The following is a 288,358-nucleotide window of genomic DNA, read 5'->3' as shown; positions in this document are numbered from 1 at the left end:
GCCCCACTCTTAATGACACACGAGATTGGTCTCTATTTTGAAAATAATACCTGCCAAGATCTGCAGGTAATTGTATTGTATTATTAATTGGTTTGTGCTAGAATATCTCAATCAGATGTAAATGAATGGAAGCTCAACCTGAGAGGTACTGACTGTTATTAAGAATTTAGCAGGCTGGCGTGGAATTGAAACACAGAATGAATGATTAGAAACCATAAAGGGCCCAAATATAAAGGAGATGCAACCTGTAGACAGGGGCTAAACCAACCCCAAACCTGTTGATGAAGCCAGGTAGGGAGGCTGAATAGCCAAGAAAGGCCTCACTGACACTGCCCAATAATGTCTTATCTATGGGGAAAGACGGGCTGTCATTTTCCTGCTGTTTTTTAGCTAATGCTAATTATTTAAATAATATATATAATGGTTTCATTCTAAAATACAAGATATACTTTTTTGAATTTGCTTCAACATTATATACTTGGGAAAACATACTGTTCAACATACACATCTGTTCCTTAAAAAATAAGTTATTTTATAAGCAGCCATGTTACAGTGATACAAACAAACAAAATATTATTGCATGATGTGCTGAACCGTAATGCCAGTACTCAATATGGGATGAAAATAGGTGGAATTCATTTAGAATTGTGGATGTCTAATATTGCAGTGAAACTCAAAAGCATAATATTATTCCAACCCCAATTCTCCATGTCATTTGGCTGTTTCTCTTTCCTCTCTCATTTTTTCTTTATTCCTTCTTTTGGAAAGATGATTTGAAGCATGAAGCAGAAATAGTATTCACACAGTAAAGGCATTTCCTCTAAATTATTTAGTAATGGTGCCTTTTTATAGACATAGGGTTTACCTATGGACCTTGCTAAAAGCTTGGTACACAGCAGCAGTTTTCAGAGGGTATCTCTGCAGTGGATCGTATTGCTCTAGTGCATGATATCTCTCGCTATCATTTAGAATGGCGATGCTGTTATGAAAAGGGGGGGCATATCTTGATGTCTGCCATCCTGGAAATGGCAGCAGCATTGTTTGTTTGTCTGCTTTGTTCCGCACACCAATAAAAATACACTCAAAATGAAACCTTGGTGTAACGATGACCTTAAACGCAATGACACTCTTTCCCATAACACTGTCCTGTCCAATAGTCCAGAACCCCCCAAGAGGCCTTACAGCAAGTCTAGGAGGAACCAAATGAGAGAGAAATCGATTACTTTCCTCTCTCCACTGTCTCTGCCCTGGCTGAATTACTGAAACAAGATGCTGCACTTAGAGGAGTCTTTGGAGAGGCAGAGAGAAAGAGATGTAGGGGAGAGAGAAACACTTTTAGGGACATGGGTGCCATTTAGACTAGGACCATCTTCTCACAGAAAGCCACTAAAAGCAGCGAATGATCCTCTTCCTGTCCCTGGCTGGGAGGCGGTTAGCCTCCTGTGGTTAAGTAAATACAGAACATACACTCAGGTTTGAGGTCAAAGCAAGATCATTTAAAAAAATCTTAATTTCTGAAGTCCAAGCATACCAGTCATACACATATGACTGTATCAATTCATCCTTAACTTGAGCTAGGCATATTGCAATTAGACCAGGCCACATGGACCCAATCTGATGTTGTTTTTCAGATTTCCTAATGTCAATTGGGTGTTGTTTAACATCCACACCAGGTTTTATTGTCTGAACTATGAAGATGAAAATGAATCCCGCTCGTTTGGTAGACAGAACGTGGTGCTTAAGGGACCCAATCCCTGTAAGTGCCATTAACTGGAAATTGCCGTTCACATATTCCAGTGGTTTGATTAATTACTCTCTCTCATGTGCTTTCATAAAGGCCCAATGAAATATGGGGAGCAAATTGCATTGTGTTCCTGTATCCTGTTATGTAAAAGCAGTTTAATTATTGACACATGTTTTGCCACCTGGCAGGGGAAGGGATGGTTGGACATGAATAGAAATCATACAATAGATGTTATGGACGGGTAGAGGTAGCACTTGAGATGCCATGTGTTTCCGTATCTGTGACTCATTTCATGTCCACGTTTTCACCTCGCCTCAGGTTCTCCTGCTGAATCAGAGCAGAAGTGATCAGCTGGATATGTCACAGTTGTAAGGGAAACATTTTGTGAAAGTGACTGCCCTTAAAAGACCTGTTTAACTGTGCGGGAGGACTGCTTTTTGAAAGGTCTCATCTAATAAATATGTAGTTAAGGAGATATTTTGTGAAGGCTGCACAGTCTCTCTGGGGGATTAAAAGATCACTTTGTGTGATATCTTAAGGTAGCTCTTTTTGATCTGTAGTACAGACTTAGACACTGCTTAGTTACTGACACACTGCTACTTTGAACTCAAGGAAGCAGTGAAGGAAGACAACAATCAAATTTGCAGTTTTACCATTAATGTCTTTATTCCCCTTTTCTCCCTTTTGTCTTTGTTCCTGGGCAGTGTTTTCCAATAGCAGTGCCCTCTACTGCCATGGAGACTAAATAACATCAGAGTCAGGGCAGTGCCTCCCTTCTGTTGTATCCAGTAGTACTTAGGCTCCACTCTACTCTGTATTCTACAGTGTATGTGGAGGTATTAGCTCATAAAACCCTCCTACTGTCATATGAACCCACTGCCGTCCCTGAGCTCTATATGAACAGCAGGGCTCTGATACTTAGTCCCAAGCTGTTCCCGTTTGCCCAAAACGATCAGGCCTGGCCTCGTGCTCTCTACCTGCTCTAGTTGACTGGGCTGTGTAAGTTAGGTAGGCAGTCCCTGTCTCCATCCCCCTCCTCCCTCCCAATATGCACTTGGACCCGGGCTCAGGCTGCACCTTTTGTGTTCCACAGGGATAGGGGGGCCAGATGGAGGAATTTGATTAACCAGCAGTGGAGGACCAAATGTTCAATTGGATACAGAACCAGTTGGAAGGCGGGAGGGAGCAAGGGATGAGGCAGGGTAGAGGGAGAAATCTAAAATGGCTGGTCATGTGCGCCGGCCAACACTTTCCAAAGGGGAGCCCAAACAGACACTGAGGTGTAGTAATGCAGAAGCCCTTTTCCAAGTACCAGCTGGGCCTTTTAGGAGCCTCTATCCCCACAGCAGACACTCGGCAGCCTCCGAGCAGCTTGACTTTACCATATGTGGAACTTTTTTATGCTCCACCTGGTTTCCCCAGGGGACCTGTGCCGCTGGGATGCCAGAGGCAGGTGAATTGCTCTTAATGCAAGGCACTGAATCACTGGGCCAACAACATGAGGGAAGTACCTAGGGAGTGGAAATGGATCTGCAGAAAGGCTGGCGCGGACTGGCGTGACCTTGGAGCTAGTGCCCGCTGCGCAGCCAAAAACGAGGCTGTGTAACATGTCATTGTGCCGCCACTCACCACACACCTCCACTTTGATAATATTCACAATTGTATTTTTTTACAAAGTGCTTTTTAAAAAATGGAAGTAAATCCATTTGTAAACCCTCCCCGCTTCCGTGTAGAGCTTTTGTACCCCTACCTATGTTTCTTCCTGTCTCTCCCATTTCTCTTTTAGCTGTTTCAGATAGCAATCTATTGATATTGATTTTACAATATTGGTTTAGTAAATGCAGTGTGACTGTATTCTTCTATGTCACAATCTAATGTTTGCATGCTTCCCATGCAAATACTAATTTACTCAGCAATATCAGCTGTATCTTATTTTCCTACATAGTTTAGACCATCAGGATAGGTAGGTCAGATGAGGGAGATTTTTGCCTGGACAGTGGGGGTGTGGTCACTCTCCTGCCTGCACCTGTCTCACTGAGTCTGTGGCACAAAGCCAGAGGTCAGGGGTCACCACAGGGGGCTGTCAAGGTCAAAGGTTTATCACTCTCCGAGGGGTCCTGGAGCCATCACTCAGACCCTACAGTACACACAATCTGCCCAGTTGAGTTTTTTTCTTCCCGCATTTTTTCTAATCCGTCCAAATGGCTCGTGCAAAACTCCTGACAGCAGCAAGAGAAACAAACTGTGGGGTGTGGAGCTCTAAGCCATCAGCTGGAGATTTCACTTTGAAAAGATTCCCTTTTACTCACTGCCCTTTCCACCAATCAGAGGGCCCGCCAGAGTCCAGTCACCCAGAGCAGCTGCCCTCTGACCCTGCCAGCGGTTGTTGGTTTATTTTGTTTGGGCATTTTAAAGAGGATGGGGCTGCTTTTGACAGGTCAGGCAGCATGACTTGGATGAGGTCTTTAGCAAAGACAGCCAGAGAGGGAGAATTTCACAGCTCGAGAAAAGACTCAAGCTACCCCTAGTTGGTGATGCAGTTCCAGTATTATGCTCATATTGCTGTAGCTGTTGTCATATTCATTGAGACATGTGGAAAATGGCCCATTTTGGGGGGAAAAGAGGGGCCATTCATGCAAAGTCAATTCCATCAAGCAGACAGAAATTCCTTGATACCCCTGTTTATGCAGCTGTGCCCTCTGATCAAATTAAACCAACCCTCTTGCAACACCCACACCTCCTTCTGCCCCTTTTGCCAGTGCCAGGAGCCTCAGATGGGTCTCCCATTCACTAGGGAGAATGGGAGAGGTGAAGAGACATGAGGGGGCACGTAACCCAGAGTTACACCTACCCGCAGCAGTAATTGGGGCAAAGCCACGGTGCTTCCATGGGTCAGAGCTGGGGCCTGTCATGTGAGGGGCACATAGAGGCAGGCAAAGGAGTCACATCCCTGGAGAAGTACTGCTAGTAACCGTCATGCTGTAGCACCAACTCTGACAGACCGCAGGGAATGGACCCGCCACATCGAGCCTGTCAGCTGTTCCAGCAGCGCAAAGTGATCGTGGAGCCCTCCACAGGGACTGTATTACTGAAAGCTTTTCTTCTCTGACTCTGTTTTATTTTTTGGGTGGGGAGGGCAGGTTTGCAAGTCTTTGTGCGAGATGGGGTGTTGAGGGGTATAATTGAGAGCACAGAGGGAGCTTCGTCTCTCCATCTTATGATTTGGAGGTGAAGACAAGCGCCCTCGGGGGCCCCCTGTCAGAGCTTTTGGGCGCACTCAGTGCAGACTTCAATAAAAACACACAAAAAGAATTCCCCCACAAGGGCGCCTGGCTGAATTGCTGACGCCAATGTAAAAGATTCCGTTTTCTGTGAATCATTTAGTACGCGACCCTGAGCTCTACACAACGTGACAATAACAGGAAACCCCCTCTGTCCTCTTTATCATCAAAAAATGAAAACTGCAACAAACCCAACGAATGCCGAATGATTTTCTTCACACGTACAATTTCACACATCGATCTCCCTCTGCCACTCCTCCATTTTCCTCTTCCCCTCCCACCTCTTACTCCTTTTTTCTTTTTTCCCTCTCACTGTATTCCTGTCATGACAAATGTCAAACACACTCCGTTAGGAGGGTGTTTTTTTCTTTTTGGTAACCAAGAGCTTGCCAAGTCGAATGTGCGCTGGGACAAGACTGCTGCGGAAGCATCACATTGGAGCATCAGCATCAGATATTTCTGTGAAAGTAACAGAAATGTTTGAAGGTGTTGTCACAAGCTCACAGGTTCCTGCTGTTTGTGTGCACCTGAGGGAAATGGCGCCTTCTCACCCCTTTTGTCTCCACCCTCCCTATTGTTTTTTTTTAAACTTATTTCTCTGTTTAGTTGTTATCACTTTAATTGTAGTTAAGAATCTCAGCATGGCTGTTTTCTGTGGGTTTTGACAGAGGGTGTCGGTGTTGTAGTCAGAGTTAAAATTAGAGGAGTTGCTTTGCTGCGTGACTTGGAGACATGTCATCTTCTAGAAGCGGTGGGGAGTCTGTCAGTCATAGCCATGGTGTGTTTTAATCATCTCTGTCCCACTTGGAGGAGCGCTGACGGTTAGAGTGAGGGTTCCCTCCCCTGGACAATACCAGTATGCTAGAATCTCATACACTCTGATGTCAGACGTAGCAACCAGTTAAGAAATATGAGACGTTTCTTCCTCAAGTTAATCCTACAAATTCAATGGGGGAATCAAGCGATGTCTGGTGACGTTGAAGACATATCACAAATGTGTTTGAAGGTTTTTGTGATCTTTCAAGCGATGTGACAGCTGGAAGGAGATTGGCAACAAAATAGCAGGAGTTTGTCACTATAATAAGAGAATGAGGCTGATAGAATAATCAAAACCCACGACATCTTAGAAGCTTAATGAGCGAGGGCTCCCCCCAAGCGAGCAATAATAATAGCGTTTTGTAATTCTATAGCCCTTTTGATAATACTCCAAGGAATTTTAAATAGACATTTCTTTGTAAAGCAAAGTAGGTTAGGCTGCAAATTATATTTCCCATAATGTAGCAATGATGACAGGCAGTGTGTCTTTACAGTACGTCGCTGAGCGACAATGTACACCCAAGCTGGGATGAAACTGTGCGCAGATTCCCTTTTAACCCTGTGCATGACTTCCCACTGCGCTACACCCATCCAGCACACTCTTCTTTAACCCCAGCCCCCGTCTGAGCATGCTCCCTGCAGACCTCTCCAGAGATACGGCCTATCATTTCTGAGAGCATCCTCTGACAGTCTTAATGGACAAGTAGTCTCTGTGCAAGGCCAGAAGAGCTCTCGCTGAAAAGACCACTCTGGGCATGTCTGGGATAAGTACTGTTTTCTACGCTCTCGTCTAAGGCCCATGTGTTTATGGGCAGAAATTAAACAGAGCCGTCAGACGGCAGTAAACACGGATGAGAGGAGAGGAGATTCTTCTGATGCTGCACTCACCTTTAGATAAATAACAAAAGCTAAAGAATTTATAAAATTGGAAGAAATGTGTGACGGTGTCTTTAATCATAGAAAAACACATTTAGATAAATTACAAATATATGCAAACATTGTGAAATATAACTTTTGATTATAATATCCTTTCTAATTGCAGCTGGAGTGAGATTTACATTTAATGTTCACCAGAGTGACGTACGCCACTAAATTGAGCTTTAAACAGAAGTACTTAGAAAAATATTCCTACAAGCCCCCAAGCAATTAGTCCAGCTGCATGCCTTTGTCCACCTACCCATTGTGTTCTTTGTAAAAAAACATTCTCTTATACCTCCACTTACTCCATCCTTTGAGACGCCATTGGAAATCCAGGGCTTTAAGTTGAACCCACAGTTGGTTTAAGTGTAATGAAATGTGTGTCATGTCTCTGGTTCTCTCCCTCTGGCTCCCCCTCACCCCTGGCCCCCTGAAAGCACTGCCTTTGACAGGAAGGCCTCTGTGGCTTCTTCTGCAGTGATCTTTAGCCCCTTCAGGTCCAGTTGACTATTTCAGGACGTCCCTGTGAACCGTTCACACATGCTTCAGAGCATCGACTGAGTAGAAAAATAGACAGATAGATGGGGTGGAAGCCACGGACAGCTAAACCAGCCCTCTGGGAAATCCTACCCTGGTTCCTGGCCATATAAAAAAAAATAAAAAATAGATAGCCTCTACATTGATTGTATTTATTAGTTTTCTAATATGCTTATTGAAAAAACACCAAGCTGGCAGTGCTTATAATACATGCTGTGGACCTAGCTATGTGCTTTTTTACTCTGCGGTTTACACAGTTTTTGTGAGTTCTGTCTTATATTGTACACATAATAGAAACTATGGCAACCAACATCAGGTGCTGTTTCTGCAAAAAGGACCCAAGCTGAGCCATTCCAAACGGTGCACATTTAAATTTGAACATGTATTGACTCAGTTCCTAGTATCTGTTTATTTATCATATATTCAATCTTTATGCAGATGAGGGCGAACAGATCATAATGCTTTTTTGTGAATGTGTGACTGTGTGTATGTCTGTTTGTTCCCGTGTGTATATCTGTGCGTGGACGTGTGTCTGTGCATGGATATTGCAGCTTGGAGAGAGTGTGCATGTCCACTATATTAGACAGAGCGTGCGAGGGGTGCCTCAGCATGTGTGTACTGCTGTCTGTTCAGAGCTCTCTGCGCCAGCAGGGAGCGCCATTCCAATTTACCCATCAGCCACAGAGGTAGGGGGTAAAAGCGCGGGGCATCGCTGTCGGAGATTTCACATTCGAGGGACAAGATTACCAGTCAGGGGACCCCTGTGTGGAGGTGATGAGGGAGGGAGACTGCAGGGGCACAGTGTGGGGTAGTTGGGGCTGTTGGGGGACGGGGGAGTGGTGAGATGGAGGGAGGGCAGCACGACTCAACACCACCCTGGAATCCGTGGACTCTCTGTTTTCTGGGGAGCGTAGCTGCCAAGCTGCACATCTGTTTGACACCAGGCGCTGTGGTATGGCAGTCAGGGGCTGTCTGTCCTTATTCACATCTCTTCGCTTAGTTTGTTCTAAGGATCTGGACAACTGCTGAAGCTTCGTCTCTTTAGAGAGTCTTGCAAAACTTTGTGATTTAGAAAAAGAAAAAATAAAGGATGCAAGGATTCTTTCATAACAGCAAACTACTCATTGTTATGTTTGTTTTTTCGTTCTACCTACAGTACAACCACATGTACAGTAAAAGAGTTGTGTATCTTAAAACACAAGAAAATCATGGCATATAATCATCCTGAAGAGTTACCTCAGACCCGTCTGCTGTCGACCGTGCTCACTCAGTCTGTGTTTGAGTGCCGGCCAAGTCAGCCATGGCTGCTCCAGAGGCCCTGAAGCCTGTTGGGAGACGGGACATTCCAAACAGCATAACTCATTCTTTACACCCTCCCTGCTGCCATTAGTTAATTATATGCAGGTGTTTTCCTTTCTCAGGTTTTAGATCTAATAAAAATGTAACCATAAGTACATAGAGCCAGATAGATGGTGAAAAGGAAGGGGGAAAGCAGTGTGGAGGAAGTAGCTGAATGTGCTGTGTGAAGCAAATTATTGCCCCCATGTAGATTCATCAGTTCTCCCTGCTGGATTAAGGAAGGGCCTTTCTAATGAAGTTCGCCCCGTCAAAATGAAGGGACTAATTCTGATTTAGCTGAGGTAATGAACTTCCCCTCTCCTAGTGAGAGCAGCACCATGGGGTGAGGAGAGAGGGGTGGTTGTGAAGGGGGCAGGGGCAAAAGAGAGTGGTGGCCAGAGAGAGAGAGGGAGTTAGGCAAGACGGAGACGAGACAGGAGAGAGACATGGAGCGAGGACAGAAAGATAGAAGGAAGAGAGGAAGCTTGGTAGAGAATGAGAAAAAAATTATGCAAAACGCCTGTCTCGTATTTGCTGAGATGTATTAAATTTCCAGCGCGGGTGCCTGTGTTATATAAAATTATGCTAATGTCTCGTGGCCCGCTGCGAATGGCGGCTTGCTGGTCCTGAGCATGCGTGGCTGGCCGCTACACGGAGCGCACTCAGTGGGACTCAGCTTTTCTATTAAGGAAAACCTCTAGACACCTGATGATGAATTCTCTCTCACCAAATGTTCCCCCTTTTTTGTGTCGAAAATATGAGCGCTTTTTTAAATGACTTTCGAGAGCCTGCCGTGGCACTCGGCGGCCTGCGTTGAACGGGGGGGAAGGGGGTATGAGGGGGGGGTCCCTCTGCAGCAGGCTAAGGGAGTCAATTAAGGCAAGCACTGATAATTATAAGCCGGCAGAACGCAGGGGCTGGCTAATTGTACAGTGTTCCATGCCGTGAGCCCAGCCAAGGGGCCTCTCCGCAACGCTCTCTTTCCCTGCTCCTTTGTGTGGACCACAGACCCCATAGAGCCACATACCTCAGCCTGACAATACCACAGTGAGGCTGGTGAAAAAAGCCAGGCATGTGCCCGTAATTAACTTTTTACATTCAGGCCACTCAATCTTTTGAGAGCTGAAAGAGATTCTGGTTAGATTCACACCTCATTTTTTCTCTCTTGCTTGCCAGAAAGTTTTTCTTTTTCCTTTTTACTGTTTCTTTGCTTGTTTGTAATTTTCTTTTCTTTTTCTCACGTGCACAGCAACTTTCATTGAGCACAAGAGTTTCGGAAAGTCATGGTGTAGCCACTTGACCTTTATTTCCTTCTAACAAGAAAAAGCCTAGCAGTTTAGAATAGGCATGTATAGAGTAAATTAGAGCATTTCAGTGCAGAAAGGTGTTTGTGTGGCTGCAGGGGGTCCAGCACTCCCATGCAATCCATCTCAGCAGCCTGCACTGTTTGTCCCCAACGGACCTCCATACCTGCCTGCAGCTGCAGCGCCTACACATCATTCGTTAACAAGTATTCAGCTCTTGCCTTTGTTGTGTTGGATTTCTCCCTTCTTTTTTTTTTTTCTTTTCTTCTGCCTCTGTGACCTACACACTGTTCATTTGACCGAGTTTTAGCCATGGTGGGTTTCAGCTGTAAGAATAGCTGGTAATGTGGTCCAGGCGAAACACAAAATGGCATCGTTCAAAGCATACAGTAGCTGCTGAAACACCAGCTTCATCATCAACTAGTTTCCCTTTGGCAGGCTGCAGGCTGATAAATTACATTCAGTGCAGTTTCAAATCTTAAAGTATATATATGCACAACATTTGCAATAATGATTGGCGAAGACCCTCCAAAATGTCATACAGCACATATGTCATGACATATCTTGTGTAGGACTAACTTGTGTGTTTTTCTTACTCTTTTACTACGGGATTTGAGTGACATTGCCCATTTACTTACTCTAGAATTTAAAAAAAGAATAGAATGAGAAATGTCAACATATAATCTGCTATTGAATGAGATGTAACTTGAAACACAAAATCTAATTTCCTCTGATATAATGCCATGCTGCCACAACACAACTGAGTAATAAAAGCTTCTAAACGCTTAATGTAAGCCATGCATAAAGGAACACAAAGCACAGCATGTTCTTCATAAATACCAGGCTCAGTGTAGGAAGCGGCATATGCATTCATGTTGTCTGAACTTATCCTTTATACATCTGGGTTTTCTGGTATAAAATTATTGAACATAATAAGAATAATACAAATAATAATAATGGCTTTTCCATAAGAACCCATTCCTGCCTACTAATTGAGCATAAAGTTGTGCCTTTTTTCTCATATGTTTCCAATATTAATGCTTCACCAATGACTTTTGGCTTTATTTTCTTTATTTGCTGCTTCAGAGTAAAAACTGAGTATTTCTAAACAGATGCACAGGGGCTCTTGGCAAATAACTCAAGTGGAAATGTCTGTTCAGTGTGTTTATGTTAGGGAGAAGGAGAAGTGTCCTTATGTTTTTGTCCCCCATGTTTTGTGAACTCCAAAAGGTGTTCTAGTCTGCTAAACCTTTTGTAACATCCATTCAAGCGTTACGCATGTTTATCTCAACACAAAAACCTGTCAGTTTGGTGTTTCTACCTCTGGCCCAGTAGCCAGGGGAGCTGTGAGGCGGTTAATGTAGGCGCAGAGTGGCTGATCCTAGCAGGAGCCTAGCCCTGCTCTGATTAGCACCTCCAACGAGCTGCCATGCATCAGAGCTGACATTCTCCCAGATCCATGTTCCCCCACAATCCTTTGCTCTTGCTGTGTGCGGGTGTCACCACCACTGACATGTCACAGCCAACACCTCACTCCTCCTTCTCTCTCTGGAGGTTGGAAAACAGCATCAGGCATGCACCGAACTTGGGACCCAGACATGAGGGCTTTGGTACCTCGCTTAGCTCATCTTTTACTTTTCACTTGCAGACACAGAATGTGTCTTTTGCATTCCCACTTCCCCACAGGCAAACTGGAGTAAAGCTTTCCCTTTCATGCTGCGGTAGTTTTCCAATCTCTTTAATTTTATTAGCTAGCACTCAACCACATTTCCATCACTGTTCGTGTAATACATTAACACTTTGATAGAATGGGGTGAATTTTCAAGGTGCCATGATTAAATCTTGTACTTTAATTTTGACATTTTGCACTTGATTCACTCTGTCCGTCTCAAACTGTGGAGGCAGGAAATAGATATTAGTAATGTTCCCCCCAGGCGCCAGTTCTCCAATCAGCTTTGGTCCAGGGGGAGTCCATCCCTTTGCGCTCCCACCTACCACCTTCCCACCCCCATCTGCAGCATTCTCCAGGCCTTAATGGGCCTTGTAGTACTTCTGAAATGAGTTTGTTCCTTATGAGCAGTGCTTCTACCTCAAGAGAGCACACCACACGGAGGTGGAGTCAATTTGTATTCACCCATAATTCCCTGGGCCTTAATCACTCTGATTTTCCCCCCATTATCTGTTAATGGATAGTTCCCGCGGAGAGAAGAGAGAAGTAAACCCACCTACTGTTTACAGGCCTGAAGCTGTCTACTCTGCTACCATCCACAATCCCATAGTGGGTTGTATATACAGCAGTGAGTCCGTTGAAAACCATATTAACATACAACTCCAACATCAGGCTGAATATTGTGAAACAGATGGTAGAACGGAAAGCAAACTCTTGCTAAAGGTGAAGTTCCTCATAAACAAGATAGCTCCGAGCTGGTATGTCTGCCTTTATGGCAACTTTTGGCAGTTTAGAAACTTTGTATTGCCAGTTTGACTGGACCAACTTTGATTACTATGGTAGTTCTGTCTCCGGCTTTTCCAAAACAACCCATTCCTGCCTACTACATTTTCTCAATTTGTTCTCCCACTTGTTTACTCATTACTTTCAGCAAAGAAGTGCCTTGACTGATGTCCTTAATATCATTTGTTAGAGTGTGCTGCTTTGGCGACACAAGCAGCATGGGTCCCTCTAAGAGTGAGCTTCAAAGAACCATTCACTATCCCCCAGAGAGGAGTGTAAATCTAAGTATCAGATTTTTCTCTTCCGAAGCCAAATGGTCAAAGTGATTCTGAATTCCCCTCTAATTCAAACTGCTCCTCAACAGAGTTGTTTAAATAGAGTAAGGGCCAGTGGTGGCGTTGGAACGGAATAAGCTGAGGGAGAGTTTTTAATTAAGCAATGTCCTGCGTTATACTTAACTACACACTATTATCAGAAAGTCTTTAGTTACTTTAATTTCACTCTTTTACTCACTGTCAGCTGATGGCTGTGCATTTGGCACTAAGCAAACAAAGATGTCTCTATCAAATGTACACACACCTTTACCGCTGCCTTAAACGTACAGAATGCTGCAGCTGTGCCGTTGTTACATAAAGTGTTCAGTAAACTATGTAAGCCAGACCCGCATGCCCCAATGTCCCAAACAACCTTCAACAGGACATGAACTTCAGCCTGGATAAAAAGTAAACAGCGCAGAGAAATAAAGACCATTCTTTTTTAGAGTAGTTTTTCCACTCTGCCTTTCCCTCTCCTGTCCTCCACATGGGAGAGATATTAGGCGTTTGTGTTTTAAGGAGCTGTGAAATACATAAACCATGAGCCACAGGAACGCGAGGCCCTGTGGATATGCAGATGGGCTTACTTTGCTGGTGTCAGGGATGCTTAGAGGGAGCAGGCACAGGAGCCGTTCTCATCGAAAGGATTTTCTTAGGAGTGCAGAGGGACAGGGTGGTGGCAGCGGAGAACACTCGGGAGACTAGGAAACAGAGTCAGAGAAGGGAGAGAGACAGAGATGAGAATAGAGAGAGAGAGCTGACAGTCCCCTGTGGCCCTGTAACTATATCCAGAGTCTGCTCAGTGCATAGAGAGGGGTGGGAGCCCACGCAGGGCCATACTGATTGGGCAGCCCTGGAGAAAGGCTGGGGGAGCGACAGGAAGTGACCTCAGCCCAATGAGGCAGCTATAGGGGCGATCGAGCTGACTTCCTCCCTTGGCTCTCACTAAGAAACAGGCTGCCAGCTTGATTCAACCGCTATTACACTGCTGAATACAAACCCAGCCCTACACAGGCTGCATTACAGGGGCTAACAGAGCACAATTTACTCATAACAGACTCACAGTCAAACCTCTATTGATCCCTCATTCTATTTTCTTTTTCCATCTGTTTATCTACTGTATATATTACATAGCACTCTTTCAGTTTAGGGTTCTTTATAAACATGAAGAACTATGTACTGACAAAAATGTAAACCACTGTAAATATAGTAATGTTGTATTCAATATACTGTATTCCAAATCAACAACTTTTTTTAATTGTCAACAATTCCCATTAAAACACCAAAACCAACACTGAATTAATCCTCCTAACAAGTATTGTGCATGTAGCCAAAGATATACTGTAGCTCATTGCTCTGTGCCATAGACCTCTATTGTTTCCAAAAACTATTACAACACATGAATGAGCCCCACCTGTGCACCGGGTAACATGTTGTTACATTACGATGAACATGGGCAATGTTGTTTATTTTGAGTCAATCCCAAATACACCATCCTGCTTGCACACTAAATGTGTATTAATCCACGAAAAATAGTTCCCAGCAAATGCACGATTCACTCCTGTTGTAGTAATGTTTGGTAAAATCTACAACGTCCAACTGTTTTAGGGAATTACTGCTCCTTTTTAAAAAAAAAAATGAAACTACATATTTGCGACTTGTTTTTAAAGGTGTACTTATTTAATGGGAATGAATGGGTTTGATGCCAAGAGCCACATTCGGGGTAGGGAAGTTGAGACATAATAACACATTGTTTGTATTTGTTGGCATAAGAAAAATATAGAAGAACACCAGCCTTATTCTTCAAATTTTGAAGCATATTGTATAAATATCTCTATGCCACTTTCCCATGATGCACCTGCTCACAGACATAAACACACACATGCATGCACACAGGGTCAGTCAGGCAGGTGCAGAGTTATCTGCATAATGAAGCAGGCCAGGTCTCCAAAGGGACAGCGTTATGCACTAGGGTCAAATAAGGGGCTGCGCATATGGCAGAAGAACAGATCTGTGAACCCTGCAGCAAGCTTGACCTTAGTGTACATCCTCACACAGATAAGCAAACTGAATGGTGATCAAAGAGGGCAGTGATCCTATTGCACGGCTGCGTAGATGCACTCGTGCCACCCTCCTCCCCCTCTCTTGCTGATGCCTGCTGCTACACTCGGACACACATGTAGGCTACAGAATAGCTCATCTGTAAAATGTATGATTGCAGAACATATCATCAACTCAGTCCCTTCCAAACTACTATGAGCTGCTTTGATCGGCCTTTACCTTGTGACTAGACAGTCATGAGGGCACGTAGTCTGTTAGCTTGTGCTGATGCACAACTTACTGTATGTTTTGTTGTTATGCTGTAGACACCACCTAATGCAATATGCAATGCCATATGTTTATGTTATTGAGAAACGATTGTAAAGGGACATGTGGTATTGTGTTACAGGAGAAAGTTCAATCTGTATACACTGTTTCTTTTGGCATTGCAGGATATGTTTCCATTCCCCTCTGTTCCTACAAATACCAGGGGTTGTTGGGTTGCAGTTGTCACTATTAGTCAGAATCAATAGGTGCAGAGATACTACAGTACATTTTTATATACCGACTTATCAGGTGAGCTTAGTAAATTGAGTAAAATGAGAGAATGACAGAAAATGAGAAAAATAGAAAATTGATGGTGAACGAACAAAAGATACAAAGCAGTTCCTCTACATACAAACGTAACCCTAAACAAAAGGTTCGTTTCAGGTGAGCTTTTAGTGGTCAATAGATAAATTAAAAAAAATAAAAAAGGAAAAATAAAGGAAATTTGCTGGTGAACAAAATTTACAAAGCAGGAAGTGGCTTGCTCATTGCAGGTTTGTATTGTAACTATACTATACTTCTATTGTATAGCAGCAGTTTTTCAGCAGACATGTTTTGCCAAATTTGCCTAAAGCACCTTCGATTAACCCTCTACTTGGATCCTCCAGGGCTCGAGCCGGGCACAGCTGATTAGGTGGACTGTTTATTCATGCTTCTGGTACCCAGGTCATATGCGGTGAGCACTGGGCTGTAGAGACCTGGGGATAAACCCTAGATGAGTCCTGGGTGTATCCACCCCACCTCCTTGCAGTAGCTGGCCTAATGTCAGGGTTGGCAGGAGTTTGATCGAGCACTAGTCCGGCCCCATGGCAGAGCGTATAGGCCTTTTTTATTGACGCGCTGGAGATGGGCAGTTCTCTGAAAGCCTGAGTCAGCACATTGTTGTGCTCCAAATGAGTGTGTAGGTTCACAGTCTGAACGACATTCATTTAAGCTATCAGTGGCCTCGGCTGAGGTAGTGTAATGTTTAGATAGACGTGCAGGGAATTCTAATGCCAAGCAGATAAACTGGGAATCTGTCGTGCTCTTGAAATAACTCGTCGTATCACTGTATTAAAAATGTCAACATGTGAACATGTTGTAAAGGAGAGCTGTTTTGGCAGCCTTGACAGTCAGTGTACACTGAAGAAGTGATGAGATGATTTGGTGACATAAAATGAAGGTTTCAGAAACTATTTTTTTAATATTATTTTGTCCTTGTAGTAATAGTAATAACACTGCACATCTGAATGAGACTAGTGAACTATTCTTTATTCTATTATTTATTTTTGATTCACCTTTCAAAGCACAAATGATTGTTTCCTTCGTTTAGACGTCCTTCAAAATCTGTTGTAATTTGCAGACGCTAAAAATAAATGATTTTGCATGTAAGTTATTCTAAATGAGGACGCTCACCGTGTTTTAAGTGCAAGGCCTCCTCTGAGTGATTAGAACCCTGGCTGGTCATCTAATTTATGCCTGTTGGGTGCACATCACACTTTATATTATTTCCTGTCTCATGAAAATCACAAGCAGGGGTCTTTGCAACAAATGTGTTGATTTAAATTGTGAAAGAGGAAAAGAAAAAACAAGGCAGAATGAGACCTCTGCCATTCATGCTCTGCTTATTTTCTTTCTTATGATTTTCTGTGTGTTTTGTTGTTTCTTCTCTGCAGAGGAAGGATTGAACCATGAATGCAAGCTCTGTAGTCAGTCATTCGACTCACCAGCGAAACTTCAATGCCACCTGATTGAGCACAGCTTTGAGGGCATGGGAGGAACCTTCAAGTGTCCAGTCTGCTTTACAGGTATGCATTGTGCGTATGTTTGTGTCCATAAGAGTGTGTATCATGGATTTGCAACCCAGTGGACTGATAGAAAGATTTGAATGGTAGAGTTGTTTTTTTATGTACATGTTTGAGACATTTACATTCTCAAGATGCAAAGATTTGCATTTCCGTGTTGTCTTTTTTTTTATGTGTGAAATGGCAAATGGGTTCTAAATGAGTTGGGGAAAGGTCAAGCAAGCAGGTCTGCTAAAGCTGAGAACAGTTTGCTGCATGTGGCTTTTTATTTAGTCAAATTGCCTCCAAATCAAGGCCAAAGAAGTGTCATGAGGTGAGAGTTGGGGGAAGAAAGAGAGCAGGGGGGAGGACAGTATGAGCTGAGGGGAGATGGTGGATGGAGGAGTGGGGAAAGAAAAGGAGATGTGCTAATTGTGGATGGCAGTGGTGCTGATAGCTGTAATGATCTCATCTGTCTCTGTGCGTGGAGGTGGAGGGACCGGACTCCTCCTGAGAGGATAGCGCCCTCCTTCAGTGTCAACAGGGTTAACTATCTCTATAATGAAATCTGCAAAGTCGTTAACTTCAGCTCTTCACTCTTTCTCCTTTCTCAGCTCTTTACTCTTCTTCACACTTTTTGGGTCCTCAGCTCATTTCCCTCTTTTGCGCTTCCTGCAACAACAACTCCCCCCCTTCCAGTTGCTCAAAAGGAACTAATTTGTCTCCCCTTCTTCACTAGTTATACCAATTAGCATTTATTGGCTCACATTTTGCATTATGCTCAAATATCTTTGTTCCACATTTCTTACCTCTTCATCCACCTCACTGCTCAGCTCCTTATTAATTTTCCTCATCTCTCTTTCTCTCTACTCCCCTCCCGCTACTCCGCTCTACTTCTCTTATTGCTTTTTGGGCCTTATCTCTCTTTTAGCAGAAGCCTATTGATATATCCCCACCCCGAACCCCCCTTCCACCCCTTACAGGGGTCTGGGCATTTAATATACAGAGCATGCCTCCTTCATCTGAGCCTTCATTTTCCACCGCCAGCTTTGACAGACAGGTCCCCTCTCTCCCTCCGCGTCCATATCGATCACGGCGCATGAGAGAGGGATGCTGAGAGGGAGAGGGGAGGAGGGAGAGACAGAGTACACCCTCAGGATAGTGGTCGCAGAGCAGACAGATGGGCAAAGGCCCATGGCGGTGGGGAAGGCAGGCTGTGGAGAGCATGTATGGACTGAAAGGCCTCCCTCTGTTGGGGATGCAGGGGACAGGCAGACTGAAGTCAGAGCACTCGGAGGAAAAGGAGGAACTCAGAGTTTGGCTGACAGCTGTCCTTGAATATATTTCTTCAAGTTGAGCCTGGTATAAAGTAGGGAAAAGCCACTACTTTTACACCCTGACATACACTAACTTGCAGTTTATTGTTAGATAAATGTATGTAGTATGTATGTGTTCAATTTCACAGATTTTTGTTACTTTTAAGACATATACAGTCATGCAGCAGCAGTATTCAGATCTTTTACCTAAGTATAAAGTAGCAATAAAACAGTATTTAATTTCTTTTCATACAATGTCTGCAATTAAAGTGTGATTAACTTCTAATTGTGTTTCGGAACTCAGAGCACTTAGCTAAGGTTAGGGAATGATTCTGGTCTTGCTTAAATGTTGTAAAAGTCAACATTGCACAACACAAGACGTGTTTATTTTATTTATCCAAAACCACGATCTTTAATTAATCGTAACCTTAGTGGTTTTGTTGCACACATAACCAAACAGGACTCAGGATATCAATGCCTGGTTGCCCATAAAAAGTAACTGGCAAAACAAATTGGTAGTGTACAAAATATAATTTCTAGGAGAGAGTTGTAAAGTAAAGTTAAAGTAAAAGTAGGATTAAAAGTATATACAGTAAGTATTGTCAACACAATGAATATAAGTATTAAAATATACAAATAAAACTACACTTGACGCAGAGTTACTCCCCATACATGTATATACATACTATTATGTACTGCGATTATTATGCATTAACACACAAAAACAGCACTTCTATGTTGTTTGATGAGATGCTGTTGATTGATTTACAGATTAAAATTATCCCTATGACAGACATACTGAGTCTGAACATAAAAGCAAAACTTTGATCAAACTAGGTGGTGCTGGTAATAGTGGCTGGGTCATTGAGCTCACTCAATTTACAAAGTTACTCTTTGTTTAAAAGATCATCCCCACTCTGTGCCAATGTGTTAGTTTGATATACCCCACCCCGTGACCCAAAAACTCGGTGGGAGGCAGGGAGTGATTGTCATTCTTTGACATACCTGATTATCCTCAATCTGCACCTAAGGGAAGGGAGAGAGGGCAAACCATACCACAAAACAGACCGGAGGAAAGAACGGGGAAAAGTAAGTCATAGACAGTAGATGAGGGGAGACAAAATAGAGGAGAAAAGGAGACAAAACTTGGAGGAAGCTGAGAAGGTTGCAACTGGCAAGTTTGGATGTGAGATGAAAGGGGGGAAGAGAATGAGGAAAAGAGAACTGTGTAGGGGAGGGAGGGTAAATGGAGAGAGGTCCATAAGCCCCTGGATGATGAGAGGGAGGCTGACTCTCCCAGGACAGATTTGACAGGTTTCAGAAGTGGGGGAGCCTGCAGCTAGAAGTGTCTGCCTGCACCCTTAGGAGCAGTAGTGAGGGCTGGTGTGGAAATTGTGATTGGGAATATGTGCTTAAGACAAACAAAACAGAAGAAAGTGTGCCTGATGAAAGTGTCTGTCTGTGTGTGTGTGTGTGTGTGTGTGTGTGTGTGTGTGTGTGTGTGTGTGTGTGTGTGTGTATGTGCTTTTCTTTTACTTATGTCACAGCGTGAAGTACAACTTGAAAAACTACAGGATGCAAATCGGCAAGAGTCTCACAAATACAGTAGTTTAATTGGCTTTTTGTTTAGTCGCTGCCCACGTTCTGCTGGTGTGTGATGTTAGAATTATGACATCTTGCATCCAAAAAAAACGACATGGGCATAGCTTTAACTCAAAAACTCGTAGTTATCAGCTTATAGCTCCAAATCAACTTACACAGCCGACTTGTTTGTGCTGCTTCAGAACACTTGGATCAGCCTCTGCATTGTGAACTCTTGGATTAAGCAGAAATGAACACATGTAGGCTAGACGAATAAATAAATGAAAAGGAGAAAGGGGAAAAAAGGATAAACTTTATTCCCTCCCTGCACAAACATCTTAGTATTGGTGCAGTGCAGCCTGCAGAGAGCACCACCCTGCCAAAATAAAGATGAGCTGGGGCCTGTAGTAAAGGAGACGTCTGCCATGGGCAGCCCCTGAGATCTAATCAGAGGGCTTAATATCCCCCACAGCGAGGAGACCTTGGCCCCTCAGCCCCCTCAGCCCTGACACCCCTGACGCCCAACCCGGCTCAGCGCTCTGTTCAGCTCTGCTTTGGCTCCATGGCCAACAAACTCCACAAAGTTCTCTCTCTCTCTGTCGTTCTCTCTCTATCCCTCCTTTATTTTCTCTCATTCTCAGCAGGGAGAGACACAATGGCCAGCCACTGATCCTGTTTGGATGTGATTTTGGATTATTTCTTTCCCGTTTCTCTATGTCCTCATTTTAACCCTCTAGGAGGACATGCCTCGTTTCCTCCTTTAAATGGGCATGGCAATGGCATATTTCATATGTGACTCTTGCTGCCAAATACCAATACAATGTCCCCTCATTGGCCGTTTCAGCTTATCCCTTTATGACATGTTGCATGCTAATTTGGTGATGAAGACAAAGAAAGAGTCTTTATTTTAACTCTTACAACTAATTAAATGGCTACCACAGTTTATATTAGCAAACACTGCATTTTCCAATCATCTTTAGTAATCATAAATGTAACCCAAGCCTGTAAAAACGTAAAAACTGAACTATATGAATTAGCTAAAAAGTTGTTGAGCTTCCATTTACATCTTTGCATTAAATGTCATAAGTCCATTTAGTATTTATTGTTCTTATATACAGTAGACTTGTTAGTGCCATTAGTGCATTTTAGGCTCTGGCACTTAAATCAGCTGTCATTATCCACTTGCATCTGAATGAATGCAGAGCTATAAATTGATAAATGCATAGCTGATTAAATGTGTCTCTTACTGGAACTGGACCAGATATGCATGTAAACAGCTCGCATCAGCTAGCTTGACATCTCAGTTGTGTTTGGCCCTATTGTACAGTATTTGAAGGCCCCCCAAGTCTCAAATCCATTTTTATTTTTGCTGTATTGACGTTTTCCTCCGCTAGCCAAAGACATAATGAAGGCTTCCTGCAGCTGCTGTGACCTGCTTCTGTACAGTATATGCAGACAAAACACAACTAAAGAAAAAAGCTATTGTTTATCCACACATTTTGTCTTTCAGAGCATGTATTCCCCACAAAGAAAATTGTCATCGTTTTTGGAGCATAACAGAGGCTCAAATGTGCATGATACCCGAGGCCTTAACCGTGAGCAGCAATGTTTTGTAGCAGACTGTAAAACTAGCCACCTATCTACAATTATGTTTGTCTTCATATTGTTGTGGTCATTAGTTTCCGAAATGGACCATGGAGTTGTTGTTTGTTCATTAGAGGAGGTTTGTTCATTTCTGGTTAACATGCTGCCATGTTCCAGAGACAGCTGTCACCCAGGGCATTAGCAGTCTGAAAGCATCACCACAGTGTGTCTGCTTTGAATCTAAACTTTTATTTCCCAGGTCAGGAGTGTGACATTCAATGAAGCCGAGTGTGTCTCAAGTGTACGTAGCTCAATAATTAATAACCGCTCTCCCAGGTGAGCTCAAATTGGGACACGTTAATGTTGCAGAGCCCCGCCACAGGGCTGCAGCGACCCCAAAGCCATCTCCGACAGACACCTCACCTTTTGTGGCTGTGCGTTTTTTCTCCCTCTCCTTGTGGCCCCACGGTGCATGCATTAGAAGAAAAGTTATTTTGAGCTGTAAGAAATTCAAATGAAGCCCCCACATGCTAACTTTTCCAGAGCATCCAGACCTTTGAGATTCGACAGCCATCCTTAAAGCACAAGGGTCTGGGATAACAAACGGCATGTTTGAAGTGCTCCTTGGAGAATGCAGATGTGCACACACACACACACACACACACACACACACACACACACACACACACACACGTACACACACAAATGCAAGACACAAGACCCACACAATTGCCTCCCCCTTAGCTTTCTAGCGTGGACTATGGTTTAATTAAAGCACAAATGTATGGTATATGTTTTAAGTGCCAGCGAGTTGTGTGTTTATATGATGGTGAATGTAGTCTAAGTATGCATGAATAAGTAGCGCAACACCATGAATATTTATATTGTCAATATAATTAGCGATGTAGACTAATGGAGGCCATGTTTTGCACTTGAAGCCATGCCAATTTTTTGTGGTTGTTTATTTTCTGGCTTGTTGTCCCCACAGTAGTGCTAAATAAAGAGCATCATTATTCCCAAATCATTATGCATCCTCTAGCTCTACTGCCATGAGTAGGACCACTCTAGCTTCACTGTTAATATCTAAATTGTTCTCTGTCTTTTGTTTTCAATTATATAGCAACATACATACAATGTTTTTTTCTATTGTTGATAGTGCATTCATTTGTTTGTAATTAAGTAATTTTCCTTGCCATTTGACATAGTCTCCAATTTTTATTCAGGCAGATGCAAATATGATGTTGCCTTTGATCCCTTAATGCAGGCAAGGCTCTACTCTAGTTTACCACAGTCAACAATAGGAAGAGTGGGTCATCTTACAGGGACAATTTTTGAAATTTACAGCACTTGTAAAGTCATGCACTAACGTTCATAAATGTCTTCTCCTCTGTCCCTGTGTCTCCGTCCCTTGTACGGGTGCAGTATTTGTCCAGGCCAATAAGCTCCAGCAGCACATCTTCTCTGCACACGGCCAGGAGGATAAGATCTACGACTGCTCGCAGTGCCCACAGAAGTTCTTCTTCCAGACAGAGTTACAGGTGAGCCTCGGGGTGGCGTAGCAAAAGAGCCACCAGCAGAAGCTACGACCGCTAATCACACATGACAGCTTAACAAACACTAAACGCCGCTCACTGCACTCCGGCTATGCCCTCCATCCCGGCTGGGATGAGAGACTCAGAAGGAATTATTTCAGTCCGTTTTCAAAACTCATTTGTGATGTGCAGATATGATTTGATTTGCTTATTAGACCAGCAGAGCACTAAAATATCTGGAATTAGAGGATTAGTGGAATGTTCGTTTTTGAAGAGGTAATTACATACAGTGCAGAGGCAAAAACACAGTTGAGTCAATACGCCTGCATCTCCCCTCCTAATCACAGAGGAGGCCTCATGGCTAAATATGAGCTTTGTCCTCTGGGAGACCGTATCTGCCCTTCAACAAAGTTAGTAGTTGGACTTATGAACTCACAACGTTAGAGAGATAATCCATTTTCTAGCAATCTTTTTCTCTGGTCCTTGGAGAACCTGAAAAAATGAAACAGACCTTATTATATTATTTCACTGCGGTGGTGTTTTCAAACAGCACTGTTTTGTTTGGGGGATTCTTTACTATACACATGGCACACTTCTCATATCCAGATCTTTTTGTAATACCTTTTGAAACTGAATGATTAAAATATAAGTAGTCTATAACCATCAGGTTCAGTCCAATCAATGAAATTATTCTTAATTTGCCTTAAAGCGCAGAAAGAAACCACAAGCTTCTGACTTCATCCTCCAAGCGCATCTATCTGAAACTTGGATTAGCCGCACTATGTATTAGTGGGTTGCCAGAGGAAGTATCCAGGGCTTGGCCGCCCATTGATCGGCAACAGTTTTCATATTGAGATTCAGGTTGTTAACACAGAGGCGTGTGTCTGCCAGGAGGAAGGTGAATGTGATCATTATCTGCTGGTCATTTGAGCATCGCAACCATGAATAAAACAAGTCCTGATCCACCTAGATGCAAATCCACCACAAAGAAGGTTATTTAACAAGCCTAGTGCTCCACCAAACTGCTTACATAGAGTCTTTTCATTCATGCCGAGGCCTCCTGTTTATCGCATTTTCATCTCTCATTGGTACAAGTGTTCTCTATATAGCAAGGGTTGCTGCCGGTACCTGTAAACAATCTCAAATAACCTGGGGATATTTTCCTACTTTTTTTGTTTGACATTTTTTGGAATGAAGTGATCTCCACCTCCCGGAGGTGTTGTTTCATGCATGATTATATTGTTTTACACACTGTGTGAAAAGACAAGAGTAGAACATGAAAGACCTATGGCACTTTGTTGTGAAACGGGGTTCTGAAAGGAGAGCAGGAATGAGCTCGGGGGATAAGACGATCATTACACTCAACCTGTGCCATGCTCTAAAGGCAGTCCCTTGTGACTGCATGCACACACTCTCTCAAATACCTATGTGGCTCATATGGATGCGTTACTGTTTCTTATCACATTCATACAGAAAAATACACAACATCAGTTTATTTATACTGTGACCAACTCAAAGCTTTTTTCATAGATTCACACCTTCTTTATCTTAAGATGCAACTTCTGAACTTTGTAATGGTGGATGTTACATTTGCCTTTTTCACTGTCTATAGTTTAGTTTAGACTTTAACAAACAGGATTTGCAGGTTTCAGGTTGGAGTCTTGTTTTTAATTGTTGTTTGTTTGGGGTTTCCATTTCCCATGCATCACACTTAAAAATGTCTCACTGAGACGGGGCCGTCGTTTGTCAGTCTGTCTGAAGTGGAGCTGTCTTCCAGCAGCGAGAGAAGTGGAAGCTCTCTCTCTCTTTGCCAGGTCTTGAGTTTGGAGTTTCTCCCTGACACTCTGGCCCACTCACAGGCTGCCTGGGCTCCTCATCTCTCACAGTAGTCGGAGGGGTCAAAGGGCCAGTGCAAGCTGGGAGAAGGAGCGGCGAGAGGGAGAGCTGCCACGGCAGGTAAAGAGAAGCAGGAACGATATTTTATTAATTTGCTGCTGAGATCCTGAAACAGACCAAAGGCTGTGACAGGTATCCAGTGCACCGCTCCACATCCTCCCCCACCGCCTCCCCCTGTGAACTCTACCCTGCGAGGGGCTAGCCAATTTTCGCCAGCCTGTCGAGATGGATGATGAGAGAGCATCCGTCTAATCAGCCCTCCTAGGACCCCCCGCCCAGCTGCCCCCCTCAGACTGGCCAGATTGACTGACTCCTGGGCCTGTGTGCCCCAGAATCCAGATTCCAAAGGAGAATAATATCTTTTGCTCTCCCTCTCCCTCTTTCCTCTTTCTTTCACAGACAAAAAAAATAAGCACTGAGACGCATAGACCACCATTCCCCTCAAAACTCTCCAGAGGACTCCCCTCCACCATCACACACACTCACACAGCCTCCACCCTGCGCATCCCTCTGCCCATTAAAATATGAAGCAAAGTCTAGCTATTTCATGAGGTGCTGATGGGGAGGGCAAGCAGGCTGGCAGTGCAGCACTCTCTCTGACCCTCAACTACTGGCCACCCCTTGAGCAACTATAGGAGACATGGCCTCACTACATCCTCTCTCCCAAATAAGACCCACTGCCCTGTCATTTTAAAAGCAGCTGCAGCCTTATGAGAAAAACAATGTCCCTGGGTTCTAGCGAAGGCCACATTGCAATGTGCAACTTGATAATAAACTTCCTTTTCCCTTTGCGTTGGCTTCAGACACAGTAGCTTTTCACAATGCGAATGGAACTGAGCCACTGACAATGCTGCTAGGCTGGATTAATTAGCCAGATTCATTAACTGATGTATGTGCCGTATATTAGCCATAGCTTAAATCTGTCATTTCTCTAAGTGCAGTTCACTTGTGAAGAAACACACAAGCTCAGCTCCTCCAGCAATGCGGTGTACTGCAGGGCTGCAATCGGATTCTTCTCTCTCCCAATGGTCCCAATTCCTCCAAAGACAGAACAATGAGATTGAAGTTACACAACAGTGAAGATGACATTTTCTGCTTGAGATTCCCTTGGTCCTTTTAAGCTGGGCTGTCTTTTTTCCCCTCCATCCTCCAATTTCATTATCATTCCTCGGAAGTGACACGAGATTGTAAGTCATGTGTTAAGTTGCGCCGCAATCGACGGAGGAGTGGAAGGAGGACTGGGGTACTGTATGACTTCTCCCTCTCCTCAGACGCCCGCAGGACATGTACCTTAATTGGAGTGTCTTTTAAAAGGATTCCTTCAAAGACAATCCAAAGCTCCCTGGCCTTAATGAGTGCTGAAAGTGACAAGAGCACATCTGCATCATGTTCTACTTCCCCACACAAATGAGATTCTCCGCTCCCCGTGTGATAGCCATTATTGCTAAGCTGTGACCAATTCCACTGTTTTAATTAAGCATATTTATAGGCTTCACGGTCACTAGGTGTAAACAGCTACGCGGCGCATAATGTCCGTCTAAAACCGAAAATAGGGAGAAAAATGAGAGATGGACAGTCGCAGAGAAAGGAGGGAGTAGGGGGGGAGAGTGCATGAAACAGGTTAAATGTATCCAAAGTGTGTATCCAGTGTGCTGCATTTTTATATTATAATGCATGGAATAACTAAAGTTGATTCTATGAATGATAGCTCTTCAAAACAATATTTTAGGCCTTTCTTTTCCCCCCTTACTTTTCATTTCAAATTTTAAGAATGACACTTTTCAGCATTAAGCACAGAGACCTAATTCCCCAGAAGTTTTTCTTTCCTTTATCTTTTTTATGAATTTTAAAATATGCCCCCAAAAACGCCCCAACTGCCCCGAGTCCCAAAAGTGTCGCACAAAAGCAAAGCTTCATGTGTTTGTCCCTAAGCGGCTCTCAAACACCCCATTTTCTCTGAATATCTTGATCTGCCAAATATGACAGCTCTTCACGCTTTTGAAAGTTGTATATGTATTTTCTTTCTTTTATATGACAACTTGTTTTCTTCTTCATCACCCCAGGTGCTCAGAATTCTGTCACAATTTCAAAAAGTTGCACTACAAAATAAAAGAACAATGACTTAGAAAAAAAACACAGCAGCTTGTGAGGCGCCATCATTAATATTTAAGCTTATTTATAATTATGTACAACACTGTACACACACTGTAAATGGGGACATAAACATCCTTAGATGACTAGAGATGTATCACAATAGTGGTGTTCTAGTTTTGTAGGTGGATCAGAATAAGACAGCATGACAGACCTAATGATCCTGGGAGGATATTCTCTTTCTCAATGTGTGTGTGTGTGTGTGTGTGTGTGTGTGTGTGTGTGTGTGTGTGTGTGTGTGTGTGTGTGTGTGTGTGTGTGTGTGTGTGTGTGTGTGTGTGTGTGTGTACAGCTATGTATTTGTCTTTGTGTCTGTCTCTCCCAGGGTCTGATATGTGCATGCAAACACATTGTCTGGAGGGAGACATGACAAAAACTCCCAGAAGCCTTTGAGCTGTTCTTTTTTTCTTTTTCCTGTGTTGCGCCACTGGGGAAAGTTAAATCCAAACAAAGAGGAGACGCTTGGTGTACTGTGCTAGAAGCCATCACCGGATCTCTTCCTCAAACATCTCTCCTTTACTTTTCTTAGTTGACTTTTTCAGCAACTTTGATAAATGCCATTATAAGCGCTTCTCACAGGTTTAATCTACTGCCTGTAGTGATTTGGTTTTCAAGTGTCTATTACGCTGTTGATGTTAACAAAATGCAGCAGAGGCCAAAATAAACAGCATTAGAACAGTTATTCCCTCTTGAATTTACTATTCACACAACGCACCACCGAAGCAATTTAACTCTTCAGTTCTAGAAAAGGATGCTGAGTGACACTGGTCAATTCAAAGTTTCGCTCCTCCATTTCGTTGGGAAAACATGAGAGTGCAGAATCGACTCTCGCCTTCCCATAGAAGTGCGGAAATGCACTAGCAAATTTAGTCCTCAACATTTTCCGCATTTGTGAAGTGGCATATCTAGCAGCACAGGAGAGGGAGGGGGGCCAGACACTCTGTAGCATCCCTAGTCAAAGTCTGTCCCTGACTGAAGTGGTTAAATGTGAGAGTAATTGTGTTTTGTTTCTGGGACTGACATGTGGAACCCCATGGACCCCATCTCCCTCCCAGTGACAGGCAGAGATCCTCCCCCCTCGCTCTGTCTAATTAGAGGATGTAGCCCAGGGCTCATGTCCCAGGAAGACCCATCCCCCTCCCAAGATGGCTCCCCTAAGAAAGCCCTTAATTGGGTTCTTTAGTCATAGTCTTCATTTTGGCTGGAAAGGCATCTGCGTGTTGCTATCACCTCAGAATACAGTTTGTATCGCTCTCTTGTGTTATTTTTTTCTACCTCTCTTTTTTTTCTCCCTCTCGCTGGCCCTCTCTCTATTGCTTTCCCTCTCTCCCTCTCCCCGTCTCCCACTCTCTCCTCACTTAATGAGGCCCCATAATAACACAGCAGTTGTGCAGTTGTTTTGCTACCTCAGTCAAACAGCAGGATCACTGCATAGTGTGTTTCTAGTACCATTCACTTGTCTACTTAGACAGGGTAATGAGTATCATTTGGAGCTACAAAGCACCAGCCCACAAAAAGGGTGGTCCGTCATCTCCGATTACACCTCGAAAGCATTTGGTTGGGGTAGTTAGCCATCTAATCAAAGCATTTCAAGCATTATGGATTTATTAGATATTTTTACAAGTGTTCAGCGTGAATATCTCTATAGGTAAAATGACACATATGGAAGACATTAAAATCCATTGCTGTTGTCAAGTCCTAGCCTAGTGCTGTTACTGTACGACCATGACTCCCCGGGCACCTCACTTCAAACAAGACAGTCTGTTACCAAGGAGACCAGGCCGGTTGTGGCACAACAGTGTTTGGGGTCAACCCTCCCTACGGCCTGATAAGTGATGACTGTGGAGAATGCCAACTGCTGTATTATTTATTTATTTGATTGTGTTCTTCATTGGCTAAACTAGCTAGCAGTAAGCATGGCCTGAGGTCAAAGCAGGAAAGGATTACTCCCTCAGTGGACTGGTCAACAGTAGGGAATGCACAAAGGGAGGACTGAGTCAATACTGGACCGAGTTCAACACACCATTAAAGATCAAGGCAGAATACAGCACTCTGGTCTTTCTCCACAGCAGTTTTGAATGATAACAAAATACTTCACACGGTGGCAGAACTTTCACAAAATTACCCAAGCCACAATGGGGTCGTTACTGACCAATCTTTAGCTTAAAGTCACCCTGTAGTCTGGAGCCTCAAAGAAAGACCACAGGTTCTTTGTTTTAGTATCATTTGATGGCGTCCTCTTATGCGGTAATTAAATTCCTAAGTGATGACTACGGGTATGCACAAGTCTCAGTGGCTTAGTGCACACTCCCCGTGCTCCAGATGCAGCTATGCAGATGTATGCATGTAAGCCATGCAGGGTAGGAGAGAAACTCGGCACAGACTGATAAGACTTTTAATCAGAGCTTAGAGGGGGATGTTTACAGTTTTGACGGTTCCTTCAAATTTCTGATTATAGATAAACCAAATAAGACACTTTAGCCGCAGGGGTTATGACTGTGTTTCACTCTCCTAATTAAATAGTTTCTTTAACAAGTAATCTTTACTGTAACTAAGACTTACTTGACTCACAATAGCAAATATATGCTTTACAGTTGGACTAGCATGTTAACTGTCAAAATGTGAATTATTTTTTACATTTTGTTACAAGTTTTTTTTTTGTCAGACATGTACAACTACAATATTTGTAGATAATACCCCCCAAACTGTGTTATGATCTGTTCTATAGTTGCACTTCTTCCTGCTTGGCTTTTTATACCTTTTTATACCATTTTTTACCCTGTACTCATTAAAAAAAATTATTATAGGTTAATTACATTTTGGCTTCATTTTTTTGATTATTTTTTTAAATTATTTTACATGATACTGGCATACACAGCACTTGTCATTCAAACAATGTAATTACAGCAATTTCAACTGTATTAGTTAACAGCCTTGTAAAGATGAATGCATTTATTGTGCTTTTATTACGTTTTAGTTCTACTACTGTACTAATTTTAATTTAGGTAACATTTTTATGCAATATATAAATAATTGTCAATAACACTGTAATCCCGAATTAGTTGATTTTACTAGAAATGTGCGTGGAAACCCGTTGCCTTAAACCATTTAAGTTTTTAGACAAGGTGAAACTTAACAGGTCAAGTTGTATTAACACAGACTGGTAGTTTGATGCAGTAGACAAATCAAGTTTATAAGTAGTCATTACTAAAAATCATTAGTAAACATATGTTACTTGAAAGTTAATAAATTAAAACATTAGCTCTACTTATCAAAATTATAGTACGAATTCAAACTTATAACTTAGTTTTTTTCTTTATAACAGTATAGTGTTAAGATTTCAATACATTCATTCCAGTAAAACAGAAAGGATGACAATGCAGGCATGGATTTGTTTGTCCATACACTCTCTCACTGCCCAGACCCCATACCACCCATTTGAGGAATACATAATGTGACAAATTCTGTTCAATTCAGTGGTCAGCTCTACACTTGTGTAAAGTGCTTTGTTTGTTATAGAAGCCTTGAAAAGGCCATGGCTTAAAAAGTTGTTACTGCTCACTCAGCTCTCTAATCGCTCGATACAAGCTGGATAACGCCAGGTAGAAGAGCAGACGCAATGTACTTAACATGTGAGCTGCAGGTATTAACATTATGCTAATCAAACATTGTTGCGATTAAGCTTTACATCTTCTCTCTGTGATGTTGGACATTGTGAAGATTGTCTTTAATACAGCGAGATCAGATGAAAGAGCGAATGTGTCTGCTAGGTCGCTGGACTTCCTTTGTAGAGCTGATGTAAGAGATGCACCTCTGTTGCCTCACTGGAGACCGGGTGCTATCGATGGAGGCCAGAGCAATGGGGAACGACACAAAGAATGATTAGTTAATAAATCAACTCCCCAGCCTACTTGCTCTTTCTCGCTCTCTGCTCTTCCCCAATCGTTCCCCATTTTTTCTCACCCTCTCCCTCTCTGCGGCAGTGTTAAATTCCTAAGACATGTTGCACCTGTTTGCATGGGTACACAAGACCCCTGCCGGATGTTCCCCCTCCTCTCCCACTACCCCTGAGGGCGTTGCAGTAGGGTGATGTAATCAGATGAAAGTGGTGGTTTTAACGGTGGTACAGAGCCGTTGAGGAGGAAGAGGCTCGCTCCGAGCCAATGCAGCCAGTCTTCATCAGGGAGAAGCGGGTGCGCTTTATTGATCAGAGCAAAATTTTATTTAGTGGAGAATTGACTGCTATGGTTTACCTGAAGACTGCTGGTAACTGGGCCCTGCAGCAGGCTTGTGTGGCCAGCAGGTGGTTGAAAGGATCGAGGAGGAGATTAAGGGTTGCATAGAAGGGAAGGAAATGGATGATAAGAGGAATGGCAGAGTTTCAGGGGGAATAGGATGGCATCGAAGGAGGCCGTTAGGATGAGAGCTAAAAGGCTTAATGGAGGGCATCTAATCCTAAATTGCAGTGATTCTGGTGTGACACCATTAGTGACATCCTCCTTACCAGGGCAATGGATATTTTGGTCATTTTCTTGCACACATCTAGTTTGACATGTATGGTTGGGTACTATAAGTATTTAACTTATACAATGTTGGTGCAGAGGTACCTGACGAACTTGACAAGGATGAAAATTGGGAAGTGATTTTTCCCCCCCTCCCTCCCTCCCTTCCACCTTCCATACTCATACACAGAACAGTTTATAGCTACTCTGCAGAGTTCAGTATCCACAGAGATAAAGGTATCAGTTTCATTTTCTTTTAACATTTTTTCCCCCTCTTTTCCTCTATTTCCCTTTAGTCTGCATGGCTGCCACAGCCACTGAAGTCGTTTAACACTGTCCTTGAGAAAGCCCTCAGTGAGAAAACTCCTGACATGTTTAAGGAAAAGGTAGAATGCAGTGTGTGTCAGACAGAGCTGGGACATGCAGAGGGGGGAGCCATTCCCCAGAGAGGTTATTTTCCCCTCTAATAGCTGTTACGAGCCCTACATTATATCCAAGGAGCTACGTTCCTTTGGGGTCCACAGACACACACACACACACACACACACACACACACACACACACACACACACACACCTAGATGCACTGGCACACTCACACAAAGGCATGCACACTCAGTTGTGCAAAATTTTTCGCTCTCTGTTTCTCTCTCTTCCACACACACACACACACACACACACACAGTCCTAGCCGCTTTGCTCTCCTCGTGTCAATATCCTGCCATTTGAAGTCACGTACTGCAGGGGCTTCTGGGAGTCGCCAAGGAGCCAGGCTGACGGGTAATGGGCCGCATTCATTAATAAGGTTGCTGTGCTCCTGTCCCTCCTCAGCAACGCCAAGGATGTCTTCACCGGGGGGTAGGGGGTTGGTGGAGTGTGAGGAGGGGGAGGAGGTGAGGCGAGAGAGAGAGAGAGAGAGAGAGAGAGAGAGAGAGAGAGAGAGAGAGAGCGAGAGAGAGAGCGTCCCGTGGGGAGTCTCCTCCCAGACTCACTTAAAGGAGCTTTATTTCAGCAAGAGAGAAGAGAGGGAAAAAGAGGAGCTGTCCGGGGCCACCTCTTTAAAAAAGGGAGAGCAGGGCCCAAGCGAGCCACGCTAACCCTTACAGGGGTCACACTCCTGCTCTCCGTCAAACAGCTTATTACCCCACCTGTCGGGAAGTAATCGCCCTAGCTGAAAGGAAAGCTGTCGAGGTGTTTAAATGCTTTATATGGAGGCAGCTGAAAGGGTAAAGAGGGAAGGAATGAATGCAAGGGGGGCTAATAGTCGTCTCCGAGCGCTGCCCGAGAGACTCTGCACCAACAGGACTGAAGGTGACTGCTGTGGTAAACCTTCTCACTGAGGTTGCACTAATCATTTTAGATTGTCTCCTCCTTACCGTTTTATTTTAAAACTAGAAAATGTCATTTCACATCCTTGTTCACTCATATCTGTGCAGAACAAAATGTATGTGTGCACTCACTGAGGTGTGTGTGTATTTGTGCATGCATGCGTGCTGATGACTCTGTGACAGGTGTGTCTAGTCCATGCCAGTTTAGAGAGTCCAAGGCCGTGTTTTAAACAGAGCGCAGCAAGTGGGGCATGTAGTTTGCATTAAAGGGATTAGCAGTCACTTCAAAAGATGACCTGGATTCAGCCCACCAGGGACACCAGTTACACACCCCCTGGTCCACACTCCCTTTAAAGAACCTGGCACAGCTGCCCCACTACAACCACTCTCAACGGTCTGTGTGTGTGCCTGCATAAATTTGGGAGATACAGCAAAACAGAATGATCTCATCAGCTTGTTATTCTGTCATAGTGAATTGTGCACCGTAACATATTTATCAAATCGTTGGCGGCCTCACCTGCACATCAAGTATTTCTCAACTTCTCTTTCCTGCACTGTACATTTGAAGCAAATTCAATACATGTAGGCACTGCATAGGAGGATATTGTGTCAGGTGTGTCAGTGCCTTGTTATGGATTTGTTTCCATGGACACAGTCTTTGATCAGGAGGCAGGATTTCTGAGGAATGGCATGTTATCTGTCAGTGGTCTTGTGCCTTTGTGTTAGACCACAACTTAACTATGCTTAATCCCAAAGCCCACACAGGCTGAAATCCTGTGCAAGTTAATTGGAGCTGGATAATGAAAGCCTAATAATGACAATGTTCAAATGTCAAGATAATCAAAAGAGTTGTCAATTACGTGTTATGATTGCATTATGATTACAACAATACATTTCAAGGTTTAGAACATTAGTAGAATGGAAGATGAATAATGTACACTGTCCATTTAATGAAAAGGAAGGAAAATGAAAGACACATTTGTTGTATGTGATCATAATGTTTCCCCTGCTTCTTTTTGTGTCCTTGCAGAACCACGCGTTGACTCAGCACAGCAGCTAACGTGGCAAAGATCAGCGCCGTGGCCAAGAACAAGGATCACATGACGCAGAGAATAATGTCTGACCGCCAATTACCGTCAGTGCAGTTTCCCACTGACTGTCTTGCACTGAACTTTTGATTCAGTTTTACCACGAGGAACCATGCCACAGCAAGAAAAAAGAAAAGCAAAGCAAAGAAAATAAAAGAAAGAGGGGGAAAGAACATAAAAGAACCCTCTCCGTTCTTTACTAACCATTATTTCAAAAATAAAGAAAAAGCCAACTTGTTTGTACATAGGACTCTTCATGTGTTGCTTAACTACAGCTATATTGCAATCTTATGCAGTATTTGCCAATGTACAGTTCAAAATGTTTGTCCAAAAAAAGAGAAGAGGAAAAAAATATATTAATGACATTGTCAATCAGACCACATGGGACTCAACCCAGTTGTGTAAAGGAGAAACAGGGTGCCACTGAGAGCGTAGGAAGCTGTAGGAACCAGCAAGTGTTGTCAGGAGGACTCTTTTCATCAGCGCCACTCTTACTGCGCAGTATGTCGCTCTGTGTCCTCACATGGTCAATCATTATGGGGTAGAAAAGCTTGATTCACCAGCATAAGCTGAGATCTTGTCTGTGTGTCCGTCGTAACATGGCTGCCAGAGGACCAGCTGGGAACGGCGGTGCGACTAATCTGCACTGCCTGTGCTGTAGTTCAGATGAGAGGCAAAAAAAAGGGGAAAGAAAGAAAGAAAAACAACACAGAGAAGAGAAAAACAGGACAGGATGCTGATATATGCAAACGCAGTGACACAGATTTGGAAAAGGCTAGTTCCTCTGGTTGGCTCGTGAACAGAGGCGTGAAGCTCCCATGTGGCTCTCAGAGCATGGGGAAATCTCCAGCCCACTGACTTAACCTGTACATTTCTGTTGTCAATGTTTACTGCTCGTTGAAGCCTGGAGATTACTGGAATTTTTTTTTATCTTTATGTTTTGTTATCCATACTTATTTTTTTGCAACGGGGGGAGTAAATCCATTTGGATTTGGGGTGATGAAGACTGAACATAATTTCAGTCTGTTTTGGGGATATACCGTAGTTACAAAACTCCATCCCTGGCTCTCCTGGAGAGTGCCCAAATACTCCTCTTGTTTCTTTGCAGTGTACCATTGCTCTCTGCTCAAGCTGGAAGCCACTGTGGCATCATACAAAACTTTAAACCATTCTGTTATGTAAATGTTTTGCATTCATTGAACCTGAGATGCACTTTTGTATAAAACTTTAATGTTTTGACATTTTGATTGAGAATTGTTCGTACACAGTTTACAGGAAATCACCATCTCCTGCAGCAAAAGGACAGTTATCTCTGATGTTATTAAAATGTATTGTACAAATATGGAGTTCTGTATTTGGCAGACCTCGTTTTTTTGTGTTGCACATGTGATGGAAATATTAAAAACTGTATGAGGAAATGGCTTCTTTGTCCCTTCATTATCTATCTAAAATACTTGTGTAGCAGTGTATTAATGTGTGCATGTCTGTGAACACAATAAACCCATCAGACAAGACCTATGACAGCGTAACCACGATCATCATCAAAATCTTCCACTGCTTTGTTTTTTTCATTGTATCAAATTGCATCCTATTTTTCCTCACTCCCTCGTGGCTCTCGCTAACAAACATCTGAAGCATCTTAAGGGAGGTCTGTGTTATTAATGACTCCATTACCCATCACCCTGTGCGGTCCCATTCTACACACCCTTGCGCTTGGTCTATTTAGGGAGCATCCAGCACTCCGGGAGACCGACGAAAAGAGTCTTCTGCTTTTGCCGGGTGGGACAAAACCCATGCAACAACATCTGTCTGTCCCAGCAAATGATTCATCAATGGTGACACGCGAGCGGCATAACATTTGTTGAAGCTTTCAGTTTTGTTTTGAAAAGGCTCAGCGCTGCAGCTCATTGTAACTAGGTTACACTGTGAGTAATAAATGACTGTGAACTCATGCTTTATTTTAAAGTGGCTATATGTAACTTTCAGTGTGTTTTAATTCTAGCGAAAGAAATAAGAAAAAAAAATGAAATGGGGGACATAATTTAATGTAGGCTCCTGGCGTACAACCCATAGACTGTTTATACAGTCATTGGTACAACCACATCGCACATTGTAAAGGTTTTTTTATGAATGAAATAGACATATTACATATCTGAGGGCCAATTCGGGCTCGGTTTTGAATCAATTACAATCCCGTAATTGTCTCCATCTGTTAAAAGCCTGACCGAGTGTGAGTCGGTTTTCACCCGTCGTCTGTCACTTTCCCTTTAAGATTTTAGTCGTTCTTTGTTTAATTTCTTTTTTTTTGTGATGACACTGCCCCATTATCAGCTATAACTACAACAGATAACTTCTACAATCAAATTAAAATACAATTAGGCCTATACTGTATAAATAAATCTCATGCTACCTTTTACCTGGCTGCATAGGCTTTTCCGGTGTTACAAAGAAATCTGTGACCCATCAGAACGTGTGACTGTAGAGCCGGTCTACCTGCCGTAAATCATTTTGTGACTTTGCGAGAAAAATCTGACCTGGGCAAAGAAGTGTAAAAAGTGTATAAAAATAGTGTTCTTTTCACTGTTAGTCTCGTTTGCTGTTACAGTTCATTTGTGATCATTAGATAAAAAAATTACACAGTTTCAGAAACATTATAAAGTTACATATTGTAATGTATTTTGTTATAGACTTTATACATAAAACACTGCATATTACCATATATTGTATGCATATTCAAACAGAAATAACAATACAAATCACAATAATATTCCTCTATTGTCTATTATGTGCAGAACACATATAAAGCCATATAAATATTGCCCATCTGGATAATAATATTAAAGATAATTTGTCACAAAAAATGATCACATAGTGTACAGTTTTTTTACAATACATTGAGGTTTCTAAAGCTTGTCGTATTCAATTTTTTTTTATTTTGAGCATAACATCAAATGTGCATGTTGTCTGTCATCTATTAGCTTTTATTACATTGCTATAATGAGGATCAGATGAAGAATGGACTTCAGTGGCAGACTTCTACAATGGAGACACAACCCCTCGGCCGAAGCAGAGATGGTACGGCCCAAAATTTACTGTCATGCTGAATGCAAGCTGGGCATCCATTAAACAACTTTGCTAGCATCTCCCCGTGCCAGGCACTTTTAATAAGCTTCAAGGGCATTTGAACGGGTCCAGAACTTTGCTTTGCCAGAGATGGACTTGCCCACATCATCCATTACATTAAATTGGGTGGCGGCCTCCAGCTCATATTTATGATTTAATTAAATTCACTTGTGAGGCATATCAGAACCACTACGGCCTCTCTTTTTAACGCCAGTCTAAGCAGCAAAACACACGCACACACGCAGCTACACACATGAGTGCATACACAAGCGATATGTTTCTGACACTCGCCCAAGTGTGAGACTTTGTGGGCGCTTTGGCAGGGGCGTTCTCAGGGGTTCATTTAAAGCAATATAATTACACAGCCCCCAAGTATTCTTCCATCAGAAAGCAGCAGAATGGATTGCTTATTCAGAGATAACTTAGCTTGGCTGATCCTCTGCGGTGTCGTCGCCTGAACATAACCTCAATGCAAGTGGCACTCAGTGCTGCTAAGAGTCTGGCCAGTCCATGGTGAAACTGGGCAGTCGGACCAGATGTTTGGGAGTAGCTGTAATGCCATTGTTCCACTCCAGCATGTGTGTGAATTGGCATTTTGGTTGTTTTTTTTCATTTGACAGCATAATACCCATAGTCCCCTAGAGAAAAAGTGGCAGTCTGTGTTAAGACTTTATTAAAGAATTATGAGATCCTACTGAACCTGTGCAGTATGTTGCTATTCAAGAGACTGAGAATGTGCCACTTTATCTAGTATAAGCAACCTGCACAAATGTAGGTACAGTATGCATCCAATGTTTGTCCCTTGTGTTCCAGTGTCCTTGCTATTACTTTTCTTTGGTGCAAAATTTAGTTTGGTGAAAACTCCACATTGTTAGGCTGTGCATTCCTCCCACTGAAGGAGACCTCAGAGACCTCTTATGGCATTCAATATGTGCGCCCAAGCGTGAGATCCAGATCCATTTGGCCGGGAGATCCACTGGGAGTGTCTGGGGTAACCCAATCTCTCAAACCGGCACTCCACATCCAGAGAGCCATCTTTTCACTTCAGCACTGTGTCAGCAAAATGGACGCCTCAACCTCAGTATGTAACCCTGCCACAGTGTTTATGAATCAAACAAAAGGGCCTTTGCATTGTCTTTCGTTTATATCTTGTGTAAATGTGTATACACCCTGTTTCTGTGTCTTTCAAATGCAATTGTAGTAATGAGAATGAAAAAAAAAAAAACTGCTGTGAAAGCTATTTCTCAAATAGTCCTCCTCAGAGTAAAGTTACTTTGCAGACTTTTCTTATGTATAGACGGCAAAGACAGTTCTGAGGTAATAATTAAAAGAAAAGTGCCTGGAGCTGTGAATATCACCTTCAGAGGATATCCACCTTCATCCGACACTTCAAGCTGCAAAACTAGAAAATGTAAATAAATGTATGTAAAAATAAAACATTTATTCTGAGTTGATTTATGTAGGGAAGATTTTTTATCCCTCTATACATTTTCTAAACTGCTTATCCTGTTCAATGTCACAGGGGACTTAAGCCTATCCCACCACACATTGGACAAGAAGCATTTTGGATGAGTCGTCATTCTACCACCAAACTAACACACATATAGACAAACAAACACATTCACACTCGTCCCTCCTCTGTAGCCCCTCATAATGATCCCCCCTGTCTCCTAAACTAGGAGAGCTGAAGGTGAAAATCCCCCTCCAGTCATCTCCCTCTGCCTCACCAGGACAACACTTGAAATAGACAAGGCACTAGATTCTTCTTTGTCTGTGGATGGGATGGGGGAGGATTTCAAAAATGTATTAAACACAGAGCAATAAAATATAGACCAGGTGGGGTCAAATTCACTGCAACTCTCCAGGCTGTGCAGCCAATGTGGCCGGTGTGATGATATGAGGACAAGAAAAGTCTAACAAGAGTAGAGGGAAGGGGGGGGGGGGGAGGAGTATCAATAATGCAGCGTACACTGTATACAGCTGACAGTAAAAATGGAAAACACACTGTCTGAGAGAGAGGACAGTACACCGAATTCTGGGCTAAGTCCCTTGTATCTACGTGGCAGAACATGAATTCATTGGTTAAATGATTTGGGTTCCTTGTGGCTGCTGAAACCAGTTCAAGTGTTTCAGCGCAATTTGAGTGAAAGAAAAAAAAAGACAACACAGATTTTTCTACGATTTAGTGCTTTCAGTGTCTTTAGAAATCTCTGTACATGTACTATTAACACTGATGTGAAATAATCTTTGCTCACTGCCACGAGTTTACTTAATGAACACGGCAGATAAACACTGGTGTGTGTTGCACAAAATGTGGAGAATGATGCCAAAGTCGAAAATAAAAAGGGATTTATTTTTCATTTGATGTTTCTTAATGTTTATTGTATTTATTGTTGATGTATCTGGAATGTCAGATTAACAAATCATTTCAGTTTCATATTTATTTTGCTTGTTATTGGTGATGAAGTGAGAAAAAAAGCTCCATAATGGAGACCCTCTGGAAAACAATTGCCTCATTCTCCCAGTTATGCCGAATTAGTTGACTTTACTAGAAGTTAGCGTGGAAACCCGTTGCCTTTACACAAGGTGAAACTTAACAGGTCAAGTTGTATTAACACAGAGGTAAGTTGATGCAGGTGACAAATCAAGTTTACATTAGTAGTCATTACTAAAAATCATTAGTAAACATAAGAAAAATGTTTATGTTGTCTAAAATAAGCATGTTAAGTTAAAGCTTTAGTGCATCACTTTTTGATATTAATTAACATCCGTTACATTCAAGCCATTGCTCTCTCTGTATTTCTCAGTATGGCTATGTTCAGAAAATGGTGTCGTCCGGTGAGTTTCGCGTGCAGAAAAATCGAGTGAAGATAATTAATAATTTTTAATCCTACACACTATACACACAAACATATGTTTGTTTGATAACAAACATCAAACACTTGGCTATTTTACATTACTAACTAATTATTAGTTCTTATTAATGCATTTTATTTAGTGTTGACGAACTGACCGAAGAGCCGGTTAATTAACCCGACTCGTGTCACTGAACCGGGAGAATCGAGTGCCATACGTCAATGAACCGACTCACTCCTGTTTTTTTTTACCTCATTCATGCCGTTGTGTGTGGCTGGTATTCTTCTGTTACTCTGTGTGTAGTAATCTAGCTCATTAGCGCCTCCACTGGAGTGGTGGTAGAATCAATCAGGAAATGGCCTAGGCCGCGCACCAGGCTACCAAAGAATTTCTAATAAGAGAAGAAGTTCCACTCTCTCGATACTTCCGGCTTCTGAACTGGTTGCAGTTCCACCAGAGTTCCATATAGGGGGCGCTCACAGGCTAGTGCAGAATGAATGGGACTCTATGGAGCTATACCCCTCAAAATCCACTTTTCTCAGGATATCATTTTTTGTCTAGTAATTTGAATGTTGCATTCGAAAGGGGAGGCTAAGAAAATACACACTGCTGGGTGTTAGATTTTTTTAAAGTCGCTTTTTTGTTCTAAAAAGCCTTTTAAAATGTCAATAACGTCATACACATATACGGCCAGAGATACTGCTTTACGGGAAGCTCTGAGTCGCTTCCTTTTTTCTCTCGAGGCATCGACAACACAGCTGACAGGTTAGCCTCTCCCTGTTAATACACGTTCTAGAAAGAGGTTTGCTAATGTTTTAAAGACCACGCCGAAATATTCACTCTGACAATCTGGCTCCGCTTCGGATGCCGTCAAGAGGGAGCTCTGGTCGTAATCAGTCCTTCACTGACCAATCAGCATTCGTTAGCAGAATGCTAGCGTGTTATGGGCAACAACGACTCAACCTGTAAGAAATCAAAAGGACATAAGTACTCATTCATTCAACTTTTGACCTATAATCCATGTTGAACTTGCAAAAACTACAATCAAATCTGAGATTTCTCAACGACAATCAGGTGAAAGAGACAAATTTAGCCGTCTAGCTCCATAGACTCCCATTCATTTAGCACTGGACCGTGATCACCCCCAGTGGAACTCTGGTGGAACTGCAACCAAATTTGGTACAATGGGGCTGAATAGGGAGTGGAAAGGCTTTCCGTAGACCAGCTTTGAGGCTACTGAACGAGACCGAATGTAATCGTGCAACCGGCCGCTCGAGTCTAATGTAATCAAGCGGTGTCTTGGTTCTCGGCAAGTTTGAGTTATTAACGAAGCCTTGTTTCTGGTGCATCTTAGATGATTGTGTTCATGGCAATTCACACATTATCGATGGGGAAGTACATCACATACAAATACACGTCATGTTATCTTGGTAGTAAGTAAGTTCAATGTTAGAGAAGTGAATGTTATATGCTGTTGATGTTATATTAATGCTACATGGTAGGTAGGCTGTCACAAGGAGACCGCGCACCAGGCTACTGAACGAGACCGTAACCGTGCCTAATGCATGAGTCTATGTAATCAAACGGATGTCTAGGTTCTCGGCAAGTTTGAGTTATCAACCGATCCCAGAAGCCTTTATGTCTTGTGCATTTTAGAATTGTGTTCATGGAAATGCATAGGCTACATTAGCAAGGGGAAAGTATTATATCACATACAAATACACGTAATGTTATCTTGGTAGTTATGTTAAGTTAAATGTTAGAAGTGAATGTTGCTACATGGTAGTTAGACTGTCACGAGGAGACCGCGCACCAGGCTACCGAATGTAACCGTGGTCAGTGCGTGAGTCTATTGTCGGTCAGTATGACTGTGTAAATAGTATGTTGAGACCGAATGTAACCGCAACCGCTCAAGTCTAATGTAATCAAGCGGACGTCTTGGTTCCTGGCGGGGAAGTAAACACGCAATATGTTTTTTTAACAAAACATAAAGGTTTACATTGTGTTCTCTGCTCTCTCTCTTGTCTCTTCCCCTTCTCCTTTTTCTTAATTTTTTCCATCCTTCTCTTTTTAAAATTTCATTCATTCTTGTCCTCTCTTCCTCATCCTTCACTGCCATCCTCTCTCACCCATGTCAGTCTTCCTCATTCTTGTTCCACCACCCCTCCTCCTCCCTTTGCATCTCGTGTATTGTAAACAGCTCACAAAAGCATGACAAGGCCTCTGCTCATGTTCCCCCTGCCTCCCTCTCTGTTCTCCCAGCTATTTGTTATTGTCTCCCCGCTATCGTGTGTGTTTGTCTCTATCACGCGTTCTTTATTCTGTTTTTCCTCTGCGTCAGAAAAGCAAAAGTTAATTAAATATGGAACGAGATGGAGCAGCATCTCTTTAAACCATCATGTCATTAAAATGGCATCCCTGGGAGATCAGCTTAAAAGGAGTCGGAGAACAATGTCTTCTCCGTCAGATATTTATGGGCCTGGTTATGTAAACATGCTCCTTTTATTCGCTATGTATATTTCATGTAATTATCACTTTTTGTAGCACTTCCCCTGTGAGATTCGTAGAGGCAAGAAGTTACTAGGGGAATGTCATTAGAGGAGACTATTGTTACAGCGCTGCTGTGATACTGCACCGGGAAAAAGGCTACATTCCAGTCCTAGTGAAACCATTTATCTATATTTGACTTCATCATATAAAAATCATCAATGTTTTGTACAGTGTATCTGCAGACTAAAACTCATGGCTCATTCTCTGCAGTAGCCCATCTGTATTAAACCCAAGACAGCAGTTTCTCCTCCTGATCTAGATACCAGGAAATTCACAGATGATTTACAGGTTTTTCAAAAACGTGATGCCTCTTTCTCAACCCGCCAATGTATCCATCTGTTAGATCTGGAGTGAACTGGATTCCTCAGCAGCAGAGGCCAGTGACTGGTGCTTGAAGGCCTGGGTGCCAGCTGACGGAAGCCGCTAATTAAGAGGGCTGGGGAGCCAGTGGGGTGCCTTATGAAACAGGGGCACCTGGGTTTCACAAGAGGGGGCCGGGCATCCATCACAACTCATCTGTGTTGCACAGGGAAGACTGTAGTTCGCTCCCGCACTATGCCACGTAGCACTCTTTCACTCGAGCATAATGTCAAATACGGCTCACACGAAAGCCTTCCTCCCCCTGTGTGCCCTCTCTCAGCTTGTTTGGCATCACAGAGGGAGATGTTATTGCATGGCATGATGAAATTGTATATGTCAAGGTGCATTTCATTCACTGCAAATGCACCTAAATGTAGATGCAGAAAGAAACAGCTGTGTGTGGACACAGTCAAATGCACAAATGTAACACACACACGCTCACACATCTGGACTCCCACATGCATAACTTAATGTCCCTCTGCTTTCTATTGTTCATTGAGTCTTCTTTGCTGTAGGGTCAAAATGTCTCCAAGTAATCTAACTAGCTCTGACTTCAGGGACAATATAAGGTCTCCCATGAGTTCTATCATTACTGTTTTACCTACCACAAGCAGATACAGCTCTCAACCATCACTGAACCTGCCATATTGCTATCCAACCTGACCCCACAGATGCAGTAAACCTAAGTGAACCACAGTTTTGAAAGTCGACAGCAATAACCACTGCAGAATTGCTTTTAATCAACGTCTGAAATGAGGGTGACTTGAAGCGTCGCCCCATGCTGATTAAATGTAATTGTTTAATTGCCAAGTGCTGGGAACCCATCCTAAGAGGATTCCAATGGAATTATTTAATCTCTAGTCAGGAAGTACACTGCAGGAAAAAGCAGAGGGAAAAACGGAAGAACGAAAAAAAGGGAAAAATTAAGCAGAAATAGTCTGTTTTTCTTTTTGAGTGTGTCCTTCATGAAATATTGAACTGTGGTTTACATTTAGTTAGCTGAGAAAGTGAACAGCCTATGCGGGGGGAAGATGTACAATAAGTGATGCTACAACTTCAAAAGAGGTCACAGTTTTGACCTGTATCTGCAGACTTAAGTGGTTCGGTCTTGTCTGCCAGTTCACTTTTATATTTCAACTTAACTTTAAAATCCTAGTGTAGCATATTGGTCATCCCCTTGTTGTAAAAAGTATGTGGGAAATGGAATGTGGTATGTGTTTTTCCTTATGCCAAACATTACAGTGGCTTCATTCCACATATGTCACCTTTTATTGGCTATTGTGTAAACCAGAGGTGTTATCCAGTTTAAAAACAAGATAATTCAGCATTAGGTCATCCCAACAAAGTGCAAACTAAGAGTTTAACTATTCAGACATTCTAATGGGCAAGTTATATAACCCCCCCCCCAGATCACTGACTGAGTCTCTGCTAATGGGACTCTATAAACTTAAGGGGCACAGGTGCGCTCCATTTGGGGTCACAGCTTTTAGATTCATTGCTTGGGGTCACAGACATCCAAATTCCCCATAAACACATTCATGTATACAAACTGAATAAGATTAAAAAGACACACACACCTCTGCATGTGCACATAATTAAAATCTCTCATTTGTATTTTTCATGGTGCTACCCCTCCTAGACCAATTTAAGTTGGCATGATCCCCAACACAGCCTCAGTCAGTAGCCCAATTGGTTTTGCACACATGCCATGACATTTCAATCTATCAACAAAATCAATAGTAGTAGTCCTAATATAACTGCACACAGTGCAAGCGTTCCTCACAGTGATACGGCTCTTGCTGTCGCATTTAGATACACAGGGAGTACAGCCAGTCTTGCCAGTCTGCTGATAGATGCAGTTCTGTCGTCTCCAGGGAAATGTGCCTGCATCCCTCTGGTCAGAAGTGTGCTTCTGTCCCCCCACCATGCCACAGGCGGAGAGGGAGTGAGGGGGGGAGCACAGGCCTGTTCCCTGCAGCTGTGCCCTTATTCCCAGCACCTGACCAGAGGCCCAGATGTGCACACGGGCAACAGCAACAATTTGAGCAATGCAAGTCCCCTGTGGGACCCAGGCACCTGCAAATGTAACCCCACTATCTAACATGATGGCGTAATTACAGGTCTAATAAGTCTACATCTGGAAAGAATTCATTTAATCTATCAAATCAAACCTACCTAGACTGGGGAACAATACAAAAATGGTATTGCAGTCTCAGCATTTCATCTGCACATCAAACAAAAGCCACTCTGCACTTGGCACTGACCCAATTAGCCATCAGGTAGACAGCAACTACGTTTAAAATGCATCACAGAGCTTAATTCATTAATTTAATATTGTGCATATCGATCCTCAGCCAGTAACAGAGATGTGTGATTTTTGAACTTAAAATAAGCACAAAAGATTGTACTTTGTACATTATACAATAACATTCTTCTGAGACAAGAGACATTTAGGGCAGTACTCCAATATTTTAGTAACACAAACAGTTACCAAAAATATATAGCATAACAGCACTTAAGGACTATATAAACATTTGCAAAAGCATAGGACATACTGTAACTGATCATGTTTTGCAATAACAAGCAACACTATGTGACAGGGAAAGCACTCACTATGAATGACTGGAAAGAGAGCAACAGCTAATTGTATGGTATGTATGATTATTAGGTTACATTTCTCTATTACAATTTCAATTAGTCAGTGTTGGGGTGCAAAAATATAGCACGTATTTAATCAGACAAATCAAATACAAATAATAAAGTAAAACAGTTAATGGAAAGGTTGGCCATTCACAACGAGTGACTATGAATTTGAAGCCTAATGCTCAAGCACTGCAAACATGGGAAGCTTCAAAGGTTAATGGTGACATCTAGTGGTACATAAGTATACATGCATCTGCTGATCACAATAAAATGCTATTTTGGCATTGTTTGTAAACACTTCTCTCTCGTACAGTACGTACAGTTAACATAACTGAATGTTTACTTTTGTTTGTGTTGTTTTTTTACAGTACAGCAAAGAAGTAATTTCTTGTTTTTAACATGGGGTGATGAATATGTATATTTAGTGTGTGTAGAAATGTAATCCATTAGTAATCTATTGTATAACAACCTGCCCAAAACATAGATAATTTTACATACATTTATACTTAATAACACTTTTTATTTTTGTCACTGTGCTTCTGTAATACCAATAGCAGTAAACCTTCTAACAGCAGAGGGTGATAGTGATCTGTTTTACTTCAGCTGAAGCAGAGATGTCACAGTGAACATGGTCATGAACATGATCATGAACATTAACCTAGACAACATAATTGATGAATTGCTTCTAGCCTATATGGCACTCATTCAAGCAAAATATGAAATGTATAACTTTTTTTTTATATAGAATGGGAAACTACTATATTAATTATCATTATACTTTTGTTGGTATATTCAGATGTTTGGACAGGAGAATTACTTTCATACCTATGATGGATGTTTAATACATACTTTAGATGTGAACACAGGGAACTGGAAATTACATCATACTGTACAGTCCCAACCTTATACATCCAAACACTGAAAACCACAGTTGAAAACTATTATTTATGGTATATGTGACAAACTATGATGCAGTTTAGCTTCACCTGCTGAAAAAGGTTTGGCACATTGTCCATCCCCATTCTTTCATGGATATCCGCTTGTCACTGGCCAGAACGAAGGACAGATAATGGGGGAGTAGTATGCCTCCTTGGGCAGAGAATCTTGCTAAAGGCCCTGCGGAAGCTACTGTGGCAAAGCGGGTACAGGAATGGGTTAATAGCAGAGTTGAGCCACAGGAGCCAGAAGGTGACCTCGTACCAGTGATGCTGGATGCACCGCCCTCTGCAGGCAGCACGGATGATCATCAGTAGGGTGTACGGTGCCCAGCAGATGGCAAACACACACACTATGATGGCCAGGGACTTAGCAATTTTCTTATCCCTGGACAGACGGCTAGGCTGGACAGCCCTGCTGGTTGAGGGATCTAGTTTACCCAAAGTTGGAGAGGAGGTCTGGGATTGAATAGAGCCTCTTACAGCCAGTTTCATCCCAAACCACCAGTTGTGGGACAGGGGGATACCTTTCTCCTGGCCAGAGGCAGATTCGCTCAGTTGAGGTTGGAGCTGGGCCTCCCTGCTGTGGAGCCTCCTCCTGCGTATGTTGAGGTAAATGCTGAGGTTGAAGAAAGCCACAGAGATGAAAGGAGAAAAGAACTCCAGCATAGAGGCACTCAGAAGGAAGTACCAAGAGTAATAGAACTCCGCAAAACACTCATCCTTTGGCACGTGGCTTTTGCCCACCACCACTTCCCAGAATATGATAGCTGGGCCATACAGGACAAAGGCTAGCACCCACACAGCAATCATCTTGACTATGGCTTGATGAGTCATGCCCTGTCTGGCGCGGTAACTTACCTGCAGTAAATATAAGCACAAATCACAAAATATACTGAGAGATACTGCCAGTGTGGGGTCACTCATTTTGTTTTACAATTGCTGCATCCTACCATTATTGGAGAAATAGCGCAAAATAACCATTTATTCTCCGAAAGCACACGGTCTTTAACCATAGAAAGGTAGAAAATGTTCATTTAACAGCAGTGGTGGAAGAGGTATTTTGATGTATAAGAGCAATAACACAGTGTACTGTACAAATTGTGCATTACAGCTAAAAGCCCAACAAAATATTACGTACATGTTTTAAATGTATCTACAAATGTCATGCAGGCAGAATGGCCCCTGTAGAGTTATATCATAAGTTGGTCTAAAATTGGATTGTCATTAGTGATGCATTAATGTGTAAGCAGCAATTTAATGTTGCAGCTTGTTATGTAGTATAATGTATAATGTATAATATTTGATGAGCTGATCACATGTTTTGTATGTAAAATATGTATCTGCAAAGTAACTAGTGGTGTAACTTCAGCTGTCAGATAAATGCAGGGGAGTAAAAAGCACAACATTTGCTTATGTAGTAGAAAGTACAAGTAATCAAGAAGAGAAGTACCTTAAAAAATTGTGCTTAAGTAAAGTATTTAAGTAAATGTATTATAATACAACACTGATCACCTTGAACTGATCACAGCACAGTGGTACAATTAATGCGGAGGTTGGCCTTCAACCGGAAGCCATAGCTTTAAACCACCATGTCTACAAAAAGCATCCAGTGAAACCGTTAAAAGAATCTCACAATATAATCATCACGCTAATAACATTGTAACATATAATTTGCATCTTTCAACATCTACATAATTATAGCTTTGTGAAATCACAGACCATTTTGGTGGACAAACAGAACATGTGACCTTTTCAAGGTCCTGACATCATGCACTGCAGAAAAGTGTGTGAATGAGTGTTAAGTCAATGAAGCACCTCTCATGACCACTTGTCTCAATTAGTGTCACAACCTACAGTATGTCCCTGTCAACATTCTTGTTCAGCAGGCAGCATACTATCCACCCTCTCCAGCTGCTCTGAATATATGCCCCTATTCTAAATGACAGCAAATGCACTGCATGTTCTTCTTCAAAGAAGATGGAAATAGTTCCCGTTGTGTGTATAAATGAATTGGTATAAAGTAATTCTTGCCTCTGCTTCATGTAGCGATGGCAGACTTAACGCAGACGAGTCAGGTGTGCTCATGAATCCAATCTGAAATTTTGCATATCTTTTTAAATTGTTACATTCCTCCTGAGAGCTACTAGGGATTCATCTTAGCTCACTCACATAATCATATGTAACACATAAAATAGAATATTTTCTAATACTGTGCAGTTAGCATTTTGTTAATGTGCTGACATTTCATCTAATTGCCAGATATATGCATCTGATCTGACTCCGTCTTTTCTTTAAAAAGACAAACTTTGTCCTGTGGCTGTTGAAGATCCTTTGTCTTTCAATCTTCAGAGAGAAATGCTTTTAGGAAAATGCTGCTTGGCAGCCGGTGCCCTGTTTCTGCTGTGATTGATCTCTCCAGGTTGGAAGGACCATGGCAGAGAGGAGGATCTCTATGATCAAAGCTAGCTAATTAAAGAAGAGGCTCTCTCTGGTGTTATTTGTATTCATTGCTCTGATGTTAAGTGTTTGCTTGTGAAAGGAAAGAGAACACTGTCTTTGTCTACTATGCCAAGCCTCATCCCACCTTTGAGTTAACACACACATGTATATGATACAGTCAGTCTGCCTCTGCCCAGACAAGCCCCAACAGGTTCAATGTGTCTAACAGCTGCAGCTGAAATGTATGCTAACAACTAGATACAGTATGTGCCAAAACGGGCAGAAAATAGAAAATGGACATGCCTACTGATGCCGTACAATTTTATTTCAGAACAATAAAGCAGTGGAACATAGTTGCATGGACATACATTATGTAATAATTTGAATCTGCTGGTAATAGGTTAGTAAGTATTTAAGTTTAGTCATCAAATGTTAGACTATATTTTCTGAAGCTCAGTCTGTCCCAAAGTCAAAATGTGACTTTTTTTTTTATCTACATCATGGGGAAGAGCTATAATTAGGGATGGCACTGGGCCTGAATGGGTCAGGAATGATTAACCTCTGCAGATGGGCACATTTGGGAGAATGAGATGGCACTGCCCCTACCAATGATCTGGGAGACCCACCAGTCAGAAATGAAGCCACAGACCACAAGCCGTGAACATTTGTATGGTGAGAAAGGAAAGGGCTTTTCAACTTTTAACTTTAGATGCTTCACTCCAATTGGGAAAAAGAAAAAGAAAAGAAGTTAGTTCTGCCTAAGTGGAAACTGAGAAAGGGAAATGATCCCAGGCAAGTTTAGAATTAACTACAAAACATCCGCTGGTTTACCTTTATTTGACTGTGAAAACATTTTAGATTATTTTACAAATATGGCAGGCTAGTGTGCTATGAGTCACAATCCTAAAAACACTTTTATGGTTGTGTGCATTACAGGATGTTCCACTCACTGCTCTGGTGACTGACAGGAAGCGGTCATAGCTGATGAGGACAATATTGAAGACAGACGCGGAACAAAGCAGGTAGTCCATGACCAGCCACAGCTTGCACAGTCCTTGACCCATTGTCCACTTGCCTGTGAGGATGTAAGGCATGTAGACTGGGATGCAGAATGCCCCTACAGAAACAGTTATTTGGAAAGGGATCAGAAATCAAGGAATACACAGTACATTTTCAGTAATGCACAATCATAAATGTTTAATAAGGGGGGGGGGGCGGGGGTTAAAGTAAAGTGTTACCATAAAATACATTTTTACTTCACTGACTTTTAAAGTAAGAAAGGTGGCAAATAGTGATGAATGAGTGTGGAACAGCAGGTCATAGAAAGATTACATGTGTACAAACATTAGCACCGCCATTGCCAAAAAAAAGAAAGAAAGAAACATTATCAAGCAGTGTAGACCAACTCAGTTACTCTACTTATTAGTGCAATAGGCTACGGGGAGATTGACAGGCATACACAGAAGCATCAAATATATTTTAAGGCTTTCAAAACTTCACCTGTATATATCAGCATGGATGCATATATCACATATCACCTCATATAGAAAGTCTTTATGACAGATATAGCACATGCATCGTTTGCATTAAGCTTTACTCTATTTTCTGCTATTCCATGCTCTAGCAAATAAAAAAGACTAAAGTTGAACTTACCTACAAGAAAATCTGATATTGCCAAATTTAGGAAGTAGTAATTACATTGTCTCCTCAAACTCTTGTCCACTTTAAAGGCCACAATGACCAGTGCGTTACCCAAAACTATCACAATGACCAAAGTCACCATCATCACCATCAAAATGACAAACATGGGTCCTGAAAACACGAAGCTGCTCTGGACTCCAGTAGAGGTGTTGTCAAAATAGTACCGACTTGAGTTCGAATCAGTTTGTTCCTCCGACATTGTCCTGGTGTGATGGTGAATGCTGCTGTTAAATCCTCAGTAGACCAGCGCTGAAAATATAAAAAGACAGCAACAGGTGCCAGGCGAATGCACACTGCATCCGACATCCTCATTTGTGCGCTCAAAGATTCGCTTTCCTGTTGAGCACAGTGTACAAGAAAATCCACAGGAGAGCGCACAACGCCCTTCACAAAACGCTGCCTACACACTTGGTGGTTTACGCATTTGGTAAAGCCTTGTTATAACGAGATTACTTCTCCAAGCAAGAATAGCTTTTGTTATCACACATTGTATGTAATGCCAGAAAGGTAAGCTAATTCCAACCACTGCCACGATCCCTAATAGTGGATATGATGAAGTGGTATTAAACGCCATGGAAAAGTTTGGTTCTCTTCACTATTGCGAAATCAACAAGTTAGTTGCCATTGATCGAACTATTGTGATGTTTTTCTAGCAGCATATCCCGCACTTTTTCAATGGAATTGGTTTTGGAAGCTGATGTTTAAAACCTGATATTTTACTTATAATGAATTCTACTATAAACTGAGATTACCACTTTTAAATAATTCTGTTGACGTCAGAAAGAGACTTAATTTCTCTCTCTCTCTCTCTCTCTCTCTCTCTCTCTCTCTCTCTTTAGATGTTCTGTGAATCAGCAGAGTGATCTGATCCGTGTGTTTAATAGACCCCAGTCTATATTTTCCCTGCTGAAATCCATTCATATAAACCTCATATTCAGCAGAACAAACAATTGAATAGGCTTGCATGTGCACACCATCACTCAAGCAGCTACCCATTTTGATTGCTGCTTCAAATGAGCATGCTTTGGATGTGTGGATATGATACAGGACATGAACATGTGTGACAGGGTGTGCTGAAAGCATAGCACAGAAATTGTCAAGTCAAGTCAAACTTCATTTGTATAGCACATTTTAAACGATCACAGTTGAACAAAGCACTGGACAGGCGCAACATATCATTAAAACAAATGATTACAAAAGTAAACAAGAATAAGAAGGAAGAACAGAAGAAAACAATGGCACACATTTGACAGAAGATGAAATCAAGGTGTCTAGCTCAACTCAATCGATTGTCAACAAGAAGAGGTGAATCTTCAGCAGTGACTTAAAGGCTTCTCCTTCTTCTCTCTTCCTTACCTCATCCCACACTGTACAAGGTATTAAGAACATTACCTTCCAGCTATTAACAAACAATGAAACAACTAGAAGTACAGATTACTCTATGTATTTTGTTTTGGCTTCATTGGCACAGAGGTGCATCTTCCATTTGCTGTGGAAATTGATGAGGGATTTTGTTTCATCAAAGTTGACACTTTGGACAATCAAAATTGTCACCCAACAACCGTGTTATTTTATATATTTTATTTATATATAAAGACACCTAAAATAAATCTCATATTTCTCATATTTATTTATCTCATATCTCATAGACATTACCTTCAATCTGACTGACGTAAAAAGCTGTGCAAACCAGCCATGGCGTGATGGACGAAGCAGGTGGGAGGTCTCTCCCTCAAACTCTCATTAATATGCCTTGTGAGATTAACATAGCTTTTACCTACAGTATATATTTACCATTCTTGTCTATGGCATCTCAAAGTCCAGTATGTTTGAATTTGTATATTTCATGTATCTGTTAAGATACTTGTGGGTGTATAACCTCCCACACAGTGGAAGCAGCCTTATTTGCATTCTGATACTATCCTGTCAGTCCCCCAGCTGCGGTCCAAGAGAAATGAGAAACACTACAGAAAAGTAGAAGTGACTGAAGGAGCCCACCTTAAATTACTGTTATTTTCCCAGAAATGGAGCTACCACCATCTCTCAGAGTTAGTCACGTCACAGTTGCAACACAGGAACCAGTGTAGGCAAAGGCCCACGGCAAGCGTAGGAGTATTAATGCAATTCCATTCAGACTCCTTTCCAGTGTTGTTCACAATGCACTTAATTAAAGTGAAATCAGCGCTTTATGAATTTGACCATAACTAGTTTTGCAGATTATCTTATTTAGATGATTGACAATCTGCATTGCCAGTTTTGACAAAAGAGAAACTATTGAGTGCTTTGTCATGTGTGCAATGTGTTAGAATGATCACATACAGGAATTTGAGTTTGTGATTCACACCTCATGATGGCTAATGGAAAATCAACATACAGAAAATGTGTTTCTTTCAAAGGCAAAAATTACAATACTTTATTTGGTAATGGATGTTGAAGGGCAGTTTAGGGAATACAGTTTCATTTAAAATACTGTATATGAGCTCACTGTACTAAACTTATATACAGTGTGATTAACAGCTCTCCTTCAGCAAAGGATGACTGACAAATAACTTTTCATATTTGAATGGTCTCAAACCCTGTTGAATCGTAACTGCTCATGTCAAGACATTTTTCCCTTGAGGGTCAAATGTACATTCATTATTCTTGTAGTTACTGGCTGGCTACAACAAAGCTAGTGATAGTGAAATACCTATTACTGACAAATGTAAATTATTAAAATAGGCAACAAAAGGTACAGAGATGTCATGGAAACTAGCGCCGTGCCATCATGGAAACTAATGCACATAAAGATTTACACCAGTGCTTTACTATTGCTGTGCTCCAGAGATGGTTTTAACAGAAAATGTTGTTTTCTTTTCTGCCATCATGAGGTGCAAATAACAACAAAACATTTCCGTATGTTCATACCAGTTAAAAAGAAAGCCATTAATATTGCTCTTGATTTCCCCCCCCAAGAATAAATATCAAATGTCATAAAGATCATACAGGTGTCTTATTAGATCATTACTCCAAATGTCATGCTTGAGGTGTTCTTGATACCATACTGAGTTGTACAGTTAAATATTGGGAACTGTATCTACATCACCCAAGGTGTATTTATTTTAATATAAATATGCTTTGCCTGTATAAAATATGTTAAACTACTTCATACATACTAAACAGAATGCAAGGAAAGTGTGTCAGGGAAGCAATGAATTTGGCAGGTGCATTGTCGCTGGATTTGGAAATACAAGTGCAGCGACTCATCTGAAATTGGAGGGCACTCAGAAACAAAGCAGTGACACAGAGGGTACACAGAGGGTACACAGAGGGTACACAGAGGGTACATAGAGGCTCTAGTCTTGCTGATTATACTGTGCCCTGCTGTGGCTCTCCATTACTCTAGTACTCAAGTGGTTGTGTTTGGATGCTGGGCTGGAGTACTGATGCTATCATACTGTAACAGTGTGGCTATCTACAACAATCACAACTTAAGTTAAACGTTAACAGTGCACATCCCTATTCTCCCGTTAAACCATAGTGGAGGCTTTTTTGGAGATTATATATCATATCACCATCAATAGTACACTGTGTTGCAGTTTACAAATCAGTAGTACAAATGGTCTGCAAAGCTGAGGTAGATACTGTATTTTATCATAAATTCAATAATTGCTGTATACTATGTATTATATTGTAAACTTGGCAATAATGTATTATTGATTAGGTTTTAAGGTTTAGAAATAGATATATTTATTGTAAACTGTAATGTCAGGACTGTAAACACCTTAAACACGCAAAACTAAAAGCCTTTTTCAATGTTGGTCCTTGTCTGAGAGAGAAGGTAAAATACTCTTCAAGTTATGCAAGACAGGTTAAAAAAATCTACAAAAAAAGACTTAAGATTGATTATTTAACCGTTGCATTCTTATGGCAATCTCTAGTTAAAACTGAAATTGTTGACTGAGTACAAAAATATAAAGAATGTAGTTCCTGGCTTATAAGTGAGACCTAACTTGGTTGATGGCTGGTGGGAAAACAACATACAGAACATGTGCACAAATAAGACAAAAACTAGAAGTAGAAGTCTTTGGCAATGTTAAACAGCAGGTTAGGGGTTAGGGTACACATTAACTAGCTGATTGAACTTGATTTGGATTTGAATAATTCTTCTTTCCACTGTAAAATGTGTCAGTCAAGGCTGCCCTTTAGATTTAAATTTTGATTATTTTGTTCATACAGTTTTAGTAATGGTTCAGGAACAATGCACTTTTTATGATGTTAAAGGAATATTATAACTTTTTGAGAAATGCATCCTCCAACTGTTGATCATCAATATGCTGGGTATGGGCTAATTGCCATTTGAATATAACAGACTCATCCCCTGGTAGTCTCTGTCTCCACATCACATCAGAGCTGTCACAGTTTACATAATAAATACTAATCATTAATGAGAGAGCTGCACTCATATTTGGATGGCTTCACAGTCTGTTTGGCAGAGAAGCTTGCAAGATGAAGGGTGCTGGCATTTACCGTATGCTCCAGATCCACAGAAGCTCATTGAAATGCTGTGGGTGTGCCTCATCGTGACAGTATTGTGACTTGTTAAATTTTTTATTTCATTTTCAAAAGCTCCAAGCTGGGTAATCCATGTATCGCTGTACCCCGCCCTAATATCTGGAGTGTACAGTAATTATTACTATAAGAAAAACCTTAAATGTTGAATAACCAGTTGGTCCATCCACACAGGTTTTTTTTACTTATTTTGCCTGGTTGGAGTTCGACGGAGGACTGTGTGGGCGTGGGTTAGGGTTAGGGATTATCCTACGAAGTGCTGTACACCTTCTCTGCAATTATCTTTTCTTATTTCTTGACAAGAAGAATTCAGCTTACAATGACTCCTACGACACTTAAAAAAAACACATTAGCAACTGGTGAATCCTTAAAGTAGGTTTTAATAGTGTGTTTTGCACCACAGGAATGCATGGCACATGTTGGACACAAGGAGAGAGGAGGACTATTGATCTGTGGTTATTAGCCAAACCATCCACTGTGCTCATGCTGTACAACATGAAATATAGCAGAATCAAAAGTGATTAATGGTGGCTATTATCTTCAAAATACGTTTTGCAACTACAAACCGTCAAAAGAAGAACAACCAGACCTGAGTAGTAGGCACATAAGCTTCTCCTATTCAGACAGCTCCATGTAAAGGGAATAAAGTACATGCTGTACTTCCTTCCCCTACCTTTCCTTCGCCCGCAGTCTCTCTCCCTGACTGTCCCTAAAATGTCCCTGCTGGGGATTTTATCTCCTGGTTCCTTTTGAAGCAGTGGCCTCTCTTTGCCTCCATTATCTTGTAATTTGTGAGGGATTACGCTCTGGAGCACACACAGTCCACCCTGTTGCTTAAGAACTGTGACAGCTTACAATAATTGCCATGCTAATTAGCAAGAACTAGCCCAGTGCGCTACTTTCCCTCACCAGACCTGATTTGATGAATATGCTTTGATTCATGTCTGCAGCAGTTTCCATAACTTCCCAACCATTATAATTAAATATATAACCAATGACTATTATGTTAACAAACAAAATAGAGAGGCTACTGTTTCTGAAGAACAAAGGCAACCTGTATTCAGTCCTGCCACTGAGAAGGTTTTATTTAGGTGTTGGAACAGTTAAGGGGGCAGTAACTGCAATAAGATCAATACAAACATCCCTGGAGTGGAAGCAAATTATGATCAGCTCAACCATAATGACTTGAAAAGATCACTTTTAACCCATGATGCATTTCTCCATTGATGGAAGTGGTTACTCCTTTCTATCAACAGCATTAGAGCATATTACTAATTATAACCAACGACCAGATTTACACTTAAAACTAAAAGTAAGCAACGATTTCTTCCCCCACATGGTGCGGTCCACATGGTGCGGTCCACGTGGTGCGGGCCACATGACCCTGTCTGTGTAAACAGGTGAGAGCGCAAAGATTGAGCACATTTTCTCCCTTATAGTCTGCAACATAATTTTAGCTCAGGAGTCCTACTATTATATAAAGATAATGGTGCTTGGAACCGACAAGCCAGAACATTGCTGTTTTTGTAAATGATTTCTTTTTGCAAAACCGTCAGATCTACAATTGTTAGCAGTGAATGTGTGGCCTTGTTGACAGGACATTCATATTTGACATTAAAGTAACTAAATTATATTTGCAAACATATATTTGATACAAATGTAGGTTGCATGCAAATGTAAAACCATGTACAAAAAAAATATTTGTCTGGCAGATCTTATTTGTTTGGTTTTTTCTTCTTTGTCAGAGCAGTTTGTCTTTGGCATAACCATTATGATTTCCTAGACTTGTTACACTTAATTCCCTGTATGTTCTGACGGATGCATAAGCAATTTAGGCACCACCGAGTTGCCTCTTTGGAGCTCTGTTGGTACTTTAAAAGCTCACATAACATAGGGCTGATTAACAGACGTCTGCTGTTACTAACCAAACTCAGTCCTCTGTGGCATTGTTTGCAAGTGATTTAGTTGCTTCAGCATTTAAGTCCTATCCCATTGGATCTTTCTAATTATGTCCATCCCTTGCCTTAGCCTAGGGGTTCCTGGTCAACACAGCCCCTTAAAAAGACATCTCTCTTTTCACAGGTGTTCTTTGAAGTCCTTTATGACACGTACTCTACCTTCTTTACAGCATGACCTCCCATCATCCTCTCCGCGAGATATGCACCTGCCTCATGGGACCTAATTGCTTGAAGTAAGCAGGGCCTTCAAAGCCACACACTCAGCATTGATCTTCAATACCTCAAACATGTCTGAAGCTACTGTTTTCTTCATAGAATATAGCCCAAAATGTCTAGAATGAATGACATTTAAAAAAGAAGTAAGGTGCAATTAAGTTCAGAGGGTTAAAATGTAGCTGGGATGTGTGGGTTTCTGTGTGGTTTTTGCACAAACTTACTGTCTGACTGACAGAAGCTTAGGAAATAAACACAGCTCTAACCTGTGTGGACATCACTGGTGCAGCAAATACTTCCATCTAGTGTACAAAAGAAGAATTAGGCTTTTTAGGGGTTCATTAACACAGTAGGCCTACTGTACGACCAACACAATTCATAGAACCGCCGCTAATGACTGGGATTTCATATGATGTTTGTCAATTTTAGAGATCATTTTGCAAGTCAATACATTTTGTTTATATTTATTTTTTATATATAAAAAGCTAGTTAAACAAGAACACACACACACACACACACACATTCACATTTAGCTGCTGCCTGGTCACATGATGGCTACCAACGGCTGTCAGCTGTTTGACATGATCAAATTTCGGCTGTGAAGTGTTGGTACCCCAACTCTGGCTAAACCAGACCAAAGTCTGCGAGAGTTGGGTGAATTAAGAGTTGAAAATCCTTACCTGTAAGTCTGATGTTATTTCATTCTAGTTAACAAGCTGGTCTAAACTAGCTAGCTAGTGCTCAGGTACATTCCTGCCATATCCTTTGAGAATGTTGTGTTGTTGGTTTTAGTTCCCCTCCACATTCAAGCTAAAAGAAAGTAACGTTAAATATGCTAGCAAGCTAAGTTAAATAAACTAGCTAACTTTACTAAACTTAGCTAAATTTGTTCGTACATACTTAACGTTAATTTGCCGGTATCGTGCCAAGGTAGGCTACTATCCCCGCCAGGATCTGTATCCCCTGGCCGCGGGAGCGCGCGTGCACTCAGAGCGTAGTTTAACTGCTGCACTTCGAATTCACCTCTTAAATGGAACAAATAGCGACGTGGAAGACTCGACAGGGTTTACCATGGTAACAGTGGTGTCATTTATCTACATAAATACGTGTATTTGTCTGTTACATTAAGGCGACGTGTGAATTGTTTAATGCGTCGTTTATTATTGTGGATTAATCGACAGTGTTTTCCAAAGTTCCATATTGACATGCACCTTACTTAGCTACATAGGCTAGGGTGACCAGACGTTCCCGTTTCCGGGGACAGTCCCCGGTTTCGGTGACCTGTCCCCGGCTGGAGCTGTCCTCGGAAATGTCCCCAGTTTTCACTGTGACTGACAGACCCGAAATTGGAATGAAAGAAAGAAAACATTGACCAAACGTATAGTCGTGCAGCCTACACGCGCAGGCTCAAGACAGCCAGAGCGAGCACTGCTCAGAGCTCAGAGATGTTTTAGAATGCCCATATTTTACGATGCTAAAATTGCTGTTTATTTACATGGAGTCTGGTGGGTTTAGCGAACGTAATTTCGCGGACTTTTTATGTTTAAAAAAAAAGATCTTACTCTTTAACAGAAAGGTCCACCTCCTTAGAAATCCTTTCCATAATGTTGTCTGACACTTCTAATATTAATCTGAGCGGCAAAACAAGCACTTTTATGAACGTAAATACAAGCTGGACAATTGTCTTGTTTCGCCTAATTAATACTGGACCAATGTCAAAGGAAAATATTTTCTCAATAGCTTTAATTGTATCCGATACTCAATGAGCTGTTGCAGAAACAAGCCCAGGTGTGAAGCAATAAAGCACAAGCTGTCAGATAAATGTAGTGCAGTAAACATACATTTCCCTCTGAGGTGTAGTGGAGTACAAGTATGAAGTAGCAGCAGGGGCGATTCTAGGATTAAACCTTTAGAGGGGCTCAGCCCCAAATGAGAATGTGACACGGATATAGCGCACGCAAAAGTGTTAACCCCCTTGCTGTGACAAATGGTTTGCAAGAAAATTAACATTGAACTTACATGAAATGTTATCATATTTGCATTCTGCACAAATCTCTGCACACCCATTACTCTCTGTGAAATATCTCACAAACTCTTCACTCAACACATGCATCGGTACAACAAGCGGTTCCTGAGTAATCCGGTTTTGAAATTGCAACAAAATTTCTACATGGTCTCCAACTTTATAATTTAATCTCATGTAAACTATTTATGTCAGCACAGATATTTTTTGTAAATTGCTTAGCCAGTGTATCCCACCATAATGGTTATTATATTGCCAGATTCCAGACAATCCCACTTACTTATATATATCCCACTTACAAATATGAATATATATTTCTACTGGTATGCTTCCTAGTGACATTAATGCAAAAATATAAAGAAAAAACTATTCCACCTGTGTGTGTGCAAAATAGTTCAGGCTACAGCACAAATATTTCCATCCATAGATAAGAATAATCAAGTCTAACCTCTGAATTTCTTTTCAAAGTGCACCAGATTGATGCACTTTGTTGTTAAAATGTTAAAATAGACACAATTTTCTTACAGGGGAGCATGCCCATGGACCCCCCTAGGGGGGCTTGTTGGGGCACAAGCAGCTCTAGGTCTAGTGACGTCCCTGGGGCAGTGTCCCCGTTTTAAGTTTACAAAGATAACAACATTACCTGTTAAATCTGGTCACCTTAACATAGGCCGACTGATAGGCCTATCTATCTATGTGAGTCATGCAGGTTTATGAACAATATTTTAGTCCCTGCCCTCTAACGTGATTTCTGTTTTAATTTAATTTAGTTTAATATGGCTTTTCAATTAACCGCTTTGTTCACCTGTCTACCATGTAGGTTACAGAGGGGATACACACAATATCAGACCCTTTGCATGTTAGGGCCGGGGAGGGGATACACATTATATCAGGTGAATATACGGCCTGATATTTTGTGTATCCCCTCTGTAACTTATATGGTAGACAGGTGAACAAAGCTGTTAATTGAAAAGCCATATTAAACTAAATTAAATTAAAATAGAAATCACGTTAGAGGGCAGGGAGGGACGGGTTAACAAAGACGAGGAAAAAATATTGTTCATAAACCTGCATGACTCACATAGATAGGCCTATCAGTCGGCCTATGTAGCTAAGTAAGGTGCATGTCAATATAGAACTTTGTAAAACACTGTTGATTAATCCACAATAATAAACAACGCATTAAACAATTCACGTCGCCGAAGTGAAGCAGTTAAACAATTCAAAGTGCAGCAGTTAAACACTGCACGCGTGCTCCCGCAGCCAGGGGATACAAATCCTGGCGGGGATAAGTACCTTGGCACGACACCGGGAACCTTTGTTCACCTTCACTTGTTATAGGCTATTTGCTTCTGTCTAATAATAGGCTTTTTGCCCCCAATATCTTGGAGCAAATTATTGGGCCAAAGGAAGTCAAGTGGTGATGGAGGCAGATACACTTGAGGAAAAGCTTCTCCTCTACGCTAAAGAGGGCAGTTGTTCTCATATTCAAAGGCTCCTTGAGTCGAGAATAAACCAAAGCAGCTCTCTCAACATCAACTTCAGATGTAAGTTTTTTTTTTTTTTTTTTTTTTAAAGACGACATTACATGCCGACTAGCATGATTTCAGGTAACGTTATGCTAGGAGTGTTCATGTTTGTTTCTGTCACTGTAGCTAGGTCTAAAGCCAGCTTAGGATGGACACCCCTCCATCTCGCCTGTTACTTTGGACACATGGGTGCTGTGGAGAAGTTACTCAAGGTTAGAGTTGGTTTATACTATATTATGTCCAGTTCATATTTCCAGCAGTGAAATGTAATATATGGAACATATTTGCAGGCAGGTGCTGATGCAAATTTGCAGAATAACATGGGTGACACACCTCTACACAAAGCAGCCTATACTGGAAGAAAGGTGAAAAAAAACCTTCCTTACCTCAATACCTGTCCATTTACTATAATAACAGATGCTGCATTGTAACTTTTGATAACCCTTTTATCCGCCAAACTATCACTTTCACCGACATCACCAGATATTTTCTCACTGAAGCTTGTGATGAAAAATGATGGTAAGATTTTTCCTTTGTCTTAAGGAGATTGTTCTGTTGCTGCTGCGGTATGATGCCTGTTCCAACATAATCAATGGAACAGCTCAAATCCCTAAAGATGTCACAGAGGATGATGAAATCATTACAATGCTAGAGGGTATGAAATTATGTATATTATATATATATATATATATTATATATATATATATATATATATATATATATGCTATATATATATATATATATATATATATATATTATTTTTTTTATTGGTGATGGCTTTTCAGATCAGCTGGCCTTGTTCTCAAGTAGTGTTTAATTTGTGCAGCTGCAGAGAGAAGAGCAACAAGGCGGTGGGAGGAGAAGCTTCTGGAAGCAGCCAGAGAGGGAGACATTTCCACTCTGTCTAAACTGGTTAGCATCTGACCATTCTATCAAATCATTTTGCAGAATATATTACACTTTGACAGCATCTTTTTTACTTAAAGAATAATTCACATATTACACCAGTGCCTTTCATAGCGTTTGCTGTCTCTGAGATTGTTAAAAATAAAATGCACAATCTACGGAATTACATTCATATTTGCATAGACAGGAAGCTACAAGTTGGAATCCGAGACAGCCACAAACAAGACATGTACCAGTTTTCCTAATGGCCTGCCCTGTTTTAGCAGACCAAAGCAGACTCTACAGAAAACCAAATTTAGGGTTATCATTTCCCTTGAAGTGGACACTTATTTGGATATAGATGAGTTTCCATTGCAGTTAGATATGTAAAAGAGGTCAATGTCAGTTGCTTTCACTTAAGTTGTTTTCTATTGTTCAACTGTCTTCTGTTTTTCAGCTCAGTGGAAAAGAAGCTCCAGATATTCACTGCAGGGACTCGGTGGGGAATACGCCCTTACACTGTGCAACCTACAGGGGGCAGAAGCAGTGCATTATAACGCTGCTCAAGTCTGGAGCCAGCCCCAGTACTAAAAACAACAATGGTATATCACTTAACGTTTAATATCACCCCCTTATCACGCTGACATTTATTATACATACTGTATATGCTTTACAATGGTGATTTTAGAGTGCCAGTTTGTTTTTAAAGAATACACATTTATGTAAATACTACAATATGTTCTGCTAGTTTTGTTCCCGGCTTTTGCATGATCACTAATTGTGTTGCAGACCAGACAGCGTTAGACCTGGTTCGCAGTGATGAACTGAGACCAATTCTAGCAGCCTATCAAGACAAGGTAAGTGCAGATCAGTAGTTTTTAATCACCCTTTTAATTATATGAGTTAGGTACAGGAACATGAATTAAGGTACAGTAGCACATGTTCCCATCTCTTTGCATTTAATGTAAAAAAGATGAGTGCATGTACTGTGAGTCAGTGTCATTCAGTCAGTCTGTTGCACTGTCCAACTTGAGCTATCAACTCTACACCATATTGCTATTAAATTTGGTGTAAGTCATGGTCGACAAAGGATGATTCCTAATTATTTTGATGATCCTCTGGCCTCTCCACCATCCCCACCATTGGGCCAAAATCTAGCTAGGAACAATCTAAATCTAACCAAAATATAGGTGCACTGCACACAACTATCTTTCTGCATGTTCTGGTTTTTACAAATCTATAAATGTGTTCACTTGAGGTCTGGTGACTGTGGAGAAAAAGCCTTGCAAGTCAGCAGTCCTTGCTCCTGCTTGGATGTCTGATAAGCCTGGCACAGCTTCAATGCAGAGAATTGCATAGTCATGGTGAAAATAAGGCTAAGTACTAAGCTATTAAGTAAATGAAAAGATATATTATTTACCTCTGAACTGAAAGTTTAACTGAAATACACTGAGTTGAGTGTGTCTAGTCTCACCGGAAACTCTTCATCGTTGTCAGTCAGGCTCTGTCTGTACACAAGTCTGAGAATTATTATTTTTCCCCCACAAAGGATGTGAGCAGTGGGGTCCAGAAGATTGAAGGCCCTCTTTGGAAGGTACCCAGATGTTGAAGTGTATTCTTTTCTACTCTTAATATGTCAGGCAATGTTTTTGTTCAGACTCCTCCACATCCTCCAGACTTTACTTATTCCCTGTTGCTCAACACAATATCATTGTTATTATATACAAAAAGTCCAGCCTTTTCTTATTATTTATGTTTTGTATTTCAAGTGTTATTTGTAAATTAAAAAGACAAAATCAGTAGTTTAAAGTAGTAGGTTTAAAATAAAAAATAAAAACGTTTTAACCCTCTACATACAGTACGATATGTTTATACACAATTCTTTGCTACATAGTTTATTTGTTGTTGACTTCATGTGTCTCCAACAGAGTTCACGTTTTCTTGGATGGCGATCCCACTGGGTGATAGTTGAGGATGGAACTCTCTCCTGGTATCCCAGACAGTAAGATAACTTTATACTGTATGTATGCAGTTTTCTTGAAAAATATAGTATGTACATGTGTAGTATATGTTTTCTGTATGCATGCTGTTTGCCATGGTAGAAGTTTCTCTCTTGCTACTGCATCCTTGATTGGTGTGTGTAAAAAGCCAGATTTAATTACATGGTGCCTTGTCAGTTGTTGTGGCTGAAATGCAAATCTCTTTTCCTCCAAATAATTATTGTTGGACATAGAGGCATTAGGAGTAGTTCACCAAGCATTCAGTGAAAACTGGAACCTTAAACAGTGACTACATGTGCACTGTAGGGTAAATTGTTGTTTTATTTTATACAGTGCTTGTCCTTGTCAAAATGCCTTTGTCTATGTGCTCTCATCTATTTTCTTTTCTAGGGCTGATGCGCTAGCTGGTGTCAGAAAACAAGGCTGCAAGTCTCTGACACAAAGCTACTGCACGGTAGGTAGTAGAGGTTAGATGCTTATTGTAACCGATTAACCTTTATTACTACACAAGGATGCTCAGTCCTTGGGTGTGTCAGTTACATTGTACGTATGACATGGTGATGTTTGACATCTAGTGCAGCAAGCGTGACTGTACTGTAAGTAATTTTGTCATTGTAGGTCAAACCCTGGGATCATTGCTTCTTCATGCTCAGGTGCTTTGATGACACTTTACATTATTTTAAGGTCCCCTCAAAGACAGATTCAGTGGCAACAAGAAAAGTAAGATGAGATTCACCTTCTATGCTGTTGCTATACCCACACCCCCACCCCCATGCCTCAATCTGGCTGAGTTGTCTTAAGTGTATCTGCAAGGGTGGACAATATTGTAAATGTTTCTGATATTTGTCCACTTAGAGATGGTTGGATGCTTTTGAGGCACATTCATCCTATAGCACTCGCCACTGCACCCAGGAACAGATTATCAATGATGCAGATGGCGATGGCGGCGTGACGGTGAGGAATCTGTCACAAGCCCTTCAGGTAAGATTAAGTTCAGACCTTTTTAATAAAGTATATTGTTAGGCGACAGTAGGGAGGATGTTCTGTTCAGGGAGGAGGATTCCAATCTATCTTTCTTGTACTGTGCTCCTGCAGGCTGCTAACGCTTCCCAGCAGCAATTGGAGAGTGAAGTGTCAATATTTCTATCGATGGTGAAGAATGAGGAGAATTGTGGTAGGAGTCCTGGAATTGGTGTCGTATCAGTGTAGCGAACCCAGTGTCCAATTTTTTTTTATCCATCCATCCATCCATCCATCTTCATCCGCTTATCCGGGGTCGGGTCGCGGGGGTAGCAGCTCCAGCAGGGGACCCCAAACTTCCCTTTCCCGGGCCACATTAACCAGCTCCGACTGGGGGATCCCGAGGCGTTCCCAGGCCAGGTTAGAGATATAATCCCTCCACCTAGTCCTGGGTCTCCCCCGAGGCCTCCTCCCAGCTGGACGTGCCTGGAACACCTCCCTAGGGAGGCGCCCAGGGGGCATCCTTACCAGATGCCCGAACCACCTCAACTGGCTCCTTTCGACGCAAAGGAGCAGCGGCTCTACTCCGAGCTCCTCACGGATGACTGAGCTTCTCACCCTATCTCTAAGGGAGACGCCAGCTACCCTCCTGAGGAAACCCATTTCGGCCGCTTGTACCCTGGATCTTGTTCTTTCGGTCATGACCCAGCCTTCATGACCATAGGTGAGGGTAGGAACAAAAACTGACCGGTAGATTGAGAGCTTTGCCTTCTGGCTCAGCTCTCTTTTCGTCACAACGGTGCGATAAATTGAATGTAATACCGCACCTGCTGTGCCGATTCTCCGACCAATCTCCCGCTCCATTGTCCCCTCACTCGCGAACAAGACCTCAAGGTACTTGAACTCCTTCACTTGGGGTAAGGACTCATTCCCTACCTGGAGAAGGCACTCAATCACACAATTTTTTTTTAGCCTTTGGTAATTAGCCAAAGGTAATTAGCATGTAAAACATTACAACATTCTCTGTTTTAGACATCTCAAATGCGTTTATTTCAATGTACATTACAAATCTTTGGGGTGTGGATTGTTGGTCAGACAAAACCATCAATTTAAAGACCTGGCCATGGGTTTTGGGAAAATAGGCATTCTTTCACTATTTTCACACATTTTGGAGACTAAATTATGAGTTGATGAATCATAATAAAAAATAGTCTGCAAATGAATATAAAAAATAACCGTAGGTTGCATACATCTAAACTGAACATGTTTTCTTTTTATATTTTTGGAAAGCATTGGCTGCCCCTCTTTTACTGAAAGCCAAAGAGACCAGTGAGCTCTCCAGTGAAACCTGTGCTGCTCTCCATCTGTGCCTTGAACTGCTGTCAAAACAAGAGGAGGTAGGGAAACGTCTTCATCCTAATCAAGCCTGTATCAGCATGTAAACGGTTGGACAAACGAACAAACAACATACAATACAGTTGCCTTTAGGGTTTTGGCTATATTGTCCACCATCAAACCATTCCTCACACATAACTAAATGCAGCCAGAACCATAAAAGACGTTGCAAAGGTTTATCTAATATACTGTATTGTTATGTTTGCTATGCAGGTGAAACAGCGCTGGTCTTGTGATACCGGAAATTTGACGTTTAAATGAAATGTCTTCTAGTAATCGGCAATCTTGTACTTGGTTTAATAGTTTTGGAAGCTTCTTTTTAGATTAGCTCCAGCCCACTAAGCATGTATGAATATTTATCTTATTGATTCTCATAGCCCTAACCCACATTCTGCGCTCCTATTGGCTGGATAAATTATATTAATGATTACATAATCCTCAAGCCCCTCCCCTTTACGTTAGCTCCTTCATACCAATCAGGTTTGAAGTTTGTGTGGAGCCACCTGTCCAAGTGCTGTGCCCATGGGTTGGGGGGGTATCAATGGAACAGTGCGGTAATCACTGGCATGTCTGTAGGAAGGACACAGGCAAGATCCGCTTTTATGCTTAGGTCTGCATTCAGCTTGCAGATCAGAGTAGGTACACACACACACACACACACACACACAGACGCCCTTGGACTTAGATCCACATACTCCCGCTCAAGGGAAAGGCTGTGCATTGAGCGAGAGAAGTGAAGCGCGTGCATATTCACAGGCTCAGATGGAGAGGCATGCATTCTCCCTCACACAGTACAAATTTACGCTCACAGGCACACTTCCACATGCCAGAGCATCCGAGCAAAGGAGAAAGACGAGACAGTGACGGTACTCTCATCCAGTATCTGCACAGGTACAAACCAAACAGTTGTTCTTCTTGTATGTGTCTGTCTGTGTTTGCAATGGGCTGGTCCCTGATGACTTACTGTAGCGTAAAGTGTTTGAAGTTTGGCATAGATTGGATTGAATCTGATGTTTTTAGTGTGTTGCTGATTTAATGGTTGATCTGAAGCATTGGCATTTGCGAAAGCTATTCATCAATATGCGGAGAGTCATTCTTCGATTGAATGATCTGAATTCAGAGTGTTAAATTGAGCATGTTTGAGGTGGTACTGAGTGCTCATTGCATCTTTTTAATGTATAATGTAATGAATTCTGTCAAAGTAGGAGTATAAAGAGGGATATATTAAATTACATTGAGGACTTATTTGATATACTGTCTACTGATTGGTGGTACAGTAGTATGGTATGTACTACAACTCTTGTCTTGTAAACCCATTGGCAAAGGTGTGTGTGTGTGTGTGTGTGTGTGTTATACTACAACTTATGTCTTGTAAACCCATTGGCAAAGAGGAATTACAAGTGTGTGTTGAAGATAAATGAATTAATTGTCCTCCGTCATAGTAAAACTTGTCAGCTGGATATAATACTGCTCAACAATGCCCAAATGCAGCACGTTTACACCGTGATGTGTGCATTGCCAAACCACATCATCTTAGTATGAATTGGCCACAGATGCTGTCCTGTCACAAGGAATAACCCGGCACTCACCCAAGAAGCATTGCAAGTGTCATAACAATGGACACTTAATGAATTTGTGACAACCAGATGAGAAGAAAATATCTCAATAAGCATCTTAACATCCAGTGGTCTTATGCTAAACTGGTACTACTACATGTACTAACTGGATTATATTTTCTACACTGCTGAGATTGGCTGTATTAGGTAGTATTAAGTCTAATCCTACATTCTCATTATCCTGGCACAGATGCCTCTGTAGTAGTACATAACATACAGTAGTCACATGCTGTTGTAGTAGTGCTTTGATGTGCGGACAGATGTAAAATAAAGAAGCATGATTTACAGCAATTGAAGTTTTACCCTTCAATAGAGTATATTTGGTCTGACCCATTTCAGCAGCTGCTGCAGAAATGAAGTATGCTAGTTAGAGTGCCACATTTATACAGGGCATGCCAGGCACCGTATGGTTGGTGACTACACAGCATTTAAAGTGGAGAGGTCTGTGCTGCTAACTCTCATACACACACAACCCAGATTTATAAGCCCAACCTTTTCTTTGTGTTTCTCATGCAGCAGGCTTCCACGCCTGTCAAGAAAACAAATGGAGGCTTACAGCATGAAACCACTTAGTGGTGACACGCAGATAACCATATCTGTCAGTTTGTATTTCTGTGAAGGCAGGAGAAGGGCAGCATTGTTTTCTCTGCAGTCATTCATAACTTTTTTTTTTGGCAACAGTCTGTAAAACATCAGATTGCCCTTCAAACCCTTGGGGATTGGAGAGAGTACAAAGTACCGTTTGACCTTTTAAATCAACCATCGCCACATGGGTAACTGTCTGACCTACTGACTGTCATCTCTCAGCCAGGAAAGACTTCCTGCTTAATGTTTGTGTTGGTCCCTGCACTGACTTCTTCCTTTTTCAGGTAATACGAGATCTGGATAAGAGGAGGCAGTGTATATTCAACCTTATCTTTTTGGATTCTGACCAATTAAGCCAAGGGTCTGTATGTAATGAGAAATACTTTGTAATTGGTACTGCATCTCTCTGCTGCAACATCGCATCACACTCAAATCAACTATTTGTTCAGTAGCTTAGCTCCCAGTCATCATATAGTCATGTACAGTTTGATATACAAATACAAGTTACAGATATTACAGGGTACTGTATAGAGCTGTAATACATTTCCCTCTGAGATTTCCTCCCCCCTCAGCAGAGAAAGCAAACTTCTAGAACAAAGTGAAAGCTCTACCCTTTAGGGTGTTGGCCAAGGAGAAGCTTCCCTCCCAGGCTCCAGCAACAGCTACTGCACACAAAAGCCTCAGCAGGGCTTAAAATAGCGCTGTTTGTGCTCAGGAGAGAGGATGCTGTGAGAGCAAAAAAACTGGCTGGGATAGTTACACAACAAAGTGTTCTGTTCCTGGATGGGCTCTTAAGCCAAGTGCCTGGGACAGGGAGTGTTAACACAGGCTCCTAAACAGCGAGATCATTTACTTTACACCATACATTTAAAAAGAGGCTTGAATTAAGGGGCTTGCGATGACATCCTTTTTGGCACACGTGCTATGTGAAATGGGTCTCTTTAACCAGTGTTAGTGTGATTTTGCTGTTCATTGGAAGCATGTTAGAGGTCATATTTTGGGAAAGTGTTAGATTTGCACAAACAATTAGAACAGTAGGATAATACTGCATTCCACTGTAGGTGCCAGGCATCTGTTGGTGTGAAAGAAGCTGCTTATGAGCTTCTGTCACAGTTACAGCAAATATCTTAGTGTGACATGAAGTCCTTGTGTATGCTCATTAAATACTTTAGTGTGATTGTGGGTTTTTGGTTCCATCAGATGTGTGTGTATTTGAAGATATGGAGTGATATAGCAAGGTCATGAAAGCTTCAGTTCGGATAAACCCAATGTAGCTTGAAATGTTCTGACCAGAGGTGTTTTATTGCTCTCTATTGCAGAGTGAGGTTCTGCATATTGTTGCACATTAGTCATTCTCACCTTTTTGTACTGTATGTATAATAATGTTTTGCTGAGTCAAGTCTAGTGCACAAAAGAAATCCAGTTTACATTATGTATTTTCAGTAATTTATTTGCATAATAAATCCTTAGTTGATATCAGGGTGCTCATCAAAATTTATTACCAAAAGCCAAATCGACAGGCAAGAAAAAAAAACACTCAGCAAATTGGTGAATATATCACTGTGTTTTCACTGCCTCATCCATCATGTGTGGCTGATCACCACCACACAAGAGCCTGAAGCAGTTGATGTTCCCGGAATAATGTTGGAGCTGCTGACAGTCACTCAGGGCTGTAATCTATATACGGTATATTTATTTATAAATATCTTATGATCTTAAAGTTTTGTCAAAATGAGCACTATTTAAAAAAAAAAATAAAAAATCATAGACACAGGTGTTTTTCACATTTTGGTCATTTTTAATGGTAATCACACATCATGGCTATCTCGGAGTAGAATTTCATAGAAATGATCTTTTTGACCTTGTTGGATCATGTAGAATCTCCATTGTGATCACTGAAACATTATTGTCCTCATGGTGGTTACTGTATCTATGTGTATTACACATATGAAAGGAAAGTTGGTGAGCCACAGATACTTTGTTGCAGGCATGAATTATAACCCACCTTGAGCACATCAGCAGATGCTTTGACAGGTGCTTCTTTGTGCTTGGCTGTGTACACACAACTACTAATACTACTGGCAGTATAAGAGATGAGGAGGAACTTTTCTTCTTCAATGGAAGACTTTGCAGTCTCAGATTTACAGTGTGATTTGCTCCCGTTTCTCTCCGCTGCCTTCCTCAAGGTGAGTGTGGGAGTGTTTTTAAACTGTGGAGGCTTTGCTCGATTTTTATGAGCATCATTATTACCAGTATTTTCAGTGCACTTTCTTTGCTTTGTGAATGTTTTTTTTTGTCTGCTTATAATACTTAAAAAAATGAAAACTTTAAAAAGGACATTTATGAACTCAATGCATTTCTAAGAAAAATGTGTTGTTATAGCCATTATCTTCTATATAACTTTTGGTAGCATTTTTGTTAAGTGTCCTGTCTGCTGTTCAGCTAGTAAAGAACGGACAACAGCAGTGTTAGACAATAGGAAATACTGATCTGGTCTGTCCCCCAGTGGCCTGGCTCAGGTTGCCCTTAATAGACACTCAATCCTGGGCTACAGAGCTCTCAGAGACTGGGGTGTTTGGTTCAGACTGGAGGAAACCAGATATGTGGGCAGGGTTAGAACAATGACCTACCATCAGAACCACAAAGACACACACACCGTGGCCACTACAGAAGCAGATCAATACTTTCAAATCAATCAAACCAGTCAATCACACATTTGCCAGATTTTCCATACTGTCTATACTGTACACATTTTGGATCAAAATATGTATGTGCATATTCACCTCATTTACTTTACCATGTCTTGTGTGTGTGTGTGTGTGTGTGTGTGTGTGTGTGTGTGTGTGTGTGTGTGTGTCATTTGTTTGGTGGTCCTGTGTTTGCAGGTGTGGAGCCTGAAGTTGGAGCAGGAGGTGGAGAAGAACAAAGCTCTGACAGAGGCTCTGCACACATTGGCAACTGAGCACCACGAACTCAAGCAGTCCCTGTGTAAGAGCAGGAGGCCGTCTACTCGCAGTACCCTCACTGAAGATGACTTCTATGATGCTGTATCAGGTCAGCAGCCTCTAGGTGGACAGTTAGTGAAGTAATCAAGAAGTTAATATCTTACGGGGTTTACTCGAGATCAGTATATCAGCACAGCATATCTTGTTCTTCATACAGCGTCTTGGCCAGGTCACAGATTGCACAAATTAAGTCTCAAGCATCTGAATTTTCTTTGAGAGATTTAACTCTAACGTTGAGTTAAATGCATTGTTCGTTGAGCTGCACTCATTTCTTCCATTGCAGAGCTTCTGTAAGAAAGGTATCGTATGGAGTTTTAGACTTCTAGTAGTGCTGTCCACAGTTTGGCAGTAAAGCGCAAAGAACCTGGGCAGGGAAGAAGAAGAGTGGAAGCTTGCAAACATAGATTTAAACAATGCACAATTTTAAACATAAAAAAATGGGTGGGTGGTTAAACCCAAAAGCCTTGTTTCCACCAAGCAGTTCAGAACGTTACACATTAGAACGGTGATTTTTGCATGTCCATTGTCAAAAGTTGAGAATGGTACCAATAGAACCGCTCTTTTCAGTCCTGTTTTTTCGTTACCCCTCCATTGGAGTACTTAGCACACTGATCCGATACTAAAAGGTGGAGCTAGAATAAAAAGGTTTTTCAGTTTGTTTCTCAGTGCATGGCTGTCCACAGCTCTTACCATCCGGTAACAACACGCTTTCATTTAGTAGTAGCGTCTGCGGTGGAAATGCAAAACAGATCTAGTGTTTAGGTACATGTGGGTACAGGTTACCTATGGTTCAAAAAGTACTATACCTTTAGTGTTTGATGGAAACACGGCTAATGATATTCCTTTGGCACTTTATCTGTCTCTGATATTGCCCAGATAACACTGCCAATGTCCTCTTCTCTTATACTCAAGTGTAATGAGATAGTGATTAGGCTGACACCCACTGCTGTATGTTTACCATTTACAGTTTTTGCATCAGCAACATGTCTGTGGAAAAAATGGACGAAGTTTGCTTCTTTGTATACCCAAGCCTCGACATGGTGATTATTTACACTAGACTTCATTTTACAACATGTTGTGCACTATGGACCAATCTTTCTCAGGAATCATTGCATTATTCATAGATAGCCCTGAGTTATATACTAGCCAGAGACAAACTGCCTGTAGACTCTAAACTGTGCTCAGCATATACAGTACATGAAGATGTTCACATGCTGAGGTGAGTATGTAAAACCTTAAACACTTTGCATACAGACGTGCAACTGTTGTGTCTGAAACAGAAATTTCTGTCAATACATTGTTCAGTATGCAAGCACATGTTCTTACAATAAGCACTAATAACTCACACTAGTATATACAGTCCTCCATCATAGTGTACACACACTATTCTCCCTTCCCATTGTGTATGTGACAGTACCTGTAATGTCACTGACAGGGGAGGAGTAACATCCAGAAAACACAGAGCAAACAATGTTTGAGGAAATGAAGCCTCTGTGTGGCCTCTCATTGGAACACAATCCTCAGGTGGGGATTAGGTGGCAGCAGGGAGGGGGAAGTTAAAGAGGAACTTGAGCACAAGTGCTTATTCGCAGACAGTGTGCTGTTCAGGCTGCAGCTTTTTGAGCCGGCCACTCAAACCTGTATGTACGTTAGTGTGCGAGTGTTTGGCATGACCTGGCATCTGCCCTCTGTCATCATCCCACAGAGTCGGAGCTCTCGGTGAGCGGCTTCCTGTCTGTGGCCAGTCAATCTTGTGAAGAGGACGAGGGCCGAGACAACCCCCTTCTCAGCATCCTCCGCCATCCCAGCGCCCTCAGGGGACCTACCGGAATGTCAGGGGAGGGTAACCATGGCAACCAACCCGCCCAGTACAATGGAGTCGAGAAGCACAGGTGGGACATGCTCCAGTTATGATGTCATGCTTGTTTACTGGCTTAAATGATGCAAAGGTACGAGTGGAAATATCGTGGTATGGTAATACCAGCCATAGTGAGTGCTCTTCAGACAAACTATTCACTGTTTATTATGTGCAAGGCTTTGTTAAAGTGGTTTATCACAGCTGGTAGCAGGATTAAGTAGTATATAACTTTATATTGCTGAGCAACTAAAATATATATTGTACATGTGACTTTTTGATATGCGTGCCTGATGACAGGTTGCAGACTTCAGCCAGCAAGAGGAGAGGCCAGTAAAAGGCAGAGTTGGTGTAATGGCATACCACCTTTCCACTCTGGTCTGTTTTTATAGACGGGTATTTTTGTTTGAGCACCCAATCCACAGATAATAGCCTCTTTTTTTGTTTTTCCTAACTGATCCAACTCTCTAGGTGAATAATCAACCTAGTGCTTGGTTATGTTTTTTTTTTTTTTTTCGTTTAGATTTCACAATCTTTTTCATTTCCGTGGATGCTGATTCTGGCTTGGCCTCTCTTCCTTAATCCAACAAGTGATCCATGAATAATTCAGCATGTGCTGGCTCAGAGTAGGAGTTGGAGGAAAGGGAAATGGCTGGCTGGCTAGCTCTGTGTGCATATGTGTAGGCTTGTGTGTGTGTGTGTGTGTGTGTGTGTGTGTGTGTGTGTGTGTGTGTGTGTGTGTGTGTGTGTGTGTGTGTGTGTGTGTGTGTGTGTGTGTGTGTGTGTGTGTGTGTGTGTGTGTGTGTGTGTGTGTGTGCATGCATGTGTTTGGCAGTGTGTGTTGTGCATTAAAGATTTATGAGGTGTCTGTTTATTTGGAAATACTCTTGTCATTCAAAGATATGTCTGTCCCTGGTTGCCTGTAGATGGGCCTACATCTAGTTGTTTAACATGTGTCTTACTCTACATTTCTATAAGGACCACCCTAATATAAAGTCAAAATGTAATAATGAAATAATAATTTGAAGACTGAAAAGCTCAACCATACAGTAGACAGTGTTGGCTGCAAGACGTACATGCTTAAAGTATTGATTAGGGATGTTGACGTGAAGAACCATATTCTAAGCTAAATGGCTGAACAAATTGGAGCACCGAAATTAAAAAAAGTAAAACCTACAGGTACCGTGAATCTTCAGACATGTAAAAGCCAGTTGTAGATACCATTTCCTTTAGGAAAACCCCATTATCATGTTTCAGTTTTTTTGAAAGTCCAATGAAAGAAGTCCTCTATGTAAAAAGTGAATTTTAGGGCCGAGTCTGGTGAAACACAAACTAGGCCAGAGGTATAGTCTGCCAGGCATCACTGCACTGCTCATCCTACAGATGGAGCAAACCCCCCACCCTTCTACCTCTGTTTATTTAGCTGAAGTAATGGCTTTTATTTGTGTAGTTGCTTCAGCACTCAATTTTAAACAAGGACACCATCTGCCTCCAGCAAGCATACCTGTAAAACAGTCCTCACTGCAGATGTTAGCAAGGCTGGAAGATAAACTCAGTCAACACAGACCAGATTTAGTCAAGCAGCAAAGGCTAAGAGAGGGAGTAGGAAAGCAGCTGCATGTGTATAATATAAGACAGAGAAAGCTCAATCATAATGAATCTAAAGGGTGTGCAAATGTACTTATCTTAAAGTGAAAGGTGTTTTTGAGCCAAGCTTCATATACAAAAAGACCAATTTAAGTTGTAACCATACAGTCTTGTAAAACACACGCATGCAGTTGTACATCCATTCATGGATATTGCATGAGGCTTGACCAGACCAGCTGAAAGCTCATTAGCTTACAGGTGTCAAATTACTTTGTAACTAACTGGTGGTTCAAACTGTGTTGTCTGCTCTGCAGCTTTTATATAGTATAAGCAAAATACAGATGTTTTTAATGTACGGTTTTGTGCTTAGTGCCACATTGGAGAAGTAAATCATTTTGAGTGTGGAGGAGACCAGGTGACATGCCCTCAGGCGTCAGTGTTTGCCTGCTATGAATTGACACAAAATAAACAATCTAATGATTTCTGATTTAATAAAGTGTAATCCTCTTTATTAATGTAATTGTCTTGTATAGTTGACAGTGTTTCTCCCACTCTTTATACCACTGTCTTACAGAACATCTCTACCGACTCCCATGTTCTCCAGGAATGACGTCAGCATCTGGAGTATCCTAAAAAAATGCATTGGCATGGTGAGAACCTACTAGTCTCCTCAGACGGATTTACCCTTTATTTGTTGTGCTTCAATTTACTGTTTGGAGGAAATGAATGCTGGCTTGAGATATTATTGTTTTTAAGTAGGCTTGGTGAATAAAGAAAGTGAAAATGACCTAAATAAAAGTTAGTTAATATAAGATAAATTAGTTTTTGTACTTCCTCTTTAAATTATGTCTTTAGAAATATAGTCATTAGTATCAGTGTCTTGGAGTCCTAAGGGAGCTCAGTCCTTACCCAGCCTCTGCCTGGATTTAATTACATTTAATATTGTCTATTAATGTTTTATTCCCCAATTAAATGTGGCTAATGATTCATGCATACGCAATTCAGAGGGCAGACAGATGCATAGACATGCATGGGGTGCAGTCATGTGGTTGTTGAATTAAATATGTCAATTATGCACACAGTCCTCTGCCCATGCAATACTCTGTTTTCTCACAGGTTCTTTTATCTCCTCCCAATTTCATTTTCAGGAGTTGTCAAAGATTGCCATGCCTGTAATATTTAATGAGCCTCTGAGTTTCCTCCAGCGGTTAACCGAATACATGGAGCACACCTACCTCATCCACCAGGCCAACGCCACAACCGACTCTGTCGAGAGGATGAAGGTACCACAATGCAAAGTTTACTTTCTCAAATAAAAACAAAGATAAGTCTAATAGTGATTTGTCATTTGTTGCTTCTCATATAAGGTCACATTATCTAATTTAAAATTCAAATAGTAGTGACTTTCTAGCCTTTCATAAAGTATGCAAGACTCAATAATTGTATTATATTTTCTTATCATTATCAAATATTGAATTAGTTACCTGTAATTTGGTTATAATCCTTCAATGCTCTGTAGTGTGTTGCAGCATTTGCTGTGTCAGCTGTAGCATCGCAGTGGGAGAGAACTGGGAAACCCTTCAACCCACTACTGGGGGAGACGTATGAGCTCATCAGGTAAGACAATGGACTCCTCAGTACCTTGGATGCACTATACACAATATGTTTCATGAGCACACCTGTATACAACACATATTTCATATAGTGAAGATGTATACCATAATGCAATACCAAACATGTCCCTGTTCTCCATCAGAGACGATTTGGGCTTTAGGTGGGTGTCAGAGCAAGTAAGCCATCACCCTCCAGTCAGTGCCTTTCATGCTGAGGGCCTCAATGAGGATTTCGTCTTCCATGGCTCCATCTACCCCAAACTCAAGTTTTGGGGAAAGAGCATAGAAGCTGAGCCCAAGGGACTCATCACACTGGAGCTGCCCAAGTGAGTGCATTTTGATTCTTTTATGTTTTCTCATGTTACTTTTGTCTTTACCTTTTTGCTTCCATGTCTCTGCAGATATAACGAAGCATACACCTGGACAAACCCCACCTGTTGTGTCCACAACATCATTGTTGGTCAGCTTTGGATTGAGCAGTACGGCAGCGTGGAAGTGATCAATCACAAGTAATAGAAATTCCCTTCTCTTTGTGCTGCTCTGTGTGTCTTGTTTTTCTGCAAATGCCTTCTCGCTCGGTTCATTTGCATGCACGGAGACTCTTTGTTTCTGCGCTCTGCAGTGGGGTGTTGATCTACTTTTAAGATTCAGCGTATTGATCATGGGAGCAGAACTGGGACAGTTGCCATTAGAATAGAAGAGCAGGATAATTAATGTTTGAAAGCCTCAGCTCGCAGAAGGAGAATAGTGAAAGGGAATTGGTAAACAGCCTTATTCTGTGGCAGGACCGGAGAGAGATGCAGCATGATGTTCAAGCCCTGCGGCCTCTTTGGAAAAGAGCTCCATATAGTGGAGGGATACATCCTTGATAAAAGGTATCATCTTCATTTAATTACCAATGATTTCATTATTCATCTGATGTTTAATATTGCCTGAAAGTAATTTGTCATATGTATTGAGAAACATTTGAACACAACAATTGTTTTACTCATCAGTTTTGTCAGAACGGTAACGCTCAGGGATGATGTATCAAATATCAAAGGCATCTTAAGCTGTGTTTTATTTTTGTTTATTGTATGTTTGCAGCAAAAAGAAGCTCTGTGCGATTTATGGCAAATGGACTGAATGCCTCTACACAGTAGACCCCGCTACCTTTGAGGCCCACAAAAAGACTGACAAAAAGAATTTGGATGAAAAGAAGGGCAATAAACAGGTATTACATTGTACTGCTTTTAAAGTCGCCTGTGTTCTGCCTCCATTTGGTTCAAGTTAAACTTATGTGCGTGTGTCTCTGTGGCCCCAGAGCAGTGTGGATGAGGAGCCAGAAGAGATGCCTCCACCTGACGCTGAGACAGCCCAGGTCATCCCCGGCAGTGAGCTCATCTGGAAGATAACGCCACGACCAGACAACTCAGCCAAGGTACGAGAAGACGGAAGTGGTGGAAGGGGAACATTTTTTGTACATTTCAAATAGAAAAATCAGGCACAATAGCTTAAGATGAGGTATTGTTATTTTGTTGCTTTTTGTCCTCTATGACAGTTTGTGGTAATTGAATTCTCTCTCTGGCAGTTCTATGCATTCTCTACATTCGCCATGCACCTAAATGAGCAGGAGAAGAGCATGGAGGGAGTTATTCCCCCAACAGACAGTCGCCTCAGACCTGACATCCGCGCCATGGAGAATGGAGATATAGGTACGGTGTATGCCCTTGTTTTGAGTCCGTTTATGCCACACCATCTTCAAGTTATTTTAAGGTATTCAAGTTTCTATATCCATGCCTTTTTATAGATTTGGCAAGTGCAGAGAAGAAGAGACTGGAGGAAAAACAAAGAATGGCCCGGAAAAATCGCACCAAATCAACAGATGAATGGAAAACGAGGTGAGTTAGTGAGCAATATGATGTACTGTCATCGTTCCATTGCTAATTTGTTTTTACTAATTGCCTCCTTATTGTCTTTTGTTATCAACTTTCCCCTTTATTATAACTGAGAAGGAACGCCGCACTTGGCCCAAGGTTAGGTTCAAAGCTTTGCCTTCTTGCTGTTGTTATTTCTAGTGTGAAGTGCAGCACTACACCACACCACCCTCCTCAGGACAAAATGCACAATTACAACTGTGTGTTAGTGAACTCATTTGTAGAGATACTGGCCCTCGTGAAGACACAGGTGTTTGACACTGGGTATTTAGTTTGAACAAGGAAGACTAGCAACATTTTTGCCATGATGTAGTGTTGTGCTTTTTGTGTGCGTTTCAGTTTGTCTGTGATTCTTTTCTTACCTGTAAAACAGTCCTCACTGCAGATGTTAGCAAGGCTGGAAGATAAACTCAGTCAACACAGACCACATTTAGTCAAGCAGCAAAGGCTAAGAGAGGGAGTAGGAAAGCAGCTGCATATGTATAATATAAGACTCAGTCATAATGAATCTAAAGGGTGTGCAAATGTACTTATCTTAAAGCCAAGCTTCATATACAAAAAGACCAATTTAAGGAATGCGTCTTGTAACCATACAGTCTTATAAAACACACGCATGCAGTTGTACATCCATTCATGGATGTTGCATGAGGTTTGACCAGATCAGCTGAAAGCTCATTAGCTTACAGGCATCAAATTACTTTGTACCTAACTGGTGGTTCAAACTGTGTTGTCTGATCTGCAGCTTTTATATAGTATACGCAAAATACAGATGTTTTTAATGTGTGGTTTTGAGCTTAGTGCCACATTGGAGAAGTAAATAAGTTTCAGCACTACACCACACTACCCTCCTCAGGACAAAATGCACAATTACAACTGTGTGTTAGTGAACTCATTTGTAGAGATACTGGCACTCGTGAAGACACAGGTTTTTGACACTGGGTATTTAGTTTGAACAAGGAAGACTAGCAACATTTTTGCCATGATGTAGTGTTTTTGTGTGCATTTCAGTTTGTCTGTGATTCTTTTCTGATCTCTCTGTTATCCCCAAGTGCTGTACCCCATAATATTAAATATATCTTCTCATTGTTAAAATTGCAGGTGGTTTCAGCAAGGACCCAACCCTCACAACAAAGCTCAGGACTGGCTCTACTCGAAAGGCTACTGGGACAGAAACTACACTCACCTGCCTGAAATCTACTAAGAAGTAGAAATACACACAAATACCGTACACATGGATATCTACTTTAACCACCGTTTGGATGTTATCTGCTGTACTGGGGTTTGTGCAAGGGCTCCCTAGCACATGCAAAAAGGTCAAGGAGTTGGTACAGAACAGCAGGTAGGGTTGGGTTGAGAAGATATGCTTAAAAATGTCTTTAAAGCAGTCAAAAGGAAGTAAAACACTGAATACACACCAAAGGCATACATTATTTAATAGATGTGTGTGAACAATGAAGCACAAAAACTCTTTTGCTTATTTATTGTGGTTGTTGACCACTTAAGTATGGTATAGGCATGTTTGGAAAATACTAGAATGTCTTTTAGAAATATATATACACACACACACACACAGAGTATATGTATAGATGGAGAGTTTAAACAGCAACCTTGGTTTTGTTGTTGGTAGTTTGTCCATAATTTCTGCTGGCTGTGGAAACATTTTACTCATCAGCTTCAGTGCAGAGATTCCTCTACCTACAGCTACAACGGAGTGTATGATGCATCCTGAGCACATCGATAAGACGTCTATTTAACTCTGACACTGATTCTACTTTTCACTGCATACTATAATGCAGTGAAAAGTATTCAAATAGACCATTTGGGAACATTTCCCTTTGTTTTCCTCAATTGATGGTGCATACAATTAGTGTTTAACTGTTCAAAATCTGCTTGTTCGCAGAGTCTGCGTCAATGGATTGTATATCTGTGTCTGGCTGTTTCCCTGCATCCCTGTTTCTCTGCAAAGATGATGGCAAGTAAAATGTTACAGATAAAGTTACTAGGACAGCACTCCAATTTAATATAAAGTAAAATGTTACCACATCCGACATGAATTGTGGCCAGTACCACAACAATAAATCTTTTACAATAAATAAATGTTAAAAATATATCATTATCCCTAAACCACGTACTGTATAGTTGGTGTATAGAGACTAACAGCGTTGCACATAAGTCTACCTGACTGTGGACACAGTAGCACTTTTTTTCTAACTGTACTGAAGCAGGGACACTGGCTCTGCACTTGAGATATTAAAGTATAATTAGCTATATTCCTGATCTATTTAAAATTCCATCTATTACAATAAATGCATGTGCATTACTATAACTATGCAATCCCTTACCTCCTTCACAATCGAGCAATGAATATTCCTTTTCTCATGTGCGTAGCTGCTGTATGATTTAGTTTTTTCTGTTTCTCATTTGGGTATCAAACTGAATTTCTATTGTTGTTAAATAAAAGCTTAATGTTGATTGAACTTTTTGGGTTTCGTGCGATTTGCTGTCATTTTAAGAAAACATGTCTGCATTAGATGGGTGTCTGATGGGGTGTTACAAGATGAGGCCGTCAACCCCACAACCCTGGTGTACCCTGGGCCATGTCCTACTTAGCAACCATCATAACATTGGTCTTGGCCTACCTCATTAATCATGTACACCTAATCGAGTGCAGAGGATAAAACAATATTACATTTTGGGGCGGCCTCTAGCTCACCCAGTAAGAGCGTTCGCCCCATGTCGACGGCTGCAGGTTCGAGTCCGACCTGCTGCCCTTTGCTGCGTGTCGTCCCCCATCTCTCTTCCCCTTTCCTGTTTACCCACTGTCACTGTACAATAAAGGGAAAAGCCCCCAAAAAAAAATAATCTTTAAAAAAAACAATATTCCATTTTACAATATTCATTTTATTATCTTAAAACAAATATAAATTAGAACCAGTTCACAGCCAAGAGTAACACTGTGCATCAAGGCTCACAACATCATGTTGGCACATCTATTAAAACCTGTGTGCAAGACATATTTACACTGATAAAAACAATTCTGCTTAAACAAAGGGGCTACGTTTAAAAAAGAATCAGTTTAGTACTCATTCCTATGGATTAGCAAAGCCTTTACATCACAAATGTCAAAGTCAGCAACCAACACAGAGTTGGCCGAGTCATTCATTTTAACCAATACTGCATGTGCCATTACTGTAGTTGACCTGACTTCCCTCCAAACCAGAGGAAAGATCGTCCCTGATGCTTTTAAAAATTAATTTATTTTTATCTGATTTGACTGCCATCTAGGTTTTAAAATTAGCCTTTAAACAATACAATTCCAATTTATTGTAAAGTACAGTACCATTAAGTAAAACACCTTGTAACTGTTCTCCCATAAAACACCTACTGTACTGTATATATTGCACACATTTTAAAATGATGCATTGGCTCAGAATATGAAAATAAACATAAATAACATTGGTGACTCGAATGGTATTGTGGCTTAAAGACATTTCTTCCAGTTCTTTGAGGTGCAGATCAAATGTCAAGGCTGGGCTGCAGCAGCCATTGTGGATGCGAGAGCTGAATGAATACGAACATGGAGCCTGTTCTCAAAGTCATAGCCAGCATAGTCCTCCTGCATTGTCCATGAAAAAAAAAGACAAAATAGTGAATAAAATAAATGTATTTTGTTCGTGCTCTGCCCTCTAACAAGCTTTGCGGTCCGCACACTCAGACTGATCAATGCACTCGCTGCACACTCAGACTGATCAATGCACTCGCTGCCCAATCATGTGGCAGCATATCAATTAAATAAGCAGAGAGCCCACTGCTCGGCTCGTCCTGTCAGACATTGCTGCATCTGCTCAGGCATGCAGAGTTGGCTGTTACAGCAACAGCAGAGCAGACTGATCTCACGAAATGGCGTTTGTATGACACGCCAATTCGTATGCCATTATTGGCGTGTTATCAAGACGCATACTCGCTTTTTAGCGTACTTATCAACCCTTTTTGACCTCCATTGACTTACATTACCTTGCGATTGCGTGTGAATTGACGCCGTAGCGAGTAGTATGAAAGGGCGAAAATCCGCGTAGGGAAGTTGGTTGGGGTGGTGGATGGGTAAAACACAGGACTTTCACCTAGGAGACCGGGGATCGTGTCCCGCGTGTCATATTTGATTTGATTTATTTAATTGTATCCAGAATGCCTCACACATGAAAAGACATCAAATACAATCGAGGATAAAAACACAAACTCCAGGACTTATTTCCATTGTGGTCACGTTTCCTAAACTCAACCATCGTTTTCTTCTTTTACTAAAGCCAACCCCGTTCTTTTTTTTCCTAAACTCAATCTGCGTGTCACGTTTCCTAAACCCAACCGTAGCTTTCTTCTCGCGATAATACGCCAAGTGGCGTGTATGTTTACGTCCACTGTATACAGCGTAGACATACACGCGGAAAGCTCAATGCGTACAGATAACGCGCCACTTGGCTTAAGAAAGTGGGCGTTTAGGTTTACGCAAAGTCATGATGTCATGTTGAGCAGAGAGAGTGGGATCTTTGCTCCGTCAATGTCAGCTGCCCATTCACTAGTCTATACCCACGACGTTCCACTTCCGGGATTGCTGTTGCCGCCGGAAATTCCGCCAGATGCCCGTTATCTTACGCTTTCAGTAAATCCAGACAGCTAGCTAGACTATATGTCCAATCTGAGTTTTCTGTTGCACGACTAAAACGTACACATGTTCCACCAAAACAAGTTGTGGCACCATGGCTCTGTCCAGCGCCTAGCGCCGCCCTTGACGGATTGTGGTTTAAAGAAATGCCAATAAACCAGAGCATGTTTTTCGCCCATCCCGGAATGCTGTGTGGACTAGCCAGACCTTCCTCCGCAGCGCTGTGGTTGCACCAAACTTCGCCAATGGTATTCAGGTGGGAGAGGCTGCACCCAGCGCACCACAGGCAATGCAGACACCATTTACTGCATTGTGTAGACACAAACATATGTAGCCTTTTGGAACTGCCTTCACCACATCTGTTTTGTCACAATTGTTCATTCTTACAAAAGATGTTCAGACACCTGATGTTCTGGGGCACACCACTTAGTCAGATCAGTATGGATGGGATGTGGCCTGCTTTGCTGTGTCATGATTTAATGCAGTCGCAGTAAGTTCTCCCTCTCCCGGAGGGCGCAAAATATCCCTGGTTTCCTCCACATGGGATAGCATAACAGAGGAAGTCCAATTAACAGGCTGTTCCACACTGACATAGTGACACGGACCTGGCATAGCTTCAGCCAGCCACTCTTTGTGTCCAAGGAAATGAGCATCGCCCCTTGTGAAGGCGGATGTGTTTGCACATTCTCTTCTTTTCTTGGTCAGTGCCTCATGATCTGGTGGCTGAGCAGGCAGTTTTTCAGACCACACAAACTATGTGGCTACATCCATGGCCTATGGAGCTTGTTGGCTGCTATTTTTCCAGCTGGAATGACTGACACCATCAACCCTCTGACTCCAGCGACCCACTGTACTAAGTTTACAGACTTCAAGGGGAACCAAGGCTTGCCGCTCCTTAATTATATATGCTATTATCTGATCAGGCTGCGAGTGTATTGATCTGTCAAAGTGCCCACATCCTAAAAACTTTTACAGGGCCTTGATCCAAAACTTTGACTGAGGGCGGAAATAAGACAAAACCAAAACACTACTAATTGCGCTACAAAAATTAAATAAAACCAATGTTTTGATCTCAGAGATCTTAGCTAGACTTCGTCAGGGGTAAACTAATAATTAAGCCTGGAGAATTAGTCAGAACTTGCTACCACCTACTTAAAGTTTATGAATAATCAAGCAAATAAAAACCAGTACAAACCTTTAAAAAGAAAGCAAAAAAAAGTAATGCAATAAAGAAACCAACTGTACCTTAGCCTGAAGCATCAGCATTCTGCCCTTCCCTGCAGACTGGAAAAAAGACAAAATGTGTAATTTTTCCATCAAATTAGATAAGGGAAACAGTCTCTCTTTCTATCTCTTTCTCTCATACACACACACACCTACCTCTGGGGTGTTCAGCAGCACACAGCCCAGTTCATAGCAGGAATAGGGCTGCACATAGGAATTGCTCAGATGACCAACCTCATCCCTTGCAGCCAGATGGAAAAACTGGGGGGGGGGATTCAGTTATGCACGTTATGCACACTAGATAAGTTAGCTATTATCACCACATCCTGTACATTGCATATTCAGACATAAGAGTACCTGAATGGCATCTTTGTTGTTATGAAGACATCCATTTATGGCACCAAGAAGCAGGTTTTTCAGGCCTGCACACGAGGCATCGTCAATCCCGTGCAGGACTACAACAAGAAAAATACAATTACGCTACGCCCAATGACACAACAACAAACGAGGCTGCAAAACAACACACAAAAACTAGTTTGATGATTTAAACATTTTATAACTGATTACCTTGTGCCATTGTCTGAAGCTTGGCGGTGGAGCAGTTGGGCAGAGCTTTCCACAGATAAAGAATCTCAATCACAGACAGGATGTAGAGTTCTTTGGATAGACTGGTGGTCTTAAGCTTCTCAGCCTGATCAAATGTGTGCATACACACTTATTTTAACTGTATTTTTGCACCAAGGATTTGCAATAGAAAAATCAGCCGGATGCATACTCACCCTCTTCATGGAAAACAACTCTATCTGATTATTCTTGCGTTTGAAAAGTCTTTCAACATCCTTGAAAACCGTGACAGCTCCATCCAGATCACCTGTGGCTCCTTGGCACACTATACAACAAAATGTAATATGGATTAGGAGCCAATACCAAACTCACAAGAAATGCCCTTAAAGCCTTATTTGTTTGTACTGTTACCACCTCCAGTTAAATAGGCGTAGTAGCACTGGGACCAGCGAGACTCGGTCTTCAGTCGCTCAAAGGCCCTGTAGGCTTCTTTGTAGTTCAGTTCGATCATACTGCACCAACCTAAAATGTTCAACAAATAAGAAATGATGATGTAGACTAGCGCCGAGCAAGGTGGTTTGAATTCTGAGAGGGAAAATAGTACCTATTTCATATAAACACACGTGCTGAATCTCCCTCTGGTCAGAGGCCAGATCTAAGGCATCACGGAAGGACGTCAAGGCTGTACTGATCTGGCACTAGAAAGGGGAACTTTGTGGTGTGAGTTACAGGCTCAGACAATATTGAGCTTTCCCCAAGTCAGGAGAATAGGCCACATAGCACTTGATAGTAAGGTTTATTCTGAACATGTATTCACCTCGAGGCGTTGGACTCTGCCTTTGAAAAAAGTGAAGAGGGAGGAGTTTGGATAGATGGCCTCCCTTTGTTGAAGAATGGATTTGGCTTCCATCAGGCCTGCCTGTGTGTCTGTGCCATCCAGAGCAAAGAAGGGCTGCACTACTGTGTGGTACCACAGGAGGGCCAAGCTGGGAGGGAAGCACAGAGGCTGCAATGAGTGGGAGTGTAAAGATGACAACATCTGGTTTGAAATTAGAACAGTTTGTATGCTTTTTTTTTTCTTACATTTTAGATTTTTAACTTAACTGGTTTATAAAGTGAGATTAAACATATTTAACAAATACAGACAAAAGAAAACGCTAAAATAGCTGAGTGTAGTGTTACCATTATTGGCCATGATTAATCAACATTTAGTTAACTTGGTAGACGTGACCAAATTTCCACTCTTGATTTTTTAAAAAAGGGTTAAGTACAGACATAGTTGCCAACATATTGTAGGAATAAGAAAGAATTAATAAATAATAATTATGAAGGAATGTTTGGGCAACTTATTCTGCAGGACCTGGCATCAGTCTGTTATTAAAGCTGCTTACAGGAAGTTTTTTCATATTTCTGTGTTTTTTTGATTTTGTATTTGTTAAATGTTTGGTCAATGCAGTCATTTTTACTTATGGCATGATTCGTGGTAGCCACCATCATAAGACAGTACTTCTCAAAAAAGATGACATCTTTTTTTCTTTATTCTAGTAATTATGCTGAATGACTTAGATCACTTTTAAGTTACAGCCAGAATACAGATACACAAACGTACTCACTCACATACTCACGTAGCTAAGGGGGCCTTCATGTCCTTACTTTCACTGGCGTACGTGAGCGCTGACAGGCCTTGAAGGCGGTCGCCAGGGAAGCCCAGCAGGTTGACGATCTTCAGGAGGTGCGGCGGCACCATGGAGATACAGAGGTGGAAGAGGCCGTAACCAAAGCTGACCGAACCCTTTAGCCGATCCAGAGCCTCTGGGCTGATGCCGCCCAGTCCCAGGGATGGGCTCGGCCCGGGTGAAGACGTGAGGCTGTGGTCGGACGTGTCAGAGGACAGAGATGGAGGCGGCGTTGCTTGCTGTTCAGAGGCTCTTCTTCTGCTGCTCTCCTGCAGGTGTGTGATGTCGCTGTAACATTTGTTGTACATCTTCCAGGCTTTACGGAGGATCCAGCCTCCTTTGATGTATGCTGTCAGCAGATTGAAACTGAGGTCAGTGAAACATGCTATGCTTTGCAGAGGACTAGTATTTAAAAAAAAATTTCATTTCACATTGATAAATGTGTAGCGTTCATAGCTAACAAACAAGGACTGAAGGTTCCCTTACATGACAGCTCTTGTTTGATGAAAGACAACACTGCAAGGTAAACCTGGCAGTCTGCAATGATGATCTGCCTCTGGAGTCGGTTCACTACAGCAACCCCCGACCTCTGAGAGTCCATCTGCTCACACAGACACCTCACACTAGACTGATGTAACAGGCAAGCTAACAAACCGCAAACCTGGACATTATGGTCCAACATAAAATGCTCATTTTCAAGAATTACATTTGTTCTATACATATCATACTGTATACATTCCATTCAGTTAAGTGTTGAAGAGGTTACTCACATTCCTCTTGATCTTGTTTTTAATGGTCTCAATAACACCGGTGTTTTGACTCTCACACAGTCTCTCTGTAGCTTTGAGGTCCTCAAAGGCCAACTGCATTTTCTCCTCCTCAAACGTCATCATGGCATTCTACAAAAGGTTAACCGGATAAATAATCCTTTTGTTGACATGCAACTATTCCCAAATTAATGCTGGGGATCGACAGGTTTTACTAGTGAAGCAAAACGTCTAATCCCACATTGAACCCTGGAGTCCAGATGGCAGAAAAACTAAACTACAACAAAAGCTTGATTAAATCTTCAGGTGGCACACTGCTCGTACATCTCCAAATTAAAGAGAGAGACGTCTCGAAATGTAAGTGATCACAAAATGGAAACTGTAAAATTTGAAAGTAGGAGACAAAAATATGATAGGCAGACACATTAAAATCAATTACATTTTTTAAATTCAGTTATTGGTTCATCACTTCAATATAGAATAAGGAAGTACAATTTCTAAATTTAAATGAACTTTTTCTTTTACCTTGAGTTTTACAATAGTTTTATAGTTCTAATGTTAATGAATTACGTTATAATATCTCTAAATTGATCAGTTTATTAAGTGGTTATAATTATTCTGGCGGCACAGGCTCCAACTTTTCTGCTAGCTTGCATCATAATCTCTGAACATGCTTTTTAGTTGTTTATATGGGAGGATTGCACTCCCAATTCATTTTTGATAACATCTTCCTTTTGTTTCTATTGAGTTTCAATCCACTTATCAGTTTAGTCAGTCACACCTATAGTTTTGTGCCAGAAAAAGAAAGTCTGGCTTTGTGCCTGGTAGAAAGACAAGGGAAGTTCCTTGAACCTCATCGTGAAACAGAAGTGGGTTTTAAAGTGGAATTAAACTATGAAGTAAAACAACAGAGTGCTGCAAAAAGATGTTGTTTCTTAACTCACCAGAAAACTCACAAAACTGGCACCAAAACTCATCAAAGGACTGTGGTTCCTGAAACAGAGGATGAAGAACAGATAATGGACATGTCAGTGAGAGACATGCTGTGGGAACAGGGAACGGATCTAGAGGCCATTAAACTTCATGGGTGGAGTGAAAAAAATGTGTTCAGTCGGTTTCACGCATCAAGCACACTGGTTTGGTTCACTGTTAAGACATGGACAAGTTGAGGCACAAGATGACAGTCAGAGAAAAGCAACTTGATTCAATAAGGGTGTGGAATGCATCACTGAACACCCCTACCCAATCTCCTACACCCATAATGCAACACACAATGACCCCTTAGCAGAGCCAGGGGAACATTATCAGGAAACTGGGAATACAGGCAGTCACAAGCTCATCCTCATTTGCGGTGTTAATATTATGCGTCTCTCACTTCCCTCCTTTTTTCCTAATGCAATCAAAACAGGATGACACATAGTGCTAAATGCAATTAGTGGAAGAGGTGACATTTAAGCCTTCACCAGGGGTCAGGACACATAGGGGTTGCCCTTCTGTGGCATCAACATTCAAGTTGAAAGCAAACATTTCCTAGAGATAATCAGCCCTTATAATAACAGCACAGAATGATTGCATGTATACAAAATCATGCAACCAGCAAGTGGACTATGGTCCGTGTGTGGCGACTCCTTTAAAAAGCAAAGTAATGTCTACCTGTGACCCATCACGTGTTCTTTATTTGAAAATGTAGAAATCATCCAGTATATCCACAAAAAAGGAAGACTTTTTTTTTTTTCATGTGGAAACATATTATTTAGCATAGCATAGATGTATTCATAGATGAATACATTTCAGCTTTCCTATACTGTAAAATGTCCCATACACCCTTAGGATGAGCACACAGGATGGGAACCACTGGGTTAGAGGATCTATTGCAAGTTTAATCTTTAACCGTGAATACTAAATTCCTTGGTCAACTTAGTTTTTAAACTATCCAAACAATTGCCGTGTGGTTTTGATAATAAACTAGCTGGGCCAAGATGAGATATTTAACACAACCCTGTTTAAAGTAACTGGAAGCAAGCTACTAGCGTGACAGGACTGCTAACCTGTTAAGCATGTCTTTTTTGAAAACGTTTGCATATTTACACGTAGCAGCCTGTCAGTGTCACCATATAAAAAAAAGAGCAATGTTAGACTGTTTGGGCTTCACAAGACACATTGTGGGTGTGGATATTTGCCCAGGGTATTTCAACAACATTTATCCTGCTTGTGACCGGATCATATGGTGCTACAGTAGACAAGCGTGACAAGGATGTTGGGGTTTTGTTTTGCAAGCTAAGCAAAGGCAGTGCTGCCGGGAATAAAATGTGGTAATGGCTTCTACTTATGCTGGTTGACCACAGTAGTACTTTTAGACACAATAGCTAAAGTTGTAATAACATTTAACAACCCCCTAGAGCATATTTAATTATCCATCAAAACGTCAAAAAAGACAAAGACTGCTTGTTATTGTCTCTGAAATAGACAGTACCAGACCTGTATAATCTGAAGAGCTCGTCGCTCTCCTTGAATCCATTGTTGAGGAGCATATTGATCCCTTTCAGTGCCAGCTCTGCGTCGTTGATATCGTCCGTCTTGTCATCCTCCACGCTTCCCGGGGCTGGTTCTCTCGGCTGCGCCATTGAGATACCCAATACCGTAGGCAAGGAGCTGAAAGCGGCCGGGGCCGGGGAGGAGAAGAAGCAGGGAGGGTACGTGCGGTACAGTATGTCTCGTTAGTTTACTGACACAATAGTCTCAGCCAGTGGCGCAGTTTTGAGCAAACGCAATCACCTTCATATTTTTGCATGAGGAGACTGACAAGCGAACACGTTCAAATAACTAACCGATAACTAACTACATGCGCCTGTGCTAGCCGTCTACCCAGCGGTTGTGTCGCTGTTCCGTATTCTGCCGCCCGGCCGGTGGTTCGTGTGTTCCTGTGCAGGCAGGAAATGTGATGCCTTTGGGTGCTATCGGAATTATAGTTTTTCAAGCAGACAAGAGGCGCAACTAAGCAATAATTAACCGAGGTGGGGCTTTCAAAAGGAAAAGCGTAAGTAAATCAATGTTAGAGCTGTAAATATATCATAAGCACCTGGTTGATATTCTCCATGCAGTTAATATTTAGTTATGTCTTTGTTTGTGCGCTTTCTCGTGTCATATTTTTCTAGTAAGTTCAAACGCTGTGAAGTACAGGTTTAAACCAAATTCTGCGACCCATCACATTTTGTTACCTGATTAGAAATGTCACCTATAAACGGTTGCTGTCATACTTTATCGCATATGGCCTAACGTTACTTTATTAGTTACTTTTACCAAACGTGTTGCCTCCATGTGTCACCAATTTTGATAGGGTCGACCAGATCAGGATATAGTTTTGATGTATATATTTCTGCTATTACAGCTATCAAAATGTTTGACACTGTGGGGTCAATAATTATTCTTCTAAATACTATGGCGGTGTCCTTTTTGTAACAGTTATTAAAATAAAGTAGGCATATATGACAAAGCTAGATTAAAAACAAAAACATTTGCTGTGGCAATAACTAAAATCAGGGGTTGAATAACTAAGTTGGCTACATTTTTTTAAGTACTGTACTTAAGTACAAATTTGAATTACTTATATATATTTCTACTTCACTACAAATCAGAGGCAACTATTCTACTTTTTACTGCACTTATCTGACATCTAGTAGGTACTTTGTAGATTGAGATTAACAATACAAATTATAATCAATAAATAGCCCTACATTTTATTATTATACCAATGAGACTCTTTTTTTAGACTGTTAGTCCCCAGGGGGGAATTCACAAGCTACCCAGCAGTATGTAAAGTAATATATAAAACATATTATATAAATGAATTAAAATGAGCTCCACCCAGCTACAACATAAAAGCCATGAACACATTAATCAATAATAATACTGTAATATACATTATTCTAAAATGGGCCATTTTTTAGGGGTGAGTACTTCTTCTGCCACTGGTTAAAATAGCCTACCTAATTGGGTCACAGAAGCTGATGGGTCAAAGAATTTGGTGCAGCACCTGTTTGCACGACTTTGCAATTTTCACTCCTACAGTCCTTGAAGGCAGCATCAGAGTGGGCGTGGTGGTTTGTGATTGAGAGCTATGAAGAGCAGCTGTAGTAGTCAAAAAGGTTATAATAATTATTATAACCTCGGTGCTGTAGTCATGGAGATAGCCGGCCAAGGAGGGTTCAAAGGATCCTCTTGGACATTTTTGACTAAATTCATATTCATCATCAATTACATGTTTTCTCCCTACATAATGGTCTAAATGCTGTCAAAACCTTCTCCACACAGACATTTGAGTTGTCACCATCACAATCAAAAGATATTTTTTCAAGACCTACTTATGGTACTGAGAAGTATTTATAAACAACAATAATTACAAAATGGCTTACAAATCAGTGGTCATAAGACAGGAATGCATGTAAAAATCATCATGTCCAATCATCATGCATATTTCTTCTCATATCACAAATATTTCCACAAATGTACAAAGCAGGTAAACATCTGCTGTGGGAGTTTAAATACATAAAAGACATGGTATTGTTTTTTGTTATATTACTTTCAACGTTATAGTTATATGGGCTAAATGGTCCCAAACTTGTGAGATATACAGTATTAGAAGTTAAAGGCATATATATTGGTTTTCAACTCATATACAATGTTCCACAAACATGCTGTGTTCTTGTGTAACTGATGAACATCCACACAGAACATCCTCATGCATGAGAGAGGAATGCAAAATGGAAAATGAATTCAAAACAACAGTAATTCAGTATGGGGGGAAACCATGTGATTTCATGACCTGTGTAAAGACTCCATGTCTATTAAACCAGGTAAAATGCATGATTCTACATGCTGGCATGTGCCTGAAATGTCACTGAATTGAGCACCGTGGGTGTAAACGTAATTATTCTAGTATAAACTTTCCAACAAACAAAAACTCAAAAAATCAACTAATAATGTTGATCTCCATTAAAGCACCATCACAAAAGGCATCATTTGTTTTCTTAAAGTGCTGGGTTGCTCCTACTGCAGCCCTGACCAATCATAAGCATATTCAGTAGCATTTCTCGACAGAAAGTACATGGACCAACACATTAGACTGTAAAACAACTGTTAGAATATGTGAGTCGGTGCCCTGATATACATGATTTTATCACAAAATAAATACGGCATTGTTAAACAGAGCTAATAATATGAACCGGTAAGCTGCTGCTCATATTACACACAGACACACACAGACACACGGACACACAGACAGACACACAGACAGACAGACAGACAGACAGACAGACAGACAGACACACACACACACACACACACACACACACACACACACACACACACACACACACGCACACACTCCCCTAAAAAATAAAAAATGATACACCCTAATACACAAACACATTCTCTGTCTTGGTAACAGATTGCACATGGTTGGTGGTGGACGTGGTCCCAAGGTTTGTTTCATGATGAAGCAGTGAGACATTCAGCCTGGACACTCTTTGAGGTTGACCGGACCGAACGCACCAGACAGCCTGTCGAAAGAGACCGAGTCGCTGTTGATCCTCATGTCCTGGATGCATCCCACAAAGGATGATGTAACAGGGAGCATCTGTTGCATTGACATCTCTGCAGCAGAAAGGTACATGTGGTGAATTTGCAGTATGTGTGAATAAACTAAAATTAAACTAAGTAGATTAACTCTCTGATTAACACTCACCAGGAATGCCACCCACATACAAGGAGTCTTTGGTCAAAGTTGTAGTGGAAGATGGTGGTCCAATCTTGTAATTGTCGATTGTGTCCACATGCAGTTGCACAACATTTTTCCTCTTGATTACTAGAAGACACATGGACAGTGACTTAATGCAAAAGATGATTCATGTCAGTGTCCCAATAGGTTCTAAAAGCATTTTTAATTTGTCTTGAATTGTCTTTTGTCATGTCTTTTCATGACTGTGTGCATTTTACCTGAAATTTTATGAAACATTCCATCACATAAAGAAGCTTTGGGCTTCACCGACACCATGAATTCCCCTTTGCCATTGTTTGCTTGTGCCACTACCTGTAAATGGGTGCATGTCCAAACACAGTGCTTTTAATCACATGTACAGTAACACACACTTAAAGTAAAGACACCTTTTCAGTCGAGGTTAAATGTAGAATTTGTTCTGTACTGTTAAAGTCCCCAAAAGAAGGCCAGAAAAGTAAAAAAAAACAAAAAAAAACAGCTGATATGGCATCATCAAACTGACAGTCAGGCTTCACCTCTCCTTTGAGCATGTAGACAGTGAGATAGTGGCCCATTGCAGGTCCATACTGGTTCCTGCTGGAATCACCAACATATAGCAGGAGTCCAGTCGGATTCCGCGGACGAATATTAAACAGCAGCTCAAAGCTGGTGCCCACAACAAAGGAGTCATCTGAAATACAGAAAACAGATATCATCATTGGCATTAAGTATTAAAAAAAATTAGGAGACAGTCATGAAATGAACATATCATGGAGACTCTTTTTTACGGGTCTCATATTTCTTTGAAGGAACTGACATGTAACTAATTTCCTAGGAAGTGTCTTTGAATTCTAATTAGGTACTAACTATAGAGAAAATGGAGACAGTGTTCCTTAATTAATCAATTCCAATTAATATCTAGTGTGTAACAGAGAGTCTTTTACTCTAGCTGGTAAGTTCAACATTAAAAAAATGTAATTGTTGTACACTACTAGCATACGGGGAATTTAACAAATATGTACAACAAACATTTTAAAAAATACATTACTTGGGTTAGTTGTTCCAGTACATTTCTGTGGATATATTACCAACTGCCTATATATAACCATCCACATTTTTTGTATGTAACTAATTTTTTCCACACTCAGTCATTTAAATAGTATCAAATTGAATTACACATAAAGACATAGATGTTGTCAGAATACTAACTAGGCAATCGTTAAGAAATCACTAGACCTGTAAAATAATATATGTTTACATATTTTCTGCAATCTGTATGATATTTATGTGAGAAATTAATGTTTGTATTGATCAATTGGAAGAACCTTTAAAATTCAAATATGATCACTCACAATCCTCTTCTTGGACATACAGTGCTCAGCATAAGTGAATACACTCATGCTAAAGTTGACTAAAAAGAGGAATAAAAAATCATCTTTTGGAAATTGATCTTAATGCCTTAATTAGAAAAATGAGGAAAAATGCAACCTTTAAGGACACCAATTTTCTTTGTGAATGAATAATGTATCGTAAATAAATAAATGTTCTTCCGTAATTCCTTATTTCAGTTAGCCTAATAGCTGGTTTGATTTGCATTGAGAGATGATCTTATGGAAAGTAGCCCATGCCAATCTCTAGGTATGGTGAAGGGTATGTGATGATGTGGGGCTATTTTAATTCCAAAGGCCAAGGGAACTTTATCAGGATGCATAGTATCCTGGATCCATGAAATAACTGGCCTTTAAAAATAAAAATCTGCCTGCCTCTATGGGAATTTAACATAGGAGTGTACTTACTTATGCCACCTGTATTTTAAGGAAGAACATTTATTTATTTACGATACATTATTCATTCACAAAGAAAATTGGTGTCCTTAAAGGTTGGATTTTTCCTAATTTTTTTAATTAAGGCATTAAGATCAATTTTCCAAAAGATGATTTTTTATTCCTCTTTTTAGTCAACTTTAACATGGGTGTATTCACTTATGCTGAGCACTGTGCTTGCCTTATTTTTATGAAAGAAGGGAAACCCCACTCAGGTCCATTGACATGTCAACCTTAGCACCTTTTCACATATGTCTTTACAATATGAGTTTTTATTTATTAGCATTTTGTGTCATTCGCTTGTTTAGGAGGCAAATTGTGTGGATGCAGTTGCAATTCCTACTGATCACCGACAGAAGCTGATAGAGATCATTATGGTGGTTAGAAATGCTTCTGCAGTATTATCAGATTGTTATCAGAGAGTTGTACTCACTGATGATGATATGAGCTCCATTCCCTGAGAAATAAGCTCCTCTTTGTGTCTGTCCCTCGAAGCAGGGGCCGGCAGCGTGGTTTGTGGTTGGAGTTGAAATTGGTGCTCCATTCATTTTAAAATTGCGAATACAGCCAGACACACTTTGCTTTGGAAGGGCCTTCAACTAAAAGTTAAAAAACATTACAAAGACATCACAATTTGTGAATGAATTGATTGAGTGTGTGCTTGAGTGAATTGACCAGTGAGTACTTTACCTTCAGCTCTTTGTGAAGGGACTCCGGGGCACTGCCCAAGTACACAGGTGACACAAATTTCTGCATGGATGTCAACTCAGCATTTGTCAGCTGACCATCCTGGGCTCTGATCCCATCTACAACCAATCGAAATTTCTTCTTCTCCAAACTGAAAATGACCTGCAGGCAACATATTCACCATATGCATAAAGAAAGACAAAGCAGATTTGCTCTATCATGTGGACTGGAAGTGATGCCATGGTAGCATCAAAATACATTAGTTTAGTATGAGATGAGTTGAGTTCACTGACCGAGTGCCACTTTCCATCATTGTACTTCTCCCTGTTGAAGATCTCCTTCTGTTTGCCTACAGACAGTCTGATCCTGCCTTTGGATATGTATAAAGCGAGATGAGAGCGCCCTTCTCTGGTACCAGCAAAGAACAGCAGGCCCTCAGGAGCTCGAGTCCTGACATCCAGAGAAAAGTGGGGCCTGGAGAGAATAAAGACAGACACCATCTTAGTGTTTGTGTGTGATGGCTCTGACATAACCGCAGCATTCCTCTTAAGAGGACACACTCAGCCAAGCACACTTTTCATTTAGAAATCTTCCATGCGTGCATGCCGTGTGCGTATGCATGTGAAATGTGACGTAAGACAGGTTACTCACCTGGGCTGCAGGACCTGTAGTGGAAGGCTGTAGCTCAGGCTGCTGACAGGGCCGCCCATGCGATAAGCATTTTGAACCAGGGCTGGTAATGCACATGCTGATAGACTCTCATTTATCGCCTGCATCACAACATCCTAAAAGAGCACAAACAAACAAAAAGACCCATTCAGCACAAGGTACAAAATTGTCCCTCTAATCAGAGTTTGCTCACGTATATCTGGGGAAGTCTCCAACGGGGTTCAACTCTGTCAGTGAATAAAGATGAGAGGGTATGACAATGTATAGTGGTCAGAATGACTACAATACAAAAAAAAAGTCTATATACTGTACTAAATTGGGGGTCCCGAAACAGAAACTAAATATCTTCTACATAGGTGAGAACACACGGATGTCGTACACTGAATAAATGAATGCAGGGCATCAACTAACGGTTCTGTCTGTTTTTATTTTTTATTTAAGATTAATCGACTTAAATGTTATGTCAGAAAAACAGTCCAAAACCTAAACATATTCAGTTTACTATCATAGAAGACTGAGAAAACCGGCAATCATTACTAATTCGAAGCGAAGCTAGAGCCAATTCATTTTTAAATTGTTGCTTTTAAAATGACTGTCGATCTACTACTCCATTAATCGACTAATGCTTTTAGGCAGACCAGATGTCACCCGAAGAGAGTTAACAATCAGAATGTAATAGTTTATATAAATAGCCATGTATAGCCTGGTAGTAATGACTTCATCCCTCATGTAGTTAAGTATTGATGATAACTGGTGGGTCAGTGTGGATCTATAATTACAGCTACAGAATAACACATCAGATGCTTTGTTTTGGTTATGTTGAGGTTTTTACTATCATATTTCGAGTAGTAGCGCAACCCCCGCAAACATTCTGTTTACTCAGTGGTGTGTTTGGTTTCGACATAGTTAGGAATTTGAAATTGTGCGCGTTCAGTACAGCATACAGGAAAGTTGTTGATTATATGATTTAAGTGATTTGGCATACACTCCAGTATAACTGGGGTGAACTTGTAATAGAGTTGCAGAGATTATTAAACAAACAGACGCAAAAACCTTTTTTGAGATGGCTCATGAAGTCCTGACATTATAGAAAACACCAATTATGGCTAAAGAAAAAACAAACAAACAAACAGTAAACACAGTGTAATATCATGTGTGATATCATGATATGGATTATGACTGAATTTCACATCACTGTCTCTTCTGTATTTTGGCTTTCTGTTACTCCTTTGATTAAACATTTCCTTTAAGTCTAGACTGTTAGTGTCAACTGATTTTGCAGTTATATGGACTAATGCAGCAGCTTAGAATTCATTATTCAGGCCATGTATTGTGGGTCATGTATTGTGGGTTGTTGGAGAATAGATTGTGGTGGTGATACAGCCTACGTTAGTCGGATGTTCCAAATCAAATGCATAGAGCTTAGTAAATTATGACGGGCATGCAAGATCCACAGTGATCTGAAGAAAAGCCATCATGCTTTAATAATATGTCTGAACACAGTAAGCTCTGCTAGGCCTCGCATATTTCACCATGAGGCCGAGCTTAGCTGGGAAAACCAACCAACATTTCGTCTCAGGAACTGCTTACAAACTTCCAGTTGGCTACATCATTTATTATAATGCAGATCAGTGTTTCTCAACCTTTATGCTGGGGTGCCATTCTGTGTTTCAAGAGATTGATAGATTTAGGTTTGGTTGTTAAGTCAAGACGAGTTTATTTATGTAACCATATCTCACATGACTTTACTGGCCCACAACAGGGAGAGTTTCCATTTAGTATGCATTTTAACTGTAAATATTTAAAATTTGTGTCCCTCTATGTCGATAAAAGTAGAATATACAAGTATGTCATGATCAAATTCACATGAATGTTGTCAGGTAAAACTGGGTCACGGGCCAGAGAATGTTTAATGATGTGATTTTATTTGATAGTGAGATTACGATTTATATCATTTTATAACCAGGCATGTTTGTGTCTGAGTGTTTCCATTAGGTATGACAGTAAGTAAGTAACAGTAAGTTAGAGAGCATGTGCTTGTGAATGACTGTTAGAAAGTGGTTCATTACGGAGTTACAAGAAAGAACGAAAGAAAAGAGACATGAGCTGATTTCAAGCTTGTTATTCACAAGTTTTTGTTTGTAATGAATGGATCTTTAAATAAAATAGACAGAGATACAATACATTTAGTAATTCTTATGATTATTGGGAATGTTCATGCAACTTTTTTATTTAAGTACACTGCAGATGAATGAGCTTGTGCATAAGCAACAGAACATTGTGCTTCAAGCTGCCAGTTTTTCATGTCAATATTAAGATTCTTGTCAGCATCAGCAGGTCTTAGGGCTCCTTCTTCTTCATCTCTGAAAACAAGGCAGCAAAATATAATGTAAACAATGTCAACAAAGGAAATACTACGCAATTATCAATTTGCCCTCAACAATAGTATTATACAGCAGTTTCACTGCACAAATGTAAAATAAGTTACAAAAGGGAAAGAAAAAGATGGGTATGACTTACTGCTAGTGAGTGGAATCAATCATCAAGTCACCATATTCATAATGTACATGCTAGTTTTGATAGTTATACCTTTAATTAAGATGGATTGCTCTAGTCGTAATCCAATAATGCCACTTAATTCAAAGGAAAGAGAACCGAGTGGATTTGCTTTGGAAAGAAGATTCAATTATGCCACCATTATGTCTGGTTGTTCTTACTAAAACAATAAACAAACACTCACCTTCTTAGAGGCGCGGTCCAGCATCAGTTGAGCAAGACTGTCAGCAGTACACACATCAAGCAAGACATCTCCAGAAGCCTGGAAGGTGCTGAGGTCCTCAGCCTTGTACAGATTGTCTGGCCTGCAAACAGAACAAATTACATACATCAAAGAACATAGATATTTGGTGCGCAAACAATCACTTTGTAACTTCAATAATAAAAGCTGTACATAAACCTTGAGGTATATCAAAATGATGCAACTGTGCCATTGGGTCTGGGTATCGCCACTGATTTCCTGAATCGATTCCGATTCGCAAGGTCCCGATTCAAATTAATTTCTGACTCGATTCAATATCAGTTCGTGAAGTGATATTTCAGTTACAATACTCATTTGGCTTGGATATGAAAGAGATTCTCAGAGAACTAATGCTGTAAATTGTACAAGGAACCCAAAGCCCGCAAAGCAGTTACATAGAGACAGAAAAAAATTAGCTTTCTTGCAAGTGCAGAGGGTGTGATGCAGAGATGGTATACCTAAAGCCATACATCTGTGATAATGGCCATGGCCTTCAACAAAATGTAGCCTAACTTTGGAGCATTATTTAGCATGACATAGATTCCTTAGATCGTCTAGTTTTCATATGATACCACTATTTTCACTCTAGCTTTAAAACGGAGCTTCTTAAAAGATTGATCTCGGGATTTTATGAATGAATATCATAGAATTCAAATGAAAATTGATTTGAATCGGAAAATCTGTTTTTTTAAACCCAGCCAATATGCATTGCAAAGTGAGGAAATATTACCGTCTTGTGTAGAGGTTGGAAATGCAGCCCTTGAACGTCTCTTTTCCCAGGAACACGGAGCCACCTGTGTCAGGTATGGTGCTGCCACTCTGACTCTGCTGCTGACCCTCGTCTTTATCATCAATAAGCAGCTGAATCCTGTTTGGAAAAATCATCATGGTGCTGTTTTGTATACTAGCTTTAGATTCAAGCAGGTATTGAGTAGTTCTGTTTTTACTGCATTGCATTTGGCAATGTCTGTTTTTTATTTACAGTATGTGGAATTGAGCCCATGTACCTCCTTGTCATTGGAATAAAATCAAAATCACACCAAACCACTGACTAATGTGTATATATGTTCACATTATTTATAATGTGTTTGAATGTAAAACATTCATACCTTCCACCTCCTCTGGTTACAGTCAAATAATGCCACTGGCCATCCTGATATTGGTTGTTGGATTTCCAGATCTTGTTGTTGAAATTGAGAATCACATAGCCATTTTCCAACACAAGAGCCATCCCATTAGCCTGGAAAACAGTGCGAAAAAAAAGATAAAAGGTATTAAAGTTCTTCCTGCTGTCTCTCACAAATCCTATCGCATAAAGTCACAATTAAAATATCAGATTTCAAAATAGATGTAAGGACTGACCAGCTGTTTGTCCTGCAGAATGAGACCCTCATTCTCTGTGCTCTTGAATCCAAGGGAGACAGTAACGTCATTGGCCAGACTAAAGCCTGCGAGGTCAGCTGACAGCGAGCTCCCCAAGCTGAACTCTGCTTTACGAGAAATCTAGACAACAACATTACACATCCGTTGATTAGTTGACTCATAAGTGTGGTTTGGGCAGTGATATGAATGCTGGTAACAGTTTTGGAATGCAGAGGTTAATGTCCTACCAAGGAATCCGTGGGACAACCTTTGCTGATGCCCACTTGCTCATCAACAGTTTTAAAGATGCTATTCAGCTTTATATTCTTCAAGCATCCTTTGAATGGCTGCATGGTGATCTTATCTCTGTGAAGAGGAACGGTAAAATCAAGTTACTCTCGATAAAGTGGCAAAAGTTTTAACTTGACTCACAACAAACAATAATTAAAAGGAAGACTGATAACCACGTACCTAGTCCTCAAGTCCTGCGGGGCACCACCAACATAGAATTCTTGAAATGCGTTTTGGTCGTACACAGCTTCGGCTGAGGCCACTTCTTTATTGGCCAAGCGGACTGTGATTTTTCCCTTTGAACTAATGAATAGGATGTCTGCCCAGTCACTTGGCTAAAGGATAGAGGCGCAAGATGCAGTTGAATTAATGATTCTTGATTTACAAATGTTATCCAATTGAGTAATGGTAGTTGTCAAGAAATAACCTGAGTGACTGCACAAAACAAAACAAAAACTTCTTACCGGGAATGTTTTAACGTTATTTGTTGCTGGTGCTTGGAGCAAATTGCTACGCAGGAAAATGACGCCCTTCTCTATCGTCACGGTGAAGTAATTGTCCTATGTTGCGGGGGAAATACAGTATAGTCAAATTCTTGCAAACAGTACATATAGTTCTATTCAAAATGTATCAAAACAGAAGATTTATAAAGCAACCATATGAACAATAATTTACCTCACTTCCGATGTATAAGAGCAGACCATTTTCTGAATGAGTCATGATGGTCATACCAATGAGGAGGGTGCTAGGTTTTCTACTATCCATGACCACTTTGCCATATCCGGTGCCTTCATAGTAGTCAGAATCCACTGGGATTACATATCTGGATAGAAAAATAATGTTTTATAAAACTTATTGCTGCTGTATGTTGAAATAATGTTACAGGTTAACGTGACTGCAGAAAAAGCATAGACACATTTTTTTCTAGTTCAAAAACGTCATTAGTTTAGTTATTCCCAACACTGATTATACTAGGACCTACCTCTTGCAAGGAGTCTCTGTATTGATCCCCTCTGCCTTTTGGAAGTTGTAGAGACTGATGACTTTGTCGTTAAAAGAGGAGAACTCAATGCAGCCTTGGTACTTGGGGTAATTGAGAGATGCTGGCGGCTGAGGAGAAGCAAAACAAGAGATGTTAATTAAATAGAGGTATTATAAGTCCCATGCTAGTTAAAAATAATTAAATTAATGGCATTGCTGTTCTCATTTCCTTGTTGCTTACAGTGAAGCTGTCAGGGTAGCCGCCAACGTAGAAAACAACATCACTAGGACTGAGGTCCAGGAGGTTCTTGTTCTCTTTTCCTTGCATGTTTTCCTCAATTTTATTACCGACTGGGTTTGAGGTGATATCTTTGGTGAGGATCATCTTTGCATCTTGGTAAATCCTAAATCGGAAGAGAGAAAGGAATATCCACATCACATTTACAACAGTCAAAAATGTCCTTGGTCTTTTTTCACTTTAAATAATGAACTATGTTGGAAGACAATCAAATGTAAATGTAAAATGTAAATAAGACTGAAAAATGAAAGATGCCATAAATGTGCACTTTCATTTCACAACACTCAAAAAACAGGTGGATGCCTCAGAACTGCGTCAGATTACCTGTGTAGGTCCACTCTATCAAACTTGGCTGGCTCAGACGAAGACATGGTGATGAAATCCGTTTTAATCTCGTACTCGACTCCGTTAAGCTTGTAGACACCGTACAGCATGTTGCTCCTCAGAACCATACCGATGTAGTTCTTAGAAGACTACAAGACACAGTTTGTTAATCCCTTGGGTACAATCACAAATTAAATCTCTATATTAAACCATTCATATGCATTTGGAGTCCCTTACATCTTTATTGCCAAGGTACATCACAAACATGTCTCCATTGTCTCTGGCCTGTCTGCGTCTGCGTCTTCCATCACCCCTGCCTTGAGGTCTCTGCAGCGACAGAGACAGGGCTGTGTAGGCCTTCAGATCCTGCAGATTTTGTGGCGCACGCATCTCCACGTAGCCATTGCCTGTGAACTTCATCGGGATCACAATCTGGAGAAAAGACACAAAAAAGGGAAATTAGACCTATCAAGGAAAAAGAGGGGACAAGTTGGTTTGATTTGGGCTTGGTTATGGATGTATGTACAGAGTGAGACCTCACCCTGTTCGCTGCGTCCCGAGCTTGTTCAATGAGCTCTTTGATCTTCCTTATGTCCTCAGATATGTTGGTAAATGGTGAGACCTGCGTAGTCAGGTTCTCCACTTCCGAGATCTTATCATTCAGAGATGGGATGGTTTTCAGCAAGTCCTTCACTGAAAGCAGAAACAACTTGTAATATGTAGAAAGCATTGTCTTTTATTCCTAAACCCTAAAGTACATAAAAAAGTGTTGCCTAATGTGCCTAAAGACATCTTTTTAAAAATCTCACCTGACTGGTCCACATCATCCAACACGTTGCTCAGGTTGGAGTGCACAGGAGTGACACTGATATTGCCAATTTCCTTTCTGATGCCATTCAGTTTGTCCATAGTGGCGTTGGCTGTGTCATTGGCTAAAGATGCCTTCCTCTTGGCTTCATCAATCATACCACTGATGTCATCTAATTTTACAAAATGAGTGATTAGGGGAAATATGAACCTTGTCAATAGACTCAGACACAATCAGTTAAATAGTCCTGCTAAGGCTATAATGCCTTGACTTGTTCTACCTCTTTTGATGTCATTTAATTGGTTCTGTGCATTAACCAGGTCTTTCTTTAGAGCTTTCTTCTTCTCGTCAGCGTTCTTCAGGCGTTTCTTCAGGTCAGTAATGTCGTCCGCAGCCCCTAGAAAAACAAGAATTAGTGACTGAGCTTTTGGGTTATTTTTAAAAAACAACTGTTTATTGGTAGGGCTGAATACCTTGAAGGTCTGTCTCTGCCGCCTTTGCATTTGTCAGTAGGTCATCACCAGTCTCCTTAAGGTCTTTTGCTCTTTCTGTGAGCTTCTGATTTTTTACATTCTATAGGAAGAAAAAAAATATTTTGGTTAAAGTGAAACTATATTCTAAAATAGTTTCATATATACATATTCATTCATAGAAGCCTGTACAGTTTCATTATGTTAAAGGTATCACGTCTGTGACTTACATTCAGGGCGTTGTCGGCAGCAGCTTTGGCCTCATTGGCTGCAGCCTCAGCAGCATTAATTGCATCTGTGATGTTCTTGTAGGCGTCAATAGCGTCTTTGGCATTTCGCACCTCAGTGCGTCCACTTGCGTCCTTCACAGCACTGTAATACAGGATAAGAAGGTAAGAAAAGAAACCACACATGGACACATGGAGAATGGATGCAAACGACACACATCTTAAAAACTAAGCAGACAATGCTTAAACAGCACTGCACCAGCAAGGAGGTCTTCCATATCATAAACCACGGACAATGTTTTGCTTAAATGGATTCATTAGACCTCGGGTTATAATGAGATTGTGTGTCTTCATTGTGTGCACAAAAGACCTACTCCTCAAGTTCCTTTGCCAGCTTGCTAAGTTCTTTGGCATGATTCTCAGCAGTGATCACAATGCCCTCCTTGGCTGCAGCTGCGGCAATCTCATTCACCTTCTTGGTCAAGTCAGTCTTGGCACCATCCAGTTGTGCTGCCAGCTGTTCGTATTCCTACAGAGAAAAAGGACAGGCGAGTGGGTGCAAGTTATTAATAACAGCAGGAAATTCCTTTAAGCTTTCTGCAGAGCACAGCGAGCGAAAACATGGATCATTATCTGAGTGGATGGCATGTTGGGACCTGACAGCTCGATCGTGAGATGAGGCTTTTTATTATAACATAGCTACAGTGTGTCAAAATGTTTTGGCTCATGCTGAGAAGCGACAAAATATGAGATATGCAAGTGTATCATTCTGAGTACAGAGAATATTTAAGGCAAACACGCAGGTAACAGTTTGCCAAACTTACCATTTTGCTGTCAGATAGCATTTTCACCAAATCCTCTGTTTTCTGCAGCTCATTTTTGGCCATGGCAATTTGGTCTTCAACAGTCTTCCGCTCCTTTTTTAAGTCTTCGATTTTTTTCTGTAATGAGCACGAGTCAGTTCAGAGTACAACTGTGGAAGGCCCATACACAACCTACAGGGCATTCTTTACTTTATTTATATAATAACTTAATATAACCTTAATTAACTTTAATGTTATAAACCACTACATCCCCAATCATCATTTATGCACTGCTTGTTTATGAAACAAATGCATAAACTTATATTATACATATGACCCTCATTACAATTTCTTTCCTCACTAACCATTAACCAACAAGCCCATGTGTTTCTCATAACTGATTAACTAGTTGACTTGTGAGTTATACCTGCAACACTCCCAGTGTCTGAGCATTAAGTCCGTTCTGGGCGTTGGCTTTTTTCAGCAAGTCCACTGCCTCCTTTAAAGCCTTGTCCAAGTCATTCAGCTTGGCCTCGTAACCCTTCAGAAGGCCCCGAAGCTTCTCTGCTGCGTCCTCATTCTGGTCACACTGCTTACTTACATTAGCTTTGACGTAGTCTAGCACTAGAAAATAGAACAGAATAGGTTCATGGACATTTTTTTTTGCAGTGATGTTTAACTTTGATAAAGCAATTCTCGAGGGGTTTGGAAGAATTTTCTGTCAGCTTCTACTGACTAAGTATAGACTAAGTATCGTACATTTCTTGGCCTCGTCTCTTTCTTTGTCAGCAGCTGCCTTCTGAGGGGTGAAGTTCCTATCCTCCATCTCCTTCACCATGCGCTGAGCATCTTCTAGCATTTTAGACAGGTTTTCATTGGGCACATCACCACTGGTGCCTGCCTCCTTCAGTTGGTCCAGCAGAGCTTAAAACACACACACACACACACACACACACACACACACACACACACACACACACACACACACACAAAAAACACACTCAGTCAAGCACTTATAGTCAGTGCTAATAAATGTTATTGGATACCATTATACTACCTATAAAGATAAACTATTGATGTATAATCTACATCAATATCTACATTGTAGATAAACCAAATATAAATGCAGAAAACAGAAGAAAAGTACAGTATGATGTCAAAAGAAAGTAAAAAAAAAACCAATACATTAATACACTAAAAGACAAGACAGAGTTGTGCTGCTGAATTAAATGTTTACCTTGGATTTTCTTTAGCATGTTTTGAATCTCTGAGTCCACATCTTTAGCCCTCTTGTGGGTTTTTTCGATATCTGCCACCGCCTTGTCAGCATCAGCAGCCCTCTTATCTGCCTAAATAAAAATACCGACAATACACATTTATACACGTATTATTACATGTTGATAATTTAAGAAAATGCTACATTAGAGCTTGTCTACATCGCTCTACCTTGTTTTTGAGGGTGCTGATGTCATCTGACAGAGTGCCCACGTCGTCTTCCAGCTGGTTGACTCTGGATTTTTGGGTGTTGATGGCAGAGCTAAATCTGTTGACAAGAATCTGCAGAAAGCAAAGTAGGAGAAATGTAAATATTAGCTGCATAAAGGAAAATTCAGATGTTGTAGGTGGTGTGCTAAAGCTTGACTGTGATTGGGTCTGTGTTTAAATTACGCTGGATGCACACTCAAATTAAGTGGATGTAACGCAGAGATTAGGTGGGAATGAGGAACGACAAGTCGGTGCAACAAGCACTGGCATCAGGTGGTGTGGTCTCTAACTCGTGTTGACACACAGGCTTTGGGCCAAAATTCACTGGGACTGCTTATCAACAGGAATCTCGAGTGTTTTAAAAAGCACACCCATCCTGTGCCATACTGTTTGTGTGTGTAAGAAACGGACATTGTGCAAAGTGCAAATTATAAAAAATAAATAAATAAAAACAGATCTCATTGTGCTTGTTATCATGAATTTTGCATCATTTCATGGTGTTTCTGTCTACACTGAAACTATGACTCTTTTAAATATCTCTAAGTGCTCTTCACCTTGGTCTTCACCCCTATCTGTAGCCTTCAGAGTTACGGTGCTAAGTTGCAGTACACTGACATGTTACCTTGGTGTCTGTCACAGCCTTTTCCAGCTTCTTCAGCCTGTCCTGAGAGGAGGCACTGGCAGTGGCATTGTCCAGTTGAGTCTTGATCCTTCCCAGCTCATCATCCAGCTTCTCCAGATCTTGTAGTAAAGTCTGGGCACAATTATCACACTCTGGAACGCAAAAGAGTGTTTGATTAGCAAGGGGATCATACTCAATATATTGTAAGCTACACGCCACAGCATCAGACCTCAGTTCTTTTCTTAATTCACCTTGGCAGTGCTCATCTGTGTTTGTGTCTCCTGGCTCCAGGGTGTTCTTGCAAACTGGTGAAACACAAGAAGAGAACAATTAAATGTATGATGATGAATAAGAATTTAAAAACAGTATGACTGAATAGAACTAACGTAGCACAATTAAAGATTACTTTTTGGGCATTTTTAGGCCTTTATTTGTAGAGGACAGCTGAGACTTGAAAGGGGAGAGAGAGAGAGAGAGAAGGAATGGCATGCAGCAAAGGGCCGCAGGTCGGAGTCTAACCCACGACCGCTGCGTCGAGGAGTAAAACTCTACATATGGGCGCCTGCTCTACCAGGTGAGCTAACCAGGTGAGCTAACCAGGTGAGCTAACCAGGCGCCCTAACGTAGCAGAATTAAATAATGGATTAATGTATTGTTTTTAAATGGCAGTCCATAATCTAACCTCCAGTCCTGGGATCACAGTTGTTGCCATTGCCATTGCAATTACAGGGCCGACAACTCCCTCCTGGCGTCAGTGGATCGCCATAGTAACCAGGAGCACAACTATGGGAAAGAGAAATAAGTAAGCCTTATTATTATTATTATTATTATTATTATTATTATTGTTATTAAGTATTTTAAAATACATAGTATATGCACAGGATTTCAACATCATTGCATAGCCTATTAACCTCATATGTCTATACAGACACTTACCTCTCACACCTGTCTCCAGTGTAGCCTGCTCTGCATATACACTCAAAGTCTCCAAATACCTCTTTGCAACCTATTGCAAAACTGCAGATTGACAGAGATATGATTTAGTTCTTGAAATACACATTTCCATTTCATTATAGTACATCTGTCTGTTTTTTTTTTCACGCACCTGTTTGCAGGCACGCTGAATGGGCACGGGCAAACTCTGCATGTCCTCTGAGCCGCGTTTCCATAGTAACCTTCTTTGCAGCGTTCACATCGGTCCCCAGCCGTGTTGTACTGACAGTTCTGAAAATGACAAAATGTACTCATTAAACAACTTGCAAACTATATGTGAAGAAGCAAAATACTGAATAGACAATGTATAAAAAACTAAATTCAAGTACTGTGCGTGCACTGCAGCTAGCCTTTAACACACATGGTGTACCAATCAACCAGACATCAAGTCTGTTATTACATTGCGGAATGCAATCATCTAGGGGCAGAGAGAAAAGACATGTCCCTGCCAATCCATCAAAGAGTGTGTTTGATGCACAGGGCAGAGAGAGTGTGTGTTCAGCCTCCTGTGTCCATTTGTCTTTGGGCTTTAAGGGTGTGGATCCATGTCTGCATTCACACACAGGCCTGGTCTTGTGTATCTTGCATAACAATAACACAACAGAGACGGCTGAGATGTTGAAATGCGTGAAGCCTCATCCTCCCATCAAGGGGAATAATGAGCAAGAGGGGCCATAACAGGAACTCAGTAAGCCATATCAAATAGTGCTTCTGATATGGCCCACAGATGTATCATAAAAGGTGAAAGGTCTAGACTCTGATTAATCTGTGGCTCACACTTAAGTCAACTGGATGAAGTAATCGCTCTTGGTTTTAGGTATATGTGTGGGTGTTTATTATATACCTGTGGTCGTGTCGTCCCTAATAAGGGTTAAAGGTTAAGTGTATTTCTTACCAGGCATCTCCCTGTCCTCCCTTCACACTCATCAGCCAGACCGTTACACTCACAGGGCACACAGCGGCCCAGAAAAGGCCCACTGCGATCTCTGTAGTACCCAGGAGCACATTTCTGTAAAGAAATGGTAATCATGTATATGTATGATGTACATGTACATGTACATGTATATATACTGTTTAATATTATATAAATTTCTTTATATAATATATCATGACAGAGCATCTTTTATGGAATTCATGTTTTTTGTTTTTTGTTCATAGATTAAATAAAACCAATTAACAATGAAATGTTTTTGGCTTATCCAGTGAATTAAATACGTAAAAAATGAAAGTTGTTCATTACAATGATGTAAAAAATCCTGTAAATTCAACATTGGTAAAAAGCATTCCTGCTCACTGATTTGTAACATTACATACATAACAACTACAATTATTAACAGCATAAATGTAAATAAACACATTTCTATCTTTTTAGGTTATATACTATCATATTGCCCAACCTTGAATGATACCATGTACAAATGTATAACACAATAATCACTGATGTTTAGCAGAGAAAACTTAGAAACTGTAGAAGCAGCACAGCAACAAACTTGACCTCAAATGAGTGTCATTAACAAGTAACATTGAAGAGCCAATGCATGCCCTTTCCTTTCAGAGATAACGCTCTTCAAGTCACCAACAATCCACACCTGTGACGGTGAGAAGTGTAACCTACAGCTAAGGTGAAACAACGTCCCTTCAACAACAAGATACATCACATCTTCACAGATCTTTTACCTGAATCTGAAAACTGGAAGCACTGTCATTAATAGAAGGATAGCGAACTGTCTGTCCTCTGTCATTTACCAAGGGGTAGCGTACCCCCTGGGTACCTTCATCATTCAATGATGGATACTCTATCTGCTGAGTTCCCTGATCATGAAGTGAAGGGTGCTGTATCCTTTGAGCCCATCTGTCATGGTGCCTGGCGTAGCGGGATTGCTCCCCTCTCTCTCGGGGCCTGTGGCCGGCGCAGCAAAGTCCAATCAAAGTCCAACACAGCAGGGTCTGTAACAAAACCCCTGTACGCCGCCGTCTATCCATATGCGTATCTGACATTCCTAACGTTTAGTCTGTGTGAAATAATGCTCCACTCTCCCCTGCTTCAGCCTCTTAAACACACACACTCACGCTCACACACACGTACAAAAAAGAGGACACGCCCTATCTCCTACCTGAGTCAGTCTTACAGATCAGCATGAGTGTATGCAGGCACACAAGCACACACATGCAAGTGCTCTATCTCTCTCCTTTGCTCTCTCTCTCACACACACACACACACACACACACACACACACACACACACACACACACTCACACACACACAAAATAGCTTGAGACACATTGAGACACTCGAGTGTTAGTGCATGCACACAGGAAATCCACTATTAGCATTTCTGAATAGAGAAAAACAAAATGACAATATTATAAACGCTGCAACGGTGTAGTGACAAAGCATCTACTTGGAAAAGCAAGTTAAATATGTATTAATATTCTGTAAAATGTCATTAGTGTGTGTGTGTGTGTGTGTGTGTGTGTGTGTGTGTGTGTGTGTGTGTGTGTGTGTGTATGTGTGTGTGTGTGCGTGTGCGTGTGTGTGTGTGTAGTTTGTAACGGTGTTTGTGCAAGCATATGTAACAGAGGAAAGTCAGACAAACTCAGACAACACAAACAACAAACTCACACCTGAATCATGCTCCTTAAACACACGACAGACACAACTAGGTGTGTCGGGTGTACTGACACACACGCATACTGTCGGTACACTCAGGTGAACGCACTCAGGTTTATGAGTAACGACGGTTTGCCAACTGGCACACCCCGTGGGTCAAGGCGAGGCGCCTTGTCATAACACCTCTGGGCACATATACTGTAATCAACTTCCTTTAAACACTCCCGAACAGACTTTTGCTCATGTATACACACAGGTTGGTAACCACATCTATGGCAACAGTACTCCAACAAACAAGGACCAAAGATCTTGATATTACTGTTTTTCTCCACTAATAAATGCTCTCTGTTACATGATAACCCCTTTTAATTAGTGGTTGCTATGTTCTCATTGTTTAATTAATTAGCCTCCATGGGCAAACCTGGTGCAATCATGTGTATACAAATCAGATCTGATAAACACAAACACAAATCATCATTCCCATTATGAAAATATATATATATTTTTTTTAATTAATATATAAATAAAAAAATTTCCTTGGCAACTACATCATGGTTGTTTGCACTATGTTTCTGTGAGCTGTAGCCACGCCAGTGATTCTCGCTGTATAATCACCCATTTAATGTCTGCGTGATTGTGCATCATATCCCAGCCCGGGGCTTCACAATTTGGCTGTGAAGCTCTCCGGACGGTATTTTCCATGACATTCCATCCAAAGTGCCTCTGCTGATGAATTTTTCTTTAGGGAAAGGGTGTGGTACTTGGTTCAGGCGTGTCAGAACACCCTAAAAATATGAGGAGGAGGTCCAGCTCTTTAGAGAAGACAAGATTCCATTTCAATCAACACCTTGCTTCATCCTGCTTGTTTTCTCCACTGTTTGTCAGACCTGACAAAATGATCCTAATTTCCCCAACCACAACCAGCCAATCTACACACCTACACATTATATATTATAGTATTTCAGGTGTAGAAAATACTTTTTTGAGTATGGAAGTTTTTTTTCAGTATGGAAGAGTCAATGCAGTCAGACCTTCCATGTTTTTGTCTACACCCAAGACAGGATTCACTAACACGCAACGTTTTAACGATGCTACACTTGTCCATGCTTTAAATATGAGCTTGGTTTTTTTTTCTATATTTGTTGAGTTTGTAACCTATGGAGTTCAGTAAAGACTATTATTTGATTTGCAAAAAAAGACACAGGTTGTACAGTAAGAGGATCATCATAAAATCTTCTAACATTTATCTATACACCTTTTTATTCAAGGAAAAATAAAGACAAAGCAGTATTTCAGGATATTTAATGGCCTTTAAAGTCCTCACCTCACAGGAGTCTCCGGTGTACTGAGGGGGACAGGAACAATCTTCCACAGTGTTTCCAGGACTACCAGTCCCTGTGATAGTCACCCCCTCCAGGCCCACCTCCCCTATGCTGAGTCGCTGGCTCTGAGTAAAGTACAAGGCTCGGATCCTCAGGCCAACCAGACCGGCGAGGACCATCATCAGTTCCTCTCTGGTGACAGGCCTGTTGCTGACAGCATGGCGCCAGTTTCCCTGCAGACAACAGATCAGGTATTTTGTGAATAATTCTGAGAAATCTGTATGGGGGTGACCTAAATCAAAAATCAGATTTCATTAGATTTCATGTGATATAAAACAAGAAATACAATATATATATATATATATATATATATATATATATATATATATATATATATATATATATATATATATATATATAGTATATTATGATATGCAGTATATCTGTTTAACACTTAGATGCAGGGCAATGTATTTCAACTACGACTGGCCAGATCGTCTTTAAACTTGGAATAAATACTTATGGTCCTCTGAGGATGAATCTTCATGGCTTTGGTGATTCCATGACCTTTTCTCTAGCACCATTATCAGAATAACATTTTAATTATCCGCAAAAATAACTAAATCTAATGGCAGATTGCTGTGAACTTTAAAAAGCACATGTACACTCCCCAGAAGACAAAGCCTATTCCATTTTAGACATTCAAAGAATTTTCCGCTAGCCCCACATTCATCACACAAACATATCTTATAATCAAATTCCAAGGAATCAACTTATGGGTTTGAATGACCTCATAACTTGCACTAAAAATATAAAAAATCAACAGTGTGTAGTTCATCCCCTATCAACACTTTCATATCATGTGGATGATTTAAAATCACAGCCTAGTGGTGATTTAGATTGTAAGGAAAAATAAGTTTGTGAACTGGTTTGTCCTTTACCTCCAACAGCTGGACTCTGCCCTGGTGAAGCCTGTCTGGAAGTGGGACTTGTAAAGCCATGTGGATCAGGGTCATATTATGACCCTATAGGGGAAAATAATGAGATGGATAAATAAGTAGTGTTTCCGCCACTGATAAAAAAAAAGAGGTCTAAATGTGAAGAGATATTTAGCACTACGCACAGTCAGCACGACATCGGGTCTCCTGTCTAGGAGAGTCATGCCCTCGCTGGGAATCCCAAAGGATTTGGACTGGTAGGTGAGGAAACCACCATAAGACGACACCTGAGAGAGAGGGATAAAGCCCAAATATCTGTCAGCTTAACTGAAAGGACTGCAGACATCACTGGAATACAGAAATGAGCTTAAATGAAACTCTGTAACTCTGCAACCTGGGTCTTATTGCACAACAAATAGTCGAGGCCATCATTTCTATCAGTTTATGATAGTATTGTATCTTTTAATCTAATTACTAAAATTGTATGGACATTGCAACATTTCTAAAATGGAGTGCATAAAAGCAAAAGGAGATAAAAAAAAAAAAGTTAAACTGAATTATTTGAACCAAACTATTTGGAAGTGAAAACCCACCTGTGTACAAACAGTGTGACAGGAAGGTGACAGTTGAGACAACTGAAATGTCCATTACAATGCTCAATTACCGCATTGTAAAACTGGGTCCACATGCAACAATGGTAAGTGAGGAAGTACAGAAATGTAACTTAAACATTCATTTTTACTTCCAGATGAGTCATTTAAATAAACAGTTTAATTGCTTATGTTAGCGAGTTAAATTTTCTTTTAATATTACATTTATTTTGGCTTAATTTTTCAATAAAAGCCCTATGAAGCTATTACTCTGGAAATACTGTTTAAGTTTCCATATTTAAACATTAGAAAACATTTATTGACACATATCGTTGCCATGGTGTTCTCTCCCTTCAACGACTCACCCTGTCTCCCAGGTAGGATGATGGTGCCACCCAGTGTAGAGTTTGAACTGTGGGAGGAAGCTCCTGGATGTCTGCCACCACTGTGTTACTGGCTGTGTTCAGCACAGAGGTAACCTCCTCCTGGTCGGGGCTTTCCAAACGCCAGACCCGCATCTCAACAAACTTACAACAGGGAGTATTTAAAGTGAAAAATCCATCCTAAAAGTGTACTGTATTTACAATTAACAAGTGATAATATACTATGTAGGCTTGTAACTTATAAATATACACATAATATTACAACCAAACAAACAAACAGAGATGAATAACAGAATAACAGAATGTAACCATATTCCAATGAAATCACCAATATGCAACTGTAGGCCGTTTTTCTGAACATCTGTATGTGCAGCTAAACAAATGATGTTGTTCACCACATAGCTGCTATCAGCCAGAAAGCTCTGCAGGCATGACAATTTCATAGGTATGTATAGACATGCAGGGGCACGAAAAGCAAACATACCTTCCCCCTGCGTTTGCTGGAGCTCTGACACTGGTCAGTCGCTCCAAAGCAAAAGCACCTGGTACAGCCATGAGGGTTGGAGGGGTCAAAATAGAAGGAACCTTCCCGACAGGTATCACACTTGACGCCAGCAACATTTCTCTACAAACATAGCAGTAGTAATAGAGAGAAAGTCAGAGCAAGGAAAACAAAAATGAGGAAGTTTTTAAATCTGCAATTTGATGCAATGAACTCACCTTGCAGAGACACCTCCCTGTGTCTGGGTGGCAGATGTTAGGTGTGACGCCACCTTGGTTACAGTTACAAGGTACACAGTCGGGGAAGCGATAATAACCTGCAGCACAGCGATCACACTTTCGGCCACCAATCCTAGGCTTGCAACTACAGAAGAACACACAGGGAAAGTATCTTGAGTCAAAATCTGGATGTGATGTTATCACCACTGAGTCAGTATGCAGCGCCCAGGTCAGACCCTAGGTGTGTGGACACACCATGTTGCTTGAAGCTGTCCACTCTCTCCCCCGAGGACCCGTTTATATTAGGGGGGGGGTCATAGTTCCTTCCCTGCATCTTCCCAAAGTCCACTATCATCGCTTTAGTCTTGCTGACATTCATGAGTAGGTTGTTTGCCTGACACCAGTTGGTCAGGTCCTCTTCTTCTTTCAGGTAGGCCTTATCATTGGTGTCTGTGATCGGACTAAATATTGTTTATATTAATAGTATATATTATTTTATACGCAGGAAAACAAAAGAAATGTGTAGAACACAGATTTTCAACATTTTTTAAGCCAAGGACCCCTTAACTGAAAGCAGGGACCCCCTACTACATATATTGTATAAAATTAAGTTGCATATTAAACTTGGCCTACAATAACGTGTAGGGAGGCCTAAAGCCTTTATACATATCTTTTCATAGAATACTAAGCTATTAAATTAATTGTTGCCATTATTTTATAAATCATGTTTTAATGTTAAACATGTGGCACAGTGAATCCTAAGAATGAACTGTATCTGTGGATGGCTACCTTACCTATAGGCCAGTAAGCCTATTACCAGTTTTTCACAAATAGGCTGATTTATATTTCCCAATAATTTTTTTTTAACTTTCAAAAAACCAACAGTAATTTGGTGCCCCCCCTGCAGTAACTCTGAGGACCCCCTAGGGGTCCGGGACCCCCTGTTGAAGATCTCTAGTGTAGAATACTGTTTCATTTACCCCTTCTCACTAATAAACGCTAACCTCCAATTTTAATATGTGCACATCCTTGTAGGTAGTAGGTTTCCACTTGCCTGCACTGCCCGGTGGTTCGGTCACAGTCAGGCCTTGTGTTGTCTTTGATGCCATTTGGGGAGCATTCACAGCCCTCACAGCCCAGCAACGGGTGATAGCTGAACGTCTGACCCTGGCACACATCGCAGGCTGGTCTGACTGTCTGAGGAGGACAGATACAGCGTCCTGTCACCTCATCGCACAGTCGGCGGCCACACTCACACGCTGCAGAAGGGGGAGAGGGGATAACAAATACATTTTAAACTTACTAGAGGTTAGACAGCGGGAAACTCTCTCATTCCAACCAGCACAAGTCAGAAGTAAGCATTCACTCACGTCTGCAGTAGGGGAAGCCGTAGTATCCCGTGGCACACTTTGTGCACTGACGACCGATGACATGCTGCCTGCAGGGACACTGTCCTCCAACCGGATCACAAGTGGTCCCTGTAGAGCCAGACTTGTCACAGTTGCAAGGCAGAGCTCCGTCATTATAGGCTGCTACAAGAGATCGGGCAGAGTCTCTGCAGAACTGGGGAGAAGTTCTCAGGCTGAGAGGACAGAAAAATTCAAATAAATTCTTTCAAATACAGATGTGGTTTTATACTCTATTATCACAGCTAGAGGGCACCATTTCCAATACTTCCACTGTACTGTTTATTATTGTAAAACTGCTGCACTGGTGGATACATTATTTTAGATTATTGGCCTAAAAAACTCGAACAAATCAATATGTATCAATATATCACAGCTTAAAAAAAGAGAAGAGCTGATAACCAAATAAAGAAAGAAAAAGAAAAAAGCTTGTTTCACAGAGATGGTGGATACTTACTCAATAAAAAATCCTTCTCCTCTACATTGTTGTATGAAATCTGCAGATTTATCCAGTGGCTTCTCTTTCAGGAGATCTGGGGTGTAACTGCTATCGGGAACCAACAATATATAATCCTATACAAAGGATACAACATGACAAATAATAAAAACACACACACAATCTCATTGTTTTGTTGGTGCTTAATATATTCATATCAGTATGATGCAGAGTGATAAACATGGAGGATTTTAAGTGTTTTAGCCACATTTTTATGCTTGGTTTTATCTGAAGAAGGGAAAGTAAAGCAAGGGTACAACAGGCAAGCAAAACAGGTTGGGAAGCTCAGCCTTTAGAAAGCTGTGTGGGGCTGCCAGGTAGAATACAGTCCCTTCATTGTTGTTATTGGGGATATGGCATAACACTGAGGAGAGAGGACCTCAGCATGCCAGGTACTCAACCTGACTAACTCCAGTAAAAAAACCAAACTTTAAACCTGCAGACCTTACACAGAAGCATGTCTTACTAATTTCTTTCTGTATTTCTATCATTTAATACTCATTTAATTTAGTGGGTAAACACAATTTGGCCAGTGTTTGACTTGACCACTGACCAGAATAAGTGTCTTCTTAGGTGGCACGATCACAGAAATGGTGGGCAACTGCCAAGAATTCTGGTCAAAGTCAAGGGCAATGCGGCCATCAGCGATCACAACCTCTCTGCAGCCTGAGACCGCAGGGCAGAAGGATGCATTTATTGAACCTGTAAGAGAAGAACAGAGTTGAAGTTGAGTAGAGAAAGAGGAAGAAATGCTAGCATGCTGCACAATAATCCATCTATCCACTAAAGCCATATAGGGAAGTGTGTCCAAGGCCTTTGATCATCTTGTCATGACCCCAGGGACTTAATCTGCTCTTAAGGAGGAATCACCCCCTCACTGAGAAGGCTTTCCCAGTCACTGCCGGAGTAACCATGCTTATATCAAATGGGAGCCAATAAACTCTTGAATATGATTTCATTTGACAGGAGTCAGTCTACCTCTTCCTCCACACAACACACTCACCCTTCCATTCACGCCCTGCGTCCACTCGGACCTCTACGGGGAAGGATGTATGTTCAGCCTGGTGATAATGAACCACAACCACATACGAGCCCGGGATGGGCACTTTGGGAGTGAAATGGATCTCCGTCTGGAAAAAAAAAGGAGGAAGTTTTAGCATCAAACAGTCGTGGTGAAATTGAAAATGAATGTAAGGGCAGAGGTTGTTCATTGAATGTCTCCAACTCCCAGCAGCAGGGTCAAGTCCAGAAAAGCTCAAATTATTCAACAAGGTTTTTACCTGAGGGAATTTAAGCAGTATCCCATCACTCTGAGGTTCACTGACATGGAAAATCCCCGTCTGTCGTCTCCGTCTCCAATCCTCATTCTCTCTTCGTTGGGGAGAAACAGCTGGTGCCGAAGATAGCTGTCCATCACGGGCAGCATACAAAATCCAGGCTGAGGTTGGCTTGTCGAATCGCCTCAGAACGCAGTGCCGGCTGGAAACAGTAAACAGCAACAAGATGTTGTTACTTAAAGCCTGGTGATAGTGTTTACCAAGTGCTATTGTAGCAGAACAATGTGGGGGCAGTGGCCAGTCAGAGGTTGTGACCAACTTTAATCACCAATAATCTGTTTTTAAATCTTGAAATCGTCTGGTTATCACACACTGTCTCATCAATGTGCATAAATCCTGATATCACACACTAAATATACACACATCTAAGGAAAGCTTTAGTTTTAAAGGCAAACAGTGCCTCCAGGTTGCATGCCCCCTTTCTTCCTAATTCTACCTCCAATATTTGGTCAAACTTACTTCAAATTTGTGTTTTTCTTTCCAGATTCAGAAACTAAATGTAAAAGAAAATCCTGTTCAAACTGTTTCCTACTTTTAAGAAGATCCAATATTCTGCAAAATACTATTAACTTACTATTTGTTTTTGTGACATATTTTTCTCTTTTGGGAAGGCTTTTTCTACACTGTTCAGAATTGAATTACACAGTAAATGACAGGACTGCACACTGACAGTGTAAACACACGTATAACTGTAATATCTAACCTGGTCATTAAGTTCAGAGTAAGATTAGGTAAGTAAATTAGGTGTGACAGAGAGTGAAAGGGGAGTTTGACCCTTCAGCCTCAGTTCAACAGCCTCAGGTAAATGAGCTTACACAGCTGGAGAGATGTGTGCACCACACCTGGAAAACAGATATGTGTGTCTCTACACTCCAAAACAACAACACAGTACAGAGGTCTAGTCTTGTAGCATCATCTACTAAATTGCAGCTTACATTTCTGGGTGTTGATGTTCCTGCATTAGTGTATTTACAAGCATGCAATGTGGTTTAGTCAAGCTGACTAACCTGTCCTCAGTGAAGCGACCATGAGTGGATACACACAGCACCTTTGGGTCTACATACTCAATGGAGAACTCTTCTGCAGGGACTGCATACACTTTATACTACAGAGAGAAACAAATTAATTTGAAATGTCAATGCTGCCATCTACATATTGAGCAATTATACATCTTCTGTGGAAACATTTCCCTCACCAGCAGGAATGATGTAGTGGAAGTTTGCAGTAGAAGCTCCGTCTTGTGAGTAAGCTGCAACACCGTCACCTGACTACTGCTGTCCACTGCCACACTCCGGCACAAAAAGCTGCAAGTGACACACAACAGCTGAAAACATACATTTTCTACACCTTTCTAGCTCTAAAACACTATTATTTTGTCCAAATTGTAAAGACATAAATCAACAAAATACTAGTACAAGAAATGTTGTGAAAGCTGAAGCATCAAAAACAGGCCTCACCTGTAGGCGCAACTGTAAATGTTGGCCCTGGCTGGGATCTGGCCACCTGACTGGCCACTGATGAGTATGTTGACATTCTGGACAGTGTCCACCTCGCTGGCGTACTCCAGGACTAGGGCATATTGGCCAGGACGAGGCACGCGTAGACTGAGTTGGAGCTGCGACTACAAGACACAGATCATACAAAGTCATTTTAGTTTATTTTAATGAACTCCAATAAAAGGACAAACTACTTAAAGGGATGCTTTGCCGATATTCAACCAACTTTGTATCATAATAACGTTGGTAGTATGTGTACATTAACTATGTTAAACTTCCCTGTTTCTTATCAGTGCCCAGATCTCCCTACTGGCCAAATTGACCTTTCGCATATGGACACAACATTCATACTGCCTATTCCTCGCTTAAAATGTTTTCAGAAACATATTTCAGCTTACAGTTTAACTGTAAGACAAGATTGTTTGTAACCAGTCGGCCACCATATTGATTCTGTGACGTGCTCACAATGCAGGAGCATTTATTAGTCCGGTGCGGCGCAGTGCATTCTGGTAGTTTTCTACCTTTTGAGCGAAAGAGAATACCACTGCCCCTTTTCTCTGTTTTTTTCTGGCCATGTAGCACTAATTAGTAAAATACTTCTTTAAGGGAGGTAAATAAAAGCAATCAGTAAAATATTATAAAAGCATGTTCAAGTATTGACTTAAAAGTTTTAGCCTTAGCCTTTGCTAGCCTTAGCTAATTGGAAAGTAGTTCCACGGTCCTGATGCCAAAATTCCAATCACCTGCTTTCATTCTGGACTTTGAAATAGCAGATTAGAACCTGCCAAAGGACCTCAGTTTATTATAGCTTTATCTTCAACCTACTCATGCTTTAAAGGTACAGTATTGAAACCAAACTCAGAATCCAATAGTAATTGGTTAAAACTCTGTATGCAGGCCTTCTACCTGTCTGCCACTGAGAGCGGCCATTTCAGGGTGATCTGGGGTGGGACGGCGCACACGAGACTGCCTCCTCTTGCGCCCACTGTGGCTGGAGAGTTTTCCTTGAGAGCCCAGTGCAGAGCTGAAGCCATCCATGGCAACATGCTTATACAAGAGACAGCTGAGAAAGATGCAGGCATGAATAGGCAGAATCAGCAAGAACAATGAGAGATAATTACATACTCGTCCTGTTTTAGTTGATGTGGAATCCAAGTCTAACATTGCTTAGCATTCTAGTTAATGCAAGGAATATTTTGGAATTGTTGTTTGCTATCCATTTTGTATACTCTCTGCTAACATAGTGCATAGTACTTAAAAAATAGGCGATTCCTCTCCCTTTCATCTGTATCATCTGTACATTTTAAACCCTCATATTTATCATGATAGATTTCTGTAGGATGTTAGGTTATCAAGCCAATAATTGTACATAGAAAACTTGAGGTGTGAGTGTGGTATGAAGAAAATGATGGATGGCTATGAAAACAAAAACTACCTATGCATGAGTCTTAAGTATGAAACAGGGACACACCTCAAACATTCTGAACAGAAATGTTAAAGACTTACTTTGTATCTCTGTTTACAGTGGGTAAGTATGTGCAGGGCTGAGTAATTTTCTCCTGCAGCAAAGGTGCCTCATAGTAATCCCGGGGCAGCAGCACTAAATAGTCCTGGAGTGTGAGAGTGACACTGTGTACTTTAGTATTCAGTCTATTGTATGTTTGATATTTTCTCCAATGAACAAAAGAACAGAAGACTCCAATTCATTCCTACATCTTTGTCTTCCTAATGTCAGCTACAAGAATAGGATAAGCGGTTACAGATAATGGATGGATTGATGTCTGCCTTATAAACTCACCAGCAGAAGCCCCTCTGCCCTTATGTGAATGATCCATTTCCCAGGGCTCAATGCAAAGGGCTCAGCGAAGCCCTCTCCTGGGACAGTGAGGAAGGATGGGGAGGGACTCTTAGGGAATATTACTTCCTTACTCTGGTCTGACCCTGAAGAACAGCAAGCAGAAATATCTGTTGTGTTACACATTATCAGTTGACAGGTGGGACATCAGAAGCATAAGACACATCATGCACCAAGCTTACATATACTGTAGATGACAAAAAAGGAAATGGGTTGTTTAATGTATTTCTTCAATGTTGGGTTAGATTTGACAATGTTCATGTTTATGAAATGTAAGCGCTGATTTAATGTCAGAGGCAGCCTCACCTTCAGTGCCTTTGTTATTGGTAGCCTTGATGCTACCTGTCACGCTGGTGCTGCTCGGGTTAGTGAACCGCAGAACCACACGGAATAAGTGCTGCCTCTCCTCTTTTGGGTCAACATGCACTGTTACTCTGACTTCACTCTGCAGGGACGAGAGTGACACACAGCTGACTGCAATGGCGCGGGTTTGAGTAGACGATGAAGGTATAATGTTAAGAGAAAGGTTCAAAATTATGTCAGGTGGGCAGAGATCTTAAGCAGAGAGAGCGGGTTAATCAACAGACAGCAAGCAGGGTGAAGAGAGAACAATACAGCCAAAGGATGGCAGGCCCTTCACTTACAGTCACAGCAAGACTGAAAACCCGCTTCGTCCACCACCAAGATCCTTGCTCTCACTCGTGCTCTCCCCTTTCTTTGGGGGGTTGAGTAGCGCATTATAATATGGAAAGGGCCAGGAAAGCCAAGGGTAAGCGTGAGGATCACCTCCGGCTGAAGAGAGATAGTGTAAGTTCTAAAAGAGCTGGGGCCAGATGCATACAACTCTGTGTAGACTGACGACTAAAATGTTGTGTACGCACAAAAACAGAAATGTGCATGCGCATTATTTTCGTCTCTTATAGCATTGTATAAAGATGCACGTTCGCCTGATTTTTATGAATCTCAATTACTGTGGAGCTGGGTGCACATGCACGAGCCTCATTTCCACTCTCACATGTAGCCTTAAAAGGATGTAGAGAACGCCCTAAAGATCTGTTTCCACATCAATATATTCTCACCGCACATTCTTCCTTTATAAATATCAGTTTATGTATGGGAAAAGGTGTATGCATGGTTTTTGTGCGAACCCATCGTTTATATCTGGCCCCCGGTGTCCACAATCCCACATCAGCCCTGATATAATAGAAGATTGTGTGCTTTAAGCAGGAATATCAGTGCAGAAGTAAAAGTAAAACATTCATGGTGGCATGAGAATAGACTGAAAAAGGACGCTATAAGGTTGTTGAAATGGCAGATATTTCAAAAAACTGCCTGGCCATACTTTAATTTATAAGAATAATCACATTTGTGTATCAAATATATTAAGGTACCAATGTAAATATGTACAAACCTGTGCAGGAGACATTACAGCATAACCTTTCCAGCTGAAATCTGGGAACTCTTGGGCGTTATAACCAAAGCGGACTGGTCTGGCATTTGGCGTAGTGCCATCCTCAACCTCAAACTTCAGTTGATGGAGAGTGGGGAAATAGTAACTTGGAGCTGGCCTACAAGGGGCATGGGAATTTGATGAAAACTTTGTTCTATTTGCATAAGAGAAAATATTTAATGTTAACTTTTGCCTGAATCCTAACATTTTTTAAAGCATTATAATTATCTTACTCAGTGCATTCACGGCCAACTACATTCTTCCGACACCAACACTGTCCCGACATCTCATCGCACGCCATGCCAATGGCACCACCTACATCACACTGACAACCTGTCAGGGAGAGTAAAAGTCATTATTTGTGAGGATGCGTGTACTACTGACCACATCCTGAGTACACTTATACTGTATATCACTGCAACAATGAGATGTTAAACCGCTGGAGGTCCACAGAAACAAGATTTTCTGGTTAACCTGATTTAAACCTTCTGTTGAAGGTAACAGCCTGCATGCTTATTCATTATTCCTCATATTATCATATGCTGTAGTAACATAGTTAACAGTACATACTATGTAAGTGAGATGTGGTATTAGTTTGGTTAAAAAGATTGTCTTACCTTGACAGCCCAAATACTGCTTTCTCTGCAGCAGGAAGTATCCATCTTTACAGGTGTCACATGCATGTCCACATGCATTAGGTTTACAGTGACACTGTCCACTTTTCTAAACAAACAGATAATCAGGAGAATATAAGACAAACAAAACTGTGGCTGAGCCATTCATTCAAAACTCGGTACGATAACAGTTTCATCTAATTTGATTAATAGATGTGTATCAGTCACTGCAGGTAATAATGAAATACTCACCTGTTCACACTCTCCAACACCACTCAGGGTCCCTTTCACATCACACCGACACTCTGGTATTAGAGAGTCAGAGAGAGAAATATGGGGGAGAGGTTATGAAAGTATAAAGGTGGATCTCCAGTGAATAGACTCTGATTGCAGGAATTTGTCACTTTCATGGGTGAAACGCAACAGCACAAAACCCCACAATCTTCACAGATCTGCACATCAAAGGTCAAAAATAGCTTTACTGCCACAGCTTGCTTTCAACACAGTGAAAAAAAACTTCCCCTTAATGTCCGGCCACAGTCCACCAGAGGCATTCTTAGGATATTAAAAGTTCTTTTTTCCATTTTCTTCTTGTCTTCAGGGGTTGTGGTAGAGACAACATTCTTGTTCTGCAACATTAGACAGGTAGCTGGCAGCCTGAAGCTGTTCCCTCTCTGGCTGAATAATGGGAGCCACCTTATTATTCTCAAAATCAAGCATTTTCAGAGGATTAAGACAGAGTTATTTTTGTCTGGGTGTAGAAGTCCAGAGGTATTGTTTTTAACGTGCCACTAGGTACTTATTACTACAAAGTCACAGCATGAAGGTTTTGGTTTTGCTTGCAGCTCCACACTGAGCAGTTAACAGGAATTTGCCTTTATTTATGTGTTTTTCCTCAGCTCCCCTCTTAGGGACAGGAAGGCAGATCAGGCCTTGTTGACAGGGTTGTGTTGACATATCCACTGGGTAAGAGGGGCCAAGACCCATATCAGTGCCTTGTCAGATTGCTACTGATTCAATGCAGTGGGAAAAAATGGGGTCAGTGATCCGAACTACCGGTAATACTCCTCGAGAAAATGAATTAGACAGGGGCATTTTTGGCTGACAGGTGGTCAACTAAGTATTTCCTTTTTTCCTATTTTCTTACATCATTCACAAAATTAAGTCATTAACAGTTTTCCGTTCTTTTTAGATTTCCGGTCACTTACCTATACAGCCACGAGAGTTGTCTGTATTTAGTTTCCAGTAGAGAGGTTTACACCTGTCACACAGGGTTCCCTCCACGTTTGCTAGGCAGCGGCAGGAGCCCTGAAATAACAGATAAGGAATCTAAGGACTGTTGAAACTGATAGCTACTGTTGAATGCCAGGTTATATTTGTTTAAAATCTAAACTGACTGAAATCAGTCACAGGCTGCAGAGCCAGTTTTCTGAATGACTGGAAATTTTAAGTTTTTCTTTTTTTCAAACATAGGATATGTTCCAAAATAGAGTGGAGGGATGACCATCCAGAAACTAGTTATTGTTTTTCTTCCTCTTTAAAGCTTTAGTGCGTAACTTCTTTATATTAATGAACGTCCGGTACATTTAAACCATTGCCAAATGAGTTGATACAAAGCTAATTATGATTATCAGCTCCACAAAACCGTCTCTGTATTTCTCAGCATGGGTATGTTCAGAAACTGGTGTCGTCCGACGACTTTCGCACGCAGAAAAATCTAGTGAAGATAATTTCCTCTTCTGAAGCGTCCAAAGAAGTTTATTGAGAGTAACATACCGTTCGTGGATCAGTGGCTTCAGTTCCTGCTTGGTTACACACACTGATAGGGGCTGAAAGCACAAAATGAATCCACAACAAAAACATTAGTAAATCAGCAAATTGTATTGTTACTTTCTGCAGCGGACTATCAAGCATGGCTTAAAGGTAGTAAAATATTTTATATCAAGTGGACATTACTAAACCATGCCATATTAAATACCACTGGTCTAACTGCTGCTCCCAATATGACTTAATTCATGAGTATGATGGTTCCTGATGTGGTTACCTGAGCACTGGGGGAACCTGAGTCCAGAGGCACAGCGGTCACACTGCTGGCCCACCACCCCTGGGAGACACAGACACTGACCCGACAGTGGGTTGCATATGCTGCCGTATGAGCCTTCCTGTGAACATTGGCAGACTGGGGACAGAAACAAGTTGAAGTAAGAACCTCAAATGTAAGCCTGTAGTTTTATCATCATAAGGGTTAGGTGAATCTGGTATGAAAAAAGGGTTTAAAATGAATCCTGTTTTTTTTCTGTTTTCCAGAATCTGATTTCCTTCCGTGATTCCCAGTTGTCTATTCTTGGGAATATGATTCCCTAGAAGGAAGAATATATTTCTCATGCTCCAGCTCTCTGAGAAAAGTTGTGTTATGCAGAATAGATTAACAAATAAATGCGGATGACAACATAGGGTTTTACGGGATACTGTGGGAGAAGGAGCATGTTTGCTCCACAGAGTCATGAGAAGAGGCCACAGTAAGCCCAGTGAAACCAGCAGCAGCATTTTTTCCACCAGCACTAAGATCTCATGCACACAACTGGTCTATCTGTCGTGGTAAGAGGGATCAAAGCCACTCACCAGCACAGTCTGGGTATCCATAGTAGCCTGGTGCACATTCGTCACAATCCTGTCCCGCATAGTTAGGAAAGCAAACACACTGGCCATTTGGACTGCACACACCGTCAGCCACACCAGCCCCATCACAGACACACTCTGGAGGAAGAGAAAGAGGGTCATGAGCTGCTGCTTTTGCAAATTTGCACAGTTAGACACTCCTTATTTCTTATTAGAATCAAAATAATCAGTTATCATTCAGTTTGTATCTGTATAGGGCTGCAGGGTTCCTTAAAATCTACATAAAATCGGTTAAAGAATACTTTTAAAAAAAACATTCATTTATATAAACATTGTGCGATTGTTAAAATTTCAGCTGGTGAAAATATAAAAAAGATTCTGTTGGTGTGGGCTACTCAGGAAGTCATTTTAGAGCCTCAAGGTTCAAGTGTCAAAGGTCTTAAGCATAGAGTTTAAAATTGCCTAAAACTTAGCCCTGCTTGAAGTCTACTTGCTCCAGAAACTAGTGTGAGCATGTTCACGCAGAGAAAGGGACACTTTTGTCTAACAATCAAGCGAAAGTTCGCCGGACAAACTGTTAAAATTCTTTACGCACCAACCCTTACTGTTTATCTGCAATTAGTCCAGAAATATCACTACTGGCTACATAGCCATATGGAAACAAATCCCCATTTCCTTTTGTGACATGCTGTCTTTGTTTACATGTACATCATAACCTCTCGTGGCAATCTACTTAAAAAATAAAGGTCATGTTTAATAATTATTTAGACAAGTTACACTAAATGCTCGTTGGCATGGTGATTCTTTCTCACCCCGACAGTTTGGGAAGGAGTGGTATCCTTGGCGACAGCGGTCGCATCGCTCCCCCTCCACACCCTGACGGCACAGACAGCGACCTGAAGCATCGCACACCCCGTATGCTGTCCCTCTGTAGTCACATATACACTCTGTGCACAAACACATTAGAAATGTTTATTTTAACAATAAAAGTAAACCAATTAAATCCTAGCTAATAGAAATTCAAATGAGTAACCCAGTTGAACCCTGAAGCCTGCTTATAAATGAGACTAAGTTCTTTCTTTGGTCCAGCTGAATAACAGGGAATGACAAATACTTCCGTCAATTGAACTATTCTCATATTGTGGCACACAGTGGTACGGCTACACTGGTGCTCACGTCTTACCAAGCCTCCCTTGGTATTGGTATGTGAATAGACTTGGCACTAAGACAGGACAGCCACCAGAGAGACTTACACTGCTTTTGCCCCTAAGCAAAATCAGCTTTTCTAAGGCTGCTGATAAAATTCCTTCTCAGTCAGCTCCCAGGGCACATTCTTCATACAAGTTAAAGGAAAGTTATTGTTTGCTTAGATTCTCTGACAAATTATAAGACAGGACTAAAGGTCTTTGTTTTAATAGAAATGCCATATTACTAATAATGTGTTTTCCAGCTTGGGGGAAACCAGAAAAGGGAATTTATAACAACTAATAATAGACTGGTTAGTTCTCACAGTCCCAACTGACTATTGCTATCATGAGAGGAGGGAGGCCACTTGAACTTAAATCCCCAGCCGACAGACATGATAATTTAAGACCATCAATTTTGCTCAACGATTGCAAGAGATCTGCTTTCACTGAGCAGCAGATTTACTCATTCATTTCAACCGTCGCATTCAACCCATAATCATAATATAGGCCTACTGCCAGTTGTGTTTTCATAAGGCCTACAAACATTGTCTGACCTTAAGTCGTGTCTATATACATTAAGCCTTTCTTGACTGCCCCTTGCCACATGTTAACATCACATCATAACATTTAACTCTACAAAAAAACAAGTCAGACTTAGTGGTACCTTACATAGTCCTCCAAAGCACTTTTTATCAACCAGGGCTGCCTGGAAGTAAATGTGACTCAGGTGACATAAAAGTAGAGGACTGCCCTGTAAAAAAGCTCTTAAAGAGGATTCAGTTTCATTCTTTTATATATTTTTTTTAAATACAGTAATGCAAATGAGAAGAAGCAATAAAAATGAAAGAATAGTAGCACAACATATCATGTGTAATCACACTCACGCTGACAGCTGGGTGAGCCGAAATAACCCATAGGGCAAGCGGTGGGCCCTATCCAGAGAGAAAGGAAAAGGATGGAGAAACAAAGAGGAACTAAATAGGATCAACAGTAAAAGCATTTTAAATGATTGTTTAAATACATCTGTCAAGCTAAATTGTGGTATGAGACACTGCAACATCTCGTTGATTGAACTTACCCACAATAGGTCCTGCAGGGGATTTGGTGGTCGTCTGGTATACGGGATATCCTGATTGCAAAGGAAAGGCAACGAAATTAAGACATCCACTGATGGGAAACGGTGATGAAGTAAAACCCCAAGTGTCAACTTTATTTATCGCAGTGGGGCATTGCTTTTGCTGTAACATTTAAAATTGACATGAAAAAAAAAAAACATAAACAAGAGAATGCAATGCAGATAGAGGCAAACATTATTAAAGGAATAGTTCAACATTTTGAAAAATATGCTCATTCACTTTCTTAGTGGTTTCAGTAACTTTAGATAGAGCCAGATAGATCCAGGCTTGCTGTTTCCCCTTTTCCAGTCATTATGCTAAGCTAAGCTAACTACTACATATCTAGCATTAACAGACAAAAGAGTAGTAGCAATCCTCTCATCTAACTTTTGGTAAGAAAACAAATAAGTCCCAAATAATTTTAAGTGTCAAACTCTTCCTGTAACATTGTGATCCCTATATGTAAAGAATCATAGCCTACTACCAGCAAAAAACTAAATTGACTTTGATCTACTGTATCACACAAAACAGCAGAGAAGAGCCTGGAACCCAGACAGCCTCCTAATGACTGTCATGCATGTTTAGACAGTGTGTCAGTGCTAACAACCTGGAGATGAGAGACCTAGTTTTAATAACTTCTAGTAATAAATCTATCTATTGCTCATAAAATGCCAAGACGTTTTCAGTCTACAATTAATTTCACGTTATGTGACATAAGAAACATTACACCTGGGGCAGAATACAGATGTGTCATGTATTATAGCTGAATAAAACAAGCATGAATGTTAAGGATGATACCACAGGTCAAGCAAAGTGGTTTACAGTGAATGGTATAATTAGGATTAGGGAAAAATAAATGTAACTCTTTACATGGATAGGGTGCCTCTCTATGACCCATTATATGGACTAGTTAAACTAATTCAAGTTAAATTTAAAGTTTGATTACATTTTTAAAGTTTAAAGTTTGAGTGACCGTCAGTTTAGAAGTTCAAATTCCAGGAAAACAGAAGCTGAATGCTGTAGCAAGTTCAACTAGAGACCTTAGAAAGGACTTATGTCAGTCAAAGACTGGAAGAACAAACTACTCAAAAAGATGGAAGATGAAAGACTGGGTGGCTTATCTCTGCGCCCTGGCAGACACCTGAGTCTGTAGCCAGATCAGAATGAGATAAGATGGGGAAATTCTCCTTGTGTGTCTAATATCTGAGTTTAAGATGAAGGTGTGGCATGTGGAACAGTTAGTCAATACTGTAGCATGTGCATACATCCTCCTGCATGTACATACTTCTTTGATTATATAATAATAACAAGTCCAAAAAAGTTATATTCCTCCCTCAAGGGGAAACCTGACAAAGAAAAAAGGGGGAACATGAAACTGATTCCAGACGTCAAAGAGTGGACTCAGTTTCACCTGACTGTGTATACCTTGATACACTGAGCTCCCAAACACAAACATTTGTATCTGTTGTCCATGATCCAAAGGGACAAGGGTAAGGATAAAGCTAAATTGGGTATCTTGTATGTGATAAGAGAAAAAGAAACTTACGAATGCACTGAGGGTAGTAATAGTATCCCTCAGCACAGCGATCGCAGTTTTCTCCAGCAAATTGTGGCTTGCAGATACACCTTCCAGACCCCATTTCACAGCCGACTGTAGTCCTTTCATCACACCTGCAGGCTGGTGGGGTTGCATGGTTTCTTTATCAATTAACATTTACAGACAAATGTGCACCTTCAGATGCATCGATGTAGACTTTTAACATGGACATCCATATGCATAAACACCTTACAGAATTACTGGTTGTGGCTAGGGTTGGGTACCGAATTCAAGACTTTTTAGGCACAGACCAAATTGCCTATAAAGTATCGAGTATCGAAAAATGCCTCGTCATTCAATATCCAATTTCAATACCTAAGGAGTAAATCGCATCAGCGTCAGTGACCCAATAAGCATGCAGCATGCTTCTACCAAGATCTAATAATGTTGGGGATTGGCTGTCTAACGTTACACGTTGTAGAGACACGCAGGAAAAACAAGCATAGAGATAGGATTCACGAAGTAAATAAAACGATTTGTGCCGTAATGTGTAATGTTGTAATTTCTTTTTGTTTTATAAAATTGGCATCGAAAAAAGTATTGTTTAGGAACCGGTATCGAAGTCACGGTATTGTTATCAGTACCGGTACCAACATTTTTTGAATGATACCCAGCCCTAGTTGTGGCAAAAACACATTTACTGTACATGACATAAAATATAAGTTACAAGCTCAGAAAGCTTTCAACTATTCTATCGATCATCTCAAAATGAGAGATCTCAGAAGAAACAATGATTATTGAACCTTTAGTGACTCTGCTTTTGCAAAAACAAACACCTTCTTCTGCTGAGCTGACTTAATTGATTTTATGGATTTTATGGTTTACTTTTCAAAGTGCTCAGGGCAACCAGTTTAATTCCACTACTCTCTAATGTCCAAACACAACTGGCAGCTATTTATATGGCGAGCAACAGCCAGGGACCATTAAAGTAATGTGAACAAGAGCAGAGCCCAATTTAGCAATAATATAAGCAGTGGTGCCATTGGTGCTTGTGCCATGATGCCATTTGTGTCTGTCTCAAACAAGACAATGATGCCTCTCTGTGAATATAACACTGTTTTGGCTTCACTTGTTCGTCATACATACTGCAGGTCAAATACCTACATGGTGAGACGTTATATTTCTATTACATTATCTAGTGCTATAGCCTGGAAATTTGACAGATGGCAAAGTTCAACCCTAACAAGTTATATCCTCGTAATATGCTTTCATTGCATTAATTGAAGCAGCTGCAGAAACTGATTTGAACTGGTACCTGAAGAATTTATATCCATTTAATGTCATTTCCACAACCATGTCTAGCGATACAAAATGAAAACAAATTGCAGCACTTGCACACAATGATCAAAAAAGGAAGTAACACAAAAAGGAGAATTTAAAATTGTGCATTACAATGTTACATTAAATCAAGTGGACAAACACAGAAAATGCAACTCACGTATGCATCCGGTGGGAGACTCAGGAGGTACTCCATAAGGTCTGTAGAAACCTTCAAGGCATTGCTCACAGTTCACTCCAGCAGTGTTGTGCTAAAGAAGAACACACAACTAATGTGTGAGCCATAATTCTTACATAATGAGCACAAGAGTCTTCATTAATCTGTAACTTAGAATCTCTCACTTAAAAAGCACATTGACGCATTTGACAGGACACAATGCTTTCATACACTCTTGCCTCTGTATCATAGTCCAGAGGGACGCTTACACTTATCATGAATAAACACTTAATAAACTTTTTTTTGACGAAAGAAAATTAAACAAAATCAATTTCTTGGAGTAGTAAGAGCAAATGGAAAAAGTTTGTTTCAACATCACAAACCCAAAATGGTGCAGCAGTATCAAATGCTCCATATAGGACTCAATAAAGATACACACAGACAACATCGTATTTTTTTCTATAATTTTGTATACCTTCCACCTCTCCTACAACCACACACAGGAATCAGTTTAGACTTGACATGCATTTCATACCTGGCAGTTGATGCACACTCCTCCTCCGTCGTACCTTCCGAAGGTGTCTAAACTTGCTCCCCTCTTTTCCACATCTTGGTCATAATAACAGTCAAAGGCATGGGAGAAACACTGGCAAGCTGAGGAGGAAACCCCCGAGACAGACGCACGCACGCACGTGCACACACACACACACACACACACACACACACACACACACACACACACACAATTACTCTATACACCTCAGCAGACTACCCCTGTCAGTGTTTAAGCACCTTAAGCTACTCATTCTCCAAAAAAGAGTTTTAAGTCTGGGTGTTAAGTATGAAGAGAAACTATAAAATCCAAAGTAAACAAGAAGGCGCATCCTCTTCCTCTATACCACCCCTGTCTCATTAAAGTTTATGAGTGGTTAGGGTGCATTTCCACTGCATAAGTGCACTAATTAGAGTCTTCTTCATCTTTCTCTCTGTTTTTTTTGGGGCTGCAACAAGGTCATTTTTCATGAAGGTAAAATTTGCCAACAGTCCAAAGCAATTAGATTCCAGTTGACGCAGGCTCTGCTGGCTGACTGGGTGGCTCGCCGATAAACTGGCATTGGGGACTATCTGGCAGGCTGGCGCGGGCCTGGCTACCTGGCTGACTAGCTGACTAGCTGACAAAAAAGCTGTTATCCTGGAGCTAGTATAACAAAACAGCTGTTATCCTGGAGCTAGTTGTGCATTGTGCTGTTCTTCATACATACCATATGAGGAATGTCCTCTCAACTATTCAACTGAGGCTCTCTACAATACCATAACAGGGCATCCACAACAGGGCTTAAATATCAAGAGGACACTTCAGTCCGCTCTGGGGGCTGTAGTTTATGGAGCCAGCAGCGTGGAGAGAAGCAGATTGTGGTTTTGTTTACACACTGAATGAACCATTGTACATGTACACTTACGATGACACTCATTGGAGCTGTCAACAGTCGCGACACGCCATGGCTTCTGGTTAAAGCCTGGACAGCAGCGGTCACATGTCTCACCACAAGTGTTGTGTTGGCACTCACACTGGAGTCTACAGACGGGAGATACAGAGACACCTGGATTTAGTAATACTCACATTTTAATTTGCAACAAAACCAAAACTTTCTTAAACTTACATTAATTTATTTTGTTACCCACTTGAGGGCAGCAGAACAAGCTGTACACACAGACATATTCTTACCTTTTCAAAGTGTTATGGCAAACGCTTGTCTATTTATACAGCGGACACAACATTAGCATTCATTTGGAGTCAATGTTTCAGATAACCTGATGAATGTAAGTCCAACATTCTACTTTTAGCTCTTTTTTGGTCTCTACCAACTCCTGAGAGTAGTATCTGACTCTTTAGCTGCCAGCTAGCTAGTGCTAACTTTGTCTGTCTGTCATTTGGTGCTGGGCAAGTATCAGCGCTGTTTTCTGAAAACAGTGAGAAAGAACCAAAACAGTAAAGCTGTGAGCCAAAAAAAAACAATACAATGAGCTGAAAGACACTAAAACGCTCTGTATTGCTGAAATGAACTGCAGAGTCAGGTAATAATTTTGTGTGTTTGTCACTCCAAACAACACTTTTCACATTATGCAAAGTCATTTCATCCATTGTTAATATAAAAACATTGATAGGAGCAGCTTTAAGCCAATGGGAACATTCATTTAAAATGCCCAAGTTGGTAGTAAACAATAAAGCAACAATGAAGCATCCATGAATGTTATGTTATTCTGTTATTTAGCTGTTCAGAATACAGAGGGCAACAGAGCAGCACTTTATCACACATCTTGCCCTTTTACCAACTATTTACAACGTCACAGCCAGTAAACAGAGTAATTAAAATAATCTGCTCCCCTTTACAATGGTGATGTCAATGTAAAAACATATGAGGTAATTGTCCTTCCTCAAAAACAATTCACTATCACTAAAATCACTAGATCTGGCAGCATTTCTGTGGTCTTTGCCTCTATTTTTTCAGCATTAAGTCATCTCAGTACACTGTTTATACACAGAAGCCCATTGTACAAAAAGACTATTCACTGCTGTTAATGAATAAACACATGAAATGGATTTACTGGTTGAAGCTATACATCAAAGTTAACTTTTAAAATGCTTATTAGGAACCGGTTCAGGTTATAATTAATGAGTGATGAAAAATGCTTTAACCACACACAAGTATTGTGTCAAAAATAATAGCATTGCATAATATTAAGAACATTACTAACCTCTTTGGGTTGTCCTGGTTACGCCCCCCACCACACACGTGCGCATGGCCATGGCAAACACAGCGTCCACCAATGCTGATGTCTTTGATACTATAGTAATACTGTCAACAAATAGGGGAAATGTTATCACCAGCTACATTTTCAAAGTAACAGCTATGTTATCTGCAACATCACCCACACTAGAACAAATGTCTGACTTTGCTTGTCAGAAGAAGTGAGTCACACGTTTTGACTAGTAGAAACTTAAACCATGATCCATGGGCCAAGGCTAGTTTTATGAGGTGAATCAGTGCGACAAAAGAGATAAGATACGAATGAACAGCTGACATCACTGAGCTATTCTCAGCATGTAAAATAAAGATGAATTAATGAGCTGTTTTGGACATAAATGCTGAGGATACATTTCTGGAATTCCATCTTTAAGAGATTTACTTTATACAATTTCACTAAAGCTATGTTACAGGATATATTAACATACATTATCCTGCTGTAAGGAGAAATGTCATATTATGCACCTGTAGTCCTAGCTGTCTCTACAAAAGGAATTATTATGATGACTGGACAGACAGATATGGCATTAGGCTCTGACAAGGATGAATGTGTGAGATGGGGGGAGCAGGTCAGTGTGTTTGTGTCAGCAAAAAGGAAGCTGGAGGGTAGGTGGGTCAGAGTTGTAAATGTGGCTTGCCCAAATGGGAAACAAGAGTCTGCCAGCATGACACCTTTGTGTGAGGTCGTACAGTATGTGCCTCACCCTGCGTGTGACGGTAGGATCTCTCTGGGCCTTAGAGATCAGGTGGCCCAGCAAGGTGTTGGTGCGGAGAAAGCGCAGACGAATGTTGGTGGCCTTTGTGAAGTCCTGCAGCACTGGCGAGTAGGTGAAGTTTTTGGACCCCGGCCGACCGTTGACCAGAGACACCACAATCTAGACGTCACAAATGTATTTATTTCACAAGATTGTTTCTGATACCTCATAAACTATCACAATTTTGGTATAGTTTTCCTAGAACTTAATATGATATTTTACCTCTCCGTTCTCCAAAGGGACGATCCGTGAGTAGTCTGTGGTGCAGATCTGGTCATCATCATGCACTATACGAGCATTGGGGTGCTTTCCGAACTTTTCAATACACTCACGCTTTGAATCTGCCAAAAAGAAATGTTTTAATTAAAAGCCTTTTAACTTCTCACCCCATATTCCATTTCTTTTTCATTTTAATGTAAAGACAATAATATTATCCCATGGATGACTTCTGTAAAGCTACTCTCTATCGCCAATTATTATAACACACCAATACTTAGTTACTGAAACAATGACTGTTGTGTTCAGGTGCTTGCAGTCTGATATGTAAGAGACAAATGGATTTATCAGGATTTAAAAAATGAAAATAAGTTAAATATGTAATGTTTGAAATTTCTTGCATCGATACGTGTGTTTTTGTACTATTGTTATTTGTACAATTATAGGATGAGTAACATCCAGTTACAACATTTGCGAAAAAAGAAACAAAGCCCAAAAAAAAGCATTAAAACTTAGTGAATGAATGATGAGAGTTGTGGAGTCTCTGCACGAACATGAACTTGGATCAAGTAAAAACGATAGCAAAGAGAAACTCTTATATTATAAATCTGATGAGTCACAGCTGTGTCTCCTGGCAATCTGTGTGCACAGGTGCCTCCTGGATATTAGACTTCACATCTCAGATGTGCCAATTCAGTATGTTTTCAGGTGTGAAGTTCAGGTAATTTGGATATTGTATGAAATAACAGGCGTGGAAATTAAGTTTGAAATATACTGCATACCACCACTTGCCACTTTTTACCCAAAATTTACCCCCAAAGCATAAACGTTTTAAGCCTGACATTTATCCTGGAATTCATTCAATGTTCTGTGGTTACTTCTGATTTCCTCTTTTTTTCCTCACACTTCCTGTCTTAAATTCTTAAGCAGGCTGATCATTCTGCCAGGATTAAATGTGCGCTATTAAACAAATTATAATCTATTCTCACAATGGGTCTTTTTCAGAGCAGACATTCTGACTTGTCATGGCAGGAAAGACACAGGCGTAATTAATAACGATAATAATGGCTACATTCCATTCAGCAGTGCCAGTCTTGTACTCTACATGATGGATTTCTGGCATAGTTTAGTGGGTCATTGTTAGTTACACCTGTGCATTTCCTTAAATAGTCATAACGTCTGCCATAAAAAAAAGCATTTTTTTTAAAACAAAATCTGCTAATTATGATTTAACAATTGTTTATTACAAAGACAAGACAATCCCCCATATCTGTGTTTTTGTGATTCTAACAAGATTTTCTTAATGAGTGGTTGCTGCTGTTATGTTTTTGCACTGTACTTCTTATGAATCACTTTCCAATGTCTTCTGTGTATTCCAAACACACCATCTGAACAGAAATCCTGCTACCTCGTGCAATAAACAAAAAGTGTAAAAGCTGTCATCAAGTAGGGATCACTATGGAATTGTACAGCCGATGAATAGCAGACATTCATTTACAAGAATATAATTTACTTAAAAAATACAAACATGCATTCCAGATTTACTAGATTAACCTACAAATCACTGACAGTTGGGGAACTGGCAGGTTATATGTGTAAGCAACTTTTACTGTTGATTTCCAGCCCAAAATCTGACCATCTGACTTGGTTTTAAGAATACAATGAAAATTGTAATGTTGCAAAAAGACAATCACATAGGAACTTACGTGCAAAATACTGCCAGGGTATGAAGGTTCTCCCGTTGTCTACAGAGCGCTCGAGCACCCAGAGGTCAGGTCGAGGTGAATTAGCAAACTTGAGGAGGACGTACGCCACATGGAAGAGCTAAAAACCAGAACACAAAGAGCAGGCTAAACAAAAAGCAGTCACTGCTCTAAACGGATTTTGGCATTATGATGTAGTTTCCTGTGCTCTCATTGCTCTATCAAGTAAGGCCCTAGTCTTGGCCGCCAGCTCTGACAATACCCTTATTTCCTTTCTTGTGAAAGCCGGGGCACAACATCAGCTTTGTTGTTGTATCTCTGCGATCGCCACAGAACTAACTAACTTTAATTAGGATTTTGCAATCACAATGAATCAGGACCAAGGCCTCCCACTCTGAGTTTTTATTCTCTCAGCTTGACTTCAGCCCTATCTGTGTGGCCAGACAGCAATCAATTCACCAACATTTGTTAGCATAAAGTCAATAAATGTGGTGCAGGTGCAGCCAGGTTAGTGAAAAGACATCAGCTAAGCCCACATGATCTGTGTCTATTCTCTGAACTCTGTATCATCACCTTTCATCAGAATATACAGTCCATACAAGGGCAGAAAATGATGCCAATGATTGTTTCTGCCAACACTGAGCTTTCTGTCAGGCTCAGAGCAGTATGTTTCGTTTGCAGTTCATCAGCATCCTCATCAAGCCCTAAAAGCGGGTGACTTCAGCTTGATTGAACATTGTACATGGAAAAGTAATTTGTGATACTCAAAGCTGTCTTTGTTATCATCTGGCATGGACTTGGCGTGGCTTGGAATTTAAACCCTGTGACACCAACCTGCACGTGACATCTACAGTGTCAACAAAAAGCCTCACCTACACCTGACCACCACACCCTTGTCTTGTTTCTGTAATGCTGAAACAGAGTTTATCTCCATTCAATTTCAATGTTGGCTTAAATCCAAAAGCAACATTTATTTAATGTTTCAACAACAGGGTACTATAGGCATATTTGCTGAGCCTATAGTACCTGCCCTCAGGATTGAAATGATAAATGAAATAAAAGACATTTACAGACTGTCTTCTCTTTGAGAAAGAGGAAGGCAGGCCCACACTCGCCTAGCATCCCTCAGCGCCTTGATGAAAACCCCCAGCGGGCATTTGAAACATTCAGATTGTCTCTCCTTGGATTAGGCAGGGAGCTATGCTAACACGTATAGCAAAGCAAAGAGTATTGGACTGTGTCAAGAAGGATCCACAATTATCTTGATTGATTTCTCCCCCCAACCCTGAAACGTAACGGCCCGAAGTTCAAGGAGCTCTTGCGTTGATGGATTGTGAGAGAGCTCAGAGGTCAGCTGGGGAACTGTCTGGCCATTTTTCTCTGAAAACTGTCAACAATCCCTGATAACAAAAAAACAAAATCATTAGGTTGCAAATAGCCTTTTTTGACTGTCCTTTAATCACTCAAGTCAATGAGTAAAACAGTCAATCTATAAGTAAATAAAACAGCTTAAAACACCTCTTTCTGAGCTCAACTTTAAATGGGGTGTGTCTTGAAATTAATCAGAACACACTTCCACCCACATGCAACAGGATGTGCAAAAAGGGTTAGGGGGCATGCAAACAAGATGTGGGCTGTCATCCATCTAAAAACAGAAGCAAGGCTTTTTCAGAGGAGCTGCCTTCTATCAATATGCTGGTTCCACTGAGGAACAGGAGGAAATTTAGTTCGCACGGGCTGTGATGACGTCAAGGGAAGGCCGGGGAAAGGGAGGCAGGAGAGCAAGATGGGGGAGGGTAAAAAGGGTAGGGGTGGCTAGAGACGTGCTGGCTGGCATCCGGACCCATCTCAGATTCCAAACATAGCGCCACATTCCCCTTCCCTCCAAATGCCCCCAAAGCAAAGCATGCCACTGCTTTTGGGAACCTGTCACAGACAGCAATGCGCAGCAGTAAAAATCTTCTCCACCACTTGTTATGGGTACAGATAAAGATGGTAACAACAAGAGATTCTCCTGGTTTCCAAGAAGGATAACAATGTCCTCACCCATAAAAGAATTCCATTGCTGTCCTGGTACAGTACAGACACCAAAATGTATGCTCTCTGGGGATTTGTGGGGTTGGCTAGTGGCACATTTGCAGTAGTCTGCAAGTCATTCAACCAACATGTTTTAGCACACATTTGTTTCAGAATGGGTGAGGCTTTACCTAGTGCTGGCTGGGTATCATTAGAAATACTGTTGCCAATATGATAACTACGATCAGACTAAATCATTTGATGCCAACCTTTTGTAATGGACATTTCACTTACTACTAAAAGCATACTGATGTTTGATACCTTTGCCTACTGGTGAGGAACGGTGATACTGTTCTGTGTTTTGTTTACTGTACATACTTAGAAAAATTGTAAAGTATTTTTAAAAATGAACTTTAAACTTAAATAAATCAGAAAACACTGAAATAGACAATCCGACCACTTCTTATTTACTCTCACTCCTATGAAACTGTGTAAATTCATGCATCCAACTTTACTTAATTCTCATCTAGCCTGACTGTGGTGATGCCATTCACTGTGGTATCTAACACTGACTTGATGCCAGTAACTGAGTGATGGTGAGAAGAATCCTCCGGAAACAAACCCAGTGAGAAACAGACAGCATGATCTTGGAAGACAGGGCCAGTCCTGGCACGGCTTCGCTTAATTTTAGGCCTGTCTCTCCAACTGTGTGCTGCCAGTCTAAACAGAAACTCCTGAAATATGTCCAGCACCTACGTATTGTTTGCAGGGAGCCTGAAATACTGCGATGGTATGCTAAGCGCACCAATGAAGGATTCCAGTGGCGTACAAAGACATGAAACAGATTGCCAGGCTTGTGGCAAACACACTTGGAATAACATTTGAGTAGAGCAATCTTCTGCCCATCCCTGCATCTGCAGCCCTTAGGCCCTCGACAACAGTGTTATGCCAAGATGTTTAGTGTAGGAGGCTGTGGGTGGGTGTCAGAAAGGTCAGGGGTTGAGCTGTGGCAGGTATGAACTGTTTGACACGTACACTCTCAGCCTCCCCACCCCATCTCAAATTCCTGACCTTGCCCCCCTATAATAGTGTCACATATACAAGGTATAAGTATCCAGACCTCCTCTAACCTTCCAATTAACACAACATGGCAACACAGTCAACCAAGTCCCTCATGACCAAACACCATTTTAACAACAGCATATTTCACTTGTTGCAACGTGTAAATTCTTTCTGAAAAAACACACAGCCATACTCACAATCTTTTGACCCCTGGCATTTCATACCTAATGGGTATTTGCGTGTGTGTTATCATTTCTGGATTATTGACCCCTGACCGTGAATCTGTACAGTTTGTGTGTGCACCTTGAAGTGTGAACTGCGGAAGCACTGCTTCACTCTGGTAAGCAAAAACCTAATTCAGTTCAGTTCAGTTTATTCTTTGTCCCAGAAGGGCAATTTGTATGCAGCAGGAAGACATCACATGGAAATATACAACACAAACCACACAACAGAGTTATGTTGGGGACACAGTGAAAGTAATAATCAATAATGATAATGAAATAAAAAAAGAAATACAGGGGTAATTAAGATAAGCAAGAGCTATCACCTCCTCTTAGCTAAGTTGAGTGCCTGAATGGAACGAGGAATAAAAGAGTTTTTGTATCTCTTTTTAAGAGCCATGGGAGTGCTAAAACGTAAGCCAGATGGTAATAACAGTAACGTATTCTCCGTACAGAGGGTGAGTGGTGTCCTTGCAAATAGACATGGCTTTTTTTTAAATCTGTTTGTTGAAAATGTCTGTAAGGCTACTGAACTTCACACCCACTATCTTGCTAGTCACATTCACAATTTTTTTTAATTAATATTATCATACTGAATGTTTAAAAGAAACGAGACTACTGTTAGCAATGTGGCGACGTTGTTAAGACCATTTCAAATAATATATAAAACGTGTACATTGGAAATAGTTACCAACCCTACCTTTAAGTCCTGTTCCACCATTGACAATTTTAAAACAAATTTAAAGATCCACCTTTCGCTTGTAGTTTAGTCTAAGGCTGCCCCATGGCAAGTCCCCTCTTATTTTCAACATCCTCTTATTGCTTTTTAATGTTTTAATGTTGTTGGTTTTGTTCTATTTCTCATAACTTCCTATTTTATTACTTCGACTTTGATTTTATCATTCTACTTCTTTTCTTTTTTGTTGTTTTTTCTTTACTTTGGTTTTACCAAGCTCGTTGTTTTAGGTTTCTATTTTAGTCGTGCCTTCTCTGCATTATTGTTTTATTGTATTATTTCCTTTGCTTTTATGCACCTTTTATTTCTTTAATCATGTATACCTGTACTGAGGCAGATCCTAACCCATCTGCCTAGATTGAAAAGCACTTTGGGTCTACTCCTGTTGTTTTCAACTGCTATATAAATAAAACTGACTTGACTGATTGCGTGACCCTTTGCCAGTTGCTCCTGCTGCCGTGCCTGCCACGTGGAGCTCTTCAATTATAATCTCTTTGTATTAATCAAATGAAGTGTACTGTAAAGTGGACTGGTTAGGAATTTCTCCCAGCCTTCTCAATCAGAAACTATAGTGCCAGTGATTATTTCATAATCTATGTATTCAATATTATAATGGTATTGTATTGCCCTAATAGCAGGTGTTGTGTGCTACCATGTGAAGATGAGATGTGTAGACACAGTACATAACATTTAAACCGTATATCTAATTGTATCTGTTGTTAGACAGGCAGGATGTAAGCTAGCAATCTAACATCAATAAGTACATTTTCCACAAGTGCAGTCAAGAAGCAGATATTAAATATCCTAATCCCAAATTCCAACCAAAGGGCACCACAGAGCCAAGAGGAGTAAATCTACAGTGAGATCAGAATACTGACGAATAGAAGCCTTCTCAGCGAGCTCCTGAGAGTCAGTCTGATGTGAGATCAGAGGAATGAAATTCAAAGGAGAGGAGGCATCACCTTCTGTTGGAGTGGCTCAGCCCTGCCAGACAGAGCATACTGCAGCACAGTGGGGTGGACCAGTTGGCCTCCAGTTTGTAACAATGCAATGTGCAACTGTTTGTCTGTGTGCAACAGGTGGGTGATGGATGGGGAGAGGGGCAGTCTGGTGTATTTTTCTCTGTCTCCATGACAGAATTAGTTATATGGTGACAAAGAAATGTTGGCCAAAAGTCACAAAAGACTTGTAGGTGTAACAGAATACATAGAGTATATACAAGTCTTTACTTGTAAGCAATCTTCACATTGTAAAAGCCTGAGGTGCAGCTGTTCAAAAATTGTCTGTTTGCTTTTCTACGTTGAACACAACACGTTTGCCTGTTTATGAAATGTCATTATTAACCTAAACAAGTGAGACATTTTGTATTTTCCAATTCCTTTTGTTAGTTACCTTGCACACAGCTGGATTCTCGCAATATTGTGTGTGTGACGGCCAAAACTGTTCGTTCAAAACAACAATAGCGGATGTAATACACAGATGGTTCATCCAATCACCTTTTGAAAGTGCCCGCCCTTTTCCAATGACGGCTTCTTAGATGGTTCTGGATATGTTAGCAATACTCTCGATTCAATTATGACTTTTTGCTGCAATTGGTTCAAGACCAACATATTTTTTTTACTTAAACACATTGAGCACAAAACATAAAGATTCAAGATTTCAATGTTTCAGTACAAAATGTGTAGGAAAACTATTGCAATATTATTCTGATGCAGTATTTCCTCCACCTCTTGCTTCACTTCTCGGTGTACTACTATTCATGAAACTGTCTTTTCAAACGGGTCTAGGAAAACTTCTGCTCTCCAACACATCCTATTACATCAATGCCTGCGTCAGTAAACCTCAAACCAATGATTAGCATTTCCACATATGACAAAGGCCTTAAAAAGGTGAACAGATCATATGTTAAACCCCACAAGCTTTTCCACACCGGAGCTCCAAATTTAGGAGGAACTGCAGTCCAACACGCCACAGTGATGCCAGACTGCTATGCTGCTAACTAGCACAAGGTGTAGTAGTAAATAGCTGCTGGATGGCCTGGCGCCTCAGGCAGCCCGGCTAAAGATGGCCACTTACATCACCTCCATCGTCACCACAGCAATGGGCACATGTCTAACAGCCAATCATGTCTCTAGGGTCAGACTGAGCCAGCTGCACTGAATGGACAAATCTTTATTATCAAGCATATACAACAAAATAAGATAGATTTTCAACTGAAATGTAATATGTTCTTTGTCTCAGATTACATATTCAAAACACATGACACCTCAATTAGGATTATAGCCTCCACATATTTGCTAACCACCTGTTGTATGATTTGGATGGATGCAACAACACACAAGCGCGCACATGATCATACATGCATGCACGCAAGCAAGCATCATAAAACAAGGGAAAGTGGAATGTTTTCAGTCTGAGAATTGTGTGTTTTCTGTTTAAGTACTTTCTCACCACCAAATTACACCATCTCTCCATTTTTACCCATTTATCGAGTGAAAAGAGAGGGTCAGGTCACTTTCAGAGAGGCTTAAAAAGAACCAAACCTTTGTAAGAGTCTGAGAGCACAGAAAGGATGTCACACAATACCGTCTAGAAGGATTCTAACACAAAAGGGGGCGACAGCTGCAAATAAAACATTCAGACCAACTTTGGCGGAAGGTGGACCCCTGAGAGAGGGGATTTGGTTCCAGGGGAATGTCTCTAAAATTGAGTTCTTTTGAGTTGAGTTGTGAGTTTTGTCTCTTGACGATTGCAGAACTGTGAGCGGTGCCAAAGCCATTGCATTAACCTGAACCAGATCATGTCAATGTTCTTGCACTTACTCACATCCCCTACAAAGTAAAAAGCATGTATATCTAAAATAATAGCATGCTAAGCAAATAACCTATATTGCACAGATAAACAACAAGATATTCGGCAATGAGTCCCAATAAAGCCACAGAACTACCACACACACCACAACATCATCATCAACAACAACACAATAAACACCTGTCACCTACAGATATAATCCATAGCTTTAACCTTCATATAACATGCCAGTTAGATACATTGAACATCAATCCAGCAACTAATCAGAACATCATTTAAACCAATAACGTCTGCTGTTCATTTAGCGACTGACGCCCACAAATCAAAAGCAGCTCAGTCTCATCAGATGAGAGACCGAGAGCAGTAAGCCCTGGTATGTTTGTCTCACATGGTCTACTCTGGGCTCACTCAGGCAGATAAGCACATGTGGTCAGGGCTCCTAAAATACATTCCCCAGAAAAAAAGTAGTGACTGGCTGTTTGATTTGTGGTGTAAATGTTTACCAGAACAATGGCTTGCCTACTGTGTTCTGTAAATAGTTTAACAGGGGCAAAAGTTCCTGGAAAAGTAGCCATGTATGTTGGTGGGCACAGATATCTATAATGGGATGGATAAGAAAGGTTTTACTGGTTCTTGACATATAGATTAACAAAATTGCGAAGAGATAAACACATACAAGGCAAAAGCTGTTTTAGTGGAAATCATTTAAGATATGATCTGTGCTCACACAATTATCTACTTACTTCAAATTCACTAATTATGAGCCAAATTATTCTAGAAGTAAACAAGGCATTTATGCCAAACACCATCTTTATCTATACAGAAGCCAAATGAAGATTATTGAGGTCATTTCCTGACTCAAGGTTGGATTTGTCATGGGTCACAGGTCAAAAGCCAAGAAATCACAAAAACAGGTCAACCTGCTCGCATTGACCTGTCTGGCACAGGCCTTGTTCATTGGAGATTTCTGAGCTGGAGGCAATTTAGAGAGTGATCATGTCACTAGAAGCAGTCAGCCTTTGGGCTGGTAAATGAAAGTCCCACCAAGATTTGAAGATAAGTTGCTTGAATGAAAACAAGACTAACACTACTGCCCTGCTAGCAGCTCTGATAGGCTGTACTTAAGCACAACGGTGCTTTGAGCTTAATGCTAAAATCACCAAGCTAACATGCTCACAATGACAATAGCCTACACAAGTGCTGAGGTTTAGCAGGCATACTGTTTACCATGTTCACCAGCTTAGTTTTTGAGATATTTCAGTTTGGACCAAAGTGGTAGACCCACAGACCAAACATCGCCATCCATAGAGCCATAGGCTCCCGCTGGCTAAACATTTTGGAAGGTTTTATTTCTAATAATGCTCAAAATTGTATTTTATGCCTCGTTTTGGTGTATTTTCTCTGACAAACTATTGAGTTCACTTTTGGTCAAATTAGTCTAGCTTTAAACTTGGCAGACGATGCTTCAAACAATCCTCTATAACCGGAAACAGCTCTGTCAAAAAGGCCTCTCTCTTTGAACCTCACCATTTTAACATAAACATCAACTATGCCGTTATCTAAAATATCTACTGAGAGGTATATAGACAACAGCAGAACAGCCACCTGTGTTGGTCTTGAAAGAAACCACAGAACCCATTCAGTCGGGTCTAGCCCACATAGTTCATTTATCCTGTGGATTTGAAAAGAAATCTACAAAGCTACCAAGCTTCAGATGGAACAGTCAAACAACTTGACAGCTCGAATGCATGAGATTGCATTTGTAGGTTGGAATAAAACCTAAAAAAAATTTTAGGACAATGCCTGAAGAACAAAAGACTCCTTTCAGTCCCAAATCATAACCTATTTCAGATATAAACAGCCTTTATCATTAAGTAATATATATACACATTCTGTGGTTCTTTTCTCTCAATTTAGGCTTTTTTATTCTACTTATAGAGGAGTGCTTGAATGTTGAGTTTGTTGATATGATCATACACCAGAGGTTGGGAAGCTGCCAACTAATAAAGTTCTCATTAGTAAATCACAAATCTTCCCCACACTTGCCAGGTGTTTTCTCACAGCATCCGTTTTTCTGCTCTGAGGATTTGAGTGCTAAAACAACCATATGGCATGCAATGGTGACGAGTGAGCACTGTTTACAGTCTTGGTGGTTGCATCAGATACCATGAAGAGAAAAATGTGTGACAGGTGTGTGTGTGTGTGTGTGTGTGTGTGTGTGTGTGTGTGTGTGTGTGTGTGTGTGTGTGGTTGAGGTGGTGGTGTTAGTAAGGCAGTGTAGGGTGTTGTGCAGTTGGTAGTCACCATCAGAGATCTAGCCACGCTCTTTTTAGCACACCATAATACAATAATGCTACTTTCCCGGCTCCGAAATAAACTGAGCATTACCACGTATTAGAGTCAGACATCCCTACAGGCTATGCATGTGTCCATCCTCATGTAAGTGTGGACTATATTTAGCCATGTAGGATTTTTGCTCAGCTCAGTCTGCCTTAAAATAGAGATAGAAAAGCCAACAACCATTGTCTGACACAGAGCCCACTGGGAGCCAAAGATGCAACACGTGTGGAGAGGAGCTCTTTTGTTGCTCTCTTTTTGAATGAGGTCTGCTCCACAACTGGTTAAAACCCTCTTTGCACAAGAGGTCAAGGCCTCCATCTACACTCTTCAAATTTGATTTTACATCCTTCTGATCCCTAATCCAGAAAAAGAATTCCTCTCTTTCCTCACAGTAGATAATTGAGTGTAAGGGTGCAATTTTATGGGCTGTGAGCCAAACCCCAGCCAAGCATCCAACTGCAGGACATTATTCACATGATCACTGTCGGCTGAGGTGATGAAGGTCAAACTGAAAACATAATCGTGTAACACCTTTGGAATATTTGTGAATGAAACACCGTTAGTCAAACAACTTTCTTCCGAGCATTTCCAAAACACATAAGCAGTAGCAAAACACAGCACTGAAATAGAATATGGTGCAAAATATGTTGCAACTGCACAGCAGTGAAGGTGCTCTGCAACCTCCCACAAACGACATCACTCATCTCACAGCAGCAGAGCAAAGACCAAGGCAGAAAACGTTCCTTCTCTTCCCTCTGTAACATTCAGGTGCTATATTTAACTGTCACCACACAGCAATCATCATTCACACTGCAGGTAGCAGCAGGTAAACAGCTGTTCATAGCAGAGTATGGTATGATAATCTCACCTGCCCAAGGTCCAGGGTGACATTCACCTCGTTGTAGTCCAGTCCACTGGAGAGAGGAGGGCTCTGCCACCAGCGCTCTGTCCCATCAATGGCGTAGGTCACCGGGTGGGCTTTGTTTGGGTCAATGGAGTTGCAGTAGTCACAGAACTGACCCTAAATGGTGTCAAATTGTTGGTATTCAGAGACATACACACCCAAATAATTGCAGAAAACCACATGCGGGAGACAGGCACTGGCAAATAGTATACTGTAACCTATTGCAAATATGAAAAATATTGCAAACACAATCCAATCTTTTTTTTTGCTTTGAGGTTTTTGCATGTCCATTTCCAACTGCTGTAATGTAGGGACCATCAGAAGAACTCAAGAGGGCACAAGACCTGTTGAAAGGGCTATTCCTTTGGAAAACTCAAATACAACGGTGTAAAACTTTTTCTGACAGTTGTACAACTTGGCCATCGCAGGGATACTTGTCAGAGCTTTTACAAAGACAACATTTGTAAGCGAAAATTCATAAAAACAGCTAAATATAGGCATACTTTCTGTCAATAGTTATATATGGAAACTAACTTACTGTTAACTATATGTATCCAGAAACAATGTAATTTCCTATTGCAGTGTCTTCATATTGTTGTTATTTACTTTTTACGCACGGACCGAACGTGAGATCGCATCCAGTTTTTTCTTACCTGTATATTTTGAGTAGGATGTCCGCTGGTCGGTCCTCCGACAAGCTTACAGTATAACTCATATCTCGGTGTCCCAGCACCATCCTGACCGCAGGTTGCTGTGGCAGAGATACTAGACCCATCAACGAGGTTGAAATACGGAGGACTCAAACTAAAACCTGTTAAGTCGTTAAAGCTTCCTTGTCCATTTGCGTCCCTGAAAAGTGTTACGGAAAAGGTAAAAAAGACAGCGAGGAAATGAGCCCCTCTCATCCCTCTCGCCATGTTCCACGTTAGAGATCCCTGTAGAAGCCGAGAGCAACCCGCAGCGTGCAGGTCTTGTCATCGAAAGATGTCCATGAAATGCGCCAAGGGGGCTGCGCGAGTTCCGCGCTAGGGTATTTTACAGTGGCACGTACGTCCGCTTATGTCAATGACAAAACTTTAAGTTGGTCTTCTACTATTAAAGGTGTGCTCTCATTCCGCCGCATGTTTCCAAACTAACAACGCCAGCTTTCCGTCTTCCTAACCAAGCTGTGCGCCACTCTGGAGCTATCAGGTGTCAGGCTGTCAGGGTGCTCGATGCTAATCTACCGAGTGGGGCCAAAGGTCTCCTGTCACAGTTCCCAACATGACCAATCTCTATTACTTAGAAGGTTAAAACTTTTTTTGTATTTAGTCACCGAGAGAAGTATTCTGTAATTTCAAAGGCATTTTGAACAGGCTGTCACTTGTGCAAATACAAAATGAAAGGTAAGAGTTTGGTTATGGAATGAAATCAAATTGTCTAGCCATATGATTAATAGGCTATAAGATGGTTAAGAAAGCTTCAATATGCATACTGTCTGATCTACATATAGGCCTATGTTTATTGATATGCCTTGTTTTTTTCAATTGTATAGTCTATTGTATATTCAAACTATAGTATTATCTCTTATAGCAGGATCAGAGAAGTCCCAAACCTGCACCAGTGGGTTCGTAGATTATAACATCGTTGATCTTTTTACAATGATCTCGGGGCGACCTCAAGTGGAGAAAAGTCATCACACAAAAATCACTCACATGCACACTAATGAAGTCTACGGTTTAACACTTGGCCTTTTGAAAGAACTAGCCTATATATTGTTACAACTAAAACGACTCTCTTCTGTCTTACTTAATGCATCTTGTCCCAATTTGTTTTATATATATATTTTATTTTATTTTTTTATCTGTCCCAAAATAATTCACAGTGAAAGACAATAATTAGGCCACATAATTCTAAAACAGTTTTTCTGTCTATTTGGTATGGGTGATTTATTTAATGGCTCAGCAACTTCTGTTGTCTTTGCAACTTGCACGACAACAATTAAGCATCGTGACTCACTGGCATCGTTGCCATTCCTTTGACTGGGCAGACTGCTTTCTTGAACGCATGTGTCACTGAGGGAGTGATAAGCAAACAGGAACTTGTTGTGCGGTGACTTACGGCTGGGTAAACGAAACAAGACTGGCTGGGATCAGGGGTCGTATCTGTTGTGTGTTATTTTCATTCTCACAGGACTCCGCATGGAGCCAACAAATCTACAGGTAGGATTAATAGTTATTGAAAACTGGAAGCTCCCCGTTTGTCGATGTTAGGCTACTGGAGTGTAACAAGTGTAGTGACACAGATAGGAACACCGAGTAGGCTATAAGCTATTCCCTGTATGCAATCTCACGGGTTTCATTTTCACAAAAGCTTTAGTTTTAGATTAAGTCTAAGTATTTCTAAAGGTATTGTGTTCTAAATTAAAATAGCGTTGTATCCAACTATAACAGAATGAGCAGTTAAATGCAGGACCTTTGTGTCACTATTTCTATTTCTGCAAGAGCTGACTGAACTCAATCACTGACCAAAATAGTGACTCGCATCAAGTCCACAGATTCAATGGCAGTCAGTGAAATTATTCATTCACAGTTTACAAAATGTTTTAAGGAATCTGCTATCTGATTGGTTTAGATAGATATGCAGTGTAGTTTTATTGTATTAGTCAAAAAATAGCAGGTACCCTAAAGGTACTCTAATAGATGGGTGGAATTCACACAGACCCTCTTCTAGTATAAACAACTAATATTCCACGTAGAGTTATAAGGTTCAGTCTGCTAAGGCAGCTGCTTTAGTAGGCAGTTTACTCCTACTGGGGTTTAATACACAAAATCACCATACAACTGAAGTTATATAGTTGGACACAGGCAACAGTTCAACAGCAATTTATACACTATAATAATTTCACATCAAAGATTTTCACTGGCATATTTGAACTGACTATACAATTAATTGCGTATTACTTAATTATGTATAATAATAAGGTGGTGATCGTGCAGTGGATATAACACATGCCTTTGGTGTGGGAGATCTGGGTTTGATTCCCACTGATACATCAACCAATGTGTCCCTGAGCAAGACACTTAACCCCTAGTTGCTCCAGAGGAGTGCAACCTCTGATATATATATAGCAATTGTACGTCGCTTTGGATAAAAGCGTCAGCTAAATGACATGTAATAATGTAATAATAATAATTGATTGACCATTTACTCTTTAAAAAGTCAACACTGAAAATGTCCATGAGCAAGCCCTATTATTACACAATACATTACTGAAATGACTGGATTACCAAATGTGGAATTAATACATTTTGTGTTGATTAACTACTCAATCAGTCAATTTATCATTTCAGCTTGAGCTCCATATCATTTTTAGAAACTATTGTGATTTTTTTATAATATGGTACTAACATGTATGTTGTAATTAGTATAACAACAACAATGTTACTTTTGTTTTGGCCAGAGTAGATTTATGCAGTTTATGGGACACTGAGATGATGTGAATTTACTGAGTTTGAGATCCCTTTACAGACTCTGTCATGTAGTGATTTCAGCAAAAACCTAAGAGATGATAGTATCTGAAATATTAATTGTTTCCTGCTTTTTCAGAAAGCTATTGCCGTAGCACAGAAGGCCTCACAGGAAGACCAGGCTGGAAACTATGAGGAGGCCATCCGCTCCTACCAACATGCTGTCAAGTACTTTCTGCATATTATAAAACGTGCGTCGATGCAGCTGGAAACAATGGTTTTAGTTTGTGTTTGTGCCAATTTTAAGTTGTGTCATCCTTATAACTTGTTGCAATAGATAGTTTATAAAATGGCCGTAACAAAAATCATTAACATTGCCGAATGTTATTAAATGAACGTTATCCTTCCCATCAGGTGAACCCCAGGGTAAAGATGGCAACCAGAAGATAAGAGATACATGTAAACAGTACCTGGACAGAGCGGAAGAACTACAGGAGTACCTAGTGAATAAAGAGGTTGTTACAAAAATGAAATACATAATATCAGTTCTACAAACAGTGTAATGTCTCAAGTTCACAACAGTTTGGATGTGTTGCAACAAGAGTGGCTTTTTAAAAATAATTTAAACTTAAGTCAGGTGCTTGATTGATGAGATAATTCATGTTAGAACGACAGAGTTAATAGTCCATTCATAGTCTGGTAGTGCTTCATTAGAACCAAAGACTTCACCACATAATAAACCACATGACAGGCAAAAGACAAACAGGAAAAAATAAGACAGAAAAAGAAAAATGTAGTTCCAATTGATTCCCGTATCTTCACTTAACAGATACAATACAATTAAAATACAATCAATTAATATTTTCAAATGTAAAAACCTTAGGCCTATTTTTACAGTCTACGGCCAAACGCAGTAATGTATTCGAAACTGTACCGAGGCTACGTCTTGACGTCATCAGATTCCGTACAAGCGAGTATCGACTTTTCAATGCGGAAGTTCCCTCCTCGATCTTACTCGGGAACGAGCTTAGAAACGAAAACAAGCGTCATAAAAACCTCGATTGTCGAGTTAACAGACAACTTGAATGGTTAAATTCTAAAGCATAGTGTTTAAAAGTTGTTTCCTTACGGCGGTGTTGCATTTGTTTCGATTATTGGACAAGTGATCAGCCATTATGGCTACCAACAATAATTTACAGGTAAGTTGAGGACCAACCCCAGGGCTGGCTAAAACGCGTAATATAAAATATGATAACAAAGTTATTCACATCTTGGACTAAACTAAAAAAAAAAGTAACCTAGTTGTTGTCAACCGAAACGCCCGGCCTTGTTTTGTTAGGTGATGTTTGGTATAAATGCTTCTAAATGTGTAAAATAGTAACGTTTGTAACATTAGCTGCTAGTTAGCATGGTTAGCTAACATCATCATGAATTCGACAGTTAACTTGTAAACAACAAAGACAACCAAAAGATGACCCATGTGTTAAAGGCTATTGTTTTCCTGTGCTACAATGTATGCAGTTGTGGCAATTGACGTAGCAGTTATACAGTAACAGTAGCGTATGTATTGACGAACAAGACACCTAGCTAGCTAATAGGATTAACGTTGCTAGCTAGCTAACGTTAACTGGTTTTATTTGGCCTCTAAAAAGACATCCACTTCAAATGGAAAGCAAAACAGTTAACGTAATAGTCGGTGCAGGTTGTGTTAAACGTACAAACTGTGTTAAAGTGACATAATAGCTACGGTAACCAAAAGGAAGTAACAGTGCATTCAGGTTCAGGCACTCCTACCTCGGTGTGCGTAGTGTTACCACACAGCACAGGTGTAGCATTAAATCTAATATTCACAGCTAGCTAGCTAGTAGATTACGGTAAGTAACGTTATATATAGGAAGGTTGCCTGCGACCGACATTCTCACTTAAGCATTTGTCACTCTTATTCAATTAATTTAACAACTTTATCGCCTATATTTATCATTTTGACATTATGTTTGTTTTGGTTGGTTGATGGTGTTCTGACGCTGTCATAATTCAAAGACACTCATTAACCTCACACTGCTGTCTGTGTTTCCATCAATTGTAGAATCTACAAATGTTAATATAACTAACATTGTTCTGTGTCTCTGTTGTTTTAGAAAGCCATTGATCTTGCCAGCAAGGCGGCTCAGGAGGATAAAGCTCAGAAATATGAGGAGGCTCTGCGTCTTTACCAGGCTGCTGTTCAGTACTTCCTCCATGTGGTGAAATGTAAGGCATAGGACAGCACATTGGCATGAAGTGTCTGCAATCTGATAATCACAGCTGTTTGCCACAACAGAATCACATTATGATAATAATCCTTTGTGACATAGTTTTAAGAGTGACTTCCTATCTCTCAAAATGACATGCAAGCTATTCTGTACACTGTCATAGCAGTGGTAAAAGCAAGAATAATGAAAAAAAAAAAGTGTTTGATAATTGTTTAATATAATTCTTTTGTATTTAGAGCAGTACACTAACGCTAACGCAGCTGAAATGCTAAGAGGAGGGTGATGTCTCTTTTAGGAACAAATACTCAAACCTGAAATCATTTTTGTGTACCTTTTTTTTGTTATTTCTGACAGATGAAGCCCAGAGTGACAAAGCTAAACAGAGCATCCGGGCAAAATGTGCAGAATATTTGGACAGAGCGGAGAAGTTAAAGGAGTATTTAAAGAAGAAAGAAAGCGCTCCTCCCGTGAAGCCTGTCAAAGAGTCACAGTCTGATGACAAAGGGTATGTTTACGGGTGGGCAGATGTGATGCCATTCAGACCTAGATGGAAAATCAATGTTCCTTTGATATATGGAAATATAATAAATTATTTAGTACTTGATATATAGACAAAATTGTGTATATATATATATATATATATATATATATATGTATATATATATATATATGTATGTATGTGTTTGTGTTTCCAGGAATGAAAGTGATGAAGGTGATGATCCAGAGAAAAAGAAGTTCCAAAATCAACTCTCAGGTTTGTAATATGAGAACTATTGGACCTTCTTCAAGCTTTTTTTCTTTTTTTTTGCTGAACTGAGCTGTCATAATATTTGTTAATTTCTTGTGAGTTTGTTACATGAAATCTGTCATAAAGCAGGCCTTATTTAGACTCCTAAGTCATGTTAGTATGTTATTTTTTCCAGGTGCAATTGTTATGGAGAAACCAAACATCAAATGGAATGATGTTGCTGGTTTAGAGGGAGCCAAGGAGGCACTGAAAGAAGCTGTTATTCTTCCGATCAAATTTCCCCACCTTTTCACAGGTACATCTTAATTATGAGAAAGGCTTCCTCATTACTTTGCTCTTAAATGCCAGAAGCAAACATTTGATGGTTTTTGATGACACTAATATTGCCTAAATTACCTTTTTGCTTGACTGACAGGAAAGAGAACTCCATGGAGAGGGATCTTGCTCTTTGGACCACCTGGTACAGGAAAGTCTTATCTGGCTAAAGCTGTTGCCACAGAAGCAAACAACTCAACCTTCTTCTCCATCTCCTCTTCTGACCTTGTCTCCAAATGGCTGGGAGAGAGTGAAAAGTAAGTCATATTAACAGTAATCCACAAAATCAGTGAAGCATAAAAATACACTGCAGCATGTTGCTATTTCATTTCTTAAACTTCCCTTTTGCTTCCCAGGTTGGTGAAGAATCTTTTTAGCCTTGCAAGGGAGCACAAGCCTTCTATCATCTTCATTGATGAGATCGACTCCCTGTGTGGCTCAAGAAGTGAGAACGAGAGTGAGGCTGCTCGGCGTATTAAGACAGAGTTCCTGGTTCAGATGCAGGGTAAGTCTGATGAGCTATAACAATTGTTTGTACCTACTGAATGCTGTGATAAATTACATTTAGTCTATTTTAGTGTTATAAATAATAAATAATAGTTTAAAAAAGACACAAGTGAAGTTTTTTTTTTTTTTTCAGCAATGTCCTGTAGAATCGGTAAGCAGCCTTCTAAAATGGCAGTCGTAGAAAATAAATGTTTATGCACTAAGTGAAGCAACCCTTTCAGTTTCTTTCTGCATCGTAGATTTTGACTGGAATCGTTGTAGTTGCATGGCATGGGATAGACAGATGTATCACCAGAAACTTGCACAGGAGAAAATTAAAGCTGCAGTGGCTGGGTGACTGGAACGTACATTTGGGCAACCTTAAAGTATTTACATATACATAAGTCCAATGGCTGGCAAAACTTTCAGATTAATGTCCTTTGGACATATGATTTGTTCCAGAGTAGGGCAGTGGACAGACTCACAGTCTTTTTACTTCTCCCTGTTGACTTATTTCTAACGGAAGTGTGAACAATGTAAATGTTAAATGACCACTGAGTCACATGGGGCAGTAACTTGCCGCTGCAGCGCTCTAAACAGAATCAAACTCCACAGCTTGCCTATTGTGGTCACACCCCTAAACAGATGTCAGAGCCGATATGCTCTGACAGGTTATGGGAAAACACCTGCTGTGAAGTCAATTGAGGTGTGGCTGGAACTACATGTATTTATTTAGTTTTTTATATATATATATATATATATATATATATATATATATATATATATATATATATATATATATATATATATATATATATATATAGATGAAAAGTTACACTCATGTTATCTATCCATAACGTGGATATATTGATTCATATTTTTGTAAATCTAGGGTTTGGACCCCAAAACATAAACTTTGTTTGTGAAGGTTGCTTATCTATGATCAATACTGACTTTTTTTGTCTGTTGTTATTGTTATATGTATTCAGTGTTCAGCAACTTTCCTAGATTTACTCCTTGTATGTGCATACTCAGTTTGCAGTAAGAGGGTTTCACCCAGGAACTTGTTGAGCAGAGGTGGAAAAACTAAACTGTAGTCAAATTCATGAAATATGTTGTATTTGCTGTGTGAAATAACACATCTTCTTTTCCCTTAACTTAATATTTTATTTCATAAAAGTGTATTAATTTTGTAAGTAAGTTTGTAGAGTTGGTTTTTGCTTCAGACAAGATGGCAACAAAACACTAGGAAACCACTAGTAAGCAGATTTGCAATAGTCTAATTTTGATTCCTAATTTTGGAACTAACACCTACATGGCCTGTAAGGCAATGTGTGGTCAAAGATCTATAGAAAGCTGGAGGGGCCGTCATGTGTCAGTGAAAGCACCAGAGTATCGTTGCTAAGATGAAGTATTTTGGTGTGTACTTACCCAGACTTTTTCTATTTTGCAGGTGTGGGAAATGACAATGAGGGAGTGCTGGTACTTGGGGCAACAAATATCCCATGGACCCTAGACTCAGCCATCAGAAGAAGGTAATTGTTATCACTTGGTGAAAGTTATTAGTAACCATGATGTCATTCACCTTTGCTGACTGTACACCAATAATACTCTCAGATTTGAGAAGAGGATCTACATCCCGCTGCCTGAAGAGCATGCACGCTCCTTCATGTTCAAGCTCCATCTGGGCGCGACCCCCACAAGTCTCAGCGACACTGACTTTGTCACTCTGGGCAAGAAGACCGATGGATACTCGGGAGCAGATATCAGCATCATTGTCCGAGACGCTCTAATGCAGCCTGTTAGGAAGGTCCAGTCAGCAACCCACTTCAAAAAGGTACGTCTTTTAAAATACTGGTCTCCGTTTTATGCTCCAGTGTAATATGTTGCAGTTAACAAATTGTCACTTTTGTTTCCTTTCTTATATTGTAATATAAAACAGGTACGTGGTGAATCAAGAACTGACCCCAACATGCTTGTAGATGACCTATTGACTCCTTGCTCTCCTGGCGATCCCAACGCAATTGAAATGACATGGATGGAGGTACCTGGGGAGAAGCTATTGGAACCTGTAGTATGCATGGTAAGCATATTAAAATACTATATGGTAATATATAAATATATAGGGCTGTCCCGGATATCACTTTTGGGGTTTTGAAACTTCGGTGGGAAGCATTTAAATACATTTCAAAGCTTTGAAATAAAGGCTTGGCAATACTTTATCAAGGCTCAGCTGTTCCTTAGTTTTCAGGTGATTTGCCAAACTCGTTGTAGATTTGTGATATGCCAGTTTCATTTGGCATATCTGGCACTAGACTTTTTGGGGGTCGTCTTCGCAAAATGTGAAATTAATCCAGATGCTGGACTTTTTCGACATCTTGCATGCCAATAATTGCAGCCGAGTTGCTAGCACTCACGTAGTCAAAGATTCAATTTAGGTGCTGGTGTTTTTCTGTCTATCAATGTTAGTACCTGGGACAGCGCAGTACCTGGGACAGTGCAGCACCTAGGCGCGCGCACACACACACACACACACACACACAGTCTCTGTCTGAGAATAATTATAATTAATGTTGATGCATAAATGAATAATGTGGGATTACTATTCCTTATTTCATGGGCTGTTTGTGATTTATGGGGTAATGCATATAGTAATAATTTTAAAAAGAAAATGAAAAAAAAAAAAACCAAATATTCAAATACTGATTTGGACGTCAATTACCATGGCAAAAGTCATAGCTTAAGAGCATTCGGGTCAGCCCTAGTAATATAATTGTATATTCAAGTCCTTGCTTTAATATCATGATCTTTTTTCCTCTTTTCAGTCTGACATGATGAGGTCTCTGGCCAACACAAAGCCAACAGTCAATGATCAAGATCTGGTCAAACTGAAAAAATTCACAAATGACTTTGGACAGGAAGGCTAGGTGGGATGATTGAGCCAAAGCAAAGGAATTTTGATCATCTCTCTTTACTGTCCTTGTCCCTTTTTTTCTTTTTTACTCTCGCATCATAACCATTCACCAGGCTTCGTGGTTTATCATGAGTGGACAAGATCACTGCGCTGTTGTTTTGCCAATTTGATAACCAAGCAAAGAGTGAAAGGATCTAGTTTTATTTGAAAATAACTATTGTCCAAAGAAGATTAAAAACTTCCCATCTGCAGCTGACCTGATAAAAGAATCGGTGACATAAATAATTTAGAGTGTTGTTTGACTTGTGCACTATAGAATAAAAGGTATTTATCAGCAGAATACCCTAGCAACTTAGGGAAACTAACGACATACACAACAATGAATTGCATACAAGGCTTTTGAAGTCAAGATAATTTATTTTAAGTTAAGACTAGCTCTTGTCTCCTTATTTTCCAGCCAGAATACATCTCACTGTACTAAAATATACCGCTTGCATATTCTCCCAAGCATTTTATGGTGTATACTGTACTTTGTGGAATGTAAAAATCTTGAAATATGTCATTTTTGTCTCGTGTCCATGGTGGACGTTTAAGCGTTGAGACAGAGATATTCGGGTTGAGAGCTACATTAGACCCAGTGGAAATTGTGGATTGTTTATCCAGTTTCCTAACAAAGAACAGTTGTATTTGTTTACTCATTTATCATTTGAATTAAACACGGCTACAAGGGTGGATCATCAACGGTGCCAGACCAGCATTATTTTCCAATTCTTCAAGGACTCAATAGCTTTTAATTGCTTTGTCACTCGGCTCATTTTTTTTTTTCACAACCTACTGTACATATTTTTCTTTACTATCCACAGGCTTTGCTGGTTATCTTCAATATAAACTGCAAAAAACTAAGCCTTATGTTATGATAAAGTCATTATGAATTTTGATAAAACAAGACCCAGTTGGACACTGATGGCTCAGGTGGAGAGATCATCTTCTTGTATACTTAACAATATAGGAGTGCGTCTCCAAGCATGAACTATATGTAGCCATGAGTGGCAGTCTGCACCATGTGTGCACCATGTGCCTTCTAGAAAAGCTGCAAGATTCATTTTTATTGGTTTATTTCTAAATTGGTCGCACTGCTTATATATCCAGTGCTTTGTCACTACAACTAAAATGTATAATTCATGTAAGCTCTTTCAGAGATTGTATACAACTGTGCTCTTTTGCTCCTAAGGTGTGAAAACTATCTCTTTTGAGTTTTAGGAGTCTTATTTTACTGTAAATGTCTATACATATAGCAAACTCGAGCTTTTTCTTTGTGTGGTCACCCATGCATAACATTTTCTTTTTTTTTTTGTTTGTTTCCACAATGTAAATAAAAGTTACGTCAAGAAAAGCTGTTTACTTTTTTGTAACAAATTCACGCTTGGTATTGACAATGATTTACAATAGAGATGTAGGTTCATTAATAATGTTCTCACAATTTTATAATGGCTACTTTACTGATCATCAGTCAACATACCTGGTGGCTGGTTCGGAGGGCGTGTGAAGATAGGTGTGTAGCTAACGGATACGACCAATGAGGAAGCGGTGCATTGCATTGTGGGAGCTGTTGTTAATGCACGCTTAAGCAGCGTTTGGATTTCGCAACGCTGTCGGCTTGAGGACTACAAGTACCAGGTACCGTTTATAGTGCACAGTTCGATTTGTTTTGGTTTGCAGACTGCGCTTTATCACGGGGAGCCAATGTCCACCGAGATACTGTAACCTGTGTCGTTAATAATCTTTGACTCCCTGCCAAAACCCCGGAACAACGCCTCCTCTGAGATCTGTATTTCGCCACCCCCTTTCAGGGCTGTCGTCTGCCTTGTCGCTCTGTTATCGGACCTCAGAAGCTGGCCTGCTAGTTAGCAAACAAGCTAACGATTGCCTGATTTCACCCATGTCCTCGGAAGAAGGGTTGAGCTCAACGATCACAGATTGGCTTTTCATCAATTCCTGGTGGCTTCTTTTGCCATTCATCATGCTTCTTGTAGTTGCTGCCTTCATCGTTGCCTTTGTGTTGCTGTTATACATGATATCACCTCTCATTAGTCCCAAACCTCTGAAACTGAACGGGGCCCACGTCGTGGTAAGTGCACCGGAGTACTAACCAACGTTACTTGTTAGGCTGGTAACGGTAGCTAACGTCCAGTCATTATACTGTAGCTTCATAGCTGGCTTTAGCTCCTGAGCTAGCTGAGTTTAGCTAGCTACGTTTTAAATGTCCGGCAGCTATGTATATTAGCACTAGCCTTATAGCTAATAACCAACCATACATTTTGATAGAAAATAGTGCCGAATTATAACGACAGTCAACTGTCAGTTATAAAGAGTGACACACCCACATTTTTTTTCAGTTAATTTAGCTAGTGAGAGCATTTGCAGTTACAAATACACCCAGCTACAACATAAATACATCAACAATTCACATCCCAGGGAGTCTGCGAAGTCCAGCAATGCTAATCAACAAGAAGTCCAATCATAGACTGTTCATATTTACAGTCTATGAGTCCAATTCATTGCATCAGTCAGTTAGAGGAGTTTAATATCATTCAGTCACGTGAGGTCACAAGGGTTGAATATATTTACAGTCTTCAGAGCTTTACAGTTCTGTGAATGTAACGTTAACTAAGTAACGTCACGTTACAGTTCACTGACGCTAAATTACAATTACTATTTTAAGTTTATAAAATAGGTAAAGCTAATGCCGTCTATCCCGGCTATATCCTGTCTTTATGTATATAAAAGAGTTTTGTTGAAACCGTTAAGTTATAATTTAACTTAAGTTACTGGTCAACTCTATGGTTATAGCACAGAGGGTTGACTAACGTTAGCTAAACTCCTCTTAGTGTAACACAATACAGTTCAGCACCACAAACTACACCACACAAGTTTAAGCTAGGTGTACCTAATAAACTGTCAATAGTGAAGTTTGACTCATTTCATTATGCAGATTTTGTAAACCCATAGAACGGGTTTGCACATCTTTATTCACAAGTTGCATTATGGAAACATAAACTACAGTTTACCTACACCCCAGCCTATGAGTTTCAGATCATCAACTCTACCCTAACAGATACTTTGGATTAATGATCTTCTTGTCTTTTGAATTTTCAGGTTACAGGAGGCTCAAGTGGGATTGGGAAATCCATTGCAGTTGAGTGCTACAGGCAAGGAGCATTCATCACTTTGGTGGCACGGGATGAGGTCAGCACAAACCACATTCAACCAATCATTTCTTTGTGTCTTGCCTAGTCACAAGCTGTTTGTTGTTATAGTCAACTCATTTGATGTCAAAGACAGTAAAATATATTCTAAAGGTTAATTATCTCCATGCAAGGTAAAGGATGTGCTTTGCTTACATGCTACGTTTACTTTATTTTGTGTTCGCCTGCATGTGAGCTTTCATGTTCTGAAGATTTTACATGTTTTTTATTGAGTGAAATTGTATGACTCTTAAGTTTTTATAACACATTACAAATGCTCTTTTACCCTTAGGCTAAATTGCTTCAAGCTAAGAAAGAGGTGGAGAAATTTGCCATCAATGACAAACAGGTATGTGTTTAGCATTTACTTAAATGAAAAATGTAACTTTCAGATATTGTTTTAAAGCACATTACATAGCTTGTATATGCCATTTTACATTACATTGCATGAGATCATGTTAAATTTCCTTACTCAGGTGGTGCTATGCATATCAGTGGATGTTTCCAGTGATTATAGCCAGGTGGAAAGTGTGATAAAACAGGTAATGTTACCCTTTTAGCAACAGTGGGACATCTCAAATTCCTTTTAATAATTCAGCGCTGAAGTGGCTTTTTCCTGTCGTGCAGGCTCAAGAGAAGCTGGGTCCGGTTGATATGTTAGTGAACTGTGCTGGATTAGCCATTTCTGGAAAGTTTGAGGACGTGGAAGTGGACCGTTTTAAGGTAGGTACCAGGGAGTGTAGCCAAGACATTTGGTCATGTCAATCAGCTACTCTCAAAATAGTACTAAAAACTGTGTTGATTAAAAGTATCCACTGCCCCTATTTTCACCTGAGTGATCAACAGGTGTCGGAATAAAAGGGAGAGTTTTATTAATTTTAACAAGTTTTTTTGAGGAGGGCAATATGTTTCCAAGTTATAATAGGAATTATACTTAACACACTTTCCTGATATTTTCTGGAGATATAAGAAGCAAGAAATACTGATTATTATTATTATTTATATACATAAAATATTTAGCTATCGGACCAATGTGATTTAAATACTTACTTTACAAAATAATATATTTTATCTAGACCAACATGTAAGATTTGCACTAAGACCACAGAATGTGTTTTGTGCATTCAACATTTACCATATAGGTAAATAGGAGTTTTCATTGCTGTCTGGTTATGTAGTTGATTTTTTTTTACACTCAGAAAGGAGGTTAAATTCCCAGGTAATACCTTAAGCAATTTGCAGTGAGTATATTAGAGAAATGATCTGCCAGTATTCAGGTTTTGGTGTAGCTACATTTACAGTATGCAGTGCTGCACTGTGGATAACCTTGTTTTAATGTGTGTGATTTTTGGCCTTTGCCAACAGAAACTGATGGAAGTAAACTACCTGGGCAGTGTTTACCCGACACGGGCCGTCATAACCACCATGAAGGAGCGAAGAATGGGCCGCATTATGTTTGTGTCCTCCCAAGCAGGCCAGATCGGCCTGTTTGGATACACCGCCTACTCCCCATCCAAGTTTGCTCTGCGTGGCTTAGCAGAGTCGCTGCAGATGGAGGTGAGTTTTGGGCCTCTTATGCTTGAATACCCTTTTTGATAGATTTCCACTGCACACAGCAAACACGCATTGCTAGTGAAGTTCACAATGCATTGAGTTAAAATATTTTAGTTCAGTTATATTTTTCCATCACTTTGCTGCTGAGGGATGAGTTGCTGGTGTGAATTGTGTAACAAGGAATCCCTAATCTATCAATAAGGGGCATCCATACTTAATTTTATTACCTTAAGACCTTTTTTTGAATAAAATGTTGATTGTTGACAGTTATTATCAAAGTCAAATGTTAGGACATAATGCTCAGCGAGTGTTGCTGTTCTTCTTCTCCAGATAAAGCCATACAATATCTATGTGACTGTGGCCTACCCCCCTGACACTGAGACTCCAGGATTAGCTGAGGAAAATAAGACAAAGGTAAACATCTGTTTAACAAAAGAAATATTCGCATCATTTCACTTTCAATTCCCCCCTACTTAAAACATTTACTTTGTTTTTCCCTCCACTAGCCTCTAGAGACTAAATTAATCTCTGAAACTTCTGGAGTTTGTCAACCAGACCAAGTAGCCAAAATCATTGTTCGAGATGCAGTGGTAAGAAACTCACTTCACCTGCCACTGCCCCACCATGTTTCTTGTCCAGTTTTAAACATTAGGTGAATGGGTAATCTGTTGTAAATCTATCTGCTTGTTATTTCTTTTGCTCTTGAAGCAGGGGAACTTTAACAGCTCTGTGGGACCCGATGGTTACATGCTATCAGCCCTCACCTGTGGAATGTCACCTGTTACGTCCATCACAGAAGGCCTCCAGCAGGTAACGCCATGTACATGATATAGTCACATTGGCCAAAGTAGTCCTGCTCCAGGATGCTGTTAATATTGAGCGATTTTACAAATTCTAACCTCAATTTATCTTGTGTACAGATTGTTACCATGGGATTATTTCGGACCATCGCCCTCTTCTACCTGGGGAGTTTTGACAGCATTGTGCGCCGCTGCATGATTCAGAGGGAGCAGTCAAAAGCCGCTGACAAGAGGGAGTAACAGCACCCTTACTGTCTTCACAGCCCAATGCCCCTCCTCCTCCTTTACACACCCCCATCCCATCCCATCCCCTCTTCTAGCTGTACAAGTGCACAACCATAGGTGGGGAAAAGGCCAAGCTTTGAGTGCATTTGTGATATCAACAGATGGGATAAAAAAAAAACGGGCAGATGTTTACTCTTTGCTTGTCCAGTGATGTAATTCCTCTATAGAATTTAGTCATTTAGATTTTTCTATCCCCTCAGAGCATTCCAGTGGCTTTTCAGTTTAATGTGTCCACCTGCTTCTTTTTGTGGGAGCAGCCTTACTTTAAGGGAATGGGGGCAGACTAAACATCCCGCAGTCTGGTTTTAAAGTTGCTAGGCTTTGCCACTGTCTAGACATAAGGCCTCCTTGCCTCCACTTGCACAGTGCTGTTTTTTATTTGTTTTTGGCACAGAGGAAAAGCAACAGATAGCCTGTCTGACCGGTTGTGCTAAATATGGCTTGAAATTCCCTCTCACCAGGGGCTATAGTGAAAACCAGAATAATACTCTCAGCTTTTGTCATTTTGTTTCATGTTCACACAACTAGGTCTACCTTGTAGGAATTTCAGTTTTCACTCTACCTTCTCATACTAGAAAAATTTGCAGGCAAAGCACTTTTTTTTGACTAAATAACCTTTGTGTTTGGTACCAGTTGTGACCCTCAGTGTTTTGTTTATGTTGTGGGGTGTTTAGTTTTTGTGCTGTGTGTGTGTGTGAACCAAGCCAGGTGTGAGACAACAGTACTTTCAGTGATATCAGAGAAAGAGAGCTGTGTGATGTTTTATTTTTTTTATTTTACAAATGCAAAAACATAATTTCCAGAAAAGAATAATATTCAAACATTTTAGACGCAGTGTTGGGGCAAATGTTTTTTGGGAGAATTGTGTGCATGAATGTGTGTGTGTTTTGCATTTGCTGTGACTGAGCCAAACCCCTGGGGAGAAAAAAGCCATTCGATTTTATCGTCTCGGGAATAAACGCACCAAATTATTTTCTCGGCATCCCATCTTATTTCAATGAGAAAGGAAAGCTAGTACTATGGGTTGAAGCCATGAAATCATAAGATGTGGGAGACCAGCACAGGTAATTTCACTTTTCACCTCTGAATATGACCACGTTTAGCATACTTTTTTTTTCATGAAATGTGTAAAAAGAAGCGTGTCCTTTATACATGCAGTTGTATGTGTCAGTGCACATATTCAGCCACCCCAGCCAGTCAAGATCCAAGTGGGATCCGTAATTTGTTGGGGCGGTGTAAGTCAGAGCAGGGTAAGACTTGCTGGTTCGAGTCATGTCCCTGTAGGTCTAGTGAGGGCGCTAGATATTTCTTTTACACAAAGGCTGCTGTCACCATGTCACAGTTTGGACTTTGCAGCTCCCTAAATGACAATATCGATTCCCTCTTTGAAAAACCTTGTATTTACCACGTTTACCATATGTTTTGCATTATAGATAGAGAAAAAGTACAGTGTCGACTCTAGCAAGTCTTCCTTCGGTCCATCACAAACCGGGAGAATGTACTTTAATACAAAACATACAAATCAGAACATATTTTTTTTTAAATGCATCAATATTTGAATGCCAAAATGTGTTGAGACAATTTCTGTAGATGCAATGGATTTATTTAAGATTTATTTCGATGTTGCTGCTCTGTTGATGTTAAAGTTAATTTGTTAAAGGTGGGGACCCATTCTAAGCCTTAAGATGTGACTACTGATGAAGCTAATGCTATAGGAATGGATCCGTCCACAGAACAATGTGGTTTACCAGTTCATTTAATACTTAGTCTTTAAAGCTTTCAGTGTAAAATGCCAACTGCTTTTGTGTATTTTGTCTATTCCAGTCGTTATATGACAAACAGAAGCCTTACAGAAGTCCAAGTTATGAAAGTGAGAATGGATGACTCATGTTTGATGATGTTCTCATTTGAAATTGGTTAAAGGCATACTGTCCTGCAATCAAGAGCTTTTTATAATTATACATTTATTGCTTTCAAAAGTTGTCTTTTATCTTGAGATAGCAACAACTAGTTTATAGAACATAGTAGCCCATATAAAAGCAGTTTTGTTTTAACCTTTAAGCTATGCAAATGAAGCCTATGCTTACAATATGTTGGAAGATACAGTCAAGAATTACGTTCTGTAATTGTCGCGCTAGTTTCCCTTATTTAATGGTGTCATCATCAGATACTTAATGAGTTTTTAAGTATTGAACATAAAAGTCCTTTTGCACGCTTCTGTTGCACGTGTCTTTTTACTTAATTTCTGCCAAAAAACTGAACACCTTCACCTTGTGTGCCATTGAAAGAAAATGTGAGAAGTGGAACGTTTCTTTGTCTTATTTTCTTACATGATAAACTAAATAAATACCTGTAATGTAATACTGCTAGTCTTCATTCTTTATTATTGGATCCTTCTTAAATTGCTCTTGATGTCATGCTTTGTCAGTCATTTCCCTCCTGTTCTATGCTACTTTCTATAGCTGCAGAGCTGCAATTCACTTTAGGGAACTCTTTGCTGAAAAATGAAGTCTCAATTCAGTAGGACTGAGTTGGGTGTTTCAGAAGTGAATATGGGGGGGGGGTGAAGAGGCCTGTGGGAATATAGGTACTCTATTTGAGGAGATGGGATTTTAATATTCTATAAGAAAACTTTCTAGAGCAGCAGCTCTCTCAGATTTACAGAATACATGATTTTTAGATGCTTAGTTTGTCCCATCAAAGAATGAAAAGACACGCAGGGTAGATAGAGGAGAATAGGTAGGGAATCAAAAGAACGCTGGTCAATTGTATACAGGTACATCAATATTGTAGAGCAAGGTTGGATCTCCATCCACAAGGGGGTAGCTGGACCACATCAAAGCAGCCCCTTCAGAATGCCATGGTCCTGTATGCTTCTCGTAAATGTAATGGGATCCTCTAAGAGCTTTTCTTGCACATGTTTTGGTAAGCAACCTAATGAAGGCTATCTGTTTATATTTTTGTCCTGGGTGAAGCTGTGTAGATTCCAGTTTCATGTTTTATGGTTTAAACATGCAATCACGAGAATTATGGCTCTGGATGATTTTTAGTGCAGTTCTTCGTGTGCACTTGGGCTCTAAGAGCGCAGCCAAAGGAATTACTTTGCGTAGCTGACGTCAGGAATACCTCACCAACAGCATTGGCGGTGGGCAGGGAGCTACTGAAGAGGATATGAGGAGCAATCGTGGAAGAGGGCTCAGTCCGACCTTGTCTGGCTCACAGTCCCGCGCGTGGTTGTGCGTAAACGCTGCTAAAATAGTTGGCGGCGTTTAAAGCCCCTTCAGGCGCGTACAACTTTGGCCCTCATTCATGTTTCTTTTCGCAACACATTCACGTCTGGGTGTTGTGCACAGGACAACCTCTTCCGCATATTGGATTTCAATGCAAAGAGAAGGTCGCCAACGTCCATCTAAGGATTCGGGAAATGAAGACAGCTACTGACACGGACTCAGTATTATTTTTACTTTTGAAACGTTTTTCTGCGCAGTTTTGATTAAGGGATTTTCTTCAACTCGCGAAGCATTTGCTCCCTGTGTGGGATTACTCGTTGCATTGCTTGTATTTGAATGTAATTGAGTTTTGGATACGCCTGTGCTGTGCATTGTACAGTGCATAATTCACGATGTATTTAATTTAGGACAACCTCTTTTCTATACAAAGTGCCAAATTAAGCCGGAATGGCGAACGAGAGTAATCGCAACATTGTGGAAAAGTATATCTGCCATAAACTCTCCAAACGGGGCTACGTGTTTGGATTTGATGATGTCCGGGATGAAGATGCTTCTAATAATGGGTCAATAGTTGTCCCTCCACCGACTTTGGTTCGCCGGTGCCGTGAAGGCAGCACTGGGCCTGACAGCGAGAGCATCCCTCACCTTTGCAAACGGCTCCCCCAGTCCGACCCGACCGCCGCCATCCACAGAGTTCTCCGCGAGGCTGGAGACGAACTTGAGAGACTATACCAGCCGGACTTCACGGAGATGTCGCGGCAGCTGTATCTCACCTCCACCACGGCGCAAAGGAGATTCGCCGAGGTGATCGACGAACTATTCCGGGACGGGGTGAACTGGGGCCGGATTATCGCTTTCTTCGAGTTCGGGGGCACGGTGTGCGTGGAGTGCGCCGCCAAAGAGGAGATGACATCGCAGGTGGACAACATCGCCGAGTGGATGACGGAGTATCTAAATGGACCTCTAAACAGCTGGATACAAGATAACGGAGGATGGGTAGGTCTGATTCTGTGTAGTTGAGCGCTTTGCAGTTGTGTGCCACGGCCGCGCAGAGGTCCACTTTTGCTCTGGTTGAAGATGTTTCAATCAATAAATTCACCTACTGTACCCATGTTTAATTGAAATCAAAACGTACATTCTAATTTGACTTAATTGAGCACAGTATCGAAACCACAGCTGTAGATGAATACAAATCTATTTCTCTAGATGTGCCCATTACGCACGACAGAGCGAAGGATAGACATGGACGGCCTAACTTATGAGCTGCTCTGATTGGATGTTGATGATGGCTGTTAAACGTATTTGACCAATGAGTCCGCGTGCTCTGTCACACCTCCCGACGCTCTACATGAATCCCGCCCTGTCACAGTAGAGCCAGTGGCAGCCACAGCTGTCATGGAGCAGAAGAGATAGCACAGTGTGTTCCAGGGAGAATTGAAGCTTACGAAAACATTATTTAATGCATCACAGTAGATATAACGTTATAACATGTCCAACTTGTACCTGTATATAAAGCTTTATGCTGTAAAGTGCTCCGGTGCAGGCTGTGGTGCGATGTGTTGGTCATGGTTGTAGCAGGAGGGAGGTGGCCAGATGGATGTCAGAAAACTATTGAATTAATGTGTTTAGGCCTCTGGGCATGACTGGACAAGGCTCAGCTATCAGGGCCATTTTCTGCACATCTCATCTAAATGACACACAAACGTCAGGTACTAATAAGGAGAGGCATCTACACTCCACCATTACCTGCCTACACACACGTATAGAAAAAGAGTGCAATATCAAATCCACTTTTGCAACAATTCTCCTTTTCTGCAGCCAGCAAAGAGCACAGCAGCCTCATTTTATGTGCTCTTTAACAACTATTAAACCAATCTCCCATGAATTAGCCTCTAATTAGCAGAGGTGCTCTTAATGAGAGCATAATATGTGTGCTGCTTGGTTATCTTGGCCAGAAGGTATCAGAATTGGGGAGGGGGTCATCAATGATTCATATTGATGATGATTCTTATTTCATCTCAAAGGGAAGGACCATTTAACATTCCCCTTGAGTCTGCCTTACCCCTGGAGGTGGCAGGTTGTGGCACATATCAAAGGCAGGCAACGGAGGGAGGGCCCTCCAGGAACACAGCGTTAATCTGCAGCCACTGGGTTTAACATACAGTCCCCTGTGCATCTAGGTTGGAACTCTTTTGTCTGCGTTTTTAGACCTGTGCCTTGAAGCCGGCGCATGCTGCCGAGACGCCTGCTGCCGAGACGCCTGCTCAAGGTCTCTGGAGCCTGTGCCCACTGTACAATAATGTAGGTCATCATAGTCTGTGTTTTCCAGCTGGGCGGAGATGACTGTATCTCTGCTGCTCTGAACCAACTAGAGAGACAGAGAGTACAGTTTTTTAATCCAAAGGATTATTCAGGATTATTTGAAAGCGCATGTTTCCACTTTGGGTCATTTTGGTGGATTTCTGCTCTCAGCATCGAGGAAACTATATCCAAATTAGTTTGTGTCTAAATCAATTTATTACAGAATATACTAGCATTGGAGCTTGTGAGTTTATACCTGTACTGTTTTGAGATTGAGCATTGACAGATAGGAATCTAACAGACACTGATGTTGATTTATATTATCATTTGAATGCCTGTCAGGTGGGGGATTTCCTGAGCTCTGTGTGTGTGTTTCAGTTATTACCTGACATTTAATAACGGACACTGACACAGAGCTTTGTCTGTGCTCTAGATTGGGTTTGTGAAATTCAGCTTCTCCTTTTTTTACTGACTTGTGTTTGAAACATTATCCTTCAGCATGTGCCAAAACGGTTGTTCTCCCATGTTGTTTGTAGCTACTCTTATATAGTGAAGAGTCTGGGACTCTTTTGCAACTAAAAGTTTGTTGACTTTGTTCCGATGTCTTTCGAAGTTATGCATCCACACCCCTAGTTGTTGAGATTTCTTATCAGACATTCTTCTTATCTTATCAGACCAGGATTTTAGAGCACCACCCAACACCAACTCTCAAAAACAAATCTGACCAGATCCACCAAATGAAAAGAAACGTGTTTTAGTTATTATAATTATATTAAATACCCACCATGTGTACCTTTTTTTTAAATTGTAGGATGTAAACACCGCCCAGTTGCTAAAATCAAATTCCCTAAAAAAACCGAGGACTTCGCCTCAGTGTCCTCGATGGTGGCTATGGCCCCGACAATGGCTGCCACTGTTTGGATGTACCAAATGTGCAACATGTTAATGTCTAATCTGGCTCAGCATGGGCTTTGCTGAGGGTTTCCATCCACTTTAGTGCCACAGATTTTCGAGGATACATATGGGTCAAAAATAATTTGTTAATTTCATCTACTAACTGCCAGGGGATGGTGCTTTTGGCTCTTTAAGGGTACAGACTACAACAAGTGTATTATTTTTCTCAATTGGTATGACACAGCTTTGACCTAACAATGAAGACATGGAATAAACATAGTTATATGTGTGTTTAGACAGGTTGTGTTTATAGTCACAAACATTGTCAATTGTGTTATTGTATGCTAGAGGTGATTCTTGTGTTTTCCACCACCCTTAAAACAATGTTAGTGGCTAATCAACCCATTACTGACACTTTGACATGTGAGAGTGGTGTGGAAATAGCTCACCCTCTCTTTCCTGTTGTTTTTGAGACAATTTGAGCCCAAAATAGGAGAGCCCACTAATCATTGTTGAGTCTAGGCATCATCGGGGAGTCAAATACACCTTTAGTTAAACAAAGCTATCTGCCCTTTAGACATAACAAAGCAGTTACTGTATTTGCAAGAACCCAGCTAGGGGTGAAATAGCTCCCACTCTGCACTGATTGCTTACCACATCCGGGATGTAAAACACTGTCCTTTCATTGTCCTCTCCACCTGTATAAATTCATCCTTTATGGTGGCAGAAATTGCACTCATCAGGGGACAATTGCATTTAAGCTGTACCCACATGTGGTTCACCTGAGTTTATTTACAGTTCCTCTCAGTAAATACCAAGTGATTGAACAAAGTGACTGATGGCATCCCACTTCTGAAATTACATGCTGGACCTCAGATATTTGACTGGCTGTGGGGGCGGCACGGAGCAAAATGCCAAAATGTGCTCCAAGAGAAAAACAGTGTTACGTTGTATTTACTGCTATTTAGCAAATGTTAGCATGCTTACACGTTACAGTAAGATGGCAAACATACCTGCTAAACATCAGCATGTTAACATTGTCCTTGTGAGCATGTTAGCATGCTTGACATTAGCATTTAGAGCTAGCATGGCCGTCGTCATGTCTTCTTTTCATGTAGTAGTGGAGACAAAGGAGTTAAATCACCTAAAACCTTTTTTGAAGTCTCAAACAGCAGGATCAGGTGTCTGAGGAATGCTGTGATCCAGGTGGTGTGTGTGTGTGTGTGTGTGTGTGTGTGTGTGTGTGTGTGTGTGTGTGTGTGACAATGTAGTTGGCTTGGGGTGGGTCCTTCCAGTGGGGGATTCCCTGATCACAATCTGCTAGTCGACGGGTGGGACCTGCATGTTGCTATGGTGTTTTGGGCATCTTGCTGCGCCCCACTCCTCTCTTGTTGAGGCTGAGTGGATCTGGGACAGCGAGGAAGTCATTAATCTCCATGTAGGTGACATGTCGGTAGAGTAGAGGAGAGGGGGAAAAACCCAAATAAACTCACTCACAAAGGAGCACATGCAGCCTCTCACAGGAAAGCAGAAAAAATCCTGATGAGATCTCACTTACATCCAATTTGTGTCTTCTATATGCAACTTCAATCGGTTAAACACAAGTCAATACAATAAAAAAACAAAAATGAAAGCAATGTTTGAGGAGACATGCTTTTATAATGTAATCAGCTCTACAATTAATGATTGATGCATCCATTCTGAGCCAGAAATATGCTCTTATCAGCCAGTTGTTTCCTATTGTCTGTTAAATTGTAGTTGTTTATCATTCTGGCCTCACAAAATTAGAGCGTGGATTGAACTCCGCTTACTTGTTTCTAGCAATCAGACCGAGGCATAAACAATTACTCATGCAAATAGAATTTATGGTTTTTCCCTCCCACACATTATTTCAAAACAGAAAAATAACAACATAATTTCACTTCTGGAGAAGCGAAAAATCTCTGCAACTAAGAATGACTTTTGGAGATTTGGACAACATTGTTATATATTTTGATGTGGACTCTCAGCTCTGTCATGGATACTGTACACCACAAAAGAGCTCAGTGTGGCAAGAAGCAAGCCAAGATTTCCCCCCATACTGTACCCCTTTTGCTGCGCAGACCTCGGTGGCTCGCCATCTGCCACTGTGTTTACACCCATCAGCCCGGCAACTGTAATCTCAGATACATTTCCTACAGACGCAGGCAGCTCTGGGCTCTAACTCTCTGAATTAGTCTGACATGAATACTTTCTTTCAGGAACAGACCTGGAGAGATCTCAAGTCTCTCTGCTATCAAAGCACAAAGACCCTTGTTCCATATATTCAGTCCTGTGTGTGGGATACTTTGGAAAGATTTATTCAACCTTTATACGTAGTTTAAGTGGTGCTTTTTGAGTGACAGTCATATGACTCCTTTGGTCAGTCTTCACTCTGAAATCACTTGTATCTGAATCACAGCCTATATTAAACTTGGGGTCGACTGTTACTGTTATTTTTCATCTTAACTACACTTGAACAATATGGCAATGTGTTTCCATGACAGTGTTCACATTTTTTTTTAATAGACCTTTTTGTGGCCAAGTATATTTTTTACAGTGTCTGCTTGCCTTTCAGTACATAGTACAACAAACATAAGATTTTTTTTTGCAGCTGGGTACTGTGCAATGAATAATTCAGCTATTTATTCAAAATTTCAATTGCAATTCTTTTATTTTTCTGACAATAAAATCAGTCGATCCTCAAACTGTAGACATGCTGTCAGTCTTAATTATAGAAAAGGCTGGCATCATGAAGACATGCTGTCTCTCTCAAACTAAAATTCACCCAAACAAAGGATTTTTATGATACTGTTGACTGGAACGTTTGGTCAGACATTGTTTAATGATCACTTTTGAGCTTGACATGACACTCCTTGCTTTTATGTTATGTTTACGCCATCTTTACCATTCCACACATTCCGAGCATTTCTTGAACCCGCCAGAAATGTGCACCTTTGTTGTGAATGGAAATACAGTTGTTTTTTAACTGTTCCTGGAATATAATTCTGGTGCTTTGTGAGTGCCTATTTCCACGACCTCACTTCTCCCCAGACACCCTCCACCCCATCCTGTGTGCTTATTTCTGGACCTCTTCGGGAGAGGTGGAGGAATGTCTGCTGGGGAGCAGCGACTGTGAATAAATAATGGAGATGACCTGGGTGTTTCTTTCCTGAGTGGCCGGTGAAGGGTGTGGGCGATTTTGTTGTTTGTTGAAAATCATGTCAGCTGAGCTTTCTTCATTCAGGAACCACTGTAGGCGGTTTGCGTGCTGACGTGTGTGTTGTACTTGTGTGTTAAATTCTCTTTATGTGGGCCTCTGGGGCCAGGTGAACCTACAGATTGGTGTTTGTGAATTCAGCCAGATGATTTTGTTTCAAATTTATTTTATTTTTTTAAATCAATAATCACCTAAACCTGCTGTTTTCCTGGTTCATGAGGGTTCACGTGCCTGAGCTGTTTAAAAAGCACTATTATCCCAGTCAGAACACACACTGATGAATAATACATGGAGCAGATAAACTCGGACACTAAATGGATGTCCCTCAAGTAGAACCCCAAAGGCTGTCTGCGCTCCAGTCGAGATATCACCTCTTCTTTTTCTCATCCTCTTTCTCCCTCTATCTGTCTCTTACCCACCATCATAGACATACTCAATTACACACATACACATACACACACATGTGCCTAATCCCTTCATAAACAACACACTAATACCCTGAGACCTGGCTTTCAGTGTCAGGTAACGTTTCAGATTCCTGAAAAATGCAGGGACATGTGAGAGGCCTCTAAATATAGAAGCGTTACCACCACTGCTCCTGTGTGGTCCTTTAATTGTCATGTTACACATAAATCCCTGCCCTGTTTGCTTCTGTGCTATCGTTGCATTCACATCACAAAGTCGCCTGCCAATCTGCATGGAAAAAAAGGTCCTAATGAACCATTTCATATGGCAGATAAAAAAGTTTTCCACCTTTTCTGTCATGGTGGGAGCTGGATAATGAGAAGCCTACTGAGACGCTAGTTGACTTTGCCACTGGGCACACCCTTGGAAGCTGTGCAGCATATCAATATAGGGCAAGGTTAAACGGTTCCTCCCATTGTCTAGCTACTGTAGATATTTTTGGGACAAACCCCCAAAAGGGTTTGTAAAAGAGATTTGATCTCCTCAATTAATTTCTAGAGCAACTACTGATTGAAATGCAGCTGGGAGTGTCACCTAAATTACTTCTTTGTTCACAAAGACCGACCCTGTTGCATGCCTAACATAACCTAAAAAGTTGATTAGGGTCAGTTCAGTCAAATCACAAAAACAAAATTTTCTTACTTACCCCCTATGGTTGAAAGTTTTCACTTTCACTCCCAATATAAAACGTAAATCTTGTACTCTAAGTTTGTGGAATCTCCAGTACCTGCAATATTGTTTCTTGCGGGGGGGTTTATGCTGACGATAAATACATTTTCATACACTTCCATTATATTGGGGTTGTGTCAGAAGACTCTGCAGCAACGATTGTAATAATTACCAATGTTGTGGCCACTTTCGGGGGAAATGAAAATAACTGTAAATGCAAAATTTACAAACTATCACCTATTCGCTATTTACACACTTTAGTAGACACGTGGTACCATTCATTAGTTCTGTTCTGGTCTCCACCAACTCCTGAGGGAAATACCTGTCTCTTTAGCTGCTAAATGCTATGTTCGTTGCTAACTTTGTCTGCTGTTTGGTGTTAGACAGGTAGCATACACTGTTTTTTAGAGCTTTTTTACACACATAAAAACATAAACCGAACAAAACAGCTGTAGCTGAAAATGAAGCAGATGGTAGTGGTGAGAGGGAACCAAAACAATAAAGTTGCAGCTCGTAAAACCAAACAAGAAGCCGAAAAAGGCTAAAATGCCCTGTAGAGCTGAGAGAAGCTGCAGTGTTGAGTGATGATTCTCTTTTCAGTTCTTATGCCTACGAGCGACACCTTTCACATTCCACAGTCATTTGATCAATTGTTAATATAAAAATATGGACTGTTGCAGCTTTAAAACCTTAGATAAATTAACGATCTGAATGGCCAGATTCCAAAAGGGTTAAATAGGAAAATGTTTTTTTGTGATTCGGGTGAATTGACTATTTAATGTTTATAGAGTTTATATATGCAGACAATCAGGCAAACACAGAAGCGGATGTACTGGTGCAAATCAATTATTTGCTGTCCACAAAATGGCTGTGTACACACTCACACACAAATGCATACACACACATACTGTTCCACATCAGCGTGAACACACAGAAGCGGATGTGGTAGTGTGAATCAATAATGCTGTGTTGTCACAGTGACATGTGAGCCATGGCAGGGAGCAGATGGCCCCAGGGTGCCTAGCTTCCTGTTAGCCATGCCATTCAGCCTCAACACACACAGACACACATGCACACCCCACTACCATGTCCGCTGGGATTTCCTGGTGCAACTAGCCACAGCACTGGCCATTAACAAACAGCCCGCTATTATTGGCTCTTCTCTGAAATGCTGAGATGCCTTCCTAAAAAATGACAACAGGCAGATAATGGTAAATAGATTTCTCTGCCTCATCCATGGAGGTCTGGGGTATATTTTTCTCTGCAGCTGTTCCCCAATGTGATTTTTGGCAGCAGGTCAAATAGCCCTCAGGAAATCTGATCTGTTTCAGTGGACGCTGGGTGAGGTCAGCCAATGCTCAGGTATCACTTTGACTAGCCTGTGTGGTATTGATTGAGCATTTCCGATGGTTTGTGTTGGTATCTCTGTGCAAAGACTCAATGTGACAACACAGTGAACCAGTGGCTGTAAATGTCAGATTGTAAATAAAGTTGATTTATAAAAATTCATGCTGTGGAAAGACCTTCAGCCAGCGTGCGTGCGTGCGTGCGTGAGTGCGTGCTTGCATGTGCAACTGAGAGCTCTCACTCCTGGTAAAGCTCACACAGCACCCCCCTGTTGGCAGTCACCTTTGATAGCAACTGATTAGGTTTGAAGTGCAGAGAAAACGATTCGCACCCGACGTTTGGAAGATAAAAGCTTTTCCAAGGGAACGTTGCTGCTGCTGCTACCTAGTGTTTCAGGGCAGCGATCAGTGTTCATGAAACTCTTCATCTCAAACTCTTATCCTCCCAAACCTACAACCAAATTTTGTCACCATGCTGCAGTGAACAAACATTTTGTTGCTGTGCTGTCACAGATAACCCCTGCTGTTTTCAGAGGACTACTACTGCATGCTACTTCTGACAGGGATCGCCGGCAGGGGCTTACCCAGTATTGCCACTGCGTTTATATTACATCAATTTCACTGGGTCTTCTCTGAAGCTGTGCTGCCTTTAATTGGTTGTTGGGGTGTCATTACAACTTCAAATAATGACAGATACTTCAAAGAAAACAGGGAGAATTAAAAACAGGAGAACCGACAGTGATTCCTTTTCTTCTTAGGTATTTTTGGTATTTCTTTTGACAATATACAGTTGTGCTTTATGCCTGTGTATGTTCTAAGGATGCTGTATTTGTATGTATTATAAGGATCCCCCTTACCTGCTGCCTAGATGACCAGCTAGTCTTCCTGGGGTCCAAAACAACATTAAATCAGACAATATTAAAATATTTCATGACTCATACAGAAAAGACAGTAAACATAACAATATCTGCATATACAACTAAATAACAAATAAAGCTGTCATCTTGTGACTTATGTCAGAGCAAATATTTTGTGATGCCTGGATTCAGTAATGTCCGGCGACATTTGGCGTCATAGAAGATATTAACTGCGACACGTCTAGACGAGCCTCATGTCGGTAAATCTAACCACCAGAAGTTTAATCAACTCTGCAAATTGACCTATAAAGTGCTTCATTTATCTTTAACATTTGTGGCTCTCGGTGGTGAAAAAGCTGTAAAAAAAAATATATGAAAGAAAGAAAGAAAGAAAGAAAGAAAGAAAGAAAGAAGAAAAAGCTCAATAAGTATGCATTCTCTCTTGTTTAATGAACTATACTATATGTAAAAAAAAAAAAAAACTTCAGTGTTTCCAGATCTGAAATTAGCTAGAGTCTACATTCCTTCAATCCAGGGAGCACAGTGAGTTAAAAAATATTCCCAGATGAAATGACTGGACTTCACAATGTGTCTTTGATCAGGAGGGGAGGCTGACAGGGAGGAGGAGGAAGAGGAGAGATGGAAGGGCAAGCAAGTAGAGGAGGCTTATAAAGCTATTTTATAAACAGGCAGTCCATTTCTTCTTAGTGCCACATGTGCTGCAGCCAGGTCGAGACTGCTGAGGTAATTGCTGTAAAAAAAGTATGGATGGTTGGCAAAGTGCAATCAGGTCACCAGGGTTGAAAGACCAAAACAAAGTAAGAAGTAAGAGTAGATTAGCTCACTCCATAGAAATTAATAGAGCAAACTTGGATAAAGTTGCCTGTTAAAGTCATCTGACTCAACAATCATCTGCTTCTCAGCTGATCCATCTGCTGACTTAAAAAGTAGAGGAATGTTCTCATAAAACACTCACATGGGCATTACATAGCACAAAATAAAATAATAATAATGTAACAGCCACAGCTCAATATACAGTATGTATGCATTATTGTCCTGTATAATTTAGAGTCTCAGTTTGAAGCAGTATATTCTAATATTCACTGCATATCAAGGCTCCGCCTGAATAACACTAATGCCATTTTCCATGGATTATCCCAGAGAGAAAATGCCACAAAAAAACTCTAATATGACACTGAAGTGTGCCTTATTAGCTTCCGCACAAATGTTCCTACCAGACCTTCAATGTCACAATAGGCAACTTATTATCATTCATCAGGTAGGCTGTGCTTGTTTCCCTTTGGTCTCTGCATACAAGACAGGGAAGGTCACACCGCTCCGAGTGAGCCAGCCTGCTCCAGATAGTTCAAACAATCGGCCGTTTTGAAAGCATGACGCTCAACATAGCTGTCTCAAAGGTCTCTGTGAGTCACATTGAACTCATGTTTTAAGACCAGGAATATAAATAGTGTCCACCCCGGCTCTTAGAGGCTTGAATAGGCGTTAATTACTTTCATCTATCTCTGAAAAGGATGTAAATATAGTTATTTTATTACATAATACAAGAGTAGTTGTGTTTCTTGCAGTCAATCTGGTTATCTCAAGGTTCATTCCTTCTCATATCAGGCCTCTCGGGCACACACAGTGCAGTTGTTTGTTTCCACACATCAATGCATTCCACTCATTCCTCTCTCCCGGATGAAAATCAGCTGGTTGCCTGAGAGAGGTCATTGAACTGTTCCCCAGTATTCCCAGCCTGAAAACCGAAATGGGGGAAGAAAACGTTTTCTCAGTTGGGGTTCATTTTGACATTGCTTTTAACACAGCTGACAGTTCAACATATCATAGGCTATGGATATATATTTAGATTTCTCAGCCGGTAGTTAAATTGTGCAACCAAAATGATTGCTTTCCCCCCTCCCCCCCTCCTGTTTCAAAATGACCTCATGCTCCATGCAGGACAGAGAAGTTTTGTCACGCATTGCACAATTTCAGAAAGCTGCTTTCTTTCCCATATCGAGGTTTGCTTTGTCTTCCAACATGATACTTTCTCTTTTTATTCCCTGATGCAAATATGACAGCAGTAGACAGTGGGGGAAGAAGTATTTGGATCTATAGACTTTTACTAAAGTGAACCAGTAAAACACTTTACGAATACTCTATTAAAAGTAAAGGTCCTGCCTTTAAAATCTTGAGAACATATTGTGATTTTTCCCAGTAATGTTGCCACATTCACCCAGTTTATAATCTTTGGTAATACTGCACATTTTCATCAGTGGGCCATAGGCTTAGTCACCATTGTGTTACCTCATTTGGCAATGGATAGTGACATAACAGACATTTATTTTAATGAAAATCTTCGAGATTATAACTTTAATACTGATGCATCACTTGATTAAGTAGCATTTTACTGTTGTAGCTGGTGAAAGTGGAGCTAGTTTTAACTATTTTATTTACAGCACGGTAGTTTTGGCTAACGGTTCCCAAACTAGGGGTCGGGTCCCTCCAAATGTTCGATTAAATTAAGTCCAACAGTATTTAAATGAAACCATCTGAGAAGTTTGGGGGGGGGGGTGATGTCTCTTTGGTGTAACTGCTAACAACTTTACTCACAACTCTTAATCTGTGAAAATGACAGCTGTCAGATAAATGTAGTGGAGTACAATATCTTCGTGCTTAAATACAGTACTTGAGTAAATGTACACGATTACTTTCCATCACTGGCAGCAGATGTCTTCACTTTGACTTTATGGAAAGTTTTCATTGTGGTTCGGCTCCTCTTCTCCTCACTTCAAAGGTGTTCCTGAGGGAGCTGCGCTTCAAACAGATGATTGTTTTCTCTGACATTATCGGACATCTGAGATCCTCAAACTGCTCTGCTCCGCTCACAGCGTGCCCTGTCCCAGACTGTGGCCTCTCTCATTTACATGGGTACACAGAGAACACTACCTGAACCTGAAACCTGGCCCCGTGTACTCCAATCACGTAAACTGCTCCAATATCTTGTTGCCAAAACTGACAAGCTTTCATTTAGCAGCCCAATTTTACAAGACGTCTCCTGTATGAAAGAGGAGACTGTGAGAGGAACTGGGCGTCTAGCTTTGATGTTCCAATACTTTCTCCTTCGCCAACATGTTTAATTCTCTATTAGATGATATTACACTCAATTTGTTTGGCATTGCTTCCTAAATTACAGAGGTAACTTAGGATTTCATCAAAGGAAAAAAACATTCCTGCTTTTTGTGAACATAAAACGTGCCCATTTGTTACAGTTTGCTTTTTCTTAGATTTGAAGCTAAGATTTAGGAGTCAGTTAATGGTTGAAAACAAATACAAATCTCTTAGTTACAGTGTCTAACCAACTGTGGCTCTGCACTGCTGCTCCCCCTCCCTTTCTCCATGGTATTAGCATGACTACATGTTTGGCTTGCCTCTAGTCTTTCCCTAGTTACCCGAACAGAGTCTGTGATTTAACCATACTTGGCTCTACCACAGAGAAGCCATAGTCTAAAACCAGACATCATGATGTCATCCCGGCAGCATCTGGCACAGGAGGTGACTTAACACTAAGTGAACTGTCAAGTTCTTTTTCAAAGACTTACTCGGTCACAAAGCAACTTTGTAAAAATCTGGATTGTGTAATTGTGTTACATATGGGCTCTTTGATGCAAGCACAAGAAAACCACAACAATGGAAAAGCTGAATGCACCATTTCAAGGAAACCAAATGACTTCATTTCTTGGGCAAGTTCAGAACAATCAGCCAGCACACAGGCTGCACACTGAGCATACTACAGATGGTGTTCCCACACATCCCCATTCATTACACCATATACAGTAGTCGGTTCTGGCTCAGATCAGTCAGTCTATTTTCAGCTCCACTGCATTTGAGACTGTGGTTGTGTGGTCGCGAGGTCTTCAGGGGTCAGTGGATATGACTTTTAAGGCTTGAAGCAGCGTGCGGCCCCTGTCACAGGAAATGAGCTTCTCCCATGGGCTCTGTTTGTCACAGGAGAAGCAACAGGCCACCTGGGAATCTGCTGGTTCCCACGGTCTCTATCAGAGGTTTCTATCTGGACCAATCAGGCACAGTGGCTTGGCTATTGGGCGTTCCCACGCTCCCTTGTTTTGCCAAAAATAAGACATACTCTGGTTCCTGTATGCAGCAATCCAAAGCTGATTTAAAGCTGATAGAGCAGTTTGAAATGTGAAAGTTTGAACTCTTTGTTAATCATTAACCCAAACTGCAGTGAACGTGGAGAATGGCATTGCTTTATTGTCCGCAGAGTGCTTCTGTGTTTTTTAAATGCCACAGATAATTTACCAAGTGGCTCTTTACACAAGTGCTCTTGCATTCTTGAGTGCAAAATTTGAACAACACAACCCATGGAGTTGTACACAATTCTCTCTGAAAGAGCACCACAGCTTTTTGGCTTTCACACATTTACATGGATTTTTGAAGTCACAAACATGTCCCTGGAACAGCAGTAGTAGCTGTAGTGTGCAAGGCTTCCTTGGAGTAAACACAGAGCTATTAGACATCCAAGTGGCAGACATCCTGTCTTTACTGGAAAGCCACTCAAGCCAGGTTTAATGCACTCCAAACACACCAGCCTCCACAAGTGTGGATGATGACTCAGTGGCCATTTTCCACTCTCTCCTTTGCTCTTGCGCATCATCTGTGGCCTTTTAAATGGGCCAAGCAGCGGAGATGTCAGTTGTGAGATTTGGCAGCCCTGAACCAGGAGCTCAGATGAAGCCTGATATTTATAGCAGCACAGAAGTCTTGGGGCTTCGACTATTGTCACTTCCTCTTCCGTTGAGGGGCCAGATGGGCTCAGGACAGACATCCTCAGATAAGGCAGACATCCCTTTTTAGCTTCATTGTATCTATTTGAGGAAGCCATTGTGCCCATTGTGTTTTGGCAACTGCGAAGGATTTTAGATTAATTGTTCATTTTGAAAATGGTTCCAAGGTCAAAATCACAGCTCTGGCTTGTTTTAAAGAATGAAAGAAATATATTGATTTAGCTGCAGAGGTGGTCTGATTTGTTGTGAGAGAAAAGGATTGTCTCTCTTTGCTTTGATGTCTCTTTGTTCTGCAAGAGACTGATTGCAAATGATACACTCTGAGCTTCAGTAAGGTGTGTAGAAGTGCCGATAAACCAGGAGCGCAGGAGGAACGCAAGTGACAGGAGAGCAAACACTCGCCCTCACCTCTCTGAGCCTGCAAGGTCACCCACTTCTCTATTTCATGTTGGATCAAAGCTGTTCAATGAAAATCAATGGGGCTCAAGAAGAATAAAGGGCCTGCAAGGCTCATAGAACTGCTCAGTCAAGGTTAAGTAAATAGATCAGAAATGTTTGGCAATTCAAAATCTGTCTGCACTCCAAAAAACTAGACGCTTCTGCACAAATTGGACAGTTTAACTCTAGTGCCTTTCCTCCTCCTCCTGCCTTGATGGGATGAAAACCAAGTTAACCGAAGCGTTATTCATCTCTAAAGAAACCAAAGTCTCATGTGTAAAGTTACAGTACTCATTTATCTAGCTGGTTTTACAATGAATAATGGAGACAATAAAAAACACAGAGTGTCATGAGGACTGTGGGTGATTTACTGGCGATCACGTTTCATGTTCCAGTAGAGCAGGCTCACTCCCACAGGAGAGCGTGCTATTTTGTAAACACACAATAATACTGCTGCTGCTGCTGCTGACATAAATTTGAATATTTATGAGCCTTTAGGGTAGCATCCAACGTCAAAATTGTTTCTCCCTCTACGGTTGAGTCCAATGAAAGTACATTGCCAAGTATGAAACCTGAGTCTTCAAATGACACTCAAAGCTAATTAAAAGGGTTTCCCATTTCTTTTGTTTCAAGTCAGGATTTACCTTCTGCTCTCTTTTTTATCACAGACTGATAGAACTCCGTAGTTTCCATATAGTCTGGCACTTTAAAGGGGAACATCTGTATTTTTCAACCTGGATGCTTTTTCCAATGTTTTTGGTAATCATGTGATAATGGGAACAACAATTTTTGAAATTGGTCCAGTATTGAGCGAGAGTGCTGCAGCTACTAGCTGCAAAACAGGCTGCAATGTGATCGCAAGGGGGAATTGTCACAGTCAATGTCAAGGCTCAGATTGTTATAATTGTATAGTTAAGTGTCTGTTTCATCTAACTTTCTGCCAGAAAGTGAATGTCTAACCATAGATTAATAGATTAATAGACTAATCATTTGAGCTCTATGTTTTATAATCAAGGATGCTACTCAAGCACATATTGTTTTGTAAGTCTGATCCACTAAGTTTGTGTAGTGACAGATTTGTACAGCTTTCACCCAGTTTGCCATCATCACTTGGCTGTGAGGTTGCTGTTTCCAAGTATTGCAGTATTGTCACAGTGTAGTGAAGGGCTCAGCGTCCTCAGCTCCAAGCTGTTTGGCAGTGCTGACACAGGGGGATTCACTGGGTAATGAGTATTGCAAAAGAACTCCTCCGTCATCTCATTTTTGCCGGGGCCAGTCGATGGATGACACTCCAGAGACTTGATGGAACCTGACCTTGCTGCCAGACGACAGGTTGCTGTCCTGTCACCTATTGTGCCTGCCTAGTTTAAAAAAAAATCTGTGTATGCATTCATACATAAAATAATACCACATGAAAGAGAGAGATATTAGTGTATATTTGGATCAAAGCAGATCAATTACAAAGGACACTAATGCCTTCCTTGCACTTTTTTTCTGTCTCCCATTACTCTCCCTTGGCTCCTGAAATGGGAGTTTTGTTTGACTTTAATTAGCTGCAGAGAAGTCAGCAAGAAGCTCATTAGAAAAATCAAAGAGGGGTGGCAGCAGCATATGCAATTTTATAAGTACGTTACTATGTGAATGCTTAGGGAATAAACAGAGCGTGGGGAGAAGCTCGGTTCAGAGGTGAATATAGCAGCGAAGCCACAACAGGCCCTTTTAAATACAAGTTGAACTTTCACCCACATCCTTTTCTCTCCATCTCATTCTGCCCGCAATTACCCACAGAAACGTCCCAAAACAGAGATGACCGCCTAATCATTTTTCTGTTATGGCAAAGTGCTGCTTGGGGTTTTCGACAGAGCTAGCCAAGCGCACAAGATGACTCATTATCTTCCACACAAGTCAAGCGATCATTCCCAAAAGCACGGGGATACCCAAAGCAACTGGCATTTCTTGTTACCCTTACGATAGCATAAGGCCATCTGAGAAAGACAACAGTGTATAATCTCTTTGTGTTCACGAGAAAGACACTGAGCAAAAACCTAGAGGTGTAAATCATGTGAAAAACAAATCAGAGGTTGAGGACAGGCTCTCTCCTGCTGGTGGGAAAAGCAAATCATGTGTGAAGCTTCCAGCCAGGGTAACCATGACACTCAGGCAGCAAGTTGCCACCCCATGGCTGAGTATGGGATCCTCTCAAGTCTTACTCCTTTACTCTATGTGCCTCTCAGGGATTCATTGTGTGCAGTAAAAGCGAAGGAAAGGGAGTGTGTAAACCTGGCTAGGCATTTTCCCATTGGATTCTTGGCTTCTGTAGGGCGGCTGTGACCTTTATAAAGCCATTGATCCAAAAAATGAATACTGTGGAGAACTAAAGCCTGGACTTTATTTCCCAGATGCACACCTGCTGTCGGTGGCAGATGGTTTGCTGCAGGGCAGTGAGATAACTTCTTGAGGATTATACAGTCTTTTGTTGATATGATGAATGCAGATGTTTTGTCCTTTCCTGTCCCCGCAAACTTTCTGTGTCAGCTGCTTATTATTATCTTATTTAAAGGTTTAGATTGTTCAAAATGACAGTCAACACAGAATGAAAAAGAGGGAGAGGAAGCAGGAAAAAAAAGAGAGTACCAAGGTTTGTTTTTCCTACTACTCACATGGTTGTGGCAGCACTGCTTGCTAACTAACGTGTGGGTGAAAAAGTTCCAGGAGCATGCCTCAGTCTCATGATATCCACCTGACACCCTCCCTCCGTCCCTCCTCTATCTCTTCCCAGCTCTCCCCTGGGTCAGTCTGGAGTTATTACCGCCCATGTCCTTGTGGGATTCTTTTAAACATCAATCACCGCTCTTATGAACCTCTTACCGTAATTGGCCCGCTTTTGTTTCAGACTTAAATAGAAGATAATCTATGCCGCCAGTCTGGGACATATTTAGGACACCCATCATGAGTTTGCCATTTTGTCGAGCCCCGCTAGTGGTCACATGCACTTGCTGCTAGGGAAGGTAGCTGGTCTGTGTTGTTGCCTCAGCAAACTGGAGTTTTTCTGGAGTAGGAAAAAAAAGGACGGAGGCAGTGTTTTTGCCAGCTAACACATTCCCCTCAGCTGGAGGTCTGACTGAAGAGCTTGTTCTCTAATTAATACCTGGATCCTGGAGAGGAGGGAGGGAGGGTATCATCACTGAAAAACAAGGCTTGTTCACAGGCTTGATTTTTCCATTAGCGCCACCAGCAGGGCAAGGTTTTCATTTATCCTGTGAAGTATCTCAATATGCATAGATGCATGAGCACAAATTTAGCCTACAGACATTCATGGTTCGCAGAGGATGAATCCTACAAGGAGGCTAACATTTGTGGTTTTGAGTGAAATATCTCAGCAATTATTGAATGAATTGCCATGAAATTGAGTTCAGACATTCATGTCCCCTTCAGTAGTACCTGTAATAACTTTGGTGACCCTGAAAAACTAATAATATCACCATCGGCCTCAGCTGTAGGCTACTTTCTGTTTAGTGCAACTTAGCACACGATAGCATGCTAATATGCTAAACTGGGATGGTGAAAATAGTAAACATCATACCTGCCTAGAATAAGCATGTTAGCGTTGCCATTGTGAGCATGTTAGCATGCTGATATTATCATTTAGCTCAATGCACAGTGAGTTCAGTCTCACAGGGCTGCTTAGCAAGGCTGTAGAGTCTTGTTTTTAGCCGTGGATAATTAAAAACGCTCACCTGCAACAAAGGAAAAAGACTTGTGGTTTAAGATCATGTCGGCTGACTTAAGAGCACAGTGTGTTTTGACACCAGAGGGCCTTAGGTGGAAAGAAACTGCTGATCCTTCTTCCTCTGTGTCACAGACTGGCCCCCAGCCTCAGGAATGCCACAGGATGGGAAGGGAGGAGAGGGAAACAGGAAATACTTTTGTCTCCCCACAGCACTTCAGAATGGATGTCTCCTTTTTTCAGTCCTGTGTGGGCTTACGTATGTTTGATAAAAGGAAACTGTATATTTAAATGTGACAGAAAAACAGTATTAATGACCCACTTTTGCTTCTAGATCAAGGTCGAATAAATGTGTGTGTGTGTGTGTGTGTGTTTGTGTGTGTATTCCAGTTAGAATTACACAAAACATAATTACTGTAGGTAAATTGAGTTAAATCAAGACAGATTAAAATAGAATGCTGATAGATTCCCATGGGAACTGACACAGTAATGTTGTACTGAATTAAACTTAACAATTCCCCATTGTTCACAGATAGGTCAAGTTACAGCTAAAATCAGAGGCATCAAAGGGGCTCAAATGTGCAGCTTACCAACACTGCTACTAATGTGGTTAGCTTCATAAAAAAAGAGTTGATATTCAATAGGAAATGTTAATATATCCTCTCTTAAACCGCTCTAAAACACTGTTCTAGTCAGGTTCAAGATAATCTACTTGTGCGTGTGTGGGAGAGCGAGGAGCTTAGCACCATCCTTAGCACTTCCTGTCCAGCTGTTACTGCTGTCATTGCTCATGAGCAGATGTCTGTATTTCCTCGTCGAAGACACACAGCCGTGGTATTTGCTCCATGGACCTGATATCCACTCACAAATTCTTCATTTGTAACAGGCCTTTTTTTTTTTTTTTAAACTCATGTTAGCAGCAGAAAGCAGAGCCTCTGAGTAACATTAATATATTTATGCGTGAGGGCTGCAAGCGCTCGTCAACATGCTAAAAAAGAAAACGCCTAAATCTGTTGATGTGCAGTTACGAATTGGCTCTTTTTGGTGATTTCCGTGTTTGTTAAATGTGTTTCTGGTTGGGTCGTGTCTGTCTGCATGAAGAGCGTCTATTACCACAAAAATAGTCCAACAGTGTTCTGTGGATTCTGTAAGAGTAACTGGGGTACTGTTGTTGAAAAGAAATGTTGTTTTTTTATTATTTTAACACAATTTTTCACCACCGTGAAAATCTCAAAGGTGGATATCTTAGAATCTGGTGAAATTAAAGTAAAACTATCTATATAGCTAGATACCACAAGTAGAAAGTGAAATAAATATGTTGTTTGGTGAACCAATCCTTACAATGGTTATAATTATCATAATTATTCTCTAATTTTCTTACTGTCAACAAATTCCATAAAAAGACGAAAAACCAAAAATGAATTGATCCTACTACCAAGTTGGCTGTGTAGTCAAAGCCTGATGAAATGTATTCCTCTGTGCCGTAGAGCTTCATTGTTGTTCAAAAACTATTTCAATAGATCAATGAGCCACACTGCTGCACTAGGTGACATGTTCCTTTGAGTCAGTCCCACACAGAGCACTCAATGTGTATTAATCCGCAGCTGAAAACTAGTCCCCAACAAATGCGCTATTTACTTCTGTTGGAGTAAAGTATATTAAATACTACAATGCCTAGCTGTTTTAGCAAATTACAAGCCTTTTTTTAATAAAAGTTCTATATTTGTGACCTGTTTTTAAAGACTTCAGTAGGAACAAATGGGATGTCAACCTTATCCTTTATGGTGTTTTCTTGTAGACTCCACCCATCAAATAACCAGCTGACGCAAGAAAGTACACATAGGTAAACCCATTCTTTGACAGCCCAATTAACTGTCTGTCTTTCTCTTCCCGTCTCTCTTCCAGGCTGCCTTTGTGGAGCTGTATGACAGACAGCGGGACTCCCTCTTCAGCTGCTCCTGGCCCTCCATTAAGACGGTCTTTGGCCTAGCTGCACTTGGGGCAGCTAGCCTCACCTTCGGAGCATACCTGACACAGAAGTGAAAGAGCCCTCATTCTACCAACTTGACTTTATTCCTCCTCCTCCTCCTCCTCCTCCTCCTCCTCCTCCTCCTTCTTCTCCTTGTGCCTCTTCTTATTTCTTTTTATAGACGCCTCTGACCCCTCAGAGACAACCTTCAGACTATTTTGAATCTGGCTCTCTTCAAAGCCCTCTCTCAGAAATCTCCCTCTTCCTCACCCCTACATGTCAAAACAGACACAAATCAAAACAACTGAAGCATCCAGATGCACAGCCCATACAGAGCAAAGGACGTCTTGAAAAGAGGCAACTTAGATGTAATCACACTAATTTGCTGAGTAGCCTACAACTGAGAAATGAGGTGGCATCAGTGGCATGCATTTTTGGGGTTTTTTGCTCTGCCTGCTTCTGTACTAGTTATAGCATGAATGTTGAGTGTTTGTGTAGATGTTGTTGCATGTGTCAGAGCTCATGCAGGACCTCTATTTGGAGGCCTTGATGATGGGGGTGCAGAGACAACGATGCTCTACACCGGAGAGCAAGCGGCCGCAACCCTGCCCCTGCTTGTTAGGGTGAAGAACCCCGTTTTGAACTGTGTTGCCCCCCCCCCCTTCAGCCGTCCTTTAAAGGACTTCCTCCACAGAACAGCTGCTCAGAATGTATAATGGAAATGGCACGGTTTGTGTCTACTGCTTTCACTCCTTAGACAGCTCTAGTGAACTTTGAACACACTGCCCCATTATACTCTCCATGGTCCTTAATATGTAGAGGAAGGGCCAGCGGAAGACTGAGGTCTGCTGATATTTCTTTTGCAGAGTTTAAAAGCTCCTCGATTAAGATTTTGATGTTGGTTTTAATTTTTGCAGCATGCCAAACCCCAAATTGTGTGGTTTTAACACAGAAAAAAGAGGAGAATGGAGATTTTTTTCAAGGACTGAAAAGCATGCAGAAGAAGCCTGTTGTTGCATAAAACTCATAATGAAGATACTGAGAAAAATTTCGAGCGCCGCACAAAACAGTAAGGTATAAGTAAAACAAAGCATCTTAAAAAGGAAGCAGGCCCCTGCAACATGAATGGACAGAATTTGATATGTGCATTCCTCAAGCAAAGCGATGTGAATGAGACCACTCCTCTGCTAAAATTACTCTGCTTTAAAAGCACCATCACTGTTCACAGATTAGCACCAAGCAACCCTTAAAAACATTTTGTTTTTCTATTTTCTACCACTGTTTCTACCAGCTTTCTTACTCTTAACTCAGTCCATTTGTGGTCAGATTGTTTGGGCTCACCCAGTTCTCAGAGCTGACCCTGTCATCCAGCTGCTGAGGCCCGGCAGTGACCTGGTACTGCTAGAATCCACCCTGACAAAGACGCTTGTTGACGTGGACTGAGAAAGCCTTGCTTGGCCACAGATGACCATACCATGATACCATGGCAGCACGGTTTCAGTTTAGGACTAAAGCCAGTGTGTCCCGTGTGCTGGAACCTGAGATGTCCCCTCTCTCCGGTCTGCAAATGCATTCAGTCATTGATTTGTTTTATTGATGTTTGTCTTGTGTTACAGTCTGACAGAAAATTTGGAAATGCTCACAGGCTTCAAAATATTTTGTTGTAGCCTGCACAACTTTAGTTGGTTATGGAAAAGTGATTTTTGTTTCACTGTCATTACAGATCTTCAACTTCTTTGTTGCATGGATGAAAGATACTGTCTTCACACGAGAAATATGTGTAACCATATTTATAACAGAATAGGGTAGAAGATAACAAATAACAGCAAAGGAGTTGCATTTTTCTATTTATTAAGAGGTACCAGATCACAGATTTTTTAACAGTAGCTACTTTGATGAAAAATAAATAGTTTTCACTTTTTTTCTATTCTATTGAATGACACTGTAACTACATTTTTTTCCTGGCTGCTATTCTAATGAGAAAGATGTTTAAAAAAAAAAAAAAAAAAGTGAATTTCTGTGTCTGTGTATTACTATTGGCTTAAGGCTGCTATACTGTAGATTCAACTCTTAATCAACAGCTTAAACTGCCACAGATTTACAGTATAGTTCTTGAGAGCTGGAAACCAAAGTTAACTTGTATTAATCTTTATTTAAAAAAACAAAACAAACAAAAAAAGTAGCTTAAGGAGGATACACGTCGCTTCACTTCACTGAGTCTATTCAGTGAGGTTGTATGATCTCTCTGTGGAGGGTTTGTCTAGTGTTACTGTACTATATCAGCTTAACTTTTGTCAGCTTTGTGCTCCAATGATAACTCAGTGCTTATCTGTAAAATGTTGACCTGCCAGAGTTAAACCTTGTCTCAGTTGTCCCACTCTCATTACAGCAGCTCACAGTTGTGTGATATAGTGATGTGTGTGTGAGAACCAGAAGACTATTTATGAGCAGGAGTAGGAACAGTTCAACAGCAATATACTGTAATTTTTATATTCTCTGTGCATAATATATGAATGTAGACGCCATGGTTGCTACTGTTTTATGTCTATAATCACAAACCTGTAGCACTTAAAAAAGTGAATTGTGTTTCTGTTGTTTACTGCTATATCCACAATAAGCTATTGGGATCATATTGTTCCTAATAAACCAGATTTCTGAAGCAGCTGCAGTCCAAGTTCATGTTGTGTCTGCTTTAAAAAAGAAAGAGGTTTTTTTATCGATTCTCAGCTTCGTCTCTGTGCATGTCAGCAAGACAGAAAGAAAATAAGAGATATTGTCGGTGAAGAGCAGTGTATCAACAGTGCTCTTTTGATTATCTGTGATCTATCCACAGCTGTGAATTGTGTATGTAATCTTGGTTGTGTCAACGTGAGCCTCCTTGTGAAGGACTGTGAAGGCACAGCAGCCGCACCCCAGCAGACATCAAAGCTGTCCCCAAACACTGCACTTGTCAGCCTCCCTCTTCTGCTCCATGCGCTGTTAAACACGAGTGCAAAAACCCAAAATGCCCTGAGGCTAGTTTTTTTTTTTTTACTGTTCTGATCACACTTGTCTTCAAAGGCCGCGGCACTCTTGCTGCTCGGTGGAATTTGTGAAAAGCATGATGTAGTAAAACTAATATTGAAAGAGTTGAGTGGGTATGATAAAATGAAGGGAGTGAAAGAAAGTGGTGTGTGTGTGTGTGTGTACACATACATCCCTGAGGAGACCAACAGGAAAGTTCATTTGGGCTGGAGCCCCATGCAAACCCTCCTCTCGCTCTCTCACTCGTCATGCATATAAAATGCAGGACACGCTCTGAAGAGGAATGTTAAATCAAGCCAGATACTTTCAAAAGAGAGTCAAGTGTGGGTGTGGATGGTGAATGTGTGTGTGTGTGTGTGTGTAAAGAAAGAAATGAGCAGTAAGAAGAGGAAAGGGGGGGGGGTGTGAAGCCCTCCTGCCTCTTCTGCTTTAGGGCTACACGGTGTAGAGGAGGCTTCCCCAGCACTGGATATCACAGGGGAGATTGGGAGATCAAAGCAGATTGTCTGCAGTAAGTCTGGTCCAGTTATACCCCTCATTTGGAAGTCCATCAGATCCACTCATGGCACCTTTGCCTAATTTAGAGGCAGCCTTTGCTGCATTAAAAACTTCCTTCTGAAATCTAGCAATTTCCTTAAAAAGAGATTTAAAAAAAAAAGCACGTAAATCATTCATCTCTTATTGGAATGTAAATATTCAATGAGAAAGAGTTACTTATTTCACCAACTGTAGAAGCAGATTTTATTAAGCCTTGTCCTGACTGAACTGTGTGCTGCAGTGTCACCTTGTGGCTTCTCCACAAACCTTCCAGCAGGGTTTAAAACATCAGGCAATCACAGTGCCAAGAGTCTGCACATTTCTACCTCACCTACAGGAAATGACAGCTGATTTCACTGAGCAGATCATCTTCAAATATGGAGAATGAACCATCAGCTGCTGCAGCATTCAGCTGAAATAAAAACCAGCCTTTTCTCAGCACTCTCTGGCACATGGTTGCCTATCCCTGCTCTAAAATATCCTCAGGGCAGCATGCCATGAAGAGAAAAAGGCTCCAGGCTGAAGGCTCAACTGCTTACAGCTTCGGTGGTGACTGCTCAGCCGTCTGTGGTTAGTGATAGTCTTCTTAGAAATGTCTAATGAAAGAAAAGCATCTGAATCTCACAGAATATGGTAATCAGAAGGAAAGAAGACATGTGGTGTAGTTACCAACTTCAAATCATGTGATTAGCAGCAAACCCATACAGACCATTTGTTCAAAGCTTTAAATAGTAATGTTAAACTATTTATTTAAATACTAAGTGATAGTACTGAAGGTTACTGTAGTGCTGCACATACCACAACACTGCTTTGTAATAACTTGTTTTGTGGTGTTGCTTTCTCAGGGTTTTTGCTGATATGAAAATTAGGAAACTATTGCAACACTGTTATTTACAGTCGTCCATCGTTAAAGAATAGTTGTTGAATAGTATGTGTTGAAGAGGCTGGTTCATTGTGTGCTTGGCCAACAGAGAGACAAAGATGTATTTATTTAATTCACATTAGGGTGCCTGGGTAGCTCACCTGGTACAGCAGGTGCCCACATATAGAGGTTTACTCCTCAATGCAATGGCCGCAGGTTTGACTCCGCCCTGCAGCCCTTTGCTGCATGTCATTCCCCCTCTCTCTCCCTTTCAAGTCTAAGCTGTCCAATATAAAGGCCTAAAATGCCCAAAAATTAATGTTAAACCCCCCCCCCACACACATTACATATATATATATAAAAATAGTACCATTACAATTTTCTAAAGCCCAAGGTGACATCACCACATATCTTTTTTTTGTCTGATCAACAGTCTCTCTCTCTTCCACACTCAATCGCAACGTGATTCAAAAATGAGTTAAACAGGCAGAAAAGTCAGATATCTAAAAGTAAAAGAAACTTCCAAGCTTCTGCCACCAGTGGTCGTATGAATGCCAAGCTCACCCAATCCACTCAAAGAACAGAGATCACTTAGTTGTGTATGAAGTCACATACTGTACCATGGATCCATCACAGCCACTGTGATTTTCCTGCAGTGAAATATTATTAAACAATTAATTCCATGAAAGCCACTGCTATGATGAAGGGGTATTTGAGACCACCTGAAAGGACTATGGGGGGTAGACAAAAAATGGACCAGTTAAAAACAGCTCAACAAAAACTTAAAGAACACAGCTTTAAAGTACATTCAGTGTCCATTTATTTTTGTGCAGCCAGAAAAATAGAAAAAGTAAAACAAAGGACATTCATACTGCTGAAGTGTAGTTTCTCATGCTTGCCCATTTACAGTACATGTTGATCAGATACAAAGTCTCTTTGAACCAGACATATTGCCACAATATATTTACAAAAATAACAATAAAACTGCAGTCTCTTTAAACATGTTGACACATTCATAAAAATAAAGCTTTATGTGACACTTCCCGAAACTGATCCTATTTACAGTCAAAGATGGAGATGAATCCTGTCACGCTACAGCTGAGATAACAGAGTTGTGTTGCATGTTTGCGAGTATCAGATTAGCTGAAGCATCAAAACTAAAAGTACATTTTGTTTAAGTTTTTAAACATCTAAAAAGACATTTTCCGGTCTTTTAATAACATTACAAAAATGCATCCTTGAGTCACAATGACTAAATGACTACAGATGTAAAATAAGTGCTCACTCATAGCTCTTGGCTGATAGAATCCTTATTGATGTACAGTTGTAGTTCCCTCTGACCACTATGTTTTTGTGCCAAAATGATTTGGATTTTATTTAGAATTTTCTTTTTAGAATGAGATATATTAAAACAGAAATTCTTGACACTTCTGACATGGTTTAAAATCACAGAATATGCAACCAAATATAAGGGAAGTCTTTTTTGAATGAGAAGTAGAAGGTTGAATCTGCCAACTATTACACATTGATATCTTAACCATTCAATAAAAACAAATCCAAATAATTGCACTCATTTGACAATAAAAAGTCAAAGGACACAATTACTGTCAGTTTTAACAGGTGTCGGCAGAGCAAAAAAGGCACAAATAAATATTGGGCATCAATCCCTCTATATTGGCACTGGCAAACTGTAATGGCCACATTGTAAGTAAAGTGTAGTTTTGCTACCAAATAATAAATTGCATCTCTCAATGTCCACCTTTCTACACCACATACCAAGAAGTGATAACATTCAGCATCGACTACAAAACACGACTAAAAAATCAACAGATGACAGCAGCATGATCATAACTACACAATGCAAAACACTAAAGCCCTAATTCATCAGAACCAGTCTCGACTTTCCCCAGCAGATGACCATAATGCATCTCTGTGTATGCGTGTGTGTGTATAAATACAGTATACTCTGTGTGTGTGTGTGTGTGTGTGTGTGTGTGTGTGTGTGTGTGTGTATCTGATCAGTGTTCAAATAAACAAACAAAAAAACACTCAGAAAATCAATCCTCAGTGCAGGAACTGTCTAGGAACTTCATTCATCTGTCTAGCTCTTTGGTTTCCAAGCCTCTACAGTGCATCAGTTGCAGAAGTCTCTGGGACCTTCAGACTGGCTCTGCTCAGCCTCACGCTCCATACCAACACTTGTTTACTCCCATCACGTCTCCACTCCAGCTGATGCTTCCTCCCTCTCACTCAGTCAGGTTCTCCTCCTTACAGGCATCTGTGAAGAGGAAGAAGAAAGACTTAGGACACAACAGGGACACGATGCATGCATAGACAGGAATCTTTTCGTCCATTTTCATTATTAATAATCATGCATAACATAACCTCACCAGCGGCTTGGTTTTGGGCAAACTTGCCACTCTGCTGCAGGATCTCTACCAATAAATAAATAAATAAGTAAATAAATTAGTGCTGTCAAACAATTAAAATATTTAATCGCGATTAATCGCATTAATGTCATCGTTAACTCACAATTAAATCGCACGTTTTTATCTATTCTAAAATGTCCCTAGATTTCTTTTTGTCCAATTATTTTTTCTCATTTTAATGCTCTTATTAACATGGAAAAGTGGATCGGCTTGCTTTGTGCTTTTGTCGCCTGGCTTTGACGAGGGGGCGGAGAATTGGCATCAGCTGTGTGCTTGGCCATCAAGTGGTATTTCAGACTGGACGTGCTGCGACGATAGCTCAGTTCACAACGACAAAACACACAGATCACTTTAATAACACATCACACACATTTATTGTGGCCAGCCTAAGGCACACCTGTGCAATAATCATGCTGTCTAATCAGCATCTTGATATGCCACACCTATAAGGTGGATGGATTATCTCAGCAAAGGAGAAGTGCTCACTAACACAGATTTAGACAGTTTTGTGAACAATATTTGAGAGAAATAAGCTTTTTGTTTACATAGAAAAGTTAGTTAGTTCTTTGAGTTCAGCTCATGAAAAATGGGGGCAAAAACAAAAGTGTTGCATTTATAATTTTGTTCAGTATATTTCATATACATACACACATATACATATATATATATATACACACACATATACATATATATATATATATATATATACATACACACATATATATATATATATATATATATATATACACATACACACATATATACATACACACATATATACATATACACACATACATATTATATATATATATATATATATATATATATATATATATATACATACATATATATATATATACACACACACACATATACATATATATATATATATATATATATATATATATATATATATATACATACATATATATATATATATACACACACACACACACACACACACAAATCAATATCTCAATACTACCCACTTCAATGAGGATACAACCAGCATCAATTAAGTCAATAAAAGTAGGAGTAGACATAATTCTGCCCGCTAATCTGTACAACATGTAGACTAAACGGAGCTTCCTGTTTTCAAAAACAAGATTTATCACTTTTTGAAGCCCTGAATGCCTCATTTGACTTTGTTTAGACCCAGAGAGAAATTACAGCAGACTGGTTAGTTTCACAAAATCAAGGTTGTGTTATGCACAGATAGAAATGATATACATATTTTAATAAAGCCTGGGTTGAAAAACTGTGAACATATACTTTAAAGTGAAGAGTTAATGCTTGTGTGTCAGGTTTCCTTCCACAACACTATACTGATCTGACACAGCTTGGAACACAAGGCAACCTCTAACACTGAAATCACAAAAATTATGCAGGCACCTGTTACTTGCTTTCAAGGGTATCAAAACAAAACATGTTAATCAATCAAAGTAGAGCTTGCTACTGGCAAAATGCAATTGCATCTACTAAAAGCCAAACATAAATTGGCAGAAGTTATAATATGTAAAGCATCTGCATGGCACATCGTATGCCTTAGTATACATTTAGACCCAACATTTGTGACTCAAACCACTGTGGAAAACTTTGTTTCCCAAAGCTAAATTACAACTGTAAAACCACAGGTTTTAAATACAGCAACAATTGACTCATCCTGTGTCATAGACAGAGTTTGGGTAACATACCATCCCACCAGACTGACAGCTTTAGGGGGCAAAGTGGCAACAAACCAAATTCTAGCAGATGTGACTTAAAGGACAATTCCGGCGCAAAACGAACCTAGGGGTTATTAACAGATGTGTACCCACTCTGTCGTTCTCTGGGACATGTTTTCATGCTAATCGAATGTGTTTGTAGCTTGAAAGAAGCTAACGTGGACCGCTGATTAGATTACAACGCTAGTATTCGGGGCACAGGGAAAGTAAAAACAAATCGTTATTTATACCACTAAAAAGGCTCAAAATATCACCAAACTTCCACGGTAGCATAATGAGGGTCCCTAAATGTTAACCGAAGCAGAGAGAACATTCTAAGTGTACAGACAGTTTATTGAACGAAGAGCTGCGGAAGCTCCGTGAAAGGGCTACCGGTGGTCAATGCCGCAACACAGCCTCGTACTTCGGGAAACTGGTGGTGTACCTGCAGACATTGTGAAGCTATGACCACCGAACAGGAGTGTCTGTGTTGTACGGAGTGGGACCTGTTGCATCGCGATGCCCAAGAGACGCAGTGTTTTGTACAGTCTGAAGATTTCCCCTCTCTGATAAACAGGGCTGTACTTGAAACTTTTTTCCATGTCCAGAAAATAAATTGGAGACGACGACCCAGACCAGAGGGACCAGATGGACAGTTATCCACTGAGTAAGTACACTAGACAAGTTATGCAGAGTGCGATTATTTCAGATATATTGAGCAAATTGCTTTTGATTCTAGTTTACATCGCCAGCTGTAAGTCATGACTGGTTTTCAAGACGGCGGCCGCATGTAAACATGAACGCGAGTGTCATTATAATCTATCTTTTCAATAAACTGTCTGTACACTTACAAAGTTCTCAATGCTTCGGTTAACATTTAGGGACCCTCATTATGCTACCGTGGAAGTTTGGGGATATTTTGAGCCTTTTTAGTGGTATAAACAGCGATTTGTTTTTACTTTCCCTGTGCCCCGAATACTTGCGTTCTAAGCTAATCAGCAGTCCGCGCCAGCTTGTTTTCAAGCTACAAACACATTCGATTAGCATGAAAACATCCCAAAGAACAATTGAGTGGGTACACATCTGTTATTAACCCCTAGGTTCATTTTGCGCCGGAATAGTCCTTTAAACACAGCCTGGTAAGATCTATTCATGGTTTCTGTAATGTAGTTTACAGACTCTGATATTTAAGTTAGAAATACATGAAGGAATTGTTTGATAGGAGAATCGTCCAGCAAAGACCTGGAGCTGGTCTTGATTCAATACATGTTCCCTCATTTTGACACCAAGCCTGGTTGTTTTGTGCTCAACTCATGTTGTTAAACTTGGCTTTCATCCTTACATCCATCCCACTTCAAAGCTGAGTGCTTTTGAATTTAATTCCCATTCCCAACAAATCACACCTCAGTTCTTGCTTTTTTCCCACTTAAGGTATTTGGTGCAAACTCCAATATGTCCAACAAATAAATACATGTATACAGTAGATCAATGCACTACATTTTCCAATGACTCACTTTGAACATTCTTGGTGTGAACATGCTCTTAACCAACTTGGAGGATGGTAAGAATGCTTACTCCTTTGTGCTGCATGTGAAGGCAGCAGAGTGTCCCTTAATCTGTCCACCTATGACCTTCAAGTGCAGACACAATATACCAATTTTTAAATCTCTATTTAAGCTGCTGTATAATGAAAAAACAACTTCCCAACATGTTTGTATCAAATATATGCCAATGCACTGGTGAGAGCAGACATGGGATTTGTTTTTTGAACCATTAGCAGTGAAGTCTCTTGTCTTGACAAAGAGGATGCCAGCCTCTTCATCCTCCCCCAAAAATCCACACAGCAGCGACACCCAGGACGTCAGGCACCGTGCCTCCTAGCTTCCAGTTACAGACGACAACCAGCCAAGATTCAAACAAGTGCGTTTCCTACCTGGGACAGAGTTAGAGGGCGGGGTGGGGAAGAGGGCTCAGGGTCCGGGACAGAGGGGGAGTTGGGGCTAGCAATGCTGAGCATCTATACCTGCAGGGCTTAGCACCAGGGCCTGGAGGATGTCTGACAGGGAGACGATGCCCTCGATGCTGGAGTGCTCGTCCACTACCACTAACCGATGCACCTGGCGGAAAACACAAAACACATAATTACACATGCGTGTCAAATCAGTCCTGAAGTATTTCTGGGTAACTAAATGTACGTATGTACACGTCTTTGTGTTTCCAAAATCTCACTTCTGCTTTGACTATTCTGTCCACAATGGTCTCCATTGTTTCCATCTTATGGCACTTCATGACTCCTTCGAAATACTGGGAGCGATGTTTCAGAGCCTGCGTCACTGTAATGTCCAGGTTGTTGTACGTCTTCTCAGCAGCCAAGTTCTGCACGCAAATATGAAAATGCATTGTAGAAAGTGAGACAATAAATCACAGAGCAGTTTAGCCTCTTATATTTGGTATTTTGTCTCTTCAAAAACAGAAATTGTCGAAATGTCAACTTACAATCACATCAAACTTGGAGTAAATATCCACAACTTTGCCTGTAACATGACATAAAAAGTAAGTTCATTTAGTAGTATTATTATTATAATAATAATTATACTTTGTCAACACTGATGTTTGAGATCTTACCTGACTCATCTACCACAGGTAGGGCAGACACTCGTCTCTCCACAAAAATGTTGAGAGCTTTGATGATGGGCGTGTACGGGTGGATGAAAGCGATGTTCTGGTACGAACCAATGCCGAGCTCCCCGAGAGTCTGCTTCATGAATGCTGGCTTTGGCATTTCACACATCTGGAGAATACAAATACAAACACAAACACAATGAGGCAGGGACATGTCGCGTAGGTTCACTCTCCACCCACCTCCTTTCAGTAATGGCATATTTTATTAATGTCCACATTGACCACTAGAAGGCAGCAGACAAATGAAAATGAGGACAAGACCACAAAGTTCCCAGCAATAAGCAATCCTTATTATCCATCATATAGATTAAAATACTATGCAAGCTAAACACTCATTCACAGACAGACTGGCAGTGACTGTGTGGGACTCACAAAAAGCTGGAGGAACTTGAGGATCCTCTTGTGTGTGAGAATATAAAGTGCATTCCCTGTGACGGGGTCGATGACAGGCAGGCGGTGAATTTTGTTTTTGATAAGGGTGTACACGGCATCAAATAGACTGCAACACAACAAACACAACGACCTGTTACAAGTAGCACAATCAAATCTGCCCACATACATACACAAAGATTCATTATTCATGAGACAACGTACCTTGCATCAGGTGATATGTTGACCAGAGGCTTAAATGTTGCTTGTAGGTAAACCTCTGTAGCAAGAAATATGAAAGTATTTTTTTTTTATATTTTCCTTATAACAGAAATATAATCTTACATTATGCATGCTACAAAAACATGACAGTATGATCCCGATGCTAACCTCTCCACGTCTCAAGCTTATGCTCCTCTAATTCATATATTTGCACCTGAAATACAAGAAGTAGACATTGGTTTAAGAAAAAAACAAACAGAGAAATCCTCCTTGGACCAAGAAACAAATCTCATACAAACATGATCTGTCATGTGGACTTACCATTGGTGACTTATAGTATCTGTGTAGTATGATGATGAAATCTGTGATTGTCAGCATTCCTGCAATGAAAACAGAATCTATAAACACCGTACAGCGGCGTGCCTGCAGGCATTGTATGATTTGGTTAAAAGAGACGCTGGCGTGCTCCAAACAACACATTGCTGCCCCCCCGCTTTATCCTCACGCTGACTTTGCATTCATTATTCATCACAGGCTGACTTGCAATAAACTCTACGCAGGAAAAAAACACCAGAACAACAAAGCCGATTCACCGCAGGTTTGGCTTTTGAAACTCTCCTACTAACAAGAGGGTTTATTTTTTAGTCTGCTGTTTTTTTCTGTTAAATATTTTTTCCAACCTCTCAGAGGTCAATACAGAGAAGCCATTGCTGTGTTTAATGGTTTATGAGAGCTCTAATGACTTCTGCTCAATATAGCATCTTACTCCACTAGACATGACCAGCAGCATTAATACATTAATGTCCTCTGTGTTCATTCAGCAATGGCACAGCAAGAGAAATTATGAAATAAAAATGAGTAATTTAGCTTTTTTTTTCTAAAACTAAACTGTGGACTAAAACTATGTAGACTGCACACTAAAGTGCCATTACAGTGCTTAAGAAGAAAGTAAGAAGATTAAAGGTATCTGCAAATTTAACATTTATTTGCCAAGTTCGGTCTTTTCTTTGGAGATGGTATTTAACTGAAAGCTTGGCAATTACAACAACAATGTGCAAAGAGTATGAAAGCTTTTTTGCCTCTTATATGAATCAAATACTGTCAAGTGCGATTTAACAACTTTATAAAACTTCAAACTCAATGTTAAACATGCCTAACTTAGACCTGAATAGCATCAAATATCAGAGCAAGAAAACTGTGAACTGGGAAAACAGTATCACACGTGGCACTTTAATAGATCCAAGATTCTTTGAAATACAATCGTACACACTTAAATAATTATTTTAGTGTGTGTTAAGAGCAGTCGCCATAAAAACGCCAAATTGGACTTGGGGAGGCAATGGACACACACGCACACACACATGCACGTTGCTGTCAGGGCTGTTAAAAATGCCATTAAGTTGGTTTTGGGTTTCTTACCCACAAAGCTTTGCTTCTCTGTGTCCCATAGCGGAGCAGCTCGCACACCGTTAGCCACCAAGGCAAAGAATGCTTTCTTAACCTGTAAGCAACAGTTCAAATGAAAAATCCAATTAGATTATACACAATACTTATGTGATTTTCTTTTCTGGAGCTGAAACGCTTCATCTATTAGCTGATCAACAGAAAATGAATCGGTAATAATTCTGATAATCGATCAATCAATTCAGTTGTTAAGTCAAGCAAAAACAGCAAATATTCACTGGTACAAGCCTCTTAAATACTATAAGGATGTGCTACTTGTGTGGGTTTTATATGACTTTAAATTCAACATGTTTGGACTCTCTGAACTTGTGATGGGAATTCTTTACAATTTTCTTGACATTTCATAGACTAAACAAGGTGACAAGATGACAAGGGTCTAATCAAAAACAATCTTTGGTTGCAGCCTTCATCATCTGATGACTTGTCTCCGTCACATTCTAATGAGTAGTTGTGATGTATTTTGAGAAGTATGTTCTAAACTCCTGATAGCTTTTTGGTGGTTTTAGTATTTCCGTTTCTATTAGATACGGACTCCCAACTCTGGGCTTCAGTGGATTTAGTGGTTGCAGATCTACACATCAAAGAGACCTCCCAAGGATTACTGTTTAACAGATTTCATTTAATCAACCATTTCGTAGAAACTGCTCTGGGGCAAATACTCCTGCTTAATTTACTGAACATTAACTTTTGCTGGATGTGTCTTTCGGTTCTCAAGCAACTTTTATATCATAAAGGTTTGTCTGCAGGCAAAAGAACTTATTTTGTCAAAATACTAACTTGGAGCGCTGTGTCGAACACCACCAGCTTGGAGCTTGTGGGGACAATGTCATAGCACTTGTGGGATTTCATGAAGCGCATGTAAATATCACTTTCAGGTTCAGCAGCTGTAAGAACAAGAAAAGCAGGATAACAACTTTTAGCGGAAGGAGAAATCTCACAGGGAATATATAATGACAGCCTGGAAACAAAACACTCAGAGCCTAAACAACCATTACAGGTCTGGTCCACTTACAGCCACTTTACTGCTCCATCTTACAGATCATTAAGATCTGCTTTAAGCACTAACAAGCACAAAAACAGTGGAAAAACACACAGCAAATTACTTTAGGAATGTAGGTCCTTCACTGATGATGCAGCTTGAAGATTACAATATTGTTTTCCCCACATGTGGTGATGAAACACAGTCTATTATAGTTTACTGACCAAATTAAATCAAGTAAAAAAAATATTTAAAAAACAGCTTGCTCCAGCTCATCAAATGTAAAGTGTACATCATGCAAACATTGCAAATGGATTGCTGGCCAGACAATTCTAATTACCGTGATAAAATACAGGCCTGTTGAATATCACTCCAGCATTCCACGTCTTCATTTATCAAAACCGCGGTGTAAAATTCTCATTAAAACCAATTTATTTACAAAAACGGGTCTGTTGTGATAACAAACCGGTAAAGTCAGTCGTCTGTAGAGGATATCCCTCCAATTTGTGACACAATATAGCGTATGAATCGTTGTGTTACGCCGTAAACGGCTTTGATATATCTGTAGCATGGCCTGACTATTCTTTTGGCTACAAACAGCTGGAATACCTACGACATCCTGATGTTATGGAGTCACCTTTACATTTGATCACTAATTGCGTTGACGTTCGTAAAAATGAGCAGATATCGCAGTGGACACTTACCATCATCATCTAGTTCAAGTTTCTCCAGCATGCCTTCGAATAAACCGTAGACCTAAGAGAGGGAAAATGCAGAAGTATGCAGTGAAGATCGCAGCAAATCCTCACAACAACACACGGCAGCGCACGACAAAACTTTACTGTAAATTGTGAGTGAGCAGCAGGGTGAAGCGACTTTCCCCCAGCGGCCTGAGAGCAGACGTTGTGATCACACAGAGTGAGGTGTGCAAAAAAAAAAAAAACATCAAAACAACCACACATACACACACAAACAACAACGATTAATGTCGTGCGCCACCGGCGTTTCACAGATTACATAAAGCTCCTCCAGTTCCGATACACACAGATAAGGTGACATAAACCGTTAACAATGGAGCTGCAACTTTAGTGGCACATTATTATTAGACTAGACACACCCCTTAAAACTCAGAGTGGAACAGTCCTCCTGAGCCATTTGCTGCAGTAGGGGGAACCAATGTCTACACGCTGCTCAAACAGCCACTACACAGGCGTGCGAAGATGAATCCCACCACAATAAATCAGCGGAGTCCTTTGTTATAGTTAGAACCTACCAAACAACACTCACCACAGGAAAAGTCTTTCACATGAACAGCGTGGAGAAAAAGCAGGAAGCTCCGCGCGCTGTGGACACACCCCTCCATGCAGAGCAACCTGGGTGCTTCACCATATTAGGAAATCCCCTTACGTTGCTTAGCAGCAAGAAGCTGGGGGATGCCTTGTCACATCCTCGAGAGTTAATTTCTTCTGACAAAACGAGCAACATGGCCGAGCTCTACAGAAACAACTCGTTGGAGCCTCGAGCACAGTGGCAGCAACATTAGAAAATGGCATGCAAATTGTGCATCTTGCACGTCATAGGCGAGCTCCCAGCATGAAATATGCTGTGTCATGCTGAGAGATTTATATACTAGTGTGCTTGCTGACACATGATTTCCCTTGGTCACTAATTTGCAAGTATATTCAACAACAAGCCACTGCAGCAGTAGATGAAGCAGATGCAGCAGAAAGCCTGCATACCTGCTTGGGATGCTAGACAGCTCCCCAGTGTCACCCTGCAATGGTGACATAGCGCTTCTCTCGCCAAAAACCTACTCCTGCACTTTCATAAATCTTGTCCTGCTGCATCACAGCAGGCACACAGCCTGTTCTGGTATTACAGCAGACAACAGGGAAGCAGACATACAGAAATCCATTAAATTAATTGGAAATTGGATTTGGCAAAAAGTAAACTTTGTAGCATCAGAAGATTATTTTGTCAGCCTCTCTTATGAATTAACCCTTGTGTTGACTTCGGGTCACATTGGCCCCTTTTTAATTTTTGTTTCATATCAGGAAAAAATGGGACGTAGAAATAAGCGCTGAAAATGTGTAGAGGAAAAATTTTACAATTTAAAACGTTGGAAAAAGCAAAAACAAACTGTGAAAAAAAGGCGTCAAAAACGTCGAAAAAAAAAAAGTGTTTTTTTTCAAGGTTGACGGGAAGACAACACAAGGTGGGAAGGGGGAGCTGACAGGCACTGACTTGTCGTTCTTCAACCACAATCGTGAGTCCTTGGGTGTTAATATCAACAGTATACAATGTTGGTGATGAAATATTGATTTACCCTCTCTGGCTAGAATCCACGAATCACTCCCAGCTGACAGGTTGAGACAGACCAGATAATTGATAACTAAATGGACACACTAGCTTTGGGAAATCTAGTATCACATCCTGACTTAGACTGTGGTGAATCCTCAGTAAAGCCCACAATGAAAACCCTTGTGACCAAACCCTTTTTTTTGCAGTAGCAGTCAATTGTGCACGTGCTCAGTCCGATGAACATATTGCTTCAGTGCAAAGCCAATATTTATATTCTTAGAGCAAATAGTGCAAACACAGCCCTGTTGTCACACAGCATGCCCCAGTGTCAGAGCACAAATGAAAGAGATTTGCATCATCTATGCTTTCTGTTCACCACTGTCCAAGTAAGGCCTCATGACACTGAGTAAAGCAGCGCATGACTAATGGACAGACTGTTATGTTGCTACAAAGAATGAAATGGTTATCAGTTTCAACATCTTGTGATTCATGTGATAATCATTAGTACTTTTTTTTTAGAATACATGACTTAGTTTAACTGATATTGAAGTAGTGCAAAGATATAGCATTTACCTGCAAAGTTTGTCACATATTCAGACTTATTTTTTTTGTAAAAGTAATAAATATTTCACCTATTTTAGAAATTCAAATGCATATGCTATTCCTGAGCCCCAGGAAAATTCCGTTATTACTTATTAACTCATACCACCCTCTCCGAAAGCTAGAAACTGGAGCCTTGGAACAAAACACTGTTTTGTACCTGTGGTGTGAAATCTCTCTGCTCCATGAAAAACTCTTCAAACTAAATGTATGTTTACGTTCTAACATTGCTGACTGGTGAAAGAAGTTGCATACAACTAAATGTATTTGACTGAGTCATACCCACATTAATTGATTGTTTAGAGTTTACAAGCAGTGAAAGAACTTACCGGAGGCAAACTGATAACATTTAAGTGGCGTTTTAAAACGAGTAACATTTTTGCAGTTTGACTCACTTGTTGCGAGGTAGAGTAAGATGTCACAGGGCTCGAAGAAGGGATCGGTGGTTTAGCAGAGGGAAGGCTGAGGCGTTGACCTGTGTCTGGAGGTGTGGAAATTGAACGGGATCGATAGCTCGCCTCCAGGCGTTCGGGGCTGGGCCTGCTCAGCTGGGCCTCCTGGGTAAATAACGGTTGGCTGGACGCCTGGGTTGGGGTGGTGGGTGGTGTGGAGAGTCCAGAGGCTGCAGAGAGATAAAAAGGTCCACAATAGATGCCACAACTGTTTCTCTCAATGTCAGTCCATACTTCATTTTCAGTGACAATGAAAAACGCGGTGCGGGTTGACATCGCTGATAGGCTTAGTTGGCAAGACTGAGGTGCTACAATGGTAACTGCTGAAGATACCATCACTGCTGTCACATGCTATGACAAAGAAGGAATGCATATCTGATCCATCAGGGACTGTGAGTGTCCTAGGTACTAAGAAACAACACAGATACCAGAGATAAATTCTCAGCCCAGTCACTGACAGACAGGAATGCAAAAACCACCATTAGAAAGACAGCTGCAAAACAAAATTATATTCATTTAAATAATAATTAGCAGCATGTGTTAGCTTTAAAATGTGTCTTCAACTAACATTTCTACTGTCACTCTACTGTCATTATTTACTGTGGGGCAACTCTTTTGTAAGGAGTTTGTTGCCTTATTTACGCATTGTAAATGAAAAGTAAAAAAAGGGCAGTAGACCCCTAGCAGATTATTTATTTATTTATATATATATATATATATATATATATATATATATATATAAAAAAAGCAGTCTTGTCCTTTACACAGCTCAGCCTGTTATTAAATGCCACAGGTTTTTGTGCTTTATATTTCTGTTCTAGGCTATTGGTGTTCACTGAGAAACACTGACACGACCATTCTGTTTAAATTCACAAGAGTGGACCATGACATGGCTTTCGTACATTTCAAAAAAGGCTTTTACATTTCAGAGGCCCTTCAAATTCACAGTCAACCTACACAGGTGTTTTCACTTATTTTGCATGATTAGACCTGAGCAGAAGTCTAATTAGCCAGAAGTGAAAACACCTGTGGGTGTGCAGAGCCTTTCATTTTTGTGAATCCATTTCCAGATTAGTACTCTCTCTCTCTCTTTTCTTTTTTATCTCAGAGAGAGGTGGCTTGGACCCTGTGTGGGATCAGTGGCCTAAAGCTGAGAACTCATCTTGTGGGTTGGACATCATAAGACTTTTGGTGTGACAAATTGATGTCTTTACATTAAAATGTGGATGGTGAAGAAATAAATGTGAATAACAAAATGGAATATCACAACAAGAAAAACATAATTCATATAAATATCAAAACTTAAAATTTAAAAACCATTGCTTCACCTATCATTTTTAAAAGAATATTGGAATCGAACTATGAGGTTGCATATATTTTTACACTTTGTATTTTGATGTAAATGTTATTACTATCCCTTTTTTTAATTGTTTTTTTAAATGTATTAATGAAGTAATCGATTATATAAAACCACTAACTCAAGGCTATGATTATCCATGTGGCATATTGCTCAATAACACTGCTGTGAATTGATGGCTGCTGACATCTGCATCACTCAGTTTTAATGAAAAATCCCTTGATGGCACTCCAAAGCTCAACTCATATCGATGGATGCAATAAAAAGCTATCAATAATGGATCAATATTGGAAAAAGAATCACAATGAGTCATGTAGGTTGTCTTTTCCTGTTCCTGACATCCCTACACGATAACTAGGCCGATTACAACATAAGCAGCCGCATTAAACCCCAGTGTAGCAGTCAGCTGTCTGTGACGCAGCCCTCACATGCTCTTTCACATCAGGCATCACAATCTTATGCAGGGTGACATGCGACACTCCCCCTGCACCGGCTCTACCATGCCGACATATTTTTGAGGCCAGACAATGAGTGATATGTTTGATGAGGACCAAATGGTTCCCATTACAAGGCCCTCTACCAGACTTCCAGTTGACTTTTATCACGCCTACAAATCCAACACTGGTGTGACAGTAAAGCCAGTCTGTAAATGACACATGAGGACCAAAGAATCAATTTCATTAATCATTTGACTTGACTCATCATAATCATTACTAAGTAATTTAAACACATGACGGAGAAATTAAGTACTTAGGATCATCATTCAAAGGTTAACAACTTGTGTATACTCTTAAATGAACCAGGACAGAAGTATCCATATTGTGATCAGCATGGTACATTGGTCTTAACTAATTTCCTGTGACTTTTCCTGCCTCCTAAATATACAGTTCAGAAAGAGAATTATAAAAAGTTACCAGGTGTTTTTCATAAATGAAGCCCTGTGTGTCGAATGAAAAATGTTCCTTGGTCTGTCAAAGCACACTTCACACTATCTTTTGACATTTAGTTGGCGTGCACCAGCCCTCTTTGGCATGCCTTACTTCCGCAGTGTAACCTTCTTATTTTAGCCACGCTGTTGTGGCACATTCCACAGGAGGAGATAACAGCAGGGTTGGGAGCCCTCTCCTCAGCCTGGTTTATACAGGGCAGCTAGACACCACACAGGAAATGGATGCCTTGCTATAAGTAGTCCAGTCCATCTAACTTTACACACATAAAAAAAAAAAAAAAACAGTACTACGTAGTACTTTATATAATATTTTAGAGTGAAGCTACCTAAGAACATACTGATAAGATGCACTTATGCAATGGACACGGCTGTCTACGCAGGGAGAACAACACTGATTTGTAAAGTTAATCTCTCCATAGCCTTGTAATCAGAGTAAATTGCCATTTTCACATCACTTTGTTATGAAACTATTTGAATTAGGGATGAAACGATTGGTTAAATTAATTAGTTGACTCACAGAAAACAAATCTGTATATACTTTGAGAATTGATTAACTTCCAGCTTCTCAATTGTGAGGATTTACTGTTTTCTGTCTTATGTGATAGAAAACTGAATATTTAGGGGTTTTGCATGAGATGTGTGCAGTGATTCAAAGGTGTGGAGGCTGCTCGAGTGTAGCAGATTAGCAGAAGCTACTCACACTTGATTGATATATTGAAATTTACTGCAAGATAACATAATATAACATGTTAACATAACACCAATAAAAGCAGATCCTCTCAAGAGTGGGTGTCCCCTGAGGAGTTGACAGGGTGTTGTCAGTCAAGTGGGTCTACAGTGACTCTGGGAGCAACGTGATCCTCATTGGTGGACGTCAGAGAAGTAGCGAGGCTGCTACAGGCCCAATGGATGTGGTGCTACAGAGTGATCTGGCCAGCCATGTAACACAATAAATCACAACTGTGAATGGCAATGTTTGTATGGGCCCACTAGTCAGAACTTGTGTGTGGATTGTAAAGCAATAAGTGATATAGTCAGAGACCCCAATTAGCAACAAAGGTTTCAACTAATTTGCTAGGTACACCATAAGACAGCTCTCTGCAATAAAGGATGTGACTGTTCAGTACCTCATTAATGGCACGCTCACTATCACATAGGTGTGCAAACTGCATCATGGCAAAACATTTAAATGAGCAGTCACAATTCAAATTGACATACAAAATGTTGAGAGAAACACACAGATGTCCTCTAATTGGCAACATTCTGAGATTTCTCATGCAGATGTCAGCAGCGACATAGTTGCACTTCCATTATGTAGAAGCTCTGGCTCATAGGACTTATGGTTTAGGCTTAGGTGTCACCATGTCCTATGTTGCCTTTACGATGAACTCCACATCTTATACAACCACATTTTGACGTACATCATTGTGACAGGACTCTGCTCTTCTCATCTACTTCACCGAGGTCAGACTGGCTCTAAATCAGGACCTGTAAAGTCTGTGATAAAGCACCACTTGAACGCCTCACAGGGTGTCCCAGTGCTTCACACATCAAGCATTATGAGCTTTAACATTTCACGATAGCTGCCTTAAAGGGGGATTTCTGTATTTTTCAACTTGGACCTATTTTCCCATGCATTTGTGTTTAAATGACTAATGTGAACAAAATCTATGAAATTGGTTCAGTATTGAGCGGGAAAGCTGTACCCGGCAGCCCCAAACCAGGCTGCAATGTAATCTACTGGGCAATAGCGACCGCCAATGTACGTCCACTAAAATGGCTTGTTTTTGCCAGTGACAGGCTCAGATTGTTATAAGTGTCTGACTGCATTATGTTCATTCTAAAATCTCACGTGTGACTTGTCGGAAGACAGCGGTGTACAACGGGAGTGGAGAGAGAGGAGTGCTGGGTAGAGTTTGTTGTTTTGGAAAACAGAAAGCGTAGCTTTGGGTTGATCAAAATATTTTCAATTGCGCATTTCTGAATTGTGCCAACAAAATGTTGAGCTACCCATGGCGCAGCTTCCATAGACATTACCTTTGGATAAGAACAGGCTGAAGTTGTGCTATAGCTACAAATGCATCCTAACACTCCGGTCCAAACACTGCACCTTGCAGACCTCTGGGTCTGCAGTGACCAGTTTTAGTGGGGATGACTCCTGCCAGCCAAAAGAAGAAATATTATGAATGGAGATACAGTCCCCACACATAAGGAAAAGCCCCCAAAAAATTCAACTTAAAATGTTCTTTCAGCTAAAATGCTTCCTGTCAATTTAAACACAGTTTTCAAAATGGAGCAGCTATTCTGAAGTGACTCCCTAAGGATATGGGACAGAAATAATGAGCTGACACTGTATCAGATAGAGTGGCTATGAAGTACTTCACCATGATGACAGGATTACTTCAATATAAAAACTAATTATCTTGCTCACTGGTTTAACATTTAATTAAAGAAGACATATTGATCCGGCACAATGCATAAAAGCATCATGCAGTATTTTGCATTTAACAAGGTATACTGGAGCTAACCCTTTTGCCTCAGGTCAGCCTCATACATAGCTTTACTACTTTGGTCTGTCCTCCTGTCCCTTTGTGCGGATGTACTGCATGCATTTGTGAAACCGGAGACCAGATATAGATAGATACCTATTAGGTATCTACTATAAGCTAAAAACAGATCTATGCCAAACAAAAAATAGATGCTCTCTCATCGTGACTTTTGCCGAAAGGAGAATAACTTGAATGTTCAAACGTAAGAATATATTAATGCAGGATTACTGAAGTTTAAAATAAATTATTCTGAAACCTTTATAATGTAATGACCTTAACATGTGTACTAGCATGTGACTGATAGATTGAGCGTAAACATAAAATATCTGAACCCAAGAGGTTACCGGACTACTGGAAGAAGCTGCAGGAAAATGGAGCCAGTAAAGAGCACAGCACATTACCAGAAAGACATGATGACTCGGACTGATGCCGCCCTCCTAGCCCATCTTGCTCTTTCCGTTTCTTGTTCCTCCTCAAGCTGCCAAACCTCTTCATGAAACTCAGTGGGTTGTGGGTTCAAAACTAAATTGGACAATGACCAACCGCATCACGATAGGGGTGCAGAGATGGCTCAAAACTGTCTCAAGTAATAGTCACTCCATTTGATGAAAAAAGTACAAAAAGAGGGTGAAAGGTATATCCAGCTGACGTCCACAGATCTAGAAAACTATTTTGAAGCTGTTTAGTCTGTCTTTAGGAGAGAAATTGTCCTTTTTATAAAAAGGAGGAAACTGATCACCTTCAATCGAAGGATAAAGAATATGTAGAATAGTCTTCTGGATTATTCTGCAGGAGAGAAAATTATTTTGGCTACTCCATGAAGCAGAGCATTCCACTTTTCTTTGGAGCCAGCAGTGCTAGGTACAAACAGAAAATGACAACCAAAGCAAGTCACCAATATAGACTAAGCTTGCATTCAGGCAAAAAAAAAAAACCCTCCTCAAGCAGCACAGAGCCCACGGGAAGCAGTCTACTGTGTCAGCTCATACGTTTGATGGAAAAGGCATGGAGTATAAAAGCTCTAATTTCCACACAGCTTCAGCTGAGAAATGTCCCTCTCGCAAGTGATGCAAAAAGTGGGACCGGCGCACCAGCCGTGTCAGTGCTGAAATTGTCAGGTGCAGCTGTGGGTGGCGTCTCTTTAATATAGCACGCATGTCAGCAGCCTGTAAAAGGAGGCCAGTCCATGAAGGATACACCAGTGATTGGCTCAGGCTGCACATCTCCCCGCCCACCTTCCACTGCCTTCGCTTTCCCAACAGAGGAAAAGTAAGCATCGGGACATCTGTCTCACTCTGTCTTCACACAATGTAACATACATTCAGGATCATACAATATCAGCTTTCCCTGAGATAAAAACTACAAATAAAGACATAAAGGTTGTGGTTTTAAGCTGGGAGTCCTGCAGCTCTGTCATTTGTACAGTCGGCTGTCTGTAACTTTTGGGGGCCTGACCTTTAAGACTGCTGAGGCCAGCCCCCATCAGATGACAGCAGGGGGACATCCCATGTTCTGTCAGCTGATCAAAAAGCCTCCATTCAATACCACTAGTCTCCCCTACCCGTAACAGATGGCCCACTCAGTATTCGCTGCTCACATTAGCGACAGCGTGTCCAGTACATATCTCAATTAACATGTTATGCAAGTGTTCCACTACGCTCAGTGGGTCAATGGCTAATATGAGTGAGGGGTTGAAATATCAATGATGAAATCAGTCACCTCAAACATCCTGTGATACTCACTGTAATAATGTTTCCAGTATCATAATAAAACTAGATCACTTCAGTTTGTATTGAAGGTTGCTAAGTTTCAGATCCATGAGGATTAATGAACAAATACTGTCCATGGTGTATTTTGTTAAGCTCTTCCCTAGCTTAGCTTCCACACAATAAAATCATTCTGTCCTTGTAAGGTGTGCGTTTTGTGAATTTGGAAAGTCAAAACTGCCCGGTTCCTTTATTTACTGACAACATACAGTAGCAACAGAAAGAGTGAGAGGGGGGTTGTATGAGGAGATCCTGAGAGTCTGGTCACTTCCAGATAAGGGTATGAAAGCACCATACTGCCTTGCAGCATTGAGAGACTGACAATGTCCAGGCGATGGGAAAACATTCTGATTTGTAGCAAATATGGATATTAATACACCTGAGAAAACACCAAAAAAAATAATACTGTGCACATTATACAAAGTCTGATCTTCAGGAACACATACAATTCTAAAAAAAAAAAAAACTTAGTAAAATACTGATTATAATAATGTAGATCTATAAAACTTATTCAAGAATAGTTGGAGAACTAAATAAAGACAAGACTATGCCTTCAGCACACCCTTGTGGCGAAAGCAGGGTGCACTCAAAAACATTCCACTAATGAAAACAGAAAATCTGTTGTGCCCACTCAGTCACTGTATGATACTCATCTATAAGCATACTTTGTTGCTATTATCATTGGCCCCCGTTCATTTAAAGCCACATCATTAGTCAGAAGAGACTGAGAGGATATAATGTCTCGAACCATATCACACTCTAAAATTCCTGAGCAGCTGGCACAAGAAAGCCATTGGTGTGTTTTAGTTTGGTTTCCATCAATAACAATCTCCAGAGGAAACCAAGCATGCCAACTCTTGAGGTCTGGCCCTAACAGAGCTATTCCATCAGCCAATGCCAAACTGACCTTGTGCGAAGGAACATGGGTATATGTACGAGCCAAAAACATATGACTCATCTTTGTGCCGTTTAAGCTGCTTCCAGCAGGGCTGTTTCCATCAGAAACAGGCTGTTTTTTGTTATGTAATAATCAGCCATCCAAATACATGGAAAAACAAGAGCTGCCTGTTAGGTCTGCCTAGCCTGTCTCATTTCCATCTCTTAGCGCATACCAGTATTACCATTATGTCAATGATTTTTTAATTTGGAGAATGCACTATGGCTGCACTCCCAAATGTGGGATGCCAAACCAGAAACGTAATCTAATAAACTGGCTTTGAAATGCACTGCTTAATTCTAGGATTTGGAAGCTAAAAAAAAACTCCTCTTTGATTCTGACAATAAACAAAGCCAACCATCCTGAGAAAGTTGTTGACATCAATAACAGGATGACTGATGACGAAGGTACATCTATCTGCACCCCAAATGATCGCCAATCTGTCTGACGAGGCTCAGGACCATGTTGGCCTGTTGGGAATTGCAAAACAAAACAGTGGATTCTTCTCTTTTGTTTACCATGATGAAATCTAGGCTTCTACTTCCTTACTGACACAATGATGTTCAATGTGTGTAACTGAAAATGCTGCATGACATGTTTTTATGTCAGTTCTGTCACAAGCTGCAAAATATCTGAACTCCTGCACTCAATCAGATCGACACAGGTTCCTGTATGTGGCTTTACCTCGTACATACAGCAGGGGAACCACATACCTTGAGAGAACATAGTTTCTATCTATTGTCTTACTTCCTCTACAATTGTCTTCCTCCTCGACCCAGTCTTGCACAAAATAACATCAGTATTAATCTGGGTCATCACCAGAATAATACTATATTTTTACATGTGCATAACTACCGAAATCCAGTTGTAGTGAATCCACCAATTGACATTACAACAGTCAGAGTGTTCAACATGAATGGGCAGTCAGTACAATGTTAGCTTTTTGACTCACCTCTCCTGGTTCTGGAGAAGATTTTGATGCTTGCAGGTGTGGAGCTGGATGAAGAGCGGAAGATACCACTGAAGCTTAGGCGGCGTGGGGACTTGGGTGGGGAGTCCTGATGAGAGGGATAGGGGAAGATAGTTTTGGGGGAACCTGAGCTGGCCCTCAATTGCACCGGAGCAGACTGAGGACATAGAGGCAGAGAGGCGCTGGGTGGGCTCCTCGCAGACACTCCTTTGGTGGGGCTGGCTGAACGGGTGTGACGCCCACCCTGAGAGACAATGAAGAGGCAGCTTTTTTTCTTGCACTTTTGTAAATGTTTGGTTCAGTGTGCATCCAGTGTTATGTGACACAGTGAGAAGCTGCAGAGCTATGCTGTGAAAAAAAATTGGCAAACTCTGTGAGCAAATGTAGAGAAGAGATTTATTGTGAAAGGACAGCGGCTGATTGCACTTTTTGTGGTTGCTTGCTATTTTCGTTAATTCTTCTTTTTCACATTATGCAACACTGTTTTGTTTAGTCAGCCACATTGTAATGGCATTTCATAAAAAGCAGTATGAGGATGCGAGTACCGTGGGCAAAGTGCAATAAGGAAAATATTCTTTCATGATCCATAAAAAGTTACTGAAAAAACAACACTATTGATTCTGGACTTTCTAAACCAGAGAGCACTTTGACGCAACATTTTTCACTTGTTTTATAGTCCATTTGCCTTCTGGAGAACTGCTGTGAAATACTTAATTTGAGCTGATGAGGAAACCATATTTACAATTTTGCAATTCGTGCTGCATTCACAATGTTTAGCAACTGAAACTATTTCATAAAACATGGCACAAATCTAAATCTTTCTCCATTTCCCTCTAAGACATAATACTTTCACATGGCATCATGTTTAATGGCCTCACCCTCAATACAAGTCAGTAACAGCACCATCAGGTTCACTATCAGAAAATCAACACTTATCTTAGTTAAACATTAGTGAGCATATTTTTCATTTGGACTTTTTGTGCTTTGCAAGGTCAATATCATTTTAACAAACTGAGAAATTCTTCTGTGCAGACACCAAAACAAAACAGGAGACATGGCAGCCAATGTAGCTGGAGACAGAGTGCCTCCTCCCCCCACTGACTGCTGTCTGCTCTGGATGTGCCAACAACAAAATCTTTAACCATTTGTGGGCTCTGATAAGAGTGGGTGAGAGTTATAATATGTAGCAATCTCCAGCTCGGAGGTTGTATTTACAGAAAACAATCAAATTAAAGAGTAGTGTTTTTGGTAGATAAAAGCCAACATAATAACCAGCCATAAGAAAACAGATGATGCATGATGATATGAAGTGAAAAAAGAACCACTGTACTGCAATGCACTGACAAACAAGTCAAATGGGAAGAATTGAGTTGTCTGGTCTCCTTAACAAAGGTTCAGAGTTGTATTTGCTTAGAGGCTGGCCCTACTCCACGCACACATTTCTGTTTAAGCCAATCCTGTGACAAATCAGAGTGAGAGGGCGCACACACCCATCTTTTCTGTTTGCCAAAAACTCTCACTCTGTCATCGTGCAGGAGCTTGTTAAGGCAAGTGAACAGCTATTAGGGTTTTGTCTGAATATACTGTAGATTAGCTGTTTAAAAACACAGGAGAATGCAGGTTTTTATCAGCGTTACACAAATGTTGCTAAAGTAAAACTGATATTGGCACTCTGGTAGATATTATGTAGTGATCAAGGGTTGTATTCAAATCAATCGGAGCAGACAGAAAGAGGCTGCTTTCTTTGAGAAAAATCAATTTCCTGTATGTGATGCTGCTATGCCTGGACACAGTGGGCGTAATGTTACTGTAAGGCACAGAGGGTTGGCAACATATTTTGCTATCCCAAATCCACGTCTAAATGTGTTCAAAGCCAAACAAGAGCCAAAGAGACAAGATAAAGCATGTGCTGTAAAAGAAAAGCAAGCTTGAGAAAACAAACAATTGGCAAGTAAATGAAAAATCATGCCACAAAAATCAGGAAAGTAATGTCTGTACCGTCTGAGCGCCCCTTTTGATCGAGCCACTTGTCTCCACTTGTGAGGAAGTAAGCGCACCGAAATCCTGCACATAAATCAGTGTCAAGGTTAAAGATAACTTCCAGGAAATACAGCAGAATAACAAAATGGGAAGTCATAACAGGTAACATAAGCCAATACATGCTGCATCAGCCAGTTTCACAAAATGGACATTTGGTTCTTCATCATAAATTTGAGTTAAATTGAACATGTTTAAAATGCCATCCAAACAGAAATTTTTCGCCAAGGAGGAAAACTTTGCGAGCAAGTACAACACATAACCTTTCCCCATACCAAAGGAGGGCTGGGTTTTTCATTCCATGTCAGAGAAGCTCAGCAGAAAGCCAGTTTAATTACATGAGGTATAACATAATATAACATAATGAGGCATAACCTATCCAACCTGTTCCAACATCTTTCATGTATCACTGTTTCCACCAGGTTGAGGTTGGGGCAGTTCATGTGGTGATGGAAAGCTCCAACATCCAGCTGTTAAGCGTTTGCCAAAACAACAGTTGTATTTCCAAGCTTACTTCCAATTGGGGAAGTGATTATCCCAATCTACAGCTGCACATGAATGCGTCAGGAAAACTCAAACGACACTTTCAGCTGCATTTTTGGTATGTCGTTTTCAAACAAAAGTACAAAAAAAACGCATCTTAACCATTGAACAAAATCTCTAACACCAAATATTATATGCAATCCATTTGCAGTTAAGTTGGGAAAGTGTGCTCACTATTCACTTCTGACTTTGAAAAACTGAAGGTTCGATAAAGCTGCAGTGATATCATTCACTTAACATGTTTTGTAGGCTTGTAAAGAAAAGAAAACAAATCCCCAGACATTACTGCCCAGATTAATGAATAGAGGCAACTGTGAATCAGGCCGGGCTATTGAAATGAAGTTCAATAAACAGCTGGCCCTCAGTACAGTGACCATAATGAAAAATGACTTTGGAGCATGTTGGTTCTTCTGAAATTTTTCCTTTGCTTGATATTACTTGTGTTTCCTCACAATACTTACATGCATAGAACATAGGCATATTCTGTAGAATAATAGATCATAAAACCATCGTCATATATTAACGAATTTGCTACAATGTGGCATTACATTAAAGAGTTACTATACGGCAAGCTGATTAACATGTGTAAGGAAGAAACGTGTCCAACATATATTTCTAATGGTGCAAACAGACAACTGTTTCTAGCAAACGTTAGGTCCACTTAACATAGTCTTAGAAAATAAATGGCATATATTTTGTGGCAGTTATGAGACTAATGAACTGAAAAGTCGTGATAAAGAGACAGCTGTCAATCATGCACGCTCTTCAACGTCGCGTGCGAGTTCAGGTGGAGACGCAACAAAACGACTCAAATGTGTTCCCGTCCTGATTTCATGAATAGTTAAACAAGCCCAGTTTTTTTTTTTTTTTTTTACAGTCACAGTAAGAAGCCACATTAGTTGATACTTCACCGACTCACTGGCATGTTAATCCGCAGATTTCTCTTCTTTTTTGGCATTTTCTTTGAGCTCTCCTTGCTGGACTCCGTCACCGTGCTTCCCATTTTTCTCCAAAGGGGCGAAATAAAAAAAAAAAGTGCGCTAAATGACTGCTGTGTCGCGACTGCAGACCACTAATAGCCGCCTCTACCTTCTCTTCAGCTGCCGCCTCTTACTACGACAACACTGAGGCGCTGCCTCATCTACCAGGAAGTAGGCTTGGCAGTGAAAAGAGGCAGGGCACTGCAGAGCACGCATCTTCAAATGAGTTTCAAAGCTGACTGTTTACAGGTGTTATGTCGCAGTCTGCACCCCCGAGAAATGTGTGTCCCCTGACGTGTTTACGGCTCGGTCACGCCAGACACAAAAGAAAACAGCAACACTACGTCAGTCCTGGTAAAACAACGCGTTTTATATAGGTTTTTGTGAGTTTTGTGAAGTGGGGATGTAAATGTCCCATGTTTACTTGTCATTTCCTAGTGACCACACACACACACACAATCATTTCCTTGTACCGAAACAATAAAAGGCAAAACAGAGGGCACTTAAAACACGTTTCAGTATGGCATGTATAGAGATCCTTCACCAACAGATGTCAGTACGACTCAGATTTTAACTGGTTGGATGCATACATGGGTTTGATGGACGAGAATGAAATGCGATGTCAAACCGGTGTAAACTAATTGGCTAAGTATGGCTCATATTATTAGTAGGGCTTATTATTAAAAAAATATAATACTAATAAAATAACATTTTCTTGTCAAAACAGGTTACAAAGTGAAACCGCAAGATAAAAAAAAACAGACACACAATGCATGGCCAGAACCTTGAGGAACACCACAGATTACCTTTAGGAGGGAAGGAGGAGGAAGTATAGACAGTTATCACCAGTAGAACTATTCTTTTGAGTTGCTGTAGCTACATAGGCTGAACTAAGACTGTGATGGCGTTTGGTTGTAAGAGTAGTGAAATATCTCCCTCTAGAAACTCATGCAGTGTAGTATTTTTGCAGTGTGTTTTAGTGTTTATAGTGTGGCTAATAAACTTGGTGTGCTCTCACGTGACCAGATTAACCCGAATTTCCTCTGTGGCACATACAGAGCTGTAGGCCCCCCTGCATTGCGCATGTAACCTTCAAGTAGAGTAGCCTACAGTGCACATAGAAGACTGTTGATTTAATCATACCGCATCTGCCCCAAAACTACCAGCACTAATATACCAAAATATTATATCGAGTTGGTGGTAATTTCATAAAACATACATGTATTAATATGTAGGCCTAAGCACAGCCTTAACTGAAATAAGTAGTCAACTATTTTTTCCAAGTTTCTACCCCATGCGTAAAGTGCACGTAAGATGCGCTATAAATGTTACGTCTTAATCTAGCAGTATAAGACAGCAGTATTTTACAGTCGTTAAAAAAAAAAAAAAAAAAGTATTTTACAGTCGTAGTCAAACCTGCAGTTAAAATTTTTTATAGCTTAATTTCTTCATATTTAACTTTTAAAACTAAGATGTGTAATTATTGATATCACGTACACAACTTGCTAACATGTAAAATAGTTTATTTTTGTAAATGTTTCTAAATTCAATTCCACAAACTCCAAACCTCATACTCTGTACACTTCAAAAGGCATTTTCAAAAAAAGAAGAAAGATTCTACACGACCAAGAAAATGTAGCACAAACACACTGGCAGGATGATGTAATATCATACAAGAGAAGAAAAATATCCAAGAAACAATTTTGTTACAACCATTCATTGAGAAAATATATACAATTGAGTCTTCGGAAAGTTAAAAAAATACATGCCATATACATTACAAGTTCTAAGACTGTCTCCAAAATTTTACAGTCGACTTGATATTGTGCACGCAAAAACTCTTCTGTTTCTAAGCATGTGACTTGTGAAGTGTCAGTATAAGAAATATTTCTGATTAAGGAGAATGCCATTTCTGTCCAAGGTAGATCAACCCCCGGTTCCAAACAAGAGTTCTCCCATTACGATTCTTTCTGTCACACACTGGTTCGTCTTCCTCAGAATATCATTAAACGTTTGCACCTCATTTTAAAAGCAATGTAAAAACAAACAGGTAAATACAGGTCGGTGTTCCTATTCGTGTTAAAAAGTTAAAAAGTCATTTTTGGGTTTCAAAACCTAATTCACAGTTTTTTTTTTAAATCAAACCTGATTAACAGCAAACAGATCACACTGATCTCTTACTACTTGAAGAGTCTTTTTTTCTCTTTTGATTCTGTAACTGATAACTCGTTACGTTAGTCAACAAAAATATTTCTTTTTTTTTGAGTGGTCAAAGCATGTGTAAGTCACAAAACACTACGCTACAATACCTTACTTTTAATACAACAAAAATACTTTGTGAATTATCGTGGTTATATTACAAATTCTGTACAGAATAATCATAATATATACTCTCAAACTGAAATAACGTCCATCTTAAATAAATTTCAATGACAAACAGAACAAAAACAATTTAAAAACACCCAAACATCAAGAAGGTTAAGGTAGTATTTGGTCGGTTATTCCTATAGTTTTCTTTATGTACATTTATACAAAAGTAACAGCATGTCTTCCTCAATCTTCAAAAACAAAAGCAATCTAGCCTTCTTCAACTCAATCTCATCATTTTAAGAATAAAATTCATTCACTCAGTAATAAATACAAAACCTCTCGAATTCCACACAAATCACATGACAGAGACCTATGATAAAACTGACTCATGGAATCAAGTATTTTAAAAGTTTTTGTGTGTGTGTGTGTGTTTTTTTTTGTTTATTTTCTTTTTTTTTAGTGCAAGTTAATATTCCCTTCGCGGTATTCATTGCTGTACATTCCTCATTCAGTGATGTCTACATTTAGTCATACGGTATACATTAACAGTATGAAACAAAAGGGCCTGCCCTTAGTAAGCAATAAGGCCGCACCCTGCACAGTGCTTTCTCATTCGCTGGTGGATTCCGCACCCCATGTACACCAAACAAACGCACAGATACATACAGACAGAGGTATCTCATACAACAGAGCCCCTCACATATGGCACAAGTCACATCCTGCTACTATGTTACATTTCCCTTCCTCCACCCATTTCTTTCCACTATCTTGATGAACCAACACGTAAATTCATTCATCCCCGCAATGGTTCAGGCCTTCTGCTCATTCATAAAATGACTTTAATGTGAAGCCTTTTTTTCCCCCTCTGTGCAGAGATCACAGCATCCACACACTATAGCAAGGAATGCATTTAGGTTTGTTGTTTTCTTCAGTTAATCCACTTCCTGCATTCAGGAGCTCCACAGTGGCAAGCAATCTTGTGCTGACCCTCCACAGTGTCAAACTGGTAGTCGAAACACAGCTGGAAAACGGGGAGGGAAACAGGGATTTCTGAGCATCACATTTGCGCTTTTGAGTATATTAATGCAACTGTGTAAGTAAGAATATATAATCAAAGAAAAAAAAAAGATATTCACCTCCTCTCCTTTTTCAACTCTGCGATTGCAGCTGATGATGATTTTGTAACCCCTTTCAAATGTGACCACCTCAGCAACACAGTTCGGGGCACAAGAGTGGTTGATATATCTGAAAAACAAAAACGGAAATAAAAGGAGATTTATTACATACCACACAACATTCTACGCATGAATATAAAGTAAGTAGCTGTATGTTCCATTTTTTACATTTAAAATGATTGTGCATAGCAAATATTATTAACTTAAATCAGGTGTTTTGATTTAGATCTCAATTTAGAAAAATATATTTTTTCCTACTTAAAAAAACGTATGCAGCTTAAATTACTGTCACGTTTTTACAAAATCAAGTAGGTCCAAAAGTGACTTGTAAAAACGCTTCAATGTGTGGCTCCTGTAACAGCGCTTGACTGTGAGGCAATACTGGTGTAGCAGAATATATGGGGTACCCCAATGAATGAAAAACAGCATCCAATTTGTTTTAATATAAATTAATAACCAATGGAATCTCACAGTACCTTGCTAGCCCTCCAGTCCGAGTGGCATCTACAACATGTTCGCTGTCGATGCGGAACATGAACACTACTCGGTTCTGTCGGGGAGAGAGAGGAGAATTTACTTGCTTTTGGCAAGAGTAGCTTTAGACAAATGGAATTTCAGCTCAAAAAGTATTAGAAACGGATGCATACCTGAGATCTATAGATCTTCTCCTTCATGATGGCGACCTCATTTCGGAGGATGGTTCCATTGTACTCGATCACCATAGTTTGTTTTTCAATGTCTCTAGCAGCAAACAGCCCCAGGCCCTGTGAACACATTACACAAGAAGGTATTCATTCTGTCCACAGAAAACAGAATCCAAGAGCGTCACAGCCTCACTCTGTCAGAACTAAGAAACACTTGAAGTATCTCTTGTAACACTGACCTGGATGCGGGAGCGGGCCAGATAGACATTGGCTCTCCACTCACTCTTCATCCAGCGGTACTGAGAAGACCTGGGGTGCACTACTGGAGGCTTGCTATGGGGTGCGCCACCTTCTCCTTGGGCCACATTTTGGTTAGACCTGGCACTGCTGCTGGATACAGCCTGTGGATGCGGCCTTTATGTTGAGAGGGGGAAGCCATAAAAATAAAAATATTTAAAACAACAAAATCAATCAAAATTAAATCCTGTGTTTTGCTTGGAGACGACAGACAGATAATTAATGTCAGCTTCACTCAAAGTTACCTTATCACCAGTGAAGTGTAGGGAGAGCTGGTTCTTGGCTGGGCGCGGGCACTGCCAGCTGGATTGAATATGAGAGGCAACTCAACAAGAGGGTTGCGTCCGTAACGAAATGAGTACCTGACACAAGCCTCCACTCCTGGGAGCTGGAATAAATGAGTAAAAAAGGGTTATATCCTGCAGCCTCTACATAATATGATCTATGCATCGGAGTAAAACCAGAAAAAGCAGCAACAAACCGATTCAGAGATCTTTGCGACTGCAGGGACTGTTAATCCAAACAAGTCCTCTCCTTTCAGGTAAACAGGGAAGAGCTTCAGAGTGCCTACTTCACTTCTTTTCTCAGCAACAGGGCCCAGAACCTTGTCCCACACTCCTAATTACAGTAAGACAAACACACATGGTTAAAAGCTGTACTCTGAAACACAACAATAATATTTCTGTAAAGAATTTGCAAAGACAAACCTTTAGCAGAGGTGTCAGTCAGGACCAGGTCTTGGTAGCCCTGTTCGATAACTCTGATGGTGAACTCTGGAAGTTCTGCACTTTCCTCAACAGAACAGACGTAGCGGCAACGGCGGTTGCCATGGCGCATGCTCCAGTAAATGCGGCACGCCTCATAGCCAACTGGAAAGATGGCTGTTGGGGAATGGAAGGCTGCCATTTGTAGAGGGGTTAGTTGGCCCATTGCATGTGACACCAGGCTGCCAACTCGAAAGGTATAGCCTAACTCTGGCTGCCGCACAGCGGTGGCAATCTGACGCAGTTCGTCTCTTTGGACGTAGACACGTCGGAAGACGGCAAAGCAACGTAGCTCATGCTCCAGTGCTTGTCCAGCTGTTCCCCGGGGCCTGTGGGCATGACATAGCATGGTCTTGTCCTTGAAGAAGGTGCAGTGAGCTTGCAGAGCGCAGGTGAAATGGTAGACATTGGTACAGCGTAGGCGGTGGCAGCCGCTGGTGGCTCCAGTCTGCTGGCAGTAGGCGCAACGTACCGTTTGGCCACGATGCAGTGCAAGCTCTACGTTGATGAGGGCGCCAGCCTGCGTCTCATACACTTCATTTGACCACAGGGCACAGTTTAGGTGAACCCATACATCAAGATCTAGATTAAGAAGCCTAGCAGGGCCATCAGTGATCCCATCTCCAAACTGGTGGCAGAAACAGCACCGTCTATGGTCTCGGAGTAAGGCAGGAGGGCGCAGGGAGGCCCCAAGTTTCTTCAGGAGCTCATCAATCTCAGCCTCATCTGGGAGTTGGGAATTCCCTCTTGGCACTACCACCTGCACAGTCCACTTCCTCCAGCGCAGTCCTTTCTGTCTCTTTCCTTGGTGCCAGCCGTCATGGGACCTTGGCCGGGCCTTCAGCTTCACTGTGACTTTGATGGCATCAGACTTGGTCTCCATCTTGGCTGTCTCGCCTGCCATGGGGAAGGGGATAGGAGGAGTAGAGGGGGGAGACTGTTTGGGCTGAAGCTGGGCCAGGCAATGAACATCCAGCGATGACATGTTGTTACTGTACTGGTGCAGAGTTTTAAAAAGGCTCTCTGTTTGCTCGGAGGCAGGGAGAAGGGACACGGATTCCTGAAAAGATAAGACAAGAGCCATGATGTCCAGCAAAAAAAATTAAAAATCAAATTAACTGCATGCTATTTAGACCCACTGTGGTGTTTAAAATGGCACAGACCTTAGTTTCTGTGGTTGATCTGGATTGCAAGGGTGATGAGGAACAGTAGAGAAGGAAGCAGTTGTGACTACAGAAGACCAGATCTTCAGATTTTAAACGGCCTCCAGATTCCTAATGAGAGAAATTAGTCCAAATTTTAACAGGCTGAATAAGGAATGAGGTATTAAATCAAAGCCTGACCAATGTGACCTGCTTAAACTCAACTGACATTAAAAAGGAGTTTATTAATATAAACATTAAAAACATACAATATTTAAATAACTAAAATACTCAAGACTGAAGTAATAGGGTATGCTGTTTAAGCCATTAATGAATCTGAAATGGATTTAACTCCAGCAGGCTGGATTTACATAATCGGACGATATATGCAGTATTACTGTGGTGATGGTGCTGCTGTGTGTGTGTATGGTACGGTGGCTCTGAAGTGCAAATCACAACAGCAAATAGAAAAACGCAACAGCAAGTCATAAAACACAACGGCAAATATGAAAACACAACGGCAAATATGAAAACACAACGGCAAATATGAAAACACGACAGCAAATAGAAATTTGCTGTCGTGTTTTCCTATTTGCCGTTGTGTTTTATGATTTGTTGAAGTGTTTTCATATTTGCTGTCGTGTTTTCCTATTTTGCTGTCGTGTTTTCGTATTTGCTGTCGTGTTTTCCTATTTTGCTGTCGTGTTTTCCCATTTGCTGTCGTGTTTTCCTATTTGCCGTTGCGTTTTTTTATTTGCTGTTGTGATTTGCACTTCAGGGCCACCGTAGTATGGCCCCTCAGGCTGAATGTAGATAATATATCCTCTACAGTAAAGTAAGGTTCGGGCATCCAGTCATGGCTCGTCTGGTCCCCCCCATTGGGAAATCAATTATAAAATGATCCATAATGGCAGAGATGACTTTATATGAACTGGTACTGTGTATATAAAACATATTGTACTTTATTATTCTCAAAATCACACTTTTAGCATCCAAGTGCTCCAGCTGAAAGGTGGCCTGCCTACTTAATATACCACCCTGCTGCCATTCCGAGTATTGACGCCTAAATAATTTGGTACCTTCATGTGGGCGGGGAGATCTTTGATGGATTTCTGCACTCCATTTCCCAGAACCACCACCTTACAGTGGCAGCACCACTGATTTCTACATCCAGGGCTGGCAGGGGTCTTCTGGTCAGGTCGAGCTAGAGCTGCGCCTGCAGTAACAGAAAATATGTTTTTAAAAGTCATATCCATTTCAAAATGCATTCTTTGATAGTAAACCTTCAATGGTAATGGTAAATAAATATTAGCTCAGAAAATAAAACTAGACAACTGTTGCTTTGTGCTTTTTCACAGGAAGTCATTATGTTTAGAAACAAATGCTGTTTAATTTAGTTTTATTCCCTTACCTGGGCTGTTGGGATGGAAACGGAAATGATGTGCCTGCTGCTGTTGCATCATCGCTGGTGCTCCACTGGGCCTTATCATCTGTCCTGGGCGTCCGTGAAGTCCTCCATTGTCTCCTTGTCCGTGGAAGAGCATGGGAGGCCGAGGCTCCATGCCATGGGGCCCCACCCTTGGACCACTGAGTAGAGATAGGGGCCCCCTGTCTGGTGTGCTGCTGACCTCATAGCTACTGGGGATCTTCACACACAGTAGGTCTGAAATGGCTGCCACTACACCCGTGATATTCTGAGGGGGGGAAAAAGTATAGTTGATTAGGTCTTTTTTCAAAAATCCAGCAAGATTTTTGGCGTGTCTGCATTACATCCCTTGGAAAAAAAATGACGATGCATATATTGTTCTGATGCACCTTTACTCTTAAAATGAAACTAAAGTTGGCCTCTCAGTAACTGTGATTACCTTTGACAACTGATTTAGAAGTAGTTTTCTTTGCCATGTGCAAGTGAATTGGCCAGACAATGAATAAGCCTGACAAGTAGGACAGCCCTAAGTGAGCTGCTTCAAATGTGGTGCACGTACTATGTGGTGCATACACGTTTACATATTCACAATACAAATGGGTAATTCTGTACACCTAGATTCTGATGAATGGAAAACAAACGGGCCTGCAAAAAATTAAAAGAGTGATCAAATTTGGCAGAACTCGGACTGACAGTATTATACAAAACTCAAGCCGTTGCTGAATTTTCTGTGAGACCACAGTATTTAAAACCATGGATTACGTATTCCTACCTCTGCTGCAGCTGGTCTCAGTGTGATCGCTACAGACACCAGCCCCTGTTTGGAATCATTAGACATGGGGCCAAAGGGGGATCCGAAGAACATCACAGAAGGCTCCGTTTTGATATCCTGCAGTTTGATTTCTGACCCTGGAGAATGAAAAAGAAGGACATTTATAAAAAAAAACTGCCAACACACTGCTAAGGTATGCTGGAGTTGTGGGTTTCAATTGCATACATACACAAAACATCCAATTTATTACGATTGCAGTCACAGGAATAAATGTTTTAATTGCATGGATTATGTCGGAGTGTGTTTACCTTTCCCATCAGGTGCAGGAAGCATGGGGAGGACAGGAGACAGGCAGGGGGACGGTGGCTCTTTCTTCACCAGAGACAGGTTTGGGTAGCGACTGATCTCCATGCCAACCACGCTCTCAGGAGATGAGGATGGAACAAAACTGTCAGGTGTGTCCCTATCTTTGCAAGGCTCCTGTCCTCTGTTACTGTTGTTATTTTACGGGGAGAAACAAGAACAAGTAATTAACCACCTCTGTCAAGACCATGCAGCCCAAATCGATTATCATAACATGATTACACAAGTAATCAACACAAACAATTGTTATGACAGTCTTAAATGGTGCAGTAGCCCTCAGATAGTTCCAAAGAATTGCTGTTATTTATGTATTTACCTGAGCTCCTCTTGGTTGTTGTGAGGAGGGGTGGGGAGGGAGGCCGGAACATCCACAGTTTTGGGACCCTGTGCGATGGCTCGGGCTAGTAGGTCTTCCTCAGTCCTAAATGGGACATGTAGTGGCTTTGGGACCAGGCCTTTGGACACTGTTTGAAACAGAAGCACATTGTCAATACTGCGCTTACCTGAAATGATGGAAATACACGTTAAAAATGGTCCATCCTTCTGAATGCTTACCCATGGCAGCAGCTTTGCTGGCAAGCTCTTCTGATGTGGCAAATCCATTGATCATTTTCTGTCGGTTCACAGGTGGTGGAGTGGGAGGAAGAGACGCTGGTGGTGTTGGTGGATTGCTCAGGTTACTCTGCTGTAGGAATCAGAACCAATGAATCAGAACCAATGCAGTGTCAGCACATCATGCTGCAGACACACTTAACAGTACCCAGTTCCATCTTGGTAAGGTAAGCAGATATCACCTTGTAGGCCAGTTGGGAGTAATAGTCAGAGACTCCATCGAGTGAGGCGCTGCCAAAGGTACCAGACAGGAGGTTCTCTCCATTGAGCTGGCCGCTGCCATAGGGAGCGAAATGGGCAAAGTTGACCCCAATCAGTGGCTCCATGAGGGGCAGCAGGGAGAGCTGCTGTGTCAGGAGAGAAAACAGGACCTCAAGCATTAGCATTTGTTGTGTGTTGGGTATGTATTTGGTTTTGCTGAGCTGTATTAAATACAGTGGCGATGAAATAATATTGTACTACATTTCTAATTAGTGAGTCTTCATAACAGCTTCATAACATTTAAATCAATAAGCCTCAATCAATGAGGGACTTGCAATATAATCACAATCCCCTTCCCCTAAATAATACCAGCTTCTAATACCTGTGTGTGCAACTGTCATCCAACAAGTACCTAATTACAGTAATATGCTTATCATATGTGAAATTAGTGTCTGTGCACTCGACGGAGACCATTTTCCATTCTGGCAGTAATTAATAGTGTTAAATTCTGAATAAAGCATTCAGATTTCAAGCTATAATTGTTCTACCATCCTTCGTTCCCAAAGATATGCAGCGGTGCAGCTTTAACACATTTTAAAGCAGGTTATGAGGTCATAAAATCAATTTTACCTGTTTGATTTGGGTCATTACAGTGTCATGGCCAGAGTGCATTAGTTGCCTCTCATCTCCTTCCTTCTTCCTCTTCTTGTAGCGAGAGGCAGGTTTCTCCCCTCCTTTCGGAGCCCTCTTGTTCCTCCCTTTCTTCTTCTCCTGTTCCGGGAGCACAGGTCCAGGAAAGTCGGGGTTGCAATCTGAGTACGCCTGGAGGTGAAAAAAAGATGTTCTTGCATAAAAAGGCACAAATAAACTTCTAATTACTTGAGCAGCATTATGGCAATCACAGAGCTATGACTCATTCAAAAACCAACAGCTATGTCTTGCACCAATTTAACTATGACGCATCTCCCCTATCTGAATCACTTATCCCGTCTATGACTCACTTTGTTGATCCCTCAGTGCTTTAACTGTATGACTAACACAAAGACTGACCCCATTGCTGTCCATGGAGCTTTGCCTCAGTAGGGCTTTGCAGTCTGCAGGCTCCTCCTCTGAGCGCATACTCTCCTCGGACCTTTGCTGGGACAATCCAGGTGGAGGTGTACTCTTGTTCTTCAGAAGGTGTTTTAGTAGTTCATTGCCAGCCTCCCCCTTGTTTGGACTTTGCCCTGCAGGGAAGGGAGACACACTCCCTTTATTACCCTCCTCCTTCACAGAGCTCATTTCTGAGCCGATGGGCCCTTCCCGAGGCCCATGACACTCACTGGCATCAGTCTGCTCCAGCTTTATGTTGTTAAGGATCCTGTCATGTTCCTGAGCCTGGGTTCTTGCTGTGTCTGATAAGACACAAGGGTGTCCAGATTGGCCTCCAGAAAGCTGCCTCTCCAGCTCTGAGTGACTGGGGGTGGAAGATCCCAGTAAGGGAGACCTTGACAAGTCCTGGTCAAAGAAAAGATGAGTGTTTCTGGTTGGAGTTGAGGAGGTGTCCGAGACACAAGGTGTGAGAGGGGCTGTAAGGTCTGAGTGTGGAGTTGAAGGTGTCTTGACTGAATCTGCATCATCATCCTTCTTCTTTTTGCGGTTCCTCTTCTTTTTCCCCTTCTCGTCTGGGATGATGTTGGAGTAGAGTTGGATTAGAGACTGACCTGAGCCCGGAAAGTTAGAGGGTAGAGGTGTAGCTGAGTCACCTCCAAATGGTGGACCCTCACCTGGCATCTGAAGCATCATTCCTGGTCCACTGAACTGACGTGGTCTGGGTTGAACCTGGGGAAAATTAGGTGCTTGTAGGGCAACGTTATCAGGCCCAAAACCAGGCCCCATGTCACGTGGCATCATTCCATTGCCCATCATGGCCCTCCTTTCACCTTGCATAAATGTCCCAGGTGGTGAGCCCATACCAGGCTGCATGCCCTGCTGCTGGGGGAACATTGGTGCAAGTTGTTGCTGTTGTTGCAGAGGAGGCCTCTGAGGCTGCATGAAGTCCTGTGGTAGCTCAGCGTTAAAAAATGGCATCTGAGCGAGTGGTGCCATGTTCCCATCTGGCCCCATCATCCCTTGCTGCTCCATTTCCATACGGTGTTTCAGGGCTCTCTGTCGTTCAACTTCCTGCATTAGCTGCACCCGCTGTCTCTCCTGCTGCTCCCTAAGCCTCTCCCTCCTCTCCCGCTCCTGGAAGCCTTCACTGAATGGGTTGTTGTCATCAAACTTCACACCACCTGCCTGCATGGGTTTTATACCACCTGGTGGAGGTGGTGGTGCCTGGGAATCCACAGGTATTTGTGAGTGTAGAGGTATGTTACCCATTGGTATCTGATGAGGTTGGCCTGGATTCCCCACAGGTACCTGGGGGGGCATTATAGATGGCATTCCCGGTCCCGCCATGGGCATGGGAGCACCAGGATGCCAGCCAGGTGGTGGGTTGGGCATACACGTAGGTGGATTTTGCGGGCCAGGATGAAGTGGCATCTGCATTATGGGATTCATAGGAGGTTGAACAATTGGTGGTCCACTGGGGACCATGCCAGCAGGGCCAGGCATTGGGTGCATCACAGGCATTATGGGTGTCATATTGTTTTGCTGCTGTTTCACTCGGTACTCCTCTATAAGTTCAGCATGCTCCTTCTGCTGTTTGCGGATCTGAAACAAAACATAAAACATATTCACAAGAAATATGATTGAGGTTCTCAAAGACTTTTACAAAGAAATTACTTATCACTTGCAAGGTGTTTTATCACATTTACAAGACAGATTTACCAAGTTTACCCAAGGGAGGGGATGAATGATTTTAATTTCAAACAGTAAGTAAAGAATTTAACTTTTAAGCAGGAGTTGGAAAGTACAATCAGCCAAGATAATTTTTTGACAGGTGCAGTGCAGACACAGGCCTGTGTGTTTTGAGTTCTTCAGTTTGTCAGATTTCATTTTTCCAAGTTTGCTTGGAAAGAAAATAGCGAGATGTGTACCTTCAAATGCATACCATATACCTACATTATCTGTTGGATAAATTAGACTAAATAGTCAAAAAATGTTTAATACTTATTAGGTCTGCTATAAAGTTAAGAGACAGTCAAGCAGCACCTCTACTCTTAAAAAGAAACTGGCTTTCAAAAGTGTAAATAAAATAATTGAAGATAATGAAAAAGCATGTGCCTATATTAACCTTACACCAATGTTACTGTGTCATTGCAAATAGACGCAGTTAGAAAATAATAATAATAAGTGTCTTTAGTTAAATACTGATTAAATATCCCCCCCATTTGTTCAGTTTGACATTATTTCAGCACCACACCCTGTCCTAACATGGTCCTAAACACGCCAGGCATGTCGGCAACTACTTCTGATATTTGCCAATCCGTACTTTAAACAATAAACTCTGCTTCATATGACCAATGAAAGGACAATGCTTAAGGCAGCCATTGTGCAGAGGAGGGCTGAGATAGAATTCAGTGGTGGAGCTTGACAGGCCTAACATTTACCTGCTCCAGTTGTTTCTGCACTACACCCTGCTGCTCTGTGACATGTTTGAGTTGCTCAGCGTCCTCCTCAGGGAACTCTCTCCCTGCCTTCTTAGCTGTTCTCTGCTTGGCAGACAGGGCTTTCTTAGACTTCCTGTGAGCCCCAATCTTCTCTTCCAGAAACTTCTGCTGCATTTGAAGTAGTTGCTGAGTCTCCTGGAGCCACTCCTCATACTGAGCCCTCTGAGCATTGTCTGAAAGGAGAAAAAAGGCTCAGCATGAAAAACCAACATCTTAACATTTCAGGCCTGACAGACCTACAAACCAAAAAGTTGAAAATGCATATTCATTTTAAGATAACTTACTGACAAATCCTGGTCCAAAGTTTGGTGGATTTGGTCTTGGTACTTGTGTCAATTTGCCATCCTAAAAGCAAGGTTGACAAATATGTTATCATATATTTGCAACTTAAGATATTTTTCATTATATTGTTTAAATAACATCTAAGCAGATGTAAGGATTCAATTACCTGACCAACAACTTGTGGAGGAAGCGGTGTGCTTTCAGGACAAGATGGCGCAGGACCAGGAGGAAATCTGTAATAGAGCAATACCACAACCATGCACCATTTAGTAATTTAATCAATCACAGTAGCAATTCTTCAAATAGTTGCACAATATCCTAGTGGCTGGGCTATTAGGTTGGTATTACCATTGCTTGAAAACCAAACTAATACATATACTCCTACTACCAGTATTACATGCGGTACCAAGCAAACCTTTTACCTGTTCATGACCATTGGGGTCATTCCCATGTTGTTCTGAACCATGACTTTGTTGATGCCTTTCAGGGCAACCATTTTAGCTTTCATGATGGGGTCAGTGATGGCATCAAAATCTGCAAATGACAAATAATGCACTCTCAGAAAAGACTGGTAATCTCAAACATTAACCTATCCAGACAAGTTGTGGACTTAATAATTTACCAATGTTGGGGAAGAAGGAGTCGCTGGAGCGATGTCGTATCATAGCTTGCATCTGCCTCTGCTGCTGTTGTTCCTGCCTCTCCTGGTCTAGGAGGTCCTGCAATAGGAGTGGCTGCTCCTCTAGCAGAAGAGGACGGTGTAGCTGGCCATGGGCTGGGGTCAGACCGCTCTGGTCCACTTCAGAGGCTAGCCCCACCTGGTGGTCTGCCCCAAAGCCAGTCATAGAGGCTTCTCCGGCAGTTGTGGCATCGGGTATTGTAAGTCCAGAGGTATGCTGAGTGTCAGTGACTTGGTTCTGCTGGGGCATGAGGTTACCTCCTTGACTGACAGATTCACCGATTGGATTTAATGACTGCTCCTCAGGCTGCTGCTTAATGAGTAAACTAGACAGGACTGGGGTGGAGTCGGACAGCACTCCCTGCTGGTTTGAGGTTAAGGTGTTCTGGTCTACCAAATCAGAGGGGTTCTGACAGTCCTTGACCTCTGTTTTAATTTGTTGCCCAGGTGCCAAAGAAGCAGATTCCTGACTCCCAGAGGCCTCCATCTTGACTTCAGCTGAAGATTGCTCACCTGAGGCTTCTGACTTTGCCAGTACAGATGCTGAACTGGATGACGCCTCAGTTCCTGTGCTTGAGTTTTTGTTGATGTCTGTGGTGTCTGCATTATCATCCATAGGATCACTGAGATCCAGTTCCTCATTAAACATGTCTTTCTTGATGTCATCTAAGTCAGGGTCTGTATAAGCAATGATGTCAAATTTCCCAGATGTTAGAAAGTCATCAAGGTGTAGGTCATTTGTCTCTAGATCTAGGTCTTTGCCATCTTCTGGATCCAAATTTAGGTTTTCCAAGTCAGCATCCACCAAGTCTTTCACCTCCACATCCTCAAGATCTTTGACTGCTGATTCTTCTGCATCCAGTTTCTCCTCCACAGCTTCACTGCCAGACACTGATACCACCTCTGTCTGCCCAGCAGAGGGTGCAGTCAGGATCATAGATGCTGCCATGTTCTGGGTCTCGTTGGAAGCAGGCTGGCTCATGGATCTCATCAAATGAGATTGTCTGAGTGTGTTATTTCCTGACATTTGGGCATGATGATGAAGATTGTCCATGCTGGCAGATAGCTGTACATGGCCAGTGTGGCTGGCCATGGGGTCTACCATCCTGGGCCCCTGATTTGAAGCAAACCTGGAATCGGGTGTTCCTGGAAAGCCTGGTAGTCTTTGACCCTGAAAGTTGGGATCCATGTTGCTTCCTTGCATGGCACCAGGGGGAAATGGCATACGTGGCCTGTTTTCTACTGCTCTGTGTCGCAGCTCAATGAAAGGCTGGCCCATTATGTTGTGCTGCTGCACTGGCATACCACGTGGTGGAAAGTGCTGGGGCATCCCCATAGGGTTACCTCCCATACTCTTTGCCATTTCGACAGACATGGACCGTCTCATTTGAGGAGGGATATCCTGCATTGGGTGTTGCCCACGGGGAAAGAACTCTTGGGCCCCATGAGGTCCTAGAACCCCTGGTGGGAATGCAAACCTAAAATAGGATTTAAAAAAAATGTATATGAATAAATAGCAAGGGCATTCCTAGATGTTTGCAGTTATTAATTACAGAATATCTGAATCACAAAGGGTTTAATAAAAATAATAATATCACACAAACCTTGGTCCCTGATGTCTCAAATTAGGATCTCCAGGATGTGGGCCCCTGAGGAGTTGTCCCTCATTAGGGAAAGGGACACGCTGATCGCCTGGAAAAGGTCCAGGAAACCGCATTGGCCCTCTCATGGGTCCTTGTCCGGGATAAGGTGGAGGCGGCCGGTTGAACATTTCCCCCTGTTGCCCAGGGCCCTCCTGGGGCCAGGGCCGTGGTGGTCCTGGGTTTATGTTGCCAGCAGTCTCCTGAGGGCCCCTCTCCTGTCGAATAGCACTCCTCTGTTGCTGCTGCTTGAGGATTAGCTCTCTAATTCGTTGTCGCTACAAAACACAACAACAAGCATACAGACATTTAAGCCTTTTTTTTTTTTAAAAACAGGGTAAATGGGCCATATAGCCTGACATCACAAAATCGCAAACACTCAGTTCATTTTTAATTTCCAAGGGCTGTTATTAACGGCCGAAGAGCAAAATGCTTCTGGACGCAATTGGGTAGACCAATCATCAACCAATCAGAGCAACGGAACATGTGAAGTAGCGCTGAGCTGACGGACAAATGTGAACAGACTACAGCATGCAAAGATAAGCTGTGATGGTGTGACATCAATATGACTGAACGAGTGTTGCCATTTTTGCCATCAGAATTTGAAAATAGTATAATAGAAAGTTTCACATAAGCTGCAGCCATCTTGGTTGTTTTAGAAAATGCCCCAATGGCACTTCTCTTTACTAAGAACATACAAAACATACAATGAACGTACACCAAAACAAGTTCCTTCCCGAGGCTATTTTCCAGCGGCACCGGCCAAGACGATTGTGATTGGTTTAAAGAAATGCCAATAAACCAGAGCATATTTTTCTCCCATTCTTGAATGCTGTGTGGACTATCCAGACCCTCTTCCGCAGTTTTGTGGAGGTAGGTCTGGCAATGCGAGACTACTGAACAGCTAATTAGCTATCTAGCTTGCAAATTGACATTAGCAGAGCACCTTTTCCCGGTGAATGTTTGTTTGGTGGCTTGTTCAACAAGCTACGGTGCAGGACAAGGTGTTTTCATATTTGTAAGTTAGATGGGAAGGAGACTAATGTTGTTCAAAGTCTGTGGCTATTGTGTTTATAGCATGCTGCTGTCTGGCTGTGACCACCTGCCTATTATGGAATGGAGACGTTACTGCTTTATGCAAATATAATTGATTGGCTGTATGGATACAAGTTCTCCATCAACAAACGCGGTAATTTTGTCATTCCCATTTAATATAAAAAAAACATTTTCCTTACTACTACTTGTTTGTTATGTGGTGTGCATTATGTATACGTTGTAGGCTCAAACCAAGTAACAGCCATGGTCAGATATTCAGACAGGTTAACCCAAACCCCCAGTTTTAATACATTTATTTGGAAAAGAAAATTAAGACTAATGTAACACTATTACTAAAACTATCTGTTGTAATGTCCTGAGTTCTTGGTCCAACTTTGACCTACCATTGATAGCTGTGCACTCACACAGTTCTTCTATGGAATGAGGAACAGATGTTTCAGGTGTGCTGCTTCCAGATAACTTATTTACATAATATGGCTAAAGGGGTCATAATAATAACTGATAATCATGGCCAAATTTAAAATATGACCCAGGTTGTTAAACAAAAAACCATAAGTGATACAATTTCAATAGTAATGTATGAATGATGAGATTTAAAATAACATGTACCTGTCTCAGTCTTTCCTCACTCTCAGCGAGAGCAACACTCTGAGCCTCGGAGGAAGCACCAGGTATTTGTGGGTTGTTAGACAGTAGGCCTGGGTCTTGAGGGACAGTTCCATTGTTGACCACACATGACTGATCTTTCATTTCCATTTTCTCTATTGACTGTGGACGAGTGGTCATGGGTACTTGCTCGTATGGGTCATGGCCAGGTGTCTGACTGGGTCTTCTGGAAGGTGACTGAGTATATCCATCATCTGAAACACTAGGGTGTTTTGGTGTTTGTGAGCCTGGATGAGAGAAGGGCTCATGAAGTCTACCTTGAGGTGGGGAGAAAAGATCCTGGCTTCCCATAAGCCCCAGCCTTGGCCCTTGTCTGCTGAGCACATCAGGACCAGGCCGTGGGGTCCCTGGAGGCTGGGCGTAGGGGTCATTAAGCATTGGTCTGGGGGCCCCAGGCGGGGAAAACATGTCGCTACTCCCTGGCCGTAATGTCCCAGGTGTACTAGTAAATGTCTCTATTGGCCCCCTCTGACTGCCCGGTGACTTTGAAAACCTCTCTCCCACAGAGGGCCGTGGAGTACCTGGTGGCTGAGCATAAGGGTCCACTGAGTGGGAAGGTGAAATCCTCTGTCCAGGGTGCGACTGATGAGTGAACTGGTTCATCCCACTGGGGCGGGGAGTAGAAGGAGCCTGTGAGTAAGGGTCTGAGGATGGGTTAGGGGTGTTTGAAGGCTGACCATAGTTGTCATGTGGACGTGGGGTGCCGGGAGGTCGGGCATAGGGGTCAAAAAATGAGCGAGGCTGAGCACCGGGTTCATTGATGGATCGCTGGTTGCCTGTAGATTGAGAGAAAGGGTCAGCAGCTGGCTTGTTAGGACCAGAGGGCTGGGCAAAGGGGTCATATGTGAAGTGGTCCGGCCTTGGAGTGGAAGGTGCATGGGCATAAGGATTTCTAGACATCTGAGTCATTGGTCCTGGCTGAGCAAATGAGTGCATCTGAGGGTGATGTTGGCCCATTCTAGGAGGACTGGTGAAGTTGTCATTCCCAGATGGTCTTGGGGTATGTGGAGGCTGAGCATAGGGGTCATTCTGCTGATTCTGAGAGAACCTGTCAGTAAGATGTGGACCTGGTCGATTGAAGGGATCCTGAGCCTGAGGAGGGGGCATAGGTGTTTTGAACAGGGGGATCGAGCCAGACTCATTACTTCCAGGGATTGGTGTTAGTAAAGGCCTTGAGTAAGGGTCAGACAAGATCATCCTGTTCTGGGCCATACGTTGATAGGCCTCAGTTCTTATCATAGGCCTTGAGTATGGGTCTCTGCCTGGAGAACCCATTGGGGGCCTTCCCTGAGCAGCTTGACTGGCCCTGGGGGGACCCATAGGCTTCAGGAAAGGGTCCATGTCCCCAGTTGGCCTTGGGGTGTCAGGCGGTTTGGCATAAGGGTCACTGCTCATGGATGTTGGAGATCCAAAAGATTCATGAGCAGGAGAGGGCCTCCCTCTGTCCTGCTGCTCCATCAAGGACGTGGGGGATTTACCAGATTCCACAGGCATTCTGCGACATGCATTTGGCCCGAGAGTTGGCGGTCTTGGGGTCCCAACCATCTTGGCATATGGGTCCCATGGAGAAGAGGGTCTGGAACCAGAGGAACCTGGTGAGAATACCTGTGGGGACTGAGGTTGGGAGGAAGAGCCAGAAGGAGGGGGAGGAGGGGGTCGTAAGAACACATCCTCTGGGGGACCTGAAGTGGGCGTCCCTGGTAGCTGTGGCCTGGCAAAGCCATCTTTAGAATTCAGCTGTTGCAAGGGGGACATGCTGCCATTGCTGGGCTGGGAGGCTGGGCTCTGGTTTCCACTGTTGTTGCCATCTCCCTCTGACTGGCTGTTGGTCTGCTGCTGTTGTTGTTGCTGGAGTTGCTCATTCTTAACTTGCTCCAATTTCTGAGTGGCTTCAATTTTGGCTTGCTGTTTGCTTTTCTGCCTCATTTGCTGTTGAAAGGGCACAGTGAAAAGTGGAATTAGACATCAAAAAAGGATGCAGCAAATATCAGTCTCATGCCAAAAATGAACTGGACCTACTAACCACCAATGTCATCAGGGTTAATGTGGAGGATAGTGCAGTTGTTTAGGGAGCTTTACTAAACCACCACTTCTTAGCTGTCTTAATATAAAGTGGACCTGCCGCTGCATTCCCTGACTTCATTGCATACACTCTTACCTGTCTAAACTTCCACTCTTGTTCATGCTCTGACTCTTTTGGTTTCAAAGGGTCTTTAAACAGCAGTTCTGTGTCTAGTGGTATGTTGGGATCAAACACCTCAGGGGGCTGTTGCTGTGGATGGTGCCTCTTCACCGTCTCATTCGACATCTGGACTTTGTTGATGCGCAGGGCTGCTCGGTTATCTCTTGCCTTTTGCTAAACAGCAAATCAATTGCAAAACAAAAACAGACAAAAATACTTAATTAACACAAGATTGCAGAAAAAAAGATTACCTATGCAACCGTGATTATCTGAAACAAGTGTGAAATGGAGAAATGTCATGCATACTACTACTACAAAAACTGGTGTGTATGTAACATTCAATTCTTTCCCAAAAACCTCCCACGTGTATGTGTGGAGGACCTCCCAGCATTGCTAAGCTAGTACACAAACAGTGGGGGTTGGAAAGCTACAACATGCACAAAGAAAATAAACTACTCTCTGGAGTGGAGGTTCCCTTTTCATTGGCAAAGAGTTGACACTTGGTGGTGACAGTGAGAAAGGGGTCTCCATCCCTTAGGCTAGAGTAACCTTACAATAGGGGCATGGCTGGATAAAGAACTCCATGGCCCCATGGATGTTTAAAAATAATTTTTATTTTATTTTGATTGGGTAGGGCACTATCTAACTCTTAAATGTTCATGGGATAGGTGTTACCCACACCATTTAGTAACTTGACATATTTGTACTGTACTGTATGCAGCAAAGAAAGGTCATTATGTTACTGTAAATCAGGTATCTCAATAGTTGGGATAGTGAAAGATCAAAAGAAAAATCTCTATAAGAGAACTGCCACCATGTAACGAGTGGCAAAATACCATTACAATCACAAATTCAGGGTACATTTTTTAAAATCAAGACTAGGTCTTTGAAATTGGCCTCTGCCAGATAAAATGACTTCTAGTGAACTTAATTACTGAGACCACAGTGAGTTCTAACACTGAGCAGGCCTTCCTATGTTAATTAGTTCATCTGTGAATGGCCGGATTTCAAATTGCATTGGCAAGAGGCAAGAGGCCAGATGCGATAAACGAGTCTGCCTTCTGCATACTAATATGTCAGTGCAACTAGTAGTGACAGTTTGATGTCTGGCATGGTTCAATGTGTTTAGACTGTGAGATAGTTGAAGAAAATCTGCAAATTTAACAGTAAGTGATCTTACCACATATGGGGCCCTGTCTTGTGAACTAGCTTTCCTCCAAAGTTTTGCAATTTGCTTTACTCTTGTAGACCAATCTGTTGAAAGAAAAAAGAGGAGATGTCATGCCAACAATCTCAGAGCGCATACAAGGTATTTTTGTACTGTGTGACTGAGACAGTGCATTGGGCACACCCAAACAAGAAGCCATAGGTAAGCAGAATTATCAGCAATGATGATAATAACAACAACATGGACAAAGGGGGAAATATATGTTAATATATCTACAAACCTGGGTATTCTTCTTTGAGGTTGGGGAAATTGACATTGGTATATAGGACAGGCGCTACAGTGGCTAGCTCTCCAAGTGTCTCCTCCTTCTCCCACTTGAGTGTACTCCTTTGGGCATTTGACATGGCTTCAGTCTCCCCCTCAGGCAGAGGTCCAGGTGGTGTAGGGCCGGAGCCATGGGCAGGGGAGGGCCATGTACCTACTGCTTCTCTAGGCATCTGATTAAACTTTCTATCCCTGTAACAACAAAGGAAAACAGCTCATATTTAATCACAGCACTCTGTTTTTTTTCAGAGAAAAAAAGAAAAAGAAAATTTGGAATATTAAATAGTTTAAAGGAAGGCAGCAATACATTACCTTGGATTGTCAGTGAAAGGCATACGGTTAAGAGGGGAGAAATTTTCTGGGATGCAGGGCCCTGCTCCCGGATTTGTAGGGAAGCGTTGGTTTGGTCCCATCATACCATTGATCATCGGCATCCTTGGAAACATGGGATTCCCTACACACGATTTAAGAGGTGAATTAGATGCATAGACTTTCAAAAACAACAGATACAAATGCTACCTCTGACAACGACAAGGTGCTTAATAATGTACCTGCATTGGGGTGAGGCATGCTAGTGCCAGGTGTGGCAGGGAGGGGCCCTGGACCCTGGGGGTGAGGCACCTGTGGTAGAGGTGGATGGCTCATGCTGGGGCTAAGGACTGCTGTGAAGAGATCCTCCACATCTTTGCCCTCCAGCTCTGTAACAGAGTGTAACAGCACAATGATAGTAAAGGTGCGTAAAATGAATAAGAATTCAGAATGTCAGAATTGATTCCTCCTGTATTTATTATGAGAGATAACTGAATACTTATTTTTGTCTTAAAGACACCTGGGCAATTTATCTTACCAACCTGTAAAACATTATTTAACAAAACACTGAACCCTGGTCAATGTGCTGCAACAAAACTGCATTGGGAGTTCACAGTCACAATAATAAGGGTAGGACAACGATGGTTCCAAGCTTAGAGTTTTGTTAAAAAAAAAAAAAAATGAAATTACAAACCTGGAATTTTGTAAAGTTTGCTGAGAATTGATTCTGAAATAACGAAAGAATTAGAGAAAACAGATCATTATGCATCCTGTATAAAGTTTTAAAATAACAGTGTAAAACAAATGAAAATGTCTGGATGCCTGGTCTCTTGCACTGACCATCAGTGACCATCTTGTCTAGCTCTGGGCTGAGAATGCCGTCCAGGGGTTCCTCTGGGAGGGTTCGAGGTGTCCTCCGGCCAGCCTGAGAGTGCAGAGCCACCGGGGAACTTTCTGCCAGGGGCCCAATGTCCAGACCAGCTGTGGAAACACACAGACATACAAAAACAAATCATAACACGCACACACACAGACATACACACACACACACAAAACAACCGACAAAATACCCAACGAAGAACGTGATCATGAATATAGACATGAAGTAAGAACATATTTATTGTCTTAACAGCCTGAGGAATGCAATCAAAACAGAACAGTATAGGATTACAGCTCCTTGGGGTCCCTGTGTTGTTTAAAAGCAGTGTTGTGGGAACTGTAAAGAGACAGATAGGTCATACTAATTCTCAGATATTCTCAGTAAATGTAAACAAACACTTGAATGTTTGTAGAGTGAGTGTATATATATATATAAAAATCTTAAATCAGCTTTTAAATCGCTGATCCAATCCAAAAGAAAACCCATGTCAATGATCTGGGTTACTACACTGCTATTAGATTATATCAAAATGATGTATGAATCTCTATCACTGCAAAACAGTTTTCTGACTCTTGTCTATACTTTTCATTTATTCCATACTTTCTTCAACACAAAACTTTCTACCAACATAAGGATGGATGTAAGCAACCATTCATTTGCAATATCTGTATTAGAACAAAATTATATCAGCCCATAAGGCATCTAGGCTGAACAAATTAGTTTTTACTAAGAATGAAGGACATGGACTGCAGTCTTCTTGCCACAGGACTGAGAACAGAAGACCTTCACAGTCTTTAGGAACTGGAAAGACATTCTCCAAAGGCCTCGTAATGCCGCATTTCCACTGCATGGGATGGTACGTGACAGATCTCTACCCAATCAACTCACTCTTTTTTGGTTTTCCGTTTGCAAAAGTTGTGGATAGTACCTGATAGTACCTCTTTTTGGTACCACCGACAAGGTTTCAAGCAAGCTGAGTCGATACTAGAAGGTGGTGTTAGTGCAGACCACTGACTGGTCTGACTGGTTTTTTGTTACGTTAAAAGTTTCACACGGCATTGCTGTGGCCATCAGCTGAGAATCCCACCTACACTGAGGGGGTACTATCCACAGTTGAAAACGAAATAAAGAAAAGGACCTGGTACCAAAAGGGACTTGGGTCAAACTGAGCCATGAGGTGGAAATGAGGCATACATTTCTTGGTTCTAAACTGCTGATTTATTGAATGTCAAAATGGCTTTGTAAGCGTGTATCTTTGCTATCTTGAAGACATCTTCAGTCAGGCAGCTATGAATTTGAGTTCATGAGTTTTTATTTACTTCACCACTGTGAAAGGGTTTAGGAGGTGCACGAACAAAGACCGACACACCATATGCATTTGAGTAAACACTGTACTGGGTTAGGTAAGCACTAAGCAGTTTATGAGTGTTAAAACAATCTGAAATGGTTGAGAAAAAGCTAAGTATGAAGCAGCTTATATGCATGCACACTCAAATAGAGACAAACACTGTAAGAGAGGAAGAATGCACTAAAGCAAGGGATTAGTAGGCCATAGCACCCTTACCAAAAGGAGGAGGTGAGCTGTCAACCTGGAAGGGGCAAAAATCAAGACCTACAAGGACCCAAAACCAGATAAAATGAGTGAAAAAATAGTGAAGACAGCACTAGCACAACACGCTTGACAATGCAAACAAACAAAAGATAAAACCAAAAATGAACAAAAAGTATTGTTAAAGAATGTGACAGTAAAAAAAAAAAATCATTAAGTGGTGAAAGCAAAATAAACTTGCTGTCTGAGGATAATTTTGAACCGGGAGGAAAAGATTTTGTAAACCCACGGCTAGGTGACTATTAATAAATTCTTGCCAATGTGACTATCTGTGAGATATATGACGCACCAGAGTCACTGCTTGGCTTTCCGAGCATTCCCAAGATGTCTGCATCAGTGTTCAGAACATCAGATAGATCAACTAATGGTTCCTCAGACGTCTCTGTAGATGGGGGGGGAAAAAAAGGAAGAAACAAAAAAAGAAAGAAAACCAAACCGTCACAAATCATAATTGATGGTGATGTTAAACGGACATGAGAATGCGATCTGGAACCATTTGTTTGTATGCCACAGGTAGAATTTGCTCTTGAGTAAACAAGAGAAGAAACTGTATCCAACAATAGGTTAATTGACTGGTCTCTGAAAGACTTGAAATGCACTACACCAAATCTTCCAACAGTATTGTTTAACTGATTAAAGTGACCGTCAGAGAAGTGCTGCCTAAGATATGAACTGTAATACTGGAATATCAACACACTAAAACATATTGAAGTTGGACAACACTGTTCTCCCAAGTAAACATTATGGATTAATTTAATGAAGTTGTTGCAAAATGCTCCTCAACCAAGCATGGTGCAGTCAGTTCTAGGCTACTGTCTTTTCCCTTAAGAATTTTCTATTTCTTTCTTATTGTCTGAAGGTCACAGTCGTCAAGGTTACAGTGTTTTATTTCTTCAAACTGTTAAAACTGGTGTTTATTTGCCATATCTCACTCTTTTAAACTGCAGCACACCATTTTCTGAACTCCAATATCATCGCGATACCTAGTAGTACCACCCGTGATACCCATCTTTTTTTTTTTTTTTTTATAAACCACACTACTGCATATGAGTTGGTATATGTCAAACTCATCATCAAATCTACTTAAAACGAAAGTTATCAATGTAACTATGGTTCTATGAATCCCGAATGACCGCCAGAGAGGGAATCCCCGTGATCCCGCAAGAAGATACCGTAGAACAGATCCACTGATGACTCCGGAACATATAACCTCTCTCAGGTCATCAAGGGGTCCAGTGACGTTGTTGGTATACATACCTGAACTGCGCATGCGCAAAGGGAATATTCAGTGCTTTAAGCATGGGATAAAATAGCAGGGATGAAATAGAACTAACTGTTTTAAAGGTCAATTCCGGCGTAAAATTAGCCTAGGGGTTAATAATAATAATAATAATAATAATAATAATAATAATAATTAGGGCTGTCAAAATAACACGTTAAAAAAAATAACACAGATTAATCCATTCCATATTGATGTTTGACCCGGAGCCGTTCTAACCACCATTCGACTGTAAAATGAAGGAGGGAGATGAGAATGTGCTGCCTGGATCATTGATTGGAACATTTACTTGTAAAAAATCTTCTTCCTGAATAGGGTTGGCTACCGAAATCTGGTGCCACTGATATGTCTGCGCTTGTCTCGGATGCTCTGAAACAGACGATACAGGCAACACAAACAACGCTGCACGCAACGCTAGTTAACACTATACTCGACAGCAGCTAACGTTAGCCTACCGCTAGCTAGTAGCTGGATTAAACACGGTTAAAATGCTGACAGCTAACGCTAAACGGTGTAAAGTTTGACTGTGTTTTACTGTAGAGGATTCCAACACATGTAACAAGCTGCAACTGCCGTTGTTAGAAAAACAACACAGACGGTGTGTTCATTGAAACTGGTAAACTACAGCCTCGTGGTGCATTTGAAGTTATTGTTAAATGTCCTTTTCCCATCTGGTGGTTGGTTTTGTCGTTCAACAGCAATTTATAAGTGAAATAAGTTATTGTTATACATTATTATTAAATCATTTCATTTTGACCATATGGCCTAGCAATAAACAAGCCGTTCTTTAATGTCACCAACTGTTGTTTAGTACCCTTCTTGTTTTTTTTTTACTTTCTTAAAAAGTAGCGCTCCAGGCACCGTTAATTATGTATGCGATTAATTTTGATTAATTAATCACAGAGTATGTAATTAATTAGATTACATTTTTTAATCGATTGACAGCCCTAATAATAATAAAACAGTCATGAGCAGTCGAATCACAAACACTGTGTTTGAGCTATGTAACTGGTTACTGGTTGCACAGAGTTCGTGGTTCGACTGCTCATGACCGTTGTCCAAGATGGCGGTCGAATGTAAACACGAAAGCTACGGTCTTTATAATTTATCTTTTTAATAAACTGTCTGAACTTACAAAGTTCTCAATGCTTCGGTTTGCATGTAGGGACCCTCATTATGTTACCGTTTAAGTGTGGTGCTATTTTGAACCTTGTTAGTGGTAGAAAATAGTGATTTACCAAGTGCCCTGAAAGCTAGCGTTAGCAGGTAACCACCTGTTTTGCGGTAGCTTGTTAAAAGCTAGAGACGCATTCGATTAGCATGAAAACAGATCCCAGAGAACGTTCAACTAGGTACACATATTTTATTAACCCCTAGGTTTATTTTGCGCCAGAATTGTCCTTTAATACTTAATATTCAAAACCAAATTCAAAGATTGACTATGAAAGAACTAAAGCTTAAGGGTTGTCCGATAGATTTTCAGTAATTTGACTCTTTTCTTTGATTTCACTCTTTGACAATATAAAAGGCGGTCAAAGAATTTCTGGTATTTTAGCACTCTCTAGACCCTAACCGCCTGACACTGATTTGATATGCCACACTAATACCTTACAATGGGATGTAATTCAAACATTAGGACAATCCCAGTTTACTTCTGATGCAGTTTAGCTACTGGCTACGACAAGGAAAGCAATAATCAGTCTACAGTAGTTATAATGGTTTTCTGCTGTTTATTTACAGTACACATTGGCTTAAGTAATAGATTTTGAGCGTGCATGGACCTTAGTGAGTGGTGTGTTGACAAACACTTTAATGGTGGTGGCTGTGCTCCACTTGGCAATAAAAACATGTTAAACCACTGTGAGAGTGCATGAATATTTCATTCATTGCAAACTTTTTATTCAATATATTTGGACAGCTTTAAAATGTTGGCAAAGACAGTATGATACATTTTCAATTTAGAATCAGCCTTGACAAGCCACTGTTACTACTCTGTTTCAGACACGTGGCATTTTCTTTTCTGGCTGCATAACATTACACAACGGATGCCATTTAGGGCCGCGCAAGGGACATACGTGCCGTTTCATGTAAAATTGAGAGAAAGGTTGTGAGAGCAGGAGACGTATGAGTGGGCAGGCGAGGCAGAGTGTGCTTGCAGAGAAAACTGAAACTTCATTTGATTTGGTATATTTGGAATTCTATGTAATTCTTTGGCGTAGCAGTAAAGTGAATAGAGCTGCAGCTACACAAATGAGTATGTGAACACTAATAACCAGAGATTAACCTTTGACACTTTGACTTTGTTTTGTATGAATGGGTGAAATGCGGTTTGAACATGTGTTCCACTGAACACATGTCCTGTGTGAAAAAGGTTAATACTCTCATGTGGGGAGTGAGCATACATACAGACATTGATATGCAACATGCCAATAATAAAATAAGAGATACCCCTGTTGTGTCAGGCATTTCCAATACCTGCAGTGATCCCTTTCCAGTTCAAATTTAAGCCGCAGTTATTTGGTCAAATCTAATATTTAGTCCAACGCTTTGAATCAAGGAATCCTTACATCCCTTGTCCTGGAAAACTAAAGTAATGTGTATACGTACGTGCTGCTGCTGGTCTGGTGGGAAGAGATGTTGCTGAGGCGCTGAGCAGAGGGTCTGATGAAGGGTCCAGGAAGCTGGTGGTGGGGTGCTTCCTCTCCACTTGGCTTTGCCCTTCTTCCAGTAAGCCTGATTCGACCACCTGCTGCCTGCTCTGCTTGCTTTTGTCCAGTAGGTCCTTTCCAAAGAATGCCTCCTGAACATGACAACGCAAAGCACTGGTCAAATCTCTGTGTTGACACTTTTCTTCAAGGACCGTCAGCTTACCTTTCTTGACATCATTCTTGGGAAAAACATCACCATGTCACATTATTCAGCACACATTGAAGGCCCATGAGAACTGACCGAAGTGAAACAGATCTCTGAAACTACCAGCTCTGAAACTAACAGTCATGTTGCTGCTGACCTCACTCTTGTCAGCACCTACCACCCCCCAACCACTTATACCCACAAGGACATTAAAAGCCCAACGTGTTGTTATTTCAATAATTAATGAAATGTGCTTCACTGTGTTGGACCTTTAGGTGGGACTAAACATCCCCCGACTGTGGTGGGATAAAGCAGCAATGACAGCTGCCGGTGTCTTAATGCACATCACACATCTATGTTTTGGCCAACAAAAGGTGACACCGAGATACTGGCTAGAGACAGGGAGCCATCTCCGGTTAAGCTTTTGTATGTCAATTTACAACACAGACAGGAGCCATTTAAAAAGCAAGATCAGAGACGAGTATCCTCTACAGGGAGTTCCTTTAGGCTGTTCCTCTTTCAAAAAAGCTCACAGAAGGGTTCTGTAAGTGGTTTCCAGGCAATGTACTTTGGATTCCCAACCTTCCCAAGGGTGAGATAAAAGGTACTTTATGAAGATATGGCATGACAAGACCAGACAATCTGTACATATGAACAGGAGGCTTGCATAACAATAAAACAAAAATAGATTTGCAATCAACTGATGAAATTAGATGTTTTAACTAACGCAATATTTTCTCTCATCATGAAAGGTGCCTTTTAGAATATGAAATGGTTAAAATATGGTAAATGTGTTGGCTAAATGAGTTGAATAAAATGAATACAAAGTTGATTATTATTGAAGCCAGTTATTTGTAGATACTTTACTTAGTTACTTTTTTTCTACACATTGATCAGCGTTATAATACCCCAACAATGGTTGTATAGTGGTTTACTCTTTATGGTTATATAGTGGTTATACACTGATATTAAATGTCATATTATATGCCCATTATGTTTGTACACAGTATTAGAAGTAAGAGTGTGCTATCAAAGGTGACAGACCTGCAGGTAGGCAGGAAAAGCTTCCTCCAGTTTTGTTTTCTTCTTTCGGTAGCGTTTCTTTATTTTTTCTGGGACCTCTGGTCCAGGGGGCATCTCATCCACAGGGGTGTCAGGCAGAGCCTCTGTCCATCCTACAAAAAAAAAGAGATAGTGACACACATAAATCCTTTACAAACATAAATTGACAGTTCAGAGGAAAATTTATTACAATACAGATGTGTGTCGAAAGTAAAGGTGTACAGACCCTCATCTTTTCCAAAGGGATTCTCTGACACAGAGCCAGTGGAATCCTTTCTGCAGATGGCTCGTTTGGCTTTGCCTGGACCTTGACCTGGACGACTCCTCTGGCGGACCATGAACCCACCAATGCCTTGAAAGGAGAGGTTATTCATTTATTAGTAATTAATCAATCCAGATATACTCACAAAAACAATTTTCATTACAATCATGGAGGTGATTTGAGATATATTGACTTTGATTGTATGGATGGTTCTATTAATTGTCCAGTGTGTTCAGCATGAAGGCTCAGAAACACTAGATAGAGCCCTGTGTACATCAGAGGCCCTGAGATGGCAGTGTTTTGCTACAGCTACAACGTCGGGCATGTACTGCACCATTTTACGCTTCAGAGGAGCTGTCTCCTTCAATCAGGTGCCCTACCCGGCCGGTACGGTTTCCTTTTCCTCTTCTTGCCGCCGTCGGCCCCCTTGGAGTCGTCTTCTGCTGGCTCTCGCTCCAGACTCGAGTCAGACTTCGCCTCACAATCTAGGAGCTCCGCCTCTGCAAGAGGGAGAGAGCCCTGATGATGAGTGACAGCCCTGCGGCAGAGAACACCCCAGCCAGGCCCCTCAACACAGCCACCAGGGTCAATTCTATCTGAACTGCACTCAGTGGCAGGACATTAGCCTGATTGAAGTTAAGTTCCCCAGTTCCATTACTAAGGACCTTCATTTTCTTTTTTAAACGGCCAGTTATGTTTTTTAAACACTGACTAGAGAAATAATTGCATATGTTTAAATAAAGAGTAAACCAATTGTATTACTACTAATAAGGGGTATCCCAAGCCGATCATCTGGATCGTACCAATTAATTGGTATTGATTATATGAAGCATTATATGAAACATTGAATTGTAGTCGTAAAGCACAGCAAAATAAGAGCGACTAGCAGTTTCAACGAATAATATTTACACTGACAGAAAATATCAACAAACATGCTGTAGTGAGCAAATCTCATCAGTATTTTGTCCATGCTGTGTATATCAGTCTATATATCTTGTCCAAAACTTCCCACTATAACACTTCCAGACTTCAACCTCTACAGTTATTAAACAAAGCAACACAGGAAAATACAGGAAAATATTGCTGGGCCACATTAAAAGGAATCTGTGATGCAGGCTACATTATGTTAATGCAGAGCTAACTCTCAAACATATCAGAATTGGATCAGCTTTAGTAATTCTAAGTGTGAACTGTACAGCTGTATAAGGTTTGAAAAACATAAGTCAAACTGGGAGAAAACAAGACTAGGTGGAGACCTGGTATATGGCTGGGCTGTGTATGTTCAATGTGCCAAAGTGTGGCTAAACTGTTACAGGTACAGTACAGTCAGCAGTGTCTATAATGTGAATTCCTGGATATTAAATGTTCATGTGTTAATTTTCTGAGAGATCGCACTAATATTTGTTCTTAAAGTGTACTAAAGTAGCATATCATATGACTTTGTTAAGCCATGTTTGAGTCAAATAATTGAGGACTGCTTTAATTTCATAAATTCAACTATATAAACATGCTATTTTCAACAATTTGTGGTTCTGGATTACTCGTTTAATGTGGTATTGTTCCATTTCAGTCACTTGCCAACGCACAGTGGACAGGCAATGGTATGCGACATGCACACAGCCTCAAATGTTGAAACTAGACTGTGGTACGGAGGTACAGTGGAGATTTTCTTTACTTAACTTGGGTCTTGAAGAACTGAAACCACTGCACATTTACTACCATTTGACAACTTTACTGCTAATTTCTTCGCTGTTCCGATCGCCAACAGCTGTCTCTGCTCAGCTCTGAGCGCATGCACCGCCACTCTCTCTCTCTTGCGCTCGACCACACACTCACTACGCACACACTTCGCAGCTATTCCTAAAAGCAGCTATGCTACTCTTATAACATGTACGTCAAACTGTGTCAACCCCCTACAAATATAGGATTTGCAGAAACAACAATCACCACCTATGTATTAATGAAGTGAATCAGATAATTGATCGTGGAGTCAAAGACGTTACCAGTGGAGACACGAAACACCAACACTCGACTGACCAATGGTGTAACTTCATCACTCACTCAGTCAGTGAGAGCCTTTCGTGTTTACAGGGCTGTCCTCGCCTTGCTGCGCTCCAGTAAAACACAACACAAACAAAAGAGCCAATACCGATAGTCCAAGTCACTATTGTACTGAAGGCCTCTAGTTAGCAGTCTGAGATGAAAGAAGAAGCTTGTGCGAGAAGTACCTCTGTTGTCCTCTATGTCTTCATCACGAGAGTGCTCTGAGAGGGGGTCTACGGGAGCCTGAAGCACTGCCACACTGTTCTGGTTAATGATCTTCAGCTTTAGCTTCGGCTTGGGTTTCCTGCGCCGTGACGCTGTAGCAGACAAGCTCTGGAGCTGGCAAAGCCCTGACTCTGTCAAACAAACACCATCCTGGGTGTAGGTCCTCGACAGATCTGAAAAGACCAAAACCAAACATATAGCTAGAATGAGCACGTACTGTATACATAACTAAAGCCAAATGACCATCTTGTAGAGAGAAACATTTTCTTTATGTTGCCATTTGTAATCCCATCGATTTTGAAGCTCTGAACTTACCCATTTCTTTAGCCTTTGTGACAATCTGCGTCATAAGTACAGGCTCAATGGCGTCTCTGGCCTTGGTCACAACTGCAGCAGCATAAGACAAAAGCCATGGAAAACAAACAGCAGAAACGGGAGGATGTCAATAGTTGAGTCTACTCAGTTACAGCAGACACACACAAAGAGGAATACTATGCTTCAAAAAAGAAAATTCCTACACTCTGCTCTTGCTACAGCATCGCCATTTATTGAAGAAACTAACGTTTCGATCCCTCTGGACTACCGTCAAGAGTATTTTCATTAATCCAGAATACTATGCTCCCACCTTTAGTGGCTTTGAAAGCTCGGCACATTGTGCAGTCGAAGCTACTGTCTACAACTTTTTCAACGTCTTCGTCTGAATGGAGACCCTGACACGACGCATGGAACCATCTGTGGATAGAAGAGAAGGTTAAGATAAGAACCAACTATGTTAAAAAAAAAAGACTAGCTAAAAAAAAAAAAAGTTCTCCTGAGCCGACAGGTATTGTAGAAACACTGCATACCTGTCACATTGCCGGCACTGCACAATTATGGTGCCTTCACTGTAGTCCAACAGGCAGATGGGGCATGTTGCAAGGCTGGCACACGGGGCACACTGGGTATAATTATTCTGCCACTCACACCTTAGGCCTGGGGTAGTGGCACCACACTGGGTACAGGACACACACCTGCAGGAGACAGCAGGGAGGACAGAGGTCATTCTACCCAGGTTACCTCAAAGAGAATAACGCCGATGTAGATTAACTGTAAAGCAAAAACCCTGCCTACTCACTTCACTGTCAACATGCTGCAAATATGACATTTTTTGCTTTTCATTTGTAATTTTTAGAATCTTAAATTATCCCCACTGAAATATTTAAGACATTCCCTTTACGTAGCTTTGTATAGTTGAAAGACAGTGCAGATGTACTTATATTTATTGATCTGGCCTGAACTGCTTATTATAACAACAAACAGCAGACAAGACAGCAGACAACACAGAGTGTTTAATATGTACAATTCTTTCATGCTTTACATGCTTCATGCTACTAAACTTAACACAAATTCAATTGTAATTTAAATGATGCCTGTTTGAAGCTAATTTGGCTGAGATGATCACACATCACTCACCATTTGCACTTCCAGCTGTCCTTGGGCACGTTCTGCAGTGGAGGGTCCAGGCAGTAGGTGTGATAGCTAATGTCACAGTCATCACACAGTAGCAAGCGGCCAGGATCTGTGGCCTGGCCACAGGCCTCGCACACTGTGCACTCTAGACAACGCCAGCCTTTACTTAGCACCACCTTGGTGATCTGTGAAAGCAACGATGAGACATTCATATGTAGGCCAGTGTATGATAAGATGGTATTTCTGCTATGTACTTGTAGTATAATGTTTATGCAGTGTACAAGCTCAATAGTAAATGTACCTTAATGCCAACACAGAATGGATGGTAGCACTGGCCACATTGAGCACAGGCCAAAAGACGGCCCTCTGCACCAAGGCCAAAACTCCCACACACCACACACATGTCCTAAAAGAAAATAAGACATCATTACACCATTTCGCTAAGGCAGTTCAGTTCAGATGCTGAAATTCAAAAGCTAGAGTTAGAACAAGTTCAATTTTTATAATTCCTATTTACCCAGTTAGTATAACTTCCTTGTTTAAAAGACAAAATGAAGAAACTAGTCTGCTAGTGTCAGTTTCAGTGCTTTTCACCACCCAATCACATAGTTATCAATATGTTCTGCATATTCATTCAACGTCACTGGCGCTGTAAGTAATTTAAGTCATTTAAGCTGTAAGTCATTATCAGTATTTTGTTGCATGCTATCTTAAATACTAAATGAATGAAAATGCTTTCTTCACCCTAAAGCAGCACTGTCAATAAGAACTTGCACTTGTCCTCTATCCTCTAATAGAGCTGTGCAAAAAACATACTGAAAAGCAATGTAATCGGAATACATTGTTGGAAACATTGGCCTTTAAAGACCTTTTTTAACCAGAATGATTGAGTGAGCCCTTTTCAGCCTGCATTCACAGCTAAGAGCTAGACAGAACAGTCTTTTAAGCGCTGATCGGTTTCACTTGAGCCATTCAGGGGTTGGTGCCTTGATAAGCAGCACCTCATCTGTATTGTTTAATTGCTTAGTCATTTTATATGAATAGTTATCTAACACTAAAGGATTTTAACATCTGAATTACTCTCCCACACGGCTAACTTTATAGTTACTGCTGTCTCTAAAACGTTGATGGATGTTGGACGGTAGCTGCCAGTAGAGCTGGGCAATATATCGATATTATATCGATATCGTGATATGAGACTAGAGATCGTCTAAGATATCGTAATATCGTAATATGGCATAAGTGTTGTCTTTTCCTGGTTTTAAAGGCTGCATTACAGTAAAGTTGTGTCATTTTCTGAACTTACCAGACTGTTGTAACTGTTCTATTATTCGCCTTTTCCCACTTAGTCACTATATCCACATTATTGATGATTATTTATCAAAAATCTCATTGTTTAAATATTTAGTGAAAGCACCAATGGTCAACAGTACAATATCGTTGCGGTATCGATATCGAGGTATTTGGTCAAAAATATCGTGACATTTGAGTTTCTCCATATCGCCCAGCTCTAGCTGCCAGTCAGGTATTGTTAACAGAATTAAAGTGAATACAGGACTATTGAAGACAGAAAGTGAGAAACAATAAAATTTTAATATGATCCTGCTTTACATAATCAACTGCATTTCCTGAAGGCATTTAGCAGTATCTCTACAAGAATTAATGATCTCCAGTGGGAGAGGTCTTTAAGCACAGATTTAATTTCAGGCCATCTTAAGTGAATGGAGAAATTCATGGATGAGGATTCAAAATGAATACATCAGCAACTCAAGTATCAAAAACAAAAACCTGTTTTAGTGTGAAACTGTCATTGCTGGAGAATATGACCACTGTGTTATGCATGGCATTCTCTTCCTCCTCCTTGACTGGGTATGGTGTTTCTATTGTGGTGACCTGCATATCAGGGAAAAATATACAAAATAAACAACATAACATTGTGTGATGGCATAGGCAGTATCATCATTTTCCACTATCAAGATCCACAGTTATGAGAAGAATAGTTACTATTCACTATTACTATATATTATTCACAACTGCTGAGTCATCATTTGGGGCAGTCTTTACAATAAAAGGCAACTAGCAAACGGTTAACTCCATCTGTAACATTAATGCTGCTTACAATATATCATCCCTGTCTTCAGCTGGAGGGAAAACAAACACTGCTTTTTAAATAGTGCAACATTTGCCAGAGATGTCACGATGTTACCCAGCTGACAGCACATACCCCAGGGTTCATGCCGGGAATAACTCCATTCTTGCCTCTGGCCCTGCCACGTCCAGCTCTACCTGACAGACCAGCCCCTCTGGGCCTCCTCCTCCCAGGGAAGCCTGAGCCTCGACCCTATGGAGAAAAGACAAAAATCTGAAAATGTGTAGTACGGCACCTAAGGAGTCAATATAGACATATTGTACGGGAACACAGTGACAATGACCGTTCCCCCAACTGAAAATTGTTTGTAAAAGTTTGTTTTTCTTGCGCACGCTGAATCATTAAGTCATAGTTTGCTGAGTCCACAGACAAATATTTGTGACTGCACAACAGGAACATCATTGTTCATCCAGTTCTGCATGATAGGTGATTTACTTAATACATTCAAGTATTTATATGTAAGACCTGTTCATTTTAAAAGGAGTACATCAGAAATCTTAATTTATATATATATATAAAAAAAAAAAAAAATCTTTTCAAATCTAAGCATTTGAACATCATCCAAATGTTCAAGAAGAAAAATAATCAAAGTGATTCTTGACATTTTGGTAGTTCATGAAAATTACTGTTATCTGAGAGGTACACTACAATTTCTGCCAGACAGCCAGCAAGTGAGAGAGTTGAGAAAAGGCCTCTGAGCTGTTGTTCTAGCAATGCGAGATCCACTGTGCCTTTGGCACATTTCTGACAGGAGACCTCTGTCTTATCATGACTGTCAAACTTAAGTCTGAATCTTCCAGCTCCTGCCCCCAAAATCCTTCCCCAGTCAACCCACATTTGACACCAATCCCATGCACTGTGCTTTCTGACAGACACACTGTTCAACGTTGTTTAACCTGGACCGGACCCCTGCCACAGTGCACAAATTAACCCTCACCCAGCCTTGCAAAGAGTAACAACTGTCACCATGGCAGCCAACTGCCACAGACTTTTGACAAAGTCAAAATCAAAGAAGAAAAAAATATATATAAATAACTACCTGAACAGGTCTCTGAATAAGAAGAGAACACAGCCGAGCATGGCTGACAAAGAGGAAACAGGACAGATTCATACATTACTAAAAATGATTAGCCAAATATTTAGACTGTGGAAGGTCTTATTACACCATACCCTTGATCTCTCAATTCAAGAGCAAAGCCAGCAAAACCCATTTTCAATAAAGCCGTATCTTTTAGTTCCACTTCATAAAGTAATTAGCTCAGCCATTGGTCTATGAATCTCCTCTTCTCACTGTAAGGTGGTGGTAATTGTTAGAGTAGGCTACGATATAAATCACAGTGACATTGAGAAACACTCGGGGAGTGTGCGTCACTAGGGTAAACAGAGGGCTAACAGAGGGCAGCTGCTGCCCTGCTGTCTCTGGTGAGCCACAGTATTTACCACTCTGATGCTCCAGCCGGGGCTGCCAGAGGACTGCCTGGTCTTTGGGACGTCCCACCCCTCTGTCTGGTCTGGCGACCAGGACAAGGGGGAGCTCACACTGCTATGGGGGCTCCATGCACCCTAAGGTAAGGGGGACGGGTGAGAGAGTGAGAGAGAGGGAGGGAGGAGGGCGACAAAATGCAGCAACTTAAAAACAAAGCCAGCAAAGAAACAAAACATATAAAGAAAGATGTTAGAGAGATGTAGTGAGCTTCTAATGTGGCCAATTGGGAACTACCCAATACACATCCATATATGCCGAGCTAAAGTATTAGAAAGCTTCTGATGTGCCAAAATATTAACAGGATAAGTTATTAGGTTACAGTCTGTGTTAAAGCCAATCCTTAAGAGTTCTCATGCATATGAGTTTAAGAGGAATATTTCTAATAGACTCTTTGAAAATGCAAAACTGTGGCGCACAATATTGTTAGTTGCGTTTTACACAGCATAATTTGCCAGGGCATCATGGCACCATACAGCAGGAAAGAGGCCCTGCAACCTCTCGTCATGACAACCGTGTATGTTTGGCATGTTGACAAAACAAGGGGAATTGCGTCAGCACAGCAGCACATGAGCACATCAGACAAAAAGCACATTGGACTAAAGAGGAGCAACTTTCAAATTTCTGGAATAGATTTCCCCAGGCCTTGTGTAACAAATTAGATTGAGCCATATAATGTTTATTTAAGAGATGGGATATATCTGGGGGGAAAAACACATTTTGCTAACTAAATTAATCTACCCTCACCAGCATCATTCATAATATATTATAGCCAAGGGTGTGATTCAACTCCCATTATTATTTGTCTGCGAGAGTCTACATTTCTATTACAATTTATTTGTTTTAATGACACTGGGACACTAATATTAGAAGATTAAAACGCTTTTTCAGTCACTAGTGACCCACTGCAGTTGATGGTGTAATAGGGCGATATTACATGTAGGACATGGTAATGGTCACGGAAAGTTGTGACATGATGAATGCTTCCTAAATGAGAAAATACAGTGCAGTGTTAATTTCGTTGACGAAGACTATGACAAAAAATATTCAAACGAACCTTTTTCACGAACGAAAACTAAAAACTAAATAAAAAGTCAGATATGATGACGAAGACTGTGACAAAATATAACAGACACTTTAGTCAACAAATAAAAATGAGACGAAAATGTTAGGGAGGGAAGAATGGAGAAGAGATCCAATCAGAACCAGTCTTTCTTGTGGGACAAGTTGTGAAGAAATCCAATCAGAGCGAATCTTTGAGGGTAGGTTATTTATGCGGAAGCAGCAGAGCCATTTTAAAAAGCCGCGGCAAATGCAGGCGCAACAGCTAAACAAACGCAGCAGCAGTTACACAGGAGGACGAGTTTGCAGAACTTTGCACAGTTTCGAGGACGTTTTCACAACAGTAAAGTTGTTTACATTATACTTAGTTGTGTTTAGTTGCAGAGTCTTAGTTACACAGCTTTGGCTGATTTCAGTTGACTTCGCTCGTTAGCAACACGCTAACGTTTTGCAGTGCACCCGGTCCGAGGGCAATGACATGTCTCAGAACAGAAATGTCAGAGCTAAGGTCTAGGACGAACCCTTAAATCTGTGTCTGTATTGCATATTCAAACCTTAATACCATTCCATAACAGACTGATGGATACTTCCAATGACCGGAAATTCTGGAGAAACATTTAGTCAACTAGATCCACTGTAGATTTAGTTGACTAAAATCTGCTAATATTTGGTCTACTAAAACTAGACTAAGACTAAAAGATTTCAGATGACTAAAATAAGACTAAAACTAAATGGTGTGTTATTCAAAAGACTAAGACTAAATCAGAATTTGCTGTCAAAATTAACACTGATACAGTGGCACACGTTTTTAACATAAAAATGAGATGAACAGTGACGGATGAAAATGCCACTGAGGTGGAATAAGGTGAGGACTCTCAGGAAAAGGTGTTTTAGCCATAAAAAAAACATAATTCCCACTGGCAATAATTAATATTTCAACTGAGCTCGGCTTAAACACTGACTAACTGCTCATGTGGTGAAAAACATGTGAAAGGGCACAATGAGTTGAGAAAAAGCATCACTCGCCACGCTGTCCTCCTCTATGCTTGTATGGTGTCCTGCAAGGTATAACTTGACTGAGAAAACATTTGAAAACATTACTGAAGAACATATCCTAAACCATATAAGTTTCTTCAACCAACCCACCAAAAAACCTAATCCACCTTCATAGAGCATAGCCCACAGGACACTTACACACAGGTCATTTAGGAGTATATAAAGTATGAGCACCATATATTAGCCTAGACTCCAGGGGTATATTACTTGGGCGGGGGCAGTGAGTAAGACAGAACGAGCCAGAAAGTGAACCAATCAGTGGTCTTCTGTGACATGATAGTCAGTTTCCTACCTGTTTTACTCGTGGCCTCCCAGGGGAAAATTTCCTCTTGGTGATGGCTGGCTTTCCCATGCCAATCTTAGGGGTGAGTGGTATAAGGGTGGTGGTGGGTATTACACAGCTGTAGTCACCCAGTGAAGGTAGGATCTGGGTCTGGGGTAGTTCTCTGGGAGATGTCCCTCTGCCCAGAGGGGAGGAGTGGCAAGGAGAGGAAACCATTTCTGCCAACCTTTCCACAGATGTCTTGAGTGGTTTCTCCTCTGAAGGTCGGCTGGGAATTGACAGATTAGGCTTGCTCTCTTGTGTAGTGTACATGTCCTCTGATGTACTAGAGGCTGAGGGCTTAACGGTCTCTGCCAGGTTCCTGTGAAAAATACCCTCCATCCTCTCATTGTTAAGTTCTTCTGGAGCAGTTTCCAAGAATGAAGCCCTGACTACATCCATACTCAAAGGCTGGGGTAGTGAGACTTCCATTGGTTGGTCCGTGAAAGGTACTGATGCAGTACTTGGTTCTTTGGTGGTTGAGATGATGGCCTTAAAATCCTTTGTGCTGGGGTTGGCCATGCCCTGCTCGGGGCAGGCCTCTGTCTTTGCTGGTTTGATTTGTAATGTGGTATCCTGTGTCTGTAGTGCTTCCATAGAAAACTGGGCTGGAAAAAACTCAGACTCCTGGCTGGGAGTTGCTGGACTCTCTGTAGTTGTAAGCTGGGCTCTTGCTGCTGGTTTTGTTTCTGTAGGAGGAAATACACAGTGGTGAGAAGAACATATTTGGATAGCTTTACATCATGCACATTAACACATGAAGAAAAATAAAAGTGTAAACCAATACAATGTTATGCTAATGTTTCAAGTAATCAACATTACTAAAGAAATAGTATGTAAATGCAATTTATGTAAATGACGTGGATGTGGTGGGGAGACTCCATGTCAGGGGCCTTGTCTAATACAACCTGTAAACAATGTTTACACAGCATTTTAACAGTTGCTATGCTCACAGTTTATTCACACCAACACAAAATTTAACAATCACCGTTGCAATAATGCAAATCAATATGAAGTTCCACAATGCAGATAAGATTGTGTGTACAAACCTAATTTGAATTCTGCTAGGATTTTGTTGACAGAAGGTTCCGTAACCTGTTTCTCTACAACATCTGCATCCACCGAGACTTCTAAAAGAGAGAAGACTGATTATAAAATATTTTATAGAAAGAAATGGATATTTGTTCATTAATAGAGAGAACTGATAGTCTGGAGAGATTATGAACACATTAAAGATAAAGTGGTAAGGGAATAAAGAAAATGGGATATGGGAAAATATTGGGCTTGGATACCCGGCAGTCAAACTGATTGAGAGAAAGAGACATTTCTGCTTGCATCAATACTATCCACCCATTATTTCAAATCTAAATGGTAAAACCAACACGACTATACAATAATGGGAATCCCCAAGTCGAGGAAAGTCTTCTCCCTTTAGAAAAACCACTGAACCACTAAAACCTTGTGTTGCAGATCACCAATGATCTCTTCAGCCAACAAATGGAAAAGGGAATTCTTTAATGGTTCAATATACATTATATGTGGATTTAACATTATGTCATGTTGCATTAGCCTTAAAAAGGATGTGACAGACTGTTACTGAAAAGGAGTGGCTTTCAAGCAACAAGCAGTCACAATGCATATAAAGACAACGTGGCAAGCCTTTATACGCTTCATACACTATTTTAGTATTAATCTAGTGTCTTCTACCCTCTCTCTCCATTCGGTTTTGTAGTGTCTCCTATCCTGACTCTCCATTTGATTTTGTATTTAAACATCAATGCATTTGACTAGTCTGGTATGAATAGAACTAGTCATTCCTGGCTATCAGGCATCCACACATCGAGCCAATATTCTGCCAGACAGCCTCTGACCGTACAGATAGCCTAGTCTTAACGAGGCACCCACTATTTCAATCCACAAGTTCCCATGTCACACTGATCCTGACACACACATGCACCTGCTAAGCATCTCTGCCAGGGAAGGGAGTAACCATGACAACCAACATCCCAGGGACTGTGTGCTCTGGGCTCATGACTGTGCAGCTTGCAGGTGCTCATCCGGTGCCGATGCCAGAAAGTCAATTAGGAGATGGGCCTCCAACCATCTCCAGCCTTCAACTATTGACCAAGCTGAACACACATTCTCATTCATATTAACACCCTGCTTCCTATATCTCCTACAGTGAATAAGGTGATGGTTAAGATAAATACACGGCTTTGATTGCAGCAGAGGCCATAAGTCAGGTCTAACTTGCAGTCAAGGAATGGATCTAACAGCATCTGTCAGTTGAGTCACAGTAAGCCTGCTGTTAAACCATGAGTGGTGGAGAATCCTGGCAGGTGATAAACAGCTCTGGTTAAGGACTTTAATTACATTACATGTGCACATGGTTGGCAGCATAGTCATTATCTCACATAACAAAGTTAAAAAGTAAGTAAAAGAAATCCACAAATATTTAAGTAAACTTCAATTACATTTCCTACTCTTATTTGGGACAGGGATATCAAATACACTGCAAAAAAAGAAAGTAACATTTTAAACGTTAGTCTAATAGGCATCGACCCAAAATCCCAGAGAGTAGAGAGCATTATGAAATGTGTATTGAAAAAAAACACAACTGGTCAAATCTGTCTTATTTTGAGGTGCTCAACATAAACCTCCTAAAGCTTCTCTTACATCAATACACAAATCACGTCTTTAAAACTACAGTGGGGGAAGCATCGCCTTGCCAGCTAAATGCAACGATGAAGCGGCTCATGACCACAGGAAAAACCTAGTAAAGTAAGTAGTAAAGTGAGAGCACATGTGCATGCGGAGCAAGCAAACTGTGTGAGCAGTCATGAATGAGCAAGTGTAGCTCCAAGGCAGGTTTGCAGACAGGGGATCTAATATCATCACCATCGTGCTACTTCTAGCTAGTCTCTCCTGCCAGTGGAGTCTGCTGTCTAGACAGAGTGGGCAACATAGGTACCACTGGCATCCCCAGCTCACCCTTATTTTTCCTGATACTCCACTCCACTGCTGGCAGAACTCGCATGGAGTGGAGAAGCAGCCCTGAGCTTCATACAGGCAGACAACAGCAGCACGTAACTCAAGGTGCTGGTACAGCTTGCACCACAATGAATCACCTATGTTGCTACGGAAGGGTTTTATTATGGTGCTTCTTCTACTAAATAACATCTAGCTAGATAAGCTCAAAAAACCCTTGGGTTGGAGTTCGATTCAGGTCCCAAGTCTCCCTATTGGTTGTAACTGTCACACACAACTCCAAGTCAAATTTAAGGGTGATTAGCAGTGTGAGCAGCCGACTCAAGTGCCCATCACTGCCGTTGTACTATGTAGTTTTACTTAACTACGCATTAAAGTAGGGGTGGCACGGATCACAAAACCCACGGTTCGGTTCGTATCACGGTTTTAGGGTCACGGTTTTCGGTTCTGTACGGTTCTTGTTATTTCTTTTAATCTTTAACACACTGGAAATATACTTCAGCATATGATATTTAGCTTAATTATCCACAATATAGGATACAGTATTAAAAAATAGTTATATCATGTAATCATGCACAAACTGAATTTGACTTGACTTTAAGCTAATTATTGGGACCATCTCTGAGGAAAGCTAGCTGAGATGTTGATACAGCAAGAGGGAAGACATTGATGATTTCAACAAGCTTTTAATTTATTTGGCAAAAAAAAGAGAATGTGTATTGCCATCTACAGGAACTTATCTGCCTTTTTAGCACACAAAGATTGAAATATTACAGAATATCAATTGAAATAACTTGCATTTATCAAACTGCCAACTTCAGTTTAGCTCTTACAAAAATTGTATCCTTTAAAAGAAAAAGAGAAGAACTCTTAAAGCTCCATCTTTTGAATAAGTCAGAATATGTTAAACATAAAAAAGTTGCGATTTTCTTTTGTATAGTTCTTTAAAAATAAAAAGGAAACTCGTTTTGGGGAGAATAAAATTACTCTAGGCTGAGTTTTCCTAGTAACCAAAAAGGCTCAGGATGCTGCAAATGTTGGTATAATATGAAAATGGCTGGTGGATTTAAGACAAAAAATAATAATTTATGAATGAATCAAATTTGAACATGTATGTCAGTGGCTTGTTGATCTTTACATTGTTAGTTCATTTCCTATCCTGGCCTGGGCTGGGACACACATTCATACGGTTTGATAAAGTAGTGACTTTAACTTATCATTGCACTTACAATAACGAGCGTAGCTGTCCTCAATTTAGGTCATCTTGTACGTCTCATCTTCGTTTTTTCCTGCATCCGCCATGTGTGATTGAGAGTGTGTGTGTGTGTGTGTGTGTGTGTGTGTGTGTATGTGTATGTGTGTGTGTGTGTGTGTGTGTGTGTGTATGTGTGTATGTGTGTGTGTGTATGTGTGTGTGTGTGTGTGTGCGTGTGCGCGCACGCCCGTCGCGGGGGGAACTGAGCAGCACCCCCGCCCGCTGCAGAGAGCCGACAGGATTGAAACAGTCCGCTTCAGCGGCTTTAGAGTGAAAAAAAACTGCAGCGTAAATTGATGTTAAAATGTATACAGGTTGGTAGGACGGTCTAAAATGTTTTGTACGGCCTTTCGTTGTACGTTTTGTTGGTAACTTGTCCACACCTCTTCTTTCGCGCGAAAGGGAACCACACTGTCTGAAGTCACATACGGTCACCTGACGGGCACGAGGATACATCACGCTCTGAACCGAGACAAGCGGACCGAACGGTTCGGATGTTTTTATGTGAACCGTGCCACCCCTACATTAAAGAAAAAAGAAAAAGAAAAAAAATGCACTCTCACGTATCAATTTCTCATTTATATAGACTGACAGCACAAGCTACAGCCTCAGGAGACAGGAGGGAGAAACAAAGTACTTCTAATTTTCAAAACACAGTTACAAAGACAAAAGAGTCTCTTTAATCTGTAACTAGTAGGACGCCATCTGGTTATTGGGGAGTCCTGAGAAAATCATCCACATAAAAGAGGGAGTGTTTCACTCTGTTCTTAGCCCAAACAACTCCTAATGCTTTCATCTGCCAACAACTCAGACTTTCAAAACTTCATCAGCGCTGACACTACAGCCCAGTTTCATGTTGCAGGGCCCAAACTTTAAACTGCTTCTGCATGGCTAGAGGCTGAGTGAATGAACCCTCAACTACAAAGATTCTCTTTCATTTTTTAATTGTATGACCTGGTGCTTGTGTGTATGATTTTGTATAATCAAAAGAGTTACATTCCTTGGCCTGTCCTTGCAATAACAAGCAATGATTAATATGCTGATAAAACAGATTTGATTTTTAAGGAGGGGCACTTGGGGCATTGAGGAAAATAAAGACTTCAAGATTTAAAGATAAAACAAGGAAAGAAGTCAGAGCAGTTATCTTCCTGTGTTTAATCTAACCTTTTTGGAACAAAGACCCACCAGGCTTCTGGGCTGACGTGGCCAGCATCTCCTCCTGGACGGTAGCCTGAACAGGCTCTGGATCCGAGTGCAATGGAACAGCAAGTAATTCCGGTTTGGGGTCATTGTGCATTTCAGGAGGCCGATGAGTGCCAGGTTCTAGGTCCGTGTGCTTTTGAGCCAGCTGTAGACCAGTCTCAGAGTCTGTGTGCATGGAGGCTGGCTGAGGGCTGAGCTCTGGGCCGGTGTCCATATCCTCTGCCTGTAGCGCCTGCTCTGCAGCAGGAGACTTGCAGTTGGAACAAACATAGTCCTCTCTGGGGTGGATTTCTGCTTGGCCTGAGTTCTGACGCTCGCACTCCAGGTGTAGCCATCTGAAAGGAGGGCAAAGGAATTTTAAGGGATTGTTCGACAGGGATCTCTGTGAAATATTAAAATGTGACATATTTATTACTGAGGTTTTACTAGTGTTTCCTTACTGTTACCAGGGAACATACAATTGCTACAGGAATAAAACAAGGACAAAAAGTGTTGCGGTTTAAGTATTTAAGTTAAAGACAAATGCTCCTTACCTCTTACAAGTCTGGCAGAAGACTAAGTCTTTGTGATGCTCAGGGTCCAGGATGCAGGCGCACATAGAACAGCACAGAGCAGGGTCCTGGTTTTGGACGCAGTTTTCACACAGCAAGCTGGTGTGGTGCCATTGCACGCTGGTTCGTGTTCCACACTGGATGCATACTCTACAGTTCTGAGGAGCAATAGGAGTAATATGTCTCTCAGTCTCAATACGATTAGAATACAGCATGGAATCTGTCCAGGCCCACAGCGAATGGGAGTATCTTTAAGACCGTAACTCTTTTCCAGCTAAACATATGAGGTAGAGCTGGGGAATATGACTAAAAAATAACATCAATATTTTTAGGCCCTGATGAAATGGATTTACAAGGCAGTTTTCTAATCAGACAGATCATCTAGACTAACCAGTTTTTAATAAATGCCAAAAAGAATAAAACTTTTAAAGCATTGGCATTAAATGCATTAGGTTCTGGCTACATAGCTGCACAACATTTGGCTTCTATTTCAGCAGAATGCCTCTTAAGTGCAAACATATTCAGCTTTCAAGCTAAATTTAATAGGTTTATACAATTTAAGGTAGGGCTACTTTAGGCTAAATATACTCTATGGAGCTATATTATGAATGCAAAAATATAAAAACAAATATTGGATAGGGCTTGTTAGACACTCAATACTAAAGCAATCTCATTGGGATCTGGAAAAGGGACATTTTAAGATTGTAAGAGGAAAAAACAGAAATTTTACATAGCAAAAGGTTGTCTCCAACTGTTCTTGCCTATTTTCCACAAGACACGGTCACAAAGCTTGAAAAGTGTAACAGCACGTACTTTTTCTCAGCAATTTAGTAACTTTGCAGCTTAGTAGACTGGCTAGCCATTCAGCTTGAGTAAGCCTTTGGGCTCTATCTTGCACCTGGCGCAGCGCAGTACAAAGCCCGACGCAAGTGTCTTTGCTAGTTGAAGACCGACGCAGTTGTCAATTTCCCGTCCAGCGCCCGCGTCGTTTAAATAGCAAATGCACCTGCGCCCATCTTTGCGCCAAAGGGCGTGCTGGTCTTACGGTGCAAATCCGCCATCATAACAGCAATGCGCCAAGGTACAAACACACCTGGCTTTTAAAGAGAATGGGCAATGACACTCTGATTGGTTTAGTGCATGTTACGCCCAAAACACACTATGAATTAATGAAAACTAAGTACTAAGTACAACAACTAGTACAACTAAGTACAACCCTTTTGAACCCCTTTTAGATCGTTAAAATAGGGCCCTTTGTCTCAAGCTTAGCCTGCCATTCTGGTGCTCATACATGATAGAGGAACTTGACAGAGCATTGAAACTAAACAACAACAATTATTGATTGCTACTTCAGTCAGACATTTGCACTCAGAACGAAACTACCATTTGAGTGGGGACAGGGGTTGGTGGCAGGCTGAGTCAGACAGTGAAGCCAAATGTGAAGACCTTTAACCACCTTCTGGCTCTATTGCCACCACCTTCTCAGACCACTGCAGGAAACTGGTTGGTGTGTTAACCAGCTGCCTGAGTGACAAGCACAACATTTACTCTGCTGGAGGATGATGGGCGGGGCTGCACTGAGGGATGCGTGCGATTAAAACACACACACACACACACACACACACACACACACACACACACACACACAGTGTTATCTTACGGCACTGAGGCTGAACTGAAGCCTTTAAAACAGGGGTCATCAACTACATTTTTCCAAGGGCCAGAATTTTTCTAAGCAGACACTCTGGGGGCCAGACTTTCAAATAAAGAAAATAAAATGAATTTATACCTAATACGCATATTCTTGTTCGAAATGTTCACTTTCTTGCTGAATTAATGCTATACATGGTTGTAGTATGCAGCGTCCTGATTGGTGGAAAATGCTTGCAGAAAGAAACGGCTGTTGTCAGGTAAGAATGTCACTGTCAAAGAGGCTGAAGCGAAAAGTTGACGTGGAAAAGCCCAGTTTTAATGATGAATGGACAGATAAGCAGGCTATGCATTCGTCATGTTTGCCTCATTTGCAATGAAACGATGTTGTTGCAAAATAATACAACCATCATCATCAAGAATGAAGAACGCAAACATAATGGTCGCGTCATTCACGTGCATATTAAGTAGCCACATGTATCTGTTTTGGTCTTAATACATCCATTGATTTACCGCTCCAGCGGAGAGGATGGGTCGCTCAGCCAGCAGTTAAGTTCATAAGAATTTGTCAAAATTTCAAGATTCCCGGCAAACTAAGAAACAGTTAGACTACAAACCGACAGCTTTTGTTTTAGCTTGTTTGTAAAAATTCTCTATTTGCAGAGTAGGCTAGAGCTGTGTTTGCGTAAAACAGCGCGGTGGACAAGAGTGGACTGAGCAGACAGAGCCGATTGAAATATGCTTTCTACATGTTTATGCCGGTCTACACAGGTGAGTGCATTGATAAGTATTGACTTTTTACTCACAAAAGGTTTTATTGTAGCCTACTTACAGTAACGAGACTAGCGCGGCCCATAATCCCGGCGTGTGAATAGAGATGCAAATACAGGGGGCTGGGTTTGTGCTCTACCTGTGTAGTGTTACCTGCTGTGAATGCTTGAAATGCTAAATAACAGAACGCATTTTTTTTCTCTTTACATTTTCTGAATTCGTGATTATTCTGCGGGCCAGACTAAAAGCTTTGGCGGGCCGGATCTGGCCCGCGGGCCGCCAGTTGACGATGGCTACTTTAAAAGATCAGCTGGTGTAAGTCATTTCTTAACCACAGGAAGTACAAATACAAACCACGAAAAAGTCATATTATCATGGGTGGTAGACACTTTACTCTGTGCCAGAGCAAAGATTCATATCTTGAATATTTTCCATTGAATATTAATGCCCACACACATTGGGGATTTCATGTTGCAGTTTGCTGCAAAATTATACCTGGGGGAAACAATAGGTTGGCACTTCAATAGTAAAGTAACTCTAAAATATGTTTACATACCAGTCAGATTAAACCTTATTTTAGGCCATCCAGAATCACATGAGGTCTTTCCTACCTTACATCTCCATCCGTTGGTGGGAAGAGTGTCTATAGCAGGTTGTAGACAGAAGGTATGGTAGCCTTTGTCACACATGTCACACACCAGCATTTTACTGTCCTCTCCTGGGTTCCTACAAAGAAGGAGAGAGAAGGTTGTATGAAATGGGACAGCATAGGACATTGATATACTGCACATAAATAGCAAAAACCTACGCAGATACACATCGATGAAGTTTTCGTCTTTAGGAGGTTTCCTAAACAATGGTTGTTTTTTTTCTATAATGCTTTAGTTCACAGTTGAGCACTTGCTTACCTTTGATTTTTTAAAATCAGGTGTACATTTTTGAGACTTTGTTTGAAGTGATCTGTTGATACTGGATCTCAGTGTTATGGCAAATATCAATTCCATTAGTTATCATGTTAATGAATGAATGAATTAATTAATCAGAATAGAAAACCAGCCTTATCCTGCCATAGCTACAAGTAATATGTGCGGTCTATTCTTATTTTTCAGAAAATAGATTTTTTTGTTTTAGTGCATTTCTTGTCAACACTTAAATGTTGTACTTTCACACAACCCAAAAAATACAATAGTAATTCATAATAAAAATACTACTTTTGCCAGACCAGCTGGACAACTGGCTGAGCACACTAACTGACTACCCATTGTTGATAAACACATGCACAAGATAAGGCCTTCAGCACCGAGTAGGCGAGGACATGCAACAAGTTGTCCTGATCTGTTGCATTCTGAGCCGGCGCAATTACCTGTGGAGGACATTCATTTACCTTGTTATACATTTAATTAGTAAGGTTTTATTATTTATTTATGTCAGTATTTTGTTTAACTTTAATATATAATGGTATATAGCCAGCAATGTAATGTTTTTATAGTTGCTAAAGATGGCAAATATAGATTGTTTACAAAACTTTTATAGGAATGATTCATTGTAGTTCATCAGAAGGGTAAATGCAATACTGTATTGTCATAGTTAACACAAACAAAGTAGTGCTTGCTCCTGCTGAAATTATAGTATGCTAAAGTATTAGCCCAGCTGATATACAGTAGCTTAGAGCGTATAGCTATGTGTCACAATGTGTTGGTGTGTACATCTCTAATTGTATGGTTGGCAAGGAGTAAGGACAAATAATTAGTTGTGGCCTTTTCCTGACCAACATTGGATGAATTTTTATTATTTATACCCCTATAAATACAGGTAAGCTTAAAGATTGGTATAACATCCACAATAAAAGTTATTTTTATGCACAGGCAATGACAAAAGGATTTGTGTTGTCAAACCTTAATAATTTGAAGGAATCCGTAAAATGGGTACAAGAATGTCTATGTAAAACGTAAAAGACAGCTCAACGGACAGTGTTCCCCTAAGGCAAACAAGCCTGGTTGCTAGCAGAGCTCCCGTGCTGTTTAAATAAGGTCAGAAGTTACAAGACTGAGCTTCAGGGTACAACATCTAGTTAGCTCCTCACAAACCACAGAGGTAAACAAACCAGCAGTAGGCACCATGCATGTTAGCTATAGAGAAAGTTAGTAACACGAAAAGTGAAAGAAGATAGAGAGGACAAAAACATTCAGTCTGAGATACATTATTTAGGCGAATGGGAAGGTGACTCACTTGCATGTCAGGCAGATTTTGCACTCGGGGCACTGCCAACCTGCCCTCCTTAGAGGGGTCACCGCCATGTCCAAGCACATCCCATGGTAATGCTGACCACAACTGGTGCAGAAGAGCTGGTCCAGTAGGTCCCCTGGGCTATCACATAGCGCGCAATGTACATCATCTACAACTATGGGCAGAAAAATGAAAGAAACAGGATTTATGTCAGGAAAATCAGTGAGACAATCTTATATCAGACAGTACAGTTGATACAATGTAATTTCGTCAAATTTCTATTTTTCACTTAAGTAAATCATTTTACTATTGCTGTATGTATTCAAAACTACTTGACTTACATTTGTGAATGGCCAGTTCAATGTGTTCTGGGCAGAGGAGCGAGAGACTCCTGATATCCTGAAAAGTCCCAGCTGCCCCCGCACAGGGGAAATGGTAGAGTTGAGCACATCCTTCAGCACAGCACTTGACGGATGCTCCAAGGCGCTTACAGTATGCACAGTGCTGCAGAGAAAGAGAGATCCCAAAATATGTCTAAAATGTCTTTATCCACAACTTAAATTCATTAATGGGCAAGCCAACAACAAACTCCAAAACATTTTTTATGACTGACTTAGCTTATATAAAGACAGTGCTTGATCCTTTAATGTCCCTTTGGAAAAATAGTCATCTGGCTTAGAGAAGACCTCTGTTTAAACCCCTGATCACATTCATGCCAGAACATCATCCATTCCCTATTCCTCTCAGTTCTATGAGTGTGCACTAATAGCCACTCTGGAGATCAAGTGCAAGACTTGCTGATGGGCTACACGTCCAATGGGCAGCAAACGCAATTGGAGAGCTGTGCCACTGCTAACACTAGGAGCTAAGCTGCCAGGAGAGCTCAGCGCTGTTGAGTGGCGTGACCTTTTCCATTTCACAGCTGAGAGATCCACGCTGCCGGGCCGACCTTTACCAGCCAGTCTGATCCATCAGCTTTGCTGTGCCTCACTGAAGCAGTCCCTCCCTGCTGCCCCAACACATTACGATGGTGTTAACACCTATTAGTCCATGGATGTTCTCCCCTGACTCACCTTTGTGCTCCCTGAGTCAATGGCTCTGTCCACATTAAGCAGAGATTGTCCCTCGCCCTCACAAACACCTTCGGACCACAAGGCACAACTCTGATGTGCCCAGCATTGCCCTGAAATTTCAAGACATATAAAAGGTGCTTCTTATTAAGGATGTGATAACAAAAAGTTAGAATCTAATTCATATCTGGTGCAGATTATGCATCAACGTATTGAGCTTTTACAGATAATGCATTCATGAAAAATGTTAACTTTCCATTAAAAGTGCCATCAATGCTTAGTAAAATGGAGTAAAAATGTTTATTGGTCTTACCTGACTCGAAGAGAGACTGGACGTTAAAATCTTCTGGAAGGCCGACATGAGAAAGTTCATCCCAAAATCGACTGGCTGGGTCTGGTTCTTCCTCGCAGCTTTCAGACCCACTGGAACAAAAGAAGAGGTTTGCAGAAAAAGCAGGTCAGCACAATTTTTCTTTGTTTTCTTTATTATAAAAGAGGACAGCTAGAATATTTGAGACACAGAAGGACAGACAGTCAATTTAGGAATGAATCGAGAGTAGAGCCATTGAGGTAGAGGACGATGTGCAGTTTTTACAAAAGCAGAGAGATGAAGACAGAGAGAATGAGCTGGGGGAAAAATGTTAGAGAGCAAATAAAAAGCTGTGGGGGAGGAGGGAGAGGAGGAGGAGGAGGAGGAGGAAGAGGGCCATCTTGTTTGGCGTGTGCACAAGAGGCTGGCTGTTCTGTCTCATGAAATCTGTTGAAAAGGATGCGTTTCCCCGAGTCCCTGGCTTGAACTAGTGAGCTGCATAGCATGCGGAAAATGTGGAGAGGGAGCATTAGCATTTAAAAAGGACCTTAGTTCCAGTAAACAAACCAACGGCCAAAATCAAGAGACTGGTTTCTGGAAGCATGATGGCACACTCATGACACAGCCTTGACAGCTTATTGTTTACAGCCAAAGTTTCATCACCTCATTATGAAATGATCTTCTCCCACCTCCTCACATTTTCACAGTTTTGCCCTTTGTCTATCCTCTCTGCTTCCCTGACAAATAAAGAATTTATCCTGCTGCCCTGTGCTCCCTCCTGTGCCTCTGTGTGGCAAAACCAAGTTCTGTCCCCAATGACCAATCACACAGCAGCAACACCACCACAGCTTCTGGTTGACTTGGCAGGCGGCCAGACCCGTACTGCTCTCACTGCCCATTACGTCACTGGGAACCCAGAGAGACACCCAACTGCTTCCAAAGGACCAAAACAAATTAGGCAGCAGTCCAAAAGAGACCGAGGAGGGTCTTTTGTTGGAACAGTGTGCAAATATGTAGCGCTCCAGGAAAGGCTCATGTGCACCCTTCACCTGATGTGGCATCCCTGGGGCCTGTGGACACCAACTGCTAAGGCAAAGTAGTAATTTAGCCTTCAAATGTAAAACACAACCTGTTAACTGAGAGGGGCCCTTTAGGTTGTCTGGTCTGTGTGTTTGTATTGTGTGCATGCTCCTTTGTGTGAACCAGTTAGTGTGTAGGTAAATATGCATGTGTGGTTATTTATTAACCACCACAATTGTTTTCTTTGACCAGGATAATCCAGTGAGTATCAATACTGCTTTCCAGGGACAGGGTAAAAGGTAATTTCACCCAAAATAAATTAGACAAAAAAAAATCCAGAACACCCAAGTCACAAACATGTTATTACATTTGTTATTTCCCCATCGGTGTCCAGTTCAAATTTTCTTACTACAGGTACTCATCACAGATGACTTTACTATCCTGACCAACACTGACAGCCAAACCACTTGTGACAACGGTGTTAGCCGGGCCCACTTACTTCGTCTTTTCCCTCTGTCCTGAGGTGGTCTCTCTGGCCATTTTTGGCTGAGTGGTTTTATCACCATCACTGCTTTCGTTCGTTGAGCCTCCCCCACCCTTGTGGCTGAAGAGTGATTCAAGCTGAGGCGTGGTGCTGAATACTTGCAGATCCCCCTGACCCAGCAGGCTACGGCCACCGCAGTAACAGAAGGCACAGAGATGTTCACTGAAACAAAGAAAATGAGTGGTAGGGGTTGTTTAATTATATATACCTACTGTGACTTAATACAGCACCACGCATGTCTCCATGAATTAAGGCCTTCCTACTCTGGCAGCAGCAGCAGCATACTGCTTACCGGTATAAGCATGATGCCTACATTTGTGAGGCAAGCGCACAAACTGGCCACATTTCCACCTGGTATTAAAATCCGATCCGAGTGATTCGATCACAATTGGACAGCTCTAATTACGTGTGTCCCCACCTGGCGATAGAATGTGTCTTCAAATGCGTCTTGAATGACCACTTGTGATCAGATCTCACTTCCCCGCTCTATATGCAAATAAACATGTACATCATTTTGGTAGGCGGGTTGTGCGTTTGTGGTGTGCGTGTAAATTTCTGTTGTTATTCTCACATAAATCATACATTAGAAATGTGCGATGACTTATGAAAACACACTGCCTACAATTTGTCAGGCAGGAGAGAAAGAGGTTTTGAAAAATAGTTATTTTATGTTTCATGTTTGCTTATGCTTCATAATGATAGCTTTTAAATAACAAAATAACGGGGGGATTTTGTTGTGAAGAATTTATAGGAAATTAAACCGTTCCACCATTTACAGCCACTCTACCATTCAGGCTCGGCGGCTTCTAAATAGCAAAAGGAGAAGTTGCAACGTAAGAGGAGGGCTGTCTGTAGTAATATCCTACATATTCGTTAATTCGGGGAAGGTTTATGAAACTAAAAATAAGGTTATAACGGCGGTTGCCTTTTCCAGGTTGCACAGAGCTCCAGACAGCTGCGGATATAATAGCAGGCAGCACCGGAAACAAAAACTGCGGCACATCACCGATAGTATGAAAAAAAAGAGTTGTTGAGAACTTAAACAGGCGGGAAATGTTTATCACATTTTTAGAGGATGAGACGGACTTGTTAATAAGATCCCAGGAGATTCTGCTGGTGTGCCCTCCATCACCAACATCGATAGCAGAGACAGACCAAAAGATCGATTATAACCTTTAAAGGGGTGATAGAATGCAAAACCGATTTTACCTTGTCATAGTTGAATAACGACAGTTTGGTGGGTAAATAGGACATACATAGAACCTCAAAATCCCATTGGCATCCCTTTCCTCTGCAAATCTCACAATTTGAAACTGCCTCTGAAAATGGGCAAATCTCAACGAACCTCCTTATTTGGCTCTAGTCTCTACCTTTGTCACGCCCCAACATTTACATAGGCTACACCACTGACCTGAGATCAGGTAGTCTTCTGAATAGGTCGCGCAGATCTCAGAAATTGTATACATTGTTCATCTGCTATTTTATCACTAAATTCACTTCTGAGACTTTTTTTTTATGCGAGAAATCAACTATGTAGAGGTCAAATATGGGCCGGTTTACAAAAATTGATGGCTAATTGCAAATTTTGTCCGACTGTGTGTCGGAGTTCAGCGGCCGGTGCTGCCTGGGTTGCTGCCTCGCCACCCGGCCTGCCCTCCTTCACAGACCTCGGCCCGCCCTCCTCCACAGACCTTGGCCCGCTGTGAGCTAGATGGAGCGCCGTCGCGGCTGGCAGCCCATGGTGCTCCATACCCGCGCAAAGTCACCGTTTCTGGGTTACTGGATTACCAAACGCTGCTGCCCTGACAGAGCTCCAGGGCCTGCAGCTCGCTGCTCTCCCTCCCCTCTTCCTGCTAAATGGCCGGTGTGTGTGAGCGAGAGTGCGGTCAGCGAGCTTGTTTACGACCGCAATCTCTTACCACAGGTTCCAGTTAATCTTATATTGGATATGTGTGTTGAGTTATTTAAACAAATGATCGGGGAAATAAACACCTCTTGTCCGCGAATCTCATTGATAGAGCCCGCAGCTGGATGGAGCTCTATCAATGAGAGCTAGCTAGCCTCCTCCTAGACCTCTGAAATTCACAAAAATGCATTAAATTGAAATCGGACAAAAGTGTTAGCTAAGCTTTGTAAGACCTTAGGGTAGCTGTGATATACATGCCGTGACGAAATTCAAACTGTAAATATACTATAGCTATGCCGGCAGCCGGCCAGCTCCACAGAGCCCCGGTAGTCCAGTAACCCAGAAACGGAGACTTTGTCCTGGGTATGGAGCCCAGGCTTTCTCGTCAGACTGTGCAGAGCTCCTGGAGTCCGTCACGTCTTACCAAATTTGCAATTAGTCATAAATTTTCGTAAAGCGGCCCATATTTGAGCTTTATATAGTTCATTTCTCGCATAAAAAAGTCTCAGAAGTGAATTTAATAATGAAATAGCAGACAAACAATGTATAACTTTGCAGTGTCTGAAATATGAGACCTGCTGTCTCATCTCCAATGTATGTGTATGTGGTTTGCTCAAACCAGTCAGCGCGCAGCTTATCTAAATATTCATGAGCATACCATATTTGGAAGAAAATCTCTGGTTACAAATAGGGCCATATTCACAGGGTAGTTAAGGGCCCATAAAATAGCAGTCGGGCAATTTTCAGCCCAACCAATGTTACATACCCTATTAGGAGACCTTAAGGAACAGTGTGAAACACCCTATATAATCATTCTATCACCTCTTTAACAGTGGCACCTGGGAGGAGAGTGTTGGCTCTACCAGCTGATGACTCCATTTCAATTCATCCATGCATGTGTACACAGCAAGGCAAACAGCATGTCACATTGCTGGACATAAATGCTTATACATGTACACATAATAAACCCTTTGAGAAATGAACATCCTTGTGTGTGTGTTTTTTTTTAAACAGTTATGGGCAAAGTTTAATGTTTCAAACCTGCTATTGACTTCTCTACTAGCTGGGACAGATGGCCCTGCTGAATTCTCAGCTGGAGGGCTCTGTGGCAGAGGGAAAGAGGGCTTGTCCTCCTCTGGCACCTCAGTGGCCACCACTTCCACAGTTTCCACTGGCTGGATTGGTGTTTCTGGTGGTAACAAAAACATAAAAGAATCAGTTAGTCAGTAAGAAACAACTAAGCATTACATCTCTCCACAGCATTTATGAGCATTGCAGCCTATTCAACATTGGCCTCAATGCCATTAGCTGCTCTTCAATTCATTGCTAATTATGACTGTAAATTCAGCATGAAAGGTACAAGCTGTCATAGGGCAGGTTGATTGCATTCTAGTCAGTTTCCTCCAGGCCAAAAACAGCCTTTATTAGTGAGAAGGGTGGTAAAATATGGGGACGATATGTTAAAGCACGGATTACAGTAAACCCACTGGAAACATCAAGTTCTTGCACAGAATGGCATTAACAAAGGAGACAGGGGGGAAAAAACAAGAATCACAGATGCCAAAATGTTTTAAGAAATTGAGTTTAATATTAATGGGAAATATTATGCCTGAAATACAACTAAACTCAATCATTAACTCAATATTATGAGTGCTTTTGATCTAAATTACAAAAAAGGGCTCAATTCCCTGTGCTAATCATACAAAACAACTCCCAAAAGTATCTCTCACTGAGACTTTGGGCCATGCTGAATTTTTATTAACTTTTCATTGAAATGTAATTAGGTTAATACTGCAATGATTCATTGTCATCCAATGGAATTACACAAGGAGATATTCAAGCTCATTACCTCCAAATAACTGAATGCACCTGTGGAAAACTTCTTACAGTCTTGCGATATGAGTGAGTCACCTTTGTTTTTATATTAATTAACAATAACCTTGTTATTCTGATAAGCACTTAATATGTCACTATGAAACCTAAGTCTTGACCCTTTAAAAGCACATACAGATATACTGCTTGATCTCAGCTGCAAACATCACTTTTGGGACAAAACTGTATAGAAATTGTAGACTTAATTTTGGCGCCTGGAGGCAGAGAGAGCCACTGAGGGAACCACTGGAGTTTTAGTGAACATTGGAGTAGACTGAAAAGGCAAGTGCAAGTCGTTTTTTCAAAACAAATAACACAGGGAATCATATTGTTACAATGTTTTAAAACTCCTAATAATTGGCTATTGTTTGTGTAACATAAACCACAGCTAATAAAAGTAGAGCTAGCCACTGGCAGACTATCTCCAGCACAGCAACAGGGCAGCACTGAGATGTATGAGAATGGGAGGCATGGGCACGTGATGTGATGTACACACATAAAAAAGCACATAAATGGGTCTGGAGAGACTGATGGGATTTTAAAAAGCTTTTAGAGGGCATTAGCCTAGGGCTCTTTCCCACTGCACCTCAATGCCAATCTCGGAGCAGGAGGAGAGATGGAAGCAGTAAGGGGAGGAAGAAAAAAAAAAATACACACCCACTGCAGCTTCACAGCTCAAGCTAAACCCTTTCAATTATAGCCCTGGAGTAGAAGCATGGGGTGCCAAGAAAAAGCTCTCATCCATCCTTCTCCAGGAGAGGGAGACTTTTCTTCTACCTTTACTAAAATACCCTATCGGAGCACACTCTGCAGGAGGCTGCCTTGATGTGCAAGTTCAAGTCTGATATCTCTACCAACGTAACCAACATTTACATAATGGATCAAAAAAGGGGATTGCAAAGTCTCACCTGTGTCCTGAGGGCCTATGGACTCTGTTATCTCAGTCCCATCCATGCTGTCCTCCTCATCCACAACAACCCTTCCTCTGGTGCGACCCCTAGGGTGAGGAAGAGACACAAACAAATAACCAGAGGCAGTATAAAAAAAACAAGAACAAGACATGAAAAAGTGCCTGGGTTTGTGTCAGGAGGGGGATGGCGGTGCGGTCATGAATTAGTTAAATATAGTCACAGCTGTCAGTGATTTTTAATGGAGGCACTCAATGTGCTGGGCAAGGCGGAAGAGTCGTAGTGTGGGGTGTACAATACAGACTGGTAGTATGTCAGGTTTAAAGATGGAGGTTAAAAAATGGATGTAGGCCAATCTGGATAACCCTGCTAAAGATTCAAGTTAAGAGATTAGGTATTAAAATAAAAAGGCACCAGGCATTAAATGACTATGCCTATGTAGGGTGACATGGTTATAATTAATCAAAATGACTGTTGCTCATACACTACAATTGTGTGTGTTCATCTTCAGAGCAGCATGGAACAAATACCTTTATCATTTACAGTCCCTGGAGGGATGGCGACTCATTAGGGTCTAACTAAACATGCTCCCGTTGAAATTCAAATCAGAGAACAGACATGACTTATTAAAATGATAATAGCTACGTAATTTAAGACAGAACAAACAATTATCTAATCATGAATGTGCACAAATCGAGTCTGTGTGAGATTAAAAACTACAAGTTATAGCCTAGCTGTGGCACAATTTTGTCTCTGAAGACAAAATTTATTGCAATCAAAGAAATATTTTCATCAAAACCCCAACATAATACTTAAAAAGCATTGTTGTTGTTCTATTGAGTTTTTAAGGCAAAAAAAAAAACTACTCAAGATGCTGCTCTTTACTAGGCTGGATGCCAGCCGAACTTAGCCCTGCCCATAACACTTGAGGTCAGGAAGTTTGGTCTGGACTTGATCCGTCCAACTATGCTCGAACCAGAGCTGTCCGGACCAATCAAATTGTCAGGGCGGGCTTTATACAATGATGTTGACAGATGATCAACAGTAACGTAATCAACCACGTCACCAAAGAGCGCTTGGGTTGAATTCATTTACAGCAAAGATGGCTGCCATCGCGTCTGTTATAGAAGATATTGACAGCGCATTCATTTTAAAAGAGGAACAGAGAACCGCAATCACGTATACACATTGCCACACCCGTCCGCACGACATGGAAACTGTTGCCTCTGCCTTTGCTCTGTCGAAGCCAGCCTCTGACTTGCAGCTTCTGTGACGTCCGTCTCCGTTGCTCCGATTGGTTGTAGGTCTATCCAATTGAGTGCAGAGGCATTTTCTTTCCTGGTTCGGTTGAAACACGCCCCAATGGAGCAGTATCAGACTCATATTCTGACTAGAATCTGAGTATGACGACGTCAAGCTAGCTCTTTACATGACTAGGTTTTAGGTAATGTTACTGCTCTATACAAATAACACTGGTAATAAGTACTGTAAAACTGTTAAAAAAAGTGAAGACTCTGCCATGAAAAGATTGACCTCCATGACTCAAGTAGTGATGTCCTAAGCTCCCATGTGTATACAGTATTGGGCTTGATCACTGCTTGTGTTTTTTTATCATTCAATTGGAATTGATGATTGAAACCAAATACAATTGTCTATTACTTTAGGGGTGTGTGTATTTTTTTTCAAAGCATCACGCCAATAATAACCGTGTTATTAGTAGAACAAAGCTTACAGCTGTCTACAAACAGGCATGCGCGAAACATAATTTTCAAACCTTATCAGCACTGACCGAAATGTGTAGCACCAAAAGTTTTGCCAATTTAGACTATTTTATTGAAGCAAAAGTCTTGATACTCTACTTTCATTTGAGAACTTTGGCTTTTGGTTTCATTTGCAAAAGTAAATATCTCTGTTTTTATTTATTTACTTAACGCATGTTTTTTGTTGTGCAACCTAGGGAGTATCAATCAAAAGTTTATTCATTTTAAGAATGGCTTTGATCTCTTTTTGCTAATTGTCTCTTATGTTAAATGATAAAAAGGGTTATGTTGGAGAGAAGAAAAAAACAAAAAACATTTTTTTTTAAAAAAGGTTTCCAAAACAATTGCTGTGTTTATAACAAAATCTGAGTTCTATTCATATTTGAACACTTATGTGATGAAATGCAATACTGACCTTTTGCATAATGTTTTAGAAGGTTTGTCCATCTGCGCTTTAAACACTACATTGTATTCCTAACACACAGTGTAACAGTAGGTTAACCACAGAGCAGTCAGAGGAAACAAACTAACTTCGAAATTAGGCATTGTGTTGCTGCAGATGTTCCCGGTCTCCAAAAAAATCTGCGTTTGGAACAGATCATCGCCTTAAAATCACCATGATCATTTAAATTTCATGGAAAATGAGAATCATGCAAAAATGATCATTCCCTTCAATATAGTGAATCATATCGCAATTACAATATCTGTCAATATAATTGCAATTAGATATTTTCCTCATAGTGCAGCCCTGGTTGAAAACTGTACTCAAACTTAAGAATTTGTTCATTCTGAGGACCAATAGAAGCTGCCCGAATCCTGTCCAATACTACCGGCCACAACAGCTACATACTGACATACTCCTTTCTATAGGACACAATGCTAAAATAAATGTTTTTAAAACTATCGAGGAAAGCATTATACCCAATTACATATTTGAATTCAGTTGTCAAACATATTGTGTTGTAGTAAATTGGATTGCACTGTCCAGCTTTAGTTTGTGGGTAGATACGGAGGTACTGGTTCAGAACTGTGTATTGGCAAATACTCATTATTAAAAAGGCCTTGGACTGAGATCCAAGGCAAAACAACTTGATTAGGATATCCCTTCTCATGTGTCTACCTCCTGTTGAGTGACCCAAAAATATCTCATTACTGCTTCTGTTCAAGATTTTCTCTCATGTGTCATGGTAAATGTAATCTTAGACTTTTTCTTACTTCCCCATGTCATCACAATTTTAAAACATGAAATTTCAAATGTAGCCATTATAATGAAAGTGCAACCCTTCCCATATCTTACTGAATGTGCAATGTCAGCAAATCAGACTGACATGTCTACATTTCCAACCATATGCCTGTGTGCTGCCAGCTCATACAGATGCACACACACACCAGCACATACCCGCCTTTTACATACAGTATGGAAAGATCTGTCAGTGTCAGCATCCTCCAATGGAAACCCTGTTAAACTAATCTTGGAAGCGCCGTGTGGAGGGAATAAGTGTCATGGATACAAATGAAATAGCAACATCAATTGTTAGCATGCTAAGTGGGGAGAGAAGCACAGGCCAAATGAGAGCAGCATGTCTCATGGGTACTCAGGAGGATACAGGGGGTTGGAAGTGAGGGAAAGAGATGGAGGGATGGGGGTGGGGTAATTTTCGGTGCCACTGGAGAGAGAAATCACAAATGGCTGGATGCCAAATCAACCCCTCCCTCTAAATGACTTCCATGTCAAGATAAGAAACAACCCTAAAACGCAAGAATGACAGAAGAGGCCTCTAGCAAACTTTGGCTAAAAACTGCTTAAGTCAAACTTATATATCTTAATAAGGTTATAACTAACCTAACTAACAAAGAGCTATACAGCACACAGTAGTTACTGGGGCGAAGATGGGCTGTCTTGCTGTAGTTTGAGATCTGTGCATGGCAAAATCTGAACTTATATGACTCTCAAGAGGAACAAGATGTTTCAAATAATAATAATAATAATTCATGAATTACTAAATGTGATAGTAAAAAAATAAAACTTGAAAAACAACTGCAACAACTTAGTTATGTGTAGCATCTGCACTGACAAACCAACAAATCCAAAATGACAACTGATCAATATGCAGTTACTTTATAATATATAACTATAATATATAATTAGGCATAAGCCGGTATAAGACTCTGATGGTATGATAACCTTCAGCAAAAATATTACAGTTTCACGGTATTGCAAATGCAGCTTTGAAATGTATTATTTTGAAATGTCTGGGTAAAAAAAACAGCAACTTCTTTTCCATTAAACACAATGTATTTCATTTTTTATTTTTTAAAACAGTGCACTGGCAGGGAGAGGGATTTCTAAACTGCACTTTCTGTCCTTGACGACTCATAAAAAACAGCTCATGCCTCAGAAACGGTATGACAAAAAAGTTTTAGTGGTTTTTGAAACCATGATTTTTTTCAAACCGCGGTATATCTTGAAACCGGTAACCGGTCCAGCCTATACATAATACATAACTTTATAATAAATCTTTGATGCAATTTATCAATTTGCTAAACATAATGTAGATCTAGACAGACAAGACTGTAATTAGACATTTCCGAAACTATACTTCACCTGATCAGCAAGACACAAGAGGACAGAGATATACTGTATAAAGCTGCAGACAGCTATGCACCAGGATCAAGATAACCGTGTTTACACCAGCAGCAGAGCAACAAACCATTTACATCTTTCTGTCATATATCACGCTCATGTTTTGAGTACCTTCTGTCTCACATGTTTGTTCTTTACATGCTCAGAGCAAACACTTTTACTGCCTATAGCTAATGACATTTAAGTGGGTTTTGATTCCAGAAGGCAAATCCTAATGCAGAAATTAGCTGTGTGTGTGTGTGTGTGTGTGTGTGTGTGTGTGTGTGTGTGTGACATTTTCATCTATGACCACAATCTGATGTTTTACACACAAAGTAGTTGGTGGTGGTGACGTCTTTACATAGACTGCAACTTAACATTCAACTGTAATTATACAACTACGCTAGAGGGATCAAATTACAGCACTGAGACAGCCAGTTATTTCACTCAGAAACGCTCCAGACTAACATTCAACCCCATACCCTGCACAACTTATCCCCCCCACAGTCCCACCACAGGGAGAAAGAGAAGGGGGAAAAAAAAGAAAAGGTGAAAATAATGCCGTGGTAAGTAGTTCCAGCTAGCAGCATGCTGCCTGGAAAACCTGAAAAGGATCATACTGTTCTGAAATGGACTGACTAGCAGATGGAGCGTGGGCAAATCTAGTAAATTCTGAAAAATGTCTACAAGAGCGCTTTCTGACACATCCTCCTTTGTCACAAGGAAATTGGCTTTTATCACTTAACATTGGTAATTTTAATATTTATACACACACTGCTTTTATACATTAGAAGAGGAAGCCAGTTGGTCTGAACACAAGATTGTGCTGTGAGGATAATTCACAGCTCTGTGATGTTGTTTCACTCTCAAGTGTATGCGACTGAGCATAGTGTCAATCAATCAATCAATCAATTTGTATTTGTCACTTATCATCCGATTACATTTGGCACAGTTTGGTTTCTACACTGCCAAACATGTAGTTTTAAGCCAAGAGGACCAGCCACCCATTAGTCTATTGTTTTTATGAACAGATGAGATAAGAAATTAGGTAGCATTGAAATGGCTGAAAGGCAGTACAACCTGAGGTCTATCCACAAAGCTCTGATCATTGTTGAGAGTTGGTGGAGGGGAACATTTTATGGTATATGAACTCACTGGAGGTGGAGTGGATGTAATTAAATAAAATCTTAGATGGGATAATTGTGGTATTAATAGTACGCAATATACCTCTCTGCAACCTTAACAAAAACCTGTTTTTACACAAGCAACTAAGGTTTTAATTTTGACCATGACAACACAGACCATTACAACAATATAAATAACTAAAGAGTTAAGAGCAAAAAAAAAAAGACAAAACATTGTTTTTTGCTGATGGTTTGTTCTTAACCAGTTCATCAACATGAAGCAATTTAAGTGTGTACCAGGTCATCCTTCCACTGTGGCATTAACGCATTGTCTGGATGCTGGCAGATTAAACGATCCATTGGGAGCAGAGTATTAAGACTGATTGAGAGGACAGACTAAGGAGAGAGTCAAGAACCTCGCGGGCATTATATTATAGAGCAGCTCTAAGCTGCATTATATGTTACTACAGAAGTCACAAAGAAGCCAGGCATGTTGTAACATGCCTCATAAGACATTTCTAAGTGGCCTTACCCTAAATCAAGCTTTTAGTCCATTTAACCCATGGTTAGTCTAGCTTTACCTATTAGAGTTAATTAGTAACATAGTTTCAAGCAAGTATTGTTGCTATGGGTACCCACAGTTCAATATTCCATACGTTGTAAGCTGATTTAGAATGGCGAATGAAAGACTGACCAGAACCATGTTTGATGATACTGTATATAATTTTAAGGAACACCAGTGTCTTTTCTCATTCTGGGTTATGTACCAGGTTCAGCGGATTTTTATGCCCGATTTATGGTTCTGCGTTGAATCTACGCCGTTGGTAAGTACACGTAGATACGAACCCTACATTGTACCCTACACCGTAGCCTGACGTGCACCTCCCCAGAAATTTAACTTCACATTGTGACCGCAACAACTGCGATTGGTCTGCTTGGCCATGGCATGGTAGCGTCACATTTCCTCCTACTCATTTCTGGGTTCTCCAACAACATGAGTGGAGGAGAGGGTTAACTTTCTGTGCTACAGCTTTCCGACCATGGTCAGGGAGCACAGGGGAGACACTTTGTTTCTCCATCGCCACCACCGGAGTCGGTACTAGTTCCAGAGCTAATCCCCATCACTCGCTCTCCCCCCACGCACACACACACACACACACACACACACATATACCAGCTCTGCTATTCTCTTAAAGAGATACGCTAGATCGACGCAGACACACCAGGGTACAAGGAGAAATCCTCACAACGACGTAGACCACTTACGTAGGCTACAACGTAGACTCTGCGTTGAGAACCGTGGCAGAGAATCGCAATATCAATTCTAAGCTAAAAGAATCGTGATTCATATTTTTCCCCGAATCGTGCAGGCCTAACAACAACCATAAATGTGGGTACAAAGTGTAGTGAACCAGGCAACTGGCTGCAGGACCATTACTGAAAAAGGTCTTTATTATATCAGCAGCACCACCAAGTTGCATCTTTTTCAAGGAATGAGTAAATTCCCTATGGCATAAAAATAAAAAAAAGATTAATTTGAATGGCCAAATATAAAAACCTACTTCTTTCTGTTCTTAGACGTGGATGAAGGTGGCGCTTGGGGTAGGATGGCAGCAGCATCCTTGCGCGGCCTGCCACGTGGTCGCTTGTCTGCGTGGGCAGGACTTCCTGTGGATGCGGCCCCTACACTGCTGGAGGGCGGTGAGGGTCCCTGGTCAGAGGGTTCCACAGTCTTATCCTCTGATGACATTCTGAAAAAAAAGGGTTGGGATCATGATGTGTTACACACATATGCTTAGACTGAAAAAAGAGTGACATGACAGTAAACTGATCTTTAACTTGTGGACAAAACAAGACAATTGAGGATGTCATCTTGGGCTTTGGAAAACACTGATCTATATGTTTCACCATTTTCGGACATTTAATAGACCAAACAACTAATCAATTAATCTAGAAAATAATTGACAGATTGACAATGAGAATTATCGTTAGTTTCAGCCCAAAATGAAAACATACATGAACAGCTGTGCACAAATTTGTCCGAAACTGATGCATTCAAGTTAACTCTGATAAAGTCCCTTTCACACTAGAGATGTCACGAGACCGGGTACAAAATTCTGAAAAATGTGGCGGTACTCGTTTTTCTACAGTACCATAGGTATCTGGGGATGCAATTCTTCCGGACCTGATGGGGGCAGTATACGCCTAGTGTTCTAGTCTGTCCCACTAATTTCCAACCTCATGATCTAGTAACATTCCAGGGAAAGTGATGGTAGTCTGTGGTGTGAATGCAAGCAGGAACATTGCAGGGATAAGCACTCTTTGGCTGTCCCTTCCCCCATCTATTCTGGCTACGACAAGTGTAAAAAAAAAAAAAATCACAAGGCAGAAATGTTCCTGAATGCGGCTGTGTGAATAGTGAAAATCACTAGCAGTGCCTGAAATGTTATCGCAGTAATGAACGGGAACTATGTGTGAGAGGCTTTATTTAGTCTATGTTCTTAAAACAACGCTGTCAATCTTGGAGACCCAGCTCTTTAAATAAGTTATTAGCAAGCATGTAAGGAGCCTAGCTAGTAAGGATAGCTATAGGTTAACGTTATAATACAGCTCATATACGGTATTATAATGTATTTTAAAAAAGTATGGACGTGCCTCCTTACGTGTGCCATTCAAACTAGTGGCAGGGCAGTCACAGGCCCATTTCTCTCACAAGGCAAGGAAGTAGAATATATTTTTAACTAAAGAGAAAAGGAGTTGCGCAAAGCTGCACTTTTTCTCTAAAAGATAGGCATAATTATTTATGTATCTATTTAATAAAGCGAGACGCATCTGTATGTATGCATGCGTGTGTGTCCATGTTTGGGGGCATGGTTGGTGGGAAGGTAACCTGCACGTCACACGCAGACGCCACATGCAGAACGCTTTACAACAGCGGGGGGTGTTACCGCCTTTGACCATTGTCCTGCTTCCAATGTTAGCGACATGATTGCTAGATAGACTAACTTTTCTTCACTTTCCTGGAGCACGAGCGGATAGCTGAAAGGAACATCACGACTGTTGTGTGGAATAAGCTTTGCGAAAAACAGGCCCTACGCTTTTCAGTGACCTATTATTTTGCTAAGGGGAAACTCAATAAAAAGCCATTTGCCAACACTATATAGTATTAAGTTGCTGTGAGCTATAGCCTACATTTACCACTTCTAAACAGAAGCAGAATATAACGTAATCAGAGATTATTCCTTCACAGCGCTGTGCAATGCGAGAAATTCTCAGACCTGAACCGGACAGACACATCAGACTCACCCTGGGGCAGGTTAATTAAGTCTACTGCTAACTTACAAACACTAATTAACATTACCGTCGCCAAAATACCCCCGCGAAACAAATGCCCTACTTCACAGTTAACTGTCAAGCCACTAAACCTGTATGGAAATTAACACCTTTGCTGGTTAACGATCATACGACACGAGACAACAACGTCTCTCTCTCTCTTTGCGCACACACAAACAGTCCGGTTCTGGTGGTTGATGAGCGCAGATATGTGCTGATTAGCTCTCATAACGGGCCAGGTGGGTAGCGCACTGCCATGAGTCCATGACGCTAATGTCTGATTATTCCACATTTTCATTGTGATATTTTGTGATTACGTTCTGCATCTGCAACGTTCTCCGTCAGGTAAATCAGTAGCAGGCTATACAGTGGAGCTGCATATGAAGTGGTTTGAGGTCCTTCTGTTAGTAATTTTGGGGTACAATTTGGTTTTGAAGAATTCTACAAGCAGCAATATCACAGGCCAAGCAATCGACCTGTTCCAAACAGGCACATTTTCAACAGGCACTGTGCTAGTTTATTTAATATTGAATAAAATGGCATTTCATAGAGTCGATTGCGTCCAGTTACAAGTCGGAAAAATGGGGGTATGGGGACTCTAGGCAGGTTAGCCATTGTTAGCAATACTATAACAACGCATTTTGTGGCATTTTGCACATGCAAACACAATAGCAACATGTCAACAGATAGTGTGACAGTACTATGTACAGCTGATTTAATGACACTAATCAGACAGAAGTGCTAAAAACAGTATTTATACGTTCACCCTCTCACTGTGCGTTTTAACATTTTGGTTGTCTAAAAATGTGTTGTTCAGCCCACCAAGCTAGCTAGCACTACCGATTTTCAGTGTACTGCCATACATGCAGATTAATGGCTCCAGTACCTGGTGGTCCGTATTTACCCACTGGTAAATCTCCGCTGAATGACTCGCTTCAGAAGGGTTGGAAATCTCATTGGCTGATCTCAATTCTCTCATTGGCGTTTGGCTGTGTATCGCCATTGCAACTATAAACAACACCGGCTTGGCCACTTCAGCCTCCCAAGCTTAACCCTCTCGTCAAAAATCGTCACTTCAGGTTTCAAAAACACCAAGATGGCGACGGCCAAATTACCAAACTCAAGGCTTCAAAATGGCTGTCCACAAACCAATGGGTGATGTCACTGATGCTCATCCACTATTTTTACAGTCTATGATAAAGTGTGAGAGAAAACGCCACATTACACTCCAGGCAAAGTCATGCCAATCTGCACCTCTCATGAACCCTGGTCCAATCAGACGTCTAAAAACAGGGACAGACCTTTCTTCCATTGTGCCTTTTGGGGAAAAAGGAAAATTGAGGAAAGGTTTGCGTTTTTTCTTCCCACCCTGTTTTGTTAGTGCTTAACACAAATTAATGTGATGAAGTGTTGTTGTTGACCAAATGACTCACTCACACACTGCTTTGCTTTTTCAGCCTTATTAAGAAATAAAGCATATTTGCAAAATGCAGAATATTATACAGATTTAGAAGAAAAGGATGGCACGCCTTGTGTTCACACATTACTCCAAGGTGCTAACCTTGTAGTCACACTAGATAAATAGCCTAATTTAGCTACTTTTGTTGGGTTATGCGTTTACATAACCAAATGTTGGTAACCAAATTACAACAGATACGAACAAACCGTATATAGCTCCTATAAAACTAAGTACATCTATTGTATTTCTGTTAAAATGGGATTTTTTTTTTTTCTGCCAACAGTTTGCTGACATTGATGCATTTCAATTTACAAGTGAGAGCTATTGTCAGTGTCAGAAATTCCAAATATCACCGACTCAGAATTATAAGTAGAAGGCTGATGTGAATGGTTTTTCCCCATCGCAATTACGGTTTAAACAATCGAAACCTAATGTTGACCGTTTGACAGTTCATGCAATTTCATTGTGAAAAGCTTCAATCCTCCTTGGGTCTCTGGAACTCTACTGGAGGAATGAACACCATTCTTCCAAAAGATATTCCTTAATTTGGCGTTTTGATGATAGCGTTCAACTGGGTTGAGATGTGGTAATTGCAGAGAGCATCGTTTGTGATTCATATAGTTTTCATGGCAAAACCATTTAGTGACCCCCCGTGCCCTGTATGACAGCATCTGCAGTTGTTGTGTTTCTCAACTCATTTATTCAGGTTTTTCCTTTTAATTTGTCACCTGCCTGTATGGTGTCTGTTCATGTGTAGCACTGATTTGGAAGTGTTTTCCTTCACATGTCTCGTGAACTTCAACAAGCCTCTGTCAGCAAGGCAGCGCCGTTGAGGCTTTTAATTTGCTGCAGGCAAGTAATGCAGAAAAGCAAGTGTGTTGTTCATCACTGAGAGCTAAACTGTTGCAGGATAAAAGTTTGTATGAATAAAGATTTGCACCGATTTTTTTGTTTTTTGGGCTGAAAGCACTGTCAAAATGCCAATTTCACAGCAAAACTGTGGCTGAGCACATCTAGTGTAGACAGTGATGGCTGACTGCAGCTGTTGTGCAAGACAAGGACAAAATTAACAAGTGGCTGGTCAAGAGATTTGAGCATCTAGCAAGCTAATGACCAGATCATGTTCTTAGCAGTTGCTGGAAACAAAACAAGAAGTCAGTTATATTGAATGAGATGCTCAGGTTGTGTTTGTGTCTGCTTAGCAGGGAACAGTTTCTTTGAGAAGCCCATAGCACAGTATCACGGCTGTGTTTCAGTGAGTTTATTTTGAAGTCTCAAACCTTGCTAAAATAAATAACTATAAAGCTAAACATTGGCTAGATACATATACAGTAAATAATATATTATTTGTTGGCCCATGATTTCCATGCATGATTGTACAGTAACATGAAAGGTTTGTAGTTTATTGAGTCTTGTGACTAGGCAGTGATGCAGTATGATAGAAGAAAATATCATTAAACCCTAGTAGAGCTTTGCTGGGTTGTACGTGTAATACATTTGTTTCAACAATATTTAACAATTAGAGAAGACAAGAAGAAAATCTAACTAAGATCAAACATATATTGTCCAGGTTTAGTGAAACCTAGGTTTACATGTAGGGTAATTGTTTTTCACCCCTTGACCTTTCCAGAATTAACCTGAAAAGAAAGGAAGCACATCATCCTTTTCAAAAGCAAACTTGTTCCAAACAGCAGACGTAGCATCTTTTCACCCACCAGTAATAATTTCAGAAAGATAAATGCAAAAATCCACCTATATGCCGCTAACCTGTTTTTTTTTGCACCAAAATGCAATTACATCAGACTTCATTATGACTAATCTTTAGGATGAGTCATGAGAAAGTCAACTTCGCTAGTTTTCATTTTCAGTAAAATGGTGTAAACCATATTGGGCCTAATTTGACATTACATTGTATCCTTTGCAATGCAACTTAATTTGTACAATGCAATGTCAAATTTGGCCACATTATATAAATTTGCTTTTAGCACATTTTGTGGTCTAAAATTATTAATTAAATAGAAATTAGAGAGGCAGGAGAGGTCTAAATTTGAGCTGCTAGATATTGTGGAAGTGACACCATCTTTTACTGCCGATCTGTGGTAATTCTCTCTCTCTCTCTCTTATGTCTATATTGGCCTCCAGGCTCTGGACAGATGGTGATCCAATAACACCATACAAGTCCATGGTCCATACAAAATATTAGTCATTACAATGTCAGAACACATATTCAGAAATTATGAACGTGAGCCTAAATCCTTAGACAAGAAACAGGAGTACACTTGTTTCCCTAAAAAACTAAGTGGTGATGTAAGAAAATTAGTTGGATAATGACAATTTTATTAACCAGATGTACTAGGTAAGCCATAAACGAAAGTTATGAGAATTAACATTGATTGTTAGGGCATCTGAGGTTAGGATCCGGTGACTACGAGGCAGTCACGACCACCATATGTACAATTGGAGACATGCTAACGTTAGCTTTTGTTAACTCAAGCTTGGGCACAAAGCAGCTGCATATAGCTAGCGATAGCTAGCCTGTTGTGTTGAACTCTGTCGCCTTTTTTGGCGACCATAGACAAAAGTAACATTTACATAGTCTAAATGTGACTGAAGATGCAGAGAGAAATTAAGCCATATTTCATGTTTAACTGGCAATAGCAGACTGAATTCGGCTTTGAGAGACATTAGTCAGTAAGATAACTTTAAAAGAGGTTCACATAGCAAACAGGTTACCTATGGTTGCAGTTAGTTGGCCAACTCATCGTACTAGCTTGTAACTAACGCCTACGCCAAAACACAACAATAATGCTTCAGTCTTGTGTTGTCCCACGTCTAATTTTACATATAATGGTCTGGGGATAATGGCAAACTTAACAGGTAACCTTAGCTACGCTTAACTAGCCAACTTACAACTGGGTACGGGGCAATGATGAGCATTTGTGCCCAACACACACAAAGGCTTGGTCTATTCAGTGAAACGGAACTGCTCTGGGGAACTACAATGCTACACAAAAAGTGAAAATGATACGTTAGACAATGACGTAAGCTTCGATTTCTGCTTTTCGGTTTAAGCTAGCGTTGGTTGTGTGTGAATGATGATCGCATATATTGTGTTAAACTGTGTACATATAACGTTACCTCTCTATTTCTCATTATATAGCACCCATGAACCGTTTCTATTGAATGTTCCGTTCCGTTGAATAGTCTGAGTCATGAAAGCCAAGGCGGCGACAAACCCCCCCAACATCAGACTGGAGGTGGATAATGTTGGCTCAGTTTTACTTCACAAGGTGAATGCCAAACAAATCTAGCTTGCATTAACAAGAATTTAACATCTCACTGTGGCTTACCTTCCAGCCCTATGAATAGCGAATTATCCTCTTCATATCCAAAATACTGGGGGATGAAACGTCGCACTTTTATCACCCAGCTAGCAAGCAAGCTAATTGAGCTAGCTAGCCTCTCTCCAATGAAGCAACACCGCAGTTCTCAAAAATGCATAACGCGTATCATTATATTCCAATGTTGCAATGTCATTCCCAACTTTGCCCATTTGATGGAAAGGCAGATGATGTTAATCCAACAGAAAACCGCTTCACTTCCACACGCATTTGTGGGGATCACTTTCCTTTCTCCAATGACAGCTGTCGTCGCACGAGTTCGGGTTATATAGCTAACGTTAGTTGGTGTTAGCCACCCAAGTCTACAGCCAACAATTTTACCATTAACGTAATAACAAATAAACGCCGAAATCCAAGCGGCTGCAAAAGTCAACACCCTGTAAATGAAACTTTAAATGTGAATCCTCAGCGAATATACAGCGACGCGCAAAGCAAATGTTGGGTGCCGACCGCTTGGTTGGCAACTGGTTCTATTTTCTTCGGCATCGACAAGCTGCGGGACCAAGCGGCTAGGAGACTCTCGCAGCCAGCCTGCCACGCAGTAACAACCGCCTCCAAAGACATGTAAAAACAAAAATTAGCTTGCCAAAAATAACAGAGTGCCCGAACTGCGAAATTACTATGAAATTTGACTAAATTAAGATGAAGATGACGCTTCAGTGTACTCTATAACGGTGGCCATATCTAATGATAAGTGGCACCGAAGCACAGCCCCTCTAGGCTCCTCATAAATTAGATCCACCTCCCCCTACCACAACTACGGCACACAAATCTTTCCAAATCGTTGTGGCCCGTCGATAAAGGGATTTTTCGTGAGTGTGGCAAATGTTTAATAACATCGATGAGAAGATACGATATAAATACCACTCAAACCGTTTGACAATTTCTTCAAAATACTCTCTGACCCTGCGGAGGGATATGGGCATTTAGTAAATAAAATAATGGCTACGAAGGGCTGGAAAAGATGGTGCGTGGATTCGAGCTGGCTCGGAGCTGGATTGGCAACTGTTGGTGCTCAAGCTCATGTAAATATTTGCCAGCAGCAGCAGCAGCACGTATAGCAGCAGGAGTGACTCAAACTGACTCAAGATGGATTAACTTCGCGAATGTGCGGGTTCTCTCGTCCAGCTAACGTTAGAATCCATTCAGATGAAACACCGACCAAATGGATCTCCACAGGCTGACGCACGACACGAAAAGGTC

General features: G+C 41.0%; 10 protein-coding genes across 33 annotated transcripts in view; 5 read left to right on the top strand and 5 right to left on the bottom strand.

Moving 5' to 3' along the window:
• Positions 1-35,233, top strand: part of znf521 (zinc finger protein 521) — a 90,297-nt gene extending 55,064 nt beyond the window's left edge. For all 7 annotated transcript variants that reach the window (XM_078263893.1, XM_078263892.1, XM_078263891.1 and 4 more), the window contains 3 exons: positions 16,727-16,858; positions 22,738-22,853; positions 33,754-35,233. In XM_078263893.1, the coding sequence (XP_078120019.1) occupies positions 16,727-16,858; positions 22,738-22,853; positions 33,754-33,783 (278 nt within the window). In that variant the 3' untranslated portion in view covers positions 33,784-35,233. The remainder of the gene's footprint in view (positions 1-16,726; positions 16,859-22,737; positions 22,854-33,753) is intronic.
• Positions 35,234-46,386: 11,153 nt separating this feature from the next.
• On the bottom strand, positions 46,387-50,719 carry LOC144526604 (histamine H3 receptor-like). Its single transcript, XM_078264169.1, has 3 exons — positions 50,374-50,719; positions 49,671-49,837; positions 46,387-47,139 (listed from the first exon to the last, which is right to left on the bottom strand). The coding sequence occupies exons 1-3, from the start codon at positions 50,618-50,620 to the stop codon at positions 46,387-46,389; spliced, it is 1,167 nt and encodes a 388-aa protein (XP_078120295.1). The 5' UTR covers positions 50,621-50,719.
• Positions 50,720-57,697: 6,978 nt separating this feature from the next.
• LOC144526409 (oxysterol-binding protein-related protein 1-like) lies at positions 57,698-79,903 on the top strand. Its single transcript, XM_078263883.1, has 28 exons — positions 57,698-57,825; positions 60,533-60,713; positions 60,822-60,907; positions 60,986-61,060; positions 61,239-61,350; positions 61,522-61,607; positions 62,038-62,182; positions 62,370-62,437; positions 63,130-63,174; positions 63,509-63,582; positions 63,971-64,034; positions 64,199-64,300; positions 64,436-64,561; positions 64,676-64,754; positions 65,831-65,937; positions 71,022-71,190; positions 72,847-73,033; positions 75,158-75,233; positions 75,732-75,866; positions 76,103-76,200; positions 76,340-76,522; positions 76,598-76,705; positions 76,982-77,071; positions 77,283-77,409; positions 77,500-77,616; positions 77,767-77,890; positions 77,986-78,076; positions 79,211-79,903. Exons 2-28 carry the CDS (start codon positions 60,590-60,592, stop codon positions 79,311-79,313), a joined length of 2,901 nt encoding a protein of 966 aa, XP_078120009.1. The 5' UTR covers positions 57,698-57,825; positions 60,533-60,589; the 3' UTR covers positions 79,314-79,903.
• A 1,089-nt stretch (positions 79,904-80,992) lies between these two features.
• LOC144526408 (tetratricopeptide repeat protein 39C-like) lies at positions 80,993-89,938 on the bottom strand. Of its 5 annotated transcripts, none has more exons than XM_078263877.1 (14): positions 89,482-89,938; positions 87,948-87,996; positions 87,007-87,135; positions 86,723-86,864; positions 86,186-86,585; positions 85,378-85,546; positions 85,165-85,258; positions 84,975-85,082; positions 84,776-84,885; positions 84,564-84,687; positions 84,354-84,451; positions 84,153-84,257; positions 84,018-84,056; positions 80,993-81,728 (listed from the first exon to the last, which is right to left on the bottom strand). In XM_078263877.1, the coding sequence occupies exons 1-14, from the start codon at positions 89,625-89,627 to the stop codon at positions 81,636-81,638; spliced, it is 1,806 nt and encodes a 601-aa protein (XP_078120003.1). In that variant the 5' UTR covers positions 89,628-89,938; the 3' UTR covers positions 80,993-81,635. The 5 variants fall into 5 exon arrangements, with proteins under 5 accessions (XP_078120003.1, XP_078120004.1, XP_078120008.1 ...); XM_078263878.1 differs by having other exon boundaries at positions 86,723-86,837; positions 89,482-89,937; XM_078263882.1 differs by lacking the exons at positions 86,723-86,864; positions 87,007-87,135; positions 87,948-87,996; positions 89,482-89,938 and having other exon boundaries at positions 86,214-86,305.
• Positions 89,939-91,364: 1,426 nt separating this feature from the next.
• LOC144526406 (laminin subunit alpha-3-like) lies at positions 91,365-147,310 on the bottom strand. Of its 2 annotated transcripts, XM_078263874.1 has the most exons (77): positions 146,794-147,310; positions 146,105-146,257; positions 136,054-136,171; positions 134,354-134,472; positions 134,081-134,251; positions 133,327-133,427; positions 132,030-132,145; positions 131,105-131,223; positions 130,573-130,663; positions 129,084-129,215; positions 127,501-127,551; positions 127,307-127,354; positions 126,048-126,182; positions 125,239-125,373; positions 124,661-124,795; positions 124,393-124,445; positions 123,825-123,924; positions 122,869-122,921; positions 122,620-122,725; positions 122,236-122,335; positions 121,964-122,120; positions 120,859-120,997; positions 120,496-120,638; positions 120,204-120,307; positions 119,604-119,760; positions 118,659-118,822; positions 118,397-118,505; positions 118,209-118,306; positions 117,145-117,343; positions 116,868-116,994; positions 116,418-116,566; positions 115,826-115,941; positions 115,333-115,544; positions 115,017-115,221; positions 113,963-114,107; positions 113,727-113,867; positions 113,225-113,386; positions 112,455-112,556; positions 112,273-112,356; positions 111,334-111,564; positions 108,294-108,407; positions 107,511-107,629; positions 107,342-107,422; positions 107,088-107,188; positions 106,657-106,710; positions 106,406-106,557; positions 105,745-105,855; positions 105,536-105,647; positions 105,058-105,222; positions 104,726-104,922; positions 104,320-104,436; positions 103,870-104,024; positions 103,499-103,640; positions 103,272-103,371; positions 103,079-103,195; positions 102,800-102,970; positions 102,532-102,683; positions 102,228-102,422; positions 101,991-102,139; positions 101,610-101,772; positions 101,370-101,497; positions 101,063-101,210; positions 100,852-100,947; positions 100,568-100,722; positions 100,345-100,462; positions 100,097-100,237; positions 99,844-99,974; positions 99,465-99,602; positions 98,678-98,798; positions 95,920-96,053; positions 95,562-95,742; positions 95,272-95,430; positions 95,015-95,180; positions 93,295-93,449; positions 92,998-93,091; positions 92,747-92,866; positions 91,365-92,655 (listed from the first exon to the last, which is right to left on the bottom strand). In XM_078263874.1, the coding sequence occupies exons 1-77, from the start codon at positions 147,055-147,057 to the stop codon at positions 92,513-92,515; spliced, it is 10,239 nt and encodes a 3,412-aa protein (XP_078120000.1). In that variant the 5' UTR covers positions 147,058-147,310; the 3' UTR covers positions 91,365-92,512. The 2 variants fall into 2 exon arrangements, with proteins under 2 accessions (XP_078120000.1, XP_078120001.1); XM_078263875.1 differs by lacking the exons at positions 91,365-92,655; positions 92,747-92,866; positions 92,998-93,091; ... (3 more) ...; positions 95,562-95,742; positions 95,920-96,053 and adding an exon at positions 98,044-98,300 and having other exon boundaries at positions 146,794-147,306.
• Positions 147,311-148,218: 908 nt separating this feature from the next.
• vps4b (vacuolar protein sorting 4 homolog B) lies at positions 148,219-157,697 on the top strand. Of its 2 annotated transcripts, XM_078263871.1 has the most exons (13): positions 148,219-148,341; positions 149,729-149,840; positions 150,004-150,104; positions 151,728-151,839; positions 152,196-152,346; positions 152,537-152,595; positions 152,765-152,884; positions 153,005-153,161; positions 153,261-153,409; positions 154,844-154,925; positions 155,008-155,227; positions 155,333-155,473; positions 156,216-157,697. In XM_078263871.1, exons 1-13 carry the CDS (start codon positions 148,321-148,323, stop codon positions 156,315-156,317), a joined length of 1,527 nt encoding a protein of 508 aa, XP_078119997.1. In that variant the 5' UTR covers positions 148,219-148,320; the 3' UTR covers positions 156,318-157,697. The 2 variants fall into 2 exon arrangements, with proteins under 2 accessions (XP_078119997.1, XP_078119998.1); XM_078263872.1 differs by lacking the exons at positions 148,219-148,341; positions 149,729-149,840; positions 150,004-150,104 and adding an exon at positions 150,575-150,788.
• A 279-nt stretch (positions 157,698-157,976) lies between these two features.
• Positions 157,977-164,549, top strand: kdsr (3-ketodihydrosphingosine reductase). The gene is made up of 10 exons (XM_078263873.1): positions 157,977-158,432; positions 159,461-159,550; positions 159,842-159,898; positions 160,026-160,091; positions 160,177-160,272; positions 160,915-161,106; positions 161,434-161,517; positions 161,610-161,693; positions 161,812-161,913; positions 162,024-164,549. Exons 1-10 carry the CDS (start codon positions 158,244-158,246, stop codon positions 162,141-162,143), a joined length of 1,080 nt encoding a protein of 359 aa, XP_078119999.1. The 5' UTR covers positions 157,977-158,243; the 3' UTR covers positions 162,144-164,549.
• Positions 164,550-165,317: 768 nt separating this feature from the next.
• On the top strand, positions 165,318-188,792 carry bcl2b (BCL2 apoptosis regulator b). Its single transcript, XM_078263869.1, has 2 exons — positions 165,318-166,414; positions 186,067-188,792. Exons 1-2 carry the CDS (start codon positions 165,866-165,868, stop codon positions 186,202-186,204), a joined length of 687 nt encoding a protein of 228 aa, XP_078119995.1. The 5' UTR covers positions 165,318-165,865; the 3' UTR covers positions 186,205-188,792.
• Positions 188,793-191,349: 2,557 nt separating this feature from the next.
• Positions 191,350-215,999, bottom strand: LOC144526401 (5'-AMP-activated protein kinase subunit gamma-2-like). Of its 6 annotated transcripts, XM_078263864.1 has the most exons (17): positions 215,782-215,998; positions 214,281-214,346; positions 212,265-212,526; positions 203,698-203,924; positions 201,106-201,157; positions 200,200-200,306; positions 199,378-199,459; positions 198,280-198,338; positions 198,127-198,172; positions 197,962-198,016; positions 197,740-197,866; positions 197,311-197,476; positions 197,182-197,219; positions 196,915-197,061; positions 196,709-196,802; positions 192,944-192,988; positions 191,350-192,831 (listed from the first exon to the last, which is right to left on the bottom strand). In XM_078263864.1, the coding sequence occupies exons 1-17, from the start codon at positions 215,863-215,865 to the stop codon at positions 192,800-192,802; spliced, it is 1,689 nt and encodes a 562-aa protein (XP_078119990.1). In that variant the 5' UTR covers positions 215,866-215,998; the 3' UTR covers positions 191,350-192,799. The 6 variants fall into 6 exon arrangements, 5 of the variants coding, with proteins under 5 accessions (XP_078119990.1, XP_078119992.1, XP_078119991.1 ...); XR_013502749.1 differs by lacking the exon at positions 192,944-192,988 and having other exon boundaries at positions 196,619-196,802; XM_078263866.1 differs by lacking the exon at positions 214,281-214,346 and having other exon boundaries at positions 215,782-215,999.
• Positions 216,000-217,348: 1,349 nt separating this feature from the next.
• On the bottom strand, positions 217,349-287,855 carry kmt2cb (lysine (K)-specific methyltransferase 2Cb). 7 transcript variants are annotated; one of them, XM_078263857.1, is made up of 61 exons: positions 287,105-287,855; positions 280,525-280,713; positions 273,456-273,544; positions 271,717-271,864; positions 268,725-268,931; positions 267,209-267,318; positions 266,899-267,008; positions 266,167-266,329; positions 265,829-266,000; positions 264,211-264,325; positions 261,161-261,336; positions 260,589-260,962; positions 256,231-256,311; positions 255,152-255,870; positions 252,699-252,821; positions 251,334-251,450; positions 250,898-251,002; positions 249,411-249,515; positions 249,113-249,294; positions 248,506-248,670; positions 248,286-248,392; positions 247,976-248,047; positions 247,621-247,833; positions 245,773-245,892; positions 245,357-245,482; positions 245,113-245,243; positions 243,823-244,015; positions 240,226-240,318; positions 239,892-239,939; positions 238,288-238,428; positions 238,142-238,174; positions 237,690-237,836; positions 237,451-237,592; positions 237,095-237,330; positions 236,827-236,900; positions 235,623-235,820; positions 233,408-235,393; positions 231,707-232,020; positions 230,046-231,580; positions 229,846-229,957; positions 229,590-229,656; positions 229,426-229,486; positions 229,082-229,314; positions 226,599-228,242; positions 226,179-226,370; positions 225,530-225,694; positions 225,291-225,420; positions 225,052-225,199; positions 224,681-224,865; positions 224,373-224,509; positions 223,586-223,868; positions 223,254-223,390; positions 222,196-222,306; positions 220,976-222,092; positions 220,750-220,886; positions 220,514-220,656; positions 220,211-220,385; positions 219,975-220,091; positions 219,804-219,877; positions 219,289-219,397; positions 217,349-219,173 (listed from the first exon to the last, which is right to left on the bottom strand). In XM_078263857.1, exons 2-61 carry the CDS (start codon positions 280,710-280,712, stop codon positions 219,081-219,083), a joined length of 14,928 nt encoding a protein of 4,975 aa, XP_078119983.1. In that variant the 5' UTR covers position 280,713; positions 287,105-287,855; the 3' UTR covers positions 217,349-219,080. The 7 variants fall into 7 exon arrangements, with proteins under 7 accessions (XP_078119983.1, XP_078119984.1, XP_078119985.1 ...); XM_078263858.1 differs by having other exon boundaries at positions 225,291-225,417; XM_078263859.1 differs by having other exon boundaries at positions 225,530-225,691.
• Between the last annotated feature and the right edge of the window lie 503 nt (positions 287,856-288,358).

The sequence above is a fragment of the Sander vitreus genome, chromosome 12 (genome assembly GCF_031162955.1).
Source record: "Sander vitreus isolate 19-12246 chromosome 12, sanVit1, whole genome shotgun sequence".
NCBI lineage: Eukaryota > Metazoa > Chordata > Actinopteri > Perciformes > Percidae > Sander > Sander vitreus.
Note: the sequence above shows the minus strand (reverse complement) of the source record. Positions and strands in the feature narration are given on the sequence as shown.

What these genes read in the sequence shown, in the direction of transcription:
- LOC144526604 (XM_078264169.1), bottom strand. Translation starts at nt 50,620, where the DNA reads ATGTCGGAGGAACAAACTGATTCGAACTCAAGTCGGTACTATTTTGAC. An exon ending in AATATCAGATTTTCTTGTAG is followed by an intron (nt 49,838 to 50,373) that starts GTAAGTTCAACT and finishes CTGTTTCTGTAG; the next exon opens with GGGCATTCTGCATCCCAGTC. An exon ending in TCCTGTCAGTCACCAGAGCA is followed by an intron (nt 47,140 to 49,670) that starts GTGAGTGGAACA and finishes TATTTACTGCAG; the next exon opens with GTAAGTTACCGCGCCAGACA.
- LOC144526409 (XM_078263883.1), top strand. Translation starts at nt 60,590, where the DNA reads ATGGAGGCAGATACACTTGAGGAAAAGCTTCTCCTCTACGCTAAAGAG. An exon ending in TCTCAACATCAACTTCAGAT is followed by an intron (nt 60,714 to 60,821) that starts GTAAGTTTTTTT and finishes CTGTCACTGTAG; the next exon opens with CTAGGTCTAAAGCCAGCTTA. An exon ending in TAAAAAAATGCATTGGCATG is followed by an intron (nt 75,234 to 75,731) that starts GTGAGAACCTAC and finishes TTTCATTTTCAG; the next exon opens with GAGTTGTCAAAGATTGCCAT.
- LOC144526408 (XM_078263877.1), bottom strand. Translation starts at nt 89,627, where the DNA reads ATGGCGCAGCCGAGAGAACCAGCCCCGGGAAGCGTGGAGGATGACAAG. An exon ending in CATCAAACAAGAGCTGTCAT is followed by an intron (nt 86,586 to 86,722) that starts GTAAGGGAACCT and finishes ATCTGCTGACAG; the next exon opens with CATACATCAAAGGAGGCTGG. An exon ending in GCTTCAGACAATGGCACAAG is followed by an intron (nt 84,452 to 84,563) that starts GTAATCAGTTAT and finishes TTCTTGTTGTAG; the next exon opens with TCCTGCACGGGATTGACGAT.
- LOC144526406 (XM_078263874.1), bottom strand. Translation starts at nt 147,057, where the DNA reads ATGGCGAGAGGGATGAGAGGGGCTCATTTCCTCGCTGTCTTTTTTACC. An exon ending in GGAGGACAGGGAGATGCCTG is followed by an intron (nt 107,630 to 108,293) that starts GTAAGAAATACA and finishes TGTCATTTTCAG; the next exon opens with AACTGTCAGTACAACACGGC. An exon ending in GTAACCAGAGGAGGTGGAAG is followed by an intron (nt 99,603 to 99,843) that starts GTATGAATGTTT and finishes TTTTCCAAACAG; the next exon opens with GATTCAGCTGCTTATTGATG.
- vps4b (XM_078263871.1), top strand. Translation starts at nt 148,321, where the DNA reads ATGGAGCCAACAAATCTACAG. An exon ending in AGTACCTAGTGAATAAAGAG is followed by an intron (nt 150,105 to 151,727) that starts GTTGTTACAAAA and finishes CTGTTGTTTTAG; the next exon opens with AAAGCCATTGATCTTGCCAG. An exon ending in CTTCCTCCATGTGGTGAAAT is followed by an intron (nt 151,840 to 152,195) that starts GTAAGGCATAGG and finishes TATTTCTGACAG; the next exon opens with ATGAAGCCCAGAGTGACAAA.
- kdsr (XM_078263873.1), top strand. Translation starts at nt 158,244, where the DNA reads ATGTCCTCGGAAGAAGGGTTGAGCTCAACGATCACAGATTGGCTTTTC. An exon ending in CTTTGGTGGCACGGGATGAG is followed by an intron (nt 159,551 to 159,841) that starts GTCAGCACAAAC and finishes TTTTACCCTTAG; the next exon opens with GCTAAATTGCTTCAAGCTAA. An exon ending in TCATTGTTCGAGATGCAGTG is followed by an intron (nt 161,694 to 161,811) that starts GTAAGAAACTCA and finishes TTGCTCTTGAAG; the next exon opens with CAGGGGAACTTTAACAGCTC.
- bcl2b (XM_078263869.1), top strand. Translation starts at nt 165,866, where the DNA reads ATGGCGAACGAGAGTAATCGCAACATTGTGGAAAAGTATATCTGCCAT. An exon ending in TACAAGATAACGGAGGATGG is followed by an intron (nt 166,415 to 186,066) that starts GTAGGTCTGATT and finishes TCTCTCTTCCAG; the next exon opens with GCTGCCTTTGTGGAGCTGTA.
- LOC144526401 (XM_078263864.1), bottom strand. Translation starts at nt 215,865, where the DNA reads ATGGGAAGCACGGTGACGGAGTCCAGCAAGGAGAGCTCAAAGAAAATG. An exon ending in ATCTGCGGATTAACATGCCA is followed by an intron (nt 214,347 to 215,781) that starts GTGAGTCGGTGA and finishes ATTTATGTGCAG; the next exon opens with GATTTCGGTGCGCTTACTTC. An exon ending in TGCCCAAAACCAAGCCGCTG is followed by an intron (nt 192,832 to 192,943) that starts GTGAGGTTATGT and finishes TCCTCTTCACAG; the next exon opens with ATGCCTGTAAGGAGGAGAAC.
- kmt2cb (XM_078263857.1), bottom strand. Translation starts at nt 280,712, where the DNA reads ATGTCATCAGAGGATAAGACTGTGGAACCCTCTGACCAGGGACCCTCA. An exon ending in AAGGAAACCGTACCGGCCGG is followed by an intron (nt 245,483 to 245,772) that starts GTAGGGCACCTG and finishes TCTCCTTTCAAG; the next exon opens with GCATTGGTGGGTTCATGGTC. An exon ending in TAATGACCCAAATCAAACAG is followed by an intron (nt 225,695 to 226,178) that starts GTAAAATTGATT and finishes CTCCTGACACAG; the next exon opens with CAGCTCTCCCTGCTGCCCCT.